Raw genomic sequence first — 288,358 nt, 5'->3', positions numbered from 1 at the left:
ATCTATCTACCCCCCCCCATGTCATTAGTCTAAGGAAATACTTTTGTTCAAGGCAGTATACCAAGCTTATATCCAAAAGACTCAACTCTCTTACCATCAAATATTGGTTATGCAAATGATTATTGCAAATTTGTTGTTGTGTCTGACTCTTTGTGACCCTATGGATCATAGTGACCATAGTGTTTTCTTGGCAAAGAAATTGGTGTGATTTATCATCTCCTTCTCCAGGGGATTAAGGCAAACAGAGGTTATATGACTTGTCTAGGGTTACATCACTAATAAGTGTCTGAGGGTCTTCCTGATTCCAGGTCCAATGCTCAATCCACTGAGCCACCTAGGATCTAAAGAATAGCAGATAAACCCATTTGCCAAGCAGATAGCAGAGATAGAGAAGATATATAGATTAGACTATACCAGATAATACCAAGAGTGACATCTCAGCTCAGCTGAGAGAAATCAGAGTACCAGTCTCATTGAACCAACAGGAAATTCCCTGGACAGTGAGGCAAGAGATATCCAGGACCTATCAAGGTGATGGTTCTCATAAATGTCTCCTGCTACTCAAAGTTTCTTAACTTTCTCTTGGTGAAGAGAACTGAATATGACTTCTTTCAAATTCAGAAGCAAAGAAGAGAGTTTCTTTTCTTCTAAGCTCTCTATCCACTGAAGAGAGTTACACCGCGCTTGAAAACTGAATTATATGGTACCATTCTTTATAAAACAGGAATTTTTCATCCACTTAATTTTTTCTGAATGGATTGTTGTTACTCTTTTAATCAGTCTTGTGAATTTTGTGTGTTCTTTGGCTTAATGCAATCAGAATAATGTTATCTATAAATGGAAACATCTGGAAGATTTCACAGTCCACAGGGAATACTTCATTTGGACAATGTTCAAGGACATCCTCTATGATGAAGTGAACATCTTTAGTCGCATACATCCCTAGTTTTATGCCTCCTGTAACATTAATAATCAGAGACATCACTGAAGAGTATTATCATTTTCCTTGTTGCTCTTGTTCAGTAGTTTCAGTTCTGTCTGATTCCTTATGACCCCATTTATGGTTTTCTTGACAAAGATACTGGAGTGGTTTGCCATTTCCTTCTTCAACTCATTTTATAGATAAAGAAACTGAGGAAAATAAAGTTAAGTGATTTGTCCTGGGTGGCACAGCTAATGTCTGAGTTGGATTTAAACTCAGATCTTCCTGAGTTCAGGTCTAATATTCCATTAGCTGCCCTCATCACTAGCTTTCCAGTAATGAAATAATTTTGAATTATTTTTAAATATTCAAAAGTAATTCTTTTTAGGAGATGTTTTAAGGATACCAATTCTAAGCAACAGAAAAAAAATAACAGCTAATAGTAACTAGCATTTATATAGCACATTTAGGTTTGCAAAGCCCATTGCCTATATGTCTTTTTACCCTCTGGGATCTAGGTTATTAGCCCCATTTTACAGATGAGGAAACTGAGACTGAGGGGTGAAGTGACTTGCCCAGGACTACACAACTAGTAAGTGTCTGAGGCCAGATTGAAACTCAAGTGTTCCTGACTCAAGCCTACAGTCTTATCCACCTCATCATGAAGTTGACCCTGTGAAGGCGATAGAGAAGAAATAATGAAACCTAGGTCTTCCTCTCTAGTGTGGTAGACAGGCAGGAGACAACTAGGAAGATTTTCTACAGTGAATCATGTCTTCATAGTCCCACAGCTGATCATCCCAAAGAACAAACAGTAAAACAATTGATTCCACTAAGTCAGAAATCAAGGTACAACATCTATAAAAATATTCCTAGGAAGTCTGAGGCTTTCCAACTTTCCAACCTACCAATTGTGTCTTCACTGCTGCTTTGGCCCAAGGCTCATGAGAGCTCTGCCTCCTGTGAAGCTTACACTTCCAACTGTGTGCCATCAGAAAGAGAATTCCTGGAGAGCAGGGTCTGACTTTCTTTACATTCTTAATAAATGCTTCATTCATTCTTTCATCTCTCCTCCAAGACTTTTCATTATTCAGAATCCAACTCCCTGTAGTGATCTTTTGGATCACTTTTTTTTATTTTGTTTTATCACATTTTGATTATTGTAACTTCTGGGTAGGGCAGCTGTTTGGTACAGGGGAATACAAGGCCAGTTCTGGAGTTAGGAAGACCTAAATTCAAATCCAGTCTAGGATACTAGCTGTGTAACTCTGTATACATCACTTAAATCTGTTTGCCTCAGTTTCCTCATATGTAAAATGAGTTGGAGAAGAAAATGGAAAATCATTCCAGTGTTTGTCAAGGAAAACCCAAATAGGATCACAAAGAGTCAGACAGGACTGACATGGTTCAACAGAAGTTACTAGGTACATTCTGATTATTTCATTTGGCATTAGTTCATAGAGATCTCCCCACATATACCTGAATTCCTTATAGTTACCACTTATTGTACAATATTAAATTGATGTATTATAGTTTTTTCTCTTATTTCCTAGTCTATGAGTACCGAGTACCTCCATGTTTCTCAGGTCTTTGCTGACATAGAGTACTCTTATGAATATTTTGGTTAATATTGAAATTTTATTTTTTTTAGTCTGTGTGTGTCTGTGTGTGTGTGTGTGTATGTGTGTCTATCTATCTAGAGATTGGTATTGTTGGGTCAAAGGGTATGAACAGCTTATTCACTTTTCCTGCATAATTCCAAATTAAAAATCCAGAACAGTTAGAGCACTTCACAATGCCACTAATTGATTGCACTGATTGACCCATCTTTTTAAATCTCTTCCAATTTACATGGATAATATGGGCTTTTTAAAAATTTCTATGATCTTAAGAATAACTGTAAGAGACCTCATAGATAAATGAACTCATTTTACAGATAAAGAAACTAAGTCCCTGGGCTCTAGAACACAAATTAAGCAACTTTCCCAAGTTCACACATGTAGTAAGTGGTAAAGATCTGTACTCAGGTACCTTAACTCTAACTTCAGGGTTCTCGCCATGATACCATGCTTCTTCTACATCTACTTTTTCTGGCCCATCTGCTTTCTCAATTTCTTCTTTTTAAGTGACCTCTCTTTTCCTTTTATAGCACATAGAGTACTGAGTCTAAATGTTTTGATATCACTAATGATATTGTCAGAGAAACAGTAAAAAAAATCTGTTCCATGTCTGCCAATTTGTTGTCTCCTTGCTTGCTATGATTATTTTTGAAGTAATAAGGTTTAACATGAATCTTATATAACTCTTGACTGAAACAATCAATTAAAAAAAAACTATGAAGCACAATACAGAATTATCTCCCCCTTCAAATACATGCAATAGCAATAATGGCTGACATTTATATAATACTTTAAAGTTGCATAAAGTACTTTTCTTACAATAACCTGCAAATCAAATGAAAGTATCTTTTCCTTCATTTCATAGATAAGAAAACTAAAACTCAGAGTAGTGATGCTGCTAGCACACAGTCACACTGTTGGAGACACAATGTTCATTCAGGTCTCTAAAAACTAAAGCCAGCACTTATGCCACTCCATCAAATTACCTCTTAATAGAGTATCCTCATTGTTAAGCATCAAATGTAGAACATAACTAAGAGGGGGTGACTAGAGATTTGTCCCAGAATGCTGGCATAGGATTCTGAAAGGACTTATACTTCTTTTGCAGTGTAACAATAACTGAGCAAACAATCTAGTAAGCAAGAATATTTCAGTAAAATAGGATGTTACCAGATGCTACCTCCCCCATTGCCACTCTTACCTTTCGTGTTGTCTTCTGAGGTTTCCCCAGGGAATTATCTTTGGGAGCCAGTATTCTAGGATCTCTGACCCCTCCCTCTACCTCTCATTCCCAACCACTCAACATCCTCAGGTACCCTACCTCAATTGAAGTGTCCTAGGTGACTACATTGCTAGTTATTTGCTGTTCAATTGTTTCAGTTGTGCCCAACTCTTCATGACCCCGTTTACGGTTTTCTTGGTAAAGACACTGGAATGGTTTGCCATTTCCTTCTCTAGCTTATTTTATAGATGAAGAAATTGAGGGAAATAGGGCTAAGAGAATTGACTACAGTCAAATAACTAGTAAGTATCTGAGATTGGATTTGAACTCAGGTCTTCCCGGCTTCAGACCAAGCACTTTGTCTACTGTCACCCCTCTGCCCCAAATTGCTAGATACAGCTCTGAATAAATAACTGCTTTGTTTGGCTAACAGTAACTATTTTTAAAATATCTACCCCTGCTCTAAATCTAATAGGGTATGCAAACTCTAAACAAGATGAAATTATACTTTGTCAACAGAAGACTGATTGTACCTGGTCTTCATCCTTAAGCATCCTATGTTTGTACATTTGTATACTGTTTTAGAGCTAGAATTATTTTCATTTTACAGATTAGGAAAGTGATTTGACCAAAGTTATAGGAAGTGAAAGACCTGGCACTCTGGAGAAGGTCAATAGTCACAAAGGTGTAGTTGCTACCCAAGAAGCCCCTTCCAGGCTTGGAGGTTATACTATGGGAATGACTGATGGTACTGAATTAATATCGAATTATATTAACTCTCCAAGGAATAGCTGTCTATTATTAGTGGTATCTAAGACTCCATCAAGTGTTGCAGCTCCACTTTGGCTGAGCTTCTACATTTGCAGGAGAAACATATCTATATGGATAAACTTCCTGGGTTAATAGCTCCTAAGATTCTGATCAGGAAAGGAATACAACAAAAGGCAATGGTGAGAAGGCAAGTGTCCACAAACTGCCAAGGAGTGACCCAGTTGTCCCATTTTTTTTTCATCTCTTTGAGAGAAATTCACCATTTAACTTAAATAGTTCCTATATTGCTGGTAAATTGGCATCTATTGATTTTGGAATTAACAGTCTTTTTTATGATTTTTGGGGAATCTTGAAATTCTGAAGTCCCCAAAATATCTTCAAGGGTTTTTCTAACTCTAAACTTTATGATTTTCTAAATAAATTCTTCCATAGAATTTTAATTTTAAAAAAGTTCTCAACTTCTCAAAAGTATATTTTAAAGTATTAAATGTTTCGGTAAAGTTGGAAAAGATAACACCAATGACTTAACCTTCTGAATTTTCAATAAATATTTGGTACCTCATAAGGGCTCTGACTGATACAGAAATATAAGAAAGTATCTGTGCCCACCAGGTCTTTAATCAATACACTCATAAAATAATAAGAGATTAAGCAAATCCTATTATTAGTAATGATGACTAGAATCCTCAGGGAAAGCATGATAGAGAAGGTAGAATTTGAACTGGACTTAAGGATAAAATATTATTTTTTAATATTTTGTTTTTTCAAAATCACATATAAAAACATAAACATTAATTTTTTTTTAATTTTAGTACCAAATTCTCTCCCTATCTCCTCCCCCTACACCTTGTCTTGACCATACATATGCTATCATGTAAAACATATTTCCATTTTAGTCATTTTATGGAAGAAAATTCAAACCAAAAGAAAGTGAAAAATAGTTTGCTTTAAGACCCTATCAGTTCTTTCTCTGGAAGTTGATAGCATTTTTCATCATGAACCTTTTGGGATTGTCTTGGAGCACTGTATTGCTGAGGAAAGCTAAGAAGCTATTCACATTGATCATCCTACAATATTAATGTTACTATTTATAATGTTCTCTTGGTTCTGCCCACTTCACTCTGCATCGGTTCATTTAAGTGTTGATAAATAACATTTAGATAAGGGAATGAGAGTATTTCAAGTGAAAGGGGAACAAAGGTCCAGGGTTGGAACTGATTGTGTGTTCTTTTTTATTTTCTTTATTTTTCCAACTACATGCAAAGATAATTTTCAACAATCATTTTTGGTAAGGCTTTGAGCTTCACATTTTTCTTTCCCTTTCTTCCCTCCCCCTCCTCCTGACAGAAAGAAATCTAATATAGGTTATAAATGGATAATTATGTTAAACATATATCCATATTAATCATGTTGTAAAAGAAGGGGGAAAAAGGGAAAGAGGGAAAAATTATATAAAACAAATTTTAAAAATTGAAAATAGTAAACTTTGATCTGTATTCTGATTCCATAGTTCCTTTGCTAGATGTGGATGGTATTTTCCATCACATGACCTTTAGAATTGTCTTTGATTTTTGTACTACTGAGATACGCAAGTCCATCATTATTGATCATTACACAATGTTGTTGTTAGGGTATACAATGTTCTTCTGCTTCTGATCACTTTACTCAGCCACCAGGCTTTTCTGAAGTCTCATCCCTCAGAGCATGTTTTATTTTCAAATTAGAGAAAAGATATTGATCTGCCTAAAATAAAGGAAACATACTGGGTGGGAGTAGAACAAGAGCTTGGACAATCATAATGACTTTCCTTTATATAAGGAGCAGGAAACATATAAGGCCTGCAGGCTGTATAAGGTCCATAAAACCATTTGGTCTGGTACTGCCAAGGCAACCATAGGCAGGATTCAAAATTCAAAAAAATCTAGGAACTTTTTAGGGGTAAATTGATTAAATATTTAGCCAAAATAGCATATGACCTTGGTAGGAAAAAAAAGGTTCCCCACTCCTAATTTATATAAGACTTGATGGTTTGGAGAGAGTTCTATATGCAATAGAATATTTATCACTACACAGGGAAGTGGTGGTTAAGTACCTGGGATTCACTTTATAGATGACAAAACTGAATGTCAGAGTTGAACAAAACTGACTTGCTGAAAGTCAACAAGAGGTGAAATATGAATCCAGGTCTTCTGACTCTATGGGCAACCTTGAAAGTCAAGCAAATGTGAAATAATGGAAGAATTCTGTAGTCCGATCTGAGACTTCCCAAAGAGCATAGCCCTAAATTATCCTTGCCAAAAAAGAAACTTCTTAGATTGCAAAGATAGTAGAAAGTCTACCAAAGGAAGAGAAAATGAAGAGCACCAATCTTACATTTCAACAAATGATAGAACAAAGTCAAATTTCACTGGAATCTAGTGGTAAAAGGGAAAAAAAAACAAACTACTCTATATTCTTTTGTGAAGATGGACTTAATTAGTAGTTTTTAAAATTCCTAAGTCTTAAAAATCTAAATTTAGATCTAAATCCTGACTTTCTGCTCTGAATTTTGTATGTGATCTCTCATGCAGATATGAAAGACAAACACATGATGTGACAGATAAATGGGTTGGGCTCGGACTCAGAAGATCTGAGTTCTAATTCTACTATAGTCACTGAATAGATCTTTGACCCTAGACCCTCATTTGCATCATCTGTAAAAATGGACTAGCAATAACATTTACCTTACAGGATGGTTGAGAGGATCAAGTCAAATAACTTTCGTAAAAGACTTGATAACCCTTAAGACACTAAAGAAAATATAAACTATCATTAACAAATAATACTAAATATAGTCATTAGAAGATTTAGAACCAGAAGAGATAAACATCATTCAATCTAAGCTCCTGATTAGGAAAGTGAGGCCCAGAAAAGCCAAGTGTCTTACCCAAGGTGACCCAGGCAGTAAGCAGATCCCACCATATCCAGTGTAGGTTCTACTATACGGTATTGGCAGAGACCTGGATTCCAATTCAGCGCCTTCTACTGTATGGTCTTAGATTAAAATTTTCTGGATGTCAGTGTCATCATTAAAAAAAATCAATATTAGATTGAGTGGACTGAATTCTACTGCCATGTGTCCTTTAGTACCTGTGAAATGTTATGATTTCATCATTCCTAAGGCAGAAATTCTATTTGTCCTCTACAGGTAATGATTTGCTTGGCTTCCTGCCTTCATATCTTCTGACCTTGGAAGTGAGGGACACATAGTCCTCAAATGTAAATTCATCCCCATTTTCAGAATCTGGACCTTTCTGCCCCTTGGCATCCTCTCTGAGAAGTTCAACAATCTAGTTCAGAATTAGCCTTGTTGATGGTTCCACTCCAACTTTGAACTTGAATACATGTATTATACCTCCTCTAACCCCTTGCCTGGCTCCCTGTCTGATATACCCCAGTTTCTTCAAGATAGGGCCCTGTCTTAGCCCCTTTTCCAGAGTCCCAGTCCTTTAAAGGCATGGAGTCGTTCCACAGGCCTTACAACTTATCCTTGCCAGCTGACTAGGAACCAGGCTCTCACTTAGTTTGATCATGAGCAGGTCACTGTTCTTGGAAACTCAATTTCTCATTTCTGAAATGAAAATAGTCATTAATACCAGCATAACCTTCCTAACAGGATTGTTTATGGGAAGAGTGCTTTACAAACCAAGTTCTCTGCAAATGTGAGTGAGTCATCTATTATTACCTATTACATAGAGCCACAGAAACAATTACTGGTATGGTTACCTGAATGCCTTGATGACAAATATCTTCTTGCTGGACTCCTTGCTTGTGGTTTGAACCGTCTTCAATCCGGTTCATCCAAATGAATTCTGGTTACGACATAGTATAAAGCTACAGGACATACTCATTCAAAGTGCACCTCTAGGGCTTCCCTGGATGTGCCTCTCAAACAGTGATGTCAGCCAGGCAAGTCTTTTCTCAGGAGTATACACCCTCAGGTTGTTCTAAAATCCTCCATTCACTTCTTGGGACATATTCAGCTAGGTAATTATTGGGATGTATTTCTGATTGCCATACATTGAGAAAAGTGACTGGGAAATGCTTTGATCTAGGCACAATGATGATGGGAATTGAATGATTTTTGAAGCAAAAAAAAAAAAAAACCACCAAACTCCAAAAGACTGAAATCCAACAGCTGAGGAATATCCATGGCCTCCCAATCTCCTTGTATTCACTTATCCTCAGAAATAACTTTACCACAAGCGATGCACCAACCAGCTGGATCCAGAACAGGGAGAACAGGACATTGGAAATTAGACTGCCACAGGATCAGTCAGTACATTTGTACAGTTAACTGAATGTGAATGAAGAGAGAAGACTGAATAGATCAAAATCAGGAACACTGGTGCTTCTCACCCACTCCCTTGATTCTCTAACATCAACTAACAGTGAGCAAGATGATATAGAAGCAACAAACATATTTTCAAACATTTTATACTTGGGCCCAGTAAGGACAGTTTATCAAGGAATCCTGCCAATGCCAACACTTAAATAGCCTTTATGAAGACAAAGGATGGCTCTAGAGTGAATATTTTAAGGCCCTACCCTTTTTATCAGTTCCCTCCCTTTCCTTGGCTTGGTTGGACTCTCTGGAGAGCCTCACTCACCTAACTAAGCCTTACCATGGAGACCTCCTGTGAGGGGAGGTAGAGCATCCTCATTAGGCATCACTCTGCAGGCCAGAGTCACATGGGTACTGTACATGAACAGGAGAGCTCTCCCTAGATGTGGAAAATCAGGGCAAAGGAGATAAAATTAAAGAAACTAATGCTTGTACAGACCAGGAACACTTTAATCTTTTTTCCCCCACTGTTTTATGCCTCCCCAGCTTCTACCAATGACTTCCAGTTACAAGAAATCATGTTTCCCAGTAACTGGTCTGCAGTCTTCACAGCCAAAGGACAAAAAAAGGGCTTGTTGAGTTCAGTCCACTTTTCAGTGAGAGGTAAGAGGACTGGTTTTAATTTGCTAGAGAAAAATCAGCATCTAGACAAAAGACAGGGATTAAGTGAGAGCCAGGGAGGGTTGACCTTGAATATGCATCCTCCCTCTGAGTAGGTTACACACGCATTTTCTTTTGTCTTCTCTGAACAGAATCTCCTGCTAAACTGATTTGATTTGTGTGTGTGGGTTTGTGATGGCTTTATTAAAAGTGAGATGTCCAGCAGGGAGGAAATTCAGTCCTTTCCCTTTTGATTTCATCTACTGATTAGTTGATATGGAAAGTGATTTTGAAGTGGAGAGATTTATATATCATCATCATCATTCAGTGAAATTCAGACACAGCTCAATAACTAACACATACCTATATGTGAATCCTAGAAGTTCTTTGTTATCTTTTTTATCTTTTAAAGTTGTTATCTTTAACACTTACTCAGAGTCCATGTCTATTATGTTGGTATTTAGAGAAAAACAATGGGTGACTAGAATTTATGTAGAAATTATATACTTCTAAAGATAAAACCTCCTTTGTTATACTAAATAAAGTTACTCTAGAAACTGAAAAACTAGAACTAGCAATACTCATTTTTCTTGCTATTCAGTCATATGAATTGTTTTCATATAATAAAGATGGGATCATTGGATTGATTTTAAGAAATTGGTAAAATATGATTGACATTTATGTCTTGGTTATGTCACAAAAAATCATTTATAACATACTAGTACCTTATTGGAAACCAATTTATCAAAATTTTCAGATGTACTTAGGTTGAAATATCTTCATTTTCAATATAAGATTTCAATAAAGACTATGTTTACAATTTCAGAATAAATTGTAAATGGTTTTCTATACAAATATTACTTGATTTGTTATTTTCCTAAAGAGAACCTGTTTTTAATCCCACACAGGTAAGCAAACACTCTATTCATGTTAGAAGGTTGTGCTGTTGTTCTTGGCTTCTATTATATGCAATACTTGATTGGTTCTCTCATTAATTTTTTCTCTCTTTAATAAATGGTGAAAAGAGTCTGATGTTCTTGTGGAACATAAAGCATGTCAGAGTGACTATTTTTCTTCAAATGAGAATCCTGGTTCCCTTTTAAATCTTAAAGTGTCTGCTCTTTCAAAATAGACTATTGAGAGTCACAGATGGAAATCATAATTTACATTAATATTTGGTCATTTTTCATGGTAATAGATATCTATATTATTAAGTCATTGCATACATGAGAAATTTGTTGCTTTTTAGTCACTTAGTCAAGTCTGACTCTTTGTGATCTGATGGGCCACAACATGTCAGACCCTTCTATCCTCCACTATCCCTCAAAGTCTGTCCAAGGTCAGTTTATTGTTTTCATGATACTGTCTACCTTATCCTGTGCCATCCCCTTTTCATTTTGCCTTCAGTCTTTCCCAACATCGAGGGCTTTTCCATTGAGTTCCATCTTCTCATTATGTGACTGAAATTTAAAGCTTCAGTTTCACTACCTGAATGAATTTCTTTAAATATTGATTGATTTGATTGATCTCCTTCCTATCCAAAAGACTTCTCCAGCACCATAATTCAAAAGTATTGATTCTGTGGGGTTCAGCTTTCCTTAAAGTACAACTTTCACAGCCATACATTGCTAGTGGAAAAACCACAGCTTTGAATATACAAACCTATGTCAAGCAAGATGATGTCTCTGCTTTTTAGTATGCTGTCCAGATTTGCCATAGCTTTCCTTCCGAGGAGCAAATGTCTTATTTCTATGACTGCAGGTGCCATCTGTGATGAACTTTAAGCACAAAGAATATAAAATCTAATGCTGCTTCCAATTCTTCTCTATTTGCCAATCAGTTTTTTAAGAAAGATTTTATTTTGAGTTTTACAATTTTCCCCCCATTCTTGCTTCACTCCCCACCCCACAGAAGGTATTCTGTTAGTCTTTACAGTGTTTGCATGGTATACATTGATCTCAATTGAATGTGATGAGAGAGAAATCATATCCTTAAGGAAGAAAAATAAAGTATGAGATAGCAAAATTACATAAAAAGATAACAGTTTTTTCCCCCTAATTTGAAGATCTTTGGTCTTTCTTCAAAGTCCACAATTTTTTCTCTGGATACAGATGGTATTCTCCATTGCAGACAGCCCCAAATTGTCCCTGGTTGTTGCACTGATGGAATGAGTGAGTCCATCAAGGTTGATCATCACCCCCATGTTGCTGTTAGGGTGTACATTGTTTTTCTGGTTCTGCTCATCTCACTCAGCATCAGTTCACGCAAATCCCTCCAGGCTTCCCTGAATTTCCATCCCTCCTGGTTCCTAATAGAACAATAGTGTTCCATGACATACATATACCACAGTTTATTAAGTCATTGCCCAATTGAAAGACATTCACTTAATTTCCAATTCTTTGCCACTACAAACAGGGCCGCTATGAATATTTTTGTACAAGTGATATTTTTACCCTTTTTTCATAATCTCTTCAGTGTATAGACCCAGTAGTGGTATTGCTGGATCAAAGAGTATGCACATTTTTGTTGCCTTTTGGGCATAATTCCAAATTGCTCTCCAGAAAGGTTGAATGAGTTCACAGCTCCACCAACAATGTATTAGTGTCCCAGAGTTCCCGAATCCCTTCCAACATTGATCATTGTCCTTTCTGGTCATATGGGCCAGTCTGAGAGATGTGAGGTGGTATCTCAGAGATGCTTTTATTTGCATTTCTCTAATAAGTAATGATTTGGAGCAATTTTTCATATGACTATGAATTGCTTTGATTTCCTCAGCTGTAAATTGCCTTTGCATATCCTTTGATTATTTGTCAATTGGAGAATGACTTGGTTTTTTTAGATTTTTCAAGGCAATGGGGTTAAGTGGCTTGCCCAAGGCCACACGGCAAGGTAAATATTAAGTGTCTGAGGCCGGATTTGAACTCATTGTACTCCTGACTCCAAGGCCAGTGCTCTATCCACTGCGCCACCTAGCCGCCCCATGACTTGTTTTTTTGAAAATTGACTCAGTTCTTTGTATATTTTAGAGATGAGTCCTTTGTCAAAAATACTAGTTGCAAAAATTATTTCCAAATTGACTATATTTCTTTTGATCTTGGTTACAGTGGTTTTGTCTGTGCAAAAGCCTTTTAATTTAATGTAATCAAAATTATCTAGTTTGTTTTTAATGATGTTCTCCACCTCTTCCTTGGTCATAGACTGCTTCCCTTTCCATAGATCTGACTGGTAGTTTACCTTGATCTTCTAGTTTGATTATAATATTTATTGGGTTTTTTTACATCTAAATCCTGTATCCATTTTGATCTTATCTTGGTTTAGGGTTGTCAATCAGTTTTTATACTTTCTTCTTTCACCCTCATCAAGAGGTTTCTTAATTCCTCTTCAATATCATTCTTAAAACTATCCCAAAACCTCTTGTATTTTGTATTTTCAATTTAGAGAATTATCTAAATTTGGTCCCTTGTAGAGTACATTTGTACTTGAAGAGATTTATATATTGATGGCTCTCCAAATGCCTATCATGAGACTTGTTCAATTTTAATCCTTTTACAAAAGAATTTAGGCTTTCACAGCCCAGTGCCTACTGCAATAATGTTCTAAATACATGAAAACACGTATACACACACACACACACACACCACACAAATGATTATCTACCTCAAGTACCTTAGAATCCTAGGGTTGTAAGAAACCCAAAGAGGTCAGTTGATCTGAAGATAGTATCTGCCTCCAGAGAAAAAACTAATAAAGAGAAGTATGGATAGGGTGTAAATATATATACACATATTTGTAGCTAATGGTAGCCATCTCTAGGACAGGGTAAGGAGGAAGGGAAAATATATGTTTACAATGCATTGTAGAGAATTAAAGAAAACTTGGAAGGAAGCATAGAAAGCAGAGTAACTGAAAATGATGTGCAGGACTTGTTATATAGTAGGATTTTTTTTAACATAACAGTGTGAACCATAAATTCATGGTTTTGTTGTGAATTCTCTTTTTATGTTATGCTGTGTACATGGAAATATTCTTCTTTTTTGCCTTTATATACTTGTTTAAAATGAATTTTAAAATGAATCTAAAAAAAATTAGGTCAGCTGGTCCAACCCTCTCCAGGCAGAATTGCACACTAACTAATTTAGAAAGTAAATGCAGACATTCTATAACTGGCTCTCCTTATGGACTGGGTCTAACCACACGGTGAAAAGGCAGTCTGTTGTTCAGCTATGGAGCTGGAATAAGGGTGGATCCCAATGACTGTAAGGAGCCAAGGCCAGTTGGGTTCTTCCCCCTCCCTGCCTCTGTGCTCCAATAAGGAGACAATGACTGCAGGAAACCCTCAGTAGGGAGAGAGGCCTTGGTCTTCATCTTCCCACTTGGGCTGCTGCCGTATGGCTATGAACACACGATGTGGCTGCTGTTTCTGTCTCTTTTATGTCTGTATTGGAGATGCTTGTAAACTTCAAAAGGTTGCAACGGCAAGCCACAAAGGTCTGGGAACCAGTGTCCATGACAGCCGAGGCGATGGAGAGCAGACTTTTCTAACCCAGGATAGATGGAAGGCAGCCAACAGGAGGCTCCAGTGATTCATCTGTGGGTTCTGCCAATTTTGGAAGTGAACATGGCCATGCTAATTCTTGTAGACACTCCTTTGTTTGAACTCATTCTCCCCAGGGATTGAAGTTAGGGAGTGTGCCCCAAGGTGTTGGGGGAAGTTCTTTCTATTTCCCACCTCGGCAAAAACACCTTTCCTATTTCCGCTTAATACTTGTGCCTTCTCTCATCTATACATGGTTGTTTACATGTTGTGTCTCTCTCCCTGGACTACAAGCTAAATTATCATCTCCTTGAGAGCAGGACTCTTTTTCCTTTCTTTATATTCCCAGCATGGTATAGGGGATACTGATTATGGATATAGGTATTGATTTCTTTATACCTAATATCCCATTGTAAAAGCTAATTGATATTAGCTCCTGAAATGAAACGAGGATAGTAATTGCTGATGATTAACATTAGAATGGGAGCACAGGCTGCTAACCTTGGAGAAAAGATGCCCAAACCCCTTAGGCATAGCCCTAGAACTAAGAGGTAGAGATAAAACTTACAAGGAGATTAAATCCTGAATCTTGTTACATGTAAATACATAAAGTATCATGATTTTTACTGAATTCATACAAATTTAATATGTTAATTATTCATTTTTAACTTTTTAGAGTTGGATATAATAATTGAGTAACATTTTTAAAAAATAACTGAGATGACAATTTTGCTAGCAAATTATTTTTTTAGGAGTAACTTCTGAATACCTATAGGACCATAGACATAGCTGGAGAGAATGTTAGAAGTCATGTAATTCAGTAGGGTCAAATTCAAATAGAATACAGTTCAACATGTCCCTGAGAATTGATCCCTATAGGCCCCATATTGACTTGAAAACCGCATATTAACATTTTCTGTGTTCCTTGCATTTTTATTTATTTTATTAAATATCTACCAATTACATTTTAATTGGGTTTGGGCAGTAATGAGGTGCTGCTGATCACATGTGGTTCTCTGGCTATGTGTTTGACATCTCTGCTCTAGTCCAACACACCACACCCTTCATTTTCCGAAAGAGGATTCTGAGGTTCAGAAAGTTTAAATGACTTAACTGGGATAACATGGGAAGGAAGATTCCCTCATCTGTCCCTCTCTCTAGCCATTGATCTCATCACAACCAGCATAATTTCTGTCCCTAGATAGAGCTAAAATGCTGTTGTACTCTTCTCTACTAAATCATTGAAATTTGGAAAACTAAAAAAAAAAAATACTAGCTTACAAAGCACACAGTGTTTATGAAGTGCCTTGCATCCCTTTTCACATGTGATCCTTATAAAAACCTTCTGAGGTATAATACAAATGGAGTAACTGAGGTACCAAAATTTTAAGTAATTTGCTAGTAATCTGGTGTCTCTTCTGACTCCAAAGCTCAATGTTCTCCTAGCACATGCACTAATCTCTCTTTTTGCAGAAACAGAGACCCAGAAAGATGAGGTACCTTGCTTAAGGGAGCATAGGTAATGAGTAGCAGAGGCAGAAACAGAACCCAGGTACCCTGACTCCCTTCCCTGCTCCCCGCCCCCCAATTCTGGTGCTGTTTTTACTCCCCTAAGCTGTCTCCCATGTTCTCAACTTTAGATTGCTTATCCATGAAGCCTGACTAAATTCACAGCAGCCGGTGACTAAGGCAGCTCCACTCCTCCTTCCCACCTTTCCATTACTTAGCGCGTATGTGTGAATATGGGCAGCTGGGGTTGGTCGGGTTATGTTTATATATTTCTGTATGATGATTATGTATGTCTATATTTGTGTTTCATTCACTCAGCAGTTATTTACTAGGCCCTTAGTATATACCCATTCCTTTTCTGGGTCCTGTGTGGAGTATTAAAAGGGTATTTTTGGAGTGAACAAGATCTTCATGGGTCAAACAACTGGACCACAAGGTCAGAGACATGATAATTTATGACTAAGGTAACAAATTGGGCAAGGTCAAGATTCAGAGGGGCAGTTGGCAGTGTAATGGAAGGAGCATTGGACCAGAATTCAAGGAAAACCTGAGAAGACCCGAGTTCAAATCCCACCTCAGACACCAGGCTAGGTGACTGGGCAAGGCACTTTGCCTGCCTTAGTTTCCTCAACTATCTACCAGGGTTGTAGTGAGGATTATAAGATAATATGTGTAAAAGCATTTGGCACAGTACCTGCACATAGTAAGAGCTAGTTATTATTAATGATAATAATTTACTCATTACACAGAAATTAGATCATTTATAATAGACATAAAGACAAGATGAGGTAAGTTTTTACATCTTCTTCACAAATAATTCATGAGAAACTCTACTAAAAGGAGCTCTTTTTATATTTTCCAAAATAATCCCTGAGTAAATATTTTCTCATGAATTCCTAGTACTTACAATCCTTGTAACATTGAATAGGGAGGAGGAGAGATATTGTTTTTATTGGTTTGGATTTGTGTATATTTATGTGTGTGGGTCTCCATATAGACACAAATACATTCTGTATACACACACAGATTTGTCTGTATCTTTGCTAAATAGTCGATATGGAGGAGTAGAAAATGAGAACAGAGCTAGGGAAGGTTGATCCTTTACCATTCATTAGGATTTGATTTACATTTTTGCAGTATTCTAGACTGACACCAGCTATACAGGTATGAGTACACAGCCAAACTCTCTTTGTCTTCTTACAGCCTTTGGAATAATTCTGTCAATTTGTAATCATAAAATCAAGTTTATCCAGTTTGTTGCGTAATTCATATTTAGCTAAGAGCCAAAGTACATTGGTCATAGGGTATCTAGAGGTAAAAGAACCTCAGAAGTCATCAAGTCTTATCCTTTCATTTTACAGATGAGGAAATCAAGTTCTGAGAAATGTTCAGGTGACATAGGGAGTAAGGGCCAGGGCACTTACTGCACTGTATTCTAGTAGTCTTCATTGCAAACTGTCATTTCCATTTTGGACATTGTAGAATTTTGTAAAGCAGATACATCAGGGAGTCCTTCCATGCCATATCTTCATGCCTTTCACTAGGTTCTTCATATGGGCTGATAGCTGACAGGTGGTGCCAAGCATTCTCTTGACTCATCTGGCCAGACCCTTATTAACCCTTATTAAGACTGTGGGGCATGAGGGTGGAGTGTTGGGAAATTTCTCTCTGCATAGATAGAGCCATCTTCCTTATGTTCATTTGTCTCCTTAATTCTTCAGGCCTCAAAATCAAGCATCGGATGACCTCTCCTAAGCTTCTCTAAATATATCCCAGAAAAGGATGGCAGGAGCACTTACATTGTAAGTAAATGATAGTGAATACATAATAGGGACTTTCACAAAAGCAGTTAAGATTGAGGCTCCTCCAGTTGGGGACCTGTGTCATATTCTTATCTTGTCTCTACTTATACATCCTCTTAATTCCAAAACATCACAGAGTTTTTACTATTTTAGACATATTCAAATTTCAGAGTATATTCCCTTTTTTTCTAAAACACCACTGAAATATTACCCCCTCCCAATAAAAGATGATAGTGGACTTATACAAATTTAGAACAATAAGAGTAACCTAGTGAAGAAAAGACAATAATTTTTAATGTTGAAACTGCAAGAGTCCCATGAAGTAGCTTTCTAACCACATACATTTCCTTAAGAAATGTTTAATTTCATAATCAGACTGTATTATAGAGAACAGAGAACCTGAGGGAAGACTATATTTAGAAGAAAAATTCTAAAGCTTCTTTGAAAGCTGCTGAAGAACTTATAGATTATAGGAGTACAACAGAATGATTTTTTTTTTTTAGGTTTTTGCAAGGCAATGGGGTTAAGTGGCTTGCCCAAGGCCACACAGCTAGGTAATTATTAGAATGATTTCTTTTAAAAAATGGTTTAAGCTTTTGTCATTTATATGAATATAAAAACAAAACCAAACACAGAAATATTTAAAATGTCTGAAAGAAAGGTACAGCTGGTTGTTATGTTGGTTTTTTTTCCCCTCAAGAGAGATATGGCATTGGGAAATGCAGTAAGAAAGTATCCTCTGGGGTTCTTTAATTAAACTTTAGTCTATCCTTTTATCACACAAATGGGTATGTATTCACAAGTATCACCATATTTGACAAGGATTATCAAACCCAATCTTGATTTTTGCCATTCTCCCCTAATCCATACCTAAGATTTAAAAAAGGAAGACCATAGGAGAACAAAGACATTTATATCAATAAGCATTTTAATCAATAATCAATAAATATTTATTAAGTGCTTTTGTACTAGTCACTAGGCTAAATGATGGGGAAACAAAGGCAATTATGTTAATAGTCCCTGTTTTCAAGGAGCTCACATTCCAATTGAGACAACATGAAAATAACAATGTACTTATAATACTAATAGAAGGTAGTCTTAGAAGGAAGGCAATGGATGTGATGGGAGGATGAGGGAAGGACACAAAAGACGGTTTGAAGAAAGGGTTTGTATTGAATCTTGAAGGAAGCCAGAATATATTCCAGGCATTCAAGCAATAGGAAGCTAGGATAGCTGAACCCCAGAGTGCATGGTGGAGTAAAGTGGAAAATAACTGGAAAGGCAGAGCTACCTAAAGATAATAGACAGTCAGTCCCCAGAGTTTACTGAGAAGTGGCATGATTGGACTTGGCTTTAGGAAGATCACTTTGGCAGCTGAATGGGAAAATGGACTCAGGTGGGAGAGACTAGTAAAACTGGATTACAAGAGTCAAGGAGGATACGGAGATTGAGAGTCTAGGCAACCTGTAGGATAGTGGTGCCCTTGAGGGTAACAGGGAGGTTTGAAGAGGCACGTATTTTAAGGGAAAGATAATGAAATTTGTTTTGGATATATTGAGTATAAAATGCCTACAGAGCATCCACTTTGAGATGTTTCAAGAACAGAAAGTGATGAACCAGAGCTCAAGAATGAGGTTGGGACTAAAGAGACAGATCAGGAACTTTGAAATCAAGGGAGCATGTAAAGAAGAAAAACCACTAGGGGATATAAATTTCCCTTTGCAAAGAACAATAATTCACAATTATTTAGCATTTTGCATATAATATGTCATTTGTTCCTTAAAATAATCTTGGCCACCCAGAGGTAGATATATAACACAGGGTCAGAGTTGAGCCTGGAGTCAGGAAGACCTGAATTTGAATACTTACCAGCATGCCCCAAGGCGGAGGGGACAGAGTGTCTCACAAGGTAGATGGGAGCCCATGTAACCGGGGCAACCAAGCCAGGCAGGTGAGTTTCTCCATCTTAGAAGTGATAGGGAACACTTGAAGCTTCTAGAGGTCACATTTGAACTCGGGGCCTCCTGACTCCAGGTCTGGCACAATTCTAGCTTAGGAGCTGCCTAAAGTCCTATTGATACCTTAGCCCAAGACAACCCAAGCCAAGCTGAGAGAGCAAGGGAAACCCCTGAAGGGGGGGTGGGGCTGGGCAGGACAGAAGCTCCAAAGAGCAGGCAGAACACCTATACCCAAGGAGCCCTGACTCTAAAATGGGTATGATAACACCTAGTTCCAGTAGTGTCAGGATCAAGTGAAATGATGTTGGAAAGCTCTTAGGGGCAGCTGGGGGGGGGGGGCACAGAGGATGGGGTGCCAGGCTTGAAGTCAGGACCATCTTCCAGTAGTCTCAGACACTTGCTGTGGGCAAGTCACTTCTGTTTACCTCAGTCTCTTTCTCTGTAAAATGAACTGGGGGAAAAAAAAGGCAAACCATTCTGGTAAAGATAACTTTGCCAAAAAACCTAAATAGCGTCACAAAGAGTCAGATACACCTCAAATGTGACTAACAGCAACAAAAAAGTCAATGTTCTTAAGTTATATATTTTATATGATAAAGTGAAGTAGAGAATAAATAGGCTGTTCATCCCAACTGGCATTATTATGAGTCCTCAAATGATCACTGAAATTGTCTATGGCCTAGGAAACTTGAGATGGTAACCAGGGCTGGAGATGTTAGCAAGTAGAAAGCTAAAGGGAAGAATTTCAGAAACACCTTATCCCTTGAGATTCAGGAATATTGATTTAAAGTTTTAATTTCTGATGGTACATCTAAAGAGAGAGCTTCAGCAATTAAAGTCCAAAATATCCAGGAAATAGAAGTAAATATTTATTTGAACTATATGGATAACTAATATCAAACATTCATTTCAAATTGTCATTAGGACCACTGACAACAGAGGGGAAAAGTCACATCAAAATCATAATTTACTGTATAATGTGAAAAACAGAAAAATGAAGATAAATCTCTTATTTAGTAAGTGTATAATTAGTGTAGGGTCAGGAGACCTGAGTTCTAGCTTTGTTATCTGGTAAATAATTTCACCTCTCAATCTCTAGCAATCCTTTAGGTCAAGTGTTCTCTGAACATTTTAACAGTTGATAATTTATGTGGGAAATATAGTTTCTTATGCTGTGTCCTTCTACAGGTTAACAAATACTAAAATTTGCTGAATAGGTCATAGTAATGTCAGTCAAGGACTTATTAAGTGTACAGGGGCTTCTTAGGAAATGATGGTACCTTTTGTCTACTAGGACTTTTAATCTGAACACAGATAAATACAATTATCTGTATAAATAATGGTGACATTCTGATTTGCATTCAGCTTATAATTTTATCAAAATGTTCTGTTAACTAATTGATCTGGTTAATGAGTGACATTATAAACAGTATAAAGACCATTATTGAAGGAATATATGGCTGGAAAAGAATTGGACAAGAGGTTAAATGACTGTAATCACACATTCTGATTTCTTTAGTACTTTAAGGTTTGCAAAGTGCTTTCCTCAGAGCCCTGAGGGGCAGGTGGGGAAAATTATGAACCCCATTTTATAGATGAGGAAACTCTACTTTGAGAAGACCCAGATAGTGTTGAGGGCCAACTGGAACCCAATGTAGCATTCTAACCATGAACCATAGGTGCCTCTTTGGTATTATTTGTCTAAAGAGGCTGTTAAACCTCCTATCCTTGCATTACTTGTCCTAAGCAATGTAAACAGCACTGATGTCCAGTGACTGAGGGAGGTAAGAGTAGAGCCTCCTCTGTGTAGGGTAACACTCCTGGTAGATAGGGTTCTACAGAGCCCCCTGGCCTGCCAGGCTCTCCTCACCCCACCCTGGGGCAGGACCAAGGTACACGGGGTGGGGGGGCACTTCTGAAGGATTCTTGAAGAGGAGGCTGGCACAGCAGGCAAACATGTATAAGCAAAGGGAGGCGTGAAAGGGAACTAAGAATGACAGGTAGGACGGCTGTTACCCCCATCTTAGAGAGGACCTTGAATGCCTCAAGCTCCTTTGGGAGAAGGGGCTGGGACTGAAACCCAGGTTTCTCCGTTTCCAACCACTGGGAGGTCTTCGGTGCCATGCTGATGTCGACCAGAACCAAAGTAAAGTTTTCAAATTTGTTTCTCCCAACATCTGCACAAATTTGCCAGATGGAGCAGCTTCATTTTATTGAAACTGGGAAACTAAAGGAGAGAACCATCAATTTGTGGCATCCATAAGCTTATCGATGTTTGTATGCTAAATCTGACCTGTTCCTTCCCTCAAAGAACCGACACTCTTCTGGGGAGAAACAAGTGAACTCGTAAATATGGTTGAAAGGGGAAATGTCTACCAAGGGTGAGGTCCCTCGTTTGCTGGTCACCCACTGGGCTTCACTTTCCATGCGGTTGGAAGACAGAGGCTCTATCAATAAATTGCCTTGGAAAGTTCTCAAATGCACCTAAACCATAATGGCTTTAAAAGTAAGTATTTGCTTATTTTCTTTCTCGTCTTGGAGATGACGGTAAGCTTCTGCAGGAAATGGCTTTCCATGATTTAACAAAAGATTCAATTAAATTCCATGATAGTTTGCATTCACGCGGACCTCTGGGCACGGTGGCATGCAGTCTTCATAGGCCAGGGGCGGGCGCGCTCCCCTGCCCCCGGGCCGGGCGTTCCCTCTGGTCCCTTGGGCTCTAAATGCAGGGGTCCCCCCACGGCGGTTCGGGGCGTCCGCACCCGGGCGGCCCGCTCTGCCCGCTCTGCCCGCTCCTTGCCAGGGGAAAGGCCTCCCGCAGGCGCAGCGATGCGCGGGTCGGACTGGGGGCTCAAAGGGGGCGGCGGGCGGTTGCCCCCGGGACGCGGTTTTGGGGGGCCCTCCGGGCGGGGGCGCCTCGCCGCGCGCTGCCAGCCCCGCGGGGGCACTCGGCAGGGCCGCCAGCGGAAGGGCGCGTGCCAGGGCGGGGCGGGGCGGGGGCCGGGAACCGCCTCCGCCCTCGAGCCGCGGCCCTCGGCGCGGCCCGTGCGGCAGCGGCAACGGCGGCAGCGCGGGCCGCAGCCCGCCGGGGGCACTTCCGAGTGACGCATTGCAGGTACGAACCGGCCAATCACGGGCCTCGCGGGCGCGGCGGCGCGGCCCCGCGTTCTGGCGCCGTGCTCCTCCGCGCCGCAAAATAGCGCCCCCGAGGCGACGCGGCCCGCCCCCCCCCACGGCCTCGGGGGTCGGCGCCCGCCCGGCCGCGCCCCTCCCCCCGCGGCCGCCGCCGTTGGGCCCGTTGGGCCGTCCGCCGCCGACCGGAGGGTCTCGCGGGGGCCGCGGGGGGAGGGGCCGGCTCGGGCGGGCCGGCCGCGTTCCGTTATGTGCCGGGCGGAGGGATCCGCGCGGAGGGAGGCGTTTATGAGGCGCCGGGGGCGGCGGGGCCGAGTCAGTCCGAGCGCAGCCGCCGAGCGTGGAGGTTGTTGGGTCGCAGCTCGGGCGCCACTAACGCTAACGGCATGGTGAGTGCGTCCGCCCGGAGGCCCGGAGCGGCGGCCCGCGGGCAGCGAGCGCGGGCCGGGCCGCCGCGGAGGCCGGAGCGGCCCCGCCGCCGCCGTGGCGCAGGGGCCCCTCCCCGCCCCCACCCGCCCGGGCAGGCGGCGGCCCGGCCCCGGCCGAGCCCGCGGGGCGGCGGGCGCTTGTCCCCGGGGCCGCGCCGAGCCGCCCCTCCGGCCGGCCGGGGGCTGGGGGCCCGGCCCGGACGGGATGGGCGGGGACGGGGGGCGGGGGGGGGGGCCGGCCGGGCGGCGCGGCCCATCCCCCTCCGCGGGCGGCGGTTGGAGCGGGGCGCCGGGGGGCACGCGGCCGGGCACTCGCACCTGAGGGCGGGGCTCGTGACTTCGCCCGCAGAATGAGGTCAGTGGCTGGCGCTCCGGGCGGCGCTGGGTGTGCCCGGAGCCCCTGCCAGCGGCGGCCCGCGGGGAGCCGCGTGTTCGGGCATCCGCCGAGGACCTTTGTTGTGCGGGCGCCCGGCCGGCCGCGGACGCGACGCGGTACAATTTCCTGCCGTTGCGGGTGGGGAAACAAAAAGATGCCCTTGGCGGAAAAGGAAGGCCAGGATCTGGCCGCCTGGGGTCATTGAGTCCCCAGAGGCATTCCCACCCAGACCTTCCCCTCCCCCCGCCCCCCAAGACGCATGTAATAACTCCGATCGCTCGCTTCGCACCTGTAACTCTATATGAAGCGAGTAATCTGACGATTCTGTTAACCTGTGCTGGGGTCATCTTTAATTAGTGCTGGACCAGAAAGCCTGGGGTGGAAGCGATCTAACGAGACCTGCAGATGTTTACACTTCAGACTGGAACAATGACAAAAGACTCTGGGGGAGGGGGGGTGGCACTTTCTCTTAGATGTTTTTCTCCTGAGCCGCGTTAAAGCAGACTTAACAAAATTGGGAACCTTGCCTACTGTGCAGAGAAACGGTGGTCGTTCACAGAGACGAAGCATCGACTGTGGTGGTGGTACCTGCTGCTTCATGCGCTAGATACATAAAATCTATTCTTTCAAAAACAAGGAGGTAGTTAAAGAAATACATAAGGTTGAATTTTTCCAAAACGTGGGGAGAAGAGGGGATCTCTGCCAGTAGTCTTAATTCTGCAGTAAAATTTTTTCAAACATTGAGGTGTTCATCTGAGATATTTTCTTATATTTTTTAAAAGCTAGGCCCCGGAGAATATTCATACTTGATCATTTAAGAATTTCAATAGGTGACAAGTTCTGTATTCCTAGGTAGTCTAGATCGGGAGATAGGAAATCAAGGTAGCGAGACAATCTCACAACGCTAGGCTCTTGGAGACAAACTTTTGAGAAATACTGGGCTCTTTTAATAAACACCGTTTTGCATCTCAGTCTCTAGAGGAACAAGAGTAGTAGGAAGCAAAACCGTACCAATAGTTAAGGTGCTAAGGGAGTAAGAACTAGTCATCCCTCTTGTGACCTCTTACTTTCTGAGATAAACACATATTAATGAGCCTGGATTTTAAAAAATAGCCCCAAAAGTTAAGGTGATATTTAATTAGGGCCATAATTGAGTGCTAAATAAAAATAAGATTAAATTCATTTAGTGGCTACAGAACAAGGTTTTCGGGTTTGAATTTTATTACGTTATTTACTAAACTTAAAATATGCTTTATTTTTATCTTAGTGAAGTTGATTTAGAAATTTTGAAGTCATAATAAAGTGATTTTATAAACATTCCTTTGCATTGTTTCCAACTTCCCTAAGCAAAAATTTTTAAACCTTTTAAAAACTGTATGAGTGATTGGAGCCTTGGGGACAAACTTTTGAGAATACTATTAGTCTCTGTTCCTTGGAGACCTGCTGTATCTCCTTTTAATTGGGCTTAAATATCTTTAAGCATTTTTCTACCTGGAGCCCTTTTATTAGTGAGAATTAACTCTTCTGCTACATTTACTTTAATCCAATTTAATTCTCTGCTACCTGGTAACTTGGTTTGCTTTTATTTGTATGTAGTCAGATTTACAGTTTCAGTAAAAAGGACAATTTTTAGATTGTCCATGCTCATAATGTTCTTTTGTGTGTTATTGAGTTGACTAATATTTCGATTTGTAGACCACTAAGAGTTTAAAAAAAAATTCACTGTCTACAGACCCTACATGCTAGATAGAATCTGATGCCTAGCTACTATAGAAATGAAATGGTGCTTTGTTCTTCCTGCTTGCAGATAAATAAAATTTGAATGCAGGTGTTTGGAGCACTGGACAACACCATTCTTTAAAGGCAATTTTGGAGTCCAGTTTTTCTTAAGGAGTTTCTCAGCCATAGTTTGTGTATTATCAGGGTTCTGTTCTAAATGAGTATTCCCTGCTCGCACTGAGATGCACCAGGATTTTTGTTTATACAAAATTTACTAATATTAACAAGAACTGCAATTGCTTCCTGAAATCACCATCACCCTTGGTGACCTGAGGCTGTGGAATGCTTATGTGATCCTTGGCAATATTTAGAATTCACCTGCTTCCTAAATTTAGGGATAAGATGCTTGATTAAAAAGCTGACTAAACTGTAACCAGAAAAAGGGTAGGTTTTGTGGTGGAGAAAAGTGTTATTTTTCCCCAGAAGACTTAAAATTAGTTGTCTCTTAAATTTTTTTTTTTTTAATACTCTTTAACTTCAGGAGTTGTTAATCTCTGGCCTTGACTATGGACAGATTTGGGAATGCTTGGATCTGGATGGGAAAAAAACATTTTCATTAACTTTTTTTTAAATAAATCCTCTCCTTTAGAAACATTTTGAGGAAAAATCCCTAGATTACATCAGATTGTAACTGGGGTCCATGATAGGAACAAACAGTTAAGAATTCCTCATCTAAGTGATCTCCCTTGTTAACTATTTCCTCCTCCGTGTTTATGCCTATTTTCAATTTTGCACATATAGAACTTAAAATACATTTTTTTTCTGCTGATAAAATCTCAAATTCCTTGAATACAGGGACTGATTTCTTTCCCCCTGTATCCAGTGCATTTTATAGCACATCTGATAACATGTATATAAGTCAGTGTCTAATAAACAATTGGTGACTAATACTGACATGTGCATCTTAGCATTAGCTTCCCCCCTCCCCTCAGTAGGAAAACCATCATAGTGAAATGTGGGTAGTTTTCATCTTTAGCTGTTGAACTTGTGCACAAGAAAATAAAATTTAATAACTCTGGATTCAAAAGTCTTTAATTTTGAGAAACAAAGTTATGGGAAGTTGAGAGAAAATCCAGAAACTTTACTCTTTCTTAGTATAGACTTCTGGAAGAAACTCACACCTCTGCAAATAACCCAAATTTATGTAGTACTTTTAAGGGCTTAAAAATAATTGCATAGTAGTCCTTAAACTCTGCAAGCTTTTGAAGGTAAGACTTCTTTGTCCTCTCCCCTTTAATGATTCCTTCCCCTCTTTCCTAGCCCCTAAATTCCTGACATCTAGAACAGGATCTGTTTACAAAAAAATTCACATTTTTGCATTTTAAAAAACTGTTGTGGCTGAAATTGATTATTTTAAAAGCATGATTTTCTGGAAATTCCAGAGGGCTTTTCCCAATTCTTCAACCAATGTAAAATATGGAAATGAAATGTTTAATAGAGGAATGAAAAAACTAAATGATTTGACTGAGTCTGGAGTCCACAATTAAGTTTTAAACAATTTTAACTTTAAAGGCCAGATCTGTAAGAATCTTAGTACATATTAGTTGGACTTAAAATTAGCAGATCTGAAGTAAATATTTCTTGAATTATTTGATTTCTCTGAACCCCACCTTGATCTGACGATTCACATGTAGCAAGTGGTGTGAATCAACTCTTAAGAGTAACTTAAATATCTGATTTATGAACTTTAAGGTCTTTTGACCCTTTTTTTTTTGTAATAAACATAATGTGATAGAGTCGGGGGGGGGGGGGGGCACGGACGGACTTCAGTCGCCTACTTTTGAAGAAAAGCAGCAGTAAGTGCCAAAAATTAAATTAGAATTCTTAAGTCACATTTTTCTAATACCATAATAACACTTCCAAATATTTCTATCATTTATGTAGTGGTGCTTTTAAAGCATTTTACAAAGACTTTATCTCATAGCAACCCAGGGAGGTAGGTGCTATTATTTCCATTTTGCAGATGCAATACTTGAGGCAGAATGAGGTTAAGGCTTTTCCCAGCATCACATGATTAGTATTTGCGACCAAACATGAGCTCTGGTCTTTCAAATTCCACAAAAAGCACCCTATGTCCACTGCACACCTAACTGCCTCTAATGTTGAGAAAGCTTCCAAAATGAACTGTGCTCAAGTTTTTTTTTTTTTTTTGATGGAAACTTCTTAGTGTGTGCTATATGCCTATATATTTTAAAATGTTGAATTTTAAAGACTTGTCTTTGAGGCCACTGTGCATTTTCTTGGGTACTTTAAAGAAAGATTTCATCACACACTCTTTTAAAATTGTCTCTTTACAGGCTGATCAGCTGACAGAAGAGCAGATTGCAGGTGAGCCAACTGCCTTGATGATATCCTACCTACCTAGATTTTACTATGTGGTATAAGTTGAATAGTTGCTTTATCAGAAGATTAATAACAATGCATAGGTTTTTGGTGGGATTTTTTCACTTAATAAAGGTAATAAAAATATCCCAGTTTCATCTTCTTGCAGGTTAGTACTGTGAAATAAAGTCCTAATGACAGTTTTACCAAGAAAACATTTGGAGAAGTTAAGTACCATTTGAGCTGAATGACTATAGGGAATTCCTGTGACAGAAATTCATAGACAGGTAGTAATCTGCCTTGGTGTAGATACTATTCCCTCAACAAAATAGGTTTTTGAAGAATTTGAGTATGGAAAATAGAGCATACTATCTCCTACCTTCTTCACAGGGAAATGAGAGCTCTAGAGATATGATCTCTGAGACTCCTACCTCTAGATAGATGACCCTATGAATTTGTATAGGCATTCTCTTCTGGCTATAGAGCATCTTTAAGTTCTGAAAAAATCGTATTCTACTAAACAGATAAGATTTTATAATCGTGTGTAATCTCTTGCTAAGAAGAAAGATGTTTTGTAGTTCTTAAAAAAACTGGTTTGACTGGACCCAAGGTTAAATCTTCTGAAGTTTTAGCTGGTGGTCAACTGAAGAATAGTAATTAAAACATGAATAGAGAGCATCATTAAAGAATTTACCTATATTACTTATAATGAAAGTTGATGCTATTTTTTTCTTTCAAGACATTAGAATTCTTCCAAACTTAAATTGCCACCTGTTAAAACAAGTTTCACAAATCTCTGGATCGTAGAATTTCAAAAAGGTCTAGCATCATAGAAATTGCCTTCGTTATGAGACCATTGCCCTATTTTGATGACTCTCAGATCCTCTCTAGCCTTAAGTCTGTGATCCTCCATGATGGTGCTATAACAACCAACCTCTTATGAAATAATTTAAGGGCATAAGTGTTAAATGTATTGTTTAACTTGCTGACCTTAACATGGAGTTTACCATTGATATAAACAATAGAGGGATTATTGTGGTAATAGTGGAAAGGATGATGGATTAAGGGAAGTCAGAAATCAAGGCTTTTGAATATTGGCTCCATGTTTGAAAGCTGTGTTCTCAGGCAAATATTTCTGAACTCGGATTTCTTATGTCTTAAAAATGGGAATAATTTGTTACTTCACAGGGTTGTGGACATCGAATGAATCTATGTGTGTTCATATGTTTAATAAAGTGCTGCAGAAGCAAAATTATTATTTTGTTACTGTATTTCCCTGGAGTCTAAGATAATAAAGTCCTAAGCTTTTATCAAGTCTTAAAGAATCAAAGCAACTAAACTCAGATAATTATTATTCTCTTGGAATTTGTGGAACTAATGGAGCCCAAAGTTCAAGCCTGCTGGTAGGAGATTAATTTGGATGTGTTCTATTTCATTAATTGTTAGAATTCATGAAGGTATCGAAGGACGTGACTTTCTTAAAGGGCAGAAACATGGCTTTCCATAAATTTTCAATAAATTAAGGATTCTATGGTGAGGTTTTACCACTGCCTGATTATCAAGTCCAAACTCTTTTCTGATTTGCAATGTCCTCTTGAATCTGACTCTCCACCCTATCTATGTACTTGTCTTTGCCAATGTCTTTTTGTAGTTGCACACATATTTTGCTCTACTCGGGTAAATTTCCTTATTGCCCTTATAAGATGCTGTTTTTTTTCCCTACTTTTGTGTGTCTGGTCATGCTGCCTATCAAAAGTTCTTGCCATCTTGTCCATATGGGTCTCTTTTTTTGAATTCCCTCCTGATTTCAGAACATTTTGCTATTTGTCACTGTTAACTAAAATGTAAAGTACTTTTGAAAAAGACCAGTGCTGATTTAATACTGCCAATATTTTAGGTTTGATCTTTTGATGAACTAGTATTGCTGGCAAATATCAGTCCTGCTTGGGTATCAGTTTCTCATATGGCTTATGTCTGTAGCCTTACAAATATAATATGCCTGTCCTCTGGACTAATGGAGAATAAATATATATCAAGTGCCCGGTAATGGTGAACTTTTCAAAGTAGATCAAGAATGGATTAGAAAGAAAGAAAGAAACTAAAACAAATATTTTGTTCAAATAATATGGTGCAGTGCTATCTCAATATTGTTATCTCTACTGCTCATGTAGTTGGACATGTAGAGCTTTTAATAGTTAGACTGGAGGGATACTATGAAAATATTCTTGTGATGAACTTAATATTCCCCTATTTTACATGGAAAAATATAATCGAGGTTAAATATATTTTGCCCAAATGTCATGTAGTAAGGACAGAATTTGAATTCAAATCATTTTCTGATTTAAGTCCAGGATTGTCTATTATGTCATGTGGCATTTCCAAATTTAGTATAATTTAGTTTATAGCAATAATTGATATTTTAACATTTGCATAGTAGAAGCATAAACAGAAGTTTTTTCCAAAGACTTCCTCATATTAAAAGTTGTTTAATAAGCATTAACATGTCTTAGTAGTGATAGTGAAAGTCTTGAGTGCTTTTGATCATATTTTATGACTCATCTTTTCAGAAATCACAATTTTTTTTAATTATAGATAATTTGATGAGAAAGGGACTATGGTGTAGATATAGCTGTACAGTATAATTTTGGCATAGAAATGTGAATTTTCATGATAAAGTTTCAACTTAAGCATATCTAGAACAGATCTGATCTTGCTTTTAATATCAGTTACAGTAGAAGATAGCTATTCTTATGTTGCTGAGGATATTTGGTATTCTATAGCAGTGTGAATGAAAATTGACTCTTGGTTTCATGTTCAGACCTTTCCTGGGAGTTGTAGCTAGGATTACCTACTTGTACACTATTTAACTGTAGTTACCAGTTCAGGAATATAGATGGGCTATATGTGTTTATTGAACTAGATAAGGTATCTGTAGAGACAATTTCTGAAGTCTTGTGACTTGTGCATATTCTCTCCTTCTGTTATATTCCCCACTTCAGTTTGGTATTAAGTAAACCATAATGGTGTATTAATGACTTGACATGCCACTGTTTGTCAATCCTAAAATTTGTTCCCCTGCCACAAAGGAAAATGACTTATTTTCAGAAATCTGTAGCAGAGTATCTGTGATAATCATTTAACCCCAAAGTAGCATCTTCAAGGTTGTGAGAGAAATATTAACCTGTCTTTAATTTAGAGAAATTGTTAAATATCCTTTTATACTTACATAGAGGAAAATGGTATTTCTGAAATGACTCTTTAAGAATTTAAAAGGCTTTGTTAACTTTTCTAATCAGCTATATTAGTTAGACTTAATGTGTGGGTTTAAATTAAAACTGTGTCAGATGAATGAGTACTACCTGAAGCCTGTCTAATATGTGGCCATTCACATCTTTTGGAAGCAGTGACTTGGTTTATCAGTTTATCTGACAAGATATGTATACATGGATTCTGTACCCTGCCAATATTTTTCCTTGCCTATAATGAATAACAAAGAATTAGATATATTTCTATGATACTTCTTATATAACCATTTCTGCAGTGCTGTGCTACAGTCACAATTAATAGAGGCAGTTGTCAGAAGATGTTAGCCTCTCCCTTGTACCTATTTTCTTTCCCCTTTTCTATACTTAAGACCTGCCAATAACCAAGTGTTATCACTTGCAAGTGCTATATTTCATTTTCTTGTCACAACACTCAGGACCAAAATCAATTGATTCTTGGTAATTTGGATGATGTAAGTAAGAAAGTTGAAGTGAGGATTAAGGATGGAAGCAAAGAATTCTCAGAGGTTTTTCAATCCCCTTAATTTGTATGACCTAACCGGCCAAGTGGCCACTTTTTTTATAGTTTCTCTTGCCCCTGATAAAAATGAAATATCCCTAACTATAATATTACTAATTTGGAGATTTAAAGCCACTTGTCCTAAAATTCAGAAGGAGGTAACATTAAGACATTTAGCAGTCCTTCTCTCAAGGAGATTATAATTTAGTAGGGGTGGGGTAATATGAAAATTTACAATGAGAGGGGCTTACAGGTAGTTTTAACGAGATTATATGATTTTACCAAGTTAAGAATAGAAAAATGTGGATTTCTTTTTTTAAGATGAAAGTCATGCTTTACTTCCCAATTCAGAATTCAGCATTGTAAGTTAACATGCCCTTAAGATGCTATTCTGGCAAGTTTTTAATGTCTTAAAATTGGTAGCTAGCCAATTAAGTATTAAAATCCAGATAGTAGAAAAGATGGACAATTTGAACCCATCCTTCCCTTAACAAACTTTCTATTTTGGGAGAATTGTATACACATGCCTAAAATGAATACACAGTAATTTAGGAGGGGGGTTAAAAAACTAGCTTCTGGGTGAACTTGGAGTAGGTTTCACTCAAGTTTTGAATGAAACTGGGAAATCTTTAGGATTAGGATGAGAAAAGAGCATATGCTTATTCAGAGTTGATTTTTAATCCTTTGAAATTTTATAGTATAGATCAAAAGTTAAATGAAAATAGTTCTCTTAGTTTTGACTGTTGTCTTTAGAGCTTTGGAACTCGGGAGGGGGGAGTAGGGAGGGATCAAATGACTGTTGGAATGATCAGAACTTGAATTTTAATTGTTTTTTAAACAGAATTCAAAGAAGCCTTTTCACTATTTGACAAGGATGGAGATGGTACTATAACAACAAAGGAATTGGGAACTGTAATGAGGTCACTTGGGCAGAACCCTACAGAAGCTGAATTACAGGATATGATTAATGAAGTAGATGCTGATGGTAAGACTTAATATTTTTGCTGATAATGGGGGGGGGGGGACAAGTTACATTTCTAGTCATGGAACTTTTGAGCTCCAAGATTTTAATGTTTCCATATAACTCTTTTCAGGCAATGGCACAATTGACTTTCCAGAATTTCTGACTATGATGGCAAGAAAAATGAAAGACACAGACAGTGAAGAAGAAATTAGAGAAGCATTCCGTGTGTTTGACAAGGTACACAAACATCCTCTATTCTAGTAGCTTCAGCATGAATGTCAACAGCTTTTTAATGAAATTTTTCCTACTTTTAGGAAATTGTTTACTAGGGGAAGAGAGAATGTGGCAGGAATAAAAGACAAACTATCAATTTTTAAAGATGCTTCCTTTTATTTGCTTTATCACTATGTAAAAGGCTGGACTAAATTTTTGTCCTAGGATGGCAATGGTTATATTAGTGCAGCAGAACTTCGCCATGTGATGACAAACCTTGGAGAGAAGTTAACAGATGAAGAGGTTGATGAAATGATCAGGGAAGCAGATATTGATGGTGATGGTCAAGTAAACTATGAAGGTAATGTTTTGCTTCTAGCATTTTAATTGTTTAATTTAAAAGTCAAAACAGAAGTATTGTTTGCTTCTAAATTGAAAGTGAATTGAACTATTGGGAAATAGGATGTAAAGGTGTAGGGAAAGAGGACAGAAGAAGGGCAAGATTCCTAATTGGAGAAATATAAAAACTAGACTTTACAAGACAGATTAAGAATGAAATGAATAAATGAAGATGCTGGTTAAGTTTTTAATATATTACATGAAATAACAAGCAAGCTTAAGCTGATGCTGTAAAAGATGGTTGGACCTTTAATATTGAATGAGTTCAATATTGAATGAGTTCGTAACATAGAAATCTTCTAAAGTCCCCAACTCAAATTGATGACACACTTCTTTCCAAATTCATTTGGCATTAGTCCATTCTGTTTCTGAGAGAGAGAGAGTGTGTGTGATTATTTGTTTAGAGCAGTTATCTTTATAGTAGAGGGTCATATATATATATCTGTGGAGGAGAGAGTAGAAATGACAGGATCCCACAGGAGATAAAGCCATGACACACCATGGAGGAGGTGTTTGTGTCTGTGTTCTTGTTTGCATAATTTTTTTCCCCCATAGTTTTCTTGATCTCACAGGGTAGAAGCCTAAAATTACAGACCATTCCTTTCATATTATAAATTACTAGGCTAATATCCTCCAATCCTTTCATCCTTTTGGTCATACTCCCTAGAATTTCCTAGCCTTCCAGTTAATGTTCCTTACAAAGAGCTTTCCAGAATATTCTGGTCAGACCACCTTGGAATGTAACGTAACATTAGTTGGCTTCTATCATTGCATTCCTAGTTGACCTCTGAAGCTGGGATCCATTTAGTGTACAGTTGAGCTCTTAAATTGGAGGGTGGTGGATAGGATTTTGCCTTTATTCCTAATCATAGCTGACATTTATTTAGTACTTTTAATTTCCTTATTTCATTTGATGCTTTAAATCTTTTTGAGATAGGTAACAACTGACATCTTAGCTTCAAAGAGATTTTTTTGTTTTCTTTCTACACCGTTGTTTTATTAACCTTCATCTTTGAGGAATTGAGGAGGCTGTCTTTGTAGATTTGATGTCATCCTTCATGGAAGTTTTATACAAATCTAATAAGTCATCCATGTCTTCAAGTCCTAACTTATGACAGTGTTGAACCAGACTCAGGACACATGGACAGATCTCCAGGATACTCTCCCAAGAGTTGGTCTTTGAGATACATACTTGCCTATTGACAAACTCTTAGCATTTACCATGCATTCTCCTAATATGCCAGTCTTAGTATCACAAAGGCAATGAATACGGTGGTAGTCTTTGTGGCTAGTGATGGTGGTGTGGTGGTGGTTGATTAGGGGGACTAGCATGACATTAAAACAAAAGCAACCAAATTTTCAAAATAATTTGTTCAGCAGTCACCAGATTTAATGCACCATTGCAATGGAATATTATGATATCATTACCAGACAATGCAAAAAAAAAACACAACAAAATATCTAGAAAGATGTTTTTGAAACTGCACAGCCAAATCAATTTGGAATGAAGTGTGTCATCAAATTGAGTTGGGGACTTTAGAAGATTTCTGATTCAAGTAAAGGATGTCAAGATTAATCCCATCCAATGCAGAGATAGAAAAATGGAATATCTTGTAACTATTCTAAGAAGGATGGACAGCAAAAAATCTAAAAGGTGGGGGTCTAGGTGGCATAGTGGATAAAGCACCAGCCCTGGAGTCAGGAGTACCTGGGTTCAAATTCAGTCTCAGACACTTAATGATTACCTAGCTTGTGTGGCCTTGGGCAAGCCACTTAACTCCATTTGCCTTGCAAAAAAATAAAAAAAAAGATGGACAGTGAATGAGATTTTTTAAGCATCATCTGTTTAAGGAAACTTATCCCTGTTAATAAACTAATCTTAACAGTCTTTTTTTTAACTTTGGGGAAATGAGTGAAGTATTTGCCTGTAGTGAGTGGTTCAGTCATCATGCCCACAAGTTTTCAGTATCCTAGAATATAAAGGTCAAATTAACATTTTGGAAAATGGATGTAGAGTAAGAAGGAACTTTAGATTATTTAGTCAAACCCCACTCCCCCACCCCACCCCCAGTTTATATATGAGGAAACTGGTTCATTACCTCCGTCACAGAGGATTAAAATCACATATTCTTTGATTGCAAATCAAAGTTTCCTTGAAACTACCATACTAGCTTTTTAATGTTGGCAAGTGGGTTCTCTTAGAATATCTTTTTTTTTTTTTTTAACTTTAGTTCTGTACTATTTGTGTAAAATGTTTCCAAAACTGAACAGATTTTTGTTATCCATGCCAGTCCAGTCTTGATTCATTTGGGGCTTATCTTGTTATTGGTACTACTCCTATTTGGAACTGAGTTTGGTATATAGCAAAATATTATTCCTTATTGGATTTGCCCTTTGAGGATATCAACCTGAAATTCAGAGCTGTCTGGAACTTGGAAGAAAGGGGGCGCTTTGAGTGAAATAAGTCTGAAAATATATGTAGTAACTGCGTATTGCTTCATTGCTTTATCTACAAGTAGTATAATTATTAATAATTTAGACTGTTTTACCTAATTAAAACTGATTGCATTAAAGCCAATTCTATGATGGTCTAAAAGGTTTTGATGGGAGAGGAGGAGGGTGATAGTATATTTATATCTTAATTTGTGGAGTAGTAGAGAAAAAAAGAATTTAAATTATTGAGGAAAGGGGAAAATAGCAGGTTTTTTTTAGCTGATGTCAAGTATGTAACTTATATGTACTTTTTCTTTACAGAGTTTGTACAAATGATGACAGCAAAGTGAAGACATTGTACAGAATGTGTTAAATTTCTTGTACAAAATTGTTTATTTGCCTTTTCTTTGTTTGTAACTTATCTGTAAAAGGTTTTTCCCCCTACTGTCAAAAGGATATGCATGTGTAGTAATTAGGACTTCATTCCTCCATGTTTTTCTTCCCCTTATCTACTGTCATTGTCCTGAAACTTTATTTTGGAAAATTGATCAAGTAAAAAATATGTTGCATGTGGCTTACTCTGGATATATCTAAGCCCTTCTGCACATCTAAACTTAGATGAGTTGGTCAAATGAGGGAACATCTGGGTTATGCCTTTCTTTTTTTTTAAAGAAGTAGTTTTCTTTAGGAGCTGTCAGCATGTTGTTGTTGAAGTGTGGAGTTGTAACTCTGCGTGGACTATGGACAGTCAACAATATGTACTTAAAGTTGCACTATTGCAAAACGGGTGTATTATCCAGGTACTCGTACACTATTTTTTTGTACTGCTGGTCCTGTACCAGAAAACATTTTCTTCTATTGTTACTTGCTTTTTAAACTTTGTTTAGCCACTTATTTAAAAAAGATCTGCTTATGGCACAATTTGCCTCAAATCCATTCCAAGTTGTATATTTGTTTTCCAATAAAAAAATAATTACAATTTATCCATTGTTTCTTTGTATCTTTGAGTTATTTAAATTATGTAAATATTTTTATCTTAAGAATTAAGAACCTGTGGGGGGGGATAAGGCAGGTCAGGGTTAATTTATTAATGTGGAAAAATTTAGAATACTTTATTATATCCATGACATTTTAATCCCTATTTAAAATATTTTTTAACTTGTCAATATAAATTAACTCTGATATTGAATAAAGTGTCTATGTCATGGATAGTATATCATGGAAAATGTCTTCAAATTTGACAATACAAATCCATTTTTCTTGTTGGTTTTATCTTTCCATTTGGTTGTAGGAATGATCAGTTTCTGATGAGTGTGATCTGAGCCCATTAAAAGGGGAAAAAAAATTAAAAATAAGACTATCCCCCTGTGATATCAAGAGAAATTTCAAAGTCAGCGATATCTTCTGGCCTCAGAATTGATGCATTATTGAGTGTTTATCATTGACCAAAAGCAAGAAAAATCATATTCTCTTAACCATCAAATAACTTAGATTTGTGGAAACATAAGCATTTATTAAGTGCCTATACAATGCCAGGCACTGTGTTTAATAAACAGTTGGGGGTGGGGGGGACAGAAGAGGAATCCTTGCCCTCAAGGGCTCACAGTCCATACTTGTGCCAAAGGATCTTTGGCTTATATGCTCAGAATTTTTAAATAGAAATTGTTGTATCCCCTATGTCTCATTTCACAGTACTAAAGAAGAATGGAATTGAAACCTTGAATAAAAACTTTCTAAAAGAAAATATTAAGTAATTAACCAATGGAAAGGTTTTAAAGCAAAATGCAATATTACTACAAAAGCACTTTATTATATAACCTAAGTAAAACACTTTATCTCTATTAGCATGGTTACTAATTTAGAATCAGAATTATGAAGTGTAGCAATTTGTTGTAATGGCTTAAAATCTCTTATTATGAAACTAATTGTGCTTCGGCTATATTTTAAATTGGTTGGGGTTCTAGACAGGAGTTGAATGTAATAAAGTGTTGATGGGAGAGGAAAAAGGGGAAGCCAACTGTGTTATAATGAAAATCAGAAAAACATTTCCATATAGAAAGCTAGAGCCTGAAAAGAAACAATTATGTGAAGCTTTTTTTAAAGTCTATAAAATGTTAATTTTTTGAAGCTGTGTCCTGGTTGTCTGATAGAAAATTCATTGGATAAGAGTTCAGTTGTTTTAGTTTTACCCAAACTGCCCAACAGCCTCTGTCCTCTGTTTCCCCAGTTTCCTAGAAGATTTAAAGTGTATAATTGATTGTTCATGATAATGTACCCATAGGCCTAATTTCTGCTTATTAGTCATTTGGAACATTCTTTACTGTCAGTATTGGATAACTCCCACTGTTATGTGTGCTTATTTATTCCTTGTGTTTGTATTGAAAAAATTTTTATTTATATTTTGGAATATCCCTTTTTTCCCAGGTCATTGTTTTTACTATTGACTCTGGTATGTGCCGAATACAACTGTGTAACTTGTTCCAGCTAAAAGGAAGCATGAACTTAGAGGTCCAAGTCGGGTGTGGGTGATGCCTCCATTAAAGTCCTCTGGTACCTCATGGTGTGGCGACTGGATTCTTGAAGAATGCCCACAGTGTGCCCACAAAGCGAGCTTTGAGAAGGCTGGGGGAAAGGGGGGAAACTCAGTTGGCCCGGTGGCACTTAGCAGGACCAACCCAGTTCAGTTGTTAGAGCCTGGTGTGTTGGCTCTGGGGCAGTGAGTTCTCAAAGCCCCCCTAAGTCACAATGGGGTTCGGGCGTGCGCAGCGACCAGAGGTGGAGCCCGTTGCCATGCCCTGGGGCGGCGGGCCTCGGGGGTGCCCCTCAGCGGCACGTGCCGCCCTGCGGGCGTGCACGGGAAGGGGCATTGCCAAGCGGGGCCGGGCGGGGGCCCGCCCGTGGAGGCCTGCGGGCCCTGAGCACTGCCACCCCCGGGTCTGACCCGGCCGGCCGCCTCGGTGTGACGGGCCCCGGGGGGCCGGGCGGGACGAGGGGCGGGGCGGGCGCGGCCCCGAGCGCGTGCCCGCGGGGCGCGGGGGCGGGCGCCGTTCCCTAGCGACGGGAAGCCGGAAGCGCCGCGGCGCGGGGGGCGGGGAGCCGGGCCGCCCGCAGCGCCCCTCCCCCAGCCGCCGCGGCGTGACGGAGGCCGGACTCGGGCCCAGGACGCGGCCTTTGTTGCGAGCCCGGCGCGGCCCGGCGCCCTGGAGTGCGGCCCACGCGGGGCGGAGGGGGAGCCGGGGGATGCCCGGGCGCCAGGTGAGGCCGTGGGCGCCGCCCCCCGGGCCGCGCCCCTGGTGCTGGCGCGGGCGGGAGCCGCGGACGCGCGTGCGCGTGCTGGGCTGGGAAGGAGCGGGCCCGGGCGCCCTGGGTGGCACCTGGTGCGACTGGCACAGCGGAATATGGCCGCGGCCGTCGGGGGCGCAGGGGCCTCCGTCAGCATCGCAGCCTTATGAAGAACTTCTTCCAGAGGCCTGCTATGACGAGTTTCAAAGAGAACTTGAAACAAAGATGGCAAAAACATTTGACCTGTTTTAAAGCAATGGATTGGATTTTTTTTAGGGTTTTTTTTGCAAGGCAGTGGGGTTAAGTGGCTTGCCCAAGGCCACAGCTAGGTCATTATTAAGTGTCTGAGGCCAGATTTGAACCCACGTACTCCTGACTCCAGGGCCGGTGCTTTATCCACTACGCCACCCAGCCCCACCCCCGACTGGATTTTTTAAGAGCAAAAAGAATCATATAGGGGAAAAGTCTAGATAGTTTTAAAATGTTAATAGTTTAAGAGAATCATATAAACATTTAAAAATCTTTTTTAAACATAAAGAAGTTTTACAGCCAGTACGCCAAGAGACGTGATGTTGTGCAGTGCTAGTTTGCCTTGACCTTCATCTTCTTGTTTATTCATAGATTGGAAGAGAATGATGAGATTTCCTCGTTTTCCCATCCCAATTTTCAGTTGATATTCAATCTAAAGTCCAATTAGTCCAAAAGAAGAAAAAACTGTCTCCAACTTGAAAAGAAGCTGCCGCCGTTGAAGTCGAATCTCAAGCGCTAAAAATGCCTTCTACCAGGGTATTGCTCTCTTTAAAACCTCATCCACAATATGTATTTCTTGAGTGGTTCATTCATCCCCAGTCCTGAAATGTTTTATTTGTGGTTATGACAGATGGTTAGATATCTTGCCTATAGTCAACTTGATCTTCTCTTGTCAAAAATTGCCTTGAAGGTCATAACACTTAAAAAAAGAGAAAAGAATTGGAAGATAAAGTTTATTTGTGACCTATCAAAGTTTTCTAAAATGGTCATATGTGACGATACCTTCTATGTGACTTAACTCATTGTATGTCACAAACCCTATTGGCAGTCTAGTGAAATCAGTCGAATCTTTCTCAGGATCAAAGATTTGCTGCCTCCATTCATAGTTGAAAGAAATGCTAAAAATTCTGTTACAGGTTTTCCCTACTAATTCAGAACTTTTTTTTTAGGTTTTTGCAAGGCAAAGTGGCTTGCCCAAGGCCACACAGATTAAGTCTCTGAGGCCTGATTTGAACCCAGGTACTCCTGACTCCAGGGCCACTATGCCACCTAGCCACCCCAATTCAAAACTTTCTATTGATCTTCTGAAATCTAATCATGTGAACTTTAGATAAAGGACTTATGGGGAAATTTGACTTCTGTCTTCACATAGTTTTATTTTTTGGAAGAAGCATTTTAACTAAAATATTTTAGATTAAATTTTTTAAGCACTGATTTTTAAAAATCTTGATAGTAAAATAAGGTGTTAGTGAACAATTACAATGGATAATAATTTGATAATTCATTTGATGATAATAAACACATAGTTAGTAGTAGGAGTATAAAGTGCCCTAGAGTCCTCTTACATATGGTAGGCCCCCAAAGTGAAAATGTTAATGAAGGAATCTTTAGTCATTAACTTGAATAGACTACCAATTTTAAATTTCAAATTTCAGGTTCTTAAAAGGAAGCAAATTATTTTAAAACATTTTATTTAATAGGAGTCATCTATACTGAGTTGAGATTATTTCCCATTCTCAATTATAATTCTATTCCTATTTTATCAGTGTGTATATGTTCCTGAAAAGAAATTACTTCACAGTAAATCATTTTGTAGTGTCATAGTCATTTGGTTATTTTATGTTTTTCTAATATTCATGGAAATTCAATAATAAAACACAGGATATTGGGATAAATAGATCTTGATCCTTCTTAACTTAGGCATAGGATAGAGAGATTTTATATGACAGCATTTAGAGGTTCTAAGGACAGAAGGACTTTATAAATCCAAAACATTATTTTACTGTATTGTAGTATAGCGAAAAGAGCCTTTGACTTTGGAAACAACAATTCAGATCTTGCTTCTGACAATCCTTATTGGGCAAATCACTTGACCTTTCTGAGTCTCAACTTCTTTATCCATAAAATGGAAAGTATAATTATATACGCTACTTCACAGTATTATCCTGAGGAAAGTATTTTACTTTATCAGTCCTAATGCACTATCAAAATGTGAATTATTCTTTGTATCCCAGAACACTTATGGTGGGTACTCATCATAGTGGGACAGGTACATTATACTTGTTTTTGGAGTAAAAGCCAGTTTTATGGCAATTTAATAAAAGTATTATATTCTGAACTACCACTAAAATATGACACAGACCGAGCACAATAAAATTATCTTCCCGGGGTATATAATCTACTGGTTAGTTCATCATGATGATAACTATTTTGATATTCTGCAGTCTGACATCTTCCTCCCCCTCCCCACTTACAACCCAAAATTTACTTTATATACATTTATCTTTCAATGTATGAGTTCTTTAGCATAGCATTACAACATATTAATATTTCAAATTGTAAGGCAATTCAGATAGTTACGATATATCATTGTTGGTATAATTCATAAAAGGTAAAAAAAACTATCTAAATATAGTGAACTCTATTTGAGATCTCAGTTGTAATCCTAGCTTTTTAATTCAGAAATTGGACAGTTTAGTTTTGCCAGGGAAATGAGTCCACAATTTAAAGAGAATCCTTGATGGATTCTCAAAATTTAAAAATACTCCCATCTTCTTCTCCAACTTCACCTTTACATCTGCTTTCCTTTGTAATTCCTTATTCTGTCTTTGGCCACATATCTAAAAATAATGACAGCTAACATTCATTGATTAGTTAGAAGAATATCAAAATGTGAATTATAACATTTAATCATTTAACATGTCTATCTCATCTGAACTGCAACAAAATATGTTTATATATATAATATATATATGTAGTGTATATGTACACATATATATATACATGCATATGTGTATAATATATAAATGTATGTGTATATATACACATTTCCATAAACACACACACACACACACACACACACATATATATATATATATATATATATATATATATATATATATATATATAAATCTAAGATCCATGGATAATATTAGGAAAACAAGTGTCAAAGAGCTTAAGTGATTTTACTTAACAAGACATAGCTTCTGTGTGTTCAAATCAAAACTTGAACTTGTATTTAGCATTATCTGCTTTTATCATACTACTTTTAATATTTACAGAAAAATGGAGGTGGGAGGGTTATATCAGAGAAGAAAAGGTGAATATGTGTAGGTGAATAGCTTTAATTCCATCTCTCCTGTTCTCAATTACAGGGTTACAGAGCTAGATGAGAATCTGAGAAGCCATCTAATCAATTCCTTTATTTTATAGATGAGAAACTGAGGGCCAGGGGCTCAAACTGAATTCTTCTTTTTTTTTCTACCTATTATCAGGGAATCTTCTACTGATGATAGCTCTTCCCCCATCCACTCCCCCACCCCCAGCCCCCATAACTGAATCCCCCTCACAAATTGGTAATGAGGAAGACATGTTTCTTACTTAGGTGTTATTTTGCTGGAAGAAAAAAAATAATGCTAAGCTTAAAAATGGGAAAGAAAAGTCAGAATGAAGGGATGAGTGAAGGCAATGTGAGATACTAAAGAATTAAGAGATCTTGTATCTAAGTTTTAAATGAAACTCTTAAGTTCCTGTTTAATAAAAGTAGAAAAAATATTGATGATGTCTTTCTTGTGTATGAGTCTTTATAGTTTGCCAGACATTTTCTAAAACGTTTTCCTATATAATATTCACACCGACTCTTCAGGTTAAGTAATATTCCCATTTTACAGATAAGGAAGCTTAAGCTCAGAGAAAGTATGACTTGTTCTATGGTTGATTGGTTGGTTGGTTCTTGTCTTTCATTTTCGAAGAAGACCAAATGACATCACTATGTCTGAGACAAATTGTAGTGATTCTGACTGTGACTTATCAGACCAATGTGAGCTTGGAATGCTCTTCCACAGGCCAGGCACAAATAGTCCATGCCAACACCTGGGGTGGGAACCATAAACTTATATACTTGTTATATACAGGTCAGCCAGCACTAGACTATGGGGGGGTCCTGAGTTTCCCAATCCAATGAATCTTTCCTTTTACTGTGCTTTTCCCCCAAAGACCAACAAATTATGTAGCTATCTAAACTTCAATTTCTTTGATTCACTCAACCTTTTTTTTGTAGTCTGGCAAAATGAAGTTATTTCATTACTTAAAGGAAACCACTCTCCAAATTTATCTATGAGTCCTCTTTAAATACACACACACACACACACACACACACACACACACAGATAAGTATTTAATTTTCAATCAACAAAAATCTACCTTTTTCTCCCACTTATCTAGCCCACCTGAAGAGTAAAAAAAAACCAAATCCCTGTTACAAATATGTATAGTTAAGCAAAACAAATTTCTTCATTGTTAAGTCATTTCAGTTATGTCCTACCCTTTGGGGCCCCATTTTTGGAAGTTTTCTTGCTAAGACTCTGGAGTGTTTTGCATTTCCTTCTCCAGTGAATCCAGTGGTTTCATTTTTTTTCAGGTAATCAGAGATTTAGTGACTTGCCCAGGTCACACAGCTAGAACGTGTCTAAGGCTGGATTTGAACTCTGTTCTTCCTGAACCCAGTACCCTATCCACTGAGAGCCATCTGCTAAGAGAGACAGAGAGAGGAAGAGAGTTCTTTGTGAACCATTTGCGGTTTTCATGAGACGGATCCTGGGGTGCTTTTGTCATTCCCTTCTCCAGTTCAGAGCCCAACAGGGGTAAATGACTTACCCAGGGTCACACAGCTAGTAAGTGACTGAGGCTGGATTTGAACTCAGAGGAGTCTTTCGATTCCAAGCATTGACCATGTTAAGGAAAAAAAACTACCTTATTGTGCACTCCTGGGTTCTTCATCTGGCCTATCAGGAGGTGGATAAAATGTTCATTAGTTTTCTGGGATCAAGGTTGATTATTATGCTGATCAGATTCAAAGACGCTTGTCTTTACCATATAGTTGTAATTGTATAAATTGCTCCCCCAGTTCTTTCCCTTAATCTGCATGTATTTATACAAGGCTTCCTAGGTCTCTGAAACTGTTCCCTTTATCATTGCTTTCATAGTGATGCTATCCTATCATGTTTATATATCATATCCTGTTCAACCATTCATTAGTTGATGACAGAGTGATGGACTCTCATTCAGATTTCCATCCTTTACCTCTTTAAAATGAGTTATAAAAGGGGTGGCTAGGTGGTGCAGTGAATCCTTGGAGTCAGGAGTACCTGGGTTCAAATCCGACCTCAGACACTTAATAATTACCTAGCTGTGTGGCCTTGGGCAAGCCACTTAACCCCATTGCCTTGAATAAATCTTAAAAAAAAAAATAAAATGAGTTATAAAGATTTTTTGTCCATCCTTGACTAGAATTTGTTATTCTTAGAACTAATCCCTTTCTTAATCTAAAACCCAACTATGCCTGGATATGTATGTGTATATGTGTGAATTCTTCTCTCCTCTGATTAGTTCATATGAGAGTGAGCTTCAAATGTTAGCTGCTCCCTCCAGGCCCTCCTCCCTGTTTGTTTAGAGATCTACTTGTACAGTATGTAAAATAATGTAAAACATGTCAAATAATATTCCCTAAACATCCTTTCTCTTCCCCCTGTATATTATTCTGCTCTTCTCTTTTTCTTCTCTTAAAAATCCTCATGACATAGCAGAACCACTCTTGGGACTTGCCTAATTAGGCTCTTTCTGTGCTCTTTGATAATGATCAGGTTCAGAGGGGGCATTGCATCATTTCCCCACATTCAAACTTGTTTAATCCTTTGTCATTCATTAGTGTTTACTTTTTATGTTTCTCTTGACTCCTATGTTTAAATCTCAAAGTTTTTATATAGCTCTGACCTTTTGAACAGGAATGCTTGGAAGTCCTCTTATTTCATTTATTTCATTCTTTTCCATGTAGTATTCTATTGCATTTTGCTGGGTAAGTTATTCTTGGATGTAAGACATTATGTTTTGCCTTCTGCTCCTTTATAGTGGTGACTACTAAAATTTGTGTGCTCTTGATTGTGGCACTTTGGTACTTGAATTCTGTCATTCTGACTGCTTGTTGAATTATTTTCTTTGATCTGGATGTTTTTGGATTTTGGGTACACTGTTCTTGGAAGTTTTCATTTTGGGGTTTCTTTCTGGAGGTGACCAGTAGATTCTTTATCTTCCCATCTTGCATCATATTTGAAAAATGATATTTTAGTATTTTTTTGGTTGTTTTTTCAAGTAGTCCTATCATTCTTACATTTTTTTCTCCTCAGATCTGTTTTTATGAAACACCTTACATTTCTTCTACATTTTTTAGCCTTTTTGACTTTGTTTTAATATTTCTTATTATCTCATGATTAATTCATTCTAATTTTCAGGAAGTGTGTTACTTTAGCAATATTTTGTACTTTTTGGGGGGTTTTTTTTTTTAGAATTTTGCAAGGCAAATGGGGTTAAGTAGCTTGCCCAAGGCCACACAGCTAGGTAATTGTTAAGCATCTCAGGTTGGATTTGAACTCAGGTACTCCTGACTCCAGGCCCAGTGCTCTATCCACTGCGCCACCTAGCTGCCCCATTATTTTGTACTTCTTGTATCATGTTATTGTCTTTCCAATTTTTTCTTCCATAGCTCTCATCTATTTCCCTTTTTTTTTCCCCTTTTAGGCATTCATTTGTTGATAAAAAGATTTTTTTCCTAAACTTTTTAAAAAAGCAAATTCAGTTTATCTCTTCTTGGAATTTTAATTAAGTTTTTGTGCAAGTTGTGCTTTTTTTGTTTGATTTTACTTTTAGTTGTTTTGGTCTTCTGTGTTTGTATCTTGAACATCCCTATCACCCTAAAAGTTTTTTTCAATGGGATCTGATTTTTGTTGTTCTTGTTCATTGTCAATCAATAAATATTAAGTGCCTATCCTATTATGTTCTAAGCCCTGGGGATACAAAAAGAGACAAAATAAAAGTCCCTGCCCTCAAGGAGCTTGCGATCTAATGGGGGGGGGGACAACACGAAAATAAATATGTACAAGCAAGCTCTCTACAGGATAAATAATAAATGGTTGAGGGAAGGTACTAAAATAACAGGTTGAGAAAGGCTTTCTTTAGATGGAAGGGTTTTAGTTAGGACTTAAGGGGAGGGAGTCTGGAGGCAGAGATGATGAGGAACATTTCATTCATGGAGGAACAGCTAGAGAAATGATAAACCAAGTGATGAAGTATTTTGTTTATTCTCTGGATCAGGGGAGCATTGGGGTAAAGATTAGAAAGGTAGGAAGGGGCTAGATTGTGAAGGACTCTGAATACCAAAGAGGAGTTTATATTTGATGGAGAGCACTGAGTAAAAAGGGGAACAGGGTCTGACTTACATTTTAGGAGAAGTCACTGAATAAGAATAGACTTGAGGCAAGAGGCCCCCTAGCAGACTACTGCAATAGTCCAGTTATGAGGTTACAAAAGACTTGTACCAGGATGGTGGCAATGTCAGAGAAGAGAAGGGGCTAATCCAAGAGAACTTGCAAAAGTGAAATGGAGAGGCCTTGGTTGGCAACAAGTTGCATATGATGGTGGTGGTGGTGGTGGTGGGGAGATGGTGAGAGAGCCAGAGAGAAGAATTGAGGCTGATACCTAGGGCCCGAGTCTGAGGGACCTGGAGGATGTATTACCCTCTACAGTAATAGTGAAGGGGATGATGATGGGAATATAGAGGGGAAGATAATGAATTTCATTTTCTATTTATGTTTATGGTTGTCTGAAAGAATTTGAAGATGAGAGACTGGAGAACAGAAGACAAGTTGGGGCAGAATGCATACATTTGAGAATCATAAGCAATAGAGATGTTAATGAATTAAATGCATGGAAACCAATGTGATCTCCAAGTGAAGGTATTAATAGAGGAATGAAGAGATGACCCAGAACAAAACCCTGAGGTTAGAAAATGAGATCTGGATAGGACCCAGGAAAAAAAGTGAGCAGTGGTCACATAGGTAGGAGAAGAACCAGGAAGGAGCAGCGTCCTCAAAACCTAAAATATTGGGAGGAAGAAGGTGATCAATAGTGTCAGAGGCTTCAGAGAGATAGAGGGAAAGGACTGAAAAAGGGCTTTGGGTTTGTCAAGAGATCCTCCATAACTGGGGAAAGCTGTTTCAAGTGAAACAATGAGATCAGAAGTCAGATTGTGAGAAGAGAGTAAGAGAAGACAAAAGAGACAAATATTTTAGGCCTTTTCAAGGAGTTTAACCAGTAAGGCCATTCTCTTCTGACTTCAAACCTGCAAGTGATCTATTAGATCTATCAGGGTAACACCTTGATCACTGTTCCCCAGGTCTGAGCCCTGCAATTTCCTGATCTAGATTTGGGTCTGGGCAGCTAGCCCTGGAGTCAGGAGGATCTAAGTTTAAATCTAATTTTGGATGTATACTAGCCAAGTGACCCTGGGCAAGTCATTTAACCTTGAATGAGCTAGAGAAGGAAATGGCAAACTACTCTAGTATCTTTGCCAAGAAAAATCCAAATGGGGTCATGAAGAGTCAGACATGACTAACCAACTGAACAATGACCAAAAAAACCAACCCAAGACTGCTGCTCTAACCATCTAGTATCAGTTATTTGGGAAACCCTGTTAGTTCTGGACGACTTCCCTTTAGTCAGGGATTTTTGCCCCTGTTTATCTCTTCAGACTTCAGGTGCAGCTAGAAGTCTGCTCTGGTCTGTTTGCAAGTTCAGAAGAATTTGCTTCTCTTAGTCTATGATCTCTGACAATTCTATACTGAGAACAACACTCTTGGGTGGGAGTTCCCTTCCACTGTCCACTTGGATTTGTCACTTAGAACTGAGTTGTGAACCAACTGGCACCTGTTCCCATTCCCTCTAGGTGCCCCTGTATGAGTCTAGGACCTTTTCTTATCCTGGGGTGTAGCCTTCTTGTATACAGTGCACTTGGTCACAATATCCACAGACTGCTTTGTATTCCTAGGACAACCTGGGCTAGAAAAGTGACTTAATTGTGACTTCCTTAATTTTCTCCATTAGGGTTTGGTATGGGGAGTGGCTAGGTGGCATAGTGGATAAAGTACTGGCCCTGGAGTCAGGAGTACCTGGGTTCAAATCCGGTCTCAGACACGTAATAATTACCTAGCTGTGTGGCCTTGGGCAAGCTACTTAACCCCATTTGCCTTGCAAAAACCTAAAAAAAAAGGGTTTGGTATGGCCTGTTTGCTAGTTTGGGGAAAATTTTTTTGTTTTTTGAGAGTATACTCTATTGTTTTCTGCTTCTCCACCATCTTGATTCTGTTTATCAATCTCTTAATTATAAACCCATTAATCTTTTCTCAGTCCTAATTCTTTTTTTTAATTGTTTTTTTTTTTTTTGCAAGGCAGTGGGGTTAAGTGGCTTGCCCAAGGCCACACAGCTAGGTCATTATTGAGTGTCTGAGGCAGGATTTGAACTCAGGTCCTCCAGACTCCAGGGCCAGTGCTCTATCCACTGTACCACCTAGCCACCCCTCAATCCTAATTCTTCATGACCTCTCTGACATGGTTGATTAACCTCTCCTGAACTCTCCTCTGGGTTTTCTTGATTCATCTGTCTTTTTACCCTCCTCTTTGCCTATCTGATCATTCTGTCTCAATCTCCTTTGTTAGCTCATTCATAATCAAGCCCTGATCACCAGGCTCCCATTAGGGACTCATGTCTTCATTCACTCTGCTCCATCCTAGTGCTTTTCTGGTCCCATGGTTTAGTTGTAATCTCCCTCTTGAGGACTCAAAGATCTATATATCCAACCTTCAATGGTCTCTTCTGGCCTAGAGTACTCTAGCTCCAAACGCTTATTAGACATTTTTCACATGTTCCACAATCAAATTAGACTCAGTTTGCACAGAACAGAACTCATTATCTTTCCCCTGACCCCAACCTCCTACTGACCTTCCCTATTTCTGTTAAAGGATTCTTCCCTGCCCATCCATAATTGCTCATTCTCATTCACCCACTTATCTAACCAGTTATGAAATTCCATTCCATCTATCTCCAGCCCCTTGTCTCCACTAACACAGTTACTATTTGAGTTCAGACCCTCATCACCTCATTTTTTTTTGGCAATGGCTGTAATGTGCTTATGCTAATTTTATTTTTCACTGGTTACATGCAAAAAAAGTTTCAACATCCCCCCCATAAAAAAAGAGGAACCTCAAGAAAAATAAAGTGGAAAAAAAAGCATGCTTCTTCTGTCTTTATTCAAACACCATCAGCTCTGTCTTTGGAAAGGATAGCATTCTTTTTTGTTTTTGTTGGTATTTTTGGAAAGGCAATGGGGTTAAGTAACTTGCCTTAGGTCACACAGGTAATTTTTAAGGGTCTGAGGTCAAATTTGAACTCAGGTACTCCTGATTCCAGGGCCAGTGCTCTATCCACTGTACCATCTAGTTACCCCTGGATAGCATTCTTTATCATAAGTCCTTCAAAGTTCTCATGGGTCATAGCATTGCTGAGAAAAGATAGGTTATTCACAGCTGATCATCCTGCCATATCGTTTCTTTGTATAAGGTACATTTCCCACTGCAGTGTAAGTTTTGTATTGAGTACATCTTGTTCATCATTTCCCATAACAGAAGAGCAATTCTTCTCAATCACATACCACAATTTGTTCAGTCATTCCCCAGTCTCTGGGCACCTTCAATCTCCAGCTCCCTACCACCAGAAGTGAACTGCTACAAATATCCTTATACACAAAGATTCTTTTCTTCCCATATTTCATCTCTTTTGCAATTTAGACCTAGTAGTGGCACCACCAGGCCACAGGTTTTATCTCTCTCTGGGCATAGTTCCAAACTACAGAATTGTTGAAACCTTTCACAATCCCTCCAACCATGCCTCATTGTCTCAATTTCCCTACTTCCCCTCCAACATTCATCATTTTTCCCTCCTGTCCTGTTAGCCAATTCAATAGCTATAAGGTAGTAACTTAGAACTGTTCAAACCCTCATTTGGAGAAATGAGGAGCATCAATGGGAGCATCAATAGTTACGACATTTTCCAAAAGTGATTTAAATAGATAATATTGATAACTTCACTTGAAAACTGTTCATATCTCTTGATCATTTATCAATTAGGGAATGGCTCTTATTTTTTATAAATTTGACTCAGTTCTCTATGTTTGAGAAATGTGATGTTTATCAGAGAAACTTGTTTTAATATTTTTCCTACAGATGCTATTGCTTACTTTATTTCCCTCCATCCTATTCCCCCCCATTCCTGTTTATTCTATTCTCTTTCTCCTTTCACCCATTCCCTCCTCAAAAGTATTTTGCATCTGAGTGCCCCCTCCTTTCTATCACTTTTACCCCTCCTCCGCCATCCTGCTCTTTTCTTCCATACCTTTCCTCTCCTACCTTTCTCTGGAGGCTAGGGAAAGACAGATTTCTATACCCAACTGAGTGTGTATGTTATTTCCAATTCCAGTGAGAGTAAGGCTCACTTACAACCCCTCACCTTCTCTCTTGCCTCTTTTATATGAAATAACTTACCCCATTCTACCTCTCCTTTTCCTTTCTCCCAGTACATTCCTTTCTCTTCCATTACCTTCACCTTTTTAATACATTATTCCTTCCTATTCAGCTCCCTCCTGTGCCTTGTCTATATATGTTCCTTCTAACTGTTCTAATAAATGGGAAAGTTCATATAAGTTATCAGTATCATCTTCTCATGAAGGAATAGATTCAACATCATTAAGCCCCATGTTTTGCCTTTTCAGTTTACCTTTTTGATACTTTACTTGAGTCTTGAATTTGAAGATCAAACTTTCTTTTCAGCTCTGGATGTTTCATCAGGAGAATTTTAAAGTCCCTATTTTGTTGAATATCCATCTTTTCTTCTGAAAGAGGATGTTCAGTTTTGCTGAGTCATTGATTCTTGGTTGTAATCCAAGTTCTTAAACCTCCTGGAATATCATATTCTAAGACCTACAAGCCCTGAAAGTAGAAGCCACGAAATCTTGTTATCCTGACTGCAGCTCCATGATATTTGAATTTTTTTCTGGTACCTTGCAATATTTTCTCCCTGACTTGGAAGTTCTGAAATTTGGATATATATTCCTAGCAGTTTTTATTTTGGGATCATTTTTAGGAGGTAATCAGTGGATTCTTTCAATTTCTATTTTTACCCTCTGTTTCTAGAATATCTGGGAAATTTTTCTGGATAAATTCTTGAAAATGATGTCCAAGTTTGTTTTTGTTTTGGGGGAGTTTTTTTGGTCATGGCTTTCAGGCAGTCCAATAATTTTTAAATGATCTCTTCTGGATCTGTTTTCTAGGTTGGATGTTTTTCCAATGAGGTATTTCACATTTTTCTTCTAGTTTTTTTTCTTTTGGTTTTGTTTTATTGTTTCTTGATTTCTCACAAACTCATTAGCTTCCCTTAGCTCCAATATATATTTTAAGGAATTATTTTCTTCACAGAGCTTTTGTATCTCCCTTTCCATCGGACCACTTCTGTTTTTTAAGGCATTCTTCTCATTGACCTTATGGATGGCTTTTTTCCATTTCACTTAAACTGGTTTGTAATATGTTATTTTTCTTCAGTATTTTTTTATATCACCTTCACCAAACTGCTGTTTTCATGATTTTCCTGCACCACTCTCATTTCTCTTCCCAATTTTTCTCTTTCTCCCTTAATTGGTTTTCGGAATCTTTTTTTGAGCTCTTCCATAGCCTGAGACCAATTTATATTTTTCTTGGAGGTTTTAGATACAGAAACTTTGACTTTGTTATCTTCTGAGTATGTATTTTGATCCTCCATAGAACCAAAATAATTGTCTATGGTCAGATTTTTTTTTCTTCTGTTTCCAACCTATGACTTGTTTTTTACTTCTTTGCTAAGGTAGGGCTCTGCTTCCAGGGTGGAGGCCCACAACCAAGATTTTGAGGATTTTTGCAGCTTTTTTCAGAGACACCCCACCTCACCCCCCCCCCCCCCGGGACCTGCAAGTTCTCAATTCCTCCAAGGTCTTAGGAGAGGCTCTGACTGCTCTCTTGCCTGTGCTCTGGCTGTGGATGACCACAGGCACTTCCCTCTGCCCTGGAACTGTGAGGAGGGTCCCTGCTCTGCTCTGGCAGTGAGCTCTGTTGTGCTTCTGCTCCTTTGCCTGAGACTGGGATCCCCACTGTGACCAGGATCTGAGTGTGGGTGAAGTAACAGAGTCCTGCCTCAGGGATAGCAGAGAGGATTTCCTGGACCCCCTTACCATCTGTGGGCTGAACTCTCTGGAAGTGGTGCTGGGTGGCTCTCTAGGTCGGTTCCTGGTCCTCTGAGAAGGGGTCTGCACTGCTGAGGCCTGGGCTGAACTGGGCTCCCCTCTCCTGGTGTGGTGGAGTTTTCCTGCTGAATTTCCAAATTGTCCTTGGTAATCCCTGGGCTGAGAGGTCTGGAAACCACCACTGTTTCCACAGACCCAGTGCCTCGTGGTCTGTTCTGTTCCTGGATGGCTAGATCTAGTTCGCTTTGGTGTGGCTGTGCTGTGCTGTGCGGCTATTCTAATCCCACCGTAACAGACTCTTCTCACATATCTCCCCAGTTGTCTGGATCTGGAAAATAGTTTCACTCGATCTTTTAGTGGGCTCTGCCACTCTAGAATAATTATGTAAAGGTATTTGGAGTGGTTGGGGACAGCTCTGGCAAGTCACTGCCTTAACTCCGTCTTCTTGGCTCCCCCTCATCTTGATAATCTTTTGCAGTAACTCCTTAGTCTTTCTGTCCCCATAATAATAATCCTTAATCCTGCCAATGAGATTTTTCTCAAGTTCAGTTCTGTTGGTATCATTCTCTACCATTAAACTTTACTGGCTCCCTATTACACCAAGGACCAGACCAAAATAGATTAAATATAAGACCAGCTATAAATGTGTGGCCTCCATCTTTTGAAGCTTCATTTCACATTACTCTCCTCCACCTACATGAGGGTCAATCCTAACAGGTTTTCATACATCCCTTCTCTGGGACTTTCTTCCCTGTGCCTGAATTTACTTTTCCTAACTACCATTTATAAGAATTCCTAGGTCCTTTCAAGGGACCCTGTTCTATGTAAAACTTTTCTGATCTCCCCCAAACTTTCTTAGATCTACTTTGCCGATGCCTATTTATGTATGTGGTATCTACCTCAGCTAGAAAGCTAGTTGTCCTTTGTTCTCAAAGAGGACCAAAATGATATCACTATATTAGGGTCAAGTCACAGTGTGGCCAACTGTGGCCGATCAGAAAAATAGGAGCTCAGAATTCCCTACCACAGTTCGGACACAAATAAACCTTGTGACCATTTGGGACAGATTCTCTAAATTTGCACATCTTGTATTTTTTTTTGAGGTATTTCAATTTTGCTTAACAGCTATAGGACTGCACCTTCTCTAATGAAGACATGCCATGCCAGGGCATTCCAGTGCCACAGTCAATTCCAAATTTTTTTTGGAAGGCAATAGAGTTAAGTGATTTGCCCAAGATCACACAGCTAGGTAATTATTAAGCATCTGAAGCTAGACTTGAACTCAGGTCCTTCTAACTCCAGGGCCAGTACTCTCCACTAGGCCATCTAGCTACCCCAAAATTCCTTTTTTTTTTTTTTATTTTTGCAAGACAATACAGCTAGGTCAGATTTGAACTTAGGTGGTCCTGACTCCAAAGCCAGTGCTCTATCTACTGCACCACCTAGCTGCCCCAAAATTCTTGACTTTGAGAATGTCCTTGTATCACTTTTTCTGACCACAATGTGAGCATTTCCTATGTGTGAGTTCTCTATAAAATAGGTATTTTGATATTTGAACAACATGGCCAACCCAGTGTAGTTGTGCTCTCTGTGGTAGAGGTTGAATGTATCGAAGTGTAGTTCAGGAAAGGACCTCAGTGTCAGGTGTCTTATCCTGCCAGGTGATCTTTAAATTCTTCCTTGAGGATAGGATTGTTTCACTTCTATCTATTCTTTAGCAATTCTTGATATAAAGTAGGTGCTTAGTAAATGCTTGTTGATTAATATGCTGCTATAATTCACACCATACCACCTTGTGTTTATACAGTTTTGTTCTAAGAATCCAAAGAATCTTCAGTTAAGATTTTTCTGTCTTCCCAACATCCCCTTGTCATAGAAACAGTGGCAAGGTAAAATATTCAGATTTTACCAATGGAAAGTTTAGAACAAAAAGAGATTTAAGACATAAAACAAAGTATAAGAAAATATTTCTTTTAAGGAAAATTTTTTTTTTTTAGTCTTTGATTTTGATATAAAGGTTAAAAGGACCTTTGGGGAGAGTATTGATTTGGTGAAGATATTTAATTTGTTTATAATTATATATAACTTGAGAGAATCCTCTCCCAAATACATATATTTGTAACTATATGTAACTAATTTGTTTTTATTATTAGAAAGTACGAATTAAAGAACCAATTGATATAAGAGAATTATGGTGGCGCACAACACTAAAAGTATGTATATTTCAACTTTTATTACTTTTTTATTTTGTATGAAACTGCATGAAAGGAGGAAACTATTCATACCTATCAGTCATATTAGAAACTCATCATTTCAGTATAGCCATAGGAATTAGGGATATAATTTAAATTTTTCATACAAGATTCATAAAAGAAAAACAAATCAGAAGGATTAGAGGAGTCACCATGAAATCCAAAAATGTTATCCTGGTCCTTGGTACTTGGGGGTACTAGATGACTGGGGGGAGGACCCAGAAATAGTAACAGAAAAACCAGCCCATTTCACTCTCTCTCAGAACTCCTGGCTGCTCCTCCACAATGGCTTCAATGTCATTTTCTCCCTATAAATACTTTGATGACATTTAGTCTCTTCTTTCCCAAAAATTCAGAGGAGACCCTGAAAGTATGGAAGCTTGGTGTCCTCTAGGAAATTGCATTTAAAAGCAAACAGATTTAGGAACCTAGTATGAAGGATTGGGGTACAGTGAAGCAATCATATTTAGGTGAGTAGGGGGTTAAGAAGGAAGGGAAATGGGGAAATGACCTTGGGAAATCACAACACACCTTTTGGGGTCAAAACCTGAAGAAACTGGTGAGATCAGGATTGTGTATTATGACATTAATTTTACTAGTATGTTTTTTTAAAAAAGTTTTCAACAGTTGAATTGGAGAGATCATCTCTAAAGGAGATATATTTCAAAGAAAAAATGAAAATTTTACTGAATGAGAAAATTTTAATAATTTAATTTCTCAATTTTAAAACTGGTTTCTAGATTAAAAACAAGTTTGTGACAACTGGCTTTAGAGCTTATTAAAATGACAATGCCTCCAGATCATGATATAACCAAAATTAGAGAGGAATAGTGTTTAATGAGAGGGTATTTTGTCCTTGGTTTTGTTCATATCTTGTTGTATGGTCTTTACAGATTTTTACAGGTTGTTTTAGCCATTGTTAACAATACATCAAGGAGGGAAGCTAGGCGGTGTAGTGGATAAAGCACTGGCCTTGGAGTCAGGAGTACCTGGGTTCAAATCCAGTCTCAGACACTTAATTACCTAGCTGTGTGGCCTTGGGCAAGCCACTTAACCCCATTTGCCTTGCAAAAACTTAAAAAAAACAAAAACAATACATCAAGGACATGTGATTTTTTTGGCTATAGATCACAACCTGAGGTTTAATGGTTTAATGAATTTAAGTGCCTCACCCAATGATCATCGATAGTAAGGGTTAGAGTTGATATTTGAATCCAGGTCTTCCCTGCTCCAGAACCAACCCCCATCTTCTACAGCATAGTGCTCTTACGGGTCAGTTTAGTTTTTTACAAGGCAATGAGGTTAAGTGGCTTGCCCAAGGCCACACAGATAGGCAATTATTAAATGTCTGAGGCTGAATTTGAACTCAGGTCCTCCTGACTCCAGGGCCGGTGCTCTATTCAACGTGCCACCTACTGCCCTAAAGGTCAGTTTAGGCAAACAGAAGTTTCTTTTAGAAAACCAAGACCCTTGGATAGTAGAAACAATTCTCAGCTCTCCTTCTCTTCCCTTTCCTGACATGGATGCAGAGGGTCCATTGGGACTGATATTTCTTATGATGGACCTACTATGATGGAGGTAAAGATGCCATACCTTTCCAGCAGATTGGTCACCTACAAATACATCACTAGACATGACTGACACAGGTGGTCTCTGTTCATTCCCCTGGCAAGGGCACAAGTGTAATATAAAGGACGGCAACCACAGAATGGGGGTATCGGAGAACACAGTAGAGCAGGATAGAGTGGGTTAGGGACATTGGAGAGAAGCCAGGTGGCACAGTAGATGGAAAACTGGATCTGGAGTTAGAAAGATCCGAGTCCAAACCTGGCCTCAGACCCTTGTATTAACCATGTAACCCTGGATAAGTCATTTAAGCCCTATTTGCCTCAGTTCTTCATTTGTAAAATGGGAGCACACTGGAGAAGGAAATGGCAAACCACTCCAGTATCTTTGCCAAGAAAACTCCATGAACAAGTCCATGGAGTCACAGAAAGTAGGGTCAAGACCAAATGACTGAACAACTAAGAGGGACATGAGAGATGGAATTGATATGGATGGGTATAAGGGAGCTATAGTAGGTCAAGGAAAGGAGTTTGGACTTAGGCAATTTAGCAATCAGCCAAGGGATGTTTAGTGAAGCAACAGAAAAATAGATTTTCATGCACTTCACTGAAGCAATAATCTGATTTTAAATAATCCATGAGCAAGAGGTAGAAAGGAGGGAGGGTTTGGGTCCTTCACGTCTTGGTCCAGGCAGATGGAGAATCTACCAGGCTTGTCTTAGGGTCAAGACAGGAATGAGTTGAAAAGGGCTGTGCACAGTGCTGAGAATACAAATAAAGGCAAAGACACAGTTCTAGTCCTCCAGGAGGGGAAAACAATGTAAATAATGAGGCCCAGACCAGATGGATAAAAAGTAACTGGAGAATGGTCTGAGAGAGAAAAGCATTCACAGCAAGGAGAATCAGGTAGGGGTCCCTATTGAAGGTGGATTTGGAGCTGAGTCTGAAGGAAGCCAGGGAGGTAGCCTTCCATGATTGTAGAAGGCTGAGGTGATTTTATTTGCCCCAAGACCCACTCTAGTGTTTCACAGATGAATCCTCCAGGTTGAGGGAAGGCATTGGGAAGGATAATTAGCTCTAGACGGATGGCAGGGGTGGAGCAGGAGAGCTTGGGCAGATGGTCAGTTCCTCCTCTTGTCTGATGGTCTTAGTGGGGTTTGGTTGAATAGTAGACTCTAGTGATGCTAAACTTTTAACAAAAATAAAATAATCAGGATCCAGCCAACCAAAGTCTAGTTGTAGCAAGAGCATTTGGGCCATATCCCAGCGTTTCATTAAAGCACTTGTTAGAAATGAAAAAAGATGCAACCACCTCCAGGATGATCACAGAACTAATGTTGCTTTTCAACAGGACACTCCAGTTCCAGGCACCTATACTTTGCGAGACTTCCTTGAAGAATCCCGCTTAAATCCAGTGAACAATACATACAATTTTAAAAATGAAGGTAGAAGTAAAATATCTCTTTGGGAGTCAAAGAGGGATACCTCATTGCCCGATACCCCAAAGTACCTGCCTCCTAACTTCATAGACCTGATCAGTAAGCAGATGGCTTCTTACTCATTCAAAGACACCCCAAGGCTGCACCCCAGCCAGCTGTGTCACAAAGATCCGGTAAGGCTCTAGCTTGAGAGTGAGACTTTGTGGAGATCCTAGGAGAGTCATCATCAAGTCTCCGTGGAAATCATGTTTTTTAGAAAGCAAGTTTTTGAATTTTATCTTCTGTTTTCCAGGGATGGTTCCCTGAAGAGGGAAGTGGGGAGGTCTATATTCAGAAGTATAAAAAAAAAAGCATTAACAAATATGAATTAAATTATTAACAACAAGGAATGAATAATAATATGATTAAAAGATTTTTTAAAAAAAGAAGTCAAGCAGTTAGTAAATGTGTGCAAAATCAGTATGAATCTCCCCTTTGGGGGCTCCCCTGTGAAGCCTACTGAAAGAAAACTTTCCATTGACCATTTTGGTCATGGGTGGATCCAGGCTCTCTTATTTCTGTATAAATAAACAGAGGGCTTGTTTTTGCCCTTTAATAGCTTCATTTCAGAAGGGTCAGATTCACTGAGTTCTTTTAAAGCTAATTTAGACACTTAACCTTTTATATTTTAAACAATTAGTTTTATCTACAAAATTATTTCTATCAGTAAGTACTCACATTAATCAACCTGATCATAACACTGTCTTGTAATTCCATAGTTTTTAAAGAATTATCTTTATAATCTGGTAGATTATGCATATAATCTAGTAGAAGTAAGGCCTGGCTTGACAGTCAAAGGGAAAAAAAAAGAAATAAAACTGTATGAAGTACCTTCCATGTGGCTGATACTGTGCTAAGACATTTACAGATATTATCTCAGGAAAGTCAAAATGACTTCATAATTCAGAGTGCCTACTAATTGCCCTGACTGTCACTGAACCAGTGACTTTTCCCCTATGCCAAATAGGTGGATCCAGTCATCTCTTCTCTTTATTTTTCAGAAAAGATTTGTCAAAATTTATCAGGCAAAATAATTATATATGTTTAACTGAGTTTTTAAAAGCTATATTTGCATGATATAAGAGTTTCTATTATATATATGTATATACACACACACACACACACACACACACACACATTTAAACACACGTATGTGTGTGTTTGGGTTTCATATAGTGCTTAAAGCTTTGAGAATCATTTTTCATGTATTACCACATTTAATCCTTACAACAACCCAATGAGATAGGTACTCTTATTATTTCCATTTTACAGAAGATGAAATGAGCTAAAAGGAGATGAAATGACCTACCCAAGTATCTAAGATAGGATTTCAACTCCCAAATTACAAGTTTTAATACTTAAATACTCACACACTGCCTCTGCCTCCTCCTCCTCCATAGATCCATCAATGACCTTCACCAAACCCAAGTGACATTTCATTTTGACTTTGAAGTTGACCTTGAGTTCTCTGGGGTGTCAAACTCAAGAATTGGAGCCACCAAACTGTACATAAATCCCTGAGGGCTACTGATGGAAACTTCAGAGGAAGATTATCAATGTGCTTCTGTATTTTCATTCAGCACCCCAAGTGTTACCCCTGAGGGCCTGGTTATTTCACTTTCTGCTCAAAAGCTCTGAAGGCTTTGGTAGGTCCAAGTTCTATGATCTGAGGACCCTCTTACCTGATCCTAGAGAGAAGGTCCTTTCCAGAGTATTAGCCACCATGACTCATTTTATTTTTTTTGATCATAGCATCACTACTTAGTAAAACCTCTATAGATTTTTGTATTGGGTATACATATATATATATATATATGTATATTAGATATGTATAAGGTGGGAGAATACCCATATAAATGAAATTACAGCCTTAAAATATAGAAGTACTAGATAACGGAGGCAGAGAGTCAATGCATAACCGTTTCCCTCTATATATAAACTGAATATTTTGACTCTCTTTGCAGAACTCTAAAGTAATGATATCTTGAGTTAAGGTGAACATTTATAATTGAGACAGTCAGGGTTCATAATAACTAAAAAAATTTTCATAAGTGTTACCTATTAAATTTCAGTCCATCAGTAATCATTTATTAATCATCTATAAGCCAGAAACTATGCTAAGTAGTTGGATACAAAAAAGAAGCAAAAGATTATTCCTTGCCCTGAAGAAACTCACAATCTAATTAAATGTTTGTCCTATGCAATTATTGAAGAATCTAGATCAGGGAATAATGTCCTAATTGGAAAAAAATGATAAATACAAAATATTTGAAATATAATTTCAAGCAAAGCATGAATCCCTGCTACCAGGTAGGGCAGGCTGGTAGATCACTTGTGTGTGCCCAGAAACTGGAGCAACTGGGCTTTCTAAGAAAGGACAAACTGGATCAGGCCAGAAACAGAACAAGTTAACACTTGCATGTCCATCATCAGTGAGAATGAGCCTGGTAGGGGCTTAGGGAGACCCAGTTTCAAAAACACAAAGACCATCAAAATGTCATATTGAGAGTACTAAGGGAAATACAAAGTTTTACCTCTTCTCTTTGCATTGCAAGTCTCATAGCACCTCCTTCAAACTCTCCTCTCCTGTGACCTTAGTGTTTTTCCTCTGAACTGATTTTCTTTGAAATCTTCCCAAAGCATAGTCTGGGGAGAATCTTTTTTCTCCATTGTGACCTACTTCAGTGGCATTTGGGTGGAAGGCTGATCTATTGGTCATGGCTTAAACCTCTCCACATCCTTTCCACTTATTGTCACTGGGCCATTAAGACTCTTCTTCCATTTTCTGAATGAATGGTTCTTATTTAATTTTATGCCTCAGTGATCTGGACTCAGCTCTTTGAGCCACACAGGCTGACTGTCTTTCTCTGTGAGGAACGGCTTGAGTGACACCCCCTTCCTGCTCCAGCCGGGGCCAAGTTCTGGAATGGTCTCTCACCCTTCGGGGGATCCCTACTTCTTCCACCCAATTGTCACTTCTCTCAAGTCCACTTTGGAGAAGGAAATAGTCTCCACAGCTTCTCCCTGAGCCTCAGGTTACCATTCTATTTTCCTGGGGTTTTTTTGGTGCTCATCTTATTTCCCTTACAACAATTAAAAAGCAGAAGACAAAAAAGAAAAATTAAGCTTACATAACATAAAATCCCATGACTATTGTAATCCTGGCTGCTGGGAACATTTAGGCTAGGGGATCCTTTGTGTTTGTAACTCTGGCATAATACCCAGTCCCTTGTAGGTACTTTATTGAATACTTGCTGATTGATTATTTGATTACTAGATTGTCAACTCCTTGAGAATAGGAATCGGGTCTTATCTTGGTCAGCCTCTAGCTTAGTAAGTATATTTCCTACAATTAATATGGTGCTGAATAGATAAATGTTGGTTGAATCCAAAGCACCTCTACAACTAAGTCTCTCCTGTATTCATATATGAACAAGGTGATTTTTAGAAGGAATGATTGACCCTTCATTAATTACCTAGGTTAATAACCGATTCTGCTATGCTGTATTTATGATACTCAGTTACAGCAAGACCTCTGGGTATTTACTATTAAACCTGATTAGAAATACTAATTAGCTGAGATGGAGAGTTTCTATGGTCTTCACTGCCTAATTCCTCATTATTCTTGGACTATGGAAGCACAAATGTGAGAGGAAGAGTTCTACAGGAGAAGCCTTACCTTGGAAAATCCCACCCCAAAGCCGGATGTTAAACCTACATACAGTTAATGTCACACAGACTGAAAATGCAACTTTGATACATTGGAAGATACTTTTGTGATTTCATTTACATGTATATCACATCTATTTATATAGCTCACAACCTATTCAAATACATGTTACATACATGTTGTTACCATGTCAAATACTTTGTATGTCTACTTTAAGATGTGTTTTTGATTAAAGCAGATTATTGTTGACTGCCTTTTTAAAATCCATTTTACCTTGTTTTATTGGATTGTTGAATCCATTCACATTTAAAGTTATGACTCTTAGGTTTGTGTTTTCTTTCATTTACTTTTATATTGATTGTTAGTTTCCCCCTTCCTCTTTTGTCACTACTTTGTCTGTGATTAGTTGTCTTCTTATAATTAGTCATCTTCTATGCGATTTTAATCCAAGTTCTCCCACAGATGACCTCCCTTATTCCACTCTTGAACCTTTCTCTAACCAGAAAATTTTATCTGGAAATAAAAGATGCAGAGAAGACAAACAAAAAAAATAATTATGACCTTGAGATAAGATTATAAATGACAACAAAATGATTTTAAAACCAGTGTAACTCTATGATTATGATTATGATTATTATGATTATTACTATTATATGCCATCTATTATACTTTTGTTGTTATTGTGTTATTAATCCATTTCCATATCTTGTAGAAAATTGATCTTTCGCCAGGACAATATAATATTGTTTCGTCACCAGTTCCCAAGTTAATTGCCAGGTAATCATTGTTTATTAACACTAAATTATTTATTTCATTTATATAATTCCCCTCTTAAAATTCCTCAAGTACAATTATAATGGTTTTAAATTTTCATTTCTGTCAAGCATATTTCTTCAACCTTTACTATAAGAATATGAAAGAATTCTAATATTTCTCAAGAGACAGAAATTAATAAAATGTTGACTAAAAGAAAAGTAGGTTTATAAAATGACATGTTACATCTTTTTTTAAATTTTTTTAATACAGGCACTATGTGTTCCGTTCTGCAGTTCAAAGATTTCCAACATATTATTTTATTCCAGTAAGTACATTGTCATTAACTATTATTTCTTGATTTTAAAAAGGACACTTGTCATAGGATGTTAGAACTGGAAGGGAACTTATTAAATCTAGTCCAACACCTTCATTTTATAATTCAGGAAAATTGAGTCCATATGAAGGTAAGTCACATGCCCAAAGGCCCACAGCTGATAGGTAGCAGAGGTCTGGTTTCTTTACTTCCATGTCAGAGTTATTTAAAGAAAAATACTTTACCAATGAAGCAAATAGCAAATGAATACTACTCTTTGATTTAATGCTGAAAATAAATCGAAGATTTTAATAACACGAGTCATTTGTAATAAATTTAGGAGGTTAAGAAGCAAAGATCATTCAGAAAATAAGAAAAGCCTGGTTTCTTCCTTTTCAGGAGTTTAAAAGTGCTTTTTCCCCTATCTCTCTTAAAATTTGCACTTATGTTAGTGAATTGTGGCTAAAATAGACAGGGTTCTCTTGAAGATGAATATGTAAATTAATATTCATGCAGGTAGCTCAAATAGAGGTATGAAAAAGAAGACCATAAAGTTAATAAAGCTATAGTTTTTTCTCATTTTGGGGGGAGGAGTTCTATATTTATCTGAATATGTATGATTTATTAGAATATTCAGGTGAAGGATAGTGTAGATGTGAAGAATATTTGAATTCCAAGTCAGAAAGAACAAGATTGCTTTAAGTAGCAGCAGGTCTTCTAGGATGATCTTTATCCAGGGCATTGAATCAGTCCTGGGAATCTTTGAGAAATTATGGACATAGTGAGGAGGGACTGAGCAGCTACATCCATGATCAATTGATCTCCCCCCACCCCACTCTTTCCCATACTTAGCAAAATATAGATCATAAGGGATAACTAAAAGAAACCTAATGAGGTTTGATGAAATGAATGAATATAAGTGGGGCCAGTCACAGATATAAAGAAGTTCAATTAGACTTAATGGAATTATAGGGTGCTTATTGCTGTTGGTGGGTGGTCTTGTGGAAGACTAGTGACATTATTGCCAGCCGCTGACTGGCTAAGGTGACCAACCAGCTAGAGCAGCTAGGTGATGCAGCAGGTTGGAATGAGAAAGATTCTTCTCCCTGAGGTCAAATCTGGCCTCCATCACTTGCTAACTGTGTGACCCTGGGCAAGTTACTTAACCCTGTTTGTCTCAGTTTCCTCATCTGAAAAACATGATGGAAGAAATGGAAAACCATTCCAGGATCTTTGCCAAGAAAAACCCCAACTGGGGACCCAAGAATGGGACATGGCCAAAAGGACTGAACAACCATAGCAATAGCCTTTGATTGCCAATATTCTGTTGGTTTTAAAGCAAGACCTTCTCTAGGGAGTCAGTCCAGGCAGGAGATGTCTCAAAGAGTATGAGCTCTGGGAGTGAAAAAGCCAGTTAGCTGTTGAAAAACTTAGTTCTTAATCAAAGAAATCAAGTAAATGTCCTTCGATTGGGGAATGGCTTAGCAAACTGTGGTATATGTATGTCGTGGAACACTATTGTTCTATTAGAAACCAGGAGGGATGGGAATTCAGGGAAGCTTGGAGGGATTTGCATGAACTGATGCTGAGTGAGATGAGCAGAACCAGAAAAACATTGTATACCCTAACAGCAACATGGGGGTGATGTTCAACCTTGAAGGACTTGCTCATTCCATCAGTGCAACAATCAGTGATAATTTGGGGCTGTCTGCAATGTAGAATACCATCTGTATCCAGAGAACAACTGTGGAGTTTGAACAAAGACCAAGGATTATTAACTTTAATTTAGAAAAAAAAAGATATCTTATTGTCCGATCTTGTTATCTCTCTCTTTTTTTTTTAGGTTTTTTTTTTTGGCAAGGCAAATGGGGTTAAGTGGCTTGCCCAAGGCCACACAGCTAGGTAATTATTAAGTGTCTGAGACCAGATTTGAACCCAGGTACTCCTGACTCCAAGGCCAGTGCTTTATCCACTATGCCACCTAGCCACCCCTCTCTCTTTTTTTTTTTTGCAAGGCAGTGGGGTTAAGTGGCTTGCCCAAGGTCACACAGTTAGGTAATTATTAATTGTCTGAGGTCAGATTTGAACCCAGGTACTCCTGACTCCAGGGCCAATGCTCTATCCACTGTGCCCGCCACCTAGCCACCCCTATCTTGTTATCTCTTATACTTTGTTTCTTCCTTAAGGATATGATTTCTCTCTCATCACATTTAATTTGGATCAATGTATATTATGGAAACAATGTAAAGACTGACAAATTGCCTTTTGGGGGAGAGGAGGGAGGGAAGTAAGATTAGGGGGAAAATTGTAAAACTCAAAATAAATAAGTAAAAAATGAAAAAGAAAAAAGAAAAACTTAGTTCTTGAAAGGGAATCATCTCTCACTTCTTGAAAAGGAAGAGATTTCTCTATTCTCCCCTCTGCCCCCCATCATCCATGACATCTTGCTCCATGGGGAAGGCGGCACAGTGAACCATCAAGAGGCATGAGGATGTCAAGAGAAAGGATCCTTGGGTCTTGTACCATCAGAGAGGCATGAGTGACCAAGGCCCCAGTGATCCCGAACTCTATTTCTCTGCTAGTGTAGCCCATGTGTTTGCTCACTTTATGTTCATCTCAAATTGATGGGGAGGGGGATTAATATATTGTGGCTATTTAGTCAATGCCTTTTCAGTCAGCTGATAGACTATTAAAGATAAATACACCTGGGAGCATCATGAGAGCTGTAGTTTTTTGTGTTCAGACCCACAGAATACCTACATACATACTTGCATTCCAGCCACATTAGACTAATGCTTTTCCATGACCATGTATATACAGGTCTTCTCACCTACATTCCCTGTGGTAGCACACACACATTGTGCCCCACTTCAATTGGATGTCCTTAAGGACAGAGGCTTTTTTTAAAAAGTACAGTAAAATTACCCATAGAATAATAAATGTATTTGAGTTGATTTCATTTGTTGAAAGCAATTTGTAAACTGAAAAATACTACATAAATTGTAAGTGGTTATTGTATTAATTTATAATATACTTTCAGTAATAGAATTGCAATTGAATAGGATCCCAAAATTACCTTGAAGGCACAATTCGATTGTGTTTATGTTTCCGTGGGCAAAAATATTTTTTAAAATCTGTAATCAAAGTTGTTTTTCTTTTTTTTTTTTAAATGGACAGACTTTTCTTCAATTATTCCAATTCTTTTTGATCCAATTTGTCCTAAATATAAAGTGATGAGAGAATACTACCCATTTGGCTTTTATTGTGTTGTGTTCCTACCCCCACCTGGTCATTTGAACTACACAATGGATAACCTTGGGTGGAGGTGGTCTGGCTAATATCTGAATCAAGGTACAGCTTGCTATTTTGTATGTCTCTTCAAAGAGACCTCCATGTACCCCATAAGCTGCCCTGTGGGATTTCCTGAAGCATAAACATTACATTTATCCCTTCTTATAGACCTGGGGGAAAAGATCCTCAAAGCCCAGTTCCCAAACATATCTCACTCTATCATTCATGTGTATGAAGAAAAAAAAATCCATAATTGCTCATTGAAACGGATGGCAAGTAACTGCACCAGACTGTTTTTTTGTTCATCCTTGAAGGGTATCCCTTTAGCGTGAAGTAGATATTAACCTTGAATTTGAAAATCCTCCAGGCTCTCCTTTGTGTCTCTGTGACTGGCACCCTCCAGGATGGAAAATCCATTTTGTATTAGTTTGTAAATAGCTTCTTTAATAATACAGTTGCTAAGCTACCTAGTTCACAAATGTGCAATACAATTTTATTATTTGCTGTTGGAAGATTGTCTCTGGTACCCTGGATTGAAACCCTGTTTTTGATGCTGTCTAGGTGACCCTGGACAAGTCATTTATCTTTGCAATGCTCTGGGCAGATAAGACTTTAATTTAATCAAAAAAAAAAGCTGCCAAACTTTTGTTAGAGGGAGTTTCCTTATTGGAATTCTTTTTTTTTGTAAGGCAATGGGATTAAGTGACTTGCCCAAAGTCATGTAGCTAGGTGATAAATGTCTGATCCTTAGATCTTCCTGCTCTATCCACTGCATCACCTAGCTGCCTCTTAGAATTCTGTTGTTAGGTTGTATCTGACTCTTTATGACCCGACTTGGAATTTTCTTGGCAAAAATATTGGAGTGGTTTTCCATTTCCTTCTGATCATTTTATAGATGAAGAAACTGAGGCATGCAAGATTAAGTGACTCTCCCAGGGTCACACAGCTAGTAAGTGTTTAAAGGCCATATTTGAACTCAGGTCTTTTTGACTTCAGACCCAGGTTCTATCCACAGTGCCACCTACCTTACCTTCTCACCTAGTAGTTCCCTATAACATAAATAAAATTGATGAACCAGTCCCTATCCTTATCCCTAATTTGCTGTTTGTCAGCATCACAGATATCTAAAATAGGAAATTAAGAAGCCAAAGTTTGAGAAAACAAGCTAATAAGCTGGAAACATGTCATCACTTTTGGAGTTTGTAAGCCCTTCTGAGTTTGATTTTTCTTTTTGTATGGCTGCTACTAGAGGAAACATAGTACCTGGCTGACCCTATAGAAGCCAATAATGCAGCTCTTATAGCGCTTTACAGGTAGACCCTCATAGTATACACTTGTCTATCTCTTTTATACATTAATTACCACTTTGCAAGTGGATTCTCATAGGATACACTTACCTATCTCTTTTACACATTACACAGCCATCTGAACATAGGACCCATGTTTTTGTTCTTTTTGTTAGTCAAGATAATAGTATAGAAACATATTGAACTTATCAAAAGATCCTGAGTTCAAATTTTGGCTCTGATTATAACTGAATGACCTCAGACAAGTCACTTAACTTTTCTGATTATTAATTAACTCGACATAAAACAGATAAATATGGACACTATACCTCTCCAAATTGTTATGAAGACCTGTAGAGTCCATTTTCCAGACTCTTATGTTGAGTCTCACTTCTGGACTCCCTCAATCTCCCCAAGGTGAGCGTTGGAAGGGCAGGATACAAGGATGGCAAAGGAGACAAGTACTCCATCAAGATCTTCAAGTGCTCCATTTATTCACCAGAATATAAGTACTTAAATATCCTTCCCAGACCCTAATCCACTCCTACTCCTGTGGCACTTAGTAAAACAAGGTTCTGATGCTCAAAGGCATGATGATAATTTACAGTATTCCCATACACAACAGTTCCCAACAAAGACCAAAATGAAGTATGTAAAATATTCTGAAATTGGAAAGTATTATATTAATGTAAATCATTACTTATATCCCTTTCATGCCTAACATGTCTTTTGCACATTGTAGGAATTTAATAAAAATATCCTGAGATTAACTGATAGAACACAATTGAGTCAAATTTTTTTTCCATAGAAATTCTTTGTAGTCCTTAAAGTAGATCAAAAGGAAATTCTCTTCTTCACTCCATTATGTTATGTTCCTTTCTTTCTGGGCCTTGGGGGCCAACCTATATGCTTCTTATGAGACTCAATCTGTGAATGTGATGGATGAAAAAATAGTTCTCCCATCTTGTGCAGGTTGCTCTTGTTCACCCTGTGATTAGAATTTAGCTGAGTTAAACTCTGGCAATGTGAAAGATAATGTAAGCCCAGTAGAATGTAAACTATTCTAAAAAAAGGAACAGTTTCCTTTGTGTGATTTGTCCGTGTGTGTGTGTGTGTGTGTGTGTGTGTGTGTGTGTGTGTGTGTGTATCTAGCACCAAGCAAAGTGACTAACACATAGTAGACACTAAACAAATATCTGTTGAATTAAATAGCTCATTTCACTTATCCATGAACAAAATGGCAGCAAAGTTCCATGAGAAGAAAAAAGTTGCCAAAATGGATTCATTTGATCAGTTTAAAACTTAATGGAAGCACAGATACTTCCCTTCCCTGAAAATCAAAATATGACAGTGGTCTTGGTGGAAGGTTCCTGAAATTATAGCAGGTCAAAGAGGGTTTTGGAGCTCCCACCACCTTCAAAAAAAAAAAAAGACAAATTTAGATTCTGCAGAAGTAACTAGCTGTAATTCTTATAGGATCACATAACTCACATCTGCAAGAAACTTGGAGATCATCTCACCCAGCTCCCTGTTTTACAGATTCAGGGACCCAAAGGTCATCAAGTGACTTAGCCATGATCATATAGGTAGTGAGTAGCAAAACTGGGTTTCCAACTGGGGTCTCTGACTCCCATCCATTTGCCTATTTCTGCTTTAACCTACCATTGTACAGCAATGGGGTGTTGCTGATGAAGACTATTGATACTATTGACCAATACAGTGACAAGATAATAATAGTTTTGGAGATGGAACATCTACTCCCAGGAAGTGATTTATATTTTTGCAAGGCAAATGGAGTTAAGTGGCTTGCCCAAGGCCACACAGCTGGGTAATTATTAAGTGTCTGAGACCAGATTTGAACCCAGGTATTCCTGACTCCAGGGCCAGTGCTTTATCCACTGCACCACCTAGCTGCCCCCCAGGAAGTGATTTAAAAAAACTCTGCAGGAGAAGGTGATGGTAGGGACCCATGTGGCCTCCCTACTTCCCCAACTCCACCCTCTAGATTAAGGGAATTTCCTTACCAGTCAGACCAGTGCAGCCACCTTCCTCTTAATAGTACAAAAAAGTATTCTGGGGAATTAATTTTAATATCACTGAAAGCAAAATATAATTAGGAAGTCAAATCTCAGGCCCCCAGATATCCCATATTACAAAACCAAATGAAAGAATTTCTTGATTGTTTGCCATTCAGCATGAGCCATACTAAGGCTCTTCTAAAGTGGATAATTGAAAGTTGGCAATATTGGGAGTAAATGGAGATGGATTATTTGACCTTTCAAGGATTGTTCGAGTTTGATTATTCTAAATGAAAATACCTGAGGATCCAGTATGAATAATTCAGCAGGAAGAAGAAAAATTTTAGAATGATCACCCTGAGAATAGATCTGGTCTAAGTTACATTTATGTTTTTAGTTTCTGCATCTATTTATTTATGTAAAAGTAGACCATTATAAAATCCTTTCAGCAATGTAAGGCAGACCATTCTAAAATTCTCATATAAATATATGTATATACTCCTATATGTATATATGTATGTGTATATATGTATGTATGTATGTTTAGACCCATATACTTTGAGTATCTACAATAAGCCAAAAAAGAAAAATCTATTTTAAAGTGGACACAATCTTCTTGTTAAGGTTGCTACATCCTATGAGAAATCTATCATCTCAAAACCTACAGAAGAATAGTGGAGGGTGCCACAACTTTTTGCCAGTAGATGATCCTTTAAAATCCAATTGTCAATTAGAAATATTTAAAAATACCAAAAGTCCTGGGGAGGTCAGAAATATACTAAATGACATTTTAAAAATGTGTATGGCTGCAACCAAATTATAAAAATCTTCTTGGACTGTTAATGCCAACACAGGAAATAACCAGATGGCAATTGTGTGGAAAAGTTATAGTTTTAGATTCCTAATTGTATCTTTGACAGGAGCATATGGAAACATCTTGTTATTAATATAGCCTCAAGAGTCTTAGTGTATATAGCTTGAAGTCTGATCAGATTTAATTACCAGCTATTGAATTTCCTAGTCCTGAGATGTTTGAAATGAGAAAGAGGATTGAGTATGGAATTTTTTTTTAAAGAAAGTTGTTTTAACTTTGTTACTACACAGAAAGAGTGCAACTTCAAAAGCTTTGCTTTCTAATGGATATCATCTGTTTTGCATCAATAAAAGAACAATATAGTACAATGGAGAGAGCTCGGTGAGGAGTCATAAATTTGGTTTTTTAGCCGTAGGTTCTAACATTATCTTTTTTTCTTTTATTTAAGGTGCAATGGGGTTAGGTGACTTGACCAAGGTCACACAGCTAGGCAATTGTTAACTGTCTTGAGGTCAAATTTGAATTCAGGTCCTGTGCTGCCTCTATTCTAGCATTATCTTTCTGTGTGAGCTTAGGCAAGTCAGTTAACTTCCCTTGTTTCACTTTTAAAATGGAATTGGGAAGAGTTTGATCTTCGGATCCCTTCTAGCTATAACATTCTATGATTGGCTCCATCTGGTAGGAAAGCCATGTTGTTCAGTCATGTCCAACTCATCATGACCTTAGACCATAGAATATTAATATTGTCAATACTAGATTTTCTTGGCAAAGATAACTGAATTTTCCATTTTCTTCTCCGTGAATTAAAGCAAACAGAGGTTAATTGTTAATGCAGTTGATTATCATCATTGTTAGGCTGATGTCTTGAATACTGACCCATTGCTCCTATAGGTTGCTAGGAGCCTCTGGTCACAAGAACCTCTGATCACAACATTTATGTTGGAATTTTTTGGACAACCTCATGTGTAGACTGATGAATTTCCTTTCCCTTTTTCTAAACGTATCATATTGCTGATTTGTTAACAGAAAACTCACAGTCAATGGCGTTATAACTATAACCGAATGAAACTTACCTGATGGTATTTTCTTTGTAAAACCTCCTTCTACATAGGAACACCAGATAGATCTTCAATATGACACTTGGGGGCCAAATGAAATCAACAAAAATCACAAAAATGCAAAAACCACATCACCAGACTGCAAAAAAAAGAATATTTATTTATCATATGAGAGCTGATTTTTTTTGTTTGAAATAACTTCTATTATCTGAAGTGTCCTGCCCTTTAACCACTCACTGCACCTAGCTTCAAGCATCCAGTTTCAAAACTGGTTAGCCATCATCTTGCCTAAACTAGCACTTCTTGTTATTTAATAGAGGGAAATGCTCATGTAATAAGGATGTGGAATTCCTAGAGATAAATAATAGACTGAAAGGAGATGAATGTGGATCCATGTAAGATGGAAACCATATTGCAATGGAAGATTCTCCCTACTGAGGAAGACCTATAATAGTTTCTTCTGGCATTTTCAATTTGTCATTATCAGGTTCTTCATCCTGATGGCACTTTTTACTGGACAGTCAAAAAAGATTCACCAGTGCACATCAGCATAAAATTCACTTGATAATCTGGAGAACTTTGTTTTCTCCCACGTAATTCATTGTGGAGATTAATGTATCCATCCTGCCATAGGCTTCACCATCCTTCTTTGTGTGCCATTTTTGAGAAATGGACATATGCTGAAGAGAATGGATTGGCTAGTGGTCAAAGTTGCTTTGTAGGTATGGAGGTACCAGCTGGAGGGATTGCTACACCCACTTTGACCTGAGAAACCCAGAACACCCTTATCTCATCTGGCACCTCAATCAATACCAGTTCCTCTGGGCATTATTTTCAACAGGTTTGACTTCACTCTTATCTGTGCTCCCAGATGTTTTGTGTGGGTAGCTGCACAATCAAGAAACGCCATTTGGGGACCTTCCAGATCATTTGTTCCAACAGATTTGAGCTAATCTTCCAGTAGTGAGCATAGGGTGTCTATATTCAGGTCCACTTTCCATACTCCAGGTAGACAATGATGCTTGTAAAAAAAGGCTGGGATAAGGAAACACCTCAGTCTACTAAGATGGGGGGGAGGGTTCAAAATGTTTCAATATATGACAAAAATAAAAGGATGGGGGCAGCTAGGTGGCACAGTGGATAGAGCACTGGCCTTGGAGTCAGGAGTACCTGAGTTCAAATCCGACCTCAGACACTTCATAATTACCTAGCTGTGTGGCCTTTCTCAAAAAGGCTGCCCAACAGGGCAACTGGACTGATATAACATTATTTAACACTGTAGACTCATTTTGAATTTGCAGTTCATTCATTGCCATCCCCACTCCCAACCCCTCAAGGTCTTTCTTCATTTGGAACTATAGACTGACTACCCTCCCACAAATTAAATGGACGAATGAGAGACTAAGATATCTTTATGTTATATTGAGGTTTTGGGGTTTTGTTTTGTTTTGGTAATGAAGATGTTTTGTTTTGTTTTTCTTACAGGATGGTCTTAGAGAAGGCTGAGTTTCCTTAGTCTGACATTTTTAGGATTTTCTTCAATCTAAACCCAATCTCCCTTCCCAACTACATTTCCCCTCCTACTTTGCTCTACTTCCTACTCATCTAGATTTAATCTGCTCACTAGTCTCCAAACCAATCCTATTTCTTTGCAATTGCTCCCAATAGTCCTCTTACCTAGAATATCCATGGAAGTCCCTACACATCCTTCAAAGAAATCACAACCCATAATAGTGAACCTCCATGCTTATTGGCTAAAGAAATTCAATTCAACCAACAATAGCACTTGGCAAAGACAAAAATAGGAAACAATATATTGAATTGCTACTAAAGTCAATTTTACTATTCAGCCTTGTCTTGACTCCCCAAAATGATCCTAAGCTCTTTGAGGATAGTGAAGCACCATTTATAGTTCAGAAAACTAGCATACATAGCTTTTCAGGCATTCGAGAGCAGTAAATACACACACACACACACACACACATATCAATTGTATTTGATTCAATATATTTTGTTGTAATAGAATTTTATTGGTCCTAGGTCTGGGACCTGCAGTCTCTAATCCTCTGGGCCATTTCCTATCAAAAGGAATATAAAATAGAAGAGAACTCCTATTCTCAGACTTGATCATATCAAAAAGAACCTTAGAATTCAGTGAAGATTTGTTTCTTTGTTTCTGTACCAGGTATCATCAATATAGGCCTATTAGTTTAATGAATAAAACACAGAGACACCTTTCAAGCGATCAGAATGCAACCACCTCCCATATTTCCTTTTAAATTCTGAGAGGTACTTTAAAGGTTGGATATTGGCATCTATTATGTAAATCTTTTTGGATTAATAAATAACCAAGGGCTGACATGTCCCTTGGTATTCTATGTTTATAATGATACTAGGTAAAAGTTCATTAGGGACTATGGTAAAATGATTGAGCCTGCAGTTGGTAAGAGAGAAATAGACCCTCTCCCTGCATTCATAAGCCTGAGTTGAAGTGGAGGAGGTGCTCTGTTTCATTGGAGCCTTAAATCTTCCTGATGTATTTTGGAATATCTTTGTGGTGGATGTAGGTGAAAGATATTGGATCTGATCCCCTCCCCAAATCCCCACTCACTTCAAAGGTGCCTTTACAGGAATCTTCACATCATCTTCATTCCTTCGACTCTCCTCAGAGGCTCAGAATAGAAATTGTTTGTATAAAAATTAGTCACCGGCATTCAAGGTTAAATTCCTACAAACAAACTCCATTCACACACAATGTTCTGCTCTTCCCACTTAAGTCCTTCTCTTCTTAACCCCCTCTACTCTTTTTCTCCAGCCTCTTTCTCCTTGAAATCCACACCTGTCTCTTTAGTCATGAGGTAGTTTAGTGAATTGATATTATCCCCACTTAGATCCCGATTTGACATTTTAAATCTTGAAATTTGAGAGCATCCTTTTCTAGTTAGTTAGTTTTGGTGTAATCTTGCTTGTTGGCAGAAGGTGTAATAAATGATCTTCTGAAGAAGCCTTTTCATCTCTAGGATTCTGTGACTCTGGGAAGATACTTGTTACTTCACAAGAGGTTGCATTTTTGTGTTGAGATATTATAAAGCTAGCCTTTCAAGAATCTCATCTAAGCAGCATTTCCTTTGGGCAGGTACTGTGCTACAAAAGGAAATAAGTTCCATTTAGGACATGCTACATTTGAGGGAGCCGCAGCACATTCATTTCAAAATGTCATTAGGCAGTTGGTGATGACTAGAGCTTGGGGCAGCTAAGTGGCACAGTGGATAGAGTGCCAACCCTGAAGTCAGGAAGACTCCACACACTGGTACATTGTCTCACAGAAGGGCTAAATCAGGTTGAGGGGTAACCAATGGGCCTCAGACCCAGTGATGAGTTAGGGAGATGTCTACTCCTAGCATGTGAAAATTCCCTGTGAAATGGGCAGATGAGAACAATTTGTTCCAAAGGTCATGAAAGTGGCCAAAGCAGATACTGGGGTCAGTCACTGAAGATGCCAAGGTCAACCACTGCATCTCGAACCATTGCTGGTTGTGCTCACTTTAGCCTTGCCACTGAAGACTCTGTAATGAAGCTGATGATTTTGTCCAAATCTGCCTCACTCAATTCCAATTCACACATGGGTCAAGACATCACTCTGCAATGTCAATGGTTTTCTTCAAGAATGAAGGACAAACAAGAGACATAAATGGGACAAATAATGGTTACTTTCAAAGTAACCTTTGTGGCATATCTTAGTTAATCTGAATAAGTGAACCCATGCTGGTAAAGAAATGGTACATTAAATAGAAATAGCTCCTTTAATGTAAGAAAATAACCTGAAAATAAAAGTTTGGTAAATACTTCATTAGTGCTAGAAGTGAGAGAGAGTAGGTTACAGTATTTCTTTGCCACTCTAGAGATTGATCTGCATATTGCTGTTGGAGTTGAATCAATGGTAAAATACTTAGCAGGAGCTACTTTGACATATCTATTCATCTTGCCCAGAAGAGTTCAATTTTCTGGAGGCACCCAATAGAGCTTCTCCCTACCCAGTTTAAGCTGTTACAGTAGTTCCTATTTTTCCAAAATGAACAATGAGCTAAGGGAATGCCAACAGCTTCACCTTGCTGATGACCTTTGTTCCACATATCCATCAATTTGAAAACATTGCTGTTTTTTCTTTCTGTCTCAGGTTGTAAAATGATGAGGTCTTTCCATCTCTTGATTATTAGACTTGTGCTCTGTTGCTAACAACTAACTCCATTCATGGTGATATAACTGAGAATGGGAATACTAATTATACCACTGTGATATATATAACAGTAAATAAAGGAAGCATCATTACTTAGCATCATCCAGCTGTTGATGAGCAGTTTGCATTGGCATCACATCACTGTAGCTCTAATAGAGAACAGGAATATTATAAAAGGTAACACACCATCAAAATCACAATCATAATCCAGACTTTTCCTTTTCCTCCTTAGCTCTATGATTGAATTAAACCACTACCTTAGGAAAATTGCTCAAAATATCTGTCCCTCAGAAACAAGCTATAAAAATGGTCAGATTCTACTCTGCCCTGGTAGATGGGAGGCATTTTGGGAAGTGCTGTGAACCCTGTTCTGCTTCTGTGGTGTGATTTGGTAAATCACTGAAGTTCTAGTTATCAGAGTGCAAGAAAGACATAATAGTAAATGGAGAGATGCTCTAGAAAAGGATGGCTGAAAATCTCAAGGTCGTGGGAAGACTTCTATATGAGAAGAAAATTTGGAAGGACAAAAGCTGAAAGAGAGTATGATTGAAGTCTGTACATAAACAGGAGACAATTATAGACACCTTTAGCCATAATTATAACCAGATTGAATAAGTTTGAATAAAATAGATTTAGGACCCATAAGAAGATGATCGACTTTACACAGCAAGAAATAAGTATACATATGGAATATCCTAATCAATACTAAGACACTTGGCAGGATTCATTTGGCATACTGATTAATCTAGCCCAAGAGTATTAAATTATGGTGACTATCTGGTAGGATAGTGGAATTTGAGCAAGAAATATAGCCCAGCTCCTCTGACAATTACTCCATTAAAGATCTGAGTGGGATACTGGACTAGAAGTAATTGAGAAATTGAAGGAAAAAGTACCTGGAAAATTTTTCCCAATGAAGATTATAAATTCAACCCAAAGATCAATGATCAGGGTAGGAATTGGGGAAGGGAGCATGGGGCAAGGTAGAAGGGTGACAATAAGGGTGGACCAGGGACATAGACTAGCTCTGAATTAGGTTATCAGGTGGAGACATCCTAAGAATATTATAGAACTCTACAAGATCAGTTGCACAAGGTCTCCCAAAGGGCCCAAGAATTCAGAGCCTCAAGTTTCCAGAATGATTTAGGTTTGGGAGTCTTTCCAGAAAGGAAAACACACCCTCAATGCCCCCAGAGCTCTCAGCTAGACCAGCATTGTCATGGCTGCTTAGAGCATATCATTGGAAGAAAAACCAAACAAACAAAAAAAGGTAAAGAGATGCCCAAGACACAAACCCAGAAAAAGGAAGATAACTCCAAAGCAATTCCAAGCAAAGCCTTAAGTTGAAAACACAGCTTGCTGTCAAGATCAATTAGTATTTTTTTTAAAAATATTTTTAAAATGGGATTAAAATTATAGAGGGAAGAATTGGAAGAGAGACTTGGAAAGAGAATTAACAGCTTAGCACAACCAAGATATAAAACCTTGCCCAATCAACAAAATCCTTGAATTTGGGCTAAATGAACTAAACAGAAATTAATTTGATGAGATAACAAATATTAAAACAAAGTCAAAAGATAGGAAAAAATAGAGGAAAGCATAGTGTCTCATGTAAAAACTGACTTGAAAAACAAATCAAGGAAACATAATTTAGCAATAACTGACTTACCAGAAAGCCATGACCAAAAAAAAAGAGAGAGCTTAGATATAATATTTCAAGAAATCATCAAAGAAAACTTCCCAGATCTTTCCTGAATGACACAATAAAACTAAAAAGAATTAACTGATCATTCTTTGAAAGAAACCCCAAAATAAAACTCTCAGGAGGAATATCATAGCCAAAATACAGACCATCTAGATCAAAGACAAAAATTACTTCAGGGAGCAGAAATAAATAGTTTAAATACCAAACAATCACAGTCAGGATCACATAAGATTTAGCAACTACTGCATTAAAAAAGTGAAGAGAATAGAATATACTATTCCAAAAGCCAAAAGACATAGGCCCACAACAACAAATAACTTAACCAGAAAACTGAAAATAATCCTATAGGGAGAAAATAGATCTTTGATAAAAGACTTTCTAAGCATTCCTGATGAAAAGACTTTCAGAAATGAAGTGACTAGAAACTTTTGAAATCAGAAAAGTCAGAATAAATAAAAACAATAAATGTGAACAATCAGACAAGATTTTTATAATGTTGTAGTTCTTCTTGTCTTCTAATGGTAAGGCTGGTAGTGGTTCAAGCATCCTCTAAAAACTTTAATGTCATCTGGAGTCATAGAATTAGTCAAATACAATGAAGAACCTGGGGGGATGATTTTTATTTTGTTTTGATGATTTTAAAGAAGCAAGGAAAGGGGGGACGAATATACTTAAGAGGACGAATGGAGAGAGATTTCTCTCACATAATCAGAGTACAAGCAGAAATCTACACAAATGAGAGTAACACATTTTTGGACACGGCCAATGTGGGGGTTTGCTTTTCTTGATTATGAATTTGTAGTTTATTATAATTGAAGATTTCTACCCTCTTCCTATACCTGTACCACCTATGGGAGGTGGAAGAAAGATAGAGATGCTTGTTAGTTGGGAAAAAAATTGATTAAAGAAAGAAAAAAAATGACTCTAGTCACATCAAACAAAAGTGATAATTGTCCTTGCCCGGTTTGACCTAGCATTGTATTTTTTGCTCATCTTCTCCAAGATGAGTATAGTGCTTAAAGTATAGGTGGTACAGACAAAATTCATGGATGATACCTTCCTAATGGGAAATAAAAGGAAATTGCCCCGTGGTGCTAATAACATAGATAAACTCTTGGGTAGCATGGTCCATCAAACTGACCCAATGTGGTAATTTTTTATAAGTTTATTACTCTAGCCGATTAAATGGCTCCCCTTTGCACTTGAAGGTTTAATAGGCTTCCAGTGAACTTCACTGTCAAAGCACAGAATCTGAGTCCTAGAATAATTAAGGAAAAACTACAGTGGATCATTTTTTCCTGATGAAGATTATAAATTCAACCAATGATCAAGGCAAACATCATTTTCTCCTGGAGACCGCAAGACCTAAAACTATCAACCTTTAGCTACATCTATATGATGTCAGATGAATGTTTGAGAAAGTAAGGGGGCATCTTACTATTGGAACTAGTCTCTGTTATGGCTCCTGTTTGGAGTCAGTCAATTGCATTGAATGATTTGTTTGTCTAGTTTGATCATTTGGTAATCATTTCTTAAGCCAAATCAGTGGAGATCAAGGAGAGGTTGACAGTCACTTTCAGGGATGTTGTGTTGGTTATTCCTGAACGGGGTGTTGATTTGAAGTGGGGGACCTCAGGGGCATCCATCCAACTCACAATTCAGGTATAGGGCCAATTTGGACCAACAATTGGATGGTTTGAACATTGATTTTTACCTTTAATCAATCAAGAAATACTTATTGAGCCCCTAGTAAATATGAGACCTTTTGAGGGATATAAAAATGTATAAAACAGCTGTTGACATCCTCAAGGAGGGGAGAGTATTTATGCATAGTTAACACTTACTGAACAGAGTATTTATAGAAAGGTAACTAGCTAAGAAATAGAAGACTGGGGCAGCTAGGTGGTGCAGTGAATAGAGCACTGACCCTAGAGTCAGAAGGACCTGAGTTCAAATCTGGCCTCAGACACTTAGTAATTATCTAGTTGTATGACCTTGGATAAGCCACTTAAACCCCATTGCTTTGTAAAAAATATATACAAGACTGTGTAAATAAGTTCAGAAAAGGAAAGATGACTTGATTGGCATGAATGAACAGGAAGAAAAATTCATGAAGGAAGTGAGACAGACTTTTAAGGAAGGGTACAGAGCTTCCTTTTCTTTGTCCTTAAGATTAATTCTCTCTCTTTTTTTTTTTGCTTTTTTTAAGCTTCCTTTTCTTTGTCCTTAAGATTAATTCTCTCTCTCTCTCTTTTTTTTTGCTTTTTTTAAAAGAAACTTGAAAGGAGACTTAACTGCTCTCAAGTAGATGGGTTTAGGAAATAGAATTTAAAGGAGCTACCTATTTATGTGACCCTAGGCAAGTCACTTAACATCTCTCAGCCTGTTTCCTCATTTATAAAATTGTTGTGGGAGGGGAGGGTTTGGCCTTGATGGTCTCTTTCTCGATGGTCCAGCTTTCAGTCAAAAACTTCTGAGGGAGCTTATGAATCCTTCACTATTCTGTGGCTGGGTGAGTATGATGATCTGAGGACAGATTTGCAATTGACTCACACACACAGTGGTGGTATGTACAAATGACCTAGTTGATTCAACTCAAGTGTCCAGATATGCAAACACAAAGCTAAACCCAATCAGTGACATAGCCAACATTTTCTTCTTTAATTCTCAAGCTTCTGACTTGAGTTTTGATAGTGTACTATGTGTAAATAGTATCCACAAAACATTTTGGAAAGAGATAGGTCTACTTGAATTGGATGTGTTACATACAACCCAATTGTCAAGAATATTGAAAAAAATCTCAATAATGAAAAACTCATTTTTTCCTTTAGAAAGAAGGTCCAGGCCCTGCTTATTATGACGTGAAGGCAACGACAGTAAATCCTATTACATCCTGTTTCCAGTCAAAAGTGCCTAGGTTCCTGCCAATTACTTCAGTGAGTATTCTTGAAGATAGAGACCATTTAAGGAAGACAGGGCTCTCTCAAAGGGGCAGTTTTTTTGACTAATATAGTGTAAGGGGTTCAAAGAACAGCATTAACTCTTCCCTAATGTGTCTGATGAGGATGTGGGACTAGATAACTTCTAATCAAAGAATTAACCAGGAAGAATTATTTTCATGCTAGATGCTAGATGTGGAAGTACAAAAAAAATGAAATACTCTCTATTTTCAATGAGCTTACATTCCAAGGGGGGGAAACATTTCATATAAAAGCATATACTGCATAACTATGAAGTAAATAAATATAAACATATGCAAAGTAGTGAAATACAAGGCAGTCTGGGAAGGAAAATACCAGTAGTTGGGAAAGATTCAGGAAGGGCTTCATACAGAAGATAATATTTGAGATGCATCTTAAAGGAAAAGGGAGACTGAGATAGAGGTTGAGGGAGGGAGTACCTTTCAGGGGCAGGGGATGGTCAGTAAAAAGGTGGCCACAGGAGGAACAGAGAGAAAGCAAATTTGACATTGGCGTTAGGAACACCTGTCTAATATAGACTCAAGAATGGCCTTGAATTCAGACACTCTGTATTTCCATTTCCCCAAAATATTACTAGGTGGAACCATCAAAAGGTAATGCTTTTGTACAATCTCTCCCTGTTTTTCCTTTTCACCCCCCCCCCCCCCCCCCCGCCTTTTTCAAGGTTGGAGAAGTATAAGACAGGTTAGAGATGGAAGGGTGGAGGGGTGATTTTCTCATCTCAGAGCATATGGCTCAGCTCCCAAACTAAAATACATTACTAGATTAGGAGTCAGAAATAGCATGCACAGTGTTTGTTAAACTATGCCTTATTGTTCCAGAGCATTTGTTGACACATTTTCTCATAGGGATTTTTGAAGATGATCTCATGTGTAAACTTTAAAAGTCTATAACTCAACTGCCGCTATGTCACTTCAAGGTAGGTTAGCTTTCACTAGACTTGTATAAACAATCAACTGGGCCCTTCATATTTGTTTTTTTGCAGAAAACACCAGGTCCAGGAGCCTACATGTCTTCTGACCAGAAGTCCAAACAGAGGCATAATATCTCCAAGATAGGCCAGGAACATAGCCTTTTCATCAACAATACAGTTCATTTTTGAGAAAAGTGGTTTTGGTTTCTGACAATTAGTTGAGTATAAATAAAGCTTACATGAGAAAGAAAGATCTTATTCATTCATTTGGGGTCAGATAGGTGTTGGGCTAGGGAGAAACTATTGTAATTATCATCCTTATTTTTACAATATAACATAGCCCAATGCCTTTTTTACAGAGTTGTGCTGGTGCTGTAATACTTTTAGGATTATCTCTTAAGAGTAGTGAAAAATACATTGCCTTAGGAATACCCTTATCATCAAGATTTTGTTATATTATTTGTTGTGTTCAAATTTTTCAAATTCTGTGCTACATAAATTATATAGAGCTGTCATTGGGGAGTCTGCCCTGATTTGAAAATAAATTTAGGCCATGCTAAGCTTGGATCTAGAAAGGCAAGGATCCTACCGAAACCAATTCAATTTCATAATTATCTATCCCTTGGCTATTTACTACATGCTTAGCCTTGTCCTAGGTTCAAGGTGAGTTGGGGAGAGAGCGAGAGAGAGAGAGGTTTAAGTTCCCAAGCAGTAACTAACCATTCATTAGAGAAATAGATATTGTTCTGGGGTAGGGGATACATCAGACAGTCCCCAGGTCACTTAGGTTTGATACTGGAATAAAATGAGATTGATTTAGCCATAGCAGGAGGAGGAAATTCAAGGACAGGCATTCAGATGATTCCGCTAGGCTCTGAAGCTCTGGTCTCCGTTTTCCCATAGGATCTGCCCACCCATCCTCTGAGAGGAGCTTCTAATGACTACTTTTGGAATTCAAGGCTGAGGATGGCAGCAATCTGAACTCTTAATCACATGAACCAATCAATCAGGTCTCAGGAAAGGTCTCAATATCTTTTAAAGAAAAATTAACCTGGGGCAGCTAGGTAGCACAGTGAATAGAGCACCAGCCTTGGAGTCAGGAGTACCTGGGTTCAAATCCGACCTCAGACACTTAATAATTACCTAGCCATGTGGCCTTGGGCAAGTCACTTAACCCCATTGCCTTGAAAAATCTAAAAAAAAAATTTAACCTAACCTGCATGGCAAAGAGGGGTTAGATTACACTGCTTTATACTCCAGAAATGGTCAAATAGTAATGATGGGTCACAAAGAGTTTTCCTACTCTGTGACGGGCATTGGGCTACATCAACTCTGGGAGACCAAGATTGTTGTTATCCCCATTTTACAGATGAGGAAACTGAGGCAAACAGAGGTTAAGTGACTTATCTAAGAGCACACAGCTGGTAAGTGTATGAGGCTGAATTTGAATTCAGATCTTCCTGACTCTAGGCCTGGTGCTCTCTCCACTGAGTCACCTAGCTGCCAGCACTATACTGGATATCCCAAAAGTCTTGGACTTTAGGGGCCTCAGGCCACAAAGACTTTTGGGACACCATATATCTACTTGAACCATTGATATCAAGAGATGCCAAAAGGAAAAAAAAAATCTCTAAACATACGAAAAGAAAATTGAAACATCTTGAGTTTCTTTATGTAAACTCTGCAGCATTATGTACATAGATCAGATAGTATCTGCGGGAGGAAATCATTTCTACATTGATATAAGGAAAATAGGCTTTGTTTCTTTCTTAACCATTTTATTGTTTTTATGTCACTTATTTCTGGATATGTCTTTCCCTTGTCACCCATCTTCTCTTGTTCCAAAGATTTAAAAAGAGAGACAAAGAATTCAGCAAAATCAACCAAAATATAAGTCAAGTGTGAATAGTATATGCAGGATTTCACAACTTTATTTATGTCTGCAAAGAAGGAAAGGAGGAATATATTTTTCTTTTCATTTTTTAAATGCATGAGAAAGAAAAATAAAATATAATGAATGAATGAATGAAAAAGTATTAACTGCTTATTACTTACTGTGTAAAAGAGACTGTGCTAAACACTGACAGTACAGACATCTGCCCACAAAGAGCTTTCATTCTTTCCTCCCCTCCCCACTTTCACTCTTCCAAATTGCATCACCATACAGAACAAGTTCTCATATCAGCCAAATTCAAAAATATGTCGTTCTGCTATTAGCCCACCACTTCTCTGTCAGGAGGTGGGTAGTAGTCTTCATTATTGGTCCTATTTTTTGATCATTGCATTAAAGAGAATTTTTAAGTCTTTTAATACCATTTTTACAATGTTGTTAGAAAACAAGCTGTTTTCCTGGCACTGCTCATTTCACTCTGCATTAGTTCATAAAATTGTCTCTGAAACTATTCTTTCCTTTCATTATCCATCATTTTTTAAGCCATTCCCCTTACTCTTCACTTCTTTGACACAAAAAAAGTTGCTACAAGATTTTTTTGTGGACCAAAGGATATGAATAGACAGTTTTCAAAGAAATTAAAGTTATATATAATTATATGAAAAAATGCTCCAAATCATTACTGATTAGAGAAATGCAAATTAAAACAACTCTGAAGTATCCCCTTACACCTATCAGATTGGTTAAGATGATAAAAAGGGAAATCAATCAGTGTCGGAGAGGTTGTGGGAGGGTTGGGACATTGATGTATTGTTGGCGGTTGATTTTGCTGAGCAGATCCAACCTTTCTGGAGAGCAATATAGAACTATGCCCAAAGAGCAATAAAACTGATCATATCCTTTGACCCAGCATTACTAGGCCTCTATCTAGAAGAAATCATAAAAAATGGGAAAAGTCTCACATGTTCCAAAATATTCATAGCAGCTTTTTTTGTAATGGCCAAGAATTGGAAATCAAGGGGATACCTATCAATTGGGGAATGGCTAAACAAGTTAAGGTACATGAATTTCATGGAGTACTATTGTAGTATAAGAAACCATAAATGATCAGAATCTAGAGAAGCATGGAAGGAGTTACTGGATATGATGCTGAACAAAGGGAGCAGAACCAAGAAAACATTGTACACATTAACAATGACATTGTGAGTTGATCAATCCTGGTGGAAGCAGCTCCTCTCAGCAGTTCAGAGAGCTAGGACAACCCTGGGAAATCTGTTATGGACCACAGCATCCATATCATACAAACAAAACAAAAAAAAAAAAACTACTGAATCTGAATGAACACTATGCTCACTTTTAAAAAGTTTCTCTTATGTTTTTCCTTCCCAGCCCACAGTTTTCTTTCTTTTCCTGTACTCCTAATTCATCATATAGAAAATGGTCAATATGTAAACATAAATACAAATGCACATGTACAGAGTTACTAGACTGTTCTCCACTGAGGGGAGGGTTATAGGAAGAGAGGGTGGAAGAAAATTGTGTAATTTATAAATACATATGTGGATGAACATTGAAAAACTTTTATAACACGCAATTGGAAAAATAAAATATCAATAAAAAGGATGAGGAAGGGAAAAAAAAGAATTTCTGGGTATATACAGGACCCTTTTCCCTTTCTTTGCTCTCTTTGGGGTTTGGCAAAATAGGCCTTTGTGTAGTTCAAACCAAATCTCAGAAGCAAGTGGGTATAAGTGATTGTGGACAACCACTGCTTCTGTTTATGAAGTCAACATTTCCTACCCACTAGAGGGTAAGGGTAACAACCATTGTCAGGATAAAAGTGATTTAAAAAAAATAATAAAAATGTGGATAGGGCCCTGGAGTCAGGAGGACCTGAGTTCAAATCCAGCCTCAGACACTTGATACTTACTAGCTGAGTGACCTTGGGCAAGTCACTTAACCCTGATTGCCTCACAACCAGGGCCACCAGCAGCCGAGTGGATTCATATCTGGCTACTGGACCCAGATGGCTCTAGAGGAGAAAGTGAGGTTGGTGGCTTAGCACAGCACCCACTCCCTCAAATTCAATTCCCTTACATGTCATGTTATCACCTCCCCTGAGATCATGGTCTTTTTTCAAGAACAAAGGACAAATAACAATAATGACAAAAATATCATTGTCCATTTTCTCCTCTGCCAACCCGTGGGAATCTTGTTCATCTTTGACTTAGTCAACTCTTCATTGCTCTTTTTGTAAAGTGTCTCCCTATGTTCCAGAAGCAGGTGGGGGTGGGGGTGGGGGCAGTAGATAGAACATCAGGTCTGGAGTCAAGAAGACTTGAGTTAAAATCTGGCCTCAGACTCTTGCTAGCTGTGTGACCCTGGACAAGTCACTTTTTTTTCTATCTGCTTGAGTTTTCTCGGTTGTCAAATGATGATAATAATCATGAGGATCAAATAATGAAATAATATTTGTAAAGTATTGGCATATAGTAGGCCTTAATTTCTTTCCTCTATGCCCATTTTATGTTTGTATAATTGACCCTCTTTATTGTCAATTGATCTAACCATAATGAAGAACAATTTAGAACTATGCCCAAAGGGCTTTAAAACTGCTCACCCTTTGATAAAACAATGCCACTATTTGGTCTGTATCCCAAAGTGTCAAATAAGGGGGTAGGGGGAGAAGGACCAATATAGCTCTTTTTGTGGTAGCTAAGAATTGAAAACTGAAGGGAAAGCCAATCAATTAGGGAATGATTAAACAAGTTGTGGTATATAATTGTGATGGAATTCTATTGTTCTATAAGAAATGATAAGCAGGATGATTTCAGGAAAACCTGGAAAGACTTAGGATCTGATACAAAGTGAAGAACCAGTAACAGCAATACTGTATGAAGAATTGGGAATGACTTAGCTATTCTCAGAAATACAATGATCCAAGACAATCTCTCAGGACTTTTGATAAAGCATGCTGTCTAGAAAGAATTGATATTGTCTGAATACAGGCAGAAGCATTCGATTCTTCACTTTCTTTTTTCCATTCTTTTTTTTTATTACAAAATTACTAACATGGAATGTTTTACAGGCTTGCCCATGTATAACCTATATCAGATTGCTTGCTGTCTCAGGGAGTGGGAAATGGATGGAATAAGGAAAGTATAGAACTCAGAACTCAAACTTTGAAGTTTAAAAATTGTTTTAATATGTTATTGGGAAAAAATAAAACATTTTTTAAAAAGAATAAATGAAATGACAGGATAAATGTTGATGGGTAAGGAGGAGAAAAAGGACCAGAGCTGGTGGGAGAGGGAGGGGAGCAGCAGGGAGCAGGATGCTAACAGCCCCTACCTCCAAGGGTGATTGTAAGGATCAATATAATATTTGTAATGAGCTTAGTATAGTCCTGGCACCTAGTAGGCACTGTACAAATCCTCATTTCCTTCCTTAATCCTCTCTATAGCTCTTAGCCCCCAGCCTTGTTCATAACAGGTGCCCAGTACTAGTTAAATGGAGGTAAATTGTATTGTTTTGTGAGAATATAATACAGCAGAGATGGGGAAAGCTGACCTCTACTCAGAGGCAACCTTTATAGTGTAACCAGTTGTGGGCCAGATTAGGCATAATTCCTTCCTCAAGGATAGAGGATGGGAGTTACATGGTAAAAACGTTTATATATGATCTCAGAACCTAAAACCTAGGGCACTCATCCAGCTGGGTCCCTCTGAGATGGTCCTAGAGTATCAACCTTGGAACAATTGTGCTGAAGATGAATGGTTGGCGAATGAGGCCATCATGGTAACGTCAGAGGTGGGAGGGCTAAATTATTAGAACAATAATCAGTTATTTAAAAAAAATTTTTCAATCAAGGAAAGTCTGCCTTTTCTCTATCTTTGCCAAGCTGAGAGATATGAAGTGGAACCTTAGAATTGATTTAATTTTCATTTTTCTAACTATTAATGATTTATAGAATTTTAATATGAATATTGATAGCTTGGATTTTGTCTGAAAACTGACTGAGCTCATCATATCCTTTGACCATTTATCAGCTGAATAATAGTTCTGATTCTTTTACATTTGATGATATTGTTAATGGAGAAACTTGTTTCAAAGATTTCTCCCCTGCCCTACCTTGTTTACCTGTTTCTCTTGTAATTTTAATCTCATTAGTTTTGTTTATGCAAAATCTTTTGAATTTTATGTAATCAAAATGGTTTATCTTTTGTAATCCTCTCTATCTCTTATTTGGACAAAATTCATAGATTGGACAGCTTTCTTTTTACTCTTCTAATTTGTTTATGATGACACTCCATTTATCTAAGTCATACATACATTTAGAATTCATCTTGTTATACAGTATGAAATGTTGGTCTGTGATTATTTTCTGCCAGACTATTTTCTGCTTTTCTCAACGTTATTTTTTTGTTGAATAGTGCATTCTTAGTCCAGTAACTGGACTCTTCAGACTTATCAAACACTAGCCTCTTCTGATTTTTTTTTCCCTTTATAGTGTGTACTTAATCTATTCCAGCTAAGATCACTGTCTTCTCATGGTGGTCAATAAAACTATGAGCTTTATACAGGGTTACCCAAGATGAACAGGCCATATTAGAGATTTCTGACAAATGGTAATCCACTGGAGAAGAAAATGTCATACCACTCCAGGCTCTTTACAAAGAAAATCTCATAGATACATTATATTAATAAAAGATACAATATTGGAAGATGATCAGGTTGGAAGAAGTGGAGGACAACCACAAGTAACTCCAGGTCTAATGAACTGGTTGGGCCAAAACTGAAAGGAAGCTCAATTACAGAGGCATTTGGTGCTGAAAGTCCAATACTTAAAAATCAGTAATGCATAGAAACCTGAAAAGTAAGATCTATGAAACAAGGTAAATTGAATGTGGCCAACAAGGGATGGAAAAATTAAACATCAATGTCTTGGGTATCAGTGAATTTAAGTAAACAGAAATGGGTGAACTTAATTTAGGTGATCACTACATATCTTGCTTTGGGCAGAATACCTTAGAAGACATGGCGCAACCCTCCATGGTCAAGGAAAAAAAAAGGTGAGAACAGCAATACCAAGGTATAATCTCAAAAATAACAAAATGATATCTGTTCAAATCCAAGTCAAACTATTCAATATCACAAGTCTGTGCTCCAACTGCTGATGCCAGAGATCAAAGTTCTTTTAACATCTTCTAGAAATAACACCAAAAAAAAATCATATTCATCATAGAGGATTGAAATGCTAATGCAGAAAATCAAAAGGTAATTGGACTAACAATCAAGTTTGACTCTGAATTACAAAATGAAGAAAGGCAGAGACAGTTCTCCCAAGATAACTCATAGTCATAGTTAACACCATCAACAACCCAAAAAGGAGCCTATACATGGACATCACCAGATGGTCAACATCAAAATCAGATTAATTATAAACTTTGCAACTAAAACTGGAGAAGCTCTTTACAATCAGTTAAAATAAGATCTGGAGTTGATCATAAAATTCTTACTGCAAAATTCAGACTTAAATTGAAGAAAGTAGGAAAAATCATCAAGCCATGTAGGTATTACCAAAATAACATCCCTATGAATATGAAGTGGAGGTGAGGAATAGATTTAAGGGACTGGATCTGGCAGACAAGTTATACAAGAGGTACTAACAGAAACATTTCAAAGAAAAAAAAGAGTAGGAAAGCAAAATGACTGCTTGATAAGATTTTACATATAACTGAGAAAAGAAGGAAAGGAAAAGAAGGAGAAAGATATATTCAACAAAATGCAGAAGAATTACAGAGAACAGCAAGGAGAGATGAGGTTTTTTTTAAAGAACAATGCAAAGAAATAGAGGAAAGAATAGAATGAGAAAGAAAAGAAATCTCTTCAAGAAAATTAGAAATATCAAGGGAATGTTTCATATGAAAATGGGCATGATGAAAGAAATGATTAACAGAAGTAAAATAAATTTTAAGAAGTGGCAAAATGGGGCAGCTAGGTGGTACAGTGGATAGAGCACTGGCCCTGGAGTCAGGAGGTCCTGAGTTCAAATCCAACCTCAGACACTTAATAATTACCTAGCTGCGTGGCCTTGGGCAAGCCACTTAGCCCCATTGCCTTGCAAAAACCTTAAAAAAAGTGGCAAAAATATATAAAATGCTATATAAGAAAAATCAACATCACCAATATGCACAAAATCCACGATTGATATGTTTACTGATCTAGAATCAGACATTCTGAAGAAAGTCAAATGGATCTTAGGAAGCATGGCTAACAATAAGGCTAGTGGAGGCGATGGAATTCCAGTTAAGCTCCAGTTAAAATCCAAAAAGCTGATGTTGTTAAAATGCTGTAATCAGTATGCTAGCAAATTTGGAAAAACTCAACAGTGACCACTGAATTGGAAAAGATCATTTACATTCCAAACCTAAAAAAGGGCAATGCCAAAGAATGTTCAAATTACCAAACAATTGCATTCATTCCACACACCAGCAAGGTTATGTGTAAGATTCTGCAAGCTAGACTTCAGTAGTAAATGAACTATGAATCTTCAGAAGAACAAATTGATTTTTTGAAAAGATAGAGGAGGGGTGGCTAGGTGGATAAAGCACCAGCCCTGGAGTCAGGAGTACCTGGGTTCAAATCCAGTCTCAGACACTTAATAATTACCTAGCTGTGTGGCCTTGGGCAAGCCACTTAACCCCCATTTGCCTTGCAAAAACCTTCAAAAAAAAAGATAGAGGAACTAGAGATCAAAATTGCCAACATCAGCTGGATTATGGAGAAAGGAGTTCCAGAAAAACATCTTCTTCTCCTTCATTGACTACACTAAAACCTTTGACTGTATTGAACACAACAAAATGTAGCAAGTCCTCAAAAATATGGAAGCACCAGATCATCTTATTTGTCTCCTGAATGCAGGCCAAGAAATAACAGAACTGAATTTGGAATAATTGATTGGTTTAGGATTGCAATGGGAGAATGACAAGACTGTATGTATATCATTCAATTTATATGCAGATTTTATGAATGAATCAAAAACTGGAATTAAGGTTTCCAGGAGAAATAACAGCAACCTCAGAAATGCAGGTGATATGAACTCTGATGGCAGAAACTGAAGAATTAAGAAACCTTTTGTTGAAGGTTAAAGAGGACAGTATAAAAGTTGACCTGAAGTTTACCATTAACAAAACTCTTCACTAAGATCTTGGAAACTGGTCCCATCACTTCCTGAAAAAGAGGGAGAAGAAATGGAAGCAGTGTCAGTTTCTATATTCTTGGGCTCAAACACTACCAACAGTAACTGCAGCCATGAAATTAAAAGACATTTGCTCGGGGCAGCTAGGTGGTGCAGTGGATAGAGCACCAACCCTGGAGTCAGGAGTACCTGAGTTCAAATGTGGCCTCAGACACTTAATAATTCCCTAGCTGCCACTTAACCCCATTGCCTTGCAAAAACTAAAAAAAAAAAAAAAAAAGACATTTGCTCCTTGGAAAGAAAAAAATTATGACAATACTGGACTGTATACTAAAAAGCAAAGACGTCATCTTGCTAACAAATGTCCTTATAGTCAAAGCTATGACTTTTCCATTAGCTATGCATGGCGATGAGAGTTAGTAAATAAGAAAAGCTGCATGCCCTAGAATTGATGCTTTTGAATTGTGTTGTTGAAGACTTTTGAGAATCTTTTGGCAGCAAGGAGATCAAATCAATCAATACTTTGAAATTGATTCAGACTATTCACTGGAAGGTCAAATACTGAAGAAGCTTAAATACTTTAGTCATATAATGAAACGACAGGTCCCATTGGACAAGACCCTGATGTTGGGAAAGATTGAAGGCAAAAGGAAAAGGAGAAGGCAGAGGATAAGATGGATAGATAGTATCATAGAAACAACAAACATAAACTTGAACAGACTTTAAGAGATAATACAGGATAGAAGGGCTTGGCATGCTTTGGTCATGGAGTCACAAAGAGTTAGACGCGACTGAACAACTGAACAATAAATCTGTCCCACTGATCACACTCTACTTAACTGCCACCAGCTTGTTTTGATGATTGTTATTTGGTAGTACAGTTTATGGTCTGGTACCAGCTACTTTGGGAACAGGCTTAGTAGATAGAGTCCTGGGCGTGCCTTCAGGAAAACCCGTGTTAAAAATCTGGCCTGAGACATGTATTAGCTGTGATCCTGGGCAAGTCCCTTAAGCTCTGTTTGCCTTTATCCACTGGAGAAGGAAGTGGCAAACCACTCCAGTATATTTGCCAAGAAAAGCTCATGGACAGTGTGATCCATGGGGTCACAAGGAGTCAGACATAGTACGAAGTGACTGAACCATAACTACTAGACCCCTTCCCACTTAAAAAAATTTTTTGTGTGTGATTCTTGACCTTTGTTTCTCCAGAAAATTTTTGTTATTCTGTTTTATAGCATTTTAAAGTGATCCTTTGGTAGTTTGACACCAAATAAATAAATTAATCTAGGTAGTATTATCATTTTTATCATACTGACTTGGTCTGCCTATGAAAAATGAATATTTCTCCAGTTATTTAGATCTGTATTTGTGAAGAGTGTATCTTGTAGTTTTATTTGTATAGTTCCTAGTCATATAGTGTGTGTCTTGGTGAGTAGACTCCCAAGTATTTTATATTTTCTGTCATCATTTTAAATGAAATTTTTCTGTCTCCTTCTGTTGGACTTTGTTAATAATGCACAGAAATATTGAGTTACATGTATATACACATATAGCACATATGTTCATATGTAATAATTTTATGTTTATATCTTGCAACTTTATTGAAGTTGTTTCAGTTTTTTAGTTGACTCTCTAGGATTCTTTAAGTAAGTCATCATGTCTCTTTATATAAAGTTTATTCCCTTGATTACTTTTTCTTGTTTTAACTACAGTTAGTATTTCTAGTATTATGAAGAGTAATAGTGATAATGGACATTCTTGTTTTATACTTGTTCTTATTGGAAAGGTTTTTAATTTATAGCCATTATAGATTATATTTACTCTTATCCTTCATTTCCAAAGATCACAACATCAGGGAGGTGATGTCATGACAGGCACATGAATTGGATCTGAGTGAGGGGGCTGTGCTATCACCAGCCTCACTTTCTCCTCCAGTCATCTGGGTCCAGTGATCAGATAGGAATCAGGACGACTGGAGACGGCCCTGGATGTGAGGCTCTTAGGGTATATAGTGATAAGGATCTCCCCAATTTCCAATTCTTTGCCATCACAAAAAGCTGCCGTAGAAATTTTTGAACATCTTGGTCTCCCCCCCCCCTTCTTTAATCTCTTTAGGGAACAGACTTGCTATTGTTAGATTAACATTAAAAAGTTTTGGGAGCTGTGTGGCCTTGGGCAAGCCACTTAACCCCATTTACCTTGCAAAAAACCAAAACAAAAAGTTTTGGGGTATAATTCCAAATTGTTTTCCAGAATGGCAGAATCAGCTCATGGCCCTACCAATTGTTCATTAGTGTACATTTTATTACCTTTATGTACATATCCCATTTAGTTATTTGCCAAATGGTAGCCACCCACTTTGTTTCTAATTCTTTTCAGTGACAAAAATACTTCTATGAGTACTTTTCCAATTTCCTCAGAGATATCTTTCATATAATATCTATCTACATTGTTGTTTGCATGTTGTCTCCTCCATTAGACTATAACTTCCTTGATAGCAAGTATGACATTTTTACCTTTCCTTGTATATCTAGTTTTGTGCAGTATCCAAAATATAGTAAATACTAAATACATACTGACATTTCCAGTTCTACAAAAGATCTTTGAAAAAGAAATCAAGGAAAAAGATAATGATGGGAGAAGGTAGAGAATCTGAAACAGAAAGTGAAATAAAATAAAATATTTTAAAATGCATAAAAAAGAACAGAAGAAAATTTAGAAGGAAATGCAGGCAAGCAGAGTAGTTTTGAAAATAATGTAGAATTTATTAAATACTTTTTATAAAAACAAGTGGTATGGAATAGAGATTCATTTAGAACCTTTTTTTTCTGCACAGCTGTGTGTGAAAATGCTCTTATTTGTTGTTTAAGCTCCACTTTTTATCCACATGGGATAACTGTCTATCAATCAGATATGATTGGATGGGAAGCTTATTTAGTCACTAGATATGTTTTGAATAGGGATTACAGGTAGACAATGAGCTCAGTACAAAATGGAATAGAAGAATGAGAGCAGGCCTAATTGCATTTGGGACACTATCCATTTTTCAATGATTGACAGTCTGCTTTTTGGACATTCTTGATTCAAGTATGTGTTGAAGTACATTTTCTCCTCAACTCAAGAGTTTCTGTGAAGATTTGAATTCTTGTATCCATTCACAACACAGCACCTTCAAACTCTTACCTGGGCTACAGGTAAATAACTTCTATTAATCAGAGATAGTCATAACTACCAGAAATTTTTTGGGGGGAGGATCTGGGGTTAGAGAAAAGGGATTTAATTTTTTTTAATTCTGAATTTAAACATCAAAAGAGACATTTTCATGCACACAATACGTCACAAAAAGTATTTTTTTCTTCATCCTCTTTAGATTCCTGGATTCTCTAGTTTCCTTCAAACTCTTATCCTCTCCATTTCACAGATGAGGAAATTGAGGCAAACAGATTCAGGGTTTACCCATGATCATCAGTCTGAGACTGGTTTAGACTGTGAACTTCTCAAGGATACAGATTGTTTTTCTTTATATTGTCAATGTTAAGCAAAGTGACTAGCATATAGTAGATGCTTAATAAATGTTTATTGATTGACTGGACAGAGAATTTTATATTTGATTCTGGGGCTGATAGGAAACCAGTGAAGTTTATTGAAAAAGGGGGATGGGGGCAGCTAGGTGGAGCAGTGAATAGAGCACCAACCCTGGAGTCAGGAGGACCTGAGTTCAAATTTGGCTTCAGACACTTAATACTTAGCTGTGTGACCTTGGGCAAGACACTTAACCTCAATACCTTGCAAAAACCTAAAAAGAAAAGGTGGGGGGGGTGACCTACAGTTTAGGAAGATGATTTTGACAGCTAAGTGGAAGGATGGACTAGAATAGGAAAAGACTTATGGCAGACCAGGCAATTGCAATGGTCCAGATCCGATATGAGGGCCCGCATCAGAGTAGTGGCAGGGTCAGAGGGAGCATATGAAAAAGAGATTATGAAGGTAAAAATGATAGCCTTGGCAAGAGATCAGATATAGGAGGTGAGAATGAGGAGTCCAGGAAGTTACCTAGGAGAATGCCAGACTGTTTGACTGGGAGAAACCCCCCCCCCTTTTTTTTTGGCAAGGCAATGGGTTTAAGTGACTTAAGGTCACACAGCTAGGTAAATATTAAGTGTCTGAGTGTCTGAGGCTGGACTTGAACTCAGGCCCTCCTGACCCCATGACTGGTGCCCTATTCACTGTGCCACCTAAATGCCCCTGGAAAGTACCTTCAAGAGTAAAAGGGAAGTTGTGGCAGAGTAGGGAGTGGGGTTACAGATAATTCTATTTTGGACATGTTGAATTTAAAATGTTTATGGGTCATCTATTTTGGGATGTCTGATAGGCATTTGGAAATGGTAGATTGTAGGCCAGCAGAGAGATTAAGGCAGGATAAATAAATTTGAGGGGTAGCTAGGTGGCACAGTAGATTCAACCTCGACCCTGGAATCAGGAGGATGCGTGTTCAACTCCGGCCTTGGATACTTTTTTTTTTTAAATTTAAGGCAATGAGGTTGAGTGATTTGCCCAAGGCTACACAGCTAGGTAATTATTAAGTGTCTGATCTGGATTTGAACTCAGGACCTCCTGACTCCAGGGCCGGTGCTCTATCTACTTTATCACTTAGCTGTTCCCACCCTTAGACACCTAATAACAACTTAACTGTGTGACCTTGGGCAAGTCATTCAATCCTACTGCCTTGCAAACACTCCCCCCCCTTCAATAAATTTGAGAATTATTTTCCTAGAGAATATAATTGGATTGTAGAACTAATGAAATCACCAAGTGAAATAATATAGAGCAAAGGTGTCAAACTTGGACTGTGCCAAACTCCCCAGTACTACAGACTAAAATGTAATCTGCAACAACAAAAAATTTGTAATTGAGGAATATTTAACAGAATAAGTAAAAATTTAAAAATACAACATGGAGGATGTTAATTTGTGTTTTTCTAAGTCAAATGTGGCTAGGAGGAATCTCTGAGTTTGGCACCACTAGTGTTAGAGAACAAACAGGACAGAGCCTTGAGGGTACACAGCTACTGCACATGACCAGGATAGACAACCCAGCAAAGGAGCCTGAGAAGGACTAATACGATAGGTAGGAGAAGAATCAGAGAGCATTCAGTCTCCTCATATATAAAATGGTCTCATCCCTTCCATCTCTGAAATTGAAGAACTCTAAGAGAAAGGGAAGAGAAGAGAGGAGGGATGGAAAGAGCATAGAGAAAAGAGAGGAGGGAATTATGAAGCAGGGAGGGAACAAGAAGAAAGAAATGAGAAAAGAAGATGGAAGGAAAAGGAAGAAGGGGTGGGTTCTAGAGCTCTGTGATTTCCTCTCATCATCGTGACTACGAGCTCAGAATCCCCCGGCTAGTCATAGAGCTATCAGTCACCACCAAAATGAAGCAAGAGAGTCAGAGAACGGAGGTCATTTTCATTTTTTTCTTTTAAAAAATAAAAAAGAGAAGGAGAGAGGAGAGAGGAGCATTAGAGGGAGAATTCCAAAATTAATTAGCCTGCAGTGTATCAAGAACAAGTGCATTCAAGTTGACAAATAGGAACAAGTACAAACTGTTCTGAGTTGGGTATAAATACGCCCACTCCCCCTCACATTCATGTGGCTGTGAGTTCCTACCAGGATAAGGATATTTAGAAACCAAGCAGATAATTTGAAAATCTTTTCTCAGAGGAGAATCTGAGGATTTTTTTCAGGGAAATTGCCTTTTCCCTTTCTTGCTTTTCTGGACTCCAAGAGAAACTAGGGAGATTGGGGGTCAGTTAAAGATCTTGGAGATTCGTGAAGTGGAAGGACGAGGTGCTGGTCAGGAAAGGCTGTGAGGTTTCCATTCTTGGGAATCTCAAGAAGGCAGCACATGTTATCTAGGCTGGAGGAAGGGCTGTGAGCCATCAGTGATTCCTCCCAAGAAACCTCTCAGCTCTCCTCCCCCCTCTTCACCAGTAGACGACTTACCCACACTAAGATGATAGGAATGGAATGATGGCCTTTCTCAGAGGAATTTAATATTTTTAAAAGGCAGCTCTAGAGGGCAATGCTTAATCAAAGGCACAAGCCCAGGCACCATTTCTCTGTTGCCATCCTTTACCAGAATTTTACCATTAGTTACCACCCTGTCTGTGTGGATAGCTTTCCTCTTTCTTGGTTCTCTTCCCTCCACCTCTCTGGCCACTTCTCAGTGTCCTTTGCAGGATCATCATCCATGTGTGCCCCTTCACTTGGGTATTCACAAAGATTCTTGCTTGGGTCCTCTTTTCCTTTTTATCCATAGCCTCCCAAGGATTCCAACACTTCAATTACTTTCCTACGTAGATGATGACTCCCAGGACTATGTCTCCAGCTCTAGCATCTCTTAACAAATATTACTAAAATACCAATTCTGTGCCAGCATTGTGTTGGACCTGGGCATGCAAGTATAAAGAATGAAAAAATCCAGTAATTGGGAAAATAAAATATCAGTTGTGAAAAAAAAATTCCTATTCACAATGAACTTTCAAATCAGTCTTAAATCCCCAACCGCTTCTTATATATTTCAAAATTAATGTTCCACAAGCATCTCAAACCCGAGTCTAAAACAGAACTCTTTATCTTCCCCACAGCCGTCCTTCTACCCAAATTCCCCTTTCCAGTCAAGGACACTTATTAATAGTTAAGAAGTATTCATCAAGTGGGCACTCTGTGCCACACATGGGAGGATAGAAAAGGAGGCAAAAGAAATCCCTGCCCTCAAGGAGCTTACACTCTCCTGGGGAGACAGCAAGGAAACAAATACACATAAACAGGCTTTGTACAAGATAAGGATGAAATTATTAAAAGAGGAAAGACACTAGAGCATAAAGGGGAAAAGTTACCTGTCGAAGATGGGATTTTAATTAGGACCTAAAGGAAACCAGGAAAGGCAGGATGAAGATGGAAAGAAATGATGAAGGAAAGCATTCCATGACTATGTGGGCAAGTGGAGGAAAAGCCTGGAGAGGGGAGACAACAGTAGAGGTGGTGGTCCAGGAGCTGCCAAGGAGACCCAGGCAGCTGGAGCATCTGGGGTGGGGGGAGTAAGGGGTAAGAAAGCTAAAAAGGTGTGAGTGTGTGTGTGTGTGTGAGTGTGTGTTTGAGTGTGTGTGAGTGTGTGTGTACATGTGTGTGTGAGTGAGTAAATGTATACATGTGAGCATGTTCAGGTGTGTGTTCATGTGTGCATGTGTGTGTGGATGTCAGTGTGTGTGTGTGAGTGTAAGCATGTGTGAGAGTATGTACCATTGTGTTTGAGTGTATATGTGTGTAATAAAGGGCTTTGAATGTTAAACATTGACTTGATCCTAGAGGTTACAGGAAGAAAGTAGAATCATCCTTCCATTGAAATTTGAAATCTTTCGGCAATTTTACCAACACATTGGTGATCTACACATACACACACACACATACACACACACATACACACACACACACACACGTGCTGACAAATGTCTCATTTGAGCCTCATGAGAGCAGCTGCTATTTATTAGCCTCATTTTACAGCAGACAAAGGTTAAATGACTTGCCCGGGGTCTCACAGCTAGCCAGTGTCCAAGGTAGGATTTGAACTTGTGTCTTGATGACTCCAGGTCAGTCACTGATAGTAGATTAGGGTATGGGATGGGGTTACAAGAGTTCTTTAGGATCATCCCTTTAGAGTTGATAGAGACCTTAAATTTTTTTTGTTTTAAGTGAAGCTTACAGACCACTTCTCAGAATATAATTTTTAAATGCCCAAAATATATAGGTTCACAAAAAAAATTATGTTGAAGTAAAGATGAATGTTTTTCTTTTCCCCATTCAAGTTTAGACTTCCTGAAATCCATCAGTCTCAGGTTAAGAAGCAGCCCAGAACCCCCTCAGTTTTAAAGGTACCCAGGTCTGCTCGCCAGCCTTGTGGTAAAAATGAGTAAAAGGAGATCTGAGTTTAAATTCTACTCTGTCACTTTGAAGCCTGGAGTGGGTCTCTCCTTCACTTCTTTGGGGCCACTCTGGCCCCCCTCCAATACTTTCAACGTCCTACAGCTAACTGAAGGTAAGCTTTTCCAAAGCAAGTTAGGCTGGTCTTCCAGTGAAGGACACACACACCATCACAGCTTGGATGAGGCCTTTTTTCCAGGTGAGACCTACCCACCAGAACTTGCTGGTTCCTGTGGACATAACCTCAGGAAACAGCCTACCACCCTCCCAGCTTCTTCAGAGCCCCTGCTGGATCTCTGAAGAGATGGACACTGCTCTCTCTCTCTCTCTCTCTCTCTCTCAGCTTTGACCCTGAATTTTTATTTAAACTAAGGTATGACTGGTAATAGCTTAGAGTAAATATTCCTCACCTAGATTTTGTACTTTTATTAGATATGAAAATCTTAAAGCTAAAAAAAGAGACACAGAGTTTTGGGGGGGGAGTAAGAGAGATAAAACTGGAGAGGAGAGGGAGAAAGAGACGGTGTCTCTCAGAGAGAGGCAGAGACAAAAAGAGATTAGGTCCAATGGGTAAATATCTGGGGGGAAGAAGGGTCTTCTTGGTTCCCTATCCTCCCAAATCAGTCCATACTGATGACTGCACAATCCATGGAGAAGAATGCTGACTCTATGGTGCCCTGGATGGGTGCTGGGGGAGAATGGAGAAATTGGCTTATCCTACCCCTAGGAATGAGCAGCAGTCCTAACATATTCGAGTGGATGGGGGTGTGGTGTGGAAAGGGAAGTGAAGAGTCAAGAATTCCACTCCTGGAAATTTGGAACTATGCCCAAAGGGCAACAAAAATGTGCATACACTTTGATCCAGCAATGCCAGTACTGGGTCTATACCCTGAAGAGATAATGAAAAAGGGTTAAAACATCACTTGCACAAAAATATTCATAGCAGCCCTGTTTGTGGTGGCAAAGAATTGGAAATTAAGTGAATGTCCTTCAATTGGAAATGGCTTAGCAAACTGTGATATATATATATATGTCATGGAACACTATTGTTCTATTAGAAACCAGGAGGGATGGGAATTCAGGGAAGCCTGGAGGGATTTGCATGAACTGATACTGAGTGAGATGAGCAGAACCAGAAAAACACTGTACACCTGTACACCCTAACAGCAACATAGGGGTGATGATCAACCTTGAAGGACTCGCTCATTCCATCAGTGCAACAATCAGGGATAATTTTGGGCTGTCTGCAATGGAGAAAGAATACCATCTGTATCCAGAGAAAGAGTCGTGGAGTTTGAACAAAGTTCAAGGACTACTCCCTTTAATTTAGAAAAAAAAAACTGATATCTTATTGTCTGATCTTCTTATCTCTTATACTTTGTTTCTTCCTTAAGAATATGATTTCTCTCTCATCACACTCATTTTGGATCAATGTACACCATGGAAACAATGTAAAGACTGACAAACTGCTTTCTGTGGGGGGAGGAAACTAAGATTGGGGGAAAAATTGTAAAACTCAAAACAAATAAAATCTTTAATTAAAAAACAAAAGAATTCCACTCCTGGTTAGCCTAGTTAGTTTATCTGCAATAAAACACTCAAATTGAATGGTTCCTTTAGCAGAGAACTCAAGGGTTAGGAGTGGCTCAAAAAAAGGAATCTTGACCTAGGACAGGTGATGCAGCTCTAGTGGGGGGGGGGGAGATGAGTAGGGGAGACAGAAGGAATTTCTAAGTCCTTTTTAAAAAATTTTTTTAACAACTTTGGAAACATTCTTTTCACTCAACTATTTATTGGAGAGGCAGGGTAGTGGAATGAAAAGAACTTGGAATTTGAAGTCAGAAGACTGTGAATCTGGTCTTGCTACTTGCCTTTTAAAAAAAAAAACCATAGTACCTATGATACCACCGGTGGAGGGAAAATCAATAAAAATGTTTTCCTATAAATTTAGTTTTGCATCATCTCCATCAACTCAATCTTTTTTTGTTCTTTGTTTTTTGCAAGGCAGTGGGGCTAAGTGACTTGCCCAAGGGCACATAGCTAAGCAACTATTAAGTGTCTGAGGCCAGATCCTCCTGACTACCTCATCTAGCTGCCCCTCCATCAACTTCATCTTAACAGAACTCATTGTCCGGTGGGACTGAGTGTTGAAATGTTTGCCTAAAGTTCTATATGAAGTTATTTTGGGTCAGAAGGTGGATTTGAACTCAGACCTTCCAGATTCTGAGGACAATGTTCTTTCTACTCTGACAAGTTGCTACTTATTACCACCATAAAGTGGGGGTGTTAAACTAGGTGGTTTCCAAGGTTTATCTAATTCTAAATGAGTGTGTATGTGTGGGGGGGTAAGATATCATCATAGCTTCTTGGGGGGGGAAGCAAGATGTTTGGGGGGAGGGGAGATGATATTCTAGAAAGGGGAGGCACAAAGTGTTATGAAGTCAATGGCCATCGGTTGGAGTGAAGGGGAAACAGAAAGCTGAACTAAAGTGAATCCTAGAATTGGTGAGTTTTGGAAGGGACAGCAGTGACCAACCCATACCCCAATACTACATTTTATGTTAGAAGACTTCCAGCGAGGGGAAACCTGTTACCTCCTCAAGCAACCCATGCCATTTTTGGACATCCCTAGTTAGGAATCTCTAGCCTTAACAGCTTGGGAACATTCTAGCTCTTGGTTCTCTGTAGGACTGCAATACAAGTCTTGATTTCTCTCCCAGATACCTGCTCTTCAATAACTGCAAGTTCTCTTACCCCATCCCTTTTCCTTTTCTTCAGACTCAACATCCTTAGTTGTTCTGATTTTCATATGGCACTGCCTCACCATTTGGGGTTTTCTGTTCTGGAATTCAGTGTCCTTCCTAAACCATGGTTCTCAAAAGTAAACACAGAACTCCAACTGTGGTCTGCTCAGGACAGGAATATAAGGGAGCCTATGCACCTGTTCTTGTGGAAGCTTAATGGAGTCTAAGGTTCCCCCAGCTTTTTGAATGCTCTGCCAGTATTGATCTAAGCTTGAAGAACACCCAACTTCTCTGGTCTTTTTTCTAGGAAACTGCAAGAGGGCTTGAATCAAAGGTCACATTTCAGGGTAGTTTGTCCCAGGATCTACTAACCACCATCATCCCTGGGATTCCTTAAAAGTTCAGTCCAGGTTAAAATGCTTCTTTCCATCCTAAACTCAGGAAGTCATTCAACAAGCATTTGTTTTTCAGTCATTTAAAAGGTTTGAAAGAATGCAGAGATGAGGGAGAGCATCTCTTCACTGCTCCCAATCCAGATCTCGTATCCCTGGAACCCCCTGCCCTTTGTTGTTGGGTTATGATGTTGCAAGATCTCATGCTCTTAGGGGTCCAGCCCCTTGCCCTTTGGGTTATGATGGTATAGACATTTTACAGATGAAGAAACTGAGCTGTGGAAGATGACTTGCTCACAGTAACATGGCCTGCCTGTAGAAGGGGTACTATCTTCATGACCCCATTTGGGGCTTTGGAAAGGATCCTGGAGTGGCTTTACATTTCCTTCTCCAGCTTATTTTAAATTTGAGGAAACTGAGGCAGATGGGGTTAGGTGACTTGCCCAGAGTCATACACTGGCCTGGTGCTCTACTGCATCACCACCTATTGCCTATTATTGTGAAGATCTGAAGTCAAAAGGAAGACATGGTGCATAGAGATGGGGTTCTTTATTACAAAAGATAAACTCAGAACTAAGTCACTGGGGGACTTCATGGTAGCAAGAACTGTGAGGCAGCAGAAAGAACATTAGGTCGAGTCCAAAAACCTAGGTTGGAGCCCCCTTCCTGAGCTCAGTTTTTTAATCTGTGAAATGGGGTAGGTATGAAGGTAAAATGAGGTAATTGATAATTTTGTGAAATTCAAATTTCAATGTGTTCATAATTTTATCAAAATTATAACATAAATGTGGTATGTAATGTAAATAAAATTATAAATGAAATAAGTTACTGTTAATGAATTTATTTTCAATACACTGGGACATCAGTCTCTCAGTGAGAAGTTACTGAGGGAATGGCTGAGAGCTCAAACTACAGAGAACATCTGTCAGAGGCCCATCTCATCAGACTCAATTCACTTCCTCTCCTGGCCAGCGTACTTATCAGATTTTTTAGCTTTTACTCATCCACACTTTTCCTTTTGGGTCCTATTCTCCCCTTCATATTCATTGGTAAATATGAACCATTATTTGCTTCTGTGTTTGAATAGGTTAGGACTACCCTCTTGGGGGTCTCTTCTGGAGACAATACCTTGACCCAGGTGGAATTCCTAGCATCCTTCAAATCTCAGCTCACAGGGATCATAGGTTTATGCTGATCACCCCCATTGTTAGGGCTTCTATCTAGGGTCTTAAAATTCCCAGATCCACAAAGGAGGGTGTCTCAAACCACTCACACATGGCTACATGAGGGCAGGGCTCCAACTGGTCAATACACACTGTCTTCATGTGTTGAATGTAAGCTCCTCAAGGGCAGGTGCTCTTTACATAGTTATTTACATCTTCAAGAATCTATCACAGGGTATGGCTCAGAGAAGACACATATATACTTGTTGAATTGAGCCCCTCTGTAGTTCCCCAAAGCCCCCTGATCTCAGCCACTTGCACCCATCGAATTGCACCCCCAGCCCCTTCCCTTCCTCCCAGTTCCAAGTCTGGGTCAGGGCATCACTGTCTCTGTAGTTTCCTCAGCCATTTTGATCTCTCTAGCATCACTTAGTTTCACATTATAGTACATTATTATGTTGTTTATTGTTTGAGCAAGCTTCATGTGCACCCTGCCCCTCCCTTTGTAGGGGAGGCACTGTTCACCACATTTAAAGAAGAGGTCACTGAAAGCAAAACAGAACCTCTTCCCTTCTCCAAGGGGTTTATTTATTTTGTGAAAGTCTGTAAGTGACTCAGCAAAGGCCACCTTCCACCTCCCTGATTATCAACCTGTTAAATGAAAACACAAGATTTTGGTGCTTTTCAATTTAATATCATTATACCATTATTGGTGTCTCTTTGGAAAACCCAAGGTAAATCAGTAGTACATTTTTTCTTTTTTTTAACAATAGAATTCAAGAACAAAAATAGATCTCTATCTCATATTTATATATCTCTATATACACATATATATGTCTACATGTACATATGTATGTCTGTATAGGGAAGAGTGTGATGGAGTTTTTAAACCAAGGTCAACCTGCAAGTCAAAAATGATAACCTGCCCTCAAGTCTCTCTTACCTCTGGGCAGGACTTGGGGGGGGGGGGTCCATGCAGAAAATGCTAGAAGATTCATGACTTTTCCCCAATTATTTCCTGAGCAGAAATGGCAAAGCCTCTGATGGGGTTTATTGCTCAGTGATCATCTGTACCCCTAGAGAAGTTCATCCCATAACATTTCTGCTCCTATTGCTTGGGCAGGGGAGAGGGAAGAAGGGTAGTACAGAAAGAAGTTGGGCTGGAAAAACAAGGCTACCTATGGTTTCCATTAAAAAAAAAGAGAGGAACTATAATTCAGATTTTTAAAAAATTCCCTCTCCCTCCCCTCCAAGTGCTTATAGGAAATAAATTTCATGAAACTCTCCTGGGGAAGATTGGGTCTTGCTGAGGTTGGTGGGTCTGGGTATGGCCTCCAATCAACTGTGAAGTTCAAGGTGAGGAGAGCCTTGGGCCAGAGGTAGCCTATTGACAACGTATCTTGAGGGGTTAGGAGCAGTACCTGATACAAGAGGAAGACTGAAGCAGGTCCTGGGCTGTCCCATTACCCAGTAATGTCTCCCCACTCACCTTGCAAAACTCTTCCCCTTCTAGTTTCCTAAATATTTGGCTTATGATCAACAAGGGAATCTCCTATGTACATTAAGGCACTGCTCCCCCAGAGAAAGCTCATCATACAAGCTTAAGTCTGGGGACACTTGGGAGCTCCCCTTCTTGTTGGGGAGTAGCTTAGGTCTTTTCAGGCATTCTGTAATAGTTCTATTAACACCAACACTATCCAAGGGCTATTGGGTAAATTCAGGAATATATGAAAGATGCTTGGCTTTACCAGATGGGGCTTGGGTTGACTTGAGAAAAGCTTCCAGCAAGAGAATGGAGAATGGGTAGGGTCAGGATTGGGAGCAGGGTGAAGTGTGGGCAGGTGCTCAGAGCCAGACCACAGGTGGGTAGGGTAAGGGCAAAGGTATCTCAAATGGTCCTGTTCTTGACCCTTCTCATTGTGTAGGCATCTCATCTGCTTGGCAGTTCATAACCTTGGGACCTGCCTAGGGATAAAATCCATAGTTTAGATCCCATTATGGGATCTGTGCAGGAACTCAGCTTCTCTTGGTAGGTCCAACAGCCTGATTTTGGAGGCAAGGGAGGCAATTGAGTCTGTGGAAGGCTTCTTAGGAAGAATATATCCCATCTGAGCAGTAGGGAATGGGACAAATGCATTTTTGGTAGGACTCTTGGGGTAAGTGCATAGATGATACCAAATATTAAGGAGTCCAAATATCCAAAATACGATTGTGCCATTGAAGATTCCATCCAAGAACATCTCCTGGAAATAGGAGGAAGAATGGAACACTGTCCACTTCATCCATTATATTCTTAAACGGGAAGAAGGAGGAAGTATGAGTATTTCAAGTCCTGAATGGTTCCAATTCCTAATTCACTTTCCATTTTCCAATCATTGAGGGGCAGAGATTCATCCTAGAATCTGGTTCTGAAAAGACCAGAGACTCTAGTTTCATTACAGGGTATCAGGGGGAAAAATTCATCTCCCTTGCCCCCCCCCCCCACAGCAGTAGAGAGAGTGTAAACACTTCTTGGACCCCATGACAAACATGGGGGGGAAAATGTACAAAATTACTTAATCTCAGCATTTAGAAAATACTTCTGCCACTCATTGCCTTGAAGACAGTCCAACCTACGCAAACCTGGGTGCACTGAAAGGTCTAAGGACTGCTCCCCATCCCTTGCTTCCCCCTCCTGACTTCTACTGCAGCAGGCTGGCACGAGCCAGGGATGACGCATACTAGCGTCTCCTAGGGTAAGATGGAGCCAGACCCTTCAGGAGTATCAGGAGCCACAGCAGAAGCCTCCCCTACCAGGCTCTCACTGCAGGAAAAATAGGGGGGGATATCATCTTTTCTTACAACCAAAGGGGTCATCTGGGATCGATATCTTTGGTCTTCTCCACTTTAGAAAAGGAAGAAAGCTAAGCTTTGGAACTAAAAAAATGCTTTTGTGACCGAGTTGGACATCAACGTACCACGACTGTTTGGGATGGGGTGCTGGGTGAAGAGGGAGGGGAGATGGTGCCAAGGGCACTCTACACAGGAACACATCGCATTAGGCAGACACACACACACACAAACACACACACCTGCCTAGCACACGCCCATCTGATACACAGACACACTCCCAGGGCATCATGCACACACACACACCTGGGATCCTGGCACCCCTTGCCCCCAACTGTACAGACACGGTGGCTTCGGCCCTTCTCTCCTACAAATGTCAGGCTAAATCTAATCTTTTCCCCCAGAGTCCAAAGGGGCAAGGAATTTGCTCCGGATGCATGAATTAGCTCTTGGGGAACAGCCCCAGCAGACACAGGAAGATGGGAGGATGTTTCCTAAGGTGGTCTGGTAGCCAGGGCAACCCGGGGTGCAGCTCTGTTGGTGAGGAGCCTCTCACTGGGCACCTGGGCAGGGTCACAGCTCTCGGGGGATGATGGTGAAGGGCAAGATGGGGCTGCTGGCTTCCAGGTCAAGGGCAGTGAGGAAACACTCCACAGCAGCCTCATTTCTGCCCTGGGCATGAAGGACCTCCCCCAGGTTCTTCCAGGCCTCGTGACTGGTGCTCTGGATCTGGACAGCTTCTCGCAGTAACTTCTGGGCCAGGTCCTGCCGACCCAGTCTGTTGAGCACGAGACCCTGCAAAGCAAGCATATGACACTGTAGCTTCCGGACAGGGTTCCCCGGCCTGCCTTCAAGCTGTGGAGCATGCTGTCTCTCTTCTAGCCAACCACAATACTAGCTATTCCTGGAGCCTGTTATTTTTCCTCCTGCCTCCTTGTCCTCACATAAGCTGTCCTCCCTCACACCTGGAATGCCTCCCTCCATGGCTTCTCTTCAAAATCCTTTCTAGGCTCTGCTTAGAATCTGGAATTACACTCAAAGAGCAATAAAAATGTGCATACCCTTTGATCCAGCAATACCACTACTGGGTCTATACCCTGAAGAGATCATGAAAAAGGGTAAAAACATCACTTGTACAAAAATATTCATAGCAGCCCTGTTTGTGGTGGCAAAGAATTGGAAATCAAGTAAATGTCCTTCAACTGAGGAATGGCTTAGTAAACTGTGGTATATGTATGTCATGGAACACTATTGTTCTATTAGAAACTAGGAGGGACGGGAATTCAGGGAAGCCTGGAGGGATTTGCATGAACTGATGCTGAGTGAGATGAGCAGAACCACAAAAACACTGTACACCCTAACAGCAACATGGGGGTGATGATCAACCTTGATGGACTTGCTCATTCCATCAGTGAAACAATCAGGGACAATTTGGGGGTATCTGTGATGGAGAATGCCATCTGTATCCTGAGAAAGAACTGTGGAGTTTGAACAGAGACCAACAATTTTTTTTAAAAGTATCTTTTAGGAGCAGCTGAGTGGCATAGTGGATAAAGCATTGGCCCTGAAGTCAGGAGGACCTGGGTTCAAATCCAGTCTCAGATACTTAATAATTTCCTAGCTGTGTGGCCTTGGGCAAGCTACTTAACCCTGTTTGCCTTGCAAAAGCCTAAAAAAAAGTACCTTTCGCACTACGTAATTTTGCTATCTCTAATATTTTATTTTCTCCTTAAGGATATGATTTTTCTCTCAACACATTCAATTTTGATCAATGTACAGTGTGGAAACAATGTAAAGATTATCAGACTGCCTTCTGTGGAGGGGTGGGGGAGAAAGTGTTAAATTCAAAACCTTACTAAAATGACAGGTAGAAACTACTATTGTATATAATTGAAAAATGAAAAATATTAAAAATTTTTTAAAAAAAGGTTTCACTCAGGTGGCAAGGGGGGGTCCCCTGGCCAAAGAGTCTGACATCTGCATTAGACACCTCACCGGGGGAAGCACAGTCACTCACTGAAGCTCAGGTGGCTCCAGCTGCCTCATCTTCCCCACTCCCCATGGAGATAAGAACCCTGATCTCACAGGATGTGGCAAGAACCAGAGGAGAGAACATCTCCAATCCTGTAGCTCCATAAATGGGAGGAGTGGAGTGTTCTTCACCAAAGGCAGGGGATGGGACAACCCTCTCTGTACCTCCCACCCTTCCTGAGGGCAAGGGAGGGGGTGCTGAGTCTTGCTAAACTAGGGATCTTTTTTCAGTCCTCATCCCTCTTGACCTAGATGCTCTATTTCACCCTGGACCCCTTCTCTCCTGTCTAAGCTTCTGTAATTGTGTGTGTGTGTGTGTGTGTGTGTGTGTGTGTGTGTGTGTGTGTGTGTACACGCACGTGCACCCGTGCACACTCTCTGCTCGAGCCTCTACTCGCCTTCCTGCTGACCTTATCAGCTTCCATGGCTTAATCAATTCTCTGCTGATGCTTCTCAGGACTCTGATCAGAGTGGGGACTTCACACCCATCAATCAATAAGCCCATGACCATCACGGGAATCCAAAGTCCTCATGGAGCTCACATTCTAATAGAACCACCATTTCTCATCTAGTTGATTCTATACTAAAGAAAGACAATTTCAACATGCCCAAAGCAACAAGTCATGGTCTGCTCCCTCATCTGCTCTTTCCTATTTCTAAAGCACCACCACTCTTCCCTGCGTCCAGGGTCCACAATTTTGGTGTTCTGTCATATCCAGCCAACCTTGACCCCTTCTCTCCATTCAATCCCACGGCTGCCATTTTGGCTCAGCCCTCATCACCTCTGACCAAGAGACGGATGGAACGAACTCTGGCCTGGTCCCCCTTATCTACTCCTTCCCTGCTTCACCTCTTCCTCCAGAGGGTTGCCACCTCCATGTCCCTTGGGATGCTGCCATCTCTGGGCCTCTGCCCTGCCTGAGATGCCCTTGTTCCTCCCTTCTGCCTCCTAGAATCTCCCTTCCTTTCTTCCAGACCCAGCAGCTCAGGTTCCCCATTGCTGGGGTTCTCCGCCCCACACAACTTCTCTTCCCGTTATTTCCATACATAACTCTCCAAGCCCCCCTCTCCTGTCCCATGACAGAGTTCCTTCAGGGGACATTAGTCCCCTTGCCAGCCAGTCAGTAAGCACTTAATGGATGCTTGTTGATTGTCTTCCTCTGATCACCAGGACTAGTTTAATGGAAGTGGTTTGATAAATACTTGTTGGTTTGATAAAAAGTTGTTGACTGAATTCAATAGCCCAATTCTGGCATTAAGAGCTTAACTAACCAGGGGCCAGTGAACTTGTTTTTGAAAATATATATTTTGACAACCAGATTTCAATATAACTGGTTTCCTTTGTAATCCTACACACTACATGCACTTAGAAACATGATTCTGAGAAGTCTTCCCTAGTCACTTGCCCAAGCGGTCCACATAGAGAGGTTTTCTAAGAAGCCCTTTGTCTGGAGGTTCAGTAAGGGTTTGTGTCCCCAGTACAGGAACCATGAACTGGAAAGGTCCTTGAAAATCATCCTAAATTTTTCCTGCTGTGATCATGTCAACTTCCTGTAGAAAAAGGACTCAAACAAGACTTCCTTTTTCTATCATATATTTGATAAGTGGTCATTTTGTGCCTGAAGATCTCCAATGAAGGGGACCCTTAGCACCTTCTGGGCCAGCTCACTCCACTCTTGTATAGCTATTTTTATATAAATGTTCCTTATGTCAAACCCAAGTTAGTGATTCCATCTGTTGTTCCTTGTTCTGTCTACTCTAGGGCCAAGAAGAATAAATCCATGTGACAACCATGTGAATATCTGTAAACCTATCACCATCATCATCAAAACAACTACCACTATCACTACAAACATTTAGGTCTGTCTATGATCCCACTAGATCCTCATAATGACCTTCTAAGACAGGAACTACAAATATTACCTTCATTTTGTACAAGGAAACCAAGGTCAAGGGATTTGACCCTCAGTTTTCCTGATCCCCAGGTCTGTACTCTTCCCCACTATCCCACACTGTCACTGTGGGACACTGCCTCTTAAGCCTTGCCCCTTAAATCCTCCCCTCATAAGGCGAAATAGCTTCCAATCCTTCACCTAGTCCTCCTGAGACATCTTCTCAAGGTCCTGCCACTTACATTCCTCTAGACCCTCTCCTTTCTATCAACAGCCTCCCTAAGTGGAGGACTTAGGTACTACCTAGTGCAGAGCAAGTGGAGACCACTCCTGACTAGCCCTGCACATAAAACAATGTAGCCTCAGATGGAAATAACTTCTGGTTAATCCCACCACTCACCTATATTGGGCTAGAGGTCTACTAAACTCAACCTAGACTTTGGATAGAAAATCTGTGGTCCAGCCAAGGTCTCCTCCCACTCTCCATTCCCCATCTCTCAGTTGGGAGGTTGATTTTTTTGAACCCAAGTTTAAGACTCCATTCACATTTGTTGCCACTAAATTTCCTTTTTTTTTTCAGATTTCAACAGACTTTAGTTTCTCAAAATCTTCCTGTCAGCCAATGCATTAGCAATCCCTCCTAATTTTGTATCATCTGCAAATGTTATAAGCATGCCATCTATGCATGCATGGAAGTCACTGGAAGAAAACTGCCTTCAATTCACCCAGAGAGAGACTCTTCTGGTGGCCACCCACTGGTGGGCAATGTACATTTTTAGCTAGAACATTTCACCCCCTTTTTTCCTTCCCTCCCCATTACCCAGAGCTGGAGCTTGGCTCCTCTGTTGCTATGGAGATGTCAGGGAGATACACAAGCATAATTTCAGAAAGCCTTCTGAGATCTTATGAACACAGCCAATGAGCAGAGTATAAAGGATGGAGCTCCAGACAGTCCTTGGAAGGGCTCCTGAAGGTACAGTTCAAAGTCTAGCTAAAAATCCTCCTGCTGGTCCCAGATGGGCAGTCCCATCTTGACTGGACAAACTGGAAAGAGGCCCATGGGTTAGGACTCCATCGAAAGCCGTGCTCAGAGGCGGGCACTGAGGGTCCAGGCCAGCAATACCGTCAAGATTTCATATACAATGGGACAGGAAGGCTGAGTTAAGAAATGCTTACCATCCTTTCTCAAGGTCCACTGAAGTGTCTGGTGACCTGGGGATCAAGTGAGTCTCCCAGGATCAAGAATTCAGCGAGTCTTTGCTGAGCAAGGGCTCCCTCATCCCTCCCTGGGGGCGGTGGCTGGATTAGGTCATCCCCACTGCCCCCTCCTCCTAAGACTGTGACCTCATGGCTGTAAGGAGATACTGCATTTGGGGTCAGGCTGGGGCCCCTGCGGGTACAGAGGGCTTGTAACTAGAGCCGGGGCCACCTGCTCTGGACACCAGCTGAGGTTTGTGTTTTTGGAGCAACCTCAGAAACAGCCCCACTGGACAGATGGACTGGGCTGTTGGAAAGCATCCCCTCCCCCCAAGGGCTGAGCATGTTCCTGGACTCCTATCCTGGTCTGCTCTGGGCCTGGGTAGGGTTGGAGGATCAGCCCAAGAGAAGTATGTTTAATATGAATCAATCAAGCCATTTCAGCCCAGCCCAGGTGGCCCTTCTCCCAGGGCAGTCTACTAGCCTTCTCAAGCAGGTGAGGTGGAGGTCTGGGCTCCTCTTGGCTTTGCCATGCCCACAAAAGGTACTCCAAGAAGTTTTAGCTCTCGTTTTGATTATGCTTCCAAGTAGCTAGCTCCAGGAGAGCCCTGACTGAACCTTGTTTTCCCAATAAGTGAAAATGAAGGTCCTGGGGATGAGGGTTGTGTGTTTAAAGAAGGGAGATCTAGGTTGGACCAGGTGGAGAGGGGTGATATAAAGCAGCACTGTCTTTGTCTCCAGTCCCCCCCCCCCCCATCCTCCATGCATGTCTGCTATGGACTTCTACCCTTCAGGGCTCATCCCAGTCCTCCCCACTCTGGAAAGCCCACCTCAACTAGGATTGCTCCAGCTCTAAAGGCCTCCTGTGAGCTTTCCCTTCCCTGGGAATCCTTGAAAAAATGCATTCATTCATTCATTCATTCATCTCCTGGAAGTCTTAGGTCAGTGACTAAATATTTTTTCCTTAATTATCCAGTTTTCTGTCATTTTGGATCATTATCCTTGCATAGTTTATCTTCCTAACTTCTCTAGGGCAGGAACCATGCCCCTCCTGGCTCCCTGGGAGACCAAGCTCAGGCTGGGCAGTCAGGTAAAGGTGCCTGACATGGATTCTGTCCCTTATCCTCAGGCACACCAAGGCTGACTGGCATTTCCATGGTGAGGTCAGTGGGGCTTTATGTAAATGTCTTTTTTGATCCTCATTCAATGCTGCGTGTGAGACAATACTGGTGATATCCCATTTTTACAGATCAGGAAAACTGAGATCAGTCACAGAATTAATAAATGTTGGAGGCAGAATTTGAATCCAGGTCCATCCAATCTTCTCTCCACTAGACATTGTTGCTTCTCAATTCCCTATGTGACCTCAAACAAATGATCTCACTCTTCCAGGACCTGAGCTCTTTAGGCTGGAGGTGGTGGGGTGGGGAAGAGAGGATGGCTAAACCACCCTCTCCCCTCTTTGGTGGGCTCATCCTCCTCCTTATCATAATAGCAGGTATCTTCCCATGGCTCTGTTCCAGCCCCTCCTCTCTTCAGCTCCCAGAGCTATGGTCTCTACAAAGGTGACCCCCGGGGCTCTAGATCCATTCCTTGGGTTCTTGGTGGACAGCTCTGGTTGCCTTCTGAACATTTCCAACTGGATGTCCATCAAACATGTCCTCCCTCCTAAGCCAAGCCTCTTCTGAATGGCACCTCCAGTCACCCAAGTACACAACCTTGGACTCAGCTTCAATTCCCCACCATGCCTTGACCCATAAACTCATTGCTTTCTCATTGTTTGTACCTCTATATCTCCTCCTGCATAAGATTTGAGCTCTCTACTAAAAGAACCATCATCATCTCTTATCTAGGTGATTGCAGAAGCTCCCTTTCGGGCATTCTCTGTGGAGCTGACTGGCTTATTTCCCTCCTTGGTCTGGCTCCCTCTGGCCTTCAGCATCAACTCCCTCTTTCTGGCCACAATAACTTGGTCTCAGCCTCCTTTTCCAAGTTTGTTCATACTTCATCCAGCCCATTTCTAGCCATTGCTTACATTCACCCCCTCCACCCTTCCCTGTTTAGATAAGACTGGGAGGCCGCAAAAAAAGCCTTTCCTGACTGCTCCAGCTGCTGGAGCCTTCCTCCTTCCCCATCACTTGGCTCTCTCTTGTTCATATTGGTTGCTGTGCATGTTGTCTCACTTTGAAGAGTGTAGATTCCTTGAGGGCAGCTGGGCTTCCTTTTGGGTTTTGATTTCCCAGTATCCAGCCAATTATCCAGATGACATAGACATTTCATTAAACACTTGTTTTCTGGGACTTGTGGCCATTAAAGCTGGACCTCAAGGACTCTGTAGCCACTGCTTCTGAGATGTACTTGGTTGGGAAGGCTCCCACCATCCCTGAGGCAGCCCCTGGGGTATCAAAGCTAGGACATCTAGTGTCCAGGCGCAGGAGGCGCAGTGCTGGTGGTTGCTCCCATGGTTTCTTTCCAGTTTAAGCCTGACTCCAAACCCCTCGGCCATCTGTCTGCCCTGTTTGTTTGTTTTAAACCAATTTCAGCACCACTCCTTTGGGTTAAGCATGGGCCTCTCCAGGCTCAATTTTTAAAATGCAAAAGGGTCCTTCACAGGGGGAGGGGAGTGGAAACCCATCCAATGGCTCCCCCTTGGGTGTGAGTTCCTTAGGTAGGGCCACTGAGGGCAGTATAGTATCTTGTAGAGATAAAATTCACCCCCATCACAGCACTGCTGCAGGGAGTGAGGCTAGTACATCCGGGCTGGTGGTGGGCAGGGCTGGGAGTTGCTGCCTCCCTTGTGTCCTCTATCCCCCTGGTTATTTATAAAAGTTATTTTGGGAATTTTTTCTTCTGAGCTCAAGGCACATTCTTCAGATTCTATAACACCCTCTCCAGCTGGAAAATGGGATCATGGGGAGGCGAGGGACTGGTAGAAAGTTTCCTGCCTTGGGACAGAGGAGGGGAGGTCTGGGATAGCTCAGTTGCACAAGAGGGTCCTGGGGGAAGAAAGCTAGGGAGCTGGTGATACCATGGAGGAGACTGCCTATGCACATCCTCGAGGGCTGGATTCAATGCCTCCTCCTCAGCTCCCCGTCCAGCCGGCCCCACTCAATTCAGCACCTCATCATTCTGCTCTCACCGCCTCATCCAAGCGAATTTTTCCTCACTAACTAAATGGAGCGGGGTGGGGAGGGGGCCAGAGCACACCCCCCCCCCCAGGGAGCTCCAGTCTCTGGCTAAAGGATGAACCTGACTGGGGTTTCCTGGTTATTGATTCCTCAGTCCTATGTGTGGGAGGCAGCTGGCAGTGCAATCATCTCAGTTCAGACGTTTCTAGCTGCTGTGGCATTGGGCGAGTCTCTAAAGCTTGGTTTGCTTGTTTCCTCAAATGTCCCATGGGATATAGGATGACAGTACCCTCAATTCTGTGAGAACTAATAAGAATACTTGTAGGAAGCAGGGGCCTGCTTAAAGGTGAGCAGTAGCTGATAGATTAATGTTGGATGTTGAGCTGGTTTCAGTGGCATCCCACTCTTCATGATCCAACTTGAGGTTTTCTTGACAAGGGTCCTGGAGTGATTGGCCAGGTCCTTCTAATGAGCAGAGACTGACTTGTCCAGGGTCACACAGCTAGGAAGTGTCTAAGGACGGGAGTGGAGTCTGGCACTCTACCTGTCAGGTCACCTGGCTGCCCATATCAATGTTTGATCCCTGTCACAGAAGACTGACAACCAAGTCAGGAAGAGCGGTGCCCCTATGTAGACTAGGGAAGGGAAGCAGGGGGAAAGCACCCTCTGTTATTATCTGCCTCTGTAAGGACACAAGGTTCTTCTATCTGTCATGGAAAAGGAACAAGGGACAAGCCAGGTGCCTATTTTAGCCATCATGGAAGGGCTCTGACTACCCCTATCTCATGTCTTCTTAGGAAGTATCTATTGACTGGCTGGTAAACTCCACAGGACATTGTAGGATGGGGCAAGGTCTGCCTTGCCAACCTTTCAGCCTGTCTTCAGGCTTCAGAACTGCCCTGTCCCTTTTACAACTTTTCCTTAGGAATCTGAATTGGTTAATTCAAGTAGCTGGTACAGGCAGAGGATGTAACTTGGTCCTATTCCAGGACCTGAGAGCTGGAGGGGACCTTAGACATTATCTAGCTCAATTTTTATCTTTGACAGATGAGGCCCAATGAGGTTAAGTGAATACCGAAGAAGATGCATAGGTGACAGAGAGCTGGTGTTGAAATCTAAAGCCTCTGGCTTTAGGTTGGTGCAGGGGATTGGGACCTGTGTTCAAGCTCAGACTTGGCCAAATCAGAGCAACTATCCAAGATCCTACATTGCAAAGATGCCAACCTACACTGGTAGAGGGCTTTCCTTTATCTATGGGTGGAGTTTCCTACATCAATACAATCATAAGACCAACCCTTAGCCTGATCCAAATTCTTCACTCATGAAGGCCCCCTGTGTTGAGGTAGCAACTTTATACCACAAACTAAGAGAGGAAGTTTGAGAGTCCCCAGTAAAGCTCCAGTGAGAGATGAGGTGGCTCAAAGCAACAAAGTCTTCTGTCCTAACCTCTTTTTTTTTTTAAGGCAAGGCAATGGGGTTAAGTGGCTTGCCCAAGGCCACACAGCTAGGTAATTATTAAGTGTGTGAGGCCCACTTTGAACTCAGGTACTCCTGACTCCAGGGCCAGTGATTTATCCACTGTGCCACCTAGCCAACCCCCTCTCTTACCTCCTCTTGATACAACCTGACCTGCCAGGTTGGGTAGACTGTCCGTAGTGCCCTTGGGTCATCGTCACATACCCCAGGAGCAGACTTATAAACTAGGTTCTTTAGGGAGAGGGAGAGAGCTCACAACCCACCTCTATTTCCATTCACCCCCAGAATTCACAAATATAAAAATTCACGAAGAAAAATATGCAGTGCACTTGAGTATGTCTTTATGTGGCCAAGAAGAGCCCACTGACTCAAGCTATGTCCAGACCCCAGGGCAGAGTCTCTGCTGGGGTCTGTTTTAAGTCCTCCTATACAAGAAGCTGAGGACACTGATAGAGGCAAATCACTATCTGCATGACCTAGTCTCTCTGGGTTCAGTTTTCTCAACTGTAAATTGAAGAGTTTGAAAAAATATTCCAATTCTTTTTTGAACCTGTTTCTGTCTATGTAAAATCTGCACCTCTAAGAGCTAAATAAAACTACGCAACCAAAGGAGAGGAAGCTTCATGAGCAGGGCCCTACAGGCAATTATTTGTTTTCAAGGTCTGCTGGTTCTATGTGGGGAGGGGCAGGGAGGGGGCTCAGAGCTGATTTGCTATGAGTCGATGTCAGAGGGGTTGGAGCTGGAGACAAACAGGGAAGCTAGGAGCAGATTCCCTGAAAAAATTTCAAATGAAACATTTGCTTCAGCAGCCTCCCACACTTCTCAGTTCTCCCATTCCCCTTTTTTCTTTCTGTGCTAATAGCAAACTCTCCTGAACAAAACCTGCCTTCATTTACATTAAAGTGTAATGACTGATGAGAGGTATTTGTGGGTAGGCCCCTGAAATCCTATCATGTAGGCAGCCACCTACATGGCCTCTATGGAAGGTTCGACTCAAAATCACTAGATGTAATGATTCAGGGATGGGGGAGGATGGTGGGTTGACACTGAAGATGAGGCCAGGCAGATCCTTTAGAACGGGCATTTTAAACACCACTGGGGATGGACACCAGGTCACAAAGACTCTCTGGAGCTGGGGGGAGGGTCCCCCTTGGTTTCACAGTGTTGGACATCCTAGATATTGCCACATTATTAGGAAGGAGAGGAGCATCAGGATCTTTTGTCAGGGGCCATAAGGCCCAGCCCTGGCCATATCTCTTCTCTCTCAGGACCTGGGTGACAGGTTGGGAGGGTTTGAGGTGGGGAAGGGCAATAGAAGTTCATATAATCTGTCAGGGAACGAATGCTTAGAAACTACTCCATAAATTCACTAGCTCTATTCCCTTGGTTTCATTATCTCACAGGGGATATGCCCAGTCACCTACGTGCTGTGAACTGAGGGGCATCCTGAAAGCCCCCTCCCCGCCAAAATATCTGTCAGTGTGGATAGCTCAAGGATCTCACCTTCAAGAAAGTCGTTGCTTTAGGTTTATAAGCGTTGCAACTTCTAAAAGTTCCCTATGAAAGTACAAATGCCAATTGGGTGGGATCCTTAGGACATTGCCCTACTGGCCATCATCAGTCCTTTGGCCCAGCCAGGAGGAGCCTTAGAGATCATCTAATCCACAGCTTCTCTTGGCTAAAGTCAGGAAGGAAGGGAGAGTGACAGGACTTAAACTCAAGTCTTCTGACTCTCCCTTGCAGCAGAGTCTGTAACCACACCAAGACTCTAAAGGAAAAGGATGTAGAAAAAACCCTGGCATGGTGAGAGGCATGGAGAAAGAGAGCTAGGAAGGTGTCAGAGACAAATCAACAATCCTGTCAATGCCAAAAAGTTATTCCTGGCTGTGTCTGCTCTCTGACCCCGGATACCTGAGAGAGCCGCACCCATGGGAGAGTTCTGGGCCAGGGCCCAGCTCCTGGACACCAGCGGAGGGGCCTCTCGACAGCTGGCTCAGCCTCTGCTTTATGACTCAGGCAGGGGCTGTGAAAATCAATCTTCATATTTTGCTGTTTATAGGATTAGTCAAGAGTGATTTATTGTAATTAAAAATTAATGGACCACAAGTGAACCCTAAATTGTTTATAACTGCCAGTGCTGGAAATTTTTCTTCCTTCTCTTTTTATCCCCATTATCAAAATAACTGCAGGGGTCAAAAAAAAAAGAAATAAAATACAAAGATGGCCACCTCAATGAATACATTGTAATAAAAACCTGGTTAGCTAGCTCTTGCAATACTGACTCATACAATCATTACAAGTTGACAAAAAAAAAAGTGAGGTTAAAAAATATATTTTTTAAAATCCCAGAAACTCACTCTTTGTTCCACTTCAAAACCAAATATTTTGATGGACCTATTACTGGAGTTTCTGCCTGAGTCCTTCAATGAGCATGAGATCAGATCTGTTAAGTTGTAACCCAACCTTTTTCCATTAGGATCTGGGAGGATTCTCAGGAGCCACTTCTAGTCCAACTTCTCTCTGATTGAGAATCTTCTCTAAACCATGCCACTTTAGGAAACTCCCTCCATGGCTTCATGTTCTGCCCCAGAGGCACCAAACATACCAATCTAATCTGTCAGGGTGGCCATCCTTATTTTCTTTAGTGTCTACTTTTGTGCACAGACAAAAATGAAACTTGCTTGTGTTCTGCCGTGGGAAAGAATGCAATAAGGATAGAGGCTTCAGCCTGTGAGGCACACCTGGGGTGCGGGTTGGGAGGGTTAAGGAAAGACCTTAAGAAGGGGAAGGAAAGATGTCCAGGCCCAGGGCTCTCTGTCTGTGTCCAAGCGGGAGGCCAGTTGGGCCAGAACAAACACCAGGTCTGCAAAGGGAGCCCAGAAACCAACCAGACTTGGGGAGGGTCCAGCAGCCATCTCCTCCCATCCACATCTGAAGGACTCCCCTGCCCCTGAACACTCCACTAGGGCTCATCCATCCTTGCTTAAAGACCTCCAACAAGTGGGCACTCCCCGCCTCCTGAAGCGGCCCTCTCCACTTTTAGATGATCTTAATTGTTATGAAGTTCCCCTCCCCCCAAATGAAGCCTGAACTTTCCTCTTGACAAATCCATGGAGAACATGAAATGCCAAACAAGAGAGTTTGAATTTGATCCTAGGAGCAAGAGGCAGCCACTGAAGCTTCTTGAGGCCCTTAGGAAGATCTTTACAATCAAGGACATTCTTTTCTGCACACTCCCCAGCTGATCGACATCCTTCCTGAAATGGGGTGCCAGGAACTGAAAAGCTTTATTTCCCTTCAAAAGGATCTTCCTCTTCAGCCTCTTTAAAGACCCTGAGCTTCAGTCAAGATCAAAGGACCTTCAGTCTCACTCTAGCTGCTCCAGGTCCTGGGGAGCTCCCTGCCCCAACATCACTCTGACTTGCCTCCTCATCCTCTCTCGGACCATGTCCTGGGTACCTATCAGGCATCATGGTAAAAGTAGAGCTGGGTCACTTCCCTTTCTGAGTCCCGGGGGCCTCATCGGTGAAATGGGCATAAGAATATTTGTGCAGCCTTTCTTGAGCCTCTGCAGTGCATCAGACATGAGCTAACATGCTGATGGTATGATTGTTGAGGAGGAAGAAGCAAAGATTCAGTGGGGAGTCAATAACTCAAGGTCACTCAGTTGGGCCTTCTCTCCTCTGCCTCAGTTTCTCTACCTACCTCTCAAGATATTTTGAGAATAAAATGAGATATTATTTGCAAACTTTATAGTGCCATATAAATGCCAGCCAGTATGGCACTATAAAGTTTGCAAATAATATCTCATTTTATTCTCAAAATATCTTGAGAGGTAGGTAGAGAAACTGAGGCAGAGAAAGGTTAAGTGACTTGACTAGAGTCACATAGCTAGTAAGTATCTGAGGCTAAATTTGAATTCAGACCTTTCTGACTCCAAGTCCAACACTTCACCCATTATTCAGTCCATTTATTTTAATTATTGTTTGTTGACTAATTGATTTTCTGGGCCTCAATTTTCCTGGGGGACTTGTCCAAGGTCACTCAGTGAGCAGGGACCACAGGCAGGACACCCCAAGGGGGCCAGCTTTCTCTCTTTACCTAGAGGTAAAATGGTGGAGAACAGCCCCCATGGTCTTCAGGTCAGGAAGGCCGCCTCATGACCTTGGTAGCAGCAGAGCTTCGGGAAAGTCAGGACAACAGACTACTTAAACAACAGCTGCTTCTGCTAAGGCACCTAGCTCCTTTTGGGATCCTGGAAAAATCAACCTCCATGAGGAGTCATCCATCAAGCACGGTGCCAGCCCAGTCTGATGCAGACAGTGTCATGCCCATTGTTCAGATGAAGACATTGAGGTTCTGGGCCACTGAGCACCAGGGACAAAGGAAACTTGCTTCTTGGGGGGGGGGGGTCCTGTGCTTTGAGATCTGGGAGTGCAGGGTCCAGTTGAAGGGTTCTTCCAAAGTCTCAAGTTTAGGATGGGCTCAGGAGCTGTGGGGACACCCAGCCGAGCCTGCTGTCAGCAGCAGGGATGGGCCCAAGGGGGCCTACCCCATGCTGGGAACTGAGATGGAACAAATGAGTGGGAATAATTCATCACCACATCCTCATCAGAGGAGGATGCAGTCTTCCAATTTCTCCAGGGGATCTGGAGAGAAAAGGGAGCTGGGAACGCTCTGGAAATTACATCCTGGGTAATTAAATCACTTGCATCTCCCCAGGATAATCTTGTCTGTCTGTTCTTTTGCTCTGGGGGTTTGAGGGGTAGTGAAGGGGAAGATAAATTCTGAAGAAGTGGGGGAAGGGGGCTTCATGGTTGGCTGGGAGTGAATGGCCATCCTGACAAGCCCCCCCTAAAGCTCATGGGAGATAGGGTGGGGGAAGAAGAGATGGGTGGACTAGATTCTGAGGAATCTGGTTTCCCACTGGCAAAGTGAACAAAAAGACATCCAGGTTCACAACAGCATGTCAAGGGCCCTTGTTCTGAGCCTGTGAGATGAGACGCTCTGAATCAGACCCATCTTCTCGCCCACCTTTCATTCTGGCAGGGTGTGACCACGTCTTCGGTCATGAAATAGAGCAGGGCTGATCATCATCTGGCCTAATGAAGATCAGTAGAGAAGTGGCCCTTGGGAGGGTGGGGAGGATGTGGGCCTGATCTTTGGATGCCAACTAGTTGTGTGACTAAGGATAAGTCACGTAAACTGTAAAACTCAGTCTCCTCATTTGCAAAATGAAGATAACCATGCTTGTAAGATGCCTTGCAAATTTATTTTGTACTTCTGATGAAATTATGTACAGTGTTCTGCCAATTTAGGCCAGGCAGCCTGGATGTCACCAGCTTCAATCCAACCTCCAACATACACTGACCAAGTGACCCTGACCAACTGCTCAAGCCCTGGCAGGGTACTGAAGAGTGGGTGCCAACTTGCACCCAGAGAAGGAATGTCTTTATGAAGCATTCTTCAGACCAGTGCAATTGTAGACCCGTTCCACCATATCTGTAGAGAGGCATGCATATCTGTGTACATCTATTTCCATATGTCTGTGTCTTAGCTTTATCAATGTATATACGAACATCACTAGTCATCGCCCAAGAGCAATATGCAATATTAAATACAAGTTTTTTCTACAATCTTTCTCAATTCACTACAAACTTCAATTTAGACAGATGATTAAAAAGGTGCAGAAGATGTATCTTCAGGATGGTCTCCAAGTTCTTTTAAATTTCCTTCTGAGACAGGAAACTTAGCCAAGCAAACTCCTCCTTGCTCCTATGGTCTTGTGGACCCCAACTGTGCTCTCCCTTTTCCTCCTCTGCTCAAGGTTTCTGGACACCCACTGTCTCCTGCAAGCACACTCCAAAAGCCTTCTTTGAAGAAGCTTTGTGGCGGAACTCACAGGAGGTGGCACAGCCACTGGGGAATCTGGGCAATGGCAGCCCGGGGAGCCGGGTCTGAGTCCTAGGAAAACACACCCAAGAGCTGCAGAGGCCTGGGAAATGGTCTGCTTACAACTTCTTCACTCTACAGATGAACCCACTGAGGCCCAGAGGGGCACAATCACCCTAGCTGGTAGAAGAGGCAGAGCCAGATCATCCTCATGGGGCATCCAGAAAATCCTCTTTCCTGGGCAATGAACCTTGGGTGAGGTTCCTCAGTCCCAACAATTGTGCTTGACATCAACAATGCAACAACTGTGTGTGTGTATGTGTGTGTGTGTGTGTGTGTGTGTGTGTGTGTGTGTGTGTGTGTGTGTGTGTGTATGTGTGTGTGTGTGTTCACAACAACCTGGTTATGAAATGATTTTCATGCCTATTTTACCAATAAGGACACTGAGGCCCAGAGCAGCCCCCTCCCACTGGTGGGAAGGCTCTCACCCCCCTGCTTCCTGATTTCCCAGGCTTCCTTCCAGTCCCAGCTACAATCCCACTGTACAAGAAACCTTTCCCAAGCCTTCCCTGAGACCACCTCCAACAGACACGACATGCATTCCCTTGAACATGGTTGCTCCATGAGGTCTTCCCCTTCTTGAGAGAAGGGACTGTCTTTTCCCTTTCCCACATAGGTGGTGCTTCCATGGGGCTGACTGACCAGAGACTTGTCCAGTCAGGAAGCCAAGCCATCGGACTGGCAGGCTGGCTCCAAGTCTTCTAGCTCAGAAGGCAACACTCTTTCCACTCTATCACGCTGTGTAAATTAATTTCCAGTGGAGTCTGGGCAGGCCAGAGGGCTTTTCTGGCTGATTAGATTGAACCACAGCAACCAGAGAATGTCAAATCCTGCTCCCTTATTTGATTTGGAGTCTTCACTTAGACATAAGAGCCTCACCCTTTCCATGGTTTACTGTCTCCCCAAGATAATTCAGTTGTAATTGAGCCCAACTTCAGAAGGAACACTAGGGGATCAATATTTGGAGGCATGAACCCTTCTAAGGAATTGAATTATAAGTATCAGGGGCACTTTTATAAAGGCCAGCTGGCAGGCAGGCTGGGCTAATGGGGGGAAAAGGGGAGAAAGGAGGTCCTGCCAGCATGAAGATATTGCAGTTACTGATGTGATTTTGTCCCCGTAGCCCTTCTGATCCAGTAATACAAAGTTTAGGTGCTTCCCCCAAGGAGACCTTGGGAAGCTCTTGGTCCCAATGGTTGCATTCAAGTGGGCAGAGAATGCCTGGATGCTCCAAAAGATTTGAGACTGGGTTCCTCCTGCAAAGAGATCTCGCTCAGGGCGGCTGACTGAAGCAGGGCCAAAGAATGGTGGCAAAGGACTGAAACAGATTCTAGCTTCCCAGGAGGCTCTCCCACCTAGGAAGACACTGTCTGTCTTTGGTGTCCTTGTTACCTGATGAGAATGATTTCATTGAATTTTCTCCTTCTGTCAACCTGTATGGGGGATCCCAGAAGTCAACTCACTTCAGGTTACAGCATGTCAATTCTTCCTAGAAACTTCTAAGATATGATGCACAAATAGGGAATGCTATTCTTATTTTATTTTTCTCCATCAGCATGGGTGATAACAAGGCAGCCTCTTTACCATACCCTGAATCACAAAGCTTTCTGGTGGTAGGAATCTCTCTACTGCCAGTCACCAGAAGGTTCCACAAGGCCAGTCCCAAGGAACAGAGCGGGCAGGAAGATGGTTTCATGCTAGAAACCAAGAGGAAAAATGCATCTATAAAGCTGAAGGTGATGGAGAAGAGGACCCTGGGCCATGCTCACTAGCCACAGTAATTGGGGTAAGACAGTGGGTGAGGAAGGAAAGAGACAGCTTCCTTGTTATTATCACTAAGCACAAATCCAAAGGCCACACCTCACAAAGGAGGAAGGAACCTCATAGCATTTATTCCTAGGACAGAACCCAAAGGATGTGGAAGCAAGATTCCAATGGTGGATGTGGTTCTGACTATTCCTATTCAGCTCTTAGACAAGCACTCTGCAGAGCATCCCATTTGATCCTCATGAGGCCCAATGAGGAGGAAGCAGCTATTATTATCGCTATTTTAGAGATTCAATGTGGTGGAAAGAAGGTATATGCCTTGTCCAGAGTCACCAAGCTGAGTATGGAGATTCCAGAACTCCCCAGGAGGAGAGTGGGGTCTACCCAGGAGGCCACCTACTAAAGAACACTGGGTATGTCCTGCACATCTAAAGGGAAGTAAAAAATGGTATACTTCTCCCTATTTCTTGGAGCCCCTCTTAAATTATAGAAACCAGGCTAGAAGGCCTTGGGGCTGTCCTGGAGAGGGCTCAATGAAAACTGAGCACATCATCCTAGGCCTCCTGATTTGACCAGGTGGTCTCGCTCTCTTAGTAGTAATGATAGCTTTGCTTCTAGATCCCAAGGCAAAGCAATCAGTTCATGCAATTGAGTTCATGCAATATAAGGAGTGGGTACAGAGAAAAGAAGTCTAGGAGGAGGGCAACCTGGGACCCGAAGCACTCTCCCATGGAAGGAAGGATTGTTCTGTTTGGCCTGCAAGACCAGAGCTGGCAGCAATGGTGAATGCTTTAGACCTGATGGCTTTCCTGGAGGCTTTAAGAAAAGGCTTCACACTTTTCAGTCCAGTTCAACTTTTCATGACCGTATTTGGGGTTTTCTTGGCAGAGATACTGGAGTGGTTTGTCATTTCCTTTTATAGATAAGGAAACTGAGGCAAACAGGATTAAATGACTTGCCCAGGGTCATGAAGTTAGAAGTGTCAGGCTGGATTTGATAGTCTTCCTGACTCCAGGCCCTACACTCTATCCACTGTGCCCCGCAGCTGGGCAAAGACTTAATAAGGTCTTGTCAAGTAGACTGATGGGTTGGACTGGATGATCACAGAAGTATTTAAATGCTGAGATTCTAGGACCCCCTTTTTTTCATCAGCAAGCAGTGTATAAGCACTCCTCCTAAGCAGCAGTCTCTGTGTTGAGTGTGGGGGGTACAGAGACAATGAAACAGACTGCCTGCAGTAAGCCTACCTTCTCTATCAGGAGGCCACGTGTAGACAGATATTCATGCAGAATAAATACAGCAGACTGTCCTGGCAGGTGAGGGAGATGCCCACATGAACCTAGGGTTCTCCTGTGGTCATCCTGGGTGCCCTGCTTCCCTATTCGTGGTCAGTCGCCCAGGCTACCATCCTTGCTCTCAACCCCGCTCCTCCCCATCCCCCATGTCCCATCTGCTGCCAGACTGTCTCTACTTTCTCAGATGAGTCTCCTTGGCTCCATTTGCAGAGTTGCTGGCCCAGTTGAGCCCCTCACCACTTTTCTCCAAGCCTACTCTCAAGAGCCTTCTAAAGCTGGTTCTTCCAGCCTCACATCCACTCAATCCTTAGTCCCATTCGGGTTGCATTCAGACACCAAAATGATTTGACCACAGCACTCTCCTCAAAAACTCCAGCAGCTGCTTATAATGCCAAGGATCCAAAACCAGCATTTCTGCCTGGTAGAAGGCCCCTTCCCAACCTGGCCTCTCTTCCACCTTCCATGGAATCTAATTGCTGTTCCTCCAATGGACACCTTATTTCCTCATTCCTGGGCCTCTCTGTGGCTCTCCTTCCTTTTGAAGGAATCAAACTCCACCTTCCTCTGGAGACCTTTCCTGCTCCCCAGCCTTGATGACCTTCCAGGATCCACTGTGTACGTGTGTCTTGTAGGGAATCCAGTTATTTGCTCTATGAAGGCAGGGAGCTTATCTGAGAAATGTGGGTTGGGCAGCTGATTTTATTTCTTGCTCTATGAATCCTTCACATTTATACAATTCTTTATCCTTTTCAAGAATCTTTCATAGGATTTAAAACCTATGTTCCTGAACCAGGCAGCCTCAGACACAAGTTGCTTATATTGAGTTTCTATTCAAGACCCAGCAGGGAAAGCTCAGGCCAGGGTCTATGAGAAGCCAATGACAGCCCAGGGCCCCCAGGTCTTGGGTCCCTACTCTGCTCTATGCATCCAGCCATGGTACATGCCTAGAAGCTGGTGGGGTGTGAAACGGAAGGGGGTGTGGAGAGGACAGCATGGTTGCTGGTGGGCAGACTCTCTGCCCTCTGCACAGTGCTCCTTTTAAAGGTGGTTGGGCCTGATCTTCTGATGTTTCTTTAATTTTTATTAAATAAAAATGTGGGGCTGGAGCCACAAAAAGAGCACTGTTCCAGAAGCTGTCTGCAGGGAGCTGCTATGGATGCATATTCTGTTACCATGGAGATTCACCCTTGAAATAACTTCAATACTTTGAAAATAACTAAACATGATAATAAGGATAAATGAAAAATGGTGCATTGTTACTCTCAAATTGTACTTCTCTGGGCTCTCTCCCCTCCAGAATTGAGATGACAGGCTCCTATCTGTGGAAACCATGGAATGTCCATCCCCCCTTGCCTGACTACAAGGCAGAATCCACATCCTGTCTCCCATCTCTCTCACTCTAATTAGGTTTCTTGACGTAACTTCCCTGGAAGCATTTTTTAGACAGACTAAAAATCTGAACGTGGGAAGGAGGGTAAGCAAGCTGTGATGGGGGGAGGGGGACAGGCATGTCCAGAGGACAGATCTCTACGGCCTCAAACCAACCCTGCAAACTGACATGAGACAAAGCATCTAAGGCCCTCACAAAAGGACTGGAATCAAGTGGGCTCTATTTCTGTTTTCTATTCCCCATCAGGTTTCCATGGAAATTTCGGCAAGGACTGGAATGAAGGGAGGAGAATTTTGAATATCCTAGACTGCAGGCTCCTTTGTGATGGCACTTTTACTTTTCAAAACATGTTCATATCTATTTACTTCTCTACATCAATCCTGCAAAGTAGGGAGGGTTTTACCTGCATCTGAAAGGTGACAGAGATGAGGCAGAAGGAGACTCCCTACTAACAAAGTGACCAAGAAAGTTCAGACAGTTGCCTCATGATTGCCTCAAACTACACACCACACTTGGCCCCAAAGAGAGGGCTCCTCACAGCTTCCCGTCAGGACTGGTGGAGCTTGAAAATTTTTCTTTTTAAGTTGGAGCTCCCAGGTAGAAATGTGGAGTTGCAGGCTGGCCTATCCAGGACATTGTACCCCAATGGTCCAAGCTTCCCACCCAAATGCTGAATAATCCACTAAACCTCCTACTCTGGCACTCCTCCTCCCATGTCAATAAGAGGACAGGGAGCTCTGCTGCAATTCTGTGACTTCTTTAATGAAAGGAGAACCCAGGCTGAAGCTACTGAACTCACACTGAAACCAAAGTGTTATTAACAATAGCACCAGCAGCCCGAGAAGATGGAGGGCTCAGGTCCTCCATGGGTCAAACGCTGCCTCAGCTGTCTCTCTGACCTGTGTAACCCTGGATAAGCCACAATGTCCCTGGGCCTCAGTTTCCTCATCTACGATGGGGGGGGGGTTGCACTGGACAGCCTCTAAGGTCCCTCCTATAGGAGTTTTACTCCTCAACTTGAGGATTTGACAGACTCTAATGAGGAAGCAACTTATCATCAATTGCCTTACAGACCAAACCTCAGCATCATGCTAAAGAATGGGGCATTACAGGAAAAAAAAAGGAATAACTTTCAGTTATTTGGTGTCCCAAACCACCTGGTGTTCCCTTCCAGCTCTGGAGCTGGAAAGAAAGTGTTGTCAGAAGAGAGAATAGGAAACCTACTTGAGAACATTGTCTAGTTTGTGCATGATTTAGGAAAGGGGTTTTCTGAGCCTGCTGCCCCAGGAAATATCAATGCTGACCTTGAGCTATCAAGAAATTCAACTTCAAGGAGGCGGAGGGAAAAGATGCTATCCACAGTTGGACCAGAGAATCTCTGGGGTTCTATCTCTGAAAGTCAAGGAGACTAAGACTAGAAGGGGTTCCAAGGCTACACTGTCCTTCCAAAGTCAGAAGGGGCTGGTCCAAGGCTACACTCTCCTTCTAAGACCAGAAGGGGCTGGTCCAAGGCCACACTCTCCTTTCAGTGACTCAAGGGGTGGGTTTGACAGCACTGGGGTGAGGGCAGAAAAGTGGAAGCAGGAAGTATGGCTCCGCAGACTTACCAAGCTGTACATAATTTTCAGTCCTTGAGGGTTGATGGTCAGAGCTTCATCATATAGTTGTTTTGCCTCCTCCAAATTGCCTTTCATCTCTTCCAGTCTCCCCCGCATGTAGATCACAAAATAGGATGCAGGGAAGAGGCTTGCTGCCTCCTGGATGCAGAAGCTTGCTTCTTTGAGGTGCTGCTGATCCATGAAAAATTCAGCTACAAAAGGAGACAAATTAAGGTTGGCAGGGGGATCAAGAAAGTGGGGAAAGACTGCTGCTACCAGGCTTATCCAGAAGCCTAAATGATTCCATAACCTTTTTTTTTTTTTGCAAGGCAATGAGGTTAAGTGGCTTGCCCAAGGCCACACAGCTAGGTAATTATTAAGTGTCTGAGTCCGGATTGAACTCAGGTACTCTTGACTCCAGGGCCGATGCTCTATCCACTGTGCCACCTAGCCGCCCCTGATTCTATAACCTTTTCAGGAATTCCTCCTAGCAACTTAGTTAAATCGCCAGGTGAATGGCCCAGTAAGACAGAGTTGGGGCTGGCCCATGTGGATCTGGGGGTGTGGGGAAGCACTTTTGTGGGCTGCCTTGCCTGAGGTTTTCTCTCAAGGACAGTTCTTTCTTCAGCCTCTTGCCATTCTTTCATCCCTTTCCCCCCTGACAGGAGACTGGGGCTAGACCCCAAACAAACTCCATTACCAGAAATAAATCACCAAATAGCTGGGGAAAGCTTTGACAATGAACAACTGGCTTATCAGGAGGACTTCAAAAAATTCAGCACAGCAGGATGCTTATCTCTAGTCCTGGGCTGCAGTGCCACAAACATGAAGACCACAGCTGGGGGACCTGTTAACATGGGTTTATTAAACACTTACTATGGTCAGCTGCTGGACATACAAAGAGAAAAATGAAACTCTCCTTGGCCTTGATAAGCCTATATTCTATCAGAGTTCTAAGTTCAGACATAGCTAGCGGTGTGACCTGGGTAAGTCACTTACCCTTGGTCTCTTCTATAAAGTAGGGATAAGAACAGTGCCTACTCCCTGGGGTGGTTGTGAGATTAGAGGAATGGAGCTACTGTAATCATATCAAGGGACCTAAGTTTTCCTCAGTTTCATCATCTGTAAAGTGGGGATATTGTAAGATCAAGGAGGTAATTAAAGGTGCTCAGCCTGTGGGAGAGAGGCCCTTCATGAATCCCTCCCTCCTTTCAGCCAAGGGAAATGATTCGCAGATGTCTAAGACTAGATCGTGTGACTAGAATTGGTCACCCTAGCGGATGGATGAGGCGATCCTCAGTTGACCATCCTAGCAGGTGGATGAGGAAGTCCTCAGTTGACCATCCTGACAGGTGGGTGAGGCGGTCCTCCAATGGTCGGAAAACATGGCTCAGCCCTAGGTGTCTGTCTTCCCTCTTTGGGTCAAGGCACCACCATAGTCCCCAGTCTCAACCAGGCAGCTGCCGCACTTGCCATCGACTCTCAGGCAGATCCATGGTGGCATCATACTGCTTCTGTTTTTGTCACAACCCTTCTGTGTGTCCACATTGGTCTCAGGAAATTATTAACCCTTAGCGGGAGACTTCACAAAGATGGACATAAGAGGGAAGACCAGTATCCCCAGGAAATAGCAAGACCAGGTCATCAAGCCAGTCAGTGCAGAAGCAGGAGTCTTGTGATTCCCAATTTTTCTCAGCACACTTCCTTAAGTTGATTCTCTGATGAAGTCCAGGGCTGTGCTGTATCCCTAGGCCTGAGGACGTGGGACTGGAGGAACAGGGAGCTGTGGGAGCTGACCAAGTCTGCTCAGAATTTTGGAAAAGGGCACTTGTCAGTCGAGCACCAGATCCACTGGGGCTCCTAGCCCGGGTGAGCAGTGTGAGGGTTTAGTTTGGGGTTGGGGGGGCAGCTCTGTGAATGAGAGGAGAAAGGAGTAAAGGGATGAATGCCACCCCTGCAATGACAAGATCTGGAAGGGTCAAGAGGTCCTGTCTACAGCTAGTCATCAGTCAAAAGGAAAGAGACAGCACTACCCTTGAAGTCAGAGGCCCTGGGGTCACCTGGCTCTGCCTATGTGAATTCAGGCAAATCCCTTAATTTGTCTGGGTCTCAGTTTCCTCATCTGTCAACTTGAGATGGTCGGAGATGGTCTCCAAGGCTAGGTAGCACAATGAACCAAATGTTAGACTTGAAGTCAGGAAAATCCAAGTTCAAATCCTGTTTTAGAGGCTTACTATCTCTGTGACTCTGATCTAGTCTAACCTCTCTGCCTCAGTTTCCTCATCAGTAAAAGAGGATGAGAAGTTTGTTGTGAGGATATAATAAGAATTTGAAGGTAAAGTGCTTGTCAAATTTAAAGCAGGCATTAGCTATCATTCTAAATCTATGATTCCCTAACCACAAATATTATCTGATTGAGGGTCCTGGGTTTGGTCATTTCAGCTTAAAAGTCAGACAAGACCCACCTCCTATGCCTATTTAGGAAAGGCTCTTGGAAAGAGACATAGATGACAATCCCTTTTTCACATTGCAGTCACCTCTGGACTTATCTCCCTGCCAGGAAAAAGTCTGAGCTAAGCCTCTGATGCATTCCACCCCCCACCACGAGCTGGGGGCGTGCTGCGCAGAGCCGATTATGCAATACAAATCAATGACACCAGCCAAAAATACAACAAAAGCCTTCACAATGGGGCACTGGGTTTTTGTGGTCAAGATGGGAATGCTGGAAATCATAAAATGTGTAATGGGGGAAAGAAGAGTAAATCCATTAGAAAGTCTGGTTCCTGTTTCAGAATGAGAGGGTGAGAACAGCTGCCTCCATCCACCCTTCTCACCGTGGCAGCTCCCCGGGTCGGCCCAGACTCCAGCTCCCGAACAAGGATGGCAAACTTCTGGGGGGAGAGGGGATGCAACAGCATAGACTCTGTGGCTGGGGGCAGAGCCTCTCTCCTACAATCTTCTGGGCTGGGAGGGCCTTCCCCCTGCACACCTGTGAGTGCTCATCCACCACTGGACTCCCTTCTCCCACACCACCTATCCACAACCACAGTCACCTTGGGCAGCTTATATGTGACTTCTGGTGAAAATGAGGCCCACTCATATGTGAAAAAATAATAAAAAATAAATCAAACAATCACAAGAGAAGCAACCCAATGGTTTGACAAGACAAACACTTCTACAGAGACATGGGCAGAGCTGAGCTTGCCCCTGGCTGAAGGTAATAGAGGCAAGATTTGAATAACAACCCTAGAGAAACAACCACCACCTTCTGGGCTGGACTGGATGGCTTCCGAGTCCAGCTGAGGTTTCTAACAATTCCCTCAGCTCCGTTTTCCTGCTGCCTGCCTCTCATCACTGTTTGACTCAGCCATTAAAGGTATACTTCCTTAGGAATCAAGAAGACACAAAGCAGCCAACTAATATTCACAGAACACCGACTGAGTGTGCTCATGCGCTTGAGATGGGGAGCAGAAGTAGGAGTGATCCACCACCAGTGGCTTTAAAATCAGGGCAACTAAGTGTCTCTCTGGGTCCTAAGAGAAGGTGAGAAGGGGGTGAGTATGGTAATACAGTAAGGAAAGGGCTCAGGATGGGGGTGAGAGGCCAGGGATGTGCTGGTTGGGGTATAAACTGCAAACTTTAATGAGTCAACAATATGGTTCATTGGTCAAATGAGCAAATGCGAGCTTGGACTGAATGAAGAGAGGAATAATGAGGTGATGCCCCCCCCCATCTGCCCTGGTCCAACCATATCTAGACTACCACATTTAATTCTGGGGAGAAAGTTGAGGAAGGACATTGGGTAAGCTGGAGAGTGGCCAAGAGGACAACTAAAATGGTGTCAGACCTCAAATGCCTTTCATGAGGACTAGTGAAAGGAACTACAGAGAATTATCCTGGTGGGAGGAGAGAGCTTTCAAGAGATATGAGGGCTGTTTTCAGGTATAAGAGAATGAAAGATAGCAAAAAGAATGATAGACTTGGCCTGGGTTCTCTCTCTCGCTCTCTCATCCCCTACCCCCATCTCAGGGTCTATCTAGTCCCTAGAAAACAGCTACTTAATTGCCCCAAAGAACAGAGTGTCTCTGAAGAAATGAGGCCAGTGAGGTGTAGTACCAGCTGATGTTTTTCAGCCTGTTACTCCAAGCTGGGGTTGTGGATTGTCTACAATAAAAACTAATATTTAAAAATAAAAATTAAGATTTAGGCAGGGCTTTCTGGTATACAAGGTCCTTTATGTACATCATCTCATTTGGCCCTCCCAAGAACTCTGGGATATAGATTATATTATTCTCAATTTATGGAAAAAGAAACTGAGGCTAAGAGGGTTAAATGATTAGTTCAAGGTCACTCAACAAATAAATGTCTGAAGCAGGGTTTGAATTTAGGTCTTACTGCCTACTAGTTCAGTATTCTATCCACAATGACAAATGACTGCCCAGCACTATTTAGAAAATTCAAAAGAATGCTTACATGCAGTTTTAAAGCTCTTAAAGTTTAAAATGGCCCTAAGAATTCTGGAGAATTTTACATGGTTCTTTGAAGGCTAACAGCTTTATGAGGCAAGTAGCACAGGTATGATGGGGAAAGCAAGGCTTGGGTTAAATGACTTGCCTATGGCCCCAGACTTCTCACTGCTGCTGCCACCAGACCAAGGCTGGTACTCAAGCCCCCTAGGTTCCCTTCAAATCCTCTAGTCTGAACATGTACTTACAATGCTCCTAGAACAAAGGCCAGACAGAGGACTTTCTTTTTAAAGGGTCTGATCAGCAACAAAAGGAAAGAAGACAAAATAAACAAACTTTAGACTCTAGAATTGAGCCAGGGCCTAACCTTGTTCTGGAGGCCAGCAAAGCATCCTGGCCTAAGCAGTCCTGCTCTTGTGTTCCTGGTCTGGCCACTTGGGCTAGCTAATGTACAGCCTTAGGAGGAGAACCCACACTCCTCCTGGGAACCTAAACCACAGGGGCCCCCTCTTACTAGTTTCCAGGGTTACCACCTGAGGCCCTGGCCTGACCCACTGATTTGGGTTCATCTAGTGCAGATTAGAAAGGGTCTTTACTGGATTGTTCTTATATAACTGAAGACAGAAACAGCTTTGAGAATCCAAACATGTCATGACTGCTGTACAATTGGAGCAAAAGGTGTTGATCATTGGTCTATGCAGAGACTGTGAAAGGGAAATCCATAATATATTTATTTCAATATGATAGTAATTTGTAATGACTATAAGATTTGTAATCTTACCTTTTATGCAGTTTTATTTTGAGGAGGGACCCATAGGCTTTACCAGACTTTAGACAAAAAACCCCTATCACAAAAAGGTGAAGAGCATGAGTTTAGGAGCCCTGGGAGTAGGATGAGGGAAGGGGAACATAGGAAAAGGAGGCGGGCAGCTTCCCAGGTCAACTCTAAATGGAATGTCATACGTCCTCCCCAAATAGGATGGACTTCTGGGCATCTCACTTCTCACACTTCCTTAACTTTCTAGGGGTTAATGGAAACCCATAATATTGCAAAATCAATATAGATAGGTCAGCAAAGAGCTTGCCATGGAGAAAAGGCTCTTCCTCTTCTCTGCAGCAGCTCAGTGGTCCTGTCTGCCAGCCTGGCCTGGAAAACAGCTTGAACCCAAACAAGAGCCCTACAGCCAAGAGCTGGCCAGGGAGGCCAGGAGAGGACCTTGGGGTGGGGCTCTGCCAAAGGCAGCCAAGGACCACTCTGACTCAGGTTGGGCTGATGAAATAATGGGGCTGTTGGGGGTTGCTGGCAAAGCTGCCCCCCCACATCCTGTGTCCCCAGGCTGGCTCCCCATGCTCCCTTCCCAGCCCTTTACCAAACATGGTGATTCCTGGGAAGTCGGCTCCTGCCCTCGAGGCGTGAACGGGGATGGGCATCATGCCCATTCTGTGTACAACTGACTGAATCTACAATCTGACCCGGCCTGGACAGCCTTTCTCCCCTCCAGGATCAGGGGGAGGGAAGATGATCACTTCTATTGCCATTTTAAAATTTACTCTTTGTTTCAGTAAAATGGGAGCTATCCTATCTTTAATGTAAAATGCAGAGGTCCTCTTTCTGCCATTCTCTTCTTTTTCAATGTCTCTTACCTTTTATCTTTCCCTTCTCTCCTCCCCCTTTGGCTTCTCCCTCTTCCCTTACTGTTCCTTTCTCACTCGCCCCTGGGCTACTTTTCTTTTCTGCTTGGTTTTCTCTTCTTCTGTGTGTGAGAATGTCTCCCTCAATGTCTCCCTCATTCTCTCGGAAAATGGAAAACATCTGTTCCCTTGAGTTATTGGAGAACTATCATTTATTCTATTATTCTATTTATTCTATTTTCTTAGGCAGCCTCATCTGTGCCTCCATGAGAGCTGGGTCCAATTTCCTCACCAGGACTCCTGTTCCCTCCTCTTGCCCCATCCGCTAGGGTGGGCCATGGGCTACTCTGCCTTCCACCCAACCATGAACCATCCTGGTAAACCGTGAGACGGGAAAGCCTTATGGATTCATCCATTCCAGATGGATTCATCCATTCCAGAAACATCCCCGGGGAGGAATGTTCTTTCTGGACACCTCAGTGGTATTAAGATGGGCTAGGGAGGAGGCTGGGCCCTTTGTTCATTCAGGCCTTGCTGTGGAGACTCCCATCTCTAGCTGAATAATGTCCTAGCTACTTGTCAAGAATTTGAGGATGGGGAAGAACGGGGAAATCAGACAAATTGAAAGGAGAGGTAAGGGATGGGGCAAATGGAGCAAGGGAAGAGGTAAGTAAAGAAGAAACAAGAGGTAGATAGGAGGAATGGGAAAGAGGAGAGGAGAAAATGATGAGAGGAGAGAAGAATGGAAGGGAAACAGAAATGGCTCAGTTAAAAGATTAAAGAAAAAGGATAGGCTATCATTGCTCTTAATCCTAGAAAGCAGGGGGAAGAATGGAGGGAACAAGAGAAGGGACAGAAAAGCAGAGGTTATAAATCGGAAGTGAGAGAATAAAGAGGAGAGTGAAGAGGAAGGGGGAAAGGGAAGATGTGGAAAAGATAGAAGCGGGAGATGGAAGACAGGAGGGAGAGAAAGAGGTAGGACAGGAAGAGAAGAGGAAAAACAGGGAGGGATACCCTCCCCCTTGGTGCTATTTTAAAAATAAATATGAACAACAGCCAAAGCCCGAGTTCTTCTCCGGTTCCCAGAGCTTTCCCTGAAGCTCTTCCCAACAGCTGGGACATCTCAAGCTTTGAGAAATGCATATGGAGCTGGGGTGCCAGCCTCTACGTGGGGGGACCCTGGCTTTCCAAAGCCTAGAACAGAGTCTTCCCTTTCCCTTCCTTCAGAGATCATCCTATCCATAGGAAGGCAGTTTTTTTGAGCATCCAGGAGGAAGAGGACTCTCCACCTCACCTCCCCCATGAAATGACCTGCTTCAGCCCTGACTCTTGGGGCCCCAAAGTGGCTGCCCCTGGAGAGGCCTTGATCTGAACCCAAGCCAGAGCATCCTTCCTGAGCAGTCCAGGCCTGGAGCTCAGGAGTGGAACTTTTCTGAGGGCTGTCCTACTAAAGCCTTCTGAGGTGAGGTGCTGTATCCACCACATCTTTCTCTTGAATGTAATCAGTGTTGATTAGATGAAGTTAGAGAGAAGGTGGAGGGGAATGAAGAAAGGAGACAGAGAAAAAAAAGAGCAAAAAATGGACACAAGCTAACTGTGCTCACCAGAGAGTGGGTCATCTCTGTCTTCCCAAGCACCAAAGCAGGTTACCACTCACATTCCAGAATTATAAAGAGCTCACTCTTTCCCCCTCCTCCCCAGTCTTCCCACAAATATTGGCTCCACGTAGTTGAGTCATTGCGAGGCCTGCAGGGAGGAAGGTCAAGCCTTGCAATGTTGCCCTGGGAGGGGCCAGTCTGGTCTAAGTGGGCTAGCGCCACTCTAAAACCCCTTCCAGACTCATCTGGGATGTCAATGGGCACTTCTAGGAGCTCCTGAAGTTCATCTGTGGCTAGAGAGCAGAGAAGCCTGAACAAACACACCAGTCGCGGGTTCTGAGTTCTTGGACCTTCATCTGAGCTCCTGGTTTGGTTTCTTCTAGAGAACAAGCTTAGATACCTCCTTATGGAAGGTTCACCCATCCTGCCACTGACTAACTGGGGGAGCACAGGCCTCAGAACTCTTATTCCAGACTCATCTGGGATGTCAATGGGCACTTCTAGGAGCTCCTGAAGCTCATCTGTGGCTAGAGAGCAGAAAAGCCTGAATAAACGCACCAGTCGAGGGTTCTGAGTTCTTGGACCTTCATCTGAGCTCCTGGTTTGGTTTTTTCTAGAGAAGAACAAGCTTAGATACCTCCTTATGGAAGGTTCGCCCATACTGCCACTGACTAACTGGGGGAGCACAGGCCTCAGAACTCTTAACAGGCAGCCTGGAGACAAACCTGTCAATAGATGAGGCCTTCATTCGTCAGCAGTTCGATCTGACTTCACCGAGCCCTCCTAAGGTACAAGTCTGAATGATACTTCTTCTCAAGGATCTTCAGTGGTTCCCTTTGACCTCCAGACCAAAAACCAACACCTGTGGCTTGGTGTGTTCAGAGTGCTTCTCAATGTGACTCCAAAACACCTGGATGGTCTTTTGTTCCCATCACTCCCCTTTGCTCAATCAAAGTCCAGCTGCATGGACCTCCATCGGTCCCTCACACACTGTGCTCCATTTTTGGCCTCTCCCGCCTGGAAAAAAGGACTCCTTTCTCTCAGCCTCTCAGCAGAACCAGAAAAGCACTGCACACCCTATCATCAACCAACATGGGGGTGATGTTCAACCTTGATGGACTTGCTTGTTCCATCAGTGCAACAACCAGGGACAATTTTGGGCTATCTGCAATGGAGAATACCATCTGTATCCAGAGAAAGAGCCATGGAGTTTGAACAAATTTCAAGGACTATTCTCTTTAATTTAGGAAAAAAAAACCCAGATATCTTATTGTCTGATCTTGTTATCTCTTATATACTTTATGTTTCTTCCTTAAGGATGTGATTTCTCTCTCATCACACTCAATTTGGATCAATGTACAACATGGAAACAAAGTAAAGTCAGCCTCTCAGCAGAACCAGAAAAGCACTATACACCCTATCAGCAACCAACATGGGGGTGATGTTCAACCTTGATGGACTTGCTTGTTCCATCAGTGCAACAACCAGGGACAATTTTGGGCTATCTGCAATGGAGAATACCATCTGTATCCAGATAAAGAGCCATGGAGTTTGAACAAATTTCAAGGACTATTCTCTTTAATTTAGAAAAAAAAAACCCAGATATCTTATTGTCTGATCTTGTTATCTCTTATACTTTGTTTCTTCCTTAAGGATGTGATTTCTCTCTCATCACACTCAATTTGGATCAATGTACAACATGGAAACAAAGTAAAGACTGAAAGATTGCTTTCTGGGGGGGGAGGGAAGTAAGATTGGGAGAAAAATTGTAAAACTCAAAACTCAAATAAAATCTTAAAAAAAAAACACTTTCAGGAAGCTCACCAGATTAAAAAAAAAGGTCTTGTTTCCTTCACCTCCTACATCTGGCCTTTTCCTGGGTCCACCTACCCATCCCAAGAACTAGGGCCTCCCAAATCAAAATCGCCAGCTCTTTATTTGGGACATCTTCTCATGTCAGCTTCCCCTCTGGAATGTCAGCTTCTCAGGGGCAGGGACAACCTACAACGATGCTCAGGGTGCCCTTTGCCAGCCTTCCTATAAAGGCAGTGGTGGTGTGGTGAATGGAGATGTTGGTAAAAAGTGGTCAGCCCAGAGTCTGGCCTGCAGCCCCCTACTTCTCTTGAGGTTTAGAGCTACCATCACCAGCAGGGACCCTAGTGATTGTCTCATCATAGTATTCCACATGTGAAGACTGCTCTTGGGTGGGTCATAGCTGTCACTGGTGAAAGATATTTATCTAGAAGCAAACGGAGGCCCAGCTGGTCATATTCCTGTGCTGGACTCAGGACCATATCATGGTCATTACCATGACCATCTCATCGAAGCCTTGTAAGGGAGGAGCTTTAATTATCCCCATTTTATAGATGGGAAAACTGAGGCAAACAGGATGAAGCCCAGGGTCATGCAGATAGTGTTGAAGACAGTACTCTATCCACTGTGCCACTGAATCATCCATACATACATTATTCACATAAAACACCCAAGTGGTAAAACTAGAATTCGAGTCCAGGGCCCTTTACTTGAGGTCCAATGCTCCTTCCATTATGCCTCCTTAACTATGACTAACACCAATAACATTTTTTTCCCCTAGGAGATTTTCATAAATTCACTATATTTCTATTATGCCCATCCTATTATGGTCTTAAGATGTTACTGGATTACCTGGAAAGAAGAGGTGAGGTGCTGGCTATTTCCAGTACTAAAATACCTCTTCTCTGTATAATAATTCTTAGTTTATCTCACTGACTTATTACTCCTGTGAGGTAGATGATGGTAGTTGTTGCTGAGTCATTTAATTTGAATCTGACTCTTTATGCTCTCATTTGGCATTTTCTTGGCAGATATACTACAGTGGTTTGCCATTTCCTTCTCTAGCTCATTTTACAGATGAGGAAACTGAGGTAAACAGGGTGAAGTGACTTACTCAGGGTCACCCAGCTAGTAAGAGTCTGAGACCAGATTTGAGTTCAGAAAGATGAGTCTTTCTAACTCCAGACTTGGCAATTTATCCACTGTGCCACTTAGCTAGCTGCCTGTGAGGTAGGTAGGGCAGGTGTTATTATCTGCATTTGGTGTAAGAAACAGACTCAGAGGTGTCATCCAGCAAATTGTCAGAGCTCTGAGATTAAACTACTTAGCCCACTCAGGCCTTCTCAGGTTAGGTAGGAAATCTGGAGGCCTCACCCCAACACAACTCTTGAGAGCACAGAGGGTTGACAGCCCAGAGTAGCCAGAATGGAGCCAGACTGTTTGTATTTCCTCAACCTTTTGCTGTGGAGTTGGGTTCTCAAATGCCTCCCAGCTTCTAAGGCTGGGGACTCACCCGCCTGGAGCCAGATCCTCTCCAGGGTGGTCCACATCTGCACGGGTCCCTGTTTCATTGTTGTGTGCATCATGAGTTCAGACATGGCCTCCTCCAGGCGGGATGCTGCAATGGAGGAAGCAGCAAAAGAACCTGTGAGGGAAAGAGAGAGAGATTAAGCCTTAAGGAAAAACAACTCCTGCCATGAAGTAGTCACTGGCTGGGAAAGTGGGTGACCCCAACCCTCCAAGCTGAGTTCTACCCTTTCTAAGATTCTTTTCCATTAACTTTTTTTTTGTGTGTATGTGTGTAATATATTTACACACAACACAAATACACATACACACATATTCTCTATCCTACCTAATTATTTAAATGCTGTTTAACTTGTTTGAATGTAAGCTCCCTGAGGGTGGGACTGTTGTTTGCCTTTCCACAATGGATGTTTAAGAAATATTTATTGACTAACTGATGTACTATAGCTCATTACATAAATGTATATACTCATATACATATATATATATATATATATATATATATGTATGTTTAAACTTAAGTGTATAATTAAGAAATTATAGGAACTCTTAAAGGACTTCAAGTAAAGGGCCCTGGATTTGTTGGTGAGAACACTCAGGCCCGGAGAACTTAAGTTATTTGATCTTAAAGACATAATGTTGCAGGTATGACAGTTAAAATTCAAGGTTTCTAATTCCACATCCTAAACTCTTTCTCCACCATCAGGTGTGTTCAGAGGACAGACCTAACCAGGTGAACTCCATTCCTTGGAGTTTCTTGTTGTTTAGATGCTAAATTTACCTCTGAAGGTGGCTGACATTCTGGGATGACCCTGAGGGTCTGAAATTCTGCTAAGAAATGTGTGGCCTCAGAGGCTCATATCATGAACACACAAACACTCACACATCTGAAATTCAAGTTCATTCTCTCTCCCTAATAACTCAGGAGACACCAGTCCAAACAAGCAGATGACCTTACTTGACAATGTAAGCTTATATGAGCTTAATGATTCCTCTAAAAACTAGTTTCTCATTAATGAGAAGCTTCAGTCTTCATGTTTAGACCTATACATGCAAACAGACACACATGAAATGAAAACAGAAATACTGAATCTGATTTGTAAAGTGTACCATCAGGTTCAAGACTTTATAGTCACTCCTAATGTGAACTCTCTGACATGTTTATGAAGTGGAAAAACAAATATTAACATAAACTTCATTATATCTTGCTTATAGTTTCTTTGCCATGGGAACCTGAGTTTTTTTTAAAGTTTTGCCTTAAATCCTTAATTAATGAAAATGTCTTTTGTATCACCTAAGTACTGATGAATTTCATACAACTTGCTTTTCACATAAAGTGTGAAAGCCAAGCATCAACTTTATTTTATTTTGTAAGGTCAATCCTGAGAACAAAATGATAAAAAGAAGCAAGTCCATCGATTCACTACTTGTTCTTCCTTAACTGGACATGAGCAAGCCTTGAGTCTTCACATACAGACATTTTCTGTCCAGTTCACCATTTTCTTTTTGTTCTTCTGTCATGTTTCCCAGCAAGTGCAGAGACCAATGAGGTTCTTACTTTCTTCACCCCATCCCAATCATCATCCTACACCTAATTACCTACCAAGAGTTTATTTGGAAGAAATCAGGGCACTACTTAACAGGCTCCAAAGAACTACTGAAGTTCCTGGTATTGTGTGGAAACAAAATTATCCCAACTTTCAGAGAGACCCACCTTTGATTTGGTTAAGTGAAAGAAACTGAACAATGTCCATATGACACTCTTTATGTCTATGTTCCAGGTCAAATGTGATTCCTAGGTGCAGCTTAAAAAAGGGGGGCCACTGGGGGCTGCTAGGTGGTGCATGGGATAGAGCACTGGCCCTGGAGTCAGGAGGACTTAAGTTTAAATTCGGCCTCAGACACTTAATTACCGGGGTGACTTTGGGCAAGTCATTGCTTTGCAAACCCCCCCCAACCCCCCCCCAAAAGCAAGCAAGAAAAAAGAAAAGGGGGCCATGCTCACAATGAATCTCAGGGTTATTCCTCTGCTCTTTAATTTTTTCTTTTTTATTATGAAATTAACAATCATCAACATAAACATTCCAATACACAAAGAAAAAAAGGATCATATATGCAGCCACAGGTTTGTTCTTGTTATATAAGTTGGGCTTTTTTTAAAGCATATATTAAACTTAACAAGATGGTGGGTTAGTCCCATATAACTTTTCTTTTCTTCTAGGAACTTTAAAACATTTTATTGATATTCATTTCATATATACACATATGTCTAGACATATATATATATATATATATATATATATATACACATATTTATAAAAAATACACAGACACAGACACACACACACACCCCTAATTCACATCCTTCTCCCTTTCCCCCTGTTCCCCACTCTGGCTGTCTTCATTTCAATGTTATTCTTACCTGATTCCTCCTCCAAGTTATTGGGCAGGGTCAAATATATTGCACCTTGCTTCTTCACTGGCACCTCAGTCAAACTGCTATCCTTTTCAGAGACCCTGGAAAAGAAGGGCTAGAGGTAAAATGAGGAACCTTTCATGCTGGTCAGAAATAAGACTGCCAGGCAGAGTCAGGCTACCACCATGGGCAATGTGGCCAAGAGAAAAGGTACTTAAGAGGCACTGGTCTAAGTTCCAGCTCTGCCAGCAACTTGCTGGATGATCTAGGACTAGTCAATTTGCCCAGGCTTCCGTTTTCCTCCTCATTTGCAAACTGGATAGTAGCTGTCATTTCTGTCCATACATAGAGAGTTCCTCCTATTGGACATCTCTACTAGGGTGTTCTGCTGGTACCTTGAACGCAATGTATCCTAAAGTAGACCTCCTAAATTCACCACCAAAGCTGCTGCTTTTCCTTTTCTGATTTCTCTTCCGCCACCATCCTTCCAAGTCCTTGATGCTGTAACTAGGAAGACACAGTTCTCTCTTTCCTCTAACTACAGCCCACCCTCACCCTATCCCCCACTCCCATCCAATCAATTAAGAAGTTCTATCAATCCTACTTCCACAGTATTTTTCCTATTGGTCTCTTCTTGCTCTCCCCCTCCTCAGGCCTCCACCACCTCTGTCTTCCACTACCCGAAATTCACTTCCCACATGGAACTCTTCTCTCCAATCCAATCTTTCACTTTGCTGACAGATCGATCTCCCTAAGGTACAACTTGGATTATATCACCCACTCTTAAAACCCTTCAGCAGCCTCTCCTGGTCTTCTGGATAAAATGAAGCCTCCTGAGCCTCACACTGAAAGTCAATGTGGTCCAATGCATCCTCTCAGCTGCCTCGCACTCTTCTCCCTGCTCTTTAGACCAGGGCTTCTTCACTTTTGTTGGGTCATGGATTTCTTTTGGCAGGCTGGGGCTGGAGGAAAGCCTATGGACTCCTTTCTCAGAATCATCTTTTCAAGGGTTTAAAATGGAATTCATAGGCTTATCTAGGGAAACCAATTATATATGGAAATGCAGTTACCAAAGTATTTTTAAAATAACAAATCCATGGATCCGAAGTTAAGCCTCCTCATTCCAGTCAAGGACTAGAGTTTTTCATAGGTTTTCCAGCCCTGTGCCTTTTCACACTCATATGTTAAGCTCCAATCCCAGCTTCCAGGCGCAGCTCAGATGACCTTTCTCCCATGAGTCCTCCTCCTCTGGTTCTCCTCCTCCCTATAAACCATCCTTTGATTTCTGTCCTGTTGTACAGTCTAGTTTCTTGTCATAATTATGGCCCTGAGGAGCCATCTACTCGAACCAGGAATCCCTGCTACAAGATCCATGAGAGCTCCCTAGGCTGACACCTTCCCAAGCTCTGCAACTCCTCAATATCTCGCTGCCCCCACCCTGGTTCTGAGGTGCATAGCACAATGACTCCATCAGTTCTACTGTCTCCTCCTCCTCCTCCTCCTCTTCCTCCTTGCAGCAGCTGGTTGTGCCAGCCCCTCCCTCCAACCCCCAAGTCCAGAAAAACAGACCCTTACCCGAGCAGAGAGCTATTATACAAGGACTGCCACAGGCGCAGCATGTTTCTGCAGGTCACAAGAGCCTCCTCGGGGCCTTTATGGATGCGTTCTAGCTTTGCCTTTGTGAACATCAGGCTGTAGAGAGAAACAGAACCCATGTGGATCTTCAAGACCATCATGAACCAGTAGTTAGATTCCCCCCTACCACCAGTTCGTTCTTCTTCGACCCCAACATGGCAGTGTGAGGCTCGCAAGCATCTGGGCCTGCAGTGCCTCCCTGCACCTTGGCAACTCCTTCCCTTTCATCCTGGTCATCTTACTAAAACCTTTCTTACAACCTTCCCAAACCCTTTCTTGGACCCTTAACTTGTTATTTTTCTCCTCCAAGTATCTTACACTTAATTCTCTGGGTAAATGTTAGATTCTCACCCAACACAATGAAGGAATGCAGGGATTTGGGTAGTGACTTTGCATGCTTGGCCCCTAGAACAAATGGTTGACTTATAACTGGCCTTTTAAGTGAACCTACGCAGTGAGCTAAGGACTGCACAGAGTACTCCTGGCCCGACCCTCTCCAGGGCTTCCTGAAGAAGCACTGACCCATTTGAGAGGCTCCTCCAGGTCTCATCGACAGGCCCAAAGTCCCACCTCCTTCAAGAGGCTGGCTATGATCTCCCCAGGTCATCCTCCCCCCCCAACTTCTCACCCTCCTACCATGCAAATGCATGGTGCTTATGTGACCATTATTAACATACCTCTTCCTCCATAGCTATCATCTCATTAGGACCTCACAATGCCCTTGTGTTGTGAAGGGGGGAGGGGACTATAATTATTTCCATTTTACTGATAAAGAAACTTTGACTGAATCAAAGAAACATTACCCAGGATCCCACTAAAAAATGTCTGAGGCCAGTTCTGAACCCAGGTTTCTCAGACACCAAGGCCAACAGTCTCTCTCTCCATCATACTACGATACCTATGATCCTTTGGCCAGATGGCCAGCTCTGGGTGGAGGAGTCGAGCACCAATCCATGACATACTCCATCATTCCATCCCGTCACACATTGGGATGGTCACACTCTGATCTCAACATCACTCACAAGTGTTCCAGTTCCTTAACCAAAAACTCTGACATTCACTAAACAAGTTGTGATATATGAAAATGTGATAGAATACTATTGTGCTCTAAGAAATGATGAGCAGGATGCTTTCAGAAAAACCTGTGGAGACTTACGTGAAGTGATGCAAAGTGAAGTGAGCAGAACTAGAATATTGTAATGATGATCAACTGGGAAAGCCTTTAGATACTCTGCTCAATACAAAGATCCAAGATAATTTCAAAGGACCCATGATAAAAAATACTACCTACCTCCAGAGAGAATTCATGAACTGAGTGTAGACTGAAGCATAATTTTTTCACTTTAGAAATTTTCTTGCCATTTTTTGTTTTGTTGCAATATGGTATGACTTGTCATATTTAACTGATGTCGTATTGATTCCCAGACCTATATATTTGCCTTAGTCTCTCTCAAATTACATTTCCACCTAGATGTCCCACAGGTATCACAAATCTAACATGTTCCCAGAACTTCCCCACTGCTGCTAAAGACAGGTTTGCCAGTTGGGTGAGAACCCACACACCTCCCCTTCCTGCCTCCCACTTCTCACCCTGTCAGGGGATGAACACTGCTGTTTCTAGCTGTTTATATGGTGGCTGCCACCATAGTTGAGGCGCTTACTGCTTTGCTAGATGAGTGCCCTTGGGCACATCAAGATGAAACTCCCCTGTTCAGTCTTTTTAGCCTCTCACAACCTGGCTCTGACCTAACGTTCCAACCTTGATGCCCATCACCTGTCCTCACTGGCCTTTCCTCTATTTTTTCCCATCTGACATTTCAGCTTCTATCTCTTTGCACTGGCCATTCTCTGATACATGGAATGTCCTCCTTCCTCAACTCTGCCTCAGACTTCTCTTCTTTCAAGATATGGTTCAAGAACCCCCTTCTTAGAGAAGCCTTTTTCTGATTCCAGCTGCTAGTGAACTTCCTTCTAGGTGAAATTGTATCTGACCACTTTGTATTTATGCCATAATATATGCACTTGTGGTCTCCTCCTTGTAGAATGTATGCTTTTTTTGAGAGCAGGAATTATCTTCTCAGGGCCAGCCACATAGTTGGCACTTAATGAATGATTATTATTAATTCTTTAGACTGCTGTCAGGATGATTTACCTACGCATAGCTTGATTATGTTAACACAGCTAAAATTTGACCAAAGGTTTCCAGTTATCTGTAGACTAAAGTCCAAATTTTCTTCTGCTCTGGGACGGAAGAGCTTCCCCAAGTTGTTGACATCTGCAGTCTCCTCTCCGGAGGCTTCCATGAATGAGATGCTGTGACCATCCTCACCATTGAACGTACTCCTCAAATTCCCTCCTCCATCCCTCAAGATTGAACTCCTGTTTCTATAAAGTTCAATCCAATTTCCATGTCTTCTAAGAAGTTTCCCATGATCTCTCTGGCAGGTAGACCATCCCTAAGAACTCAAGTAACACATTTTCTAACTCTGTAATGCACTTCCTCTGTACTATAGTTATTTGTGCTAATGTCTCTCCCCCCCCCACAAATAAGTGCCTTAGGAAAAAGGATTATCTTATCTAAATCACGAATCTCCCTCTGAATTTATAGCCTGGTTTTCAGCTGCGTCGTCCCCAGTGCTTCATTAGACTAGGCTAGCTGGTCAGGTGCCAGTACTCCCAAAAGTTCCCACTTGGGGACTTTTGTTTCCTCAGAACCTGTCTCTCCTGTTGTTTGTGACTTTTTCATTCCCCTTTAAAGAGGTCGGTGGTGCTGCCTATCTATCTGATCTGCCCCCTTTAAACTAAAACCCCTGACAACATCTGCCTCTCTCCCCGCAAAGGGGAAAATGACAATCTGTTGGAAACCCGATCCTTGATATTTCTGCTCCTTTATTCTAAAAGCTTTCATCTCTCAACCCCAGTTTTCTTGGGGTGAGTACACAGTTGTATAGTGTCAGGGTCAAATTTGAACTTGAGTCTTCTTGGCTGGGCTCTCTGTGGGAAGCACCAGCTGCCTCTGGCCAGGCTTGAACCCAGATCTTCCTGATTCAAGCTAACTCATCATGCCATCTCACCTCACTACTACACAATACGGACTAGAACTGTTTCACAGGGTAGCTGAGGGGGGGTTCTTAAGGTTTACTATGGTGGTGCTTCTGGGGACCTGGGAAACTGGAAAAGGAGGTGAAGACAAGGTGAATCTTTTCTCCCAGGGAGCTTACAACCTCCGAGGAAGCTAAGGCCCATGGATGAGGAACTGGAGCTCCAAAACACATTCTCAGTGGATCAGAAAGGCCCCCAGAGCGGACATGGAGGGGTCAGGCAGGATTAGGGGTTATCGGAGCTCAGTGAGAGGGAAGGGAAAAGGGACCTTCTCTCGTCAGCACCAGCCCTCCACTCCTTCCTGCAGCTGCTGTCGACTTGGAGACTCCCCCAGGGATTCTCCCTTCCCAGGGCTGAAGGGACCCTCTCCTCCACTCTGCCATTCAGAGCTCCCACACTGGTTGGTTCAGTGAGGACCCAACAAGCCAGCCAGATGCAGCAGCACCAGGACCCCAGCCTTGGCCACAGCACCTGGGGCTGTAGGAGGATCGCTGTAAGACCAGCTGTGTCAGAGGCTACTTCTCCACAGGCAGGCCAAGGCCTCGCTGCTGAAATTCCATTAGCATGAGTGTCCCAAGAGCGGAATTTCTCAAGTGAACCACATCCCCTCCTGGCTGGAGCACGTGCTTGTCCTGTGGGGCATTCAAACAACCAGTTCTCTAGCTTTATCCCCTACTCTCTGACCCTGGGGAACTGCAGATTAGCTTATGAAGACATTCCATCTCCTCCCCTCCCCTCTCTCTGTCTCTCTCCTCTCTATCTCTCACACACAAATATTTTTTAGCTCAGTATTCCCAGGAAACAGGAATGATTTACTCTTCTTTGTACAGAAGACATGCACCCCTGAGTGATGCCTCTGAGAGGAAGAAAGGCTAGAATTGGGTGCCCACATGGCTGGGCTCCCTTAGATGTCTGTTGATTATTTCCTAGCACTCTGAGACTGGCTGAAGTTAGAGAGACTGTGGCCGGCCAACAGCTTGGGATTGCTGTCCTTGTGTAAAATTAACTAGCTCACCCAGGGATTCAAAGCTATGAATCAGCCTCATGAGCACTTTCTTCTAACATACCAGTTCCTTCCTGGGCACGGCAGTTGGTCATTTTTAGTCATTACTCATAGTCCGGCTCGAGTCTCATCTCCCGAAAGGCAGTCTGGGGCATCTGGAGCTATTCACATCCTGGCTCTGTCCACTCCTCCTGCCTTCAGGTTCCCAGGCCACCTAACCATCTGCCTGCCATTGCTGATCCCCACCCCCACCCCTCCCCACTTGAACCAAGAACACAGAATTGGCCAAAATCCATATCAGAAGTCCCTGGGAAAATTAATGCACTCATTAGGGAGCACCCACCCAAGGGTCCCAACCCGACGATTAGTGATGAAGTTATCACTAAGCATTTACTAGGGGGCAGCTAGATGGTACAATGGATTGAGCACTGGCCCTGGAGTCAGGAGGACCCGAGTTCAAATCAAGCTTCAGACACTTAATAATTACCTAGCTGTATGACCTTGGGCAAATTACTTAACCCCACTGCCTTGCAAAAAAAAAAAAAGTCCTTACTAAAGCTAAGTCCTTACATGCCAGGCTCTACTTTCAAGGAGCTCCACCCAAGTGACTAAGTCAAGGCAGTTTCCTCAGCTGGCTCTTCCCTACTAGCCAACCCCCAGACACCAAGGCTGTGCTTCAGCATGACATCCCATTGAACTATCCAACCACCCCGACCTTCTGCCTTCCTAGGACATGGCTACCTTCCCTGCTCTCCCTCTGGACATCTCCAGATCCCAACACAGCCTCCAGCATACAATTAGCAACATTAGTATGTGCTCTTTTTTCCATTCATTCCTTCTGATAATATTGGGCAAGTTGGTCAGTCTGCACAACAAAGGGGTTGGGCCAGATGATCTCTGAGGTACCTTCCAGCTCTAAGTGGATGACCTTGTGCCAGGGTGTCCCTCTGGACCATGCCACCAGCCTTTGGTGATCTCTCCTGCCTCAGAACACTCAGATGGCACTGAATCTGGGGCCACTTTGGGGCATTTCCCAGGCTGTATTCTTTCCCAACTGGACTGTAAACCTTTATTACAGGTCAAGGTTGATGTCTAGGTCAAGGTCATTTTACCCTTCAAGACACAGGACTCAACAGCAGTAAATGCTTGCTGAATGAATGGACAATTAGCAAATATAATCACTTTCCTTGTTAGGGATCCTCCAGCATCCTGTGACATCATCCTTATTGCCTACTGGGGAGGGTGGAAGAGAGAGAGGGGAATGAAGATCTTTCATTCTTTATAAATTCAGTACAGAATGGAATAATCACTAAGAAAGGACTCTTTGATCTTTACTCAGCAGGCAGGGCACTGATCTCTTCAGATCTCGGTTTAAAGGTTTAAAAGGTCTCTTTTAGAAGCAGGGCCTCCCGGGGTTACAACTCTGCCCAGTCACAGAGGGAGTATGCCTCTTGAGGTTGGCTGCCAGAGCAGGGCCCAGGAAGGGTCTGGGGAACTCTCTGAAGGCTGAGCTGGATGAGGAAAATGTGATGGATTTAATCAAAATTCAGGGCCTTCCTCTGGGGGGTCCAAAGACAAAAACCCAAACATGCTCTGCCCTCTAAGACAGAGCATGCCCACAAACAAGTAAAGAAAAAAGGGAGGGATAGGAACAAGATTTGAAGTCTCTCAGAGAACTACCTCAAGAACTGAGAGTCGTGGCATCTGCATTTGTCAGATATGGGATGTGCTGTTTGAGATTCAAGACATCTGAATTTGAATCCTTCCTCAGATACCTGTCATGGTGCTTACCCTGTCTAGTCTTATTTCCCCTTCTGTAAAATGAAGATCTTACTACCTCTGTCCCAAGGTGGTAGTAAGAATCAAGAAAGGTGACACAGGCAAAGCAATCTGCAAATCTTAAAGTGATATGTAAACATACTAGCTATTACTATTATTCTTCTAGGTTTTGGGGCCAGCCTCTAATCATCTAATCATCTAAGCATTCTGCTTCTCTAAATGCAAAGACCATAGAAAATAATATGAAGTGATTCTAGGAGGAAGAAAATGCAAAGGCAAGGGGTGGGGGGCGATGAGATCAGAGAAGGGAATCTCCCCCCAGAAGCTGGCCCTGCACATGTAGGGCCATGGAGGGAGCCTTCCAGATGTGGGGGATGACTCAGGCCAAGGTGCAGAACTGAGCAATGGAATGCAGGATGTGGGGAAAGGTGGGCCAACCAGGCAGGCCAGAAGGGAAACCCAAAGTGAGAGTGCCAGTGCTATGTACCATTGGGCTGCCAGCAGCCATGGCAGAAGACCTGCCCAGAGAGAAGGGTGGCAGGCCCAGGCCCTATGCTGGTCTCCACTCCAGCAGGACTGGTTTGCCCTGACCTCTGGAGGCCAGTGACTTTCATGGCCTTCACCATTTCCAAGGCTCAGCAGAAGCATCTGACCCAAATAGTATCTTCCTTCTTTCTCACTTTTGTTCCACGTGGATGGTTCTGAATAATGTGCTGGGAGGGAAGAGACTTTGGCCTCAAAGACTTTTATCTTGAGAGAGAGAGAGAGAGAGAGAGAGAGAGAGAATACATGTGGTAGGGATGGACAGAGGTACTCTATGAAGGCCAGCTGAAGGGACTTGCTCAGGGGCAAGGTCCTGACTATGACGCTGGGGCTCTGTCCAGAGTCACTTGGGAGTCTCTTGAGCAGCAACCATGGACTTGGCTCTGTACTCAGATTCTGGGGAATGGAGAGGTTAGAAAAGCCTCTCAAGCAATTTAGGGTTTCCCTAGGAAAAGAAGACCCAAGGGTCAAGGTGTTTGGGTTCTTTTGAATATAATGTTGTGCTTCATTATTTTGACAAGTTTTTTTTTAAAAAATATCTTCTCTCTTCTCTTTTCTTCTTTATTATAAGGGAGGGCTCTTGGAGGGGGTATAGGAGGGAGATATTCAGATGATGTAAAATCAAAAGATAGCAAAAAAAACCCTATTTTTTTTAATTAGAGTCTCCAAGAGTCCAAGCTCTGCATGGTGTAGTAGAAAGAACATGAGTTTTGGGTTCTAATTCCCTGTGTGACCCTGAGTATATCATCTAAGAGCTCCTTCCCTGGGATTTATGCATTTTGAAAAGATTATTTTGACAACTACATTTTACTATAATTGGATTCTTTTGTGAGCCCAGGTGCTTTCTTTTGTGCACTTGAGATCCTCCCTATGAGAAGAGGCCCCGGGGCTCCAGCAACCTGCTGCCAAACAAGAGGGACTGGATTACATGCTCTCCAGTGTCCCTTCCAACTCCAAATCCCATGATCCCACTAATTCTTGGTGAGGCTGGAAACTATCTGAATATTAGCTTCCACAAGGCAGTAGTAACCCCTGCTCTGCCTGCCTGTCAGATATCCCGTGAGGCTGAGCTAAGGCAAGCTGCACTGTGAAGGATGTAGGACTGAAACATCCCCACCTACCCAGTGCTTGAAGCGAGGTGAGGATGGAGGAGCGACAGAAGGGGAAGGGGAAGTCCTAGGAGAGGGCATCAGGCTCAGCCACATCTGAAGGTTGTGAGAGACAATGGCAGCATTCTGCAGAGCTCTAGGGTACAAGAGATGACGGCTCCCGTTTCAGGGGAGGCAAACAGTAGGCCGGCATTGATCGTACACAGATATTAGCCAGACCAGATCCTGTCAATGTGAAGCAAAGCACACCCCGAGGAGATGGATAGCACAGCACCTTGACCTTCCAGTCACGCTAACTTCATTAAGGATTGTTTTTCCATTCTCCAGATCCTGGCTCCAAGAGGCACCAGCAGCTTCTCTTTCCAAACACCTTGGTCATGAGGCCACGATCCCACTCAGCAGGCTGGCAGCAGGTTGCTGGAGCCCCGGGGCCTCTTCTCATAGGGAGGGTCTCAAAGGCACAAAAGAAAGCACCTGGGCTCACAAAAGAATCCAATTACAGTAAAATGTAGTTGTCAAAATATTCTTTTCAAAATGTATAAATCCCAGGGAAGGAGCTCTTAGATGACACACTCAGGGTCACGCAGGGAATTAGAACCCAAATCTCATGGAGATGAGGCAGTCAGGGTTGTCTCCCATGAACCCAGAAAGGGCAGTTCGAGGTCAGAGCAAGCAACTGGTTCCTTTTCTCTTCCTATCATAGTTTCGGAAGAGTAGAGTTTGAGGGCTAGAAAGGACCTCAGAAGAAGTCAAACCTCTTTCATTTTACAGTGGAGGGAAGAGAAGGAACTTTTCCATGGTCTCACAAAGTACTAAGTGTCTACTCACCAAGAAGAATTTATCAGGCACTGAAAACTGCCTGGCCCTGTGCAAGGAGTGGAAGATTCAGACAAAGGCTGAAACAGCCCCCCACTCCCAAGGAGTCTACTTTCTAGAGGAGGAAGCAACAAAAACTCCCCGAGCAGAGCATCGTCGGGGAAGGCGGAGATCACTTCCTCCTGAAGGGATGGGGAGTGGCCAGGGCAGAGGCCCAGAAGAGAGGCAAAGCAACTGTCAGGGGGGGCTGTCCACCTGGAGTCCAGTGGTGCAGGGCTTGGAGAGCTGAAGAGTGTGCATCCCTGGGGTGGAGCTAGCGGGCGAGTGCCTTGCTTAAGGAAAACCACTTTGGCAGCAGCATGAAGGATGGACTGGGGCAGTGAGACCCCCTGAGAAGGCTGCTTCATGCCTCTAAGAAGTGATGAGGGACTGGCCTGAGGTAGTGGCTCTGGAGAGAAGGGGTAGAAACAGCAAGATTCGATGACTGATCAGAGAGGCAGGATGTAAGGAATAAGCTGAAGATAATGCCAAGATCATGGACTACAAGGATGGAGGTGCCTTCAATAGCATCAAGGAAATGTGGATGTAGGGTAGTTTTTTGGGGGGGGAATCTAATTTGAGTTGTTCAACAGGCAGTTCATGATATGGGATTGACTCTCAGTGGAGGGAGTGATTGAGGACGAATAGATCTGGGAGTCTTCTATATGGGGGGAGGAGTCAGGTCCTGGTCCTCTGCCACTGGAGTCGAACCCCTTCTGTTGTACACATTGCTACCCACAGGGGTGGGGAGGTGAGTGGGTGACTGAGGAAGAAACTGAGTTAGTGATCAGTCAGAATAAAGCCTGGCTCCTTCTCCCCTTCTAGATTAATCACCCATTGAGGGCACTCTGTGTGTCAGGCCCTCCAGAACTAGCAGAGGAGCTGGCATGTCAAATTCACATTGGATTCTTTTTTTTTCTCCTCTAAACTCACACTAAGTGCTCAAGTAAACCTTTCCTGAATGAACCTGAAGACAGACTGAAAACACCCTTCCCTCGATGTTCTGCAAGGAGCAACTCACTCTTGTAGAGCAGTACCCAAAACCTCCCCTCCTACAGGGGAAGTCTCGCTCCTTCGCCTTATTACAAAACGTCCTTGCCCCAGACCATGTGCAAAGAACAAGGAGTTTGCCTGTGGGACCTGCTCCAGGAAACAAAGAGAGGAATCTGTAGGAATGCAGGAGTTGGATGGAGGGTTGCATGCTTCCGTTCTTTTTTCTTCTCTCCTTACTCAGCCCTACTGGGCTCCATTCCTACCAAGGAATCACATGTCCAAAAGAATAAGGTTTGGAGTCCTTTCCATCAAAGACAAAAAGAGACTATTGCTTTTGCTTGCTTAGAAGTGGCACAATCTCCCTCAGAATCTTAAAGTTGGGAAAGCCCAAGCTTTCCCAAAATTTTTATATTTTTATTTACCAAAGGAAGTGTGGGGGGAGGGGAGTGGGAACATCAAGTCAGGGTAATAAGACAAATTTAACTTGGAATCCTAGAGCCAGTGGGGGGGGTCATCCAGTCTATTGCCCGGCCTCTGGGAACCATGTAGTCTTACTTATTTTTCTGTTGGTTGCCTTTATGTCTCTTCCTTGACTTTTGTCTAGTCTTTGAAGTTGAGCTGTCTTTGGGGAGTGGCAAAGGATGGAGGTTAGCAGAATACACAGCAGGAGTGAGAAAAGCACTGGATTAAACAGAAAGAACACATGGATTTGGGAGGTATCTCTGCTTTGCTACCTATTAAGACCTTGGGCAAGCCAGAGAGACAAGATCGTGGGCAGGGCCTGATTTAACTCATGGTGTGCAAAGGTGAACGGAAGGTTGGCGCTGGAGGCAGAGGACCAGGACTAAAACTCCGGCTCTGTTGCTTTTCCCCATGCAACCTGAATCAAGCCATAACATCTCTGGGTCTCAGTTTCCTCTTCTGTAAATTGGGAGACCCAAGTTCTCTTCCAGTTATAAAGTTATGGTTCTATGACCCAATGGCATAGGGGAATCTTGCAGAGACATCTCTGGTTCATCCTTAAAATGATTCAAGCTCTCTCACAGACTAGCTGATCCTCTCCATTTTTCAAGACTCCATTTGAAGTTACTGTCTTCCATGACTAAACAGTTGAAAATCATCTTTCTCTCCCTATTATTTGTTTCTATGCTTTATCTTTTAAGAATGTGAGCAATTTAGGAGCAATCTGGATCACTGCCTACTTCATGAAGTTGCTGTAAGGAAATGTCTCTCTCCTTGTCTATCTCCTTCGTGTTCCATACATAGTAGGTCCCTTATGAGCCATCTGTTAAATTAAACAATGGATATGCTTCCTTCACTATGGGTAGTTATATTTTTATACATGGCCTTTGATCTGGAGGAGCTTCTGAAGCCAGAGGCCTTGGGGTGGGGGGGGCAGGGGTGAAAGGGAAGGAGATAACCCAAACATACATCACAACTCTCCTTACTTCATCTTACTGAATTTCTATTTCTTCACTAATATCAAGAGCTGGTATTGATATAATTGTGATGATAGTGAGAGAATCGAGCTAGAGGATCTCTGAGGGCTCTTCCAGATTGAAATCCTATAATCCTTTCTTTACTGATGATAGTAATAGTTGATATTTAAGTAGCAGCTTAATATATGTTTTATATGCGTGTGTGTGTGTGTGTGTGTGTGTGTGTGTGTGTAATCTCATTTGCACCTTTGAGCAATCCTATAAGGCAGGGGCTTATTATTTTCTCCTTTTAAGAGATAAGGAAATGAAGAGTCAGAGAAGAGGAATGACTTGTCCTGAGTCATACAGCTAAGTTCCAGGACTCTTATCTACCACACATCACACCACTAATCAAAATGCTTTCTGGATTACTCACTTAGCAACCATCAACTAGGCACCTGTTGTAGGTAAAACCTGAAAGGTCCTTGGGAAAATGCTGACCAGTAACAATAAAGCTGAGTTGTAGGGATGGTCCAAGCAATCAAGAAGCACTTGCATGACCAGCCCTGTGTTGGGCATTTGTGGGAGACAAAAGGAAATCCGGGACAGGATTCCTAGTCCTTAACAAGGTTACATCTTCACTATGAGAGTTGCTCTGTAGAATCCAGCATATGACTGATCATATGGTAGGCAAATATACAACATAAAAATATGCCATAATAAGAGGTGGTTTCATGGAAGAGGTGTTATTACTTACATTATAGCTTGGAAAACAAATTGATTTAGATAAACTAAGAGGGCAGAAGACCATTTTATGGAGAAGGCATAACAGGAACAAAGAGAGATAGGAACAGAGAGAGGAAAGAAATAACACATAAAAAGGGGTGTGTGGTATGTTTGTGGGGTATATGTGTGTGTGGTATGTGTTTGTTGTGTTTAAGAGGTAGAACAGTGAAATCAGTCCAATTTGAAAGAGGGCTCATATTGGGGAGATTAAGAGGCACAGGATCAGCATGCCTAGCCAAGCCAGTCACATTGCTCCCACCCTAGGGATGTCATATACTAGATCTCATTAGACAATGACTTGGAACTGCAGAGATCCAAACTTCTGCCAGAAATGTTAGCTCTCCAGGTTACCAAGAATTCCTCTAAATTAAGCCCATTTTGGAATGACTCAATGTGAAGAATTAGCTGATTAAGCCCAGACCTAGTCTCTCAGAGGGTATTATTTTTAAGAAATTATAATGTGAAAAATCTTCTGAAATGGAAAAGACCTGCCAAAGTTCTATTAATTTCCTAATGAATTATTCCACTAAGAAGGGCATAATTCGGGGCGGCTAGGTGGCGCAGTGGATAGAGCACCAGCCTTGGAATCAGGAGTACCTGGGTTCAAATACGACCTCAGACACTTAATAATTACCTAGCTGTGTGGCCTTGAGCAAGCCACTTAATCCCACTGCCTTGAAAAATCTAAAAAAAAAAAAAAACAAAAAACAAAGGGCATAATTCAATCCATTTCAGCAGGGGTGCTAGCACTGTAATTTAGGAGATCCTCTTTCCAAATACCAAGATGAGCATGAGGATTCTACCTGATCAGGTCAACTCTACTTAACCCCTCAAACCAAATCATTTTTACTTGGTTTCTAGGATTATATTACTCCCATATCTCCCTTAATCCTTTAATACTCACTCTGATCCTCTACCTCTTAATTCATTTAATGTGACACAATTCTGAAGCTTTAAAAAAAAACACACATTAACCTCAAAGTTTCAATTCCTCAATTGAAGAGTTCTTTCTTCCTTATTTACAAGGTCCAGTTGTAGGGAGAATAGCACTTTTGTTCACCCAAAGTCCACAGACACCCCCCCCCCCCAGGTATGTGCTAGTTGGGAGAGCTGAGAGCACTTCTTATCAAAGCTGATGGACAGACACAGGAGAGGTCCTGAAAAGCAACTTAACGCAGTCCAGAGTTAGTACTCCAGTTTACCTGCACTAAGAAGATTAATAAGTATTTTACAATCAATAAGGTTTTACAATGCTTATTGGGAGGGCAGGAGTGAAGGCTAAAGGTCAGGGTGGGCTGTCAATGGGGACAGTGAAGATGATCATTAAAAGGTTTAGATGACAATTCCAACAAGAGTAGCAGGGAAAACAGATGAACTCCAAACCTATATGCTGGAGACACCAATGGAGAACTAGAATTGAGGGAGTTTCTGTTTGAGACATCTGAGAATTCCCTTCAGGGTCATCCAGTGACTTTCCCCCCCTCTTTTTTTTTTTGGTCTTACCTACCTAAACTTGACTCTGAATTTAAACTCCCAGAGGGTAGGAATTATGTTTTAACAAATTCTGCACAGAGCTAAGCAGTTTTGATCAGGTAGGTGTTCAATTAAGAATTAAGGAAGAGGGGCAGCTAGGTGGTGCAGTGGATAGAGCACTGGCCCTGGAGTCTGGAGTACCTGAGTTCAAATTCAGCCTCAGACGCTTAATAGTTACCTAGCTGTGTGGCCTCGGGCAAGCCACTTAACCCCATTGCCTTGCAGAAAAAAAAAAAAAAAAGATTAAGGAAGAAACTGAGTGTGCTAAAGTGGCTAATGAACATGGATTCATGGGAGAAAATGACTTATATGGCATATTTGAACAATGCAGCTGAAGGCTACTCTCTTCACTGGGTCTATAAGCAGTTAAAATGATGGGTTGGTTGAGTCCAGCAATGAACAAAAGATATTTTGGTTCACTCTTATGTTATCAGGTTAATAACCAAGGATAGCAACAGTTTAAATATCCATCTGATGTGCTATGATGGTAGTCAAATAACTATTAGGTTGATAGCAAAGAAATCAGCTCCACAAAGGTAGAATCTGAGAAATAATCAGTAAAGTCCTGGGAGTCAAAAAGTCTGTGTCCTAGACTTAAAGAACACTGATGATCCATATGGCATCTTAGGCAAATGATTCTCTGGCTCTCAGTTTTCTCATTTTTAGAATGAGGAAGGTTTGGACTGAAGATCTTTATGGCCTCTCCCAGCTCTAAGATTCAGTGACCCCTCATCAACTACTCATTTCTGGATGGCAAAATTTATTAATACAGAAAAAGCATCAACAACCAAACAAAGGGCTGAATCTCGTGACCTTGAGGTCCACCATAAGGCCTCAAATGACTTTGGCAGAATTTTGGGTCCTGCTAATGCCAAGGCGTCAAACAATTTCCAAAACAGTTTGGGTTTCTGGGGGAGATGGATGCAACATTCCCTGGTTTATTTACACCTCTCCAGACCTGGCCTGATAGCCATGATATTCAGGTTCAAGAGCATCTCTCCAGAGAGGTCTCTTATACCAGGGCCCACTGGGGGGGAGAGAAGTGGGGGTTTCTATTCCCTTAGGACCCAAGCTTGGGTTGAAACCCTTTGGGGTGCCCCACACCCCAGGGAGAGAGAGGAGGGCGGAAGAAGAAAAACAATGCATTCCAAATGCCCTGTCACTAGGCTTTCAAAACTGATATGGCAGGCTTCCAGCCCCGCTGGGCAGAATCAGTGACTGATGGGCTGTTTATTGGAAAGCTCCCCCATTGGCTGGGGAACCTTTGTTTGGTTACCATAGAGATCTCCACTACAAGGGCCCTGACTAAAGTGTGAGGAATCTGTTACTTAAAACCACCACCACACAGGCCTGCTGGCTCCAGGAATGAGCCGCAACCATCAGCTCACTTTCATTTGGCCTGTTTCTGCCTCCCTCAGGCCTCAGACTGCCCCCCCCCATCCCCAAGTATTCCCTAAAAAATCTGAAAAAGGAAGGAAGAGTGGAGCCAACCCTAGCCATGGAGTAAATAGTCTCCGGCTGTCTTCTTGTCCTTTTGGCCTAGTGGAGTCCGTGACCCTCAAAGACAAGGCTGCTCTCACTGCTGACACCACTCCCTAGGCAGGCAACGAACCAGTCGCTCAGGGGGCATGGGTCGGGCTTCCTGGCCAAATGTTTCATGGGCTTAGTTGGTAGCCTACAGGATTTCAGGAAGCAGTGCTGGGGTGTCTGGTTCCCATCACACCAGGTTCACACTGTACCCTAAGTGACCATCAATCTTTGTCTCATCACGTTTTTTTGTTTTGTGTTTTTTTTTACTGTTGTTTTTTACACCAGCTTTCATTTGCTAAAGGTCAATCCACAGCATGGAAATCCAGACCTTCTTTCCTCTGCTCTCTCTCTAATCCCAGAATTTAGAAGGATTTTCAGAAGGACAAGTCCACAAAAGCTGTATCTCTCAACAGGAGTTTCAAAACTTATTTTACATTAACAAGAATATGTCACACATAAATCTCTTCTCCCCAGCCCCTGCTTTCTGAATCAAGACTACTCCTTGCCTCCGTTTCCCCTGATTGCCTCTGCTCCCCTGTCTCTTCCTCCAAGAGGCTTCCCTTTTTCTCTCAGGCCCACTTCAGGTTCTGTCAGTCATCTGAACTCCTATAACAATGTCCATAGTAGGGAGAGGACTGACCTTGGAGTCAGGAGACCTCAGTTCAAATTCTCCCTCTGGCACTTGTTAGACTTGAGAACACATCAGCAACCGTCCCCAACCTTAAGTTTCCTCATCTGCAAAATGGGAACAACATAACCATCTCCCTCATGGAGATTTGTGACAAAGGTGCTTTGCAAACGTTAAAGCTATTCTTTCATGTGTGAGTTATTATTATTAATAACTCTCCTGTGCATCTGACCCTTGAAAAAGAGCAAAAAAGAATGACACTATTTATGATATTTCTATGGCCTGACGGGCAACACTTTATATATCCCATGAAAGATCATTTCTCATGGTTCTTCCTATTGCCCATGGTCCTTATCACAGGGTAGAACACTCAGGAAGGAAAGAGATAAATGTCAGCTAATTGATCATTGTACCGAGTCTCGGACCTGATTTTCATCACATGTTTTGACTGCAGTCTGAGCATCACACAGAAGAGAAGACAGTATGATTTGTCCAAGATCACAAGGAATCTAAATGGCTGGGTCAATATTTCTTGATTTAGAGTCTTTTTCATTATGTGCTGCCCAATATATTCCTCAACGGGCAGAGGTCACCTACTACTTACTGAATCCTAAGAAAGAACTTTCACTCCCCTCTCAGTTTATAGTTGAGGCGAGGTGACTCCCCCAGAGTCACATGGCTACAAAGTGTCCAGGGTAGGATGTGGACGATATCCTCCAGACTCCAAAGCCTATGGCCCATGCCTGTGGACAAGCAGGGCAAGAAATCAATATACCCTCTAACTCAACCAGGTTATAGTATTAAGGGAAAAGCTTTATGACAAACTGTCTTTTTTTTTTATACTGACTCCATCTATTCTATGGGTGGCCTACCATAGATAACTGGGGACACAAAGATCAAACGTGACATGGTCTGTGCCCTCCCAAGTTGGAGGGAGGAAGGGAAAGGAGAAGGAAGAAAGCATGCCCTCAAAAGCTAGAACCATAATGAAAAGCAGAATGTGCTATCTACAAAGAGAGACCGAAGTGTTTCCACCACTAACTCCTACAAAACAGCAAAGGAGGAAGAAGAAATACACCTGGAGACTCAGGCAGGAAAGGTTCACACCTCAGATCCCTCATTGTTTCCCTGCATAAAGTCCGTTCTGATGGGCATGAGGTCAGAGACAAAAAAGGTTTTATTTTTTATTTTTTGCTGTTGTTGCTGCAGTGATATTTACTGGGCTGTTGATTTAATTAACCACAGTCACGACAGCTGTGGCCACACACAGCATGTACCCAAGCCGAGAGCAGCTGGAAAAGCAGGGCACTGCTTCGATCAGATGGCAATGACATTTTTCAGTTCCTCCTGCCCCATAATGGACTTGGTGACATTTTCTGTTAATCCTAGGGTTTCTGTAGTCTGGGGTGTTAATTCCAAAGCTTCTATCATCTGTTAAAAAAAATCCAATGGTCTGATCTTGGGGTAGCCAAGCAGCTGAGGGAGATGAGGGAGTGACTTTGCCCCCCTGGCATTCTTTCCAGTCATTCTTGCCAGTGCTTGAGGCCAGGAAGTCCTTGATGGGCTATGTGTATCATGATCTGCCTAGTACCCAGACCCTCTACCCCCATCCCCCTCTCTTGAAGACTCCAGAAGTCAATTCAGAAGCCTTCGGCAAGAGGCCCTTTCCTGGACTGAGCCATATTAGTGCCTTTCCCTCCAATGGACCCTGGATAGTCTGGGAGCTGTCTGGGATGTCTGGGGAGCACTGCCTAGCTTCCCACCTGGCCCAAGAGGCAGTCTTCATAAATGTGTGTTGACTGACGAGCCCTGCTCAGGACCTCAAGTGACCTGAGCCATCTCCTGGACATAATGCACACACTTTTCCTCTGCTATGATCATCTTCATTTGTCTAATTCACTTCAGTTACCTTAAAGCTGTAAGGCCTCTTATGAATCTAATCTCTGAATGGCTCTGAGAACCTTTGTGATTCACCAAACACAGGTACACTTCAGGGTGTCATTCTTGCTCAATATCTCATGCAAAACTACCGTAGGAATTTCTTAGCATCCTGGATTCTTCAAGATTAGAGTTGCTATGGACAAAATGATGTAGAAATGGCAGTTCTTAACCTTTTTGGAGAAACTTCTTGGTAATCTTGTGAAAACTACAGACCTCTTCTTAGTGTTTAGTTAACTAGTATAAATAAAAGGGGATTACAAAGAAAACCAGTCACAGACCCCTAGTTAAGGGCTCCCTGAAGCAGAAGGAAGAGTACTAGGCTTAAAGTTGGAAAACCCAGGCTTCAATTCTGTCTCTGTCTTTTGTCATTTGTGCAATCACCGACAAATCATTTAATTTTTGAGTCCCCTTTGTAAAATGGGGCCACCTTCAACCAGAAGAGTTGCTGTGAAGGTCAAATGGGACATAAGATGTAAAATTATTTGCCACTTGTACTATACAAAGTGAATGATTATTATACCTTTGACTGTCACTGGATTTACTACTGTGCTGAAGCCTGTCTTGGGGGATGTTATCCAGACCCTACCCTTTGAGGGGATCTGGACTGCATGACTTTGATGGAGCTGCTGTCCAGGGGAAGCTGGAGTTGGAGAATCTGGATCAAAATCCCCCCTCTGAAGGGACCCTGGAAAGGGTCACCTTTCTAGGCCTCAATTTCTCATCTGCAAAATCAGGAAGGATCTCCTCAGAGGTCCCTCACAGCTCCAGATCCTAGGCCCCATATCCTAGGCTTTCACCAATAGGGACATTCCTTCTAGTGATGCACACTGTAAGCTATCCTCCCTAGGTATCTTGTGAGATTCTTGTCCAAATCTGCCTGGAAATAACCCCATGGGGTGGGTTTTTTCCAACATTATGTGGTTATGAAGAGAGCAAAAGTATCCGTCACTCTTACTACATGGCTGGTCCACCTCTTTCTGGTCACTGGCCATTTCTGGTGTATAATTCTTTGTTTTACTACAGCCTAGATATGCCACCATGCACCTTTCCATTATCCCCAGAGTGACCTACAAATGTAATTCTTCATAGATTATGGCATTCCATGTTTTAGAACCTTAGAGTATCAGAAAAATAATATCAGTGTTAAAAAGAACCTTTGTTTCAAAGGACTCCATCACTAAAAACACCAATTTTCCAGATGCAATCTAAGTCAATCTCTTCTACTTAATTCTGTTATGAGTTTGTTATTCATATATAATGCAATAAATACTAATGGCCAACTCTATAGATTGGCCTGCTGACTGACTAAACAAAAGGTATTCTTAATTCACTTGGTTTCTCCCACATATATATAAGCAGATCAAACTCTTTTTAACGATCGTGGATTTTTAGAAGACCTTGCAATGATCTGTGACTTAATATAGTCAGCACAGTATTATCTACAAATGGGAACATCTGGAAGATCTCATCATTTATAAGGAATTTTTCTGGACTTAAGTTTCTCCCAAGACTGCAGGAAAACACCTTTAGTGGGCATACATCTCCCCTTAATATACTTGCATAGATATGAGTATCAGAAGGTAGTTAACAAAGGTCTTACATCTGGTAGGAAATTTTATGTAAACTAAACACATTTGTTAATGAAAGATATTGCATTTAGAAGCAGAATGTCTAGAAGGAAATAATATTCTTGTTCTGCTCAGGTCACAACTGGAATACTGTGTTCACTTCTGAATGCATGTTAAGAGAAATACAGACAAGATGGCCCATGTGGGAGACAAGATTTAATGGGGCCATCCTGGACTTTGTGCTCAACCTCAAGTCATGCATCTAGTTAGTTGCCAAGTCCTGCTGTTGATCAAATCTACATAACCACTCTCCTAGCTGGTCCATTTTCTCTTCTCCTCCAGCCCAAAATACTGAATTATCTTTTTCATTGGAATCCCTGGATCCAGTCTCTTTCCTCCTCTCTGAACCACCCTCTCCCCACACAGCTGTCAAAGTGATTTCACTAAAAGCTCAACCATCACCTTCACTGTCTCTAAGATAAAATACAAAATCCTCTCTTTAGCGTCTAAGCCCCCTCCAATCTGGCTCCAATGTACTTTTTCAGATTTGTTACTTTATCCTTTTCATGAAGTTCAGTCAGTCTCCCTTACTGTCCCTTTACTTAACTCTGGCCATCCTGCATGCCTGGGAACATTCTCCTTCCTTACCTCAGCCTCTCAAGAGCACACTTTCCTTCAAATCTCAGTTCAAGCACCACCTCCCCCTCCAGGTGCATGGGTACTAGGGCGAACTGGATGTCCTCTGTTAGGAAGCCCTTGAACCAGATAGCCTGGGCATCTGGAGCTTGCCTATCACACTTCTCATCTTCCCTACTGTCTGTTCCGCATAATTCCTAGAAGGTAAAGGGTCTGGATGGCAGCCTTCATGATGGTCCTCAATATAGCTGGCCTTCCAACTAAAATGTTCAAGGTCAATGGTAGAAGTCTAAAGTCAAAGGTATTATAACAACTCATATTTGTGTAACGCTTTATGTTTGCCAGGAATTTTAGATGTGCATCTAATGCTCATGGCAACTTTTGAGGTTGAGGTCATTCCCTATGTTACAGAAATTCATAAATTAAATGACTCATCTATGGTCAGATGCTAGTGAAGAGGAGATCTACAACAGGAGTGAGTCTCCTTCAAGTACACAGTCCTACTCCTGTTCATCACAGAAATACTGAAAATTTCAGGCTCTGTGGAAATCCTAGAAAACAAAAATATTTTTAACATGAGGTAGACCTCTTGTATGTATGAATGTATATTTAAATTCATTTATATGGGCATATAGTGTTTCTCCTGATAGAACTGTAAGCTCCATGGGGATGATAATTATTTCATTTTTGTTTTTATATCAATAATACCTGAGCAGAATACTCAGCACATAGTAGGTGCTTAAAAATGCTTACTGATTGGATTGTTTTAAAGGTAATCTCCAAGTATCTAAAATACTGTCCAATAAAAGACGTTTAGAGTCAATTCTCCTGGGTGTCCTTAAGAGTACAGAACTAAGAACATTGGGAAGTTGAAGAAAGGCAGATTTCATCAGTATATACAGAACAAAAGAAATTATAACAGTTATAGCCATTAACTTTCACATGTCAAACTCTCCTCAAAAGTAATAATTATCTGCACTAACTTGCTGCTGGTTAAAAAAGAAGAGAAGATGTTCAATGAAATAAATTAGAAGAAATAAAATAATAAATTCAACTTAATCCAGTGTTCAATAAACCCAAGAATATAAATTATTTGAAGAACTTTGATAACAATTGGTGGGAAAACCAGGAAACATTTAGTTTTTTCTGGTAGAAATTAAGTGTATACCAACATCCTACACCAAGGCTGTCTAAAATGCAACCCGTAGTGCATTTTATGTGAGCCCCTGTGGGTTTACTAAATGCTTTAGTAAATGAAGCCTAGCTACCGCAAAGCTCTCACTAAAATGGCAGATCAAAATATATTGTCTATTGTTTCAATAAAAACTTTTAAAAGTAAGGTGGACAAGCCCTGTCCTACACCTTAAGCCATTTACCACTAAAAATGGGTGTGTAACCTTAATATCAAAGGTCACGACATAAAAGAAAAATTGGAAGTCCTTTCCCTGTGACCAACATATATCTATGCCAAGGTGAGCCAGTGATAGGGGTCAGTTTAGCCAGATTAAGTTCAGAATGAGGGAAAATCAGTCTATGGTTAAGATTATAAGCTTACTGGATCCTAGGTTCCAGGCTTCTTAGAACCTTTCTCTTCCTTCAAGGTCCAGCTCAGATGCTAACTTAGAACCTTTCTCTTCCTTCAAGGTCCAGCTCAGATCCTAACCTCCTATGTGAAGTCCTTCCTAGTCCTACCAAGTTACTATATATTTCTTTGCCTATGTGCATACTTCCCAACAAAAGCTAGTCATTTCTACCTAACACCTAGTGGAATGACTTGCCCAAAGTAGGCAGGTTGAGTGTGGGTGCCTTGGGGGACAAATTGTAGAAAAGAGTCTTGTTCGGGTATGGACTGAACTCTAAGACCTATGAGGTCTTCTGTAATTCAGAGGGCCACTTATGATGGAACCATCTTAGCTAGCATCCATTGCACAGACTTAGTGAAGCCTCCTCAGTATCAAAAACAGAGATCAGACCCCTAGAGATGAATGGTTCTGTTTAAAGGCAATACAGAGAGTTGAATCGCAGTTCACAAAACGTGTTGTAGCTTAGGACACACTAACACAGACCACACAGACCAAAGCATTAGTAGAGGAAAATTAAGCAGAATCTTAATATGGCCAAATTCAACAAGGGTTTACATGTAAAGGAGTGGGTGCACTCAGAAGGAAAGAAGAGGGAGGGGGGAGAACGTATCTGTGTGGGTAGGAAGTCACATCCCCCATTCCACCCTTTTAGACAGGGAAGATTTCCGGGAGATGGAAATGTCCAAATGACAAAGGGAAGACAACTTTGCAAGGAAGATTGTACAGGATACATCTTCCCCCACCAGCTGGCTGGTGAGAAGGCTTTTCTTCTCCTTGTTTCTTCATTTCAGCTGAAGTTTGAAACCTTTTCCCACAGCATGGGAAAACCTGGCAGCTCAATAATATTTCAGGCCCCCCCCCCACACACACAAGCCAGGCAGGACTGCAGTGATTTAGAAAGCAGAATAGCAACTGGCCCTGCAGCTCTAAAGAAGTAGGCTTAGCAAAGGTGAATTTTATTATTAAAGAGGATATTCGCCCCCCCCCCCCACTCCATGTAGATTCATTATAATTCCACCAGGTTACATCATAGGCAGATTCACCAAATTGTATTTGGGATAAATGTATCGTACTAGCTAATCCCTTGTACATACAGACCATTTAGTCCAATGTCTTAGTAGTAGTTAAGCTACCTGTTTGCTAAATTATAATAATGTGCCAACCTTTGCATAGAAAACTAGGACCCACTTTTAGGAGGGCATGCTCTCTAGGAATAGTGATAGGTCATCCATGGCTCTTTCCCTGTGACTAACATACATCCATGCTAAGGTAGGCCAGCAACAGGGGTCAGTTTGGTCAGATTAGATTCAGAATGTGGGGAAACCACTCTGTGGTTGAGGATGTGAGCTTAATGGATCCTAGGTTCCAGGTTCAATCAGTCAGCAAGCTCTTAAAAAGAAAGTAAAACATTCCTCCTCTCAAGAAGCTCCAAGTCTAATGAAGAGACAACATGCAAACACCTACTTATAAATGATGTGTATTTGTCTATGTCATAGGAGGTTTTTTTGGATGCCATTCATCCTGTTTTTGAAGAGGACATGATGGGGGGCTGTAGAGTTTGGTAGCAATGGTGCACCAAGTTGTTAGCCTCACTCTCTCTTGCAGACATCCAAGTCCAGAAGCAGGACAAGTCGAGATGCCTTTTGCTAGTCTGGGATGCAGTGGAGGATTGAATGGTAATTTCAGAGGCAAGGTAATAGAAGAAAGGGGACAGGGCTTCAAGGATTTTAGCAGAGACTTGAGAGAAGCCAGGAGGCTGAGGGGAGGGCCTCCAGGATGCGATGACAACAGCTGGTGAAAAAGAAGAATAGGAATGGAGGGTCTTGTTCAAGCAATAGCAGGGAGGGCAAGCAGGCCAGCCTCACTAGACTGGAGACTACACTGGGAGAAGCAAAGTGTGAGGAGACTGGAAAGGTAGGAAAGTACCAGGTTATGAAGGAATTTAAAATCAAGCAGAAGATTTTATGTCAGGCCTGGAGGTAATGGAGAGGCAGGGAAACTGACTGAAGAGGGGACAGATGTGACCCAGTCAGTCAGAGCTGGGCTTTAGGGAGATCACTCTGACTGCCCATAGTGGGATGGAATGGGGGACAGATGGCCATCATCGGGGCATGGGGGGGGTGAAGAGAGAAGGGAGCACATATACTGATGGTAGGAAGGAAGAACCAACACCTGAGCACACAACAGTCCAGATCGACACCCAGGTGGTGAGCCTGGCTGCCTGCCAGGGTCAGACCCTCAATAGTAATACAGGAAGGGGGAAGGTTTAAAGATAACGAATGAGTTGAGTTTTGGACATGTTGAGATTTGGTAGCTAGAGTAATCCCGGATGTCAGGAGAGGTTAGAGCTGCAAAACAGATCTGAAAGTCATCTGCTCAAAAACTGTATCCAGGGGAGCTATCAAGATCACCAAACAAAATAGTCTAGAAGGAGCACAGCTCTGGGCATGCCTCTGGGTACCGGGCACCACCTGGAGGAGACTGAGCAGCGGTGGTGCAGAGGATGGGAACCAGGAGAGAGCCAAAGTCTAGACCAAGTCTGGGGGAGAAGAGGGTGACGGAGAGGGCCACTGGCTGCAGGTAGTCAGGAAGGATGAGGATTGAGACAAGGCCATTTGTTTTTGCAGTTGGAAGATTACTGGTACCTTTGGAGGGTAGTTTTGGTTAAATGATGAGGTTAAAAATCAGAGTGAGAATCGGAAGTGGCAAAGTACTAAAAGCCAGGGAAGGCAGTTTGTGGTTGGGGTCAACAGACCAGTCTGTGGCCAGGGTTTGGGGCTCTGCCTCCAGCTGGAGTTGGAGGATTGTCAGGAACCAGTCTGTGATTGGGATTGGAGGTAAGCATGTGCCATGGACTGGGGGGGGCAAAGCTACCTTGGGGCCACTCAAGATTATTAACACTGGGTCAATCCATGATAAATGACATAATTTAATGTCTAAGAAACATTGCCATAATTAAAACATCGTTTAAAAAATTGTCAGGGAATTCTAGATGAGAACAACCAGGTTGAAAAAAAACCAGTTATCAGTGATCTGTCTTCACTTCATATTTCTATACTTACTATCATTATCAATACTGTCCAGCTTCCTGTAAAATTAGAAACATATTCTAGAATGGTGCCATAGATAGGACAAGGACTATGAAATAGCATCTGAGGCAGCCCCTGTGGTCCCTTCACTCCAGGATCCTAAGAAGAAGTCATCAAAGTCTGAAGGAGGTCAAAACGACCCTCTCCACCAGTCTGAATATGAAAAGTTAGGGAGCATTTCCAAACCTCTCCTCTGTCCCCTGGTCACTTAGTACAACCCCATCTTTGAGGATGTATCTAACGTCTTTAACACACCACCTGGGGGTGGGGGGGTGCCAGCCTCCTTACAAGGACTGGTGACCCTTCCAGGACATCAAAAATTCAGACGGTTCCTTTCTCTGTACTAGTGTTCCCCAGAGTCCTATGTGATAGCTGCTTAATCAATGCTATTGGATGACTAGATGATTATCCTTACCATTTCACAGATAACAGTCATAAAGCAGTAAATTCAGGGTTCCTTCCACCCTCTCACAGGACTCCTCAGGACAATTAACTCTTAGTTATGTGTGAGACAGTCTTAGGTTTACTTTTTCAAGGGTACTCCAAATTGTCTTTTTTTTTTTTAGGCTTCAAGTTCTAGCATATCAGGGTCTGAGAAATAGCCCTAAATTACATATTGTCTCCTGTGGGTATAAGAGCCAAGAAATGATCTCCAACAAACATGCACTCTATCACACAACCTCCTCCTAGCTTCCCCAAGCAATTCACCCCAACACTCCCACAGGCACACACAGCTTGTTCTCCATCGCCCTTTGGAGTGGGAATCAAGAGTATCAAAGAACATTAACCCTGGGGGAGAGTTGGGGACAGGGGAAGGCTTGTGGTTATTTCCAAACAGCACTAATCAGTAAGAAGGGAACAAGGCAATTATACTGTGCCTATCATGTATACCAGCCTATTAAGCATGCTTTACAAATAGCTGATCTTCAGGATAACCTGGAAGGGGGAGGTACTGTGATTACCCCATTTTACAGTTAAGAAAACTGAGAAACAGGACCACACACCTAATAGGGATCTGAGGTTAGATTTGAACTCAGGTCTTTCTGACTTCAGATCCAGAGCTCTCTCCACTGCACCATCAGTCACCCTCAGAAGGAGGAAAACAGGATGGCCCAGGAGGAAACTCCTGGAACAGACCCAGGCCAGAGGCAGAGGAAGGGGCTCTCTGTCACAACTGCTTCAATGAGGATGCGTTATCTGTGTGGTTCCATCATCACATGAGGAATCCCTGACATCACCTGGAGTGGCTATAGAGAGGTAATGGGGTTGTGCAAACTGCACCAGCATCAGAGGGTCTGGCCCCTGGCCCTACTCCCAACTTTCTGAATGACTGGGAAAATCACAGCATCTAGAACATGTGGATGCTGTGAACTTAACCCATCTCCAGGGTTCTCTGGCTTCTTGGGACCTCTCTTCACTCCTCTCATTCATTTATGAAGTGATCTTTAATAACTAAATCACACCCCATGTGCACCTTCTCTTGGCACTTGGTGAGAGATCCTGGTCTGGACCTAATCTCTGCCATATGACTTCCACGGTGTCCAGGAGTATTTTGTTGATGTGAGTTCTTACAGCAGTAGCTGGACTTCAGGGCTGCCAGACTGGCTTTCTTCTGTATGCTGTGGACCTGACCTATTTCCCTGATTGAGGTATTCAACAAGTCCCCAAACCCTTTGGGTGTGGATCTCTTTTATACTCTATTGCTATGAAAATCCTCTCCAGGAACATATGCGCATCAGCTCTGTCTCCTAGCCAGACCAAAAGGCCCTAGAAGGTAGGAGACTGAAGACTGCATTTTGTTTGTTCTGCTCATCCTCCCCCACCTCCCCTAGAACACTCAGCTAGGGCTCTGAATGGGAGGTGGTGGGGGAAGTTGGGGTGGGGGGGTGTTTGTGCAGCCTCGACAGGGAAGAATAACATACAGAGCCTGTGCAGTTTTTGCAGGGCTCCCACTCACTTGAAGTTTTCTGGGTACTCGGTGATTGCCATATTGATGACATCCATGGCCTGCTGGTACTTCTTTTGGGCTGAGAAGAGGAGCGCCAGGAGATGGAGGGAGTGTACATCATCTTGGCGTATTTTCAGAGCCTCTTGCAGAAGGTCTATGGCATCAGAGATCTGCAGAGGGAAAAAAACCCATTCATACCATTTTGTTCGGTCATGTTTTGGTTCTTCACCTTTCTTGTGTCACGGGGCCCCAAGCATTAAAGACTTGAAGCCTGTAGGTCCCTTCCCTGAAGAATGTTATCAAATGCATAAAATAAAACACATCAGATTGTAAAACAAATTATATTGAAATGCAATTATCAACATAGTTTAGAGGTAGGAGGTACATCAAAAGATCATTTAGTACCTGGAGTTCTTAACCTGGGGTTTCTAAATTTGTTTAAAAAAAATTAATGAGAAAACTGTCCCATGGGCAGAGCAATCCCCTGGCTCTACTTTCCTTTCTCCTCCCACTTAACTTGATAGACTAGGCTTCAAGGTGGCACCAAGACTTAGAATGGCACCAAGACTTAGGGAGCCATCTTAAACCTTAGCTAGGCCTATATTTGCATCCTCTGATCCTCCCTGTTTTGAAAACTTTAGGCCTTGTTGTGCTGGAGATCAATGACTCCTTCAGGTTGAGATCTTTTCATTTGATCTCACATTTGCCTTTCAAATGTATCTTTCTTCTTCTGATAGCTTTAAAGGCCACTAGAAACAAACCCTTTGGTGAGTGTTTTCACCATTTCTTCAGTGTCTTCTCTCTGAAATTTTGTGGTATTAGGATCAATACTCATCTGGGGGACATTTGGTGGATATTAGGAGTGACTTCCCTGTCCTGAGAAACTCATTCTAGAAAACAATGACTAAAAATTGTAAAGAAAATATGAGATTTATTTAGGCTGGAAGATGCCTTCATGAAATTGAACCTGAGCCTATTTGGAAGAAAATCATTCCAAGGAGGGATAATGGCATGGTCAAAAATGGGGAAACAAGATAGACATGAATGGAGGAATAAAAAATTTGGCCTACTGTGATGGAAGGTGCGTTTTTGGAAGTAGTAGATGTAGTTGCATAGTTAGAGGAACCTTAAACTTAGGGAGGAATCAGGGCTGGGCACAACAGAAAACTATAGTCATTTAGGAAGATCAGTCTGAGGACTGGGGGGAGCTAGGTGGCAAAGTGGATAGAATACCAGACCAGGAATCAGATTTATCTTCCTGAACTCAACTCTAGCCCAATACCTGTGAAACCCCCTGGACAAGTCACTTAAACCTGTCTGCCTCAATGTCCTTATCTGTATAATGAGCTAGAGAAGGAAATGGCAAATCACTCCAGTATCTCTGCCAAGAAAACCTCCAATGGGATCACAAGGATTAAAATGCCCCAGTCTGGTGATAGGATACAGGATGGGATGGAGCAAGGTAGGAGTTCAATGGCTCGAGCTTGATTTTCACCCTTTATTGAATCACAGAACTTAAGACTTCTCAGAGCTGGTAAGAACCGGGGTATCATCTATTAGCCCTCTACTACCCACCTATCAACTAGTCTTGCTTCATCTGAAGACCTCCTCCACCATCTCCAGAAGATGCCCCTTCACTCTGGGATGGCTCCATGAGGGAAGATGTCCTTACATCAGGCTGCAAAAAGGAGCCTCTGTAATTTCCACTCATTATTCTTGGGACTGCCCTAGGTCTACCCTCTGAGCCTCTTCCTGAAGTCTTATCTGGCCAAATCTCATTAGTTCCTTCCAGAAATGTCTAATTGACTTGAATTTTCAGTCCATGACTAGCCTGGTCACCTTGCCATGTGTACTCTCTCCAGACCAAAACAAATTCTACACAAAACTTCAGAAGTGGTCTGACCAAGGTGAGGATGCATTCTGGATATCTGGCCCATCTCAAAACAATCTGAGGCATCACTTGCTTTTCAGGCTATCAGATCCCACTGCTGCCCATTACAGAACTTGCAGGCCAATAAGAAAAACCATCTCTTTGGAGCAAGTGTTGTCCAGACACTTAGCCTTGTTCTGGCTGCAGAAAACTCCAGACCAGGCTCTCTCTAGGAGGACCCCCCCCCCTCAACTTCTAACATCCAGTGATTCTACAGACCACTTCATAGAAGCCTCACATCCAAGGCTCACATGTTGCAGTATACACATGGCAGCATTCCTATCATCTGGTCCCAAAAAACTCTGGTGAATTAGAAAAGGGTCTTAATGAGGTTGGTCATGAGTTCAGTCCTCCTCTTTAACTTCTTACAAAGGAAAAGTCAGCTCCCCAGTCAGAGATGGCCCACCTTAGCCCTGGTAGGTAAACTGGTACATATGGAAGGGGATGGTCACAACTGACAAGAGTCCAGCTGGTTTGGTACTATGAGCAAGACAGCACTGGAGATACAAAGACAAAAACCACAGAAACGTCCTTGATCTCAAGGAATTTACATTTTACTGGGAGGGAGACACAAAGTAGTACACAGGTAGGGAGGACATTCTAGCTAATGTTTTGTCTATGATAGCACTTAATTTTATTTATTTATTTTTTGGCAAGGCAAAGAGGCTAAGCAACTTGCCCAAGGTCACACAGCTAGGTGATTATTAAGTGTCTGAGACTGGATTTGAACTCAAGGCTTCCTGACTGCAGGGCTGGTGCTCCATCCACTGCACCACCTAACTGTCCCTATGACAGCATTTAAGAAGAAAACAAGCAACATCTGGAACTAGAAAATGTACACGCACAATCTTGAAAATCAACTAGAATATGCCAGGAAATAGTACTAAAGAATGTAAACAGTGAACATGGGCTGGTGCTTAACTGCAAGGCAGTACTCAACTCCTTCCTAAAATCCCAGACAAAAATATATTTTCAAAATACTCTAATTCAGTCAAGGTAGGAGGCAGGGGAAAGGGAGAGATAAAAAAAAGATACCTGACTGATTTTTGTCCACCACATAAGAAGGTAAGGCAGAAGTTAATGGAAAGAGAAACATCGCTGGAGTCAGGAGGACCCGAGTTCAAATTCAGCCTCAGACCCTGGACAAGTCACTTTACCTTGCTTGCCTCAGTTTCCTCATCTGGAGGAAGAGGAAATGAACTAGAAAAGGAGATGACAAACCATTCCAATATCTTTGCCAAAAAAAAACCCTAAATGAGGTCATTAAAAGTCTGGACTCAACTGAAATGACTGAACCACAACAACAGTAAATAGTGATTGATTGTTTCTAGAGAATGTCCTAGAGGACATTCCTTTAAGGGACTGATTTAAGGGAATTGTTTTTAGTTTTTTAGAAGGTGGACAGTTGTTAAGGGTCCTTTCCTTTGTTGCTCTAGCTCACTAGCCTCCAAAGGCAGAGGACAAAGTGCTAGCTAAGTAAGTCCTGGCAGAATTCATAGTCTTCCATCACACATAAGCTCTACATCCCCAGTGAAATAGGAAAGTAAATTTCCACAAACAACAGAATGAAAAATGAATTGGTGGTTGTTGATGTAAACCTCTTTGAAGGGAACAGGAGACCCAAGTTCTATATTGACAGGTGTTGCAGTTGTATTAAATTAATTACCACTGTAGCTTCAGAGACACACTCCAGCTGGACAGGTCTTCTCCCTGTCCCTGGACCTCTCCCCATGGCTGCATCTCTGCTCACTCTGCCTCGAGTGTCCTCCTTTCAACTCATCAGTTTCTCTAAATCCCAGGCAGGCTTAAAGTTCTGGTTCTCATCTCCGCAAGAGGCTGCCTGAACCAGTGAGCTCACATTAGCTTCTCTCCTCTCTAAATTCCAAGTAAACATTTTTTCCCTTCTGTACCTATTAGTTACTCAGGACATTTTATTTTATTCCATTAGATTCAGAGAATTTTTAGAGCTGGAAGAACTTGCATCCTTAGAATGTCTTAATCCTGTCCAATGTTCCATTTTACAGATGACAAAGCTGAAGTCTGGAATGGTTAAGTGACTTGGTAGGAGTCCCATTCCAGTGAGAGCTGGTCTCACAGAGCAGGCAGTTTGCCTAAAGAGTGTGGTTTGGAGAAGGTAAGGACAGCTGTCTTTTGAAATTATTCTTCCTATGTAGATATATGTCTAGACTTTATGCTCCACACTGCTCCCTGTGATGAACTCTATATTCCAGCCAAACTATACTAACCCAAATCTTCACTCTGGACATCGACAAAAGCCCTCCCACCCCTACCCAGACTGCTCCCCTTCCTCATTTCCGCCTCTTCTCCAAGGCTCAAGCCTGAGGCTCCCACTTGTTATTGCTTTCATGCCTCACTTTTCTAAATACTTTATTATGTATTCTGAATGCAATACATATTGCATCCATCAGTAGAATGTAAATTCCTTGAGGGGATAGATTATATCATTTTAATTTTTCTCTAAACTTAACACATCTTGCATATAATACAAGGTTCCTAAGTTGAAATGCAATAAATATTTGCTACATTGAACTTCACTCAGTTTCTTATTATCAATCATTTTGTTTTCCTCCTCTCCTACATACTCTCTCTCTCTCTCTCTCTCAAGTCCATAATAGGAGGAATCAGTCATTGTTCTAGTATATGTAATAAGTATATTTCTTGGCATAGTTTCCTACATTTAATAATAGCATTTATATAGTGCTTGAAGTTAGTAAAACACTTTTAAATATCTCAATTAGCTCAACACTGAAATTGCAGGTGCTATCATTATTATTCCTATTTTGTAAAATGTGCCTATTTGCACTCAGCTCTTCCTCACTTCAGGTCCAGTAGCTCTATTTACTGAATCAATTCATGACCAAATTCTAAACAAAATGAAACTTCATTAATAGCACTGCTTTCTAAACAAATCTGCCTAAAGGAGACTTAGGACAGGAGTATCAATTGATGACTGTGTTGATCTGTTAAGATAAACATTTCTTTGTCTCCATCCTTGACCTTTCTCCATTGTTCCAAACTGAAATCTCTTGCTGCTTAAAGGACACAACTCAATTTAGATGTCCTTAGATGTTTATCTCATGTCCAAAAGCAAACTATTTTCCCTCTAAAATTCCTTCAGAGTTCATAAATTCTGTGAGTGTTCTTCACTGTTTATCAAGTCCCCTACATTTAAATCATAAGTAACATCCTTGAACCTCCCTTATTAATGGCTTTTCCCATCCATTGGATTCCCAAGTCCCATAGTATCTACCTCCACAATGTTTTTTTAGATCTGTTCCCTCTCCTCTATTTCCACTTTCACCACCTACTGCAGTGCAGTGGCCACTGTATTAGTGTTCACCGTATTAGACAATGACCTCCTAAAAGATCTCCCATTTCTGCCCTTTTCCACTCCAATCACCCTTCATACACACTGCCAAGGCTGGGTCTGATCATCTACTCACCAAATCTCTTAAACTAATCTCTTAAACTTCAAGATCCTTCACAAGATGGTTGCCATTCAACTTCTCCAGCCATGTCTCCTACGATTCTCTTTTGTACACTTAATCTTCCAGCCAAACCAGACTACTTATTTTTCCTTATGAATCTCCCCCCCTTCCCATCCTTTGGTCAAGTTGTTTCCAAAATCTAGCATATAGCTTCTACTCCCCTTATTTAATTCCTATCTATATTCAATGAAATACCACATCTGGATGAAGCCTTGTGATTGATTGCACTAGTCAATAAAGACCATTCCTTACTTGGATTCCATTTGTTAATACCTCTTTTTTGCATTTGTGTTGGTATCATTAACTCACTGGACTGCAAGCTCCCTGAGGGTTCTTTAAATTTTCTATCTTTTCTTTCATCTACTAAGAACAGTAGATGTTTGATGAATTGCATTAGTATTTTATGCTATCTTAGTAAGTACCAGTGAGAAGGCCCTGAATCATCTGTCTTTACTATGGAAAAAAAAAACCCTGCTAAGAGCCATTCTCAGTTACAGATACTATTCAGGTAGGTGGATGACATAATAGAGTCTGTTGTTTGGAGGAAGTCCTAGGTCTCATTCCTGCTCTCAGAAACTAATTGGTTTGTATAATCCTGGGCAAATCATTTAATCTCTGCCTCAGTTTCCTCCCATGGTAAAATTAGAGTAAAGATAGCACTTACCTCACATAACTGTTGACGGAAATAAAAATTAGGATAAAATGAATAAAGCACTTTGCAATCCTCAAAGTGCTAAGGAAATATGTAAACTGCTATGATGATGATGATGATGATGGTGGTGGTGGTGGTGATAGAAAATTCTGTCTTTTTTATGATTTAAATGATTTTGGATGATTTTGGAGGGAAGGAAGAACAAATTTATCTATATCAAAATATGTCTTAATCCTGGAATGTCAGGAAAAAGAAAAGCAAACATCATTTAGCTCACCCTGCTCTTGAAAAGTTAGCATTTGTATATTGCTGTGAGGTGTGAAAAGAGCTTTCATTCTCACACAAACCCTTTGAGATTGGCACTATCTTTAGGATTTCTAGGAGATGTTAAATGATTTTCTCAGTATCAGTCTGCCAGGAAGGGCCTGGAACAAGATCTGAACTCAAGTCCTCCAGACTCTGAGAGTCTAGTGCTGCACTGAACAAGCTGTCCAACAACTTCTCAGTGCTTCCTGAGGATGGACACAAAGTCCAACCAAGAAGGGTGGGTGATGTGTCCGGGGCACAGCAAAGCTGGGGACTAGTTTCTGATTGTCCAGAATGTTGCTCTGGATAAGTATGCCTGGCCCAGCACATTGTAGATGGTGTTTTAAACTAGTCCAGCCCTTCTGGAGAGCAAGCTGCCCAAAAAGACCCAAGACAATCGAAAGCCTCAAACAAAGAGCTAAAGGACCCAAATGAACAAAACACTGCACCTCTTTTTGTAGCGGCAAGAGATTAGAAACAAAGGTGGAGGGAATGTCTATCAACTTGGAAATGGCTGAGCAAAGTGGCACATGAACATAATGGAATACTCTGGTGCCTCAAGAAATGATGGAAAGGGTTTCATCAGGGAAAACTGGGAAGCCCTCTATAAAGTGATACTGAGCAGCAAAAGCAGAACAAGGAAAACAGCTTAAACAATAACAATACTATAAAAATGGTAGCTTTGGAAAGACATAAGACCTCTGATCAATGTAATTGTCAGTCATGATTCCAGAGGACTGACAACAAAGGCTACAAACAGCCTCTTGACACCAGGGGTGGACTCATGGTGTAGAATGAAGCATGTATTATTTAGATGTGACTAATCAGACAATTTGTTTGTCTGATATATGTTTGTTCCAAGGGTCTGGGCTTTTACTTTTGTACTAGTAAGAGGTAATACAAATTGAATTTTATTAACTGAAATTCAAAAAAAGAAGCTTGTCTGCAATTCAGAATTTCCAATCAAGATTAGCCTTATCCATAGTTAGCTACATGATATATATTTTATAAGGTTTGTCTGCCCCAGAGAGTCCTCATCTCTTGTCTGGTTAATACTTGAGATACTGTCTGTCCATCAAGAGTTTATTTCTCTGGCTTTACATTGTGACCCTAGTTAAAATGCAAATATCATTGGCAAGGTTCACAGTCTAAACTGTTAGCTGTCCCTTTCATTTTATATTTGTGGTCTGAATGAAACTTAGATAGGAAAAGGGAGAAGGAGGGTAGGGGCAATGGAATAGATATTATAAAGGGAGCAAAAAAAAATCCCCAGGGCAATAAGGGTCAACTCTTCATTTCCCAGTCTTGAGGCCTGGCTCCTGAAGTGGCTTAGAAGCACTGGTTCTAACTACAGGTTGGACACTGCCCCTGAATGTTGCCCAATAAAGAGGAGGCAAGAAGACCAGGGAGTTGGATGCCCCTCTATGGCTGTCCAGTCTTGCTGGTCCTTGACTCTTGGCCCAGGCCTATATTCTGGTTGCTTGAATCTGACTCGATGATTCGGCTCTAGCAAATATTGTCTTTCATGCCTGAGCTGGTTACAGACCTCATTCTGCTTTCTGATTTCCCCAGTAGTGGCACTGCCATTTTCCAGGGAAGTCAAATGATGTTCAGAGTCTAGTTTGGAACAGTCTCCCTTAGGGAAAGGGAAGGTCAGTCTGAGGCCCAGGAAATACCCATGGGAGACAACAGTCCTGAGAAGCAGGGGTCTAGTAAGCCCTTTGGGAAAAACAGAAAATGCTATATGAGATGTGCTGAATAATTAAGGATATTAAAAATGCATCACCAAATGTTTATCATTAGCTGAACTGGCAAGAGAAATACAAGCTGTTTTACAAAGAGCTAAAAATAAATCAGTCTCAGGTATCTGTCTCCATGATCCCCAAAGCAGAAAACTATTCCATGATTGGAGCCAAGCAAGAATGGAGAGTGAGAGAGGTTGGACTAGAAACAACTATAGACTACGGGGAAGGTTCACATCATAAAAGAAGAACAATGGTCAAAATAAGGAAAGAAACAGAGAAAGAAAGGAACAGAGATTAGGTGACATGAAGAAAAAGAGAATTACAAAAAAGTGACAAAAGAAACCAGAGAAAGAGACAAAAAGCAAGGGAGAAAGGGATAGATGAATTATCAGGGAGATATAGGACAAGAAATGGCAAAGAGAACAAGTGACAGAGACAAAAGAGCAAAGGTGGAAAGAGAGGGAATGATAAAGGGAGGGAGAGAAAGACAGAAAGAGGGAGAGATGAGAAGTGCAGGAAGGGAAGGGACATAGGAGGAGAAAGGGAGGGACACAGGGATAGAAAGTAGGGGGAGACACACACAGAGGAAAGGAAAGAGTATGTACAGTTGGTCTCCTCACCTGCACAGATAAGAAAGTGAGACAGATTCTAGGTGTCACAGTCACTAGAGTATGATTATTCATAGTTTCAGAGTTCAAACACAGTTAAGTCATCTAGAGAGTTATTTTTTTTGGAATGGGAAGTTCATTAGAAATCGTATTGTTGGCTCCTCAAGGTTGGGTTCCTACCAGCCCTAGGCTTCTATCTTGGAAAAAGTAATAAAGTGGGATGAGTGCTTCAGCTTGCCTACCCCTCCTCTACTAGCAGTTCACCAATTCCACCTAGAAAAGTCAAAAGGATTTGTCTATTTGAGCAGGGATATGGATGGCAGAGCATGGACTGTAGTGAGCTCCAGGCTTGCCAAGTGAAGATAATCAGCAGATGAAATGCCAGTGCTTAACTCCAAAGATTTATCCCTGATCTCAGGAGCTGGGGCTCTCAAACTCAGCGTCCCAAGATTAAGAAAAAGCCTTCAAGCGGAACAAGGGCCCAAGCTAAGAAGCAGATATGCAGGTCTGCCTGGAAGGACTGTTGCCAGGTCACTGCGTTCCCGAGACTCCTGGAGAAGACGTAGGGTGATAGTATAAACAAATGCTTAATATGGTCCCTTGCCATCTCTTGAGAGACAGGGACCTGAAATGCCCTGGAAGAGGGGGTGAACAGAGCCTACAGGCCCAGCCACCAGGAACCACAACAACCTACCTGTCTGACAAGGGCCAGCTGTAGGGAGACATAGAGAATGATCTGATGGTCATTAGGGTCCAGGTTCTTAGCTCTGTAGGAGAAGAACAGAACATATCAATCATTCAATTCACAAGTAGTCATAAATGGGTATGAAATCTCTCCTAGCTACTTAATCCAGTGGTAGACACTGTAAGGAGTCTGCCTGGTCCCTGCCTTCAGGGAGTTTATAATCTACTTGGGTAGGCAAGACCAGCCTACAAAACAAAGAGAGAAAAAGACAGAGATTATGATCAGTTAAGTGCCCCAGTGGAACAATGAGGAAATGAGAAGGGCAATCAGTCTGGGCTGGGGACTTGGGGGGGGGGGGGTCCTCAAGGAGAGAGAGAGAGAGAGAGAGAGAGAGAGAGAGAGAGAGAGAGAGAGAGAGAGAGAGAGAGAAAAGGAGAAGGTTCTGGGGCTTTGAGCTGGGTCCCTAGGTAGGTCCTGACATTAGACAAGTTGATCTCTACCCATCTCCACCCCGCCTGCCGGCCTCCCCAGTTCCCTAATATTGGAGGGAGCCTGGAGCCAGGTTCCTCAGCAGAGCAGATGTTTTTAACTTGGTGCAGGCCAGGGGCCAGGGAATGAGGAAGCCGGCACCTGTGCCTTCAAGTGCCCGGCAAGCCCAGCTGCAGGAGGGGGATTATAAGCAATGGAAAAAACCCATCCCAGGAAGCTAAAAGGGTCAGACAGAGTAGATTACTGGCCTCAGGGACAGTTCCCTGACCCCCTTCTGATCTCCAGCTGGACTGCTGGGAACAGGGATGTTTCCAGCAGCCTGGGATGGACTGAGGAGTTAATGATCACAGGAAGGGTAAGTGGCTATTTGCTTGGTCCCTGAGTAGCTTGTTCCATGTACAACAGCAAAACAAAATTGCCCATAACCTTCCCAACACTTAAAGGAGGGCTTGGGCCTGAGGCCTTCCAGGCCCTGTCATCAGATCCCAGCATCTCATGGGGAGATAAGAAAATAAGAGACAATAATAGGGATGGGCCAAAGGGGTGAGGGGGAAAAGAGATGATAAAGAAGAGCAAAGGAGAGAGAGGAGGAAGGAGGAAGATAGATAGAGCCTTAGAGATCTGATGGAATCAAAGGAATCTTGTCCAATCCTCTAACTACACAGAACCTGAGGGCCCAGGGACACACAGATTACAAAAGAGTGAGGCCAGAATGTAAGTTCCTGACTACAAATTCATTACATAGTCAGTCCCTACAACCCCCAAGGAGTCGGTAGGGAAAATATTATTATCTCCATTTTACCTAGAAGGAAGCCCGGAGCTGGGGGAGGGAGAAGGAATTTCAAGGTCACACAGCTACTTACAGGAAGATTCAGAACTCAGATCACCCGACTCCCCGTCCAGTACTCTCTCCTCTGCACCATCCTGCTGCCCAATGCTACATTTCCCATGCTTTGCCTGGGTTCCCCTCCCCATTAAAGCCAGGACTCAAACCAGTTCTTCTCCCCCTTGGAAGGAAACAAGGCCAAGGGCCAAACCCCAGGAGGCAACATGGAAGAGAAAAGGGCTGCCATAAACAATACTGAGCTGAGACAGACCCCAAAAGCTCCTGCCTGACAGGTCTCTGCAAAAGCCCTGATGCTGGTCTCCACCTCAATTTCTCCTCCTCCTTCCTCCTCCTCCTCCCTCTGTCTTATCTCTCTCAGAGCATAGGCTAAAGATCCAAGGGATTAAAGAAAGGAGATGAGAAAAATAAGAGAGAAAGGAAGTGACCCAGAGATGTGGACAGACAGGAAATTTTTAACAATTATTCCTCTCTCCACACCTCCCTCTACCTCTGGGATGCTAAGGTAAGGCTTCATGGTTAGGGGCAGGAGGGAGATGGCAGCCCAGGAAAGAATGTCACCATAGCCAGGATAGACATTAAAAAAAAGAAACATGGTCATTCTGTCATCTGATTTCCTGGCTCCAGTGTCTATCTTCTCCATAAAATTCTCCCACACCTACTTTCCAAATCTGTATCCCCACAACACTGCAGCCTGAACTGGTCTGTTTAATTAAGAATTAATGAGGGGATGGCTAGGTGGCACAGTGGATAGAGCACTGGCCCTGGAGTCTGGAGTACCTGAGTTCAAATGTGACCTCAGGCACTTATTACCTAGCTGTGTGGCCTTGGGCAAGCCACTTAACCCCATTGGCTTGCAAAAAAAAAAAAAACCTTAAAAAAAAGAATGAGCTGTTGGCTTTAAGAATATGCAGCAAAACCCTAGTCACAAACTCACTGTGTAACCTGGAGCAAATCATTTGACCTTAGTTTCAGTTTTCCCAGCTGGAAAATGATGATGGTAATATTTGCCCTAATATAATTCAAAGCAGAATCATGAGAAGCAAAGAAGAGTTTTGAAAAGGTATCAGGTCCTCCTTGCCCTTTGCTGAGGCAGGGGATTTTACAGGCAGAAAATATTACATATTGTCCTTCTCAGTTGATATTTTGGTTGTCTTTCCTAAACGGCTTTTTCTTTCTTTTTAATTTTTTCTTATAAGGGATGACTCAAAGGGTAGTGGAGAAGGAAGAGATATATTTGGAAATGATCATAATTAAAAAAAAGAATTAAAAAAACTTAAAAGTAAAGGTCCTTGAACAATTTTTTTTTTTAATGAAGAGCTATACCAACAAAAAGGATAGGGGATTTCAGGACTCTTATATCCTAAAAAATGATTGAGGACTCTAAATTAGAGTTTTTACTTATGTGATTGATAGCCATTGAAGTTAACTGTATTAGAAGTGAAATTGTTGACCTCCCAGATCCTAGGCATCCCCCAACCACACTGGGAACCACTGGTCTAAGGAAGAGTCAAAGACATGACATCTGTGCTTGACACAGTGTCTTGCACATAGTCAGTGTTTAATAAATGACTATTTCTTCCTATTCTTCCCTACCCTGGTCTACAGTCTACTTACCTCTCTAGTGCCTTCAGGGCTTTCTTGTTCAATTCATCTTGTGTGGATTTCAGTGTTGCTGAAGGAGAGAAACATGAATTAAAACTATGGGTGACCCATTCTATAGCCAGTTCAATCAGCCCCCACTCCCGTCCCTTGGTCATCGAGCACAACCCTTGTTCTTATAGGGTCTGACAACTTCATTCAGAAGGGCCAAGAACCATCGAGACATGAGCAAAAGCAACATGCGCCCACAGCTTCCCTCCTGCTGGTAAATTCCCAGCCCTCAGAGATTCTTATGAACAGGGACACAAGGTCTCTCACCATTAAAGATGACTGGGGCACTGCTCCCCACCTCCCTCTCACTCCAGCTCTGTCCCACACTGCTTCCTGGTGCTCTGCTCCAGCAAGTTAAGCCCATGCCCTCCTCTCTACCCTCACAATAAGAGTGCCACAATGCCCAGGATCACATGGCTAAGAAGTACTGGAGGTAGAATTTGCACTATCTCAAACTGAGATTCCATACTTATTCTAGTTGTTTGCAGGTCTGTCTTCTCTGCTCAAGCTGACCCTGCTCTTTCTCTTTCTTCTCATCCCACCCCCAAGCACCAAGTACAGCAAAGACTCTCAGCTGAACAACTGCCTCCTCCTTCACTGCTCCTTGCACATCTCCTACTCCAGGTCCTCCCTGGGCGGCTTAGGGCCTATCACCTGGTAGATACTTCACAGACCTGGGTTCCCTTCCCCACTACATCCCCTGGTATCCCTGTGGCCTATCTCAGGATCTGTAGTATAGTTGAGGCCTTAATGCTTATTGACTTGACTTGGTTTTTATTAATTTCCAAGTCAGAAAGTATTTTACTACAATTACAAGCTGGCCAGAGAAAGAGCTAAGTCCTCAAGATATAAGAGCCAAAGATGAACCCAGATTCTGCTAACCTGCAATCCCCAAATTCTAGGCTAATACTGGGATGCTGGGTATTTCAGGGTAAAGGATTGCTAAAAAAAATTTTTTTTAGGTATTTTTGCAAGGCAAATGAGGTTAAGTGGCTTGCCCAAGGCCACATGGCTAGGTAATTATTAACTGTCTGAGGATGGATTTGAACCCAGGTACTCCTGACTCCAGGGCCGGTGCTTTATCCACTGCGCCACCTAGCAGCCCCATGGGATTCCTAAAAATTTAAATGCAAAATGAATATAAATCAAATCTTACTTAAAATGCATTAGGGAAGCTTTATTATCTAAGGAATTTGTCTCTGAATCCCATTAAATCACATCCTTTTTTTTTTTGTAAAATGAAAAATCTCCTCATCATAGGATTTAGTGGCAAAAAAGTCCTTTTATCATATTTTGCTAACTGAGATAATCTTACAAATGGAGCCTATGTGAAGCGAGGTTCATCTGTGTGCTCTGGACAATAAACTAACCCACAAGGATGACTGCCAAAGAAATTATCCTTTAATGAGAAATAGGAGAGCCTAGCACTGTACTGGGGGCTATCTTCTTTTCTTTCTCTCTTTCTCCTTTATTGGGAGGTTTAGGACTGGTATTCAGAGTACAAGAAAGACCCTAAAAGTATGAGGAGGTGGAAGTGGAGATCAGTGGTACTGGATTAACTCCCTTCAAATCAGCCCAGGAAGGTTATCAAAAGGAAGTGAGATTTTTGGAGCTGACAATGATGGGAAGGAAGCTAGCTAGCCCCTGCGGGGGGGGGGGGGGGGGGGGGGGGGGATTCTCAAGGCTTAGAATGCAGCTTGGGAGAAGGCAAGGTTTTGGGTGGGTCAATCAACTAACAAGTACAAAGAAGCTCGGACTGGAGAGGTTGAGAGATCAGATCCAAGTTGCAACTTTGCTGGGAACTAGGTGAGTCCTCAGAAGCCCGGTACCTCATCCAAATCCTCAGGCCAGAACCCTGAGAGCTGAGCTTTTCTGCGTCACCTGCTCACTTACCATCTGTTGCCTGGAGACTGTAGGTGAGACCCAGTGCCAAATAACCTTTGGGGAGGAACTCCCCAGCTTTGTCTTGTAGGTTGATGACCTTCAAGGCAAACTGCTTGGCCTCCTCCAGCTGCCAAGAGGAAAAAAAAAAACAAAGGTCTTTGGGTAAGTTGCACCCTGGGCTCCAAATAAAATTTAAGAAAAGAAAGTTAATGGTCAGACCATTCATGTTAACTTTAAATGCTACTCTTGATGGTCAGAATTGAACTAGAGGGGAAGAAAGAGGAAAATTAATATAATGGATTGAAAGTACAAAACTTATCTGGTTTTGGCTACAAGATGCAGGCAAGGGATACTTATCATGGGATGTTTATGTTTTCCTACAATCACTCACAGTTCTGAACTTAACCTCACCCATCCCTCAACTCTTTCACCCTGGCCCTAAGTCATTGTCCCAACACCTCACTCATCTCCATGAATAATACACTGACCAATCACAGATTTAGGGTAAAAGGGACCCTGATAGATGCTCAAATCTAATGCTTCTCATTTTCTAGAATAGGTCCATAAGGATCAAGAGACTTGATCCAGGTCACCCAGCTAATAAGTGATAGGTAGGCTATGAACCTGAGTCCAGGATAATAATAATGTTTGTCCTTCATTCTAAGACCATGACATCAGGGAGGTGATGTCATGACAAACACATGTATTAGATTTGAGTGAGGAGGTGCTGTGCTAAGTCACCAGCATCACTTTCTCCTCTGTAGCCATCTAGGTCCAGTGGCCAGATATGGGTCAGGACAGATCCAGGATTCTGGCACAATGTCTCCAGACAGCACTTCTCCATCTCAAAGCCTAAGATGTTTCATAGCTAAAGGAGGCAATGAGGCAGAGTGGGAAGTTCACTGCACTAGGTTAAGTCAGAAGCTCTGAGTTTCTGGTCCCTAACCGGACTGCCATCCACGAGCTATGAAATCTCAGTTTCCTCATCTGTAAAATAAAGAGATTAGGTAAATTGGTTCAAGGTTCTTTCCAGCTCTAAATTTTGCAAAATTTTGCAAAAACTGAATTATACTCATGCAGAGAAACAGAATTAAATGCTAAAAAGATCATAAAGACTTTAAGAGGGTGGAAAGAGGCTTGGAGGAAGAGCAAGACTTTGGATGAGGGGCCAGAATTGAGAGTAATGGTCAGGGAAGAGCTTTTCCATGGCTCACATGAACTAGGACGTGGGAGGGGATCCTCATGACCACAATTTGAAGCAGGGTTCACTTTGCTGGATGGAGAATCAGAGACATAAGACCAGTCAAGAGGAGGAGGAGCTGGAAGTTGAAGGACAGAGACCTTAGGCTGGGCTTTACTCAAGCAGGATGGTTGGTCTAGTGGGACCAGGTGTTAGAGCTAGGTGGGCTCTCAAGAGAAGTTCTAGTCTATCCCTTCATCTTACAAAGAAGGAAACTTGGGCCCAGAGAGGGGATTTGAATTCATTTTCTCCCAATGGTTCTTCTGCTCCAAGACACTGAGGAACAGAATTCAGCTCAGCCCCTCTATCCATGACTGGCACAACTTGACTGAGTTCTCAGAGCCAGATGAGATAGCATGAGGACCCCTGCAACACCATGAGCTAGCTGTACTTCCTGGAGTCCAGAAGAGGTGTCACCAGTGGCATCAGGCTCAGGGCCTCTCCCCTTTCCAGAGAATGCCTTTATCACTTTCGGGAGAAAACTGGTCTAACCTGTGGTGTGAGAGAGGTGGAGGTGATCTTATCATCCTGGCAAAGCTAGAGATCCCAGGGCCTCTAGCGCCCTTTACCCAATGTCCAGTTTGTTTGACCTGGCATGACATGTTTTGTCTGGAGACTCCTATTCATGTCCTTTGTTCCTAATTCCCATAGGAAAAGGCCAGGATGAGAAGACTGTAGAGAAGGGAGGCCAGGACAGCAGGGGCTGGCCAGGAAACTGGGCCCAACATGATCTCCTTAGGCCCCCATTAAGCTGCAGAATGGCCAGGCACCGCATGAGGATGGAGAGCTTTCTCTCCAGGGAAAAATGGCCTGAGGTTGTTTTTGTCCTGGGAAGGAGAGAGACTGGTCCAGATGGAAGAGGAGAGAGGACAAACAGATGGCACTCACATTTCTGGCAGCGTCCCAAGGAATCACCCACAGCATGAGCAACTGAGTGTTCCACAGAAGACACATCTCTCCAGTACATCAGGTCGCATGCAGGACCCCTGCTCTTCTCTCAGCTCCTCTCCTCTTCCAGAGGGGGAAGCTGGTTCCTCATTGAAATTCTCTACAGCTATTGATACCTCACCCACACCTGCATTCACCTGCTCCACTCTCAACATCAGGGGGGCTCATGCCACCCCCAATCAGCCCTCAGCTTCCTAAGAGGCAGGGACATTGCCCATCCCACCCCAACCCCCCTATCAAGAGCCAAGCATGACTGACTCTGCCTGAACTATCTATGCTGCACCACTCACACACCCACCTCATTCAAGAGTGGGCTTACAGGACAAAACAGTCACAGATATGCCATAGTAACCAGGTGGCTCAGTACACTGGACTAAACGTCTCCTCAGACTCTTTCTAGTTGTGTGATCCTGGGCTCGCACAAAGGTTATTTGATCTCAGGAGTATCCAAGGAACTATTTTAGGGGCTCCTTTTATTATAATTTATCCCAAAGCCCCACCAGAACAAAGAAGCCCGCCTTGACAAGGGCCAGCATCCATAGTCACAAATGACCTGCCTGGTAGTCTTGAATTCTTAAGTCAATCAAGGTGGCTGCTGGACAGGCCTAGGATGGGTGAGGAATTCCCAAGGACACTCTTCCACAAGACTACCCTCAAAGGTTCCACAGAGGTTGTGGACCCAGTACAGAAAGTCACTGTACTGCCTGAGCAGAGCAGCAGTCAGCCTGGCTCCTCCTAGCAAGTCCCTGTGGCTCCAGGCCTGGAAACTCATAATTCTGCTCCCCTCTCCCTTCTCCCCCCTCCAGCAAGACCCAGACCATCCACAGAGGACATCACAGAACAGTTTACATTTATATGTTGGCAGTCTTTTGAAATTGGCCAGGAGATTTATAGTATATACCCCATTTTCATTGTCATAACACAAACTAGCACTTAATTGAGAAATAGGGACTATTACCATACCCATTTTATGCATGAGGGACCTGAGGATTAGACCTGATATTAATTTAAGGTCACAGGTGTCACAAAAGTAAATGGCTGAGAAGGCAGCCTTGCCTTCCAGGCTTGTCCTGGGCCAGGGTGCCCCTCAGTGTACACGCCTGGGCTACCATAGAGGAAGGAGAGAACCTGAAATGCTTCACAGGATCCCAAGATCTAGAATTTAAGAAAGCCCTCAAAGATCATCCAGTTGAAGCCCCCATTACAAATTTAGAAATAGACTCAGGGAAGATTTCCACATTCACAGGCAGCAAACAGCAAGGCTGGAATATGAAATTAGGTTTTATGACTACAAATCTAGGGCTCTTTTCATTGTAACAGACTGTCCCCTCATCCCTCCTTGTCTATGACTACCAAATGGAGGTACCCATGCAATCATCACGAGGCTACCATGGATCTGGATGTATCCATGTCACCACCATGGGGTAATCCACTGGTCCAAAAGGATCTGGAGAGAGGGACATAAATCATAAACGAAAATGACAAACCTAACTTAACTTTCTGATTTCTGAATTTTGGTTGTCTAAGAGGAATGTGTCTCCAAAATTATTTCTATATAATCAAATAGCTTCATGGAAGGGGTGGCACTAGGGGCATGGCAGAACAGAGAGAGGTTGCAGTATCAACTGAGAACATTCCAGTAGTGGGCATGGCATCTCTTCTCCTATCATATCTTTATGGAAACCAATTAGCAAAATTAGTGTACCAGAATTACATCAATCCTTCACCTTGCCTACATATACCAAAATATTTATAGAGAATATGCTACTACTAAGTAAAAGAATTAGAAATAAAGTAGGGGCGGCTAGAGCATCGGGCCTGCAGGAGTACCTGAATTCAAATCTGGCCTCAGACACTTAATAATTACCTAGCCGTGTGACCTTGGGCAAGCCACTTAACCCCATTGCCTAGCAAAAAAAAAAAAAAAAAAAAAAAACTAAACTAAAAATGTAGATGCCCACATCTACACAAATGTCATGGAATATTTCTGTGAAATGCTAAGTATGATAAATACAGAAAAATCTTGGAAAACTTTGAAGGATGCAGTGCTAAGAAAAGCACATGAGCAATGATGACAATAAAAGGAAATGCTGTAGAATTACAAGGAACAAGTGGGGTCCCAAAGGAGAGCAAGGAAAGATACTATCATCCCACTCCTTTCCTTTGCAGAGGTGGAAGGTGCATAGGAGTAGACCGCTATATATATTTTGCACATTTTTCTCCTCATATTATTCCTTCTCTTATATTTGTTATATGCATGACTCTCTGGAAGGGGAAAAGGTAAGGGATAATGAGAGAAATCCTGTGGTGTCAAAAAGAAAAGATTTCAATAAAAATTTATTTAAAGAAAAAAGAAAAAAAAAACCTGGATTCCAAAACAACCTCAGATGTGCAGAATTTGAACCCATAGTTCTTTAACTCCCAATCCCATGCTCTTTCATTGGTCATAACAGGTCTGTTTTTTGCAGGAGGAAGCCTAATCTGAGGATTAGAAGCAGCTAACTTGAGGCAACGAAGGAAATGGGAGGCCAGAGGCAATGTAGTGAGCATACCCCATAGCTTGGAGACTCTATCTCCTTAGGTTTCAGTTACAGGCTCTATTTACCTCTGACAAAGCCTGGGCAAGGCAACTGCCATACTTGATAGGGATGTCATGAGAATGACATCCTGCTTTCTCCATGTCAAAGGAGAAGCAAAGTAACATACTAATTCATGAACTCTCCCTTAAAACATAAGCGAATACCAGACTGGATTAAAAACCAGAATCCTACAATATGCTGATTATAAGAAACTCATTTGAAGCAGAGAGATACATATAAAGGTAAAAGGTTGGAGCAAAATATATTTTGCTTCAGCTCAAGTGAAAAAAAAAGCAGGGGCAGCAATCCTTATCTCAGACAAAGCAGCTGCAAAAAATAGTGTTAAAAGAGATAAGGAAGGAAACTTTATCCTCCTAAAAGGTACCATAGACAATAAAGTGATTTCAATACTGAATACATATGCACCCAATGGGCTAACATCCAAATTCTTAGAGGAGAAGCTGAAAGAACTACAGGAAGACATAGACAGCAAAACTCTTCTAGTGGGAGACCTCAACCTCCCACTCTGATTTAGATAAATCGAATCATAAAATAAACAAGAAAGAAGTTAAGGAGGTAAATAGATTGTTAGAAAAATTAGATATGTTAGACTTATGGAGGAAATTGAATGGGGATAGAAAGGGATATACCTTTTTCTCTGCAGTACATGGCACTTATACAAAAATTGACCATGTACTAGGACATAGAAACCTAACGATCAACTGTAGAAAGGCAGAAATAGTGAATACATCTTTCTCAGATTACAATGCAATAAAAATAATAAGCAATATTGGGCCAAGGAGAGACCCTGAACCAATTGGAAACTGAATAACCTCATTTTAAAGAATGAGTGCAGCAAAAAACAAATTATAGAAAAAAAATCATTTTATCCTAGATAATGACAATAACAAAACAACATACCAAAACCTATGGGATTCACTCAAAGCAGCTGTCAGGGAATATATTATATCTTTCAATGCTTACATGAATAAATTAGAGAAAGAGGAAATCAATGAACTAAATATGCAACTAAAAAAATTAGAGAAAAAACAAATTAAAAATCCCAATTAAATAACAAATTAGAAATGCTAAAAATTAAAGGAGAAATTAATAAAATCAAAAGCAAAAAAACTATTGAATAAATAAAACCAAAAGTTGGTTTTATGAAAAAACCAATAAAATTGATAAACCTCTGGTTAATTTGATTAAAAAGAAGAAAGAAGAAAAGCAAATTGCTAGTATCACAAATGAAAAAGGTGAACTCACCACCAATGAGGAGGAAATTAAAGTAATAATTTGGAATTATTTTTGCCCAATTCTATGTCAATAAATTTGACAATCTAAGTGAAATGAATGAATATTTACAAAAATATAAGTTGCCCAGGTTAAATGAAGAGGAGATTAAATACCTAAACAACCCTATCTCAGAAAAAGAAATTCAACAAGCCATTATTGAACTCCCTAAGGAAAAAATCTCCAGGGCCTGATGGATTCATAAGTGAATTCTACCAAACATTTAGGGAACAATTGGTTCCAATTCTATATAAACTCTTTGGAAAAATAGGGGAAGATGAAACTCTGCCTAACTCTTTCTATGAAACCAATATGGTGTTGATACCTAAACCAGGAAGAGTTAAAACAGAGAAAGAAAATTATAGACCTATCTCCCTGATGAATATAGATGCAAAAATCTTAAAATAAAATCTTAGCAAAACGATTACAACAAGTTATCACTGGGATAATACATTATGATCAAGTGGGATTTATCCCAGGAATGCAGGGTTGGTTCAATATTAGGAAAACTCTTAGTATAATCAATTATATCAACAACAAACCTATAAGAAATTATACGATCATATCAATACATGTTGAAAAAGCTTTTGATAAAATACAGCACCCATTCCTACTAAAAATACTAGAGTGTAGGAATAAATGGATTGTTTCTTAGAATAATTAGTAGTAGCTATCTGAAACCATCAACAAGCATTATATTCAATGGGGAGAGGCTAGAGGCATTCCCAATAAGATCAGGGGTGAAACAAGGATTGTCCATTATCACCACTACTATTCAATATCGTATTAGAAACGTTAGCTTCAGCAAATTAGAGAAGAAAAAACAAATTGAAGGAATTAGAATTGGGAAGGAAGAGACAAAACTCTCACTATTTGCAGATGACATGATGGTATACCTAGAGAATCCCAAGAAATCATCCAAAAAACTGCTGGAAACAATTAGCAATTTTAGCAAAGTTGCAGGATATAAAATATACCCTCATAAATCCTCAACTTTTCTATATATGACTAGCAAGATACAGCAGGAAGAGCTAGAAAGAGAAATCCCATTCAAAGTAACCTCAGGCAATACAAAATACCTGGGAGTCTATTTGCCAAGGCAAACTCAGAAACTTTTTTTTTTTTAGGTTTTTGCTAGGCAATGGGGTTAAGTGGCTTGCCCAAGGCCACACAGCTAGGTAATTATTAAGTGTCTGAGGCCCAAATTTGAACTCAGGTCCTCCTGACTCCAGGGCCAGTGCTCTATCCACTGCGCCACCTAGCCACCCCCAGAAACTTTTTGAAAACAATTATAAAACACTTCTCACACAAATTAAATCAGATTTAAATACTGGGCAAACATCAACTGCTCATGGATAGGTAGAACTAATATAATAAAAATGACATTTCTACCAAAACTACCTGTTAACTGCCCTACCAATCAAAATTCCAAAAAATTACTTTAATGAGTTAGAAAAAGTTGTAAGTAAATTCATATGGAGAAATAACAAGTCAAGAATTTCCAGGATTTTAATGAAAAAAAGTATAAAAGTAGGGGGCTTATCCCTACCCTATCTAAAATTATATTATAAAGCATCAGTCATCAAAACTATCTATATTGGCTAAGAAATAGAGTGGTGGACCAGTGGAATAGACTAGGTGCAATAGCAGGAAATGATTATAGTAATTTGCTGTTTGATAAACCCAAAAAGTCAGCTATTGGGATAAACACTCTCTTGATAAAAACTGTGGGAAAATTGGAAGTTACTATGGAAGAAACTTAGATTAGACCAACATCTCACACCCTATTCCAAGATAAGATCCAAATGGATATAGGATTTAGACATTAAAAAAATACTATAAGCAAATTAGAAGATCAAGGACTAGTTTACCTGTCAGATCTGTGGAAAGCAGAGCAGTTTATGACTAAGGAAGAGATGGAGATATCGCCAAAAACAAACTAGATGATTTCGATTATATTAAATTAAAAAACTTTTGCATAGATAAAATCACTGTAACCAAGATCAAAAGAAATGTAGTAAATAGAGAAAAAAATCTTTACAACTAATGATTCTGACAAAGGACTCATTTCTAAAATATACAAAGAACTGAGTCAAATTTTTAAAAAAAAAGCCATTCCCCAATTGACAAATGGTCAAAGGATATGCAAAGGCAATTTACAGATGAGATCAAAGCAACCCATAGCCATATGAAAAACTGCTCTAAATCATTAATTATTAGGGAAATGCAAATTAAAGCTTCTCTGAGGTACCACCTCATACCTCTCAGACTGGCCAATATGACCAGAAAGGATAATGATCATTGTTGGAAGGGTTGTGGGAAATCTGGGACACTGCAACATTGTTGGTGGAGCTGTGAGCTCATCCAACCTTTCTGGAGAGAAATTTGGAATTACTCCCAAAGAGCAACAAAAATGTGCCTACCCTTTTGATCCAGTAATACCACTACTGGGTCTATACCCTGAAGAGATGATGAAAAAGGGTAAAAAATCACTTGTGCAAAATTATTCATAGCAGCCCTGTTTGTGGTGGCAAAGAACTGGAAATCAAGTAAATGTCCTTCAATTGGGGAAATGGCTTAGCAAACTGTGGTATATGTATGTCATGGAACACTATTGTTCTATTAGAAACCAGGAGGGATGGGAATTCAGGGAAGCCTGGAGGGATTTGTATGAACTGATGCTGAGTGAGATGAGCAGAACCAGAAAAACACTGTACACCCTAACAGCAACATGGGGGTGATGATCAACCTAACAGAACGAAGAGACTAGGAGCTGGGATGGGATGGGGCAGGCTCAGGGACCGGAGGAAGAGCACAGAGTCAGGAGCTGGCAGATCAAAACAGACCTGTGTGGCTGGACTGTAGCCTCAAGAGTAAAGGTTAAAAAGTGGCTATATTGTGAAAGGCTTCAAATGTCAGTTCATACCCAATTCTGGAGGAACACGGGAGGTCAAAAGCCACAGAAATTGACCCAGTCCCAATTCCCCAAATCACCACAGTGAGAAGAAAGGCTGGATTTAAGAGTCAGGGGAGATTAAAACTCCACCCCAGACTGGCCAAAGGCATCTCTTAGTTTCCTCATCTCTGAAAACAGGGATAATCAAAGCTCCATAACCTTTTTTAAAAAATTATATAAATATTTTATTTGTTTTCCAATTATATATAATAGTTTTTACCAATCATTTTTGTAAGGTTTTGAATTTTACAATTTCCCCCTCCCTCCCTTCACTCCCACCTCCCCGCAAAAGAAGGCAATCTGATAGTCTTTACATTTGTTTCCATGATATGCACAGACCAAAACTGAATGTGTTGAGAGAAAAAACTTATTCATAAAGAAAAAAGAAAATATTAGAAATAGCAAAAATTATTTAACACATAAGATAATGAAAGCTCCAGAACCTTCCTGAAAAATCCTATATTCTTTTCGGTTACGATCACTATCATCTCACCACCACTCCAGTCTTCCTTGAACCCCTGCCTTGGGCAGAGAACTCTGCTAGGGATTGTTAAGGAATCCACACCAGCTCAAGATGTGGCGCCTATCCTCAAAGAACATCAAGAGATAACATCTATGACAAGACAGGACAGAAATAGCTAAGAATAAATACTTCAGCAGATACACAAACTCTTTGAGGCTGGGTGTATGATTCCATTCTACATATGAGGAAACTGAGATTGAGAGGGATTAAGTGACTTAGAACGACTAACTAGTTGCAGAACTAGGACTTTATTTTTTTATTTTTTTGCAAGGCAAACGGGGTTAAGTGGCTTGCCCAAGGCCACACAGCTAGGTAATTATTAAGTGTCTGAGACCAGATTTGCCTTATCCACTATGCCACCTAGCCGTCCCTAGAACTAGGACTTTAACTTGGTTCCCTAAGAGGGGAGAGAGAGAGAGAGAGAGAGAGAGAGAGAGAATATGTATATATATAAAGACACTGAGCTGAACACCATTTGAAATGTGGGGTCAGTCATGTGTGACTGCCAAGGGGAGGGAAAGTTAATGACTTCAGGAGAAACTTGGCCTTCACCTCTGCCTGCCCCAAGCTTCTGTGGAATCACCTGGAGAACTTAAGCTAGATCTAAGCACTTCATCTCTCCTCTGGTTAAAAAGTCCATAATAGTTAAGTTTTCTTCTGGATCCTCTATTTATGTTGTCATTGATTATTTCTCTCTGATTATTCCTCGTCTGATTTCCATTTGGAGTGATTTGATCCTAAATTTTATTACCATGTAATCTGAATACACATAATGACTATAATTACCACATGGCAGCAAACAGCTCTCCCATTGAAGGAAGACCTAAATTTAGGGCTTCCTGACAAAAGCAGCCTTGGGTTGGTAGGGCTGACTGCATGACTAAAGGCTGCCATCCTTTGAAACTAAAGATGGAGTTCTTGTCCCAGCACCATAAGGTAGGTATCTATCTGCTAGAGAGATTCTTGGACCCAACCAACATTTCAGATAGGAATGGTCCTGGTCCCTCTCATAGCCTTACTTTCTGGATAAATACTAGTCTCCGGTGGGGTATCTACTTGGCCTCCTATCTCTTTTCTGGCTATACCTAACCCATGTCCTGAGTACCATCTAGGTAGTCTTCCATCCTTGAAAAACTAAGGAAATTGAGGCCCAGGAAGGCAAAATGACTGATTAACCCAAAGACTTCCATAGGGACTCAGAAGGACAACTTGGATAGAATCTAGGTTTTTGGATATTTTAATATGCCCCACCAAACTGAAAATGACCTAATGTTTCCTTATTTTGATAGAGGCAATATGGTGTATCAGAAATAGGGTTGTCTGAATTCAAGAGGATCTGAATGTCTAGTGTCATAGGCTAGAATGAATGGCTAGATGGAACAATTTGTATTAAAAAAAATCCACAAGCATGAGAGAACTAAAGCTAGACAAGTCTTATGTGAAAAATATCTGAAATCCCTTTGGCAGTCTGATGAAGCCTCTTTACTCTTTTTCAAACTCAGGGTTTTAAATGTATAAAATAAAATACATAGGATTACAAAAGAAATCAATTATATTAAAATAAAGATGTAATTTTTTTTCCTCATCCAAGTTCACTAGGGAGGAAAAAGGAATCTATTGATCCTAAACCAAGAATCCCCCCATCCTAGTTTTAACACCTCATTTTGTAGAGAATTAAGATGCCTTGCTCATGATCACAGAGGTAGCAGCTGAAATATGTGGAATTTGAACTCTCAACAGTGATTTGGTCTATCATTTACCCAGACAAATGAAACAATCCTGAAAAAAAGGCTGTTTGGCCTTCCCTTAAAAGCCTCTGCTTGAGGTGGCTTCACCAGGACTAAGGGTCCTCAGTCAGTTCCAATCGTGCTGGGAGGTTTTTCTGTACATCAGAAGGAAATCTGTCTCTATGCTGTTTCTGCTGTTTTTCCTTAGTTTTGTCCTCTGAGGGAAGGCCAATTATTCCTCCTCCATGTGACAGTCTTGTCAACTACTTTGAAGATAGGCTGCCATGTTTTTTTCCAACTTTCTCTTTCTTCTCCAGACTAGATCTTCCATTTCCTTCATGTGGTTCTAGTATGTTGTGATCTCTGGGACCTGATTTGGGTCAATGGTTCTATTTTGTCAGTGTTCTTCCTAAGAACATGAGAGAAGCTGTAACCACCTATCTATAGTCTGATCAGGGCACCTGGAGTCAGATAGGAGTAAAGAGGCTTCATCAGACTGCCAGAGAGGTTTATGAAACAAAAATGATTAACAACCTCCTCCTATATTCCCTATAAGATAAGAGGTCAAAAGATTCCCTGAGGTTGCCCCTCATACCTTGTATATGGCAGAAATAATAAAAAAATGGTAATAGTCAATGTTGAAGGAAGGATAAGCACACTAATACAATGCAGATGGGAGTTATGAAAGGGTATAACCATTTTGGAAAGCAATTTGGAATTAGGCAAATGAAGTGACTAACATGTCCATGTCCTTCAAATGGCCTTATACCCTATGGAAGCCATCAATAAGAGGTAAATCCCATATACCCTAGAATATTTATAACAAGACTTTTTGTGATAGCTAAGAATTGAGAACAAAGTAGAAGTCCATCAGCTGAAAGACAGTTAAACAAATTGTGGTACATGAATGAAATCATGTGTGTAGGGGGCAGCTAAGTGGTGTAGTGGATAAAGCTCAGGAGGACCTGAGTTCAAATGCGATTACCCAGCTATGTGATCTTGGGCAAGCCATTTAACCCTATTGCCTTGCAAAAACCAAAAAAAAAAAAAAAAATCAAGTGTGTGATATATAGACAAGCATGGCAAAATTTATATGAATTGATGTAGTAAAGTCAGCAGAGCCAAGACAACAGTATACACAGTGATCACAATAACATAAATGAAAAAAAAAACAACACAACAAAGAGCAAAAAGGCCTCTACAGAGATATGAGAGGACACCTCAACCTACCTAGAGATGGCAGGTCAAACAGGTGTTACACATAGCATATGTATTCAAATTTTTTTCAATATTTCTATCAGTTGGGTGATTCCCCCCCCCTCCAAACAATATTGTTTGATATATGAGATGGCTCCCTGGGAGGGGCACTTGGGATCCTATGATGATGTAAAAAAAAAAGACATCAGTAAAAACATATTTAAAAAGTGAAAAAGAATCACCCTTGGCCTAAAGAAATTCTGAGATCTCTTGTTTAATACTAAAATCTAATGATATTATGATTCTGAGTTCAGTGTTCATTCAGTTTCAGGAAAGCAAAGAATACCTCTCTCTTCAAAATTTGGGCTTTTGGTCATCTCATGTTATTATTTCAGGCGCCCTAAGCCTAAAGAAAATTAGACTGGGCACCAAAGAACAAAGAATGGAACAAAGAATGACCACTCTTTTACCAGTGTAACCATGGAGGGGGCTAGGGACAGATGATAGACAGATGATAGATTCTTGGGAAACCCGTAAGTGAGGTAAAATGGGGGCAGGAACTGCTCTCTACTGCATGAACTGACTGGTCATTTGTTTCGCTGGAGCTTCAGGGGTCACATGGTGAGACAGACTTGGAATTCATTATTATCATCATCATCATCATTATTTATTATTATTATTATTATTATTATTACTGTTCCTTTTATGATTTGGAAACCTAAGCTGTAAATATTTAAATGACTCTTGCACAGCCCTGCTGAGGAGACCTTTTATATGCAGTGCCATCATCAGGGTCAGAATTTCCTCCCAAGTAATATATCCATGGGAAAATCTGTCAGGAAAACCATCTGGATGGGGAAGGGGTAAGGTCTGTTGCTAAGTAAAAGTAGGCCACAGTGAAAATCCATTCATTCGCTTGACCACAAGGACAGCCTCGTGTCTCTCAGGAAGAACAGGTGTAGTGGCCAGAACAATAGTGGGGAGAACAGAACCCCATGGCAGTGAGGAAGCTGAGGAGTCAGTGCCAGGTCCTCTGCAGGGCAGGGGCTGGGCAGCTCCTCTGACACTGCCCACTGTCACTACTCCAGCTGTGGAGACCCTCTGCTTCTGCCCATGCCTCCAGTTGCATTTTCCCTAGACAAGGAGCTCCACCTGCAGCTCGTCACCTGCTCAGATTCTGGGCTGAGAAGTCCACTGTCACCAGCGAGTAGCTCCAGGACCCTGGCCACATCACTTGCCTTTCTTAGTTTTCTCCTCTGCAAATCAGGTTTGAGAGTACATGCATTAGCCATCCCTCTCACGGAGTTGCTGAAGGTTTGTCAGCTACTAGGATGCCTTCTAGAAAGGTAAGTTGCTGTGTTTGCCAAGAGCTCTCATCTCTAATGACTGCACCATCACCACCCAGAGTCTGGGAGAAGGGCAGGATGGAAGACTTCTTGGGTCTCAGGAAGTGGTGTGAAGTGCTGAGGATGCACAGACATTCTGTCCTATATTCTAACAGGGAAAGACCACAGAGATGGGGAGTTGTGGACAGGGAGCTTTGGTTAAAAAGCTATGGATAACCATAGACAAATAAAACACTGGGGATTCTACTGCCAAGACAAACCCAGGAATTATTTGAACACAATTACAAACTACTTTTCACACAAATAAAATCAGATAAATGTTAAAAGCTCGTGGATAGTCAGAACTAACACACACACAAAAAACCTTCTACCTAAATAAAACTGCTCATTCAGTGCTAAACCAATCAAACTGCCAAAAAATCACTTTATTGAGCCAGAAAAAAATAGTAACAAAATTCACTGAGAATAAAAGGTCAAGAATATTAATTAATGAAAAAAATCTGCAAGAAAGGTGGCTTAGTCATAGCAGATCTAAAATTATATTATAAAGCAACAATCATTCAAAACTGTCTAGCTAAGAAAGGGTGGTGGATCAGCAGAACAGATTAGGTACAAAAGAAACAGTAGTAAATGACTACAGTCATCTTTTGTTGATAAGTCCAAAAATGACAGTTTCCAAAATAAGAACTCACTAAGAAAAACTGCTGGAAAAACTAGAAAAATGTGGCATTAACTAGGCATAGATCCATATCTAACACCCTATACCAGGATAAGACTGAATTGGGTTCAGGATATAAATATAAAAAGTGACACCATAAGTCAGAAGAACAAAGAATAGTTTATCAGTCAGATCTATGAGAAGCAGAGAAGTTTATGACCAAAGATGAGATGGAGAACATTATAAAATGCAAAATGGACAAATTTGATTACATTAAATTAAAAAGGGTTTGCACAAATAAAACCAATGCAACCAAGATTAAAAGAATGCAGTAAGTTGGGAAACTATTTTTAGGTGTTTTTTCTTAAACCACTAGTGCTTCTGATAAAGGATTCATTTCTAAAATATATAGAAAACTAAGTTAAATTTATGAAATACAAGACATTCCCCAAATGATCCTGTCAAAAGGATATGAACAGGCAGTTCTCAGATAAAGATATTAGAGTTAATCTATAGTCATGTGAAAAATCGCTCTAAATTATTATTGATTAAAGAAATAAAAATTAAAACAACTCTGAATTACCACCTCACACCTCTCAGATTGGTCAATATGACAAAAAGGAAAATGATCAATGTTGGAGGGGATGTGGGAAAACTAGGACACTAGTACATTGTTGGTGGAATTGAGAACTGATCCAACCTTTCCCAAAGCAAGTTGGAATTATGCCCAAAGGGCAATAAAATCGGGCAAACCCTTTGATCCAGCAACTATCACTACCAGGTTTGGATTCCAAAGTGATCACAAACATGTACAAAAACATTTATAGTAGCTCTTTTTTTGTAGTGGCAAAGAATTGAAAATTGAGGGGATGCCCAACAACTAGGGAATGGCTGAAGAAATTTTGTTACATGAAAGTGATGAAGTACTATTGTTCTGTAAGAAATCATGAAGACCGGACACTTTGGGAAAGCCAGGAAAAATTTGCATGAAAGATGCTGAGTGAAGTGATCAGAACCAAGAGCACACTGTATACATTAACAGCAATATTGTGTGATGATCAACTATGATGGATTTGTTCATCTCAGCAGTGTGGTAATCAAAGACAGTTCTAACATTCAGAGAAAAACTATGGAGTCTGAATGCAGACAAAAGCTTACTATTTTCAATTTTTGAAATGTTTTATACTTTATGGATTTTTCCTCTCATAATTTTTTTTTCCTTTTTGGTCTGATTTTTCTTTTGCAACATGATTAACATGGAAAATATGTTGAACATAATTTTACATGTATAACCTATATTACACTCCTTTCTGTCACAATGAGAGGGGAGGGAAAGGAAGGGAGAGAGAAAAATATGAAACTCAAAAACTTACCAGAAAATGGTTGTTGAAAGCTATCTTTCCAAAGTAAGTTGGAAAAATGAATAAATTAATTAAAAAAAAGAAAGAAAAGCTATGAATATGGAAAGTAGGATCATACAGGAAAAGATGGACATTCTCCTTTCAGATGCAAAGATAGATATAATTGGACCTGGAGAATTGCTGGGTTGGGGGGCTTGGTCAGGATGGGGGGATGTTTTGAAAGGACCAAAGGCAGTCAAAAGGAGAAGATGGTAGAGAACCAAGTGAGCAAATAGCTGAAGTCTGCTATGAAAGAGTGAGCCAGGTTAGGGAGTCAGCACAAATAAGGGAAGAAGGAGGGCCCAGGGCAGAAGCTCCAAGACACGATCTCTGGGAATGAAGTGCATTGAATCATGGCTGGATCGGCTTGAAACCAGGTAGGCCAGGTTGGAGCTGGGGGTGGAATTCCCAGGCACAAACAACAAAATGAATTGACCAAGGTCATGCCATTCTTGTTCTTAAATCAAGTTGCCTCTCTCAGAGGGTGAGGGATTATGAAACCTCACTTGACTCTCCAAGTAAAATGACAGTCATTATTAATTTGGAAAGCAAATTTATCTCATATGGCACTTCTTTTGGTTAGGGAGGGAGAGGAGGGAATACTCTCCTAAAAAGAAGACAAAAACTTTTTGTGATAAGCAAAAAAAATGGAAACAAAGTACACACCCATCAACGGAAGAACAAAACCAGTTTGGCATAATGAAAATACAGAAAATTATTGCACCTGATGAAAGGGCAGGTTAATAGGAAATCTGGGAAGTGACAAGATTGGAGTGAAGTGATCCACAGGAAGCCTAGAGGAGACAACATGCTCCAGACAACAATCATCTCAACAGCAGCACTGCCAGGCAGCTCCGCTCAGAGGCAATGACTACTTTTGATTCTGGGGAACAGATGATGAAATTCATCTCCCTCCTCAGAGATGGGGGGCAGCCTGTGGCAGCCATGGGTACAAAATAATGGATTATTCACCATCAGATTCAGTCACTGTGGTAGTTAAGGATTTGTTTGTGTGCAGCTTTTTAAAGCTTAAAGTTAATATTTTTATTTATATTCTTTGTTTTTAATATCATTTTCCTCCTCCCTCCCCTATCCAATGAGCCAAAGGGGGGGGGGGAGCAGTTCAGCAATATCGTATTTTGATTAGTTTTACTCAGTTGTTTTTCTGTTTTGAGAGGGTTCTATGAAAGAGGCAATCCTGAAAAAGGACTGCAGTGACTTTTTTTTTGTTTTGTTTTTGTTTTTAGGTTTTTGCAAGGCAAATGGGGTTAAGTGGCTTGCCCAAAGCCACACAGCTAGATTGATGGCAGTGACTTTTAAAAAGCAACACCAGAATTTAATAATTCCAACCGCTCCTCTCCATGCCCCCCCCCCCCGAAACAGTAACTAAAAGCAAGGCAACAACATTCAGTAATGTGAGCTCAAAACCTCGAGAGTCCTTCCTCAGGAAACTAGTGATGCCTGCCTGCCTTCCTGCATCCTTTTCTCTCCCTCTTCCACTTTGGTCATAGTCAGCCTCAGATGCTGCTTCACCTTGAGCACCTGAGAAGGCTCCCCTGGGGATGCCCAGAGGTATTCTGGGCCAAGGTTCTGCTGGAACCGCTAGCCATCCTCACTGGACAGACCTCCATCTGGAAGAATTAGACCTCCTAGAACAAAATCCACCTCTGTCCTCTTGCCTCTCTCCCAGAATCTTCCCATCCTTCTTCCCAGTCTAGATCAATCTAATCTAATAGGGAGCGCCATCCTAACATAGCGAGTGAGCCTGGAAGCTCTGACTTCAAGGCCTCTCCCCTCCATGGGAAGCCGAAGCCACACTGGACAGCTTGAGTCCATCAGGGACCTACATCGGCCTCTCTGCAAACATCACCTGCTCTTTGTGGTTGTGCCCCCCCAGGACCGCACAGAAGCCATTGGGCCCTTGGCACAGCAGGCCCTATCCAAGAGCCATCATGCCCACTTTGAGTATTTTCTTCCCTTGGCTAAAATCTACACCAAGGCCCCTCCCCATCTCGGCTGCCCTCCAGATCCTCCTCAGCTTATCCACGTCCTTCTCAAAGTGAGGCACCCAGAACCAACTTCAGTCTTCTCCCGAAGAAGCCCAAGCCCTGTGAGCCCCTCAGGCTAACTCAGAGGGAGCTCCAAGGCTACCCAGCTTTTACCAGCGGCCGTCTCACCTCACCTGCCCATTCCTAGGCTCAGCACATTGCCTTTTTGCATCCAAGAGTAAGATTTTACATTGATTCCTATTGAATTTCGTCTCATCAGAGTCAGCTCAATCCTCTTGCCTGGCTAGTTTTTTTTATTCTTATTCTCTTCAGTGTGATGCCATCTGTCAGTTGGATGGTCACACCTTTTGGGCATGCCCAGCCATAAGCAGGGCAGCCACATGATCGAGATTAAGGAGATGCCTAACCACCACAAGGCAGGAGGGTCTGGATGATCCAAGAGGATCCAACTTACCTTGACATGGTGTCATGAAACACAGCTCCCTGATTATACAGAGGAGAAGACTAAGACCCAGAGAAGCCCCGACCACTTTCAGAAACATGAAATGCCAGCAGTGGGGAGGCAACCTCAAGGGGCACCCCCCCAGTCACCCCTTCCAGAAGGCCACAGCACACTGAAGGCCTGAGGTCACCCAGTTAGCTGGTTAATGCCAGGGCTAGCAAATGAAAAGTACCTGACATAGAGGAAGAAGCTCACTCACAACACCATCTCCCCCCACTCCCAGTGTGGGAGACGCAGACCCCACAGCCCAGACACACAGCCACCATGACCATGATGACACAAGTACTTACCCGGTGTAGGGACCCAAGGCAGACCTTGGCAGCCAGGAGGCACACAGTGGGATCGGAAGGACGAAGCTTCAGGCACTCCTTTAGCACGCACACAGCATAGGCCGACTGTCAAAACAAGTGGGAAGGAGAGACAGCATCACTCATAAGACCCACAGGAACAGCTACAGGGCTGCCAGCCCACCCCACCAGTCAGTCTTCTGGGTGGTGAGAGGGTCCTCTCACCCCACCTCCAGGCCTTGGCTGCAGCCAGGGCAGTTCCTTTTGGGGGATGTGGCCAGTCAACATGAATGAAATAAGAGATAGCACAGTACTGGGAAAAGGAAGAGAACACCCTCATGGAGCCAACCCTCATCCTTATGGGGAGATTCTAAGACAAAAGCAAAGCCCAGGCCAAAGGTGGCTGGTCTCAGGTCACACCCAGTGCCAGAACTAGCCCTGGACCCAGAATGCCCTCTCCGTTTACACATGGATAGCCGCCTGCCTTTTCTTCCTCCATACCAAAGCCTGACCACTTTCAGAAGCATGAAATGCCAGCAGTAGGGAGGCAGCCCCAAGGGGCGCCCCCCAGTCACCCCTTCCAGAAGGCACAGTACATTGAAGACCAGACTTGGAGTCAGTAAGACCCACACTCATCTGTCTGCATCTCAGCCTCAGCTGTCAAATGGGGACATTGACTGCAGCACCTTCCTAGAATCAGACTGCTGGAGGCTCAAAGGCAATAACGCAAAAAAGGGGTGAGCAAACTGAAAGAGCTCTTATTGTAGAGGGGAACCATCAACATCTCACCAGGAGCTCAGCAGACGCTTCCCCTGCTCAGACGGGTGAGGGACCTGTTGGGGAGAACACGGGGTTCCAGACAAGGGAAGGGAACTTCTCCAAATGTGTAGATGACACACACATACATGTGAACACACAGTCAAACGCACACCAGTGCCTATGGGTGGACTCAAAGGTGACACACACCACACACCCCAGAATATGGGAGCACAAACCCCATCAGGAGCTGAAGATCTGGGGAGAGACTAGGGAGCACAGTCTACCCTATGGGCCTTCCAAGCTCTCCATTCTCCCCTCCCCAAGCACAGTCTGATCCTCCTCTTCAGAGAAGTGGCCAGCCCTCTACCACAGCCCTTCCCCTCTACCAAGCTGCTTTTCCTAGTCTGGCCTGGGCCCTCCAACCTACTACAGGCACTTTAAGTCAGTTCAATAGGTTGTCCAAAAAAGAAGGAAACTCTCTCCTTATTAGGAGCTCAAAGATGCTCCTGAAATCAAGGAGATGAAAGGCCAAAAAGGGAAGCAGACAATAGGGCTGAGCAGAATGAGGGATGGGAATTCCCTTCCTGCCCTGCCCTCTAGGAGGGCAACTTTTAGCTAGAGAAAATCAAGGAAAGAGCATGGGAAGAAGGATCACAGCTTCGAGCAGGGAGGGCTCAGTAGGAGCTAAGGACATCAGAGAAGAGGAGGCCCTTGAAGGAGCTGCCTTTCCTTTCTCCTTTGTCCGCTAGACACAAGGCTACTTTGGCAGCTGAGAAGGGAAGGGACATAGGAAGAAGGGGAGAAAAGAAGGCAAGGGTCTGTGACACCCAAGATCCTCTCCCTTCCCCCTGCCTTGTCAGTCTCAGGCCAGCCTTCTCCTACTCTGGGGCGGCTGACCTTTGGAACTGGATCCTTGGAATGCTGAATCCTCTAACTTTGACCTCCCCAATCCCCATCAAGGGATACTACTTAAGGAGTCATCTGAGGACTCCACAATTAGGAGCTGAGGTGGGGATGGGGACAGGCAAAAGAAGAGGGGCTTTAAAAAAATGGGGGTTACCTAGCAACTGAGTCTGTGCTTTTACTGAGAAAACCAACAGAAGGAGTGACCTAAATCATCGAACTCGTATGTTATTACTGCAGGATGATGTGCCAGATATATTTATATCTCCCAGCCTAACCTTCTGGAAGGCCTATTGGGGGCGATCTCAGCCATGGAACCTCAATTCCAACTTTAGGGTCCTGATAGAGAGGCAATCTTAAATGTCCCCCTCTTCCCCCCCAATTGAGGTCACCCTCTTCAGAGACTGCTGTTGAAACAGCACAGATGGGTCTACTTAATCTACAAGGATCAATTCCCAGAGAGACCTTCTGCTGCAGCAAATAACCCTTGGAAGGACTCCCACATCATCATTGGCTGCTCCCCAACAAAACCTCGACCCTCAGTGCTGAGCATGTTCAAGTAGCAGCATCAGTCATGAGGTGGTCACACATGGGGCATGGGCTTCTCAGAGGGACTCTCCATCTCTTCTACAGACTCAGCTACCTAGAAATTGAAATCCAAGGCCAGGTCCTGAACTTGGATGACATTTAAAAAATACAGAAGATCAAGAGAATGACTTCATGTGGGACTAGAGAATTTAGGCACTGGAAGGAAACAAGAGATTGTTTGTACTAAAACCTTTATCTGACAGGCCAAAGGTCAGGAGGGAAGACGGAAAAGAAAAGGGCTGCCGTGGAGCAATCCTGAGCTGAGCAGCCTGAGGTGAGAGGGTGTGTGTGTGTGTGTGTGTGTCTGTGTGTGTCTGCATGTGTCTGTGTATGTGTCTGTGTGTCTCTGTGTGTCTGTCTCTACACACAGTCAATACTTCATGAACAGTGGTGAAAGAGCATCTCAGTTACTCTACTGAGACCACCTCCCAAACTGCAGTGTGAAGAGATCTAAGAGCGCCCGTTGGCTAGGATGGTATCTTGGAACATCAGTTTCCTCACTTGCAAAATGGAGATGTGACCATCCCCACCCATCCCAGGTCAATGCCCCCAGACCTGCACTGCCACTGGTACAAATGCCCCCTCAATGGCCCTCTTAGGCTGGCCAGAGGCCTAGCCTCCTGAACCTAGAGTCTGGAAGGTGTTTCTCCCCTGGTGGAGGGACCAGAGGACAGGGTTTCAGGCTGCCTCCCGGGATGTCCCTGCCAGGTCACTTCCCTCTCTGACCCTTGGGTTCCTAGTCTATAGAAGGACCCAAGGACCTCCAAAGTGCCTTCCACCCCTAAGTCCATGACCCTGCACCTTGAATCCGGTTCACTTGGTACAGACTTGGTGTGCATGTAGGAGCTTCAGGTTCCTGGGCCTAGAGGGCAGGCAGAGGAGAGCTCCCCAGGGCTGCCAAGGAGAGCTGTTAATCAATATTTGTGCATTTTTATTCCAAGTTCTGAGAACAGACTTTTTGACTAGTGGGGGCAGGAGTAATGGGGGATAGCTGGTATCATTGCCCTGTCTGGAGAGGAATTCCTCAGATCCCAGCCCCCCCAGCTGTAGTCCTGATCCTAGCTCTTTTCTCCACCTTCCCCGCCCCCCCACCCAGCCAGCCTCCACGAGGAGGCTTAGGCAAGGCAGATTCTAGGCAAGGCCTCCTCAGAGAATGCTTCAGGACTAGAAGGGATGTTGCCCAGATGGGAGGGAGGGGCAGAGAGGAGGGAATTCCCTCAGCCCCATAAAAGGTTCAGGGTATTTACAGCTCTTAGATCAATCTGCAACCTCCTGCCACATTACTTCCTCTGACAGCCCCCACCCAACACCCTGTCCAAGGAAGACTGCTTAAAATAGACATTTATGCAAGTCTGATTCTGATCTGAAGGCAGGACAAGGGGGCTGGAGCAGCACACTGGTGGGGAGAGTGCCACCTCCCCCAAGACTCTGCCCATCTGAGTGGGAGTGCCCTTTCCTAACCAAGGTTTTGTCATTCTTCCTTGGCCTGGTGGCTAGTTCTAGCAGCTACCCCCCCCAGGACAGGAAGCACCAGTCCCTGCTTCTTATTTCCAGAACTCCCTCAAAAAGCCCCAGAGACCCGGGTCTGCCCAGCCAGCAAGCAGTGAACCCCGGGATGGGCACCTCTTAGAAGACCGATCACAAGTGTGGAGCCGGAACCAGACCATGCACACCCCAGGGAAACTCATCATGTTACACGCATGTGCGTATATATAGACAAAGGCACACAAGCATAGCCAGCAGTCAGGCAATGCATAGACATTCCCACCACCCCCCAAAAATGTACAAAGGAACATCCAACCACTCACTCATACCCATGACAATGCAGAAATCTCATTTTCTCCTTAAGTTAGAGACAGGAAATGAATTTCAGCGTCTACCCTGCCCCATCCCACAAACCCACACACCCATCCAAGTTACTCAGCCCCAGGAGAAAAAGGAGGGAAGGAAAGGGGATCTTTCCCTGGATAAAGCATGATGGGGGGGTGACAGCACAGGACCTCCATGGCCTTACCTTGCCACATGCCATCAAGGAGAGGGCCAGCTGGTACCAGAGATGGTATTCTTCACAAGCAAACTTGATGGCCCGTTCCAGGCACTGCAGATGCAAAGAGCATCAGAGTTAGAGGCACCACGGCCCCCCAGACATCTGACCAAGAGCCTCCTCCCTGGACTCGGAGTCAGAAAGGCCCAAGTTTGAATTGTGTCCAGATGTGCCTACCTCTGTAAGGTTGGGCCTCCTGGGCTTCAGCACAAACTGGGGGCTGACTTGACTTCTTAGAGAGTCCACCCAGCATATGACAAGTGGATATTGGCACAACTGAGTAACCTTGGCCAACTCCCTTCCTTGACTCTATTTCATCTGTAAAACCACCCACTAGCTTCCCTATCTCACAAGATTATTGTGATGATTGGACAAAATGAAGTCTCTGAAAAATGCTTCTGAAAAGTTAAAAGGGGTCTCTATCAGACTACCTCACCGTGATCATGATCGTGATCATCATCCCTTCTCTTGTTCTTTACCTTCATAAAATAATGGAGCTAAAAATGACACCAGGAAGAAGTCAGGGGAGATCAGAAGAGACATCTGTCTGGACGAGGCTAAAGGGGATGTTCTGAGGGAGCCCATATTGGCGGATACTCTGCTGGAGCACTAGCCATGGCTAGGGTCACAAAGGAGATGAAGGCATAGGAACAGTTGGGCTCAGACAAGATCCAACCAAGGGCCCCTTCAATTTCCTGAACACTAGATTTGGCAGAGCTTGACACCATGCTTGTGCCCAGCAGGCGCTTCATAAATGCCCACTGACTTGTCTTGAGCCCCAGCTCCTGCCCTGGGCTTCTGACTGGAGGGTTATTCTAAATGACCAGCCTGAGACCCCACCAAGATAAATATGGGAGCCAATTCCCTCAGTCTCCCAGGTCAGGAAAGGAAGTCCCAACCTCCCACCCCAGCCCATGGACTCCAGAGGATGGACGGGGGAAAGGACAAGTCAGTGCAGAAGCTTCCCCCTTGTGATATAGTCGAGGCACAGGGTCCTGTCTGGCTGGCTGCCCCCCCCCAACTTGCCTCTAACCCTTCACTATCCCAGGGGGAGCTTTGGCCCAAGGAGAAAAACGACCCCCGCTGAAGTGGAGGTGCCGGCCAGCCTGTACCTCTGAGAGTATGACATACTGCCCCCTTCTGCCCAACGTAATGCTCAGAAGGTCATAGACCACAGAGGCATCCTGGAGACTGATGGCCCGGTCTTGTTTCTGCTCTGGTAAACGGCTCAGAACCACTTCCCGGGTTGCCTGCAAGTGAAAGAGAAGTCGGGGATGAAAATTCCTTAAGTCCTAGAGACAGATGGGTCACCCACTCCCCAGACAAGCACGTCTGCCTTCCTGGCATCCTGGCCATTCCCTGGCATCAGCAGTGCCCAGTCAGGCGCATGACAACAATTAGATAAAGCCCTCAGGCTGTCCTGCTGCTTCTGAGGCCAGGATGCCCAGGCATTCCAGTTAAGAGCAGCCTCCTAGCTCAGACCCAGAAGCTTGCTCTGTAGGGCTGTCTTGAAATCACAGAAAGCACCAACAGTCTTAATTTAAAAAAACAAACAAACAACTATTTTGGGTAGGGAAGGGTCAGTTCTCTTTCTAGGTCACAGAAGAAGAACTCAGGTAATGAAAGAGGATAAGAGACTAATTCAGAGAGCCCTCATCCTAAGAAGACCCATAGCTTCCTCCCATAAAAATTTTCCTTCTCTCTACAACTAGGAGGGGTCTAAATTCAAATTATGTCTCAAACACTTCTTGTGTAGCCCTAGGTAAGTCATATAACCTCTTTGCCTCAGCTTCCTCATCTGTAAAATGGGAACAATAACAGCCGCTCCGTTCCAGGGTTGCTGTGAGGACCAAGCAAAAGAACCGGTCAGGAGCTCTGTAAATGCTGGCTACTCTTATCATACAATGCCTTATGAAAGCTGTTATTTTAAGTACTTGAAGGTTCAAAAAGCCCCACCTCACTTGATACTCCCAACTCTAGGAGGCAGGAGGTTTTGATCCCCATTGGAGGAAACTGCAGAAGAGAAATGAAGGGACCTGCCCAGGGACACCCAGCCAGTCAATTCTTCCCCATCCAAGGCAAGCTTTTCTAGGGACACTCACCCCTACCAGGGAACTCTGCTCAGGTTCATGACCTCCCTCCTTGAGGACCAGACCCACTCCTTTCTACCCCCCAGGTCTGTCCACATCAAGGACCCTCTCTCCTCCTCTCTCATAAAAGACTCCTCTTCTGAGCTCACCAGCAGACTCCTTTCTCTTCAGTCTCTGCCCTCATACTCACAACTCTGGTTTCCCCTTAGCAAGTTTGCAGATTTAGCAGAAGGCTCCTTGGGAAAAGGAATAAGGTGGGGAGAACTCTCCAATTCAAGGCTCCATGAAACTTTTCCTGGTCTCATAACTGCCCTCCCCTGTATTCATTTTCCCTATTTTTATTTTGCATTTACTTATGTACAAGTTCTTCCAGTAAGACTGCTTCCTTCTGTTCACCTCTCTCCCTAGTGCCTGGCAGAGGGAAGGAAGGGCTTAATAAATACTTTTCAATTCACTGATTTGCTTCCTGCCATCCGTAAGATTTGATTCCTCTTGCCAGGGAAACAGACTGAATCCTAAGTAATTCAGTTTGAACAGGACAGACTCTGAAAGAGGGAGGTTGGGGGAAGTGGATTTTCCAAGCTGGCCTCGTTAGGCAGTACTAAGTGGAGTGGCACACTAGGGTATATCTCTCCAAATCCCAAGTTGTACATGCCACCCTATCATTTGATAATGGCTGAGATTAAAAATGAAAATAGATGGAGATACAACAACTGAGCCCAAGTCCAGATTTTACCTCATGTTAGCCACATGAACAACAAGTCACTTAACCCCTTTAAGGCTGTTTCCTTATTATAAAATGGGAACAGCAACGTGGGCACAATATAACCTTTCAGGGTTGTAAAGTATAAAGCATCTAAGTCTGGCCTCTTGCTATTTTCTTCTTAATTTGATGACAGATGACAGACTTGGAGTCATCTACTCCAACCAACAAGAAAGAAGACAGGGGTGGCTAGGTGGCATAGTGGATAAAGCACTGGCCCTGGAGTCAGGAGTACCTGGGTTCAAATCCGGTCTCAGACACTTAATAATGACCTAGGCTTGTGGCCTTGGGCAAGCCACTTAACCCTGTTTGCCTTGCAAAAAAAAAACCTAAAAAAATAAAAGAAAGAAGACAGGAGGAGCTTTCTTTGCATGGCATCATGCATCCCCCATGCTGGGGAAGTCAAAGGGTTACATACTGGTCCTAAATCCCCTCAGCTAGAGGTCAACTAATCCCTGCTCAAGTGCTACTAGTAAAGAAACCTTAACTCTCAGAGGGTCTATACCCATACTGGAATGGGGGGACCTTTGGAAGACAACAAAGTCTTAAAAGACCCCAAGGAATGACTTTTTAATGGTGGAATTTCACTAAGGGAGATACTTTTGGGTGTGGAGGGCTACCCAATCCCTTGAAGTCATCTACTGCATAGGCAACTGCCTCTTCTGCCTAGAGAAGCTGCCCAGGGTCCCTGGGGAGGAATCACATGAGCCTCTGACTCCCAAAGCCTCAGGAAGAAGTGAGGAGCTCACCATGGCCTCCATGTGGTTCAGAGGGTAGAGAAGTGCCAGTGAGATTCTCCTTGTTAACAAAATCTTCCCATGCATGACCAAGGGAAGGGGGCAGAGAATGATAATAAACTCCCCTGAGCTTCCTCTGGGTCCCTCCATGGCACCAGCACAACCCCCACCCCCACCCCCCAGCCTCCGAGCATTGCCCACAAAGGGGGAAAACAGGGGCCCGCCAGACCAGGGACCTTGTGAACCATGAGAAGGCAAGGAGGAAACACAGCCACTCCCTTTTGGGAAACCTTTGAGCTGATGGGGCGGCCTTTGACTACAGGTGGGAGGGAAATAAGGATACCAGCAGCTCCCATTCATGAGGCATTTTTAAGTTGGGTAAAGGCTTTCCTTTTACCATCTCATTTGATCCTCACAACCCTGTGAAGCAGGTGTTACTAGGATCCCCCATTTGACAGACAAGGAAACTGAGGCTCAGAGACCTGCCCAGGATCCCACTGATGGTAAGTTCTTGAGGCAGAATTTGAACCCAGATCCTCCAGATTCCAACCCTTGATACTATCCTTATCATGTCACATAGTTTCTCCAGCCTCTAGTCCCTAGTCTTAAACACCTTCTTCTTCCTTGGGGGAGGGAAAGAAAGGTCATAGAAACAAGTGAAAGCTCATACAAATCAGATTAACTTGATCACAGCTCTAAGGAGGGACGGAGTTAGAAACCACTAAGCCAAGCTGAGTTCAAATTCGAGCTCTACAATCCACTGTGTGACTCTGGGCAAGTCACTTCACCTCTGCAAATAAGGAAAAGCATGGGGCTTGGGAGCTGGCCCTGGAATTCCCCAATAGTCTGTCTGTCTGTCTCTGTCTCTCGCTGGACATGCTGCCCCCTAAGTGGGTGACCCCACTGCACGTGTGATCCTCCCCGGGGCTGAGGGGGCCAAAGGCTTTCCAAACCTTAAATGGGGATAATGGTCAGGGGAACTAGGACAGTTCTCTGGTAAAGTGACTTTGAGCAGCATGGTTAAGGAGAGACACAAAGGGTTCTGGGAGGCAGAGGAGGATGTTTCAGCTTTGGAGGCCAAGGGAAGGTGCCAGAATCAGAAATGCTCAGGGGTGCTTAAGGAATCATGAGCACTCTAGTCTTTCTCTGAGCCCCAGCTAGACAAATGATAGTGGCCCGTAAGTCCAGTTGGCCAGCTCCCCCAAGAGTGACCCCAGAGACTATCTTGATGCTTATTAAAATAACAGGCAGGGCAAATGTGAAAAAGGACAGAAAGCAGTTCTGGCCCGAGGGCCACCTGGAAGGGCATGCCAACAACTGCCAGCTGCTGATGGACACAGGCTTATCCTCCCTGTGGCCATCAGGCCTGAGAAAGGCTGACCTCTAAGGTTTGGACTCTTCCTGCCATCCTTGGAACTCTGACCTGCCAGCAGCCAGCTCAGGATGACATCAGAGACTCTTGCCAGGGAGGAACAGATGGTCACTACAGATCAGGGCCCCCAAAACCACAAAATCAGCATCGGAGAACTTCCTCAGAAGTTGGGTCAGGGGGTCGCGAGGGAGGATCCACAGCGGCAGGCACCGTGGTGAGGCCAAGCTGGCCAGAAGGAAGACGCAATCACGTGATTACCACAGGAAGAGCAGCTTGTCTGGGGCACAGTTGCCATGGTTTTGGGCAGGGTTGGGCTGGGCTCTGGTTGCCAGGCTGCAGCTCCGTCAGAAGCTGTTGTCAACAGGACTGGGGGTGGGGGTGGGGGGCACAGATGTATGCAGTGGGGAGGGGGTAAGTGTAATAGAGGAAACCCATAAGCCCACCTGCTCCAGCTCAGAGAGGAAGAACAAGTCTGGCAGTGAAGCTAGCTCAGAGATGTGAGGAAAGAAAAAGGGAGCAAAAAGGCAGCTCAGAAAAATGAACCAATACCCTGGGTCTGACAGTAAATTCCACCAAGGTATTCTTCCAACTCTGCAATGAAGGTTCAGTTCCAATGAATGTTACGACTATTAATTATCACGGTTGTTATGATTATGATTATTAACACAAGATGGGCCCTGGCCAGGAGCCATCCCTCCCTTGCCCACCCCACCTTTCTAGGACCTTTTTCTTTCATTTACATATGCTCTTTTAGGAAGCTTTTCTCAACTGGTGGGAAAGGGCCGCTGGGCTCCTGCCAGATCCAAGTGTCCCATTTCAATGTTCTGCTCTCAGTCTCTTGGGGGCAGCTAGCACCATATACTTAAGGAATACACAAGGACTTGCCCAGCATCAACTCACCCTGAGAATGCGCCTTCAAGTAATAATCCCTGGTATTAAAATCATAATGGCTGCTACGATATGAATAGTGTCCCCCATGACCAGAAGGCCCCCTCCTCAACACACCCGTTTTTTTCAGGACTCAGTCTAAGCAGAACTTTGTGCCCGAGCTCCTTCCTGGAGCCCCTGGCTGCTGGTGCTGCCTTCCCTTACATGATTACTTTGTTATCTCTTCTGTATATATATTAAAATGCACACATAAATGAGCAGACTGTTTCTTCTGTAAGGATGTCAGCTCTCTGAAATTAGAAAAGTCTAGATTTTTGTCCCTGAATGCTTAGCAGTCGGCTGACTGATAAAATATCTTTTCACTGCTTTCACTGACAATCTCAAATGATTCTCAAAACATCTCTGAAAACTAGGTCTCCAAGGCTCCTTGCTCTGCTATGATTCTTATAGATAGGGAAAGTATATTTACGCTCATTTTGGAGATGGGTAAATGAAGGCCCAGAGAAGGATCATCACAATGGTCTATCCAAGGTAACATGAGCTAAAATTTAAGGTGAATGCCAGATGACTGTCAAGTCTGGGACTCTGGCAGGTTCTCTCATCTTGTGTTCCCAGGAGAAAAATAACGGAGGGATTCAGAGCCTCTTCTCAAACCTCTAACAACAGACCTTCTCATTCTCCTCTTCCATGTCGTTTACTCCTAGAAGGGCTGGATAAACCAGTCCTCATTTTTCTGAGCAATTATCTTAGTGAACTGTGGATACTTAGCTTGGAGAAGAGAAATCTCAGGGGAAACATGATAGCTATCTTCAAATATATGAAGTGCTAGTGTGTGAAAGAAGGATTACCTGTGTTCTGGGTGGCCTGGGAGGGAAGGCTCCCAAGTCCCATGGTGGAAGCTGCAAATGGACAGCTAAATCAGCAAGCATTAATAAAGCACCTACTATGAGCCAGGACCATGCTAAGCTCAAGGGATAAAAAGACAAAAACAATCCTGGTCTTCAAGGGGTTCCCAGTCTAAGAGAGGAAAGGAACTCAAGTGGGAGTGGACTCTCTGGCTTGGAGAGTCTTGTAGGCTACAGTGGGGATCCTCACTCAGGTCCATAAGAGCCTCTTCCAATGCTGAAGTTTGAGGCGTCTTCACTCAGGTGCCTCTGTAGGTACTTTTCAAAACTGAGGCAGAAGCAGTCGGGGAAAGAAGGCTCCTGGGACTGTCAATGAGGAGTTAGCTAGTTCATGGGGCCAACCCCTCTCTGAAGGACACTCTAATGTTTGGCTGCTTCTCCCCAGTAGACATAATTACCATGGGCTCTAGAGCAGCCATTATATATAGCCAAGAAATAGCACCTTACATCTCCCATCTCCTGGGATGATGGACACCCCAGCCCACACTGGCCCCCAGATGGTGCTCGCCCCACACTTCACTCCAGTTTCATAAGCCTCAGCACATTCTGTTGCCTGGCAAAAAAAGGTTTTGAGTTTCCAAAAGGGAGCTCAAGTCTCCCTTGGCCCAGATCTCTTCTTTGGAGCAGAATGCTTCTCCTTTCTTCAGAGGACCAAGAGGAATCAGAGAGAGAATGTTTCCCATCTATACCTCCCCAGGAGGCTGGGCTGAGAGGACACCGTGTATCTCAAATGAGTCTTCTGGGGAAATCAAGAGTCAAATGAAAGCTTCTCGTTGACACCACAAATCTTTCCCAGCAGGCTCCAAGGCATCTGAAGAGCAGGGAGGCTTGGAACCTGGTCCGAGGTGTGTCAGAAAGCCAACAACTCTCAGGAAGGAGCTAGGTAAGCAGCACTCTAGTGAAGCGGACTTAAGGCAACTAGGATGTTCCTCAAAGGCTACAGAAATACCTAAGTTTTGTTGACTATATCAAAACCTAAACAGATCAAGAAGTTGCAATTTTTAAAAAGTCCTTGTGATGAGTCTCTATTTATACAGTGAAGACTTCTTTCACAAAGCACATTAGTCCAATCCTTCTTCCATCCCTACCCCAATACCTCCCAGACACACAATGAATACATTAATTTATTCATCTGCTAAGTACTGCTTTTTAAATATAAATATAAAATTTGTTTAGAGTCCTCCTGCAAACTCACCCATCAGGAAGAGTCATTTATACACTAATAGTTGACCGATAAAATATAAAACTAATATTGATTTAGAGTGTCTTGTACTGGAGGTAGAAAAACTATCTACTTTACCCCCTGGAGCATGAAAAAGGAATGGACTAGAATAGGCACAAAAAGGAACCCAAGAAGGGTGGACTGGGATGGTTCCCAGAGGTGCTTTCAGGGAGGAACCCCTCCTTCCCCTTCCTCCAGGGTCCTCCTCTCACCAAACACACACCAAACCAGAGGGTCCTAAAGGTGACTTGAAACTGCACAGTCCATGGAGAGGGCTGTGTTCCATACTATGGGCAGCACTAGGCTGCCAGCCCTGAGCCAATTACAACTGGGGAGGAGGAGAGAAGGAGGGCAGAGATAAATGCATAAAGCAGAATGAGAAAAATACCCAAGAGACTTATGAAGAGCCAAGAGTTAAGATCGAAGCACTGTCACTGCAGGCTCGAGTCCTGGAAGGAAGCAGCAGAGCCTCTGAAAAAACCTCAGAGAAGACCAGAGCAGCATGAGGAAGTGGTGAGCCTTAAGGATGGGAAGAATGGAGGGCATGCACCAAGGTGGGGAGGAGGGAGAGGGAAGCTCTGTTGGGGACTGAGTAGAGACAGAACCCCCATTCACCGTGAGCCAGGCTAACTGCTGAAGCCCTCATAGTCACGTTCACAACTATTCCTAACAACCCAGGGAAAGTGGGTGCTACCACGAAGCTCTTCTTACAGATGGGCAACTGGAGGTTAAGTGACCTGGCCAGGGTCACACAGTTAAACATCAGAAGTCAGACCTGACTCGGGTTTTCTTCTCTCCACGTCAGAAGCACCTTCTTAACTGACAGTTAGCTCCAGATTATAACAACAAAGTCCACTGTGCCCATTATCTTATGAGGTTCTCATTTTAAAGGTAAAAGGTGAGTGTCCTACAGTTCCACAGCAAGGAAAGTCTCTTAAGGTCTACCAAGTAACCTGACCTGGGCCCATGGTGGCTTTGTGGGAGGCAGCCAGAAGCTACCCAAAGTTCTGGGCAGTGGAATGGGGATGCACCTGGACCTGGGAACCTCGAAGAGCCATCAGAGGCTGGAGGATCCTGATGCAATGCTCTAAGGGCATGGGGAGGAAGGCCTGAACCAGATTGGTGGCAGTAGAAGCAAGAAGCCCAGAGTATCTGCAGATGGAATTTGAACCAGGTCTAGTATATAAAGATTTTAGATAGTAACTTTAAAGATCCTCTGGTCAAATCCTTATTTCCCCTCTTTCCTTCCCATTCAGAGGTCCAGAGTCAAGATTTTCACCCAGACCCTCTGGCGTCCCAATTCCACCTCTCTCCATGCCAGGTGGCCCCTCCTCTGGATTCCAAGTCTGGTGTTCCTTCCACTTGGGTTCCAAGAGATGAAGTGACTTCCTGAAGATCACACAACTCAGTTTAAGAACAGAAACTAGAACTCAAGTCAGTGGTACATGGAGTCCAAAGGGCTTGGGTTCAAATCTTTCCTTTGCCACTCATGTCTATGCAACCTTGACCAAATTACTTCATTTCTCAAGGCTTCAGGTTCCCCATCTGTAAAGTGAAATGGGACTGGGTGATCTCTAAGTCCATTTCTCTAGGGTTTTATCCTATTTGTTCCAAATCCAGGGCAGTGTGATTCAAGCTTGAGAGCTCTAAGATGTGAACCCAGAGGACCCTTCTACCTAGACAGATGATTGGCCACAATGTACTCCTCTGCTAACAAAAAGGCAGAGAAAACCCCTCCTGATCTACAGTGAGTGCTGTCCTCAAGTGCAGAAGTGACAAGACTACGCCATCTCCAAGGAATGTGAGTTCTCGGCCCTGTTCCCCTTTTCTAGCTCTGCACTCACCAGGTAACCTTAGGCTTTATCCCCCTGGACCTCAGACTCCTAGTCTATAGAATGGGGTGGGGGGAGATTGATGGGAAAGGATGGACTCTAAGCTCCCTTTCTTCTTTAATTTTATGCCCCACCAAAGACTAAACTATCCTGCAAAGGATCAACTACACTTGGAATTCCTCATCTACCCATGACATTGGCTGCTCCTTGGCATTCTCATCCAGGTAACAAAGAAAAACTAGGCCAGCCAAGCTACCTAAGGTGGACACCACGAAACCCTCCCCGCCCCCACTTGCAGCAATCCCTGCTTGGCAGCCTGTAAAGAGAGAGAGGACTATTACACCTTCTGGGTGGGCTCTATCTTAATGGCCTGCCTATGGAGCTTTCCTAATTCTTCAGATACCATAAACGTTAAGCAGATGCCAAGGCAGCAGCCAGCTGATATGTGATAGGCTTCCTCCCAGCTGAGCATCTGCACCTGGACACGCTTTCTATTGAAGCCAATGAAAACTCTGCCAGCATCAAGATCAGGTAAGAATATCTCGGACTTTGGGTCAAGGAAAGGTGGCAGCTGAACTGTGGAACCAGGAGTCTGACTTGTTGGGACCTCAATATTTCCACTGGCCTTCATCATGACTGCAGAATAAAAGAGAATCAATTGGGGGGAGTGTGGGTGGACAAAGACATCAAAGAAAGGTTGGAAGGCAGTCACTGGGATCTTACCTTACTTAACTCTAAGGCACATGTTTTCTCTACAGGCCTCAAATTTTCTAAATATTTCCAGAGGCCCCTATGCAGATTTATATGGGCATGCCTCCAGGTTGGGTGTAGGCCCAAATAAGGTGATTATTTGCAAAATGACCTGAGTGGACAGAAAGGTCCTCCTATGCTGACTAACTCCTTGGCTTTGCATTCTTTCAGGTTCTTAAGGAAAACCCTTCACCACCACTTAGTGTCAACAAACACTTCCCAATTTTTGCCACCTACCAATTATCTGAGTAACTGCACAATGGGGGAAAAAAAAGTTAGACCAAAGGATTTTCTCTTCTAGATTCAAGATGGCAGTTCATCTAAAGTTCTGATTTTTGTTAAAAGGCAACAGCTTAGACCTTAATCAGTTGAATGCTTAGGGTAAATGGGTGTTTTAGCTGAATGACCATCTGAATTTATCTATCTGTGGTTTGTGGCTCAGCCAGGGGTGCAGAGCACTCAAAAAATAGGATTCTCACCTCCAGTCTCCCATCCTGCAGTGCACAATGGCTAGAGAGCACATCTACAGTTAAGGCCAGGGAATCAACATGTCCATGTTCCCTACAATAGAATTCTGGGGCTGAGGCTTGTAACCAATTAGGCCAAGCTTTGAGAAAGGAAATTTTGACTCAATACCAGAAAGAAGTTTCTAATAAGAAGAGCTGCCCACTTGAGAAATGGAAGGAGTACCTCATCCCTGAAAACATTTATGCCAAAACTGATTCACCACTTGTCAGAACTATTTTAAGGGTGAATTCCTACATGGGGTGGGAGACTGACTAAAGGGCTTTCAACTCTAAAATACTATGACTTTTTGGCTAGGGTCGGAGGTCAGACTGTGGCTGGGATTAGGGAACAGCTTTTTCTAGGATGCTTATTAATCTTCTTTAGAGAGTTCAAACAGGGGCTGTGACTCTAAATCACTGAGCTAACCCAAAACAGATGTTCTCATAACAAATAACCATTCTCCCACTTCACAAGTCACCTCAATTTGTATTCACATCTTACTCCTTTCACTGGGATTTGATGATGTATTTTAAAAGGTCATGTCAGGCTGGGACAATAGGGGTACTTGAACTTGTATCAACTTGGTAAAGGACTTTGATGGAAAAGTAGTTTCCATGTCTGTGCTGCTTTAACTCACCACCACATTTCCCTCCTACCCCCTTCCCAGCTGGAAGGTCTCGGAGCTTTAACTAAGAAGGCTGCCCAGTATCAGATATGGGTAAAACCAGTCTCATCTTCACAAATTCTGTGAATCTGGGACCACTAATGGTATAGGGGGTGTGTGTGGGAGAAAGGAGGGTGAAAAATCCAATCCAGCCTGCTGCCAAATTTATCATTTATCATTGTCCAAAAACTTTCACTGGCTCCCCAATGCTGACAACAGAAATGTCAGACTCCTGAAACTGGCAAATCTTTCTCTCCCCATCTTCCTTTTCAGCCAGGCTGGCTTCCTCACCGCTCCCCAAACACGCAGGTGTTTCCCTCTTCCACACCCCTGTTCATGCTTTTACCTTTCCTGGAATGGCCCTTTCCATTTTCTTGATAACTAACCAAGTATAATCCCTGCCCCCCCAAGGCTCAGCTTAACTCTCGCCTCCATGAAGTCTTCTGAGACCCCTCAAGTTCCTAGTGAGAGCATTCTCCTCTGAATTTCTAGAGCACTTATATCATCTTCAACTCATTTGGCACACCTCATCACTTCTTGGTACTGGGAGCCACCTTCTCATGTGTGCACAGAACTTCTTTCCCCAGCTAGACTGGGATCTCCTTGAGGGCAGGGAATGTATTATCTTATACTTTTTTATCCCAAGGGTGTTCAGGGTGAGCTAGAGAATCAAGGCTCAGTGAATCTGACTGACCAATCTCAACTTATACCAAACTAAACAGAGGTAGATATGGAATGGAGGCTGCCATCTTCAACCTCCTTCCCTTTTCTTTCTACTCAAGAGAACTCCCTGAACCCTAAATCTCTCCTCCCCATCCTCATGCAAGCCCCAAACCTCAGGAGATGGGACCTAGGGTGGGGGGGCAGGGTCTGTGAGGTTTTGAGCTCCTGGACATCATCCCCCGACCAGCTATTCCAAGGCAAAAATGGCTTCAGCTTGGAGCAGACCCTATCCTGCTGCCCCAAGGACCATACTGGAACCCACTTTCCCCCACACAGTAGCTAAGGGGCCACTAACCACAAAGGGCTTACCATGGACTCAGTGATGAGAAGAACCAACAGAGCCTCCTCGATGTTGTCACTTGGGCAGAAGAGACTGAAAGACACAAACCAAAGTCCCTACTCAGACACCATCCCCTCAGCCCCAATATGCCTGATCACCAAAAATGGGGTCAGCCTGGGACCCATCTCTTCTCTCTCACACCAGTTCCTGGAAACATGAAGCGGCTCTTGCATGATTCATAAGCTACCGGACACCACGCTCAGAGAAGCAGCAGGTTCCGAGGTCCTTTAAATACCCCCAAATCACCAACTCTTAAACCCTACCCATAGAGGAAAAATTTTCAGGTCTGAGATTGCAAATTATCAAACCTGGGGGGAAATATACCTTTCTGATACTGTAGGGACATCCTTGGGGAGAGGAAAGAAGATTGTCTAACAAATAATGACAAACTACAGGTTTTGGAAAATATAGCCGCATAATCTGTACTATGAGGACAGAAGTATCACAAATACTCTGGCAAAAATAGGGGATAATCCCAAATAGCAGAAAGCCACCACATCATTTGGCTGGCCTTAAAATACATCATATGATCCTCTTGTCCTCTACCCCTGAAGATATCCCTTGGCTTATGCTGGTTTGAAACTGAGTCTACATCCTGAGGATCCAACTGATTTATTTTAAGGATGGTGGGCTTAAGAAGTAGTTCACTGATGAACAACTGGGTGACCTGGGGGATTATACCTTGCCCAGAGAGGATCTATAGGATTTTTAAAAATTATTTTTTATTTTTAAGGCAATGGGGCTAAGAATGACTTACCCAAGATCACACAGCTGGGCAATTATTAAGTGTCTGAGGCCAGATTTGAACTCAGGTCCTCCTGACTCTAGGACCAGTGCTCTATCTACTGTGCCACCCAACTGCCCCCTGATGCACATGATTTAATGCAGAGAGGGTGGAAGAAGCCAGGGCTTACTTGTCTCCGGTGTAGAGATCAGGCTTCCGAAGAGGCTGCGTGAAGAAGGAGTTCTGCTCTTTGCCCATAAACTCAGGCAGAGGGTGAGACAGGGGCCCCCAGTAGCAGTCCTCACTCAGGGAGTGAAGAAGTATTCCTACCAGATGCTTTGCGGCGGCCTGACAGAGAGGAGAGGCCCAGTCAACAAGTCACCCATAATCAATTCCTTCTAACACTTACCCTGCTAATGTCCTGCCATTCACCCCTCACTCTCCTTCAATTCTTCCCAAGGCTCATCTCCCCCAGGAAGCCCTCCTGGACTGCTCTGGTCCATCCCTTCTATCCTTTCTCCTACTAGCACCTTCAATCCTTGCTGCTATTGTCTGCGGTAATGAACTGCATGTATAGAGAAGCAGCCTCCCCAAGAAGACAAAATTCCTTGAGAGTTGAGGTATGACAAAGTCACATATGAATTTCTCAGTCAGACAGACACTCTCCACATCACTACAGAGAGAAACTAGAGGGTCCCTTGTCTGGAAAGTTCTGCCTCCAAAAGACCAACTGAGGCCCAGAGGGACTAGTCTGCAGAAGGACCAAGAACAAGAATAAAGCCGGGAGTAAGCCCCAAAGTATGTCATGGCATCTGCCTAGAGCTTGGGGGTTATTTCGGGGAGATGACTACTCCACAGCAGCCTATGACTCCAAAGTGTACACACTCACACAACCCTACTCTTGCTCCTCTCTCACACTCCATCGTTCTCTCTATTCTCTCTCTCTCTCTCTCTCTCTCTCTCTCTCTCTTCTCTCACTCTATTGTCTGTCTTCTCACTCACTCTATTCTGTCATTATCTGTTTCTCCTCTCTCTCACTTTCTTTCTCACTCTCTCTCACATATCTCAGGAGATGGGACCTAGGGTGGGGGACATGACATTAGTAGGGTAATTGTTTGTCTCTCTCACTCTTTCTCTCACTCTGTTCTTTCTTCTCACTCTCATTCTCTCTGTCTCCTCTTTCTGTCTCTCACTGTCTATTATTTCTCCTTTCTCACTCTCTATTGTCTCTTTTCACTTACTATTCTCTCACCATCTCTGCTTCTCTCTTTCTCATTCTCTCTAGTGTCTTTCTCTATTCTCTCTCCTCTCTCTCTCACTCTGTCTCTCCAAATTCTCTCTCTCTCTTTCTCTCTCCCTCCTTTCCTTCTCTCTGGCCTCCATAGGATGTCCTTGTTACCACTTTTAAGTTCTGGGTGGCTCTGGTCTCCACAATCCTCAGGACTTCCCGCAGCTCACTCATGCCCTTCACGATGTTCCTAGTGAGAAAGCACAGGTGACATCAGTGGCCAGCTTCCCCCAATCCAGCTTTCTCCCTCACACCAGAGAAAACTCCAGGAGCAAGGAGCTCACCTGTTCGAGTTCCATTTGAAAACAGGATCAAGGATAAATGTTAACATGAAAAAAGATATACTCAAGAGCCACAGTGACCTCCAATAAGAGGACAAATAAGAGCAAATGTTACACAAAGGTCCGAGGCTTTCCTGGAAAAGGCAACCAAGACTGCCAGGGTTGTGTTTTTGTTTTTCTCAAAAAGAGAGAGACTAGGGACAAAGACCAAGCTTCCCAGGAGGGGGTTACTTTTAATTAGCATTTACTTCACTAAACTCTGGTGGGAATCAAAAAAGATAATACACATGAAGTGTTTGGCAAAGGCACCAATGTTGCAAGTGTTGATGCTTTTATTATTTCTAGCAGTGATATTCGCCCAGCCTGAGACTTCTCTGCCTTAGACTCCCTAAGGAATGCAGACCGCAGGGCAGAGCCAGGCAAACAGCCCCCTAGCAGCGCCCTGGAGACACCAGTCCGATTCCTCCTCTGACAATGACGAACCTGACCACACTGGGCAGGTCATTCAACTAGTCTCAGTATCACTACCCATATAACTGATGTCTGTCCTTCTTTCTAGAAGATGCCAGCGACATCAGGGAGCTGATGCTGTGACAAGTACATGAACAGATTGGAGTGAGGGGGGCTATATTACATCACCAGCCTCACTTTTTCCTCCAAAGCTATCTGGGTCTAGGGGCAGACAGCAATCAGGACAACTGAGGATGGCCCTGGATGAGAGGTAATCAGGGTGAAGTGACTTGCCCAAGGCTGTTAAGTGTCAGAGGCCAGATTTGAATTTAGGTCCTCTTGACTCCAAGACTAGTGCTCTATCCACCGTGCCACTTGCAGGGATGATGATAACACTTTAATGGACTGTTTTAAGATTCAAGTGGGACAATGAAGATAAAGTAAAATGATATAAAAGCCAATTCTTCATATTATCATCATCATTCAGGCATATGCCTATCTGTACCAACTGAACCAACAAGCTAATTTCCAATCTCTGCCTGGCTCCAGACCACTTCACATCACACCCTAGTCTCCCTCAGACTTTAAAACAAAAATCAACCAAAACAACTCTCACTTGCTATGCTGATGACTGCTGGCTGTCCTATACTCTCCACCTTTTCATGGCTAAACTCCAGGAGAAAGTTGTCTACAATTAGTGCAGGTCTACCCTTCCTCTCCCCACCCCTCTCCTAAACATTCTGCAGTTTGGCTCCTGTCCTCATCATTCATCTGGAAGTGCTTTCTCTGATAGTATCCATGACCCCTTAACTTTCAAATCTAATTGTCTTTTTCAATTCTCCTCTTTGACAGTTCTGCAGCCTTTGGAACTGTGGATGACCTTTTTCTTGTAGGTCTTCTCTCCTCACTAAGATTTTTGTGACATTACTGTCCCCTGGTTCTCCTCCAACTGGTCTGCTGTCAAGGTTTGGCCATTCTACCTTTTTTTTTAAGGTTTTTGCAAGGCAATAGGGTTAATTATTAAGTGTCTGAGTCCAGATTTGAACTCAGGTACTCCTGACTCCAGGGCGGGTGCTCTATCCACTGTGCCACCTAGCCGCCCCTGGCCATTCTACCTTGACAATCTCTCCCTTCAACTCTGACAGCTGACAATATGGCCCAGGCCCCCCTCAGCTCACTCAATAATTACTACGAGCTTGTGATTAGTCACCCACCATAAGTGTCTTCCCACTCCAGAAGTGGATAGAGGGGCACATGGATAACAAAACTTTCAGAGCACCACATACTAGAGTGTATGTATATTAATAATATATTAATTATATATTGATAATATATTGAATATAATTTTATACAGATATAAAAAAATACATGGCACTATCCGAACAAATGTAGTATAGTAAGGTTAAAGGAAAATTAATCACTATAAAGAATGATGAATACAAGAAATTCAAAGAGACAAAGGAAGATATGTATAAACAGAAATAGAATGAACAGAGAATATACACAATGACTATAATGTGAATGAAGATAACACAAAAAAACTAAATATAATGATCCATGTAAACTTCGAGTGATGTTGGAATACCCCTTTCCTCTCTGTTGGGGGGGGGTCTATAGATACAAAATATGCCATACTCTTATTCATGTCAGTTTTTAACTTGTTTTTTGGTTGTGTAAGAGAGTATATACAATGGTTAAATGGTAAGAATAAAAACTAAAATACATTAATGAAAATTTAAAAAGTTAGTATCTATCTAGGAGCCAGTTGTCAGAAAAGATACACCAGAGCCCTGCAGAAGCACAAGATGTCTCCTGCCCCTTGAGAATGATAATCTAAGACCAAGATGTTCTGAATTTTTGGTAAGGCCCCCAAGTCACCTCAGATCAGTTCCTGTGAAGGTCATAGCACAGTTCCTGAAAAAAGGTCAGATCAAGAGAAATGTCCCAAATGGGAGTGGGAGAACATGGAGATGGAGATGATACTATCCTGTCTGCCTAACTTCTATGAGTGTCAGGAAGATTCAGGGGAATAATAAAGAGGAAGGCTCTCCCAGAAAGATGGTTTAAAAGGAGGAAGGAACCCTTCTGGGGACGAAGGAGGCCTTTCAAGTTTTGGCTTGGGGGTGGGGGGAGGATCATGTCTTCCCTGCAAAAAACCAACAAAATCTCAGCATACTTGGGGTAAGATTCTTCTGAGCTTCTTCATCTGTTTCTGATTGTGCTTAATTGAGTTCCCTTTGGAGAACTGCAAGGAATGGACAACTGTACTCAGGTCAGAGAGAGAACACAAAAGAAATCTTTGAAGTGAGGCCCTCTCACACAACAGCCACAACCAGCTCGGATGAACCTCAGTTGTGCTTGACATCAGCAACTTTGGACTCAGTGTGATGTCTGACTCTGAGGAGAGCCTGGGAAGACCCGGACGACTGATGGTCACCCTGAGGTGGGGGGATGTTTAGGGGAGCGAGCAATGAATGAATGAGCTGAGCAAACAGGTATTGGTCAAGTGCTTAGGTTATCTGTGGTTTCATTTCCCAGAGGGGCCAACTGAGGCACAGAGATATGCCTTGGTCCACAAAATTTCACTGATCATTTCAATAACAGAGTTGGAGTCTTCTATCCCCTTCCAGGCCTCTCCTCTCCAGCCTTTGTAGTGACTTAAAGTATATTTTCAATTTAATTCAACAAACATTTGCTAAAAACCTACTAGCTAGTTACTCTAGATGATGAAGTAGGTAGGACTTCTGAAGACCTGAACCACAGATACTTCCTAGCTGTGTGACAAGGCAAGTCACCCTCTACCTCTGTTTCCTCAACTGTAAAATGGGGATTATAATGGCACCTCCCTCCTAGGGTTGTTTGTGAAATCACATAAAATAATAATTGAGAAGTGCTTAGTAGAGATAAATACTTAATCTCTTTCTCTTCCCTGATATCTCTTCCCTGATATCAGCTGGGGTTTGGTGTACCTCTCTCATTTTAAGCAATTCAGTATCTAGCACTTCAAAATTACACAAATTCAGGAGAGGCAATAATTTATCAATGGCTCAGCTTTAGGCTTCCAGCAGCCTCCAAATAGAAGTCCATCTTCACTCTACTTGTCAGGAATCCTTCTGCTGCCCAGCAGTGGGGGTCACCCTTGTGCCCCCTAAGCTGGGCACTCTAGTGAGAAACGCTTGGAGCTCCTCAGAGAGCAGCAGCTTGGTTCCCTAATCTACCAATCATCTTAGTTTGGTTCTTGGATACATACTTGCACACCCATTTCTAGTTTGACTTTCCTCTTCATAGATTCTTTGGGCAGGGAGGAGGCAATGATGTTTTAAGGGAAATGTGGATAGAATTCAGAAAGAAAATAATTGTGAGAATGAATGAGGAGTTCTTAACTATTTGGGGTCATGAATCCCATTGATGATCTGAAACCTATGGACTTCTTCTTGGAAGAATATTTTTATTTTTATTTATTTATTTATTCATTCATTCATTCATTCATTTATTTTTAGGGGTTTTTTGCAAGGCAAATGGGGTTAAGTGGCTTGCCCAAGGCCACAGTCTGAGACCGGATTTGAACCCAGGTATTCCTGACTCCAAGGCTAGTGCTTTATCCACTACGCCACCTAGCCGCCCCTAAGAATATTTTTAAAAGTATAAAATCCAATATGTGGGTCAATTATATTGAAATATGCTATCAAAATCTCTTTAAAATCATGTTCACGTCTCCCAGATTAATATAGAAATATCCAAAAAGGAAGCATTTTCAAAGCACTGCCTAGAAGTGCTAGAAAAATGAGATATTATATTATAAGCAATATATTGTAAGTATGCAGTATTACAATATAGTAATTGACTGTATATTGTAAGTATATGTATATATGGTAAATATTATATACATATATAAATGTATATACATAGTAAGTATACATATAATATACATAATATATAATATATATATCCATATCTGTATCTATATCTATATCTATATATATACATATAGATATAGATATAGATATATATAGTAAATAAGCCCATAACCACTTGAGGGGGAGTTGTATTATACTCGTTATACCGACAAGACAACTGAAGCACAATGAGTTGAAGAGACTTGCTGTTGTGACGGCCCTGTCTTGGACCTGGCCGAGACCCAGGCCTCCTTTGCACGGGTCAAGCCCTTTTTTTGCTGCCATACACAGCAGGCCTGTGCAACATGAAGATTGAGGTCAGCAGGGTCACTTAGTTTCTTGGCTCCAGCTTTCCGATCATTTGACTTGGCTGTTCTGGCCTTCATATCATCTCTGTTTCCCATTTCCCATTTCCTTCCCCTGCCTCCCTTCCTTTTTCAGCCTGGGAGACTTTGAATTGGGGAAGGTGGGGCCCTAGAAAGTGAAACAACTGGCCCAACATCAAACATCAAGTTAGTGGCAGACCAGGAACCGAGCTACTCATCAAAGGGAGGTTTTAGTTTGGAGCCATAAAGGCTTAATAGAGAAGAGATATTCAACTTCTGAGAAATACCATTTCTCCACTGCCATTCTGAAATGACTTCCAGTCTTCAACCCTGTGCTTCTGCTAGTTTCTTCTTGGACTTCCTCGGGGCATTCTCAGTCCAGCAGAGCACTTTTACTGTTGGTGTGCTCTCCTGGGGCCTGTACAAGCCAGCCGTCTTCATGATCTTCAGGCTTCAAAATCATGTCCCACCATGGGTACCTGTCCTCCTCCACCAGCCCTTATTGTCAACTTCTTTTTTAAGCATGGGGACTGTCTCTTTTCCTTTTATCTGTACTCCCAGTCTGGCTCAGAGGAAGCCCTTAAATGTTTGCTGCCTTCCTTGGGACTCCAAGTAAAGATCCTTCCTCAAATACCTCCTCAGGGCCTGGCCAGCAAGGAACTCTAGGGCAAGCTAGAAGTCACAGCGCAGCTGGCCACAAGGGCTCAGGTCTAATTGGGAAGAAAGGAAGAAACAATGGTGATGTGTGAAAGAGTGCTACGACTTGGGAGTCTTAGCACTTTGGAAAGACCTGGGTTCAAATCCCACCTCCAACACTGTCTTTATGCCTTGGAGCAAGTTATCCAATTCCCCATCTATAAAATTGGGATAAAAGTACATTATCAGTTTTGTCCTAGGGTCATGTTAATTTGATGATGCTATATAAACATCAGCTGGTATGATGGGATTTATGCAGATCTGAGAGCATGGTAAAGAATTATTTACTGATTTGGTATAAAAAGAGATTATAGAAGATAACTTCTACTTAGGGACTAAGCTAAAAAGAATGAAATGTCAATCTGCAATAGGACTGAAGGAAGAAGAGAAAGTCTACTTAGGTGAAAGGATAGACTAAAAAAAGTGTTTCATGGGAGAGATCCTCAAGACTGGACTCACCACAAGCACCCTAAATACATAGGCAGGCCACAGGTGGACAGTCTTGTACTGGGGCCCACCAACCAAACTTAATCTTTTCTGTCCCATGCATCTCTCCATAGGACACAATCCCAGCTCCCAGGAAGGAGGGGTCAAGGCAATGACACTATGGAAAATCCAGGAGCATCTGTCCTTCATCTTTGTCCAGGGAAGCACTAAGTTATAGTGCAGAAGGAATCAACTTAAGAGTGGATGCTCAATAAATATTGTTGATGCACCATGAGAAGACAAAGTGGGACCAAGAAGGGGAGTCAACAAGATAAGGGATGCTGCCATTTTGTTCACATTCTTTCCAACTAGACTCCTGTATCCAGAACACTGGAGAAGTTCCATAAAGATTGATTGCAAGTAGTGGCCTTCCATGACCAAGCCAGTGGTCGTGTCTTTTCTCCAGAATGCCCTTTGGAACCTGTTTGCTCCTCTTGCTGACCCCTTCCCCAGCAACAGCTATGCAGCACAACCAAAGAATGCAGGTATCACTGTTTTCTGGAAAACCTCACCACTGGACAGAAATCTCCCCCAGCCCTCTAACCAGAGTTCCTCTTTCCCACATCTCAGCCTTCAGGCTTCCCTTCTCCTAATGTCGGTGGTGCAGGGTATTTCCTACACTTGTCTCATGCTGGTGAGACTGGCAACAGTAGGAACAAACACTAATATAGCCAAAGAGAATGTCTAACCATTGGGAATTAGCTTCTCAAGTCAAGACGCTGGGGCGGCTAGGTGGCGAAGTGGATAAAGCACCGGCCCTGGAGTCAGGAGTACCTGGGTTCAAATCGGGTCTCAGACACTTAAAAATTACCTAGCTGTGTGGCCCTGGGCAAGCCACTTATCACCATTTGCCTTGCAAAATCCTAAAAAAAAAAGTCAAGACGTCATTTTTGTCCTCATTCTTTTGGCTCAGAAATGGAAAGTTATGTTCAGAAATGAAGGGGTGGGGGGAGTGAAGCCTGGGCCTGGGATTTTACTGATCTAGGGAATTTTCAGATGTAGGAAACTCCCTCTGCCAAAACAGGTTCTTAACTATGGTTAACTATGAATTTTTTGTTTCAATAAAATGGGTTTCCTTGGCGATCCCATGTATTTTATGCATTTAAAAACATCTTTCTGAGAAAGGTCTCATTGGTTTCACCAGGCCAAGGGCCTCTCTTAGAAACACAAAGATTAAATCTCTTACCCAGAGTCCCAAAGAGAGTTTATGTCAGAGATAATACTTGAACACAGGCCTTCTTAGATCCAAGGCAGGCTCTCTATCCACTAAACTACAATACCTCTCAGGAAGTAAGAAAATGTTTGATGTGGAGGTACAGAAAGCAATATGCTCACAAATGAAGACAAAATATTAACTGAAAAAAAAGAATAAAAAACAAAAAGCCACAAGGATGCAGCAGCATCTAGTGGACAGAGTGCCTAGGTTCAAATCCTGCCTCTGACATTCAGGATTAGTTTTTTGGCCATGGGCAAGGATGTCATTTAAGCTCTCTATGCCTCAGTTTCCTCAGATGTAAAATGAGAATAATCTTCCTTCTGCTTCCCACCTCAGAGGATGCCTGGCAAGGCTTAAATAAGCTAATGTATATGAAAAAGCTTTGCAAACTAAAAAACACTGAATAAATGTCCCTTGCTTTGGGCACCCCAGCTCCAAGGCCTGAAAGCTCTACAGAACTTGGAGGGAGAAGGGACTCTCAATTCTCAAATGACAGATGTAGAGGGAGTGGAGGAGAAGAGAGGAAAGGGAAGCCAGAAAAGGTTGCCACCCACTCTCTCAGAGAAGAAAGCCAGTCTGGCCTGGTTCTCTGGGAGCCTGGGGGAGGGGAAGAGGAGCCGACGAAGGCCCAGGAGGAGGAAGCAGAGACCGCCCGTCTGCAGCCCTCGTCACCCAGCCAGCCTTTCTAGACCCTGGTGTCCAATTTTGGCAGTTCAATGAAAAAAGATTGCCAACCTTCTTTCTTTCCCCCAGCGAGAGAGAACTTCTCCCTCCCCCATGGCTCTGCCCTCCCACATCTCCCTAAAGCATTCATTTTCTGAAAGATGCTCCCCCGCCCATTGGCTGTCACCAGGCTGGAGTCCACGCCAGAGTGCCACGGCTGCCCCACTGTGGCAGTCAAGAGGAAGGACCAGGCCCAGGCAGCCCTTGTCCTTAGTCAAGTATACACTCTGGGGCAACTACCCTTGTACATTTGCATTTTCACTTCTAAGTCACTGACCACTTCTGAGATGGTGTGGACTAGAGGTTCAGTTCCTGGGGTACAAGGCTACAAAGCGGTAATTATTATGGGAATGTTGGACTGTTTGGGGGACTGTTACTAACTTGATAGGTAGAAGGTGGGGGGACACACTCATGGCATCTCTAAAATGAAAGGGACCAGCTAGATAAGGGCCTCTTAACCCGGGACCTATGGAGATTTCAAGGGGAGATAGTCATGAACTTGGACAAGAATATCAAAAGACCCCTTTATTTTCAGTAACTTCAAATGGATTTTGAGCATCTCTCATTATTTAAAGCATTCTTCTGCTAAGAAGGCCATCAATTTTACATCAGCCTTTTGCCAAAGGGTCCCTGACACCAAAAAAGGTGCAGAATCTCTGGACTCTAGAAATCCCCAAGAAGAAGGACCACTGGGATGGCCCCCCAGGACATATCCAAAGTCCTCAGCCCCCCAAAGCTTTGGGGGAAAACTAAAGGGCTATAGTGGGAAAGATAGAAAGTCTGGGACTCAAGTCACCCTTCTGCCAGGGGAGGTCAGAAGCAAGTCCAAGGCTCTGCTTTCCTCCCAGCCCCAGATCTCTCCCTTCTGGCCATTCTCTTTGGTGCTAGAGCATGGTGGGACTGGGCATCGGCAGCAATCTCTCCTCCTGCTCCCAGAGCTGCTCCCCTCCCCAGCTAGTCCAGGAGCTTGTCAAGGCCTGGGATGTATGCTCTTTGCTGGCCTCTTTGCCCACCAGGCCTGGGAACAGAGCATAGGAAATAACTGCTGCGCTCCTCCAACCTGAATGCTAACTAGGAGCCCGAGAATTCCACTAAGAGGAACTGACGCTGCAGAGGAGAGAAGGAGTGAAAGACTTGGTGCTTGTTTTTGGTTTTTGGAGCCTAGACGATCAAAGGAAGCTCCCGCCCCATGAACAGGGAGGCTTGGTCACAGTCACAGGAAGTGCACGGACCCGTTTCACAAGGGAGCTGAGTAATCACACTGAGTTTCTGGGAACGGTAGCTCACAGTCTTTGAACAAAGATTTCAGGAGGAGAAATTACTCAAGATAGCTTTGAAGATAAAGGATGATTTATTTCCATATCTCTTTTTTTTCTAGAAGAATTGATTATTATCCTAACTCAAAGGCTAAAATTCTCCAATTAACTGAGACAACTGAGGATCTTTACTAATGACTCCCCAGTGGGTTAACCCTCACTCATGCCCCCCCCCCCCCATCAATAGGATGCTAAGAGTACTGAAAGATGAACATTTTGCCTCCTGGCTCTAACATAACATGATCATTAACACTGGGGAGAGGAAGTAGTTCTCTTTCTTAAAGAGTGCTGCAAATTGGTGGTCCCCATGTTTTTCACCTAGGGGTCCATGAGGTTTTTTTTCATATTTTGACAACTATTTCAATATAATTTTTTTCAATCCTATGGACTTTATTTTAAACATTTAAACATTCTTCTGAGGAGGGGGTCCATAGGTTTCAGAATGCCCAAGAGGCCCACAACACCAAAAGGTCCAAGAATTCCAGGCCAGTGGCAGGCACAGTGGAAAGTAGTGGAGGTGCTGGAGAGATGCTAATCCAGAAAACCTGGGTTCAAGCCCTGGCTCGACACTTGGGAGCTTTATGTCCTGGATAAGTCACTTAACCGCAGGACCTTAGTCTCTTTCTGTGAAATATGGAGATAATATTTGTACTACTTCCCAAAAGAAATCTTAAAAGTGTTCAGTATGCACTATGGTGGCTGACGATAAATCCTTCCATTTATGTGGTGAACAACACTCAACAGGTGCTGAAACAACATTTCTCTTTTGATCCTGAGACATAGGGAAGAGGTGTCTGTCATTCACAGAAGCAGGAAACAGGACATCCCAAGAGTCAAAATAAAGTGACAGTCAGTCACAACTCACCCAGGACTCATAGACCTAAGGGGCTGAAGCCTCCCCCCTCCTCAAACTCCCCTCAAAGACACCCTAGAATATCTCACTACAGAATTATGGGGTACAAAGTGCAAAGGAAGTGCAAACCCACCAGCTGGTTGTGAATAAAGCATAAAAAAAGAGGAACTGGTCAGCCAGGACTCGTGAAGTCAGCAAGTAGAAAGGGCTGAGGCATTCTAGTAGATGGCCAAAGTAGCATCAGCAATGCTCCCCAACCATCCTCAGCTCATCCAGAGTAGGGGACGGGAGGGGGAGAGAAGAGGAGAGGGAGTGGTGCCTGAGCAATCAGGAAAGTGAAAAAGTCACAGGACCCTTCCCAGAGAGCCAGGTGTGGCTCTAGCCAACAGGACCCTTCCCAGAGAGCCAGGTGTGGCTCTAGCCAACAGGACCCTTCCCAGAGAGCCAGGTGTGGCTCTAGCCAACAGGACCCTTCCCAGAGAGCCAGGTGTGGCTCTAGCCAGCAGTCCCCACAGGCAACAGCCCACCTCTCTCCTCCCTAAAGGACCAAAGTCCTGGAAAAGGCTGTCTACAGAGGCCAGCCTCCACTTGCCTTGTGCTTACTCTCTTAACCCTCTCCAGTCTGGCTGCCAACCTCATCATCCTTCAGTGAAGTGGCTCTCCACAATGACTGATGATCTCTAACTAGCCAAGTCCAGGGACCTTTTCTCAATCCTTATCTGTCTTGGCTGCTTTGTAACCTTGAACACTGCTAGTCCTTCTTTCCCAATACTTTCTTCTCTTTAGGTTTTTCGGACCCCAGGCCCTCCTGGTCCTTCCCCCTACCTACATGCCCTGTGGCCACCCACCTGTCTCTGACCCTTGTCCAGGTGTCCCCCAGGGTTTGAGTCTGATTTCTCTTCTCTCTCCCTCTGCTCTTTCACCTGGTGATCTCATCGGCTCCCATGACCTCAATCATCATCTCTGTGCTGGTGATTCTCAGATCTACTCACCCAGCTCTAACCTCTTCAAACTCTTGCTAGACATCTCCTACCCTTCCCCTCTTCCTAATGTCCCTGTTCCTATAGAGGGGGGTCTCTATCTTTTCAGGCACTAGTGGATTCCTCTGTATCCTCAGGGTTTGTGTCCCAGTGGATGACTCATCTTTGCTTAAGAAGTGTTTATTCTTCAAATTGCTGTAAAGATTTTGTAAAAAAAATTCAAAATCTAGGCATCACTATACATTTCATAGACTGTTAACCATCTTGGAAACATTTAGATGATTTTTAAATGTCAGAATTCAAAGTCTGATGTGATACCATTTGTAGATTCTTCATAGCTATCATAATAGGAATTATGAGCATTTGGCTCACCCAATTTGAATAATTTTTTATATTCTTATTACTAAGATGAGTTAGCCTCATGCTCATGTGCCACAGTATGTGTGTTGTTCCATAACATGGAACAAAGATCCATGGACCCTTTTTTTTTTAGGTTTTTGCAAGGCAAACGGGGTTAAGTGGCTTGCCCAAGGCCACACAGCTAGGTAATTATTAAGTGTCTGAGACCGGATTTGAACCCAGGTACTTCTGACTCCAAGGCCGGTGCTTTATCCACTACGCCACCTAGCCACCCCCTCCATGGACCCTTTTTAAAAAAAGTGTTTAAAAATGGTCATTAAGTAGGTTCTTCAGTGTGTGTGGAATTTCATAAATTCCCCTTAATTAGAAGGAATTTATTTGCTTATTTTAAATTTGCATAATATTTTACCTTATCATTTACACATTGTTATAAATAGTATTTAAACTAATTTCTCTTTCCATTTGTGAGTTATATGTTATTCCCTAGATCTGAATTTTCACTTAAGATTCAGTTGCTAAGGATATTATTGAGGTTAAGTTTTATTCATAAATTTCATTTAATAAACAAGCAATGCCTTTGTGGATAAAACATCACAAATAGATAACTTCATGTAATGTACTGTACTGTAAGTTTCCTTGGTGCAGACTTAAAACTTCCTGTTTGTTGAAATCAACAGATTATGGATTGTTAAGTGCAAAAGTTCCAATAAAAAAAAGATGCAGTATTTTAACTGAATCTGAAAATGAAAAAGCTTCCTATGGGAGATCACTGTATTCTGTGGTAAATTGAATATTCATAATCTTTCCCTAAATTCTGATCAACTATAAAGTGAACATTTTGATGCAATAAAAAGTATATTTGCCTGTTTAAAAAGAAGTGTTTATTGACTGAGGGGAGGAGCTAGAAGGGACTTCACAAAGGTTCAATTCAGTCAAATTGGACTACCAACCATTCTGTGGATTCCATCCAAGCTATTCCTCTTGCCTGGAATGCATTTTGCCCTCATTTCATCATAAGATTGAGAGCTTGAAGGGCCCTCAGAGGTCATCTCATCCAAGCCCCTCTTTTAATGGCAAAAAATGCCCAACATCAAAAAGGACAAGGCAGAACCTAGACCCAGGTCCTCCAGAACCTTCCCTTTCCCACTGCCTCTCCTTATATCACTTAAGTCACTAAAACCCTTCTTGACCTCAGTTTACTCCTCTATCAAAAGCACAGAAACCAATCCATAGCCACCTCTCTACGGACAGGTGCTTGTGCTGCTGATAGGCAGACTTTTCAATTCAAGAGCTCTAACTGATTTTGGAAACTAGGAAGTGGGAGTTTGTTGTGGCTGGAAAAGCCCCTTCCCTCCCCCCCAACCAATTTTCAGTTGTTATAACTCAAATATAAGAAAAGTGGCCTTAACCCTCAGTCCCTGCACCAAAGCTGCTGCTTTACATGAGATAAGCACCATCACATGCTGATCACACCTGGAAAAGCTTGGCAGTCACCTGATCTCTAAGTATTAAAAATCCTGTGAGAGGGAAAAAAAGGAGGTCAAGAGCTCTCCAGCTAACAAAGGAAATAGAGATTTTTCTAGACTCCCTCCAAGGCCCCAAATGATGGACTCTGGCTTAGGAATGGGGCAAGTGAGCCTCTTATTACCTTTCTGGTTGCTAAGTATGTTGTTCCACTGCTCTGAGCCCAAATTTTCTCATTTTTAAAATGAGAATGTTGAACCAGATCAGGGACTCTTAACCTGTTTGTGTCAAGCATCCCTATGACACCCTTTCCTGAATCAATCCACAGATCTGTGGCTAAAACTCCTGGGTTAAACCATGCCTAAGGGCCTTTCTAACTCTATGGATTTGTTATCTGAATTATTATTTTTAAAACCTCATGTTTGTATAGAGCTTTACAAATTATTTGATCACTTGATCAATTTGGCAATCATTGAGAAAAGAAGTTCACACATTAAGGCTCAAGAACCAGCCTCAGAGAGGTGGAAAGATGCACACAGCTTGAAGCCTTCTGTTTCAAAGAGGCCATCTTCCATCAAGCTGAGCAGGCATGGTGGAAACTATAGAATCTCCACAATTCAAAGCAATCTCAGAGGGAATGAGGTGCTCTGCTCTCCCTGGCTCCCAGCTTCAAACCTCTAATGACAGGGATGCTCTTTTTCAGATCTCTGTACAGCTCTGACTGACATCCTTCTTTAGACAGAGCTTAAAAAGATTGGCCTCTTTGCATCATTCACGCCAATGCCCCTAATTACTCTCTGGAACAAACAAAACAAACTACTACTAACTTCTCTTAATCTGATCATTAAAGAGCTGAAAGGAACTTCATTTGCAGCTAGTACAAACCATTCCTGAAGGAGTTCCCACCATAAGATGGAATGGTCATCCAGCCTCTGGAGACCTCCAAGGAGAACCCACCACCTTTCCAAGCATCCTGATCCTCTTTCAGATACCTGCCCCCCTGATGTCAAGCTGAAATAGGCCTCCAGTGTGTCTTCCACCTATTATTGTTTCTGCTTGTTGCAGGACCTAATGGTCATTTTCCAAAGGTTCAAAGAAGTGAGCAGCTCTGGTGGGGTGGTGGGATACCAGGACTTGGCAACCAACTCCCTCCTGTCCCATCATCCATCTCTCAGAGTTGGGGTTCCATTCTATTCCAGTCCCACTCTCTCCCCAACTCTCAAGCCCCCAGTCACTAGCAGCCCATCAGACATTTCAAACTGGAGGTCTCAACATCTCAAACCAGAATGCATTACCTTCTCCTTCCCTATAACCTCACCCCTCTCCCAGATTCATCACCTTGGCATTTTCCTCACAGTCTCACCATTTTGACATTTCTACCTTCAAATCCTCTTGTCCTGACTCTCTCTCTCTCCAACATCCTAGCTACCATTCTAGTTCAGGCCCTCCTCACTTCTCAAGTGCCTCCTAATTGGCATCCTGCCTTATACCTCACCGGCACCAGTCCATTCTACACACTGCTACCAGAGGACCCTTATTAGCACAGGCCCCTCACCCCAACTCAGTCCACTCCAGGGGCTCTCTCTATTACCCTCTGTTTAGAGTTTAAAGCTTGGCCCCAACTTATCTTTCCAGCCTAATTTTGTCCTTCTCATACTTTGTGATCCTGTGAACCCTGCCCTCCCTTTATTCCTTTCACATAGAGCTCCATTTCTGAGATTCTTGCCTTTGCAATGGCCATCCCTATGGCTACAAAAGGTACTCCTTCACCTCCTCCTCAGAGGCTCTCTTAGTCTAAACATTACCTTTTTCTAAGGCATAGACCCCCCACCACCACCACCATGGGTGGGGAAGACTACAGATCCTTTTGAGATTGGTACTTTTTTTTTTAGGTTTTTGCAAGGCAAATGGGGTTAAGTGGCTTGCCCAAGGCCACACAGCCAGGTAATTATTAAGTGTCTGAGGCCAGATTTGAACCCAGGTACTCCTCCTGACTCCAAGGCCGGTGCTTTATCCACTACGCCACCTAGCCGCCCCGAGATTGGTACTTTTAAATGCCTAAGATAAAATACATAGGATTACAAGAGAAAATCAATTATGTTGAAAGATAATTCAATTTTTTTTAAAATAGAATTCACAGGGGGCAGCTAGCTAGTGCAATGGATAAAGCACTGGCCCTGGAGTCAGGAGGACCTGAGTTCAAATTCAACCTCAGACACTTAATTGCCTTAGCTGTGTGACCTTAGGCAAGTCACTTAACCCTATTGCCTTAAATTAAAAAAATAAATAAATATAGAATTCACAGATACCATACCTTTCTCCCAACCCTTGAAATCCTATCAGTGGTCCCCCACAAGATTTATGGCATCAGTTTAAGAACCTTTCCTGTTTATGATGCCTTACTTGATCTGCCATCACTGTGAATACCTTGGATCCAACTAGTCTGTATCTAATTCTCAATTTACTTATGCTAAATGTGCTGACAAAAGTTGTTGAGCTTTTCCCCTTTAGAAGTTAAGTTCTTTGAGAGTGGGGATCATTTCATTCTTTAAAAGAATGTTACTCAGAGGTCACTGGAAGGCCCAAGGGACAGGGTCAGGGTCTGGAGTCCAGAAGACTCAAGTTCAAATCTGACCTCAGTCACTTGCCCAGAGTTACACAACTGGTGTGTTCAGATGAACTGAACCTGCGTCTTCTGGACTTCAGGTCCGTGGCCTTAGGCCCTGTCTGCCTTAGTATCTTCAACACCACCACGCAGAGTTGCCGTAAGGACCAGATGAAACTACACAGGTAAAGTGGTTGCACAGTACCTGCCATGGTAGGCATTTAATGAAGGCTTATTTCCTTCCTTCTTTTGTGATTGTTTCCCTACCACTCAGCACAGAGCACAGAGAGGACAGCAGACACAGACAGACAGACAAAGAGGTGAGAAAGGAGAAGACAGTCTCCAGCCTCAGGCCCCCAGGCCCGGCTCATGCTGACCACCTACCCCTTCCGTAAGTTGGTCACATAGGCGTTCTGAAGGGCTGCTTCCAGGAAGTAGGTCAGCTCAAATTCGGGCACAATTTGGATGGTGCTTTTCCAGCCCCTTTGACTGATGCTATTTGTGGTCTAGAAGAAGCAGGGGAGAAAGAGAAAAAAGTTATGGTCACACACAAAGGATTACCAGGTGTCCACTCTGGGTCTCAAGGAGCAACAGTGCAGAGCACACGGGCAGGTCAAAGCCCCTTACCCATTGCCTTCTATGGAGTCACTGTAAGGAGCCTGGCTGAAATTCTCATTTTCAAAACCTTGTTAAACCCCACCTTCCCCGAGCCTGCTGGGCAGATCCTGTCTGTCTCTGGAAGTCTGTGACTCAGGGGCTGTTTCCTCTATCACCCCAGGGCAGCCCAGTCAGAGAAGGATCCCAGGGAGCTCTGGCCACAGAGTGATGCAGCCTGTCACCATGGCATGGGGCTCTCCCACGGGTCAGACGTAGCGCAGCATACAACTGAAAGGCAACATTTCAAGGGGGAAAGTCACTCTAAGGGTAATACAGTTGGTCACTTTGGGAAGAGCCAAGGTCCTCAAGGACCATCCCAGCATCTGAAGAAGTCAGAGCAGGGATGGCCCCAATGGATAACCAACCACACTGACTAAACCCATGCAGTCACATGGTCTGTATTCTACCATGGTTTAGTTATTTTGCTAAGCATTGCCCAACTATATTTTATTTGGGGGGGGGGGGGCTGTCTGACACTGCTAGTCTACAGAACCTTGCTCAGAATAATATTTTCAACTTCATAAAATCCAATACCAAGGAAACTAGTTATTCTGAAACATGGTTACCAAAATGTTTTAAAAAGACAAATAATCCCTGACTCAACTGTGCATGGGGCTCCTTTCACTTAATGTGTGAGGCAGCCTAGAGGACAGCCAAGAGTTGATCCCAAACCACTGACGGAAAGGCTCTCTGCTTCAGCCTGAGGGTGCAAGGTGGCCCCACAATCTAGCAGAGCACGGAAGAGGATTCATTACTTTCTCAGGGTTGGCCTCCTGACTTCCTGGGAGAGGAGGATTCTCTCTCATCTCATCTTCCTCTCTCTTCTCTATTTCCATCCTCCCACAACCTCCTCTCTTTCTGTCTTTCCATCCCCTTCCTGTGTCTGCCTTCCCTGCATATATATAACATGGGCAGCCAGGTGGTGCAGGGGATGGAGCACCAATCTAGGGTCCGAAAGACCTGAATTCAAATCCAACCTCAGACACTAGCTGTGTGACTTTGAACGAGTCACTTAATCCTTTTTGCCTCAATTTCCTCATCTATAAAATGGACTGGGTAAGAAAATGGCAAATCATTCCAGTATCTCTGCCAAGAAAACTTTAAATGGGGTCACAAAGAATTAGACACTACAGATGAGTGAACAACAACAAAAATATATAGTATGCATTTCCACACATATGAAGCTTACAAATTTCTGACTGTTCCCAAAAGATAAACACAAGCACAGTCAACCCTCCCAAATTAGCTTCCTAGCTCTGTCAACAAAGAAGTCCTCAACTGTCATTTTCAACAAATGACTTTCCATCCCTCTCCAGTATTTGAAGAGGTAGAAGGGCCTTTGGTTGGGGGTCAAGCCAAGAGCAACAGTGGACTCCCCTTACAGGGAAGGAGAAGAGAGGGACACAGGAAGAGAAGAGGGAGAAGAAGACAGTCTCCTCAACTTGACTGGTGAGAAGCAACAGAGCAGAGTGGACAGCGCAGAGGACAAGGTCAGTCCACATCCAAGACTTGATAAGTGTAACCTTCATTGCAAAATGAAGAGAATACCTCCAGTGTCTCCCTCAGCCCCTGACAAACTCTCAGTGTCATAGAAATGCTGGCCATGGGTGAGCAAGGGTTGTTTTATCTTTTGTACTTGTGGCTCCCCAAGTCCAAATGTGTGGCCCACAGAGGCACCAAAGAGATAGTTGACTGGCTGTTGGATGTCTCTGACTCCGCAGTGGCTTTAAATCTTGTAAGTTCAAGGATCACATTTTCTCCAAGAAGGTGTCCTCATTAAGCTTCATGGTTCACCGCCTCCCCCAATGCACCCTGGAAATTACCATGTTTTTATTCCTCTATTTATGTTAACTCCATAGGGAGCTATCCTATCTCAACCACCAAGACCTGTACTCCTGAGAAAGGAAAGAAGGGTCTACAAATGGGTCCAAGTAAAAGCACTAAACATCCTAGGGACAAGGGACCCATTCGACAGTTTGCCCTTGAGGGAAGTGGCTCTAAGACTCTTCCCTTGCAGTTTCCCACTCTACAGTGACAAGGTGGATGGTCCAGAGGAGTCAAAGAGGGACAGAAGGGAGGGTAGCATTCCACTGTCATCTCACCTTTTCCAGCTCTTGTAGAAACACCTGAGCAATCCAGGATGCCCTTTCAAAACAGGAGATGGCTTCTTCTTCCCTCTCACAGAGTCGGGCTTGGCTGGCGATGGAGTTGGGCAAGCGTTCCAGGGACAGGCCTGCAAGAAGAGGAGTAGCAGCATAGTGACTCATGTCCTGGGTTGGTCCAGCACTCATTCCACTTGGCATTTCCTCCTGGACTCTAAGGTACTGTGGTGTGGGGGCCAGGGGTGGGCATATCTTGGAGATCAAGCACAACTCTGGCCCCGGCACAGGAGGGCTGCAGAGAGTCATCAGTCAGTCTGCCAAGCAAGGTGCAAGTGCTGAGGACACAAAGAAAAGCCAGTCCCTGCCTCCAGGAGCTCCCAGCCGGATGGAAGGGCCAACATGCAACAATCAAGGACGAGACTGAAAAGTTAAGTAGCAGTAGAGGGAAGGCACTAGAACTACTGGAGAATCAGGGAAGGCTGCCTGCAGGCGTATGGCTCTAGCTAAAAGCCGAGAGGCAGAGGGGAGGAGGAGGGGAGCCAGGGAAAGTGCCTGAATAGAGAGGGCAACCCCAAGGAAACCATGGCCAATTGTAAGAAAAAGACTGGAAAGGCAGCAGGGGATGAGGTCAAAAAAAGGCTCTCAAGGTCAAGCACAAGGTCAGACATTTGATCCTGGAGGGGACAGCCGACTGAGTTGGTGGGGTTGGTCAGACCGATGCTACCAGGGAATGGCCTTGAAAGTTGAGCGGAGGATGCCTGGGAGAGCGTGGAGGCATGAAGACTGACCAGCAGGGTGCTGCATGTCCTGGAAGAAGATCCAGTGCTAGACGGCAGCATCATAACAAAGAAGTGAGAGTGAGGAAAGGGTCACAGGCCAAAGCCTTCCAATAGTCCAAGCTGGGAAGAAGGCTTAAATCAAAGATGTTAAGAACAGGAAACACCTGGTATTGACCTGGGGCTCAAGTCAATTCAAGCACACATTCACCCACATAAACAAGGGGTGCTGGGGCCTGCTCAAGCTCACAGCTTAAATTTTCAGTAGGAAGAGTAGAAATCAGCTAACCAAGACCTGAATTACTATTTTGTTGATTGCCAAGACTTTAAGTGACAGAGAAAAGATTAATAATGCTGCTTCAATTTAAAAGTATGTCATGCCTTCATTGGGGGGAGGGGGGAAGAGTCGTGTGTTAACCAGCAACCACTTATAAGTCTTTCTTTTTATCAAATAAAAATATTTCAATGAGGAACAAGGAACAATAAAGAGCTCAAAAGGATTGCAGAGCCAATTTAGCCCAACCCCCTTCTTAAACAGAGGAAGAAACTGAGTCCCAGAGAAGCTGAAAGCCTTGCTCCCCTGGGGCCTTGAGCCAATGCTCAAGCCGGAGATTGAAGCCCAACCCCTGATGCCAGGGCTAGGGCTCTTCTCAACTGAATCCCTGTTAGCACAAGAGCTAAGCCCCAAGGAACAGCAGTGTGAGGAGGGGGCAAAATGAACCATTATTTAAAAAATAGCAGCACCTCTCTAGAGTTATCTGTTAATGAAATGTTTCCTATTTTAATTCCACAAGGGGAACCCTTGCAGAAGTCCTCGTGTGCAGAAAAGGCTTCCACCTCTGGGCCTCTCCAGCATAGCCAACACCCATACCTACTTCACTTTTATCTAGAGCGTGGGGCTCCAGGGCGGGGGGGGGGGGGGGGGGGGGGGCTGTCCAAAGGAGGGTCACGGCAGACCATCAGGGCTCAGAGTCACGGCAGACCTAGGACACCAGGCTGAAAGAACTAGACAAAAGAAGATTCAAGATCAAGAGGACATGACCGGACTGTTACCCCCGAGTATCTGTGGGGCTGTCATGTCGAGGAGGACCCAGAGAGCGGGACCACCATGACAGCTTCCTGACCATCAACGCTCCCTCAGAGAGGAGTGCTCTACTGCAGTGTGGTGGGGTTTCCTCTTCTGGGAGGCCTTTGAGCAGAGATAGGCCATTGCTTTCGTGGTCACTGAGGTCTACAGCAATGCAAGCTGTGATGCTGCTTGTCAAGCCCAGCTGACCTAGGTCCCTACAGCGAGGATTCACTGCCATCCTGCTTTGGGGGATGGCCATTCGAAGCTCTGCCGACGCCTTTCTCCGGGACCAGGCAGCCACACACTAGCTAATAAGTAGCCAGCAGTTTAGAGAGTCCTTGAAGGATTTCAAAGTATTTTACATGTATTCAAAATATTATATATTTAAACCTTACATCCACCCCAGTTGTTAGAACTCCCCTTTTAGAGATGAAGAAACTGAGGCTGACAGAAGTAAAGCAATTTTCTCACGTAAGATCCAGACTCCAAGTCTGAGGCACTATCTACTTGCCCACCTATCTGGCCTCTGGACTGAGAACAGTCAACAGAACTAGTCACAGCTCCACTATTCTGTGACCTTGGATAAATGAGAAGCCTGCTGAACCTCAATTTACTCATCTGTCAAATACTAATATCTGCCCTCTTTCCCTTAAAGGGTCATGAAGATACGTCATATATCAAAAAAGTTTGAGGAAAATAAAGTACCGATCCCAAGGGGTCATGGTATTAGATTTGAATTCCTGGACTGCAATTCAAAGAAGGCAGAGCTGGTAATCCCCCATTTGCTAATGTGGGCTTCAGGGCAAGGGCTGAGACACTTCCAACAGGGAGGGGACAGATGAGAAGCCCAGAGGGCAATGGAGCAAGGTGGCAACACTGGGCCAAGGTCTACTTGGAAGGAAGTTTGCAAGAGGGCCCTGGGATGTGTCCCTGGAACCATCAGGCAAAGTCTTTATCAATGACTTGGATAAAGATAGAGATAAAATAGCATGCTGCATTATCTACTTATAGATGACCCAAAGCTGGGAGGGAGTGCTAACAAATTGAGAGGAGACAGGACAGATCTTAGCAGGATAAAGCATTAGATTGAATTTGGCAGAATTCTGGATAAAGAAATGCATGGTCTTACAACTGGGGTTCAAAAATTTGACCATAAAAGTACAAAACAAAGGAGCCATGAGTACATAGATAAACTGAAAAAGATTTGTGAAATTTAGCAGACTGCAGTCAACAATGTGATGCAGTGGAAAATGGACTGGATTTGTGGTCCTAAGACCCAAGTTTGAATGCAGACTCCCTTGGGCAAATTAGTGAATTTATCAAGGCTTTCAAGTTACTCATCTACAAAACTGAACTAAACTCAAATCCAACAGCAGCCAAGGAAAAAACCCCTACTGAGAGATATAACATCCAGAACAAGGAGGGCTGGCACCCCACTGTACTCTGCCCAGGCCACACATTCACCTCTGGGCAGCACATTTGAGAAAGGCTATTATGGATAAACTAGAAATCATCCCGAAATGAGCAAAATGGGAAGGGACCATAAGAACATGCCCTAGGAGGATCATCAAAGAATGCTTGTGGCCAGGAGCCAGAAAGATTTAAGGAGGGGAGAAAACATACCAGGCACCCTCAAATATCTGAAGGGCTGTCAAGCAGAAGGGCTACACTCGCCCAAATTCACAGAGAGGGTCAAAGGATAGATGTAAGAGATATACACCCCAACAAGATTGAGGAAAAGGATCCATATGTATAAAAATACAGTGGATATTTCTACAGTAGGAAAGAACTGAGAATTAAGGGGAGTCCAATTAATTGAGGGAATGGTGGAACAAATTATGTATATGAACATGATGGAATTTTAATGCCCCATGATATATGATGAAAGTGAAATCTGGAAGATTTGCATGAACTGGTAAAAGAATGGGGTGAGCAAAACCAGGAGAACAATTTATATAATAGTAACAATATCATGAAAACAATAAAAATTTAAAGACAAAAACTGATAAATGTAATGAGCAACTATGATACCAGAGGACCTATAAAGAAAAATGCTACTCACCTAATAGAGGGCTACCCAGCAAACAAAAAGACATATTTTTTTGGACATGACCCTTGTGGGAATTCATTTTGTATGATTATATGTTAAGTGTTACAAGGGTTTTTCTTTTTTTTAAAAGTGGTGGTGGGAGAGGAAAAACAATTGTTAATTTAAAAAAAATTTACTAATAAAAAAGGCTCTCATTCACTAGGTCTTCAAGGTGAAAGCTGAATGGCCACTTGTTTAAGAAGTGGTAGAAGAGATTCTCCTGTAAATAGTTAAGTTGGACCAGGCCTCGGAAGTCACTTCTAATTCAAAATCTAAGAAGACAAAAGCCTAACAGAAAAAATCCAACTACTTGACTCAATAACTATCAATAAGCCTCTTGTCAAATAAGTTATTATCAGGATATTAAAAATAGAAGAGAGAAAGAAAAAAATCTATTTAGTCTAGTGGGAAGGGAAGAGACAAATCAAAAAAAGGGCAGGCAAACTTTCTATCCAGATCCAAAGAGAGGAAGGAGGGAAAGGGGATACTGACTCCCTATTACTGTTGGTCTTCTTTCCTCCTGGTTCCTGCTGGAAAAAGCCACAGAAATGCAGCCACACCTCCGGGCTGGGCTGTAGAGCTGCCTCAGAAACCTGACTCGAGAGGGTAGGAGATGACAGGAGATGGCAGGAAATGAAGCCACAGATGTCTAGGGGCGCCCTGCCCAAACCCAAGAAGAACTGGGCTCTGCCGGGGTCTTTTCTGGTTTGGGTTTGAAAAACAGGACTTCATTTTTATGGTACACAGAAGACCTTTACTAGCCATCTACTCCTTTGATTTTTCTGGTTCAGTGCCCAAGGCTTGAGCATCGCTTAGGAGGCTGATGCCAAGCATGAGAATGACCATACTGAAGATGCTCAGGTCTGGCTTCCCTGACACTGCCCATCACCTCCTTTAGTGTCTCCTCTGCTGAGCCACCAACCCAAGAGAGAAATCCATGATAAACTAACTTGGGCTGAGGAGTTAACAGGCTGAATACATTACCCCCCACTTTGCCCCAAGTCTACCCTCCTACCCTAGAGAGATTCTGCATTTAAAGAGAGGAGGCTACCGACGAAGATGTTTAATCCAAAGGACTACTGACAGAATTTCAAGCACTAGCAATATATAGAAGAAGCCTTAGAAAACTTCAAGCCCCAACTCTCTCTTTTTTTTCAGATGAGGAAACTGAAGCCTAGAAAAGACTCCTGCACGTTCTCCCTCCTGGGCCCCTCTGGCACTGGCTTGTCCTGGGTTTCTCTGACTTTAAGCCAGCCCCATGCAGGAGGGCAGAAGGCTAGGGCTGCCAGGAAATGCCAGGTACCATCATTAGTTTCCCAAGAGCAAAAGGGGGCCTGGGCAGCAAGAGCCAGACCCTTTTCCTCCGGAGGCGTCGCAGGCAGACTGGGGAATTTACTTGCTTTTTTAATGAACTTGGCACCTTCTATTTGGGGCCTTGCTGACCCTGGCACAGTCTGAGACTGAACCATGGGGCAGTTATAATTTCTTTCCTTTATTTTTCCCCCCTTTAAAAATGAATCATCTAAGCACAGATGGCCTCTTTTCTAAGCAGCCCCACCCAGGAGGCCTCGCGCTCTGCCGCCCCGAGCCTGGGCCGCTGTGGGACCTTCAGCCACAGAAAGTTAGGAGGGGCCCCAGGGGAGCATCCACAACACTCCCCTGCCCCCCGCTGCCTCAGACCAAGCCCAGGCTGTGCTGTTCAGGGCTGAGACTCAAGAGGGGAAACAGAAATGCACACAGGAAGGAGGCTGTTTCCTATTGCTGCGGGCTAAGCAGGGGAATGAAGAAAGTCTCCCCGTCAGAGCCAAGCCAAGGAGAATGAGGGAATGAAGGAAGGAAAAGACACCTGCCTTGTGACAAGCTGGGCTAAAAAAAGAGGGAGGCGATTCTTCCATCTCCCCATTTTCCTCCACATCCGTGTACCCCCCCACTCCTATGGCTACCACCCTGGTTCAAGTCCCCCTCTTGACACACAAATGGAAGCCAAGGGGGGTTCTGAGAGTCAGAGGTGAGGAGGAGGGCTGCGGCTAGTTTTTACAAGACTTTGTAATTTTTTAAATTCAGCTCCTAGGGACAGAGTGGATTGAGAGCTGGGCCTGGAGTCAGAAGATCTGAGTTCAAATCCTGATTTGGACCCTTACTGCTGTGTGTCCCTGGACAAGCCATGCAGCCTCTGCCCCAGCGATCAAATGGGAACCGTCACCGCTCCCAAGAGCCCCTATTCTTCCACTACTCAGCTGCCAAGAGAGCCTCCTAAAGCACAAGCTCTTGGCCGCTCAGCCGGCCAGTCCTGTTCTTAATGGACACTGAGCTCTGGCTAACCTGGACTGCTAATCTTCTTCAAATGCTCCAACATGGGCTTATCTGGTTCTGTTATCCCCCTCCTCTCCCTGGGTACGGACCGAGAGCCGGGCCCAATTTCTGCTCTACAGAATTTCATCCTTATTGCTCAGCAGCTGTCAGACAGGATATTGCCAAAGGCCTCTGCAGTCCTGCCCTCACCATCCAACAACAGGGGCTATTGTGCTGGTCAGTTATGGTAAAGTCCTAACATGGAAACTCCCTGTCCATTTGTGGTCTTAAAATTGTCTGGAGGACTGAAGGGAGGGACTTGCCCAAGATCAGGTGTCCGTTATTTGTCGAGGTAGGTCCTGAGCCCAGGTCTTCCTGGCTGGGGCCTGTCTCCTCCTTTTAGAAATGAAGTGCAGGGGTGGCTAGGTGGCGCAGTGGATACAGCACTGCCCTAGAGTCAGGAGTACCTAAGTTCAAATCCAGTCTCAGACACTTAATAATTACCTAGCTGTGTGGCCTTGGGCAAGCCACTTAACCCATTTGCCTTGCAAAAATCCTAAAAACAAAACAAACAAAAAAAAAAACCAGAAATGAAGTCCAATACTCAGATTTTAAAGACCAGGAAAGAACCCTACCAAAAGGCTCAGCCAGGAATGCAGACAAGCCAAGAAAGAAGTATCAGCTGGTGTGGAGGACCACAGGCTCTGAGCTTGGAGGAGGAGAGGAGAGAAGGCATTCCAGGTGAGGGGGATGGTGTGTCTGGTCAAGCACATCTTCCTAAACCAAGAGATGGAACACCACCAAAGCTCCAAAGTGAGCTCCTCCAAAGCCTACAGGTCCAAGAAGCCCAGAATTTCAGCTGTAACACAACCAAATACTGGTCTCTCTTATTAATGCTCTCCCCCTCCGACTTTTTGGATTTCTTTCAGCTAAGGGGAGTTAAAACACACAGATATAATATCTATTTCTATACATGATACATATATACATCTACACATGTATGCATACATCTATACACACATCCCTATCTATGTATGTATGTTGTGTATGTTCCAGAAAAGCCTACCACCTCTCTGGCTGGGGACTGGATATGAGCAGGGGTCCTTACTCTGAAGTCTATGGACTTATGTTTATATTATTTTGATATCTACATTTCGATCTAAGTAGTTTCTTTTGTACAACTCTGTATTTTATTTAATGAATTTACAGACAGGAGGGATTTAGCAGGAATGCATGAAATCAACCAAGTGAAGAAGCCCGGCCCAGGGGGTCTAAGTCTCCTTCCAGTTGAGGAGGTGTTAATTCTCATGGTTTCCAAGATTCCCAGCAACCTACAACTCCAATAGCTGGAGACTAAGGGGAGAGTGTTTCTATCATTCAAATAGAGCATGATCCCCTAAAAAAGCTCTTTGACAGAGGCCCCAAAAGTCGGAGAAAGGCCTGCTGATTGAGAAAGTGTCAGTAACTAGCTCTGAGACCATGAACAAGAAATCTGACCAGTCTCAACCTTCATCTCTTCTGGATAGTAGGGACAATAATCCTTACATTACCTACTTCCATAGGCTCTTAGAATCATCAATTCAGGGCTTGGAAGGATCTTTAGAAGTCATGAAGTCCAACCCCCCTCCATTTTACAGATAAAGAAACTGAGGCAAGAGTTAAAGGAGATGCCCCACATTATACATACATTACATGTCCAAAGGGGGATATAGCCCGGATCTTCCTGACTCCACTGTTTTTGGCTGTTGTGAAGAAAGTGAATAACGCCATTAGGTGCTAAAACAGTGAGCTCTCTCTCTCCCCCTTGTCTGAACTTCTACTGCTCTAAATAGTCTGTACCCTAAACCTCTGAAATAGGATTAAAACTTTTCAAGAAAAAAAATTTACTTTTGAGTTGTTTCATAGGCAATTCTTGCCTCTTTGACCAGACTACAAGTTCCTCAGGTCAGAAGTCCACATTTTCCCATAACTACCCCAGCATCCTGACTCAAGGATAGGGAGACATAAGGGTGGAAGTCAGTGAAGATTTCCTGAATGAGTGGCTAAATAATCATGATGTGTGGTTGTTGTTGTTGCTGGGTTGACCCTTTGGATTATGGGGTTTTCGTGGCAAGGATATTGGAGTGCTTTGTCATTTCTCCAGTGGATCAAGACAAACATGGCATAACTGATTTGCTGAGGGTCACACAGCCAGTGTCTGTGGCTATAGTGTTTGTGGCTACATGTGAACTCAGGTCTCCACGTCCAGAGCTCTATCCACTGAGTCACTTAGCTGCCATCTTATCATACAAATATACCACCCCTATTGACATCAAACCATCCCCACCCACCATGTAAAAATTACTGTCCCCCTCCCCGAAAGTTCTCCATTTTTATTTATTGGCCACATTAGAGAAAACAGCCACTCCTCTCCCATTCCATAAAGCAGTAAGGCAACACCCTAATGAGAAGGCCAAAATAAACAGCTAATTCCAGCCACATTGGGTCTGAAAAAAAAAATGTGCCCCTGGGTCTTGGAGATTCAGTTCCTTTTTTAAGAAGACAACTATTCAGTGCTCAGTCCCTCAGGAAATAGTTCAGGCTGCCAGTGGGAAAGGACAAAAGATATCTGATGGGAAAAGAAATGTCTGATAATAATAATTCTCAACTGCTGATAATGCCCCTTTACTTTCCAAAGTCCTTTCAAATTCATTTATTCTGTGAACTTGGGATTGTTATTTTTTCCAGAGGCCTCCAAGTTCACATGGCCATGCAGCCAAATCTTTCCCCAACACTGGTGGGCTCCAGGTTCGGATTAGAGGAGAAGTCTAAGGGAACTGACTCTGTCAGGCTGGATCACACATCATGATTCCCTGCCCTCAAGGAGTTAATAATCCAGCTAGGGAGGCAAAAACAAGGTCTGGGAAAATCAATGCTTCAGAGCAGCACATCCCCCAGAAGGATAAAATCAAACTGGAGAATGGCAACAAGGAGGTCAGCTCTGGGAGTGCCATCAACAGCAGGGAAATAGCACACACAGCTGAATGAGTGGGCCAGGTGGAGTGGAGTTGCCATCTGCAATTATTCTCTTACAAAGGAGAGACACATGGTTTGCTTTGAACTAGGAAACTTCCCTTGATGCAAATCAGAGAAATATCTTTATGGTAAGTTAACTGAGAGCACACCATTCCCCAATCTTATCTTGTTAAAGCCCTTCCTTTCTATCAAAGCCCACCTGAGGCACAGCATCTTACACAAAAGGCCCTCCCGTACTTACCCCTCCCCTCTCTTTGCACACATCCAAAATAAAAATGATCCCTTTTTTCCATCAAGTTTCTGACAATGAATTGCCAGATTTCACTCTGACCTCTATCAAAAGTGTTGATGTCATTTCCATGGACTAAAGCTCTAGAGTTGGACGGAGCTTCCAACCCCTTCAGTTTACTCTGGGAAGCTGTTCCTTGCCCAAGGAGTCCCTGAGGTGAATTTAAACCCAGCTTCTCTGCCTGCAGAGCCAGGGTTCATCCCACCAAACTGTCATCTACTGTTTGTCCGCCCTAACTGGATACTACTAGAAGGAGTGCTCCCTGAGAACAGGGACTGGATCCCATCAACTTGTGTATCCCTAGGGCCTAGGAATCATATTTCATAGTCTCTTTGGACAGGCTGACGGACAGGCCTCTGAGTTTGATCTCCTGTCTATCCCATCCATCCTTCAAGACTCATTTGAGATTACACCTCCTGCACAAAGCATTCCTCCAAACTCCTGAAGAATTTATAAACATGTACACAAAATTAACTCCTAGAATATTCATCATAGCCTCCTGTCATTTTGTTTCATGTGTGGTCTTTTAGACAGCTATGTAGCACAATGAAAAAGGCTGGTCTGAGAATCAACAGAGATGGGTTCAGTTGTGCCCGTTGTGGGACCTTGGAGAGGCTGGTCCTCTCTGAGCATCTGCTCCCTCCTGCATGGGGACAGGTCAGGAAGCCGAAAACACAATGCTAATGGGCAGCCTGACTCCTGGGAACTGGGTTGCTGGCTTAGGGAGATCAAATGGCTAACTGAATTCAGCAGAGAGCAGGCAAAGGGCAAAGGACCAAGAGCACTGAATTCGGAATCTGGGGAGCTGGGCTCAAAACCTGGCTCTGCTCCTTACTCTGGGAGTATTGTTACAAGTATTTTGTTTTCACGTGATCTTAGCCAAAAGGCCAAGAAGTGATAAGTATTTTGTTTTCCTTTAAAAAAAAATGGTGGTTAGGGGTGGCTAGGTGGCATAGTGGACAAAGCACCGGCCTTGGAGTCAGGAGTACCTGGGTTCAAATCTGGTCTCAGACACTTAATAATTACCCAGCTGTGTGGCCTTGGGCAAGTCACTTAACCCCATTTGCCTTGGTGGTGGGAGGTGAAGTAATAGGGAAAGAAGCAATAGGGAGAGAAAATGAGTTTTTATTCATTGAAATGAAATAAATTAAAAATAAAAAACCCATCCATTTCTAAAATTTTCTTATTTCTGTTAAGAATACTACTACCTTTCCAGTCATCAGTTCACAAACTCAAAGGTCAATCTAGACTTATTCTCTCTCATTTCCCACATCCAATTGTGGTGTGGGGTACTGGTAAAACTAGCTGACTGGCTGATCCCTTAGTGTTGCCCTGCATCCAAGCCTTTATTTTGACTGCTCTTCATGCCTGGAAAAGTCCTTCCACACACTGCTAACTAAATGCACTTCCTCTGAAGCCCATCATAAATTATCACCTGCTCCATGACACTTGCCCAGGTGAACCTATCCAAGATCTAAAAAGGAAGGGACCTCAGAGGCCTTCACTGTTCCCATCCCACATCTGTCCAGGAATGACTTCTCTTTTATCTGTTCTCATAGTACTTAACACACATCTCATGTCCTGATCACTCAAATATCCTGATGCTCATTACTGCTATTTGAAAAAAATGGCTTTAGCCCTATTAGATAAACTCCATGTCTCAGAATCCTTTTAAACTTTGATCCCTGAACCTGTGTCTGACACACCCAAACAATCAACAGCCTATCCAGCCAAGCGCTGCCCCTCCATGATCCTCAAAGTAACTGGTGCACCCAAGGATAGACTGTCGGAGGTGTCAGGTGAAGAAATGGCTGTCTCACTGTAAAGCAGGGCTAGCTCGGAGAGATAGTCTCCAAGGCCCAGGACCAAGACCAGGATGGGTCAGAGTCATTCGATGACAAGCAGAATCAGGGCCTGCTGGTACCCAGGTACCTTGTGAAGCCAGTCACTGAAGTTCTCAGTTTTTCATTTACAAAATGGAAGCAATACTTAAACTTACCTATCAGGGGGGTGAGGAACAAACTTGGGAAACCTTGGGTCATAATAGAAATGTGAGCTATTATTATTAACAAACAACTCAAAAAAGTATGGTGAGGGAGGAAAAAAAAGAGACATCTCCAGGATGGTTTTCTAAGGCTTTCTCCCTCTTAGGAAAAATAATTGTCTTCTTCTCTGGGCATCATGGGCTAGAGAAGCGTCTCTCCCATTTCAGAATGGGAAGAAGAAGAATCAGATGGATACAAATTCTTAAGGCTCTATTTCCATCCTCACTGTTACTTGTGGGTAGCTCTCCAGGCTACTCAGCTGCTAAAACAGACAAGAACTATCTTCAATACAAAAATACACCAAGCCTCCTTTCCCCAACTGACTCTCTCAGAATGCGATCCCCAAGAACCCTGGAAAGCAGTTGGTTCAAAAACAGACAGCCTCATTTTACACAAAGCAAAGAGAAATTCAATAGGTTCCCCATGGTCACACTTCAGTAGGAGGTCACAGAGCCGGGATTAAACCTCGGTTTCTGGGCTATATTTCAGACAGTGTGGTACAGTGGGAAAGAGACAAAGGATTCGAATTCTGCCTCTGCCCTAACCATTTGAGTGACCAGAGGCAAGTCAATCAACTCTCTGGGCCTGTTTTTTCATCTGTAATAGAAGAGGACTAGACTAGGTCTCCAAGGGCTCCTCTTTCAGGCTTTATCTGTTGTGTTACCTCTAATCCAAGCCTTCTGAATCCTCCATGCTCATTCCTAATGGGTCCTCCAGGGCTAATCTGAAAGCCCACAAGCCTGGGGAAGAACTGTATTGCTCAAGGAAGCCCACCCAGTGAAAGGATGGTTTGAGACCATGGAAGAGTTTCCTCTTTCTTACTTCCCATGTTAAAAAGAAAGACAGCTGTCCCAGTGTCAGAAATTCCATCATAGGGGCTCCATTCAACAAGATGAAAAAAAGCATCCTCTTCAAAATAAAAGCATCCTTAAGAAAAATGAACATAGTAAGCCAGTTAAAACTGATCCACAATAAGGTATGAAGGGACTCTAAATCATTCTTTTTCCTGATGCAGAAGTGAAAAGCCCAGGTTGAAAGCCCAGGCTTTATGAAGAAGGAATGCCATTGAAACACTACTGTGCAAGAATAAGCCTCATATGAGAATGTTAGTGGGGTCCTCTGGATAACCACAGGTGAGGAGCTATCAGCAGTGAGTTACCTTAGTAGTGGGGCAGCCCGGCTCTGACCCTGGTAACTGGTCAGACATGGGTTTGGGGTAAGTCTCTGGATGGTTCACATACTTTACCCTACTGACTCTCACAGGATTGTTTCTAGAACCAGAAAATGCTCCTAAGCTGCTTTAGAAACAATCAAGTTCTAGCAGCAGGCCAGTTCCTGCCTCAGGTGTATTTTGAACTTAGGCATTGACCATATTTTCCAAGATGGTCAGGGGTATGAGGGTTACCTAAGGCAGCAGTTCTTTATAGAAAGAGAATAAACAAAAACTGGGAGACTGTCTCCCAGTGCTCCCCGACCCCAGTGACCCTGAAGTTAGGAAGAATTGAGTTCAAATCTGACCTCAGACACATTTACTGTCCCTGTGACTGTGCACTAGTTTTTGCAATCTGTTTGCCTTGCTTTTCTCTTATGTAAAATGAGGGTAATAACAGCATCTGTCTCCCAGGATTATTGTTAAGGTTCAAAAGAGATAATAATGGTCAAGTATTTAACACAGGGTCTGGCCTCTAGGAAACACTAGGTATAAGGGATTCACTAATATAATTATCATTTTCATTGTTATCCTGGAATAAAAAGCAGTCAACTTTAGTCACATCATTCCTCGAGGGCATGTCAAGGATGATGCTGGACACTCAGAGGTGACTCTAAGAAGGACTTCAACACTCCACACCAATTCTGCTAGCCTCAGTTTCCTCATCTGTAAAACGTGATCCACCTACTTCACAAGTTATTTGCGAGGATCATATAAGATAATATCCATAAATCCAATTGCAAACCTTAAAGTTTCATTATGTAACATCATCATCATCATCATCATCACTATAATGATTACACAAGACAGTAAGAATTTAATTCAGGGCCAAGTCCAACCTGTTTTCCATTCTATCTCTTGAAGACAACTTGCCAGTCAGACGGGAAACCTACGGGACATTTCACAGAAAGAGGAAGGTGTCAAGATGCCCTGGTCTCAGGCCCAGCTCTATGGACCAATCCCTGAGCTCTGGCAATAAATCAAATCATTACTTTTCAGACTAAAATGGTCTCACCGGCCCCTTTGCTCAGTCACAGGTGTCTGGGGGATTCCAGTCCTCATTGCATGGTCAAGATTTTTAAAGGCATGGACAGTATACCAACTTGGTACATTATTCCATCACTGACTTGTTAACACACATTAATAATTAGCATTTAAATAGTACTTTATATTTAAATAGTACTTCTTGGCACTGATACTGGAGAGATTTGTCATTTCCTTCTCCAGCTCATTTTATAGATGAGGAAACTGAGGCAGGCAGGGTGAAGTGACTTGCCCAGGGTCACAAAGCTGGTATCTGAGGCTGGATTTGAACTCAGGTCTTCCTGGCACTCTCTCCATAGTGCCACTCAGCAGCCCAAGGTTTGCAAAGTTTTTCCAATCTTTCATTTTATCCTCTCCGCATGAGATCATGTTTAAGAGCAAGAACTGTCCTTTTCACATTTCGATGCCTCTCCACACTCAGCACAGGGGCTAGAATACAGGAGGAGCTTCATAAACCCTCACTGACTGCATGCAAGGAGGCACCTGGAATTCTCTCCCCTCCTCCCAAGGCACTCCCCCAGGGTTGCCTGGTCTCACTGACCAGCAACAAGACGGTGTCCAATGCTTCTGTGGATGTCTCTTTTGTCACTGGCTCTTTACCCCCTCACCTAGTAGGGGCTTAATAAATGCTTGTCAGCTTGCCCAGGAAGAAGTGCTTTTGTTATCCCCATCATACACACGAGCCGACAGAGGTAAGGAGAGAGTAAGTGACTCACCCAGGGTCATACAGCGCGCATCCCATGTTGGATCTGACCTCGGTTCCTTCTGACTCCAGTCCCTGCAGCAGCTCCCTGCCCTCCCCCCGGATGCCTGGGCACCATTACCTTTCCCACCCACAGAGAGGGGACCTCTTGGAGCTTTGGGGGGAAATGAAGAGGTCTTCTGAAGAGGATGGTGTTCGAAGCTTTCTGCCTCTGGGCCCCTTCTCAGGGAGCACAACCATGGAAACCTGCTGGTGTACCCCAGGTCAAGAGCTCACTGTTCATCAAGCCTAAATCTGCCCCCTCAGGGCATGCCCTCCAGTCCCTTAGGGGCGCCCACATTCTCTGGCAGACCAGTGACTCAGTCCTCATAGATATCACAAAGATTAGGACATTCTCCCAAAATGATTTGAGTGAGGGGGAAAGAGGAGTAGAATTCAGTCAATCCAGGAGGCTTCTTCCTACAAACCTCACTTCTCCCTAGTCAACTAACCAACAAGTCTTTATTAAGCACTGCGCTAACAAAGAATGGTACAATCCCAGTCTGCACACCCACAACTGGATACAGCACAAACTGAGTCAATACAGATACAGGATAGTTACAGGCAAGTTCTTCAGGTAGGAGATGGGGTGGAATAAGGAAAGGATTCCTGCAGAAGGGGGTGCACAGGAGGAGGTGTGCTACCAGGTCTAGGGGTGGAGAGTGAGGCTGGTGGGGAAGGGGGAACAGGGAACATCTGAGGAGGTGAGAAAGGGAAACTGAGGCCAGGGCATAAACAAAGGGCTGATATCTGATCCCAGAGCTATGAAAAAGCTTTAAGAGTTGTCTGAGTAAGGGAGACCCATGGCCAGGTATGTCCTCAACTCCTCCAGCAGCCCTGTGCATGGGATGGACCTGAGTGGGGAGAACCCGGGGCGGCTGTCACAAACATCTAGGCAAGAGGCAAGGAGAACCAGAACAGACTAAGGAGGGGAGAAAGGGACTGGACTGAACAGATGGAGTGAAGGCAGCATCTGACAACTGGTGGGGCACAGCGTGGGGTGGGGGAAATCAATGGTCATAGTCAGAAGGCTTGGCTGGTTCCTGCCCCATGATCCTAGCCCATGGCTCACCCTCTTAGAGCTTCAGTCATTTCATCTATAAGGGGAATGATAATCCTTGCATGGCTTGCATGCCTCAGAGGAATGCAAAGAGAAAAGTGCTTTGTAAGCATAACATGTTTAAGAATATGGAAGGCAAAGTATAAATTCTCAGTTTCTTTGCTGTAGGATGAGGAAGACTAATAGCCTCAGTTTCCCCAGATTTATGCCTGAACCTGACTCATCTCCCAAGGGACAAAGAGGTCATCTGAACCAACCTCTGCCTCCAAGCAGAGCCAGAGTACGATCCTCATCAGACAAAGGAAAAACCAGTTTGTTTAAAGCCCACTAGGGAGTCCAATCATGAATCCCTTTTGCCATAGAAGATACAAAAGAATGAGAGACAAACAGACAGATGCCAACTTCTAGGGCATGAAGAAAGATAGCATTTGTTTCCTGATTGCTTCCCCAAAACATTAACCCCTAAGGACCAGAGACACTTGCAGTTGCAGACAGAAGGTCCATCAACACTCAGTTGTCTACATCCCAGGTTCAGGACACAAAGAAAACTTATGCTTCCTACAATCTCCTTGAGGCCATTCTATACCTGTGGTCATGCCCGGCACCCCCATCTGCTATGGGCACCAGACTCTTCCCATTCACATTAGTCAGAGTCAAATGTAATTGGTATGGGGAAAATGCTATACTCCCTTCCCCTGCACCTCTCCCCCCAAAATCCAATACTGGAATGAAACCTCATTCAAGCAGAATGCTCTTGATTCTGTTACGGTGTTACCATGGGCAAGTCAATCCTGGTCCCCCAATCCCACCACCAAAAAAAAATTTTAATCAAGTTCTTGTGCACCCCCAAAAGAGTTTCTTTCTGATCTATTATATGAGGTTAATGAATGAAACTATTTAGCAGACAGCAGCTATTTCATGAAAAGCAACAAAATATACAGGAAATAACAGTGGGTTAGAAGAGATATAAATAAGCCTGTCCAGAATAAACATAAAGAGAACAAATACAAATAAATGAAATGTTGTTTGGGTAGAAAGGCACCAGCAAGTTGGGGTAGGGGCTTAAGGGAAATAAGGAAAAAGTTTACATAGAAGTGAGGTGATAAACACATGGTCTAATGCTTCCTCAACACTCTCATATGTGGTCAGAATCAAATTAAAATGTAATTATGAAGTATTTAAGAAGATAAACTAGATAACTATAATAGAAATCTATACTATATACTCAATACTTAAGATACAAATGTATATAAAAAAGAACATAATAGATCATATAATAAAACATCTAATGTAATATATGGTTTCAAAAGTCTATTCATGGTCCACAGGAATCCTCATGTATGACTTGTAGTAGTCCTGTTCCTATTTATATTTGACACCATGGATGTAGAAAGGAGGTACCTGAGCAGCATTCTAAAGGAAGCAAGGTAGTGATGAGGTAGAGGTGATGAAGAAGGGCATATCCAGAATGTCAAGACAAAGGGGAAGGGAGATGGAACTTCCTAAGTGAAGAACAGAGAGGAGGACAAGAGAGTATGGGATGGGAGAATCATGTGGATGAGGCTAGGGCACCAAACTCTGAAGAGCACAGCAGAGAAGCTAAAAAGAAGTTTTCCTTAACTCTTGAAGGTAATAAGGAGCCACAAAGTTTGGCTGAGTAGGAAATCCCAAGATCAGATAAATGCTTAAGAAAAATCACTTTGGGAAAAGACTTGAGACAAGAAAGCCCCTGTGGGAGACCCCTGTGATAGCTCAAGCAAGAAGAGACAAACTAAGGTGGTGACTTTGTGAGAAGAATAGTCAGATGCAAGAAATGTAGTGAGAGAAATGGCAAGAAAATGACAATGAAACAAAGGAAACTGAGGAGCTGAGAACAGCAAGGGTCAAATCTGGAAGAATGGCAGTGCCTTTAACAGAAATAGTAAAGTTTGGAAGAGGAAGGGGTTTGGAGAAAAGATCACGAGCTCTACTTTGGATAGGCCGAGTTTGTCCAGTTGTCTCTGGACTATCTATTCAGTTTGGACAGACTACACTGGTCTATCCAGTTTGATAACATCCAACAAGCAACTGGTAATGTGGAACTGGTTGTAAAGATCAGAATTATCTGCTTGGGGACAATTGTTAAAATCATGAGGTTGGATGAAGTCATCATGGACAGAGGAAAAAAGAGAAGCAAGCAAAGGACAGCTGTAGGGCATGCCCATAGGAAGGGAGGACCAACCAGGAAAGAAGACTGAGCAATGCTTAGATGGGGGGAGGAGGAGGAACAGGAGAGAGCAGCAGCAGGAGAACCCGGAGAGAAGAATGCATCCAAGAGGCTAAAGGGGGTCCAACCCATCAGAGGCGGCCTGGAGATCCTCCAAGAGTAGAGGGAGTGAGGCAGTAGTACCCACGCAGTGTTCTCGGCTACTTGTCCCAGGTTCAGGGCCCCTCGGCACCTCTCCTGACCCAAAAAGGTCTCAAAGCAAGCTCCCCATTCCTTAGGAGCGTATGAGCAGGTGGCATAGGACCTCCGGCTCCAGAGTCTCCTCCACATCCCTGAGATCACCAGCATCATGCGGACTGGTCCAGGCTCACTAGGAAGCAGGGGAAGACGTTTACAGGCACGGGCACAGAGAAGAGGGCAAAGCCGAGCACACAGATTAAAGGGTAAGAAAAAGGTCAAAGGGCCATGCAGCAGGGGGAGGGGGCAGGCCCCAGCAAGGACTCTAGCCAGCCCTTGGCAGCCCCTGGCTCCTTACCTAGCCAGCAGCACCTCTGACCATCAGAGCTCTCAATCCCCTAACACCCCGGAGGCGGGCTGAAAAGAGCAGAAAGCAGTAGACAAATAGCAACAGAGAGCAAGTCACATTTAGGAAAAAAACCTAAAAAAAAACATTTAGGAAAAACAAACCCAAGGAAGAAATTAAGAGTTTTTTCCTTCAGTAAACTGTATTCCCAAATGTAAAAGCACATGTACAAACATGAGTGTGGCTTCCAGATGGCAGCAGTGCCACAAGATGCCCACGCCCCCAAATTAAACAAGCCCAAACCAGCCCAGGAACAGCCGGGAACAGAGCTCAGAGGGCAAGAGGAGAGCGAGCCAAGGCAGAAGCACACGGACAGGACCGTCTTCAGCCTGTTGGCTTCTGCTGCAATACCCCCTTGGGCATAGGGGGCCATCAGCCCCCCACCTGGGCCCAGGCAGAAGGAGACACTCCCAGGGTTCCAGGTGGACAAGCCCCGTCTCTGGGGCAGACAGCAGTCCCATAGCAGGACAGCTGCACAGATACAGGACAGGCATTGCTGGCCATGACAGCTGCTGACATTTATTTATGTGATATCAACAGGGGAGATGTGACAGTCCGAAGGGAAAAAGCCCCGAGAGCTGGGGGTCAGGAGACATCCTGAGACATTCTACAAATCTTGGTCAATTGGGTTACTTTATCTATTTGCTACCTAAAATACTAGAACAACCCCTAAAATGAAATGATAGGCTATTAAGTCACATGTAGAGAGGGTCATAATGATCCCTTTTACTTAAGTGAGAGAGAGAGAGAGAGAGAGAGAGAGAGAGAGAGAGAGAGAGAAGAAGAGAGAAAGATGGAGAGTGAAAGGGGGAAGAGGAGGGAGAAAAGAGGAGGGAGAAGGGACAGGGAAGAGAGATAGGGTGGACAGTGGAAGGGGAAGAGGGGAGGGAGGCCAGTTGAAAGAGGGAAGGATGAGAGAAAGTAGGAAAGAAGGGAGAAGAAAGACAGGTGCAGGTCTAGGGGTCACTGGAAACATCCTAGTTAGAGGATCCCTTTCATATTTCCCAGACCACTACTGCCACTAATACTTAATTCACAGGTTCCTCCTGGCCCAGACTCTCTTCAGGCTTGCAAAAGCAGGGCAAAGATGAGGCTGGAAGAAGTAGTTAATGGGATTTTTCCCCTAGGTGACTGGTTCTGGAGTTAGACTCATCTTTCTGAATTCAAATCTGGCCTCAGACTCTTACTAGCTATGTGACTGTGAGCAAGTCATTTAACCTTTTTTTGCCTCAATTTCCTCATCTATAAAATGAGTTGGAGTAGGAAATGACAAATCATTCCAATATCTTTGCCCCCCCCCAAAACAACCCCCAAAATGGGGTCACAAAGAGTTGGACATGAGTGAAACGAGTGAACTAAAACAAAATGTTTTTAAAATTCCTACCCAACCTTCAGGGTTCTGCTCCTGTTCCACCTTGTCCACAAAGTCCTCCCTGGCCACAGGGATGTCAACTATCTCTGAACAATGGTTTGCACTATCTGTAGTGACCCAAGCAGCAGGTTGTTTCTCTCTAGATCCGTGCCTGTGTCTGACCTTGTTCTACTGACAAAGTTCTAAACTGTCAATGTGAGAGACCATTATCTTATGCTTCTCAGGAACCTCCCCAGGAGGTATTCAAATATCTGCTATGAATTAATCAGCAGACAAAACTATAGCAGCTCACCTTAAATTTGAAGAGTACAATTTTAAATGCTCTCAACAATACTTCTTTCTCCATCATACCATTTCACATTCCCAATCACCTCAGGAGGTAGCTAGGATAAGGGTTAGCTTTAAGTGACTTAGGGGAAACTGAAGCCCAGACATGTGAAGTGCTTTTTCCAGCACTCCACCACCAGAGCAGACTGCCATTCTACTGACGTAGGATGCACTTCTTGCCCAGTGGTTCAAGTACACTAGACTAACACCAAGCTAGCCCCCAGCCTCCCCAAACCCATGTCTCCCCACCCAAGCCAACCAATCTCTAGCCCAAGGGCCCCCAATTCTGCTGCACCAGTGAGATTTCTGGCTGAAGACCCCAGAGGAAAGGGAAGTGGAAGGCAGGGGACAAAGAGAACTAGCCATTACCTTTAATCACAAACGCCTCGGTCACCAGCCGCAAGTGGTACAAGGGCCTGTTCTCCACAGACATGTTGTCGATCCCAGCCCGAGCATACATGCTGACTGCATCCCTGTAGAAGCCCTCCACATAATGCAGTTTTCCCAGGATCAGCATGGCCTCTTGCATGTGCTGCGGCTAAAACAACAAGCAGCAAGGGTGGTAAAAAGTCTGTCTGCAACCCCAGCCTCCTGTCTGCCCAAGACCCAGTTCCAGACCTCAGCAGAGAGCCTGAGGGCAAAGCCCAGCTCATGGAATGACTGCTAGCTTAATTGTGTGTGAGCTAGCTGATAGAATAACAATACATATATGAGAAAAAAAACATCATCATCATCATCATATCAAATAATAAACACAGCACTCAGGGTTTGCAAACCATCATACATGTAGTGTATCTCATTTGGACCTCAAAACAACATCGAGAAGTGCTAATATTATCCATTTTACAAATGAGAAAACTGAGTAAAGACTTGTCCAGGACCCACAAAGCTAATAAGCATCTAAGACAGGATTTGAACACAGGTCATCTTGCCAAATAGCTGCTCTGCAACCTTAGTTTAGTGGCTTGACCTCTCTGGGCCTGATTCCTCAACTGTAAAATGAGGTCAACGTCATCATCATCATCATATCAAATAATAAACACAGCACTCAGGGTTTGCAAACCATCATACGTGTAGTGTATCTCATTTGGACCTCAAAACAACATCGAGAAGTGCTAATATTATCCGTTTTACAAATGAGAAAACTGAGTAAAGACTTGTCCAGGACCCACAAAGCTAATAAGCATCTAAGACAGGATTTGAACACAGGTCATCTTGCCAAATAGCTGCTCTGCAACCTTAGTTTAGTGGCTTGACCTCTCTGGGCCTGATTCCTCAACTGTAAAATGAGGTCACTAGACTAGACTGCCTCTAAATCTGTGATGTTCTCAAGAAGCCTTTGCCCCCTGAATCCTAGCCCAGACAGGTCTTTGCCCTTCTCTCTCTCTCTCTCTCTCTCTTTCTCTCTCTCTCTGTCTTTCCTAGGGACTTTAGCCGGACAGATGCCTTCTCCCTTACAAGTCTCTAAGACTTGTAATAAGAATCAGGTACCTCCTTTCTACAGCTCCTAAAGCTTATCTCAACTAGACCTGCCATCTTCCACAGGGGGTAAAGGAAGAGGCCAATTCATCCATACCCAAGCCTGGGACTTGTCTCCATCACTATCTACTTTTCCCACCCCTCACTCTTCCATTCAGTTTCACAAGCTCTAAAGCTCCCAACTTCCTTCTCACTCCCCAGCACCACCAGGAACCAGACAAGATGAGATCCAAAACAACTGCTTCACATAAGCTATTAAGAAAATAGGATCTTTATTGCATTTCATTACTTTATCTCCACCCCACCCTCCTGCTTCCAAAATTCCCTGTTCTAGCTAAGGGACCACCATAAGGTTTCACATTTTCAATTCCTCACTCTATAAGCATCCACTTATATCCAAACAAACATTGTTTTTAGTTTTTTTTTTTTACATTTCACCTGATGCATTTTATTTTTGCATTACAAACATTTATATCTCATTCCTATCCTATCTCTTTTGTATCAAAACAAGTGAGCAAAACTAACAATACAAGTGATTTCACCTGAAAGTTTATGGAGTGCCTCAATCTTTATTTTTTAATTAACTAATTAATTTAATTTTAATTAACAAAACCATATTTCTATATCTCTTACTCCCCAACCCATTGGAAAAAAGAAAAGAAAAGAAAAATAAAATTTTTGTAACAAATATGCATGGTCAAGCAAAACAAATTCCTTCTTTGGTTGTATGCAAAAAAAAAATGATCTATTTCTCACTCTGTACCCTCAGTCCATCATCTCTCCATCAGGAGGTTGGATATTAAGATTCCACAGTTCTTAGAACTTTATTTGTAAGTGGTCTCCCTGTTTCAAAGCTTCTTTTAACTCCAATCTGATTCATCTTCCCAGCCACTTGCCAAAATGAATCTTCCTAAAGTGAAGATCTGACTTTAATATTCTCTTACTCAATAAACTCCAGTGATTCCTTAATAATTCTAGATCAAACACTTCATCTTTATCACATCCTTTATAACTTCAATGTTTTTGTGTTCAAGTTTCAGAGGGAGAAAAGGGAAGGAAGGTGGAACAAAGGGAAGAAAGGTGAATTGGAAGGAAAACTTTATTAAAAACTTACTATGTACATTACTCAACGGGGATACAGAAACAAACAAAAAAGGCAGTCCCTGACCTCAGAGAGCTTCCATTCTAATGGAAGAAGACAACACAAAAGATGAAAAACAAGGGTTAGGGAGTAAGGCAGGAGGAATGAAGGGGTCACATTTTTAAGTCAAAGAAGTCGGGAACTGTCCCAAGAAAAGGGAATCAAGGTGGACCAGCTAGGGTCTCTTCCCAAACTAGAGATTCTAGGAAGAACTGGTCAATGGAAAAAGGGGACCTATCCCAGATGATCAGGTAACAATGTGAGACCATACTGTAAGAAGAAGAGATGCCAAGGTCTCCTCCAATAGTACACATAGATAATCCATAAATAAGGAAATATACACAAATTGGTAACGCAACCCTTTGATCCAGCAATACCACTACTGGGTCTATACCCTGAAGAGATGATGAAAAAGGGTAAAACCATCACTTGTACAAAAATATTCATAGCAGCCCTGTTTGTGGTGGCAAAGAATTGGAAATCAAGTAAATGTCCTTCAATTAGGGAAAGGCTCAACAAACTGTGGTATATGTAAGTCATGGAACACAATTGTTCTATTAGAAACCAGGAGGGATGGGAATTCAGGAAAGCCTGGAGGGATTTATATAAACTGATGCTGAGTGAGATGAGCAGAACCAGAAAAACACTGTGCACCCTAACAGCAGCATGGGAGTGATGTTCAACCTTGATGGACTCTCTCATTCCATCAGTGCAACAATCAGGGACAGTTTGGGCTATCTGTGATGGAGAATGCCATCTGTATCCTGAGAAATAATTGTGGAGTTTGAACAAAGACCAAATACCATTACCTTCAATTTAGGGAAAAAAATTATGTTATTACATAATTTTGTTATCTCTTATACTTTATTTTTCTTCCTTAAGGATATTATTTCTCTCTCATCACATTAAATTTAGATCAATGGATACCATGGAAACAATGTAAAGACTAACAAATTGTCTTCCATGGGCAGATGGGGGGAGCAAGAATAGGGGAAAAATTGTAAAACTCAAAATAAATAAAATCTTTCTTAAAAAATAATTTAAAAAAACAAATTGGTAATGCATTGCCCAAAATATTTTTTTTACACATAACCAAAAAGAACCTGGAGAACACTAAATCTACTATCAGTTCTTTAAGGGTTTTGCTCTCTCATAATTCCCCATGGTACCGGTATAAGAGTAAAGTACTAAAATAATTTTCTTATATTCCATTTACATATGGTAATGGGAAGACTGGCTTTTGAGTCAAAAGACTTGAAGCTCAATTTTTTAATAATTGCTAATTATAAGAGAGTCTGGGAAATCCTACATCTGTGGGTCTAATAGCCACATTTCCTACCTCCCAGGAGTGTAGGGAGACAAATTCTTCAAGAAGTACTGGAGAGGTGTGCATTGTTATACTGAAGAGAAAAGAATGATCTAACTCCAAATCAATGCTACAGAAAAAGGAGAAGCAATATGAGCAAAGAGAAATAGGGAATGTCTGAACAGTAAGTATGACAGCTCTCAGAAGTAGGAAAGTGTAGGAAAGACAGGTAGGAGGGGGCAACTAGAATACTACTCTGCCTCCCCTTTCCTTCTACTCAAGGGCTGACTATGGCAAAAATCTTCATTTCTAAGAAAGATGTCTCTGCCCCACTCAATGCCCCACTCATGTGGTAGTATAAATATCAAACCAGGAAAATCCTTGGGAGGTAAGCAGACATGCTGCCTAACACGGACTTCAGGCTGGAATGGATCAACTAACTCTCTAATTTTAGATGAGTAAACTGAGGTCCAGAGGTGAAGTGACTTGGGAGAAGAGGTAAGGGTCAGGTCTTAAACATAGGCCTTCGGATTTCAAAGTCAGCACCCTAACAGATCATACCGCTTACTTCACACTTGATTTTATCACCCCAACTGAACATGATGCTGAGAGCAACAACAACAACAACAAAAAAAAAACACAAAATACTACTAAAGTACTTGTAGGACACTGAAAATATAAACCAACTAAGTTTCGAGAGTGAACAATGGTCCCAATTTCAACTATCGTCTTGTAACCCCAGGTACTTGTAACATCAATCATCTGCATAGGTTCATTCAGAGGCAAATGGAGACTACAACTTATTTTTAAAAATGGTCTGTATTCCAAAGAGATCAAAGAAAAGGTAAACATATTCATTTGTACAAAAATATTTATAGAAGTTCCTTCTGTGATGGTAAAGAATCAGAAATTGTGGGGATGCCAATCAATTGAGGAATGACTGAACAAGTTGTGATATATGAAATGATGAGGACATGGTTGTAGAAAATCCTAGGAAGAGAATATGAATTCATGCAAAGTGAAATGAACAGAAATAGGAAAACATTATATACAGTAAGGGTAATTAATATTATAAATATTTAGCTAATCTGATTCCAACAATTTCAAAGAATCCATGATGAAAAATGTCATTTACCTCCAGAGAGAGAACTGATAAATTCTGAATGCATACTGAAGCACACTTTTTAAAACTTTATTTTCATTGTTTTATTTTTGTCTGTGGGTTTTTTTTTTTGCAACAGAGCTATTATGGAGATATGTTTTGTGTGATCTCACATGCATAATTGAAATCAAATTGCTTGCCTTATGAAGGTGGAAGAAGGAATAGAAAGGAGGGACAGAATTTGTAACTTTTTTTTAAGTTAAGATTTGTTTATGTGTAATTGGGAAATATTTAATGAAATGAAAATTTTTTTAAGGTTTTTTTTTTTTGCAAGGCAATGGGGTTAAGTGGCTTGCCCAAGGCCACACAGCTAGGTAATTATTAAGTGTCTGAGGCCGAATTTGAACTCAGGTACTCCTGAATCCAGGACCGGTGCTCTATCCACTGTGCCACCTAGCCACCCCCGAAAATTATTTAAAAAAAAAAAGCCCAATGACTTAGATAAAGGCATTGATCAAATTTGCTAGTTACATAAACCTACTAGATGTAGTTTATATATTGGATGGCAAGACTTAAAATAATCTTGTTAGACTTGAAAATTGGGCCAAGTCTAATAAAATGAAATATAATAAGGAAAAGGGGGAGGGGAGGGATTTCATAGAGCATTATAGAAAAATTTTTAATTTTAGTGTGGTCATCTACCTTCAACCAAAGTCAACAGAACCTAAGTCTTTCAGCCAGTCAATAAGATCCTATTAAGTGCCTATTAGTCCAACCCCAGGTGTTTTTCCAGAATCTAGTGGCTAGCTTATTTGCAAAGCTCTCCAGGGAAATAGCTACTGCTCCTTCCCTTTCTTTAACTAATAGGAAAGTCTACCCTTATCTCATACACCCAACATCTATTCTTATCTACAAGGGGAATTAGAAAATGAATATGCTTTCCTTATGGCTCCTGGGATTTCCCATAATCCTGAAGAAAATGGCCTCTAACCCCTACATATTTTAGAACTTTTCAAGCAGAGGAATACAGCAAACTCTTAGAATTATGTTCTTAGAAACAAATCTTCACATCTCTGCACCTTTGTTCTTTACTGTTATGACTTCCTGGAATGTTCTTCTAGTTCTTCTCCAAAGGCCAGCTCAAGGGCCACTTTCTTCAGGAAGTCATCTTTGACCACCTCATGCCAATCCTTTCTTCTTCTGACTTCTCAACAGGGGATACAAAATTCAATGAAAGAAGACAGCTCCTATCTTCAGTAAGCTTACATTTTAACAAGGGGAAGTGGGAATGGGGGGGGGGGAGTACCGGAAACCTCCAGGGTCAAGGCTGCTAGGGAGGAGTTATGGAAGTGCAGTAGGAGACACTAGAGGGGGTGAATGGACATGGGTAGGGGCCCCTCAAAAAAAGAGTGGTCTGGTCTACAGAGCTACCAATCACAAAAACAGGCCTCCAAATGTGAGGGGTTTGGTTTGGTTTGTTTGTTTGTTTTTTCCTCAGTGGGAAGTTCGGAGAGTGACCAGAATTAGGAATGATATGAGCCTGGCTTCAGTCTCTCCTGAAATGGCACTCTGCATCAGGGAGTCAGTCACCCATCAGGATTAACATTATTTCTTATGACAATAGTTCAAAAGCTGCAACAGTATGAAAGAATGACAGTGAGGCACAGTAAATAAAGATAAGAGCAGGTGAAGACTACTACCATCAGGCTGAGGGTAGGGACAGGTAAAGCCTGGCACTTGGGGTAAGAAGATCACAGAGACAGAAATGAAGGAATTCTGTCATGGAGGTATACCACCCATGAGAGAAAGAGCAAAGAGAGCAGATTACGGAAACAGTCCAAAGTCTAACAAACACAAAGGCATGATATTATAAAAATTTACTCTAGATATCTGCTTCAACCCTCTTCTAACAAGCAGAACAATTATTGATAGACTCATCGTAATCCAGGGTGTCCCCAGGGTGTAATCTTAAACCTTAGTAGGCTAAAACAGCACTAAGATTTCTGGAACCCTTACATGGTTCATTTCATTCTTCAAAAAAGGTAAAGAAATTTTTTTGTAATTTGCAAAAACCAGCAACTCAGGGTATACACTGAGAGAAGTATATGAATGTAACAGAAAATAACTGTGCTGAGTGACAAAATTAACAGTTTTATAGGATAGTAGAAAAAGTTTCAGGAACCAATAGAGAATGCAGTGAGTGGGGCTAAGGAATCAATTTACACAATGGCAATGATACTATAGAGGGAAACAAGCTTGGCAAGACTTTAGAACTGATCAATACAATGACAAACCACAAGGCTAGAGAGGCAGCTAGCTGATACTGAAGTCAGGAAAACCCTGGTTCAAAGCTGGCTAGATGCATGTCTCTGGGCAAGTTGTTTAACCTCTGCTGGTTTCAGTTCCCCCAGCTGTAAAATGGAGATAAAATAGCACCTATTTCCCAGGATTGTGGTAAGTTCAATAAATGTTTGTAAAGTGCTTTGCAAACCTTATGGGAGTATTTTTAGCTGTCATAATTAGGATTGAGATTAAAGTTTAGCACCCATTCTTGACAGAGCTAATGGACTTAAAATGAAAAAATGAGATACATATTTTGTATATGCCCCATGTGGTAATCTATTTTGCTATACAAAGCATATTTTATGCAGGTTTTAGCTTTTTTAATTATTATTGTTATTGTTGTTCAATGGGACAGTGGGGGGGAGGGGAGAAATAATAAATGCCTGAAAGGAAAAAATTTTTAAAAACACAAAAAGGGTAGAAAAACAAAGAATTCGAACTTTGATCTGATCTGATCTTATGAACAACAAAGAGTTGGTTACTGAGATTTGAAGGAGGGTGGGGAGAGTTTGGAATGGGGAAGAGTGACCAATTCATCTGAGAATCAGGAGAGCCAAGCCTAGTCTGAAATGCATGCCAGATTTGAGAAGAGCAGATTCCCAAGGGTTTAGAGAAAGGCTAAGTACTACAGGATAACATGAACGTGGCCTATTAATATTCTACATAGGAGGGGCGGTTAGGTGGCACAGTGGATAGAGCACTGGCCTTGGAGTAAGGAGTACCTGAGTTCAAATCCGGCCTCAGACACTTAATAATTACCTAGCTGTGTGGCCTTGGGCAAGTCACTTAACCCCATTGCCTTGAAAAAAAAAAAAAGGAAAATATTCAGCCTAGGAGGGGAGGTAGTTATCAAAAGTGAACTTTTGAGAACAGAAAGATAAACGATTCCAATGAGGAAGAAATGGGATTTACCTAAAGATACTAATATGGAGTCCAGTTTTGGGGATTAAAAACTTTCTCTTCAATAAAAACTGTTGGGAAAATCAGAAGTTAGTATGGCAGAAACTTGTATTAGAACAACATCTCACACCCTATACCAAGATAAGATCAAAATGGATACAGGATTTAGACATAAAAGACAATATTATAAGAAAACTAGGAGATCAAGGAATAGCTTTAACTGTCAGATCTATGGAAAGGGAAGCAGTTTATGACAACAGAAGAGATGGAGAACATCATTAAAAACAACTAGCTAATTTTGATTGCATTAAATTTAAAAGCTTTTGCACAGACAAAACCACTGTAACAAGATCAAAAGAAATGTAGTCAGACACTTAATAATCACCTAGCTGTGTGGCCTTGGGCAAGCCACTTAACCCCATTTGCCTTGCAAAAACTAAAAAAAAAAAAAAAAAAAGAGAGAGAGAGAGAGAGAGAGAGAAATGTAGTAAATTGAGAAACAATTCTTACAACTAGTATTTCTGACAAAGGACTCATTTCTAAAATATACAGAGAACTGAGTCAAATTTCTAAAAAAACAAGATATGCAAAGGCAAGCTACAGATGAGGAAATCAAAGTGATCCATAGTCATATGAAAAATTGCTCTAAATCATTACTTATTAGAGAAATGCAAATTAAAGCATCTCTGAGATACCACCTTACACCTCTAAGACTGGCCAATAAGACCATAAAGGACAATGATCAATGTTGGAAGGGATGTGGGAAATCTGGGACACTAATACATTGTTGGTGGAGCTGTGAACTCATTCAAACTTTATGGAGAACAATTTGGAATTAAGTCCAAAGCACAATAAAAATGTGCATACCCTTTGATCCAGCAATACCACTACTGGGTCTATACCCTGAAGAGATCATGAAAAAGGGTAAAAATATCGCTTATACAAAAATATTCATAGCAGCCCTGTTTGTAGTGGCAAAGAATTGGAAATTGAGAGAATATCCAACAATTGAGGAATGGCTGAGCAAATCTGGAACACTATTGTTCTATTAGAAACCAGGAGGGATGGGAATTCAGGGAAACCTGGAGGGATTTGCATGAACTGATACTGAGCGAGATGAGCAGAACCAGAAGAACACTAACAGCAACATGGGGGTGATGGACTCGCTCATTCCATCAGTGCAACAATGAGGGACAATTTTGGGCTGTCTGCAATGGAGAATACCATCTGTATCCAGAGAAAGAATTGTGGAGTTTGAACAAAGACCAAAGACTATTACCCTTTAATTTAAAAAAAAAAATGTTATTATATAATTTTTCTCTCTAATACTTTATTTCTCTTTCTCTCTCTCTCTCTCTCTCTCTCTCTCTCTCTCTCTCAACACATTCAACTTAGATCAAGGTATAGCATGGAAACAATGTAAAGACTGCTTCCTGTGAGGGGTGGGGGAAGTGAAGCAAGATTAGGGGGAAAATTGTAAAATTCAAAAGTAAATAAAGTAAAAAGCTTTAAAAAAGAGAGACTAAGACACATGCAATTCCCAACCAGCTTCTACTTGCAAAATTTTAGACAGAAGAGACAGGGAAAAGAACATAAATATACAAGAATGGCATGGCCCTGTGAGCATAGCACCAGAATCATTTAAGTTAAGAAAAACAAATAGCTTCTTAGTTGTTGTTTATCTCTCCTTGGAAGAAGGGACAAGATCACTGCTTGGGTAGGGAGGGAGGTAAAGAGAGACAACAGAACAGAAAGCAGAGCTGCTCAATTTTAATTTGCTTTTCTTTTCTCTTTGTTAAAGAGAATGACCTTTGGATGATAAAAAGCAAATACAGGGGCGGCTAGGTGGGGCAGTGGATAAAGCACCAGACCTGGAGTCAGGAGTACCTGGGTTCAAATCCGGTCTCAGACACTTAATAATTACCTAGCTGTGTGGCCTTGGACAAGCCACTTAACCCCATTTGCCTAGCAAAAACCCTAAAAAACAAACAAAGAAACAAACAAAAAAAAAGCAAATACAAATAGCTTAATAAAAAATGGTTAACACTCAAAAGAGAAGATGAGGAGAAAAGCCCTAGTTGCCGCTTGATGAATGAATCAAATCACCAGAGTCAGACAAACTTTGCTGTTATTCAGCTGTGGATGACTAAGTGATCCCATGGGATTTTCTTGTCCTTCACCATTTTACAGATGAGGAACTGAGGGAAACAAGGGTTAAGTGCCTCGGGTCTCAGGCTAATGGTCTGAGGTAGCATTTGAGCTCAGATAACCCTGATTCCAGACCCCATGCTCTATCCTCTGTACCACCTCTACCTGCAGACAAACTAAATCTCAGGAAACTGAAAGAGCAAATATGATTACATCTTTATCATTTTCACCTAGCTGTAGCCTACCTTTGACTAAATCCCCACCCCCCCACCCCAGGCCCACCAGACCCACCAGACCTTGCTCTCCATCCTCCTTGCTCCAAGGTGGGATTGTATCATTGGCATCGATATATCACTGGCATAGAGAACTCCTGAATGAGTAAATCCTCTATCAAAGCAAATCACTGCCTTTTTTCTTCTGTCTTTGATAACTGCCCAATATCATACAGCCAATTGTTGCAGGTAGGCAGTTCTCAAACCCGGGTTTTCAGAGCCCCTAGGTGCTTGACTCTCTATTTACTATGCTGAATTTCTCAGGTTTTAAGAACTATAAATAAATTCACTTAGGAACAGTCAGTCACATATGTGACCACTGACTGTTCTACCCTTTTCTTCCTCATCTTCTAGACTTCCCACATCTCCTATCTCTTGCCACCAAATCTCTTAACTGTGTTGTCTACTTGATGAGAATGTATAGTTTATCTTGATCTGTATCCCTAGTCTTGAGTACAGAGTTTGGGATATAATGAACACCTAATTTTTTTATTCATTTATTCACTGTTAAGACACATTATTACTATTTAATATATAGTATTAGAAATGCTAGCTGTAGCAATAAGAGAAGAAAAAGAAGTTGAAGGAACCAGAATTGGCAAGGAGGAAGCAAAACTTTCACTCTTTGCAGATGATATGATTTTATAGAGAACCCAAGAAAAGAGTCTAAAAAACTACTTCAAACAACAAATTCAGACAGTTTTGTAACTTAAAATATATTTGTGTATATGGATGAAAATAAATTAAAAAGACACGAATTCAGCAATGTAGCAGCAGGATAGAAAATAAATCCACATCCACATCAGCATATCTATATATGAACAATGAAGCCCAAAAGCAAGAGATAGAAAGAGAAATTCCATTTAAAAAAAACTCTAGACAACAATATATACTTGGGAATCTACCTCCCAAGACAAATCCAGAAACTGTATGAACACAATTATAAAGCACGTGTTACCCAAATAAAGTCAGACATAATAATTGGAAAAATGTCAAATGCTTATGGTTAGGTCAAGCTAATATAATAAAAATGACAATTCTGCCCAAATTAAATTACTTATTCAGGGCCATACAAATAAAGTACCAAATAACTACTTTACTGAGCTAGGAAAAAAAAATCTGAAGCAACAAAAGGTCAAGAATAGCAAGAGAACTGATGAAAAAAATGTAAAAGAAGGTGGCCTAGCTCTACCAGGTCTAAAACTATACTATAAAGCAGCAGTCATCAAAATTGCCTGGTACTGGTTAACAACTAGAGTAATGGATCAGTGGATTAGGAGAGATTCAAAAGAAGTCACAGTAAATGACTACAGCCATGCACTATGTGACAAACCCAAAGACATCAGCCTCTGGGATGAGAACTCACTACTTGACAAAAATTGTTGGTAAAACTGGAAAATAGTGTAGCAAAAACTAGCCATAAATCCACATCTCATACCCTATACTAAAATAAGGTCAAAAAACAGGTACAGGATTTAGACATAAAGAACAATTCCATAGATAAATTAATAGATCAAGAAATAATCTATCAGATCTATAGAAAGGGGAGAAATTTATAACCAAACAAGAATTAGAACAAAATGAATGATTTTGACTATATTAAATTAAAAAGTTTTGCACTAATAAAATCAATGCTTCCAAAATTAGAAGGAAAACCAAAAGCTGGGAAAACAATCTTTACAACTAGGAGTTCTGATAAAGGTCTCATTTCTAAAATATATAGAGAATAGCATCAAATTTCTAAGGTCACAAATCATTCCCCAATTGATAAATGATCAGAGGATATGAACAGCTTTCAAATGAAGAAATTAAAACTATATATAATGATATGAAAAAGATTATTACAGAAATGCAAATTAAACCAATGATGAGGTATCGTTTCACACCTATCAGATTGGCCAAGATGAGAAACTGGTGAGGATATGGGAAGATTAGGACATTGATGCATTGCTGGTGAAGTTGTGAATGGATCCAACCTTTCTGGAGAGCAATATGGAACTATGTCTGTCCAAAGAGCAATACAACTAACTGTTCATACCTTTTGACCCAGCAATTTCAATTCTAGGATTATATCCAGAAGAAATTGTAAAAACTGGGAAAAGTCCTACACATTCCAAAATATTCATAGAAGCAATCTTTGTTGTGGCAAAGAATCAGAAATTGAGGGGATACCCATCAACTGGGGAATGGTTAAACAAATTATGATACATGAGTGCTACAGAATACTATTGTTCTATAAGAAACCATAAATGGTCAGACTCTAGAGAAGTATGGAATGACTTAAAGGAGCTGATGCTGAATGAATGAATGGAGTAGAACCAACAATAACAATATTGTGAGATGAACAACCTTGATGGAAACAGTTCCTCTCTTGGCTGAGCTAGGTGGCACAGTGAATAGAGCACCAGCCCTGAAGTCAGGAAGACCTGAGTTCAAATCCAACCTCAGACACTTAATAATTACCTAGCTGTATGAGCTTGGGCAAGTCACTTTACACTGGCTGTGGACTATAATATCCACATCCAGAGGAAGAAAAACAAAACAAAACAAAACACACACACACACACAAAACAACCCTTCAGAATCTGATGAACACTTTATAAAAATTAACTCTTATGTATCTATTTCCCTTAATCCTAATTCCTCATACTCAAAGTTATTAATCTGTAACACATGTTTATCAAAATATGCATGTACAATGCTAACCTGACTGTTCACCACTGAGGGGAAGGGGGTGGCAAGGGAGGTTGGAAGGAAATTTTGTAACTTAAAAATATGTATGTACATATGGATGAAAATAAATTAATTTTTAAAAAATACACAATAAGTGAGTTTTGAAAGATCTAGGAGGAGGATAAATACTGTCCCCAATTTTTCTTTTTTTAATGAGACTCAGGGATCGGACTCATGAAAAATTCCAAAATAATTAAAGGAAAGTCAATCTGACTTAAGTGAATGAAGAGTTAGCCTAAAAGCTAGGAAGATCTGAGCTCACTTCTTATAGCTGGGCAATTCTCTGATGAGTTGGAGAAAGGTGTCAATGTTCATTGGTAAAAGGAGTTTCCTCCTGAAGAGTTCCCCTGCCAGTGAGATCACAGGTCCAACCTCTATCCTCTATTAAGAAACTGAACATCTAAAAATGGGAACTGTGATCAGTAGATGAAGGAACGATAAGTTGTAGAGTTTAGCAAAGCATTTGCTCAATTCTTTCTTGCATCCTATTTTTTTTTTTTTTTTAGATTTTTCAAGGCAGTGGGGTTAAATGGCTTGCCCCAGGCCACACAGCTAGGTGATTATTAAGCGTCTGAGGCCAGATTTAAACTCAGGTACTCCTGACTCCAAGACTGGTGCTCTATCCACTGTGCCACCTAGCTACCCCATCTTGCATCCTATTCTTGTGGAAAAGATGGAGAGATGTAGTCTACATGATGACACAAATGAATTCAGAACTAGTGAAAAAGTCAGAACTGAAGAATAATCATTGATGTTTCTTGAAAGAAGGTCTCTTTCTATTAAGGCCCAGTGAACCCTGGGTGCTCCATACTGATCAATGCTCTAAATTAAGACAGAAATGGTATATTTATGAAATTGGCAAGACAGATAGATATTCAAACAGGGTAGATGTCAAAGGCATGGTCTTAAGAAAGATCTTGGGCTAGAATGTGGGTCAATCCTCAAAATGAAATTTAACAGTAATACAAAGTGGCATCCAGGAAGTTAAAGGACTAACTCAATGAGGAAAGGGATTTTTTTCTTCAAAGCTAATACTAAATAAAGAAATTCAGAAAAAGGGAAGCCGGGGGTGGCTAGGTGGTACAGTGGATAGAGCACTGGCCCTGGAGTCAGGAGTACCTGAGTTCAAATGCAGTCTCAGACACTTAATAATCACCTAGCTGTGTGGCCTTGGGCAAGCCACTTAACCCTATTGCCTTGGAAAAGAAAAGAAAAGAAAAGAAAAGAAAAGAAAAGAAAAGAAAAGAAAAGAAAAGAAAAGAAAAGAAAAGACAAGACAAGACAAGACAAGACAAGACAAGACAAGACAAGACAAGACAAGACAAGACAAGAAAAGAGGAAAAGGAAAAGGAAAAAGAGAAAAAGGGAAGCCAGATGTGGCATATAGAAAGACAAACTAATTAGTCACAGTTTGCTTCCTCAATTGTAAAATAAAGAGATTGGACTAGATGGTATTTTGAGGGCCCTTCTAGCTTATGATTGCATGTTGTGAAGGTATGGTGAATGACTTAGCAACTAATTAGATAGGGTTCATGGACTGGATAAGGGAAAAGATTAGAGATTTACTCTGAAATCAGGAAACAGGGTGCCTGGAAGATGGTAGCACTCTCAATAGAAATAAGGATGTTTGGAGTAGAGGTGGGTTTAGGGGCCAGCAGATAAGCCCTGGAGAGAGCCTAGAATTGACAACATACATATATATAATAGAGAAAGGAAAGGTCAGACAGGTGAGAGGAGAATCAGAGAAGAGGGTTGCTTAAGGCCAGAGGTGGTGGTATGGTGGGTGAGCAAGAGTAATAAGCTGCCCTGAGACCAAACAGAATGAGATAAGATTGGGTTTAGCAGCTAAAAGATAGCTATTATCATAGAATGAAGTTTCAGCAAAGCTGTGTAGTTGGATGAAGCTGGATGAAACAATGAAAAAGGGGGAAAATGGGTAGGTGGTGAAAAAACCAGAAAATGAAGCACTCTAGAGATTAGTTGTGAGAGGGGACAGAGATGAGAGCAACAGGGGACAAAGAGAAGTTATTAAAGACGGGAGACTTGTTCATATGTCATGGAAGAATAGAGGCAAGAAGGGCAGGTGGCTAACCTCTGGAGGAGGAGCCCCAGGGGGTGGGATGCAGGGAACAAAGAAAGACACTGCTCTTGACCAGGGCCCATGGCCTCCAGTTCAGAGTCTGGATAAAAGTAGCATTTCTCTTTTGTTTTGATTCTCTTGCTTTGATTCTGACTAAATGGAAATATGTTTAACATAATTGTGATTGTATAACCTATATCAGATCACTTGCTGTCTTTGGGAAGGGGGAGAACAAGCAGGGTGTTTTATATGAATTGATATACAATGAAATGAACAGTAACAGGAAAATGTTGTACAGAGTAAAAGCAAAATTATTTGATGAAGATCTATAAATGTGATTTGGCTATTCTTAGCAATACAATCATCCAAGACAATCCTAATGACAAAAGTATATTATGTGTCTCCACTGAAAAAAACTGGTATTATTTGAATATAGACTTAAGTATGTTATTTTTTTCTATTTTTCTTTTATTGGACAACATGACTTAATATGGAAGTTTTACATTCAACACTTTAAATGAAAATTTTAAAAATTAAAAAAAAGAAAAGACAATCTATGTGGTACCAAAAAAATCATTGGGAAGGGGGGGGGATTGAAAAAAAAAATCAGGAGAATTCAGCAGACACAGTTGGTCAAACATTTTGCTCAAGATAAGGAGATACTTGCTAGAAAGTAGTCATTAATAGTTCAATGTCCATTTAAAACTTGAAAAGTCTCTACAGAAGTGCTCCAGGGAGCTAGTCCTCAGTCCTGGGCTTAATGTATAACATTTTCATCAAGATTCCAGATGATGATGGACAGCATACTTATCAGATTACAGATGACAAAGCTAGGAAGGGATATCCCCTTGGGATGACAAAGTCAGGATCAAAAAAGATCAAAAGGTTAGAATGGAGTATTAAATCAACTGTAATATGATAAAATTTAATACAGCCTTATAACTTCCTTATATGTTGATTCAAAAATGTTGACTTAAAGAAAAAAATACAAAGAACTATATCTGAAAAAGTCTGAGGCTATGCCAGCCTGTGAGCTCAATAAATATTAACATCAATCATAACAACAATAATGTCAAAATGATGTAAAATAACAATAGTAGTTAACATTTATATGGTACCCTCAAGGTTTACCAAGGTACTTTATAAATGCCATCTTACTTAATTTTTACAACAATCCTGTTACTTTACACTTTGGTCACTAACAGTATCTTCATTTGATAGATGAAGAAACTAAGGCAGGTAGAAGTTAAGGGACTTGCCAACACTTGTCAGGTTTTCTTGACTCTAAATAAAACACCTTTGGAGACCTGAATCAATGGTTACATAGCAGCTATCACACAGTCAAAAAATGATAAAAGAGATTTTAGGTTCTATTAAGCTAAATTATCACCTCCAAAACCAGGGAGGTAATGGTCCAACTTGTCCTATCCTAATCAGACCACATTTCATGAAAGCTAATGATGAGGTAGAAGGAGCTCAGAGAAGGGCAATCACATTGATGAAGGGTCTCAAGATCATGCCATATGAGAATAGGTTAAGAAACTGAATTTTTTCCCCCTGAAGATCTGACTAAGGGGCTGTGAGAAGGGAGGGAAATCACAGAATCTCCAAGTTAAAAGGACCTATACCAACTTATAGCTGAATCAGAATCTTCTCTACAACATACTCTATCCTACATAAAGCCTCCGACCTTTGCTTAAAGGTCGTGACAGTTGTCTTCAAAAAAATGTGAAAGGCTGACATATGGAAAAGGAATTAGGCTTGTGCTACTTGGTCCCAGAGGGTTCAATTTAAGAAAAATTTTCTAATAACTAGTTATCCAGAAACACAAGGCAAGGCTGGTTGGCCATCAGTCATTAATTTGATTCATTTGTTCAATTGTTCAGTTGTCAGTTAAGACTAGGCAGCCTTAAGGGTCCCCATCCATCACCAAGATTATGGATACTGATTATACTGTACAGATGAAAGGAAAAATTGGAAACCAAAGGCCCACAAATAAAGGGAATTAGAACTGGAGTTCATTCTCAGGACAAAGAGCTGGTTTAAGAAAAGGCAGAGGACAAGAGATTATGATCTGGAAGGGACTTTCAGAGTTTAAATTAAAGGGACATAACTACTCAGTCATGTGGGAAGGACCAATGTTATGAACACATTTTTCAGGGGCTGAGACGGAAGAGATAAAGTGAGGTCATGAGAGTTGTTTCTAATGAACTGGAAAGGCCATGGTTTTCACCAGCATGAAAAATGACAAATCCCAATTCAATCCAAGATAAATTGAGCATGAACTGGATGCTAGGGATAAAAACATCAAAATGGAAATCCTCCTTGCCTTCAGTGAGTTTATATTATACTAGGAGAAGCAACCCATACACAGATAAAAGTTCTAACTGGGATAAAGAGAGAGAAATCAGAAAAGGCCTCCAATTAAAAAGCTTTCATTAAATACTTTGTTACACTACTTTCAATGATAATGGAGGAACACAGCACTTGAGCGAAGTGTTGAATGAAGCTAAGGATTCAAGATGCTAAGGTGAGAGGAAGTACTTGAAGGACAGGCCTTGCAAAGCAGAGAAGTTTGCATTTACTCTTTGGGGCATCAAAAGCCACTGAAATGACTTGAGAAGGAGAGTGATATGATTAGACATGAAGCAGGGAATCAGAATGGAGAAGACAACCAGTCAGGTATTTAACTCCTTGAAAAAAAGGATACCTTGAGAACAAGATCAATCAATCAATAAGAATTTATTTCTCTCTCTCTACATTTGAATATTATTTTATTTTTTTCAATTACATGCAAAGATAGTTTTCAACATTCACCTTTTTGTAAGCTTTTGAGTCCCATATTTTTCTACCTCACTCTCTTCCCATGACAGTAATCTGATATAGCATGTACAATCATGTTTAATGTATTTCCATGTTAGTCATTCAACAAGAATTTATGAAGGATCTGTTCAGTTTTTTTTTGTAGTCTTGTCCAGCTCTTTAGGAGAGAGATACTAGAATGGTTCTCCAGTTCCTTTTACAGAGGAGAAAACTGAAGTAAATAACATGATAGTGACTTGTCCAGGGTCACACAGACAGTGACTGAGGCCAGATGTGAAAATTCAGAAAACTCCATACCTGGAGATCCATCCACTGGGCTACCTAGCTGATCCTGTGCTAGAAATCTAAAAATTAAATAGTTCTTGCCCTCAGGGAGTTTGAATTTTATTGTGGGAAAACAACATGTACACAAATAAATAGATCAAAATTAAATACCAGTTAAATGGGGGTAAGGGGGAGAGGAGAATTATTAGCAGCTGGGGAAATCAGGAAAAGCTGGATGAAAGAGTCATGTAGAGAAGCAATGTGGCTTTGGATCATTGACGTGGATGGAGGGAAAGGAGACTATGGAAGGCTAACGGAGACAGGCACTGAACTGGCAACAGAGAACAAGACATGGGAAGACTTCTTGGCTTGGTCTATGGGGATGAGGTTAAAAAGGGGAGAATGGCTAGGGATAAGACAACCCCCCAGGGAAAGCTCGTTTTCTAAGAAAGCAAAATATAAAGGAAAGAAGATGAAGAAGCTCAGAATAAGGGAATGTTTAGGAAAGCCAGTTCAGTGAAGCCCTGGATAGACATGGCCCCAAGTCTGGAATCAGAAGACCCAAGGTTAAATCTGTGATTCTGAGCACACCATTTCACCCGTTTGCCCCATTTCCTCATCTGTAAAGTGGGGATAATCATAGTATTTATCTACTGGGTTGCTGTGAAGGTCAAATGAGATCATACTTGTGAAGAGTTCTACAAACTATAAAGTGCTAGCTAGCTAGTAATAAGAAAGAGGACAGGAATGTAAGGTAAAGACTGGGAGGGGAGTTGAATAAAGCTAGGCAAAGCTCAGAATAGGAGGGCTATCAAAAAAAAGAAAGAAGTTGGTGGGGTTTTTTGATTTTATTCTCAGGTGATAAGTGACTCTGAATCAAAAGGATTAGGGAAACAAGAAATGCAAGTCTGTTAGCTAGCATTAGGATCAACCAGGTGCTGGCTGCACCCCTTGCTGGGCTCATGCTTTTTAAATGGCTACTAAGACAGGGATTGATCGGTATTAGTAGCACCTCTGCCCTAGCTCCTAAAGTAGGCATCTGCAGGCAGATACACACATAATCTCACAGAACTGCAAACAACCCTAGTATCCAAAAGGCACTAGAATCACACATATAAATCTAGATGGCCTGAGATTCCTTCTAACTCTAGATCTATACATGATCCCAAGACACATTTGCTGACGCTGTTGCCCTCCATAATACTGTTATTTAATTTTAGCCTTATTTCTTCTGCAGCTATACTAAGCTAACAGATGGGAATCAATACGCATCCATTATGTGCAAAGGGAGAAGCAGCTAAATGTGCAGGGAAAACTAGGATCCAGGAAGAAGTCCAGATGCGGAACCTTTTGATCTAGGGTGGGGGAGGGGAGTCAAGCCCCACCTCTAACACATACTACCTGTGTACCCACTCTCGGAAAATCCTTCCAAGTTTCACACTGACAAATGAACTGACCATCTGCATCATTAGAAAGCATTTTACATCTTGGGAGCTCCCTCTTTCCATTTTCTTCTCATTCTAACCCTAGAACAATATCTCTGTGAAGTAGGGAGGACCTGAGATCCATCTTCTTGGTTTTAATTGTCTGTTCTCCAATGAACAAAAAAAAATAGATTTTTCTCTTCTCTTTTGTTATTCTATCTTATAGATAGGGCGGGACCATAGCAACAGAAAAGCTAAATGACTGGCCTGGGACTTATCTCAGGCAGGCATACTGTCATCTATAGCCCTCGGGAGCAATGGACAAACTCAACAGGATGACACTGTTGCCAAACAAAGGACCAAGAACCTGTGTCATCCTCCAAAGAGCCAAGGGGAGTCAGCAAAGCTGGCCAATCCTGTAACCCAAGATCCACCTTTGGCTGAACTTAATGGGCAACTTTTCCCTGCTTCCTGAGGGTTTCCTTACTTCTATGAGGCCAAGAGTCGCTACTCCTATGATTCATAATAATGAAGATAGTGATGATGATGATGATGATGATAATAATAATCATAATGCCTGGTCCTTACTCTTCCCTCACAAGGAAGCAGAGAAAATTAATGGGCCAACTGAGAGAAAGGGCTTTGAACTTTCCAAAAGAATGATAGCATGAGGTAAATAAATACAGGGTAAGATACAATTATTTACTTCCAAGGGAAGAGGGTAAAAGCAGGAATGACCTTCTGTAGTGACAAAGGGCTGTGATTGGTAGAAGCAGCCTTAGGCTGAAAGTCAGGATGCCTACCCAGTTAATCTCAGGAAAATTATTTTTTGAGGCCACACCATCAAAATAAGAGAAGATTAATCTCTGGTCTTCTCTTCTTCACAAGGGAAGGGACACCTAAGAGATCTGGAAGTACTTTACTTTTCATTTTTTCCAGCTCAACAAAAACAAGGTGTCTCTAACCTTCCAATTTTTATCTAAATATTTTATTTTCACAGTTTATACAAATGGGTACGCTGGATAGGCAGACCATGATGTCAGAAAGGAACATGGAGCTATGGAAAAAGCTCCAGTTTTGCAATCACAAGCCTTGGGTTCAGATTCTGCCTCTAATATAGACTAGCTGAGGAACAAAGGGCGAGTTCTGTTCATCTCTTGGGGCTTCACATTAGTAAAATGAGGGAATCGTCCATCTGGCTTCTAAGGTCCCTTCTTGATCCAGGATCCTACAATCTGGAATTCCCATCTAACCCCTGACCCCATACTATGAATGAGACCAGGGTTAAATCCCAAACTCAAAATGTCCCCAGGTAGTTCTGTAACTTAAAAAAGACATCAGAGAAGGAAGCTCCACACACTTCTTCCACACCCTTGAAGCCATGTCCCTAAAAAAAGGGGGTCTGAAACCAGTGTCAGTTCAATAAATTCATTGGCCAGGATGGACTTTTGTTTCAAAATTAAAAACATTTGAACTATTTCTTCTCAAGAAAAACAAATTTCTGTCCCAAGCAGGGGACAGCAAACCAATCCCAGAATGGGAAAAGCAACATAAAATCCTCTCTGCTCGGTATCCCCCAGCAACAAGGAAGGAATGCTTGTGGAGTCAAACAGAAGCCAACTAGAGGGCTGGGGAGGAGCTCAGGCTCCTGCCCTCACCTTCTAGAATCACTAGCCTCCAAGGCAGTCTTTCCATCCCCTTCAAAAAATACAGTACAGACTGTCGCTAAAGGGTATTCTCCAGAGTATATGCATCCAAATTCATCTTAGTTCCACACTCAACTTTTCCCAACAAGTTTTAAAGCCCAGCTAACAAGATGGTGGAGATCACTCCCACAGGAGCAACTCCCAGGTGATAAGTAAGCCTGGGGTCAAGTCTCAGCCCTGTCATCACCCTGCTCTGTGACCTAGGGCAATGCCTCACCCCCTGACCCTCTTTCTTCACCTACAAAATGAAGCTGTTAGACCAGAATCTCTGAGTCCCTTCCATTTACAATCTATGATTTTCTGCTCCTGAGATTATTTCTATTAGGAGACTTCGGGCCAGCTCAATAATTTATGTTTCTCTGTGTTACAGCAATACTCTGTTGTGTCTGGGGGGCTGGTATCTGGTAGATCAGAGAGTCACAGGCTCAGAGAGCTGACCGGGGTTGTGAATACTCTGTCCATGCCTACAAAGAACATGTGTGTTAGGGACCCAGGATCATGGGAGCTCAAGCTCCCAAGCCATTAAAGGCCTCATTTTACAGATAAGGAAGTTGGAGTTCAGAAAAGCAAAGTGCTTGGTGAAGGTCTCACACAGCTAGTAAGCATATAAAAAGACAGGGCCCGAATCCCAGTCATCTTGACTCTATCCATTCCACTATGCTGCCTTCTCACTTTGCACACAGGAAGCACTTAATAAGCACTGAAATGAACTCCCTAATCTTCAGTGGACCCTCCATAATCACCCAGACCCATAGTATCTCACCTTTCAACTCCTGGATCCCCATCCCCAATCCAATTTAGCTACTCACCGACAATTTCCCTCTATTGAGGATGTTAGTCAGATACTTTTTGGCTTCAAATATTTTGAGTTGGTTCTTCTCCACCAAAGGAATGGACGCTTTCACGGCAGTAATATTCTCCTTCAAACATTGCTCCAGCATGGCTTCTGCAAGGAGGAGCTTCCCAAAGTCATCTGAAATACATGCCAGGAGTAAGAGTGGCGATCACAGAAAAGAAGGCCAGCAGAACCTGGGGGAGGCCAGCATACACTGGTCAGAATCTGATTCTATCTCTTAGCACTTATGTTACTGACATGGATAAAAACTATGATTCTCTTAGGCTAAGAACTCAATGAGAGCCAGAGTCCCTGGATTAGTCACATAGCTTGCATAGAGCCCAAAATGATGGACTTTTGGCAGAGGGATGGAAGGGGGAAAAAACCTAGACTGGTAATTTAATTTGCTTTGGATGCTTCTCAGTATGGAAACTCTCCCCTACTGAGGTCCAGCAGCAACTTCTGTCTAGTCTTAGAAAGTTGCCTAAGAGCACTGAAGGAGCTGAATGACCTGTTCACGAATGCCCAGCCTGAATGACCTGTCACAGAACTAGTATGAATCACAGGCAGAACTTGAACTGACCTTTCAAAGGTCAGATCTCTACCCACACTACCTCAAATGCTGCACAAATTAAGACAATTCACCAATTAGGAAAAAAAGTTATAACCTTGCAGTGACCACAATGCTAATTTCTGTAATCTAAATTAGATTTTCCACTCAAGGACAGGAAATCATCCTTTCTTAGAAAAGCAAAGGCAAGATTTTCAAACGGTACCAATCTCAGGCATTTTGCCATGGTCACTTTTAAAGTAACCCCTTGGAATTTTTTTTTATGCCAAAGATCAATTTGGTGTTCTCCAAATTAAATTCACAAAATTCAAGGTAAGCTGTTGTGAGCACCCCTATTCAGCATTTAAGGAACAAGAGGCCACTCTGCACTCTCCCAAAGAAAATGTTAGTTCACATTTATAAAGCACTGAAATATAACAAACACTTCATATTACTATCTCAAAGAACACAACAACCTCATGAATTAGGTAGGTCAGATATTATCCTGAAAGAAGAAAAGGATGCTCCAAAGAAATTAAATAAATCACTTGCCCATAAAGCCTCATGTCAAGTAAATGACAGAGATGGGAACTGAACCAGTATTCTAAACCCCTACTCGAATATTTTGTTTTTAAAGTCTAAATTTCACTTGTAAACATATGTAAACACACACACACACACACACACACATTCTTTTTCTTTCTCTGTTAAGGATAGCAGTGTATCTGCAAAAGGCATTATTGATATTTTAAAGTTACCAGATATCTAAACATAGACTAGCCTGCCTCGGGAGGTTATGAGCTCCTCCTCACTAGATCTTTAAGCAAAAGTTAGAAGACTGCCAGATGTAGTTTCAGAGGGATTCCATGATCAGGACTGTGACAGATTAGGATGTCTTTGGAGGCTTCTTCAAGGTTCTGTGACATGGGGCCGGAGTTTTACTCAGTAAAATGTGCTCATTTAAAAAGAAAAAACACATATTCTCAACTGACACAGGCAAAGTCTGTCTTCAGGAATCTTAATACTTTGTGAAATTGTTCTTAGTCTTTCCAGATTGGCATTTTTAATTCCTTCATAAGCCAGGTCCAACTTTTGTTCTACCTCCATGGCAATCGGTCCATAAAAACAGTTCCCTTCTCAATCAGCTGGTACTCTCTCCTTGGGGATGAGAATACTTGCTGGCTGTTTTAACCAACATCCCCAAAGTTGGAACCCAGCTTTCTCACATGATGCAAAAGTCTATCTTCTGACATTAATTTTCTTCTGACTGTCAGAGAGGATGAGCCAGGCAAATTCTACTTTCAATATAGAATTTTTTATTACTATTTTGGCCAAAATCAATTTGGGGAACAAATGACTCTTTCATTCAACAAATATTTATAGAATGCCTCAAGTTTTGTTAAGGGTGTCACGTGGTAGCTCCTTACATTCATTTCCTGCAGAGAGAAGGGAGATACTCTACCAAGGAAGGACCGCATAACTATATTTCTGAGCTGCTGGGCTTGCCCATCTCAAACCCAAAGCAGAGATTTAAAATTGGAAAAGACCTTAGGAATTACCTAATGTCTTCCAACTCCCTTTTTTGCAGAAAGGTCAAATGATTTTATTAAAGTCAAACAGGAGGGGGTTGAACCTTCTAATTCCAAGGCCAACCTTAGTGACCAATCTTATTTTTATGAGATAAGGAAATTGGAGGACATAGATGAAATGATTTTTTTTAAACATAAGTAGTAAATAACAGATTTTGGATTCAAATCCACAACTAATGAGTAAATCTAGTATTTTATCTTATACCACCTAAGTCTGGATCAATTCTTTCATCCTCTTTCTCCACCAAGAATCCAAGGACTTAAGGGAGCCCTCTGCACCAAGATACTGGAATTTAGTGTCCAAGTCTTCTAAGCTGAGCTTCTTTTCTCCTAGCTTCTAAGAAAATGATCCTTATTTAAGAAATTTGACTAGGGGTGGCTAGGTGGCTCTGTGGATAGAGCACTGACCCTGGAGTCAGGAGGACCTGAGTTCAAATCCGACCTCAGACACTTAATAATTACCTAGCTGTGTGGCCTTGGGCAAGCCACTTAAACCCCACTGCCTCGTAAAGACTAAAAAAAGAAAAAGAAAAAAAAGACACTTGACTAGGAACACCATCTATCACTAATCAGTTTCTAGGACACCATAAGCCCTGAAATGCTGGAAAATAAATATCTTTTCTCCAAAAGAGAGGAGTTTTTTCAAAAGCAGTAGCAGTGAGCTTCACTAATGAGAGGCAAAGGGTAATACAAAAATGTCTAGCACAAATCCACAGAGATCACAGGCCAAGCAGGTGCTCGAGAACTGCCACAAAGGGCTCAAATGGGGAGAAAAACAGAAACCTGCCCTGAGGTCTGGGAAAACCCCAAAACATATTTCTGTCCCAACTGGTAGCCTGAAAAAAATTGTCAGCAGCTTTTGGGGGTCATCCTAGTAAAAAACAGAAAGCGGTATTGGTATAGCCCAGGAACACACTGAACTCTGCCACTTGGCGTGACCCGTTAGGAAAGTCAGCTTTCTTATTTATATGGAAAATGGGAGAATCATCACGGATCCAGAGTCCATGTGAGAAGCCTCCTGGGCACCCCATTTTGTAGATAAGGAAACAAGAGTCGGGGAAGTGGCAGGCCAGGCTGGGGCCACGGTGACGGGAGGGGGAATCTGGACCCGAGTCTTGCTCACACCTAGTCGCAGGATTCTGGTGCTTTTCCCTCACGGCTCTAAGTTTCTGACCCCGTGTAATCCCAAAGGGCTGTTTTATGTGTATACTTGGGAGACGGGTGTGCTTTCTAGGGACGTGCGTGGCCTCAATCTGGAACTATCTTCTAGGTCCAAATAGAGGTTCCCGCCCCTGAAAAAGGTACAAAAGCCTACAAATCCCAGCGATGATGGGCCCAAACTCCCAAAGTGATGCAAGTCGGTCGCTGGGCTGTGGCCCGGGGCCAGGGCGTCTTCCCGCGGGCTCCGCGCCCCTCGGGCCAGGCCCCGGGGGTCCCTTCGGCTGAGCCCGGGTCGGGGCGCTCCCGGGGCGTCGGTTCCCCCTCCGGCCGCACCCTCTCCGCCCTCCTCCTCGGCCGCCGGGGGGAGCCCCGAGCGCATCCCCCGGCCCGCCCGGGCCGGGCCCCGACTCACCCCAGTCCTCCTGGCCTGCGCAGTCCAGGCCGCCCTGCAGCTGGGCCGCCAGGACGCGCACCCGGTCCCAGCGGCCCTCGGCGCGGCAGCGCTCCAGCTCGCTCTCCAGCTTCAGGTGGGCGCCGTGCGCGCCCTTCGCAGCCATCTTCGCGCGGACGAGGGTGTCATCGGAGGAGCGGCAGGAAAGCGAAGCCCCGGACGGGGGCGGCGGCCGGGCTGCGGCCCAGAAGCCGAAGGCTGAGACGAGGGCGGCGGTCGGGCCGGCGGGGGCGGCGGCGGCGGGGGCGGCGGCGGGGCCCGGGGCGCAGGGCGCGGCGGCAGGGGGCCCCCCGTGACCGCCGCCACCACCGCCGCCGCGGCCGCCCTCAGGGCCGAGGTCCGGGCCGGGCTGGGGCTGGGGCTGGGGCTCCGCGAGCTCGGGGAGGCCGGCGGGAGCCTCCTCCTCCCCCGCAGCAGCGCGTCCCGCTGCTGCCTCCTCCTCTGGCGCTGCAGGAGCCGCCACAGGCTCGGCCTCGGCCCGCTGCTCTTCCAGCCCCGGCGCCGCCCCCGGGCTCGGCTCCGCCCCGGCGGGGCCGGGCTCCGGCCATGGCGGCGGGAGCGCGTCGGCCTCCAGCGGAGGCGCAGGGGCCAGCTGCGCCTCGTGCGCTCCCGGCTCCTCCGTGCCGGGCTCCAGGGCGCCGCCGATGCCCGCGCGGCCGCGCTCGCCTTAATGTCTGCGGGCCGCCCAGCGCCTCGAGGTGGCCCCGTCCCGTCCCATCTGGGTGCTGGGGGCCCCGCGCCCCCCCGCGCCGCTTTGTGTGGTGGCCCCCGCGCGCACGTCACAAATCCGGGGAGAGGCCCCCCCGGCGCGCCCTCGGCCCCGGCCCGGGGCCAGTCCCGCGTGCCCGAGGGCGCCCCGGCCCCTCCGCACGCGAGGGTCTCACACACACACACAGGTCTGTAAACACCCAGATACACGCGCGCAATGTCACACACACACGTCTGTAAACACCCAGTCACACACACGCAATGTCACACATACGTCTGTAAACACCCAGTCTCACACACACACACGCAATGTCACACACAAGTCTGTAAACACCCAGATACACGCGCGCAATGTCACACACACGTCTGTAAACACCCAGATACACACACGCAATGTCACACACACATCTGTAAACACCCAGATACACGCGCGCAATGTCACACACACGTCTGTAAACACCCAGATACACACGCGCAATGTCACACACACGTCTGTAAACACCCAGTCACACACACACACAATGTCACACACACGTCTGTAAACATCCAGATACACACGCGCAATGTCACACACACGTCTGTAAACATCCAGATACACACGCGCAATGTCACACACGTCTGTAAACACCCAGATACACACGCGCAATGTCACACACACATCTGTAAACACCCAGATACACACGTGCAATGCCACACACGTCTGTAAATACCCAGATACACACGTGCAATGTCACACACACGTCTGTAAACACCCAGATACACACGCGCAATGTCACACACACACACACACACACAGGTCTGTAAACACCCACTGTAAACACCCAGTCTCACACACACAATGTCACACACACGTCTGTAAACACCCAGATACACACGTGCAATGTCACACACACGTCGGTAAACACCCAGTCACACACACGCAATGTCACACATACGTCTGTAAACACCCAGATACACACGCGCAATGTCACACACACGTCTGTAAACACCCAGTCACACACACACACACAATGTCACACACGTCTGTAAACATCCAGATACACACGCGCAATGTCACACACACACGTCTGTAAACACCCAGTCTCACACACACACAATGTCACACACGTCTGTAAACACCCAGATACACACGCGCAATGTCACACACACATCTGTAAACACCCAGATACACACGTGCAATGCCACACACGTCTGTAAATACCCAGATACACACGTGCAATGTCACACACACGTCTGTAAACACCCAGATACACACGCGCAATGTCACACACACACACACACACACACACACACACAGGTCTGTAAACACCCAGATACACACGCGCAATGTCACACACACACGTCTGTAAACACCCAGTCTCACACACACAATGTCACACACACGTCTGTAAACACCCAGATACACACGTGCAATGTCACACACACGTCGGTAAACACCCAGATACACACACGCAATGTCACACACACGCCTGTAAACACCCAGATACACATGTGCAATGTCACACACGTCTGTAAACACCCAGATACATGCGCACAATGTCACACACATGTCTGTAAACACCCAGATACACACGTGCAATGTCACACACACACATGTCTGTAAACACCCAGATACACAGGGCAATGTCACACACACACATGTCTGTAAACACCCAGATACACACACACAATGTCACACACACACATCTGTAAACACCCAGATACACACACACAATGTCACACACACGTCTATAAACACCCAGATACACGTGTGCAATGTCACACACACGTCTGTAAACACCCAGATACACACGCGCAATGTCACACACACGTCAGTAAACACCCAGATACACGCAATGTCACACACACGCCTGTAAACACCCAGATACACATGTGCAATGTCACACACATCTGTAAACACCCAGATACACGCGCACAATGTCACATACACGTCTGTAAACACCCAGATACACACGTGCAATGTCACACACATGTCTGTAAACACCCAGATACACAGGGCAATGTCACACACACACACATGTCTGTAAACACCCAGATACACACACACAATGTCACACACACACATCTGTAAACACCCAGATACACACACACAATGTCTACTAATACAAGTGTAAGGGAAGCCTAGTTCAACTGAAGAATCAAACCTACATTTCCCAAATTATCTACATCTGCATGTGTGTTCCTACATGTGGATGTGTGTCCATGCACCTATAAGTACACATGCGTGTCTGTGAAAGTATCATCTATGAGTGTATGCAGTACCCGCAGTAGCGTGTGCCTGCATGTTCCTCTAGAGAAAGACCGGATGGACAGGTGCCTCTGTGTATCTCGACCTAGATGGATGGGAAGGCCACGGCTAGGTGGCGCCTCCACCTAGAAGTCACTACACCCTCTCTGCCTCAGTTTCCTCATCTGTAAAATGAGCTAGAGATGGAAATGGCAAACTGCAGCATCTTGGTCAAGAAAGCCCCAAAGGGAGTCAAGAACAGTCAGACATGACTGAAAAAAACAACTCAGCAAAATTAGAAGCTAACTGTTACTAAGTTTGTAATGTCAGTCACACAGAAATGTACCAACTTGATATGTCATCCATTTCTTTAAAAATATTGAGTACCTCAGGCACAGTACTTTATGTTTCCTCCTTAAGGATATGATTTCCCTCTCATTGGATTTAACTCAGATCAATGTATACCATGGAAACAATGTAAAGACTAACAGTCTGCCTTCTGGGGGGTGGCGGTGGAGGAGGGAAGCAAGAATAGGGGGAAAATTGTAAAAAAAAATTCAAAATAAAATAAAAAATATTGAGCACCCATTACATCAGAAGACTATGAATTGAGGCCTGGAATCCACCACAGACACCTGGGACTGAGCAAAGTTTCCAGCAACATGGCAAACCATTCTAATATCTTTGCCAAGAATATCCCCAAATGAGTCAAACATGACCAAATGACTTAACCTTTATCTATGTATATACCTATATGTATATAAAAGGGTCAAAAAGGACAAAGGTTTGGAATCTCAGGGTTATTTAGAGATGGAAGGGACTGAGACTTCCTCACCTATGACAGCCTCATAGGTAGTAAGAAGGTGGCAGAGTTAGGGTTCAGACCTATGCCTTCTATTTTCAAAGCTAGCATTATTTCCATCCTACTGTTTTGATGAAAACACATATATCCGTGCTTCACCCTCTCTTCCTCTTTATCCTTTCTTTTATCATCTCCCTCTTCTATTATCACCCTGTTCACCTGTGATCATGGAGAACCTCGGCTTAAATTTGAGTAGAAATCACAGCACCTTTCTCTGGATGAATGTAGCAATAGTATTAAAGGTTACATATTCTACTGATGTTTGAGACTTACTGTTTCCATAACAATTAAAAATGTCTTTATCTAAAAAGATTTATTTCAAGGCTCATTGCCACTTGGTCCTACATTTGGTTTTATGTTTCAGTAGTGGACAGATCTTTGTGCATAATAAGAGCAATGCTATAATGATGATCAACTTTGAAAGACTTG

General features: G+C 42.3%; 3 protein-coding genes across 7 annotated transcripts; 2 read left to right on the top strand and 1 right to left on the bottom strand.

Annotated features, from left to right (window-relative positions):
* Positions 1–21,800: 21,800 nt before the first annotated feature.
* Positions 21,801–36,133, top strand: CALM2 (calmodulin 2). Its single transcript, XM_074205378.1, has 6 exons — positions 21,801–21,827; positions 27,334–27,364; positions 31,983–32,126; positions 32,236–32,342; positions 32,544–32,679; positions 35,472–36,133. The coding sequence occupies exons 1-6, from the start codon at positions 21,816–21,818 to the stop codon at positions 35,498–35,500; spliced, it is 459 nt and encodes a 152-aa protein (XP_074061479.1). The 5' UTR covers positions 21,801–21,815; the 3' UTR covers positions 35,501–36,133.
* A 2,058-nt stretch (positions 36,134–38,191) lies between these two features.
* STPG4 (sperm-tail PG-rich repeat containing 4) lies at positions 38,192–80,446 on the top strand. Of its 2 annotated transcripts, none has more exons than XM_074205368.1 (8): positions 38,192–38,405; positions 39,054–39,218; positions 53,989–54,048; positions 57,004–57,264; positions 61,513–61,577; positions 61,827–61,881; positions 79,110–79,214; positions 80,108–80,178. In XM_074205368.1, the coding sequence occupies exons 2-8, from the start codon at positions 39,204–39,206 to the stop codon at positions 80,150–80,152; spliced, it is 606 nt and encodes a 201-aa protein (XP_074061469.1). In that variant the 5' UTR covers positions 38,192–38,405; positions 39,054–39,203; the 3' UTR covers positions 80,153–80,178. The 2 variants fall into 2 exon arrangements, with proteins under 2 accessions (XP_074061469.1, XP_074061463.1); XM_074205362.1 differs by lacking the exon at positions 80,108–80,178 and adding an exon at positions 80,245–80,446 and having other exon boundaries at positions 38,193–38,405.
* A 21,755-nt stretch (positions 80,447–102,201) lies between these two features.
* Positions 102,202–284,344, bottom strand: TTC7A (tetratricopeptide repeat domain 7A). 4 transcript variants are annotated; one of them, XR_012472232.1, is made up of 21 exons: positions 284,094–284,342; positions 280,356–280,519; positions 258,195–258,363; positions 237,707–237,837; positions 235,332–235,453; positions 219,407–219,485; positions 218,198–218,355; positions 217,253–217,316; positions 205,603–205,740; positions 204,461–204,544; positions 200,200–200,304; positions 181,541–181,658; positions 179,612–179,669; positions 176,671–176,743; positions 167,236–167,396; positions 141,123–141,239; positions 139,554–139,648; positions 137,118–137,249; positions 126,106–126,308; positions 104,676–105,164; positions 102,202–103,948 (listed from the first exon to the last, which is right to left on the bottom strand). XR_012472232.1 is itself a non-coding variant. In XM_074205331.1 (20 exons), the coding sequence occupies exons 1-20, from the start codon at positions 284,236–284,238 to the stop codon at positions 104,943–104,945; spliced, it is 2,538 nt and encodes an 845-aa protein (XP_074061432.1). In that variant the 5' UTR covers positions 284,239–284,342; the 3' UTR covers positions 104,450–104,942. The 4 variants fall into 4 exon arrangements, 3 of the variants coding, with proteins under 3 accessions (XP_074061432.1, XP_074061447.1, XP_074061438.1); XM_074205331.1 differs by lacking the exon at positions 102,202–103,948 and having other exon boundaries at positions 104,450–105,164; XM_074205337.1 differs by lacking the exons at positions 102,202–103,948; positions 104,676–105,164 and adding an exon at positions 117,886–119,596 and having other exon boundaries at positions 284,094–284,344.
* Between the last annotated feature and the right edge of the window lie 4,014 nt (positions 284,345–288,358).

The sequence above is a fragment of the Macrotis lagotis genome, chromosome 1, assembly GCF_037893015.1.
Source record: "Macrotis lagotis isolate mMagLag1 chromosome 1, bilby.v1.9.chrom.fasta, whole genome shotgun sequence".
NCBI lineage: Eukaryota > Metazoa > Chordata > Mammalia > Peramelemorphia > Peramelidae > Macrotis > Macrotis lagotis.
The sequence above is the reverse complement of the archived record's forward strand: the minus strand, read 5'-3'. Positions and strand labels throughout refer to the sequence as shown.

Coding starts and splice junctions, on each gene's coding strand:
- CALM2 (XM_074205378.1), top strand. Junction 32,127..32,235: donor TAATGAAGTAGATGCTGATG/GTAAGACTTAAT, acceptor AACTCTTTTCAG/GCAATGGCACAATTGACTTT. Junction 32,680..35,471: donor TGGTCAAGTAAACTATGAAG/GTAATGTTTTGC, acceptor TTTTCTTTACAG/AGTTTGTACAAATGATGACA.
- STPG4 (XM_074205362.1), top strand. Junction 57,265..61,512: donor AGCTGTGTCACAAAGATCCG/GTAAGGCTCTAG, acceptor CATATCTTGTAG/AAAATTGATCTTTCGCCAGG. Junction 61,578..61,826: donor GTTCCCAAGTTAATTGCCAG/GTAATCATTGTT, acceptor TTTTTAATACAG/GCACTATGTGTTCCGTTCTG.
- TTC7A (XM_074205331.1), bottom strand. CDS start 284,238: ATGGCTGCGAAGGGCGCGCACGGCGCCCACCTGAAGCTGGAGAGCGAG. Junction 280,520..284,093: donor CGCAGGCCAGGAGGACTGGG/GTGAGTCGGGGC, acceptor CATGTATTTCAG/ATGACTTTGGGAAGCTCCTC. Junction 179,670..181,540: donor CAGTCTCCAGGCAACAGATG/GTAAGTGAGCAG, acceptor TCTCTCCTTCAG/CAACACTGAAATCCACACAA.